Raw genomic sequence first — 288,358 nt, 5'->3', positions numbered from 1 at the left:
TGTTATTGGTCTTATTGATAAACACTACATAAAAGTCATAGATGATAGAATTTACGATTGCTTATATCAGTTTTACCGTACTATGATAATGATATTCATGAATTTAGATTTTTGTGACTGTTCATATCAGCACCAAGCCACGAGAAAATGATTGCGCAAGTTTAACGGTATATAAAGGCAACAGAGTCTAGGCTATAAATAATTTTATTTGTGCTGGGTGAAATGGTAGTTTAGGGGAAGGCCTAACATAAATAACTCTCTAGACTGTATAGAGAGATATTATGGAGATAGTTCCGAGAATATTTTAAAGGAATCGTACATATGCCAGTATTTTTTTAATATTACTCAATACTTGGCTTTCTTGTATACCAGAAGGAAGAGATGAAATCAATATCAGCAATAATACAAAGAGCCCCAGAGAAAGGAAGCGAGTGCGTCACGACATGGCCGCTTATGCGCCTCAGAATCTGGGAAACAATACGAGGAATGGAAAAAAATATAATCGTGCACATGGTAAGCAACTGCCCCGTCAACGATGGGTGCTACAGCTAGTTAAGTCGCTAAAGTTGGATTAAAATGACGCTAAAAGAAATTTTGTGAACTAGGTCTGCAGGAGGGAATATTTAAACCTGCAGGCACTGAATTAGGCGGATGAGAAAAATTGCACTGTTGACAGATGGCCGAGAGTCTCTTACCTTTGAGCACACATTGGCAATGCTGCTTGTGCAGTACTGCTTAGTTGAAGCCGGTCTGCACCAGGTCCACATATTCTTTAACCCTAGAACACTAACCCTATTTCGCCACATATTATTACTAACCCTTCGTACATTTGACTACTTCAATTTATAATTGTTATATTTTCTATGTAACAGCTTATATTTGGCAATATTTAGATTATTTAGAGTTCCTATGCCACAGTCAGTAACTGCTCGAAAAAATCAGCTACACAGAATGGCGGCAGGTACGCATTCGCGGAAGGCAATAAACTATACCTCTGCTACCTACCATCGTCAAATCTACGAAGGGTTAGTGTTCTAGGGTTAAAGTAGTTCTCTTTTCTGTACTACACAGTCCAGTACAGTATATAGTATTCAAAGTTATACTGTAAACCACAAACAAATAAAAATGTTTTAATAAGAGTGATACAGATAAATACATAATCCAAAAGTGAAAATGAAAACCTACAATCTGTTTTCCAGTCAGTGACTGGGTCAGGGATGGAATGAATGAAACTCCCATCTTGCAGCGAGGATAGGAATTGTGCCGGCTGCCGAAGCCTGTCGCAATCCTCTGGGGCAATGATTAATGACTGACAGGTGAAATGAAATGTTATTCGAGAGTGTTGCTGGAATGAAGAATGACAGGGAAAACTGGAGAACCCGGAGAAAAACATGTCCCGCCTCCGCTTTGTCCAGCACAAATCTCACATGGAGTGACCGGGATTTGAACTACGGAACCCAGCGGTGAGAGGCCGACGCTCTGCCGCCTGAGCCACTACATGTAATCCGAAAGTACGAGTACTTATCGTGTCCTGTGTCCTGCGCTGGCACACATGACCTCGGCTAGCGACAGTTTTCCAGGCATTTTCCAGGAAAACTAAAAGATCCCATGGAAACATGATTCAGATAAAAATTTAAGTTAAACGATTCTTTAAATTTTTTCCCCAAGCATTTTATTAGGTGAAGAAACAAAAACATGTCTGCTTACTGATTTTATGGATTTAAATTTACTTTTTCAGGTTTTTATTCTTAATAATATTTTTATTGATTTATGTGTAAAATAGTTAATATCAGTGAAATGTTTCATTAAACAGTTTAAACGAAGTGAATCATGTTACTGTAGGTCAAAGAAGTGCCTGTATTTATTTGGACTCTAATCTGAGCATAGCTAGAATGTAGAAAATGTACCAAGAAACAGTCTCCGATTATTTAAAAGTTAAACAATCGCTGTTCCGAAAAATTTTTGTTACCAATTTTAATGTCAGTTTTAAAGCACCATCCACAGATGTTTGTTCTACTTGCCTACAACTAACCGAGAAAATAAAGCATGAAAAAGATGAGGCAGTATTGAAGAAACTACAGACTGATTTGACGTTACACACAATGCAGGCTAAAGGATTTTTCAAGCTTCTAAAACAGGAAACCCGTGGCATGTACATCATATCATTCGACATGCAGAAGAATTTACCCATACCAAAGTTGCCTGATCAAATGACATACTATTCCCGACAGTTATACTGTTACAATTTGACTGTTGTTTCTGGACATTCTACTGGGAAATGGGTGTTAAGTAAAGAGAATGTTGCGATATACTCGTGGGCGGAGCATGAAATGAGAAAGTCATCTAATGAAGTGGCTTCCGCAGTGTTTAATGAACTACAGAGTAAACCAGATTCAGGTACTTTCAATAATGACGTATACACTGTCTGTCTTGTCACGGATGGCTGCCCGGGACAAAATAACAACACTACAATTTTGACAATGTGCCTTTCATGGTTATCCCGTACCTTGCCAAACATTCGGAAGATGGAAATTGTTTTCCCTGTCACTGGCCATTCTTACATGCCGAGCGATAGAGTTTTTGGAACAATTGAAAGAGATTTAAAGAAAGTGGAGAAAATTGTTCAACTAGAAGACTAGCATGATATTTTTAGGAAACATGGAATGGTAAAGCTCCTGAAAACCCACTGGAATAATCTTGATTGGAAAGCTGAAACTAGAACATGTGTGAAAGATCCTGGAGCACTTCACTTTAAAATTTCACAAATTAAAAGACTTGTGCTTACAAGGAAGTCAAAATTGATCACTCTTAGTGGGGAACTCAACTACAATTTTGAGATTGCGCAGTCTTTGTCAGTTACGAAAAAAGGTAAACGACGAAGGATGTAAATCCTACAGAACTAGTTCCTGGCATCAGAGTAAAGCAATTGAAGATACAAGATGTGAGAAATTTGCTTCAGAAACACTATGGAGAGGAGTGGAACAAACATGAGAAACCAAAATGGTTTCAAAAGATTATTGACGAAAAGGACACCAAGCCAGAGGTACCTGCAGAGGCTGATTGTTGTGAATGTCTCATTCAGAATACTGAGGGTGATTTTGAAGTTGTTGAACCGATTGTGTAGTTTCAAAAAACTACAAACTATCGTAGAATGTATGAAAGATCCACTTTCTTATATTTGTCTCATTAATATAATAATCACATTTTCTTCATTAAAATAGACGATTTTACATTTTTGTTGAATTTACCTGTCATAAATTTTAGCATTACTGACCATTTTACTATGTTAAATCAGTGCATTAGGCATGGAGTTCAGTTACAAAGGTGGCCAACTCCATATTTCAACAGTGATTTTATACTTAACTATGGAATATCATATGAAAATATTTATGTAAATATGATTCTGATGTTGCTGAGAATCTGCATTCAAAAAATTAACTCAGAAGGCAAGTAGGAAATGTATTAAGCAGTTTTTCGCTTCTCCTGAAAAATTTTAAGAAATGGAGGTGACCATGTTTGTAACTGGACTACTCCAATGATCAATCGTTGCAGGCAAAGGCTTACCCCAACTTATGTAGTTAGCAGGTTGCTAAGCGACACTTTCATTAATATTCTGATACATGTGATTTTCATCCTGAGTAATGTGATTGTGATAGTAATCAAACATGGCTGCATGCAGTCTGTCAAGCCGGAGAGTATACACTTCTTCTGATGATGGAAGAATACTGTTCTCTGGTAGATACTCTTTTATTATATGACCTCCCCCACCTTCTGAATATAGTCAACAGATGGCAGAAACATTCCTAATAACTTACACACTACTAAGAGAAAGCAGTCTACGTACGTACAGATGGGAAGGTATCAAGTTGACTAGCCTTCTGTATGACCATTAATAAAGCGCAGGGACAAACGCTTGAAAAAGTGGGTAGTCTACTTACCCAAACCAGTATTCAGCCAAGGCCAATTGTATGTTGCACCATCTCGGGCAAGATCGTTAGAAAATATTAAGATTCAAATATGGGCGAATAGTCGAAGCACAGAGAAGGAACTGTTAACTAAATTACGAATGAATCAGTTATTACGTACTGGTGTTAAATATTCATAAAACTGAATGACCGCGATAGGCTATCAAGACTACTTATCAGACCTATTTATAAGGAATGCTGCGCAGCAACACGGGCCCACTAGTTTGTATAAAGAGGAAAGAGCCCATCATTAGAAATAGCACTAGTGAGGAGGAAGCAGAAAAGAAGGGTGTGAGACAAGGCTCCTCCCTGTCTCCTACAATTGTCAATGCATATATTCAAGGAGCTCTTAGGTATTGTAAGGGACAGAGTGCAAGTGTATGTAAAGGGGATTGACAGGAGGGTTGACATGTTAAGGTTTGCAAATGATTTTTAAAACTCAAATTGAACAATGACTTGTTATCTCAAGGTTAACATCAGAAGACAAAAATATTTTGGTATGTTCTGCTATGTATCTAAATGCCATGATGATAAAAGCGATTACTATTATTCCTCACAGTTAAGGAACGTCAATTGGACTACTCCATCTCTCCGCAGTTTCATTTCACGACGTTATTTTGGCACATATCAATGAAAGCAACCTTTAAGATTAATCATTTTAACAGTATTAACCTATGTAACATTCTCCATAACTCTAAATTACGATAAATCGGCAATCAAAGTCAATACCTTTTCCATAAAGAAGTATGCATTTCTACCGCAAATAGATAGGCCGCCAGCGCTATGTGTCGAGCTGTGTAACTACTCCGATTACAGTGCATGGGCCCGATTGTCAAGGCCGGTAAGGAGCTAGCTAGAGCGACGCATCAAGTCGGGTGTGGGCCAATGGCATGCTGTGTTAATGGTCACGTGACAACACATCTCTCACACTTCTCAACTGGGGGAGAAGGAGGGGAGGGGCGGGCCACCTAGATGGTAACGCCCTCTCTCTGGCCAGGAGAGATGGGGGGGGGGGGGGGATTAAGAGAGTTGCATGGGAGGAAGAAGGTGGGTAAAATGGGATTGAGGAATTTGAGGTAGATATGGGAGGGAGGGCGGCATCTTTGCTAAGGTTGGTTCATTAGGGGATTTATTTATTTTGTTTATTACAGTTTATTTCATCAATTTTGTTTTTGGTGGGTCTGAAGGGTGAGCGTTTTTACATAAAGTATGCATATATTCTGGTGTAAAAAAAAAATACATAATATGATTTAATGAAGTGAGTAATACAGAATAGTTAGAAGATGATGGATGATCCCTCTGGAGAGTGAAGTGTGATTGGAGATTGCCGACGATGTGATGTGGCTTTCTTCCCTATCGAAGTGCCGTTTGTTGACTGGATGCTTCAATGTACACTGAAGGGGAAAATCAGTGGTAGAGGCGAGGGATGAGCGACAGGGTTCAGACAAGAGTTTCTAAGGGGATGAAATGGAAATGAGTGTTTGGTTTGCAGCAGCTTGTAGGTGTGTTAGAATGAGAGGACGGTGGTAGGGGTGAATATTGTATAGGGCTAGAGTGATGAATCGGATTAAATCCTCAACGGTAGGAAAAGAGAGCGGCTAGGACTGGTAGGTGAATCAACTGTGTGGAGAGGTGCAACGAGTTTGGGATTATCAGGAGGAGGGGTGGGACAAGCTTTACATCTGCGGGCGTAGGTTGGATATTCTTGTAGACAGTGCCCGCACTTTCGATTCGGAGCTCGACACTGGTTGGTGCTGTGAGAGTTGTATGTCAAACATCTTTCGCAGTGAGTAGGTTGCAGCGGGGGTGTACGGGAAGATTCAACTTTGTAATGGCGGCGGTAGATGGACAAACCCTAAGCTAGTACTCTGTCAAGATCTGCGGTGGTAGGCAGTAGAATTCGCACCACGTAATTTGGGCCTGCTGCGTTCCATATTCGGAAGACTTTACGAGCTGGGATACCTTCAGAGTGTAATTTAGTGATGACTTCCCCCTCGGTGATGGCTGGATCTATACCACGTACCACACAGCTGAAAAGGCTGTATCTAGGAGGCGGCGATGGAGTTTTGAGCACTGGTTGCGAGATAAGCTTGAATGGAGCGGCGGAACCCAGTCGGGCTGCTCCGATGGACATAGTGAGTTTTTGGGCGGCAAGGTCTCCATTCAACTAGATGACAAAACCGTTTGTGGTTGGCCGTATGTCTGCTATTTCTTCTCAGCGCATATTGAACTGAAGGAGGATGGAAAGGATGTTGCGAGGGGAGCGGAATTGCTGAGCTGGATTCTCAAGGAGATAGACATGGGTACAAGTTGGTGGGGTCTGGAGAGAGCGCGAATTGTTCAGAGGACGGCGGGCTCCTGAGACTGGAAATGATTCACTGGGAGGAGGAAGAGGTCATTCAGGTGCAGTTTCCATGCAGAGGGTTGGAGACTGATCAAGATTAACCTGATGAGTATATGTTGGACTGACCACTACGCGCCAGATTTGTTGTGCATCTTCAGGAGGGGTGGTCAGGGCGGACCGTTTATACTGAAAGCTGTTGGAGTCCCATATAGGAGAAGAAACTCATGGTAGAAATCTCAATTGGTAGTTGGGATCTGCAAAGGAGGACATAATGGCAGCATGGTAGGCTACGGTGGCGGAATCGAGAGTGGCAGACGCAACAGAAGTTGTTGATGTAGGGGTGGTGAGAGTGTCGCTGTTGGTGGTGACTGTGTAGTTATATATGACGATCCACGTAGATTAATTAGCTGCTCTTCACTATCCGATGAAGACCTCTGGTGGAAAAGGCAGAAACTTCGACAATCCTCTTGGTGAGTTGCGAGAAGATACAGTAGTACGATGCTGAACTTTTAGGATGAGTCCTGAGGTGAAACCTCACTTCAAACACCACTCAATCCACCTGTCTAGACACGTTTTCAAGCAACTATAAATCGCCGTGTTAGAGTTTGGTGTGCGGATGTCGAGGGACTTGAAGACTGATGCAGTGGTATAAACTGTCGTTAGATTCACTGCAGTCAACGAAGGATGCGTAGATACCTGTTTTCTGTTCGTGCTCATAATAAACTAACTCGTTCACTAGAATGAAGTGCTGCGAGGGCTGTTTCTATGACGACCTCATGAACTACCTTGTTCATTTGAACTAGTTCATTTTAACGACTCAAGGCTATGAACAGTATTTAACGAACTTGTTCAAGCAAATGAACTAACTGGACCCATCCCTATTTAGAAAGAATTGTTTGTTTACCACCGCCGTCTGGATCCTCTTATACTGCCTGCTCTATGCCACTAGTTTAACACAGGAAGGCGCGACTACCAATATTTCTCCAAGTCGCAGTAAGAGTGCAGCAGTAGATGTACAATCTTCACTGTCATTGTGGGTGTAGCACTGTGTTATTGGTGCATGAATGTGTGTGAAAACCTGAGTAATTTCGTAAAGTGAGTAAACGTGTCTGGTCACTTCCGTTCGTACAAGAGATAGTTTGTACAGAACTGTGAAATGTATTAATCATGTTATGCTTATAGATATTTCAAAAATGATTTTAAGGTGTAGGTAGGGCCGATGACCTTCGATGTTAGGCCCCTTAAAACAAAAGCAAGATGTAGGTACTTGTTTCTTTCCATTTGTGCAAGGTATATTTTTCGTCTTTGCCCAAAATATTCAACTGTTGTGTACCATTTTGCCAATCTCGGCAAGGTGGTTCGCAGCCAGAAGAGATACGACTCCATGAAATACCGTCTAGGAGGAAATTAATAGAAAAGCGGCTATCCGTTTTATCTAGACTAGGACCTAATAAAGGAAGTAATTGGATATCCTCAGATTACTCTCGCATCTGTGCCTTTACACCTTATTTCAGAAGCCGATGAAGCCTCCACGGTTCAGGGTGACAGCGCGCCAACCTCTCACCGCTGGGTTCCGTGATTCAAATCCCTGTCACTCTATGTGAGATTTGTGCTATACAAAACGGAGGCGGGACAGGTTTTTCTCCGGATACTCCGGTTTCCCTATCATATTTCATTCCAGCAACACTCTCGAATATCATTTTATTCCATCGGTCATTCATTAATCATTGCCCCGGAGGAGTGCGACAGGCTTCAGCAGCCGGCACAATTCCTATCCTCGCCGCTAGATAGGGGCTTCATTCATTCCATTCCTGACCCGGTCAAATGACTGGAAACAGGCTGCGGATTTTTTTTCAGAAGGTAATTAAAGCCGTGGAGGAGAGTGGATTCCTTGCAATAAGAATTGTGACGGATAACCACAAAACAAACGTCTTCATGTTTAGACATTTTGGACAACCTCAGATATCCAGACAATAATATTCCAATCAAACTAGAAACGGGAAATCAAATCCTAATTTGCGGGTACTTGCTTCGTGTTGTTGAAGAGAGGATGGAGTGTGACATTTGTGCCAGCAACATCTCACTGCCTCTTCGACACCTCTAAATGGAACTGATTATGTATCAAGGACAGTGGAGGTGTTCGATACGCAAAACCTTGTTTTGTTGCTCTGGTAAGGCACCTGCAGGAGTTCAAGCTGCTGTGCCCTATTGTCGAAGTCCTTCAAACGTACGAGCGTAATACGAGGACTTGCGACGTCAGAACATCAGTAAACTGTTAGTGATATTATCCTAACCAAGTTCGTAAGACCTCTAATTACTGATATTGCGTTGGCAAGAACACGAAAAGTACTGTACCGGTACCACTTCAAGCCTTCGTCCAGGAAAATCTTTAAATTGCGACTTCATACAGGTAAGAGGTAATATTGCCGATATTTAATATTACTGATGTAATTTACGAGCTTCAATGAACATAATGACGTACGACCATACTGCAATGTGTTATGTAGGCTGTCATTAGAATAAGTTTAAGCTCATTGGTTAGGAATATTGTGCTTGTGTGTGCGTCTATGTCCGCCATCTAGCGCAAAGAGAATATGTGGATAGAACAGAACGCCAAATAACAACACAATCAAAGCAATAGCAGCATGGGAACTATCGCTTAAAATTGATACAAGTTCGAACAAGACCAACTACAATTACAGGGAGAGATGCGTAGATCAGCAGCAGAGAACCAAGGTCTCCCCGCACTGTTGGTTAGCAGAGTAGGGGGGAGGGAGTGGGTGTCCTAGGTCTGTGCTCAGCTGCTTGACTCTGCGGGGTGGACGATGGGGCGGGCAGCTGTTGTGTCACCATGTTCAACGGCAGTTAACACTGCTATTCTTCTCCCTCAAGTGGTGTATTACATCACCTTGTGGTAGTCGAACGACTTACCTACCAGAGGGTAGGAAGTACACCTACGCTGACACACGCCTAAAGTAAGTAAACATTTTATAGGTAGGGCATTGTTCTTGGTTTTTGTTTTATTTTGTGTTGCCGTTTTGCTGTCTGGTTTTGTTTAATAGTGTTGATTATTATTTGTATCTTTATAGTGTTCTGTATTTTCCTAGTTCTGCCTTGTCTTTATTTGTTTTTTGTTTTCCTTTCCTATTTTCTCCATAAAGATTAATAGGTTGAAAAACTGTAAAATCTGGAGAAAATAAATAAATCTATCTAATAAAAAACATTTCCATGGTTAGGAAAAATGTGATCATACTAAGCGGTAATAGCGAAAATTTGTGACGTGATAAGTGAGGTATTTTTATATAGATTTAATACTATGAGAATCGGAACTTTGAATTTACGACGTGCTAAGTGGGAAAACATGTTAATGAGGAATGCACTAACGAGATTTCACTGTACTTGATGGTTATTATCCCCACTCCATTCTATGCCTTTTGTCCTCCACTACAGTAGGTAGTCTTTCCTTTTCCTCTCCAGTTAACCTCGTACAATCCCATCGTAACTATATTCTCTGTCTCCATAAAATCATTCGCCTCTCAGTGACATGAGGTTGATTATTGCCATCTTTTCTATTGCTCACTCACTTCTCATAGTTACCCCTGCATAAGAACCTTGCGTCGTTGAACAGTTATATTGGAATTACTTCTATGATCAGTTCTATCAGGCTGCATTTTCCTTTTTAGAAAATGTGACTGAAATAGGCTGCTTTCCTCAGTTTTGTGAGGATTAAGGGTTCTCGTGATTTCCCGGCTCGGTAAGGTACCTTCTTGTTGGTGATATGTCTACACATGGGATGTTGAACATTCTGCGGTACATGCTCATTTCATCGGCCTGCGGTCACTTCATAATACTCTTCCTTTAAAAGGACAGTGTATACTTAGATTATATTACTCATTTTCATTTGATGTGTAATACATTCTTTTCAGACTTTGAAAATATACATTTTGTAGTGAAATTCACTTTAGTTTTATTCTCTCATGATTATATCCTTGCTAACTTTGAATTATACTACTAATAGAGTCTTCAGTATTCATGTTAATAGTAGCAGATTTGTTCTTCGTAATCTCATGCACTCCAATTATTTTTCTTTTTTTTTTTCTTTCAGTATTGCTAAAAGTCCAATCTGATTTATTTCTGCACTTTCATCAGAAAATTACCTAACTTTTAACAGGATGGATTTTTCCCAAACAATTCACAAAATGTGGAAAAAAAAAAAAAAAAAAAAGCAAAGTCATCCGTGTTCAGGCCATGACGGCCCTTTGGAGGAGTGGAAGGTAAAGGCTTCCACTATCCGTAACCTCGGTACTTCATGGGGTAGAGTGGTTAGCTCTACGCCTGGCCGCCTTTGCCCCCAGGAATTAACCTGGTACTCATTTTTGGTGTAGGCTGAGTGAACCTCAGGGCCATGTGCACCTCCAGAAGTGGAAATCTCGTTTCTTAAATTTTACGACTTTCTTATGGGGATTCGAACCCACGTCCTTCTGGGCAAACCGAGCACGCCTTTACTGCCTCGGCCAGGCAGCCCTTCACAAAATGTGCAATATGTTGAAATTAATGTGTAATTTAATGAAAGTGTGGTTGAACCATCTTCAAGTCATTCTTGACTTGTACTTCTCCAGAGTATGGTCCGCTCCTTGGTTGAATGGTCAACGTCGAGGCCTTCGGTTCGGAGGGTCCCAGGTTCGATTTCCAGCTGGGACGAGGATTTTATTTGCTTATGGTTAGAATGAATGTTGTTCATTTTTCTATTTCTATATCCTTTGTCACTATCGGGGCCTTTATCTTCACTATCACTATTATCTACACGCGGAAGGTTGAGGGGAGGTTAGAGTTATCACTGGTCAACAAAATTCTGTTCACGGTATGTTTATAAGGATGCAGAAAAAACTACTGCCACTGTCTGAATCATAGTAAATGGGGTGTGGTATGCAATGCTTTTTCCTTTCTTTTTTTTTTTCTTTTTTTTTTTTTTTTTTTCGCGATCATATGCAAATTGTTGCTTGTTCCCAAACATTTTGTTTTCTTCTCTATCTACATAAATTGCCCTTGTAGTTCAGGCAGCAGTGTGCCAGCCTCTCACCGCACTAGCCATGCATCTTAGTAGGTGTTCTAGTTAACAACTGATGAGCCCAACACTGGGGCGAAACGCTGGCAACCAGGAATGAGTTAGCTGGAAAATTTATAATGTCCAATAACGGACCAACTATATTGGTATTACTGCCACGCATACTGAATTTGCGTAAATTGAGAGTCACTTTATACACTGACTGACAGTGACAATGCAACACCAAGGAGGAGTGGTTCGAAAGGGATGAAAGTTGGGGAAAAAACAGAGACGGCACGGATGAATAATTGATGTTTATTTCAAACCGATATGCAGGTTACACAATGCGCACGGCATCGACTCAGTAGGATGTAGGACCACCGCGAGTGGCGATGCACGCAGAAACACGTCGAGGTACAGAGTCAGAGTGCGGATGGTGTCCTGAGGGATGGTTCTCCATTCTCTGTCAACCATTTGCCACAGTTGGTCGTCCGTACGAGGCTGGGGCAGAGTTTGCAAACGGCGTCCAATGAGATCCCACACGTGTTCGATTGGTGAGAGATCCGGAGAGTACGCTGGCCACGGAAGCATCTGTACACCTCGTAGAGCCTGTTGGGAGATGCGAGCAGTGTGTGGGCGGGCATTACCCTGCTGAAACAGAGCATTGGGCAGCCCCTGAAGGTACGGGAGTGCCACCGGCCGCAGCACATGCTGCACGTAGCGGTGGGCATTTAACGTGCCTTGAATACGCACTAGAGGTGACGTGGAATCATACGCAATAGCGCCCCAAACCATGATGCCGCGTTGTCTAGCGGTAGGGCGCTCTACAGTTACTGCCGGATTTGACCTTTCTCCACGCCGACGCCACACTCGTCTGCGGTGACTATCACTGACAGAACAGAAGCGTGACTCATCGGAGAACACGACGTTCCACCATTTCTCATCCAAGTCGCTCTAGCCCGGCACCATGCCAGGCGTGCACGTCTATGCTGTGGAGTCAATGGTAGTCTTCTGAGCGGACGCCGGGAGTGCAGGCCTCCTTCAACCAATCGACGGGAAATTGTTCTGGTCGATATTGGAACAGCCAGGGTGTCTTGCACATGCTGAAGAATGGCGGTTGACATGGCGTGCGGGGCTGCCACCGCTTGGCGGCGGATGCGCCGATCCTCGCGTGCTGACGTCACTCGGGCTGCGCCTGGACCCCTCGCACGTGCCACATGTCCCTGCGCCAACCATCTTCGCCACAGGCGCTGCACCGTGGACACATCCCTATGGGTATCGGCTGCGATTTGACGAAGCGACCAACCTGCCCTTCTCAGCCCGATCACCATACCCCTCGTAAAGTCGTCTGTCTGCTGGAAATGCCTCCGTTGCCGGCGGCCTGGCATTCTTAGCTATACACGTGTCCTGTGGCACACGACAACACTTTCTACAATGACTGTCGGCTGAGAAATCACGGTACGAAGTGGGCCATTCGCCAACGCCGTGTCCCATTTATCGTTCGCTACGTGTGCAGCACAGCGGCGCATTTCACATCATGAGCATACCTCAGTGACGTCAGTCTACCCTACAATTGGCATAAAGTCCTGACCACTCCTTCTTGGTGTTGCATTTGCTCTGTCAGTCAGTGTATGTAAAATACAGTGTTAGGTTTCCATTTACTCACATATTAAGTTTAAAATAGCAGATTGTTAGTTATTTTACAAAAACATAATCATTATCATGTTTCTGAATTGCATTTTTATGCAAACTTTACATACTTAAAAATTTAACACTAAAATGCACAATAATAAACTAAGCTCAGCATAAAAGCTCTTGGCTTTTGCTTGAATAGCTCCCGAGAGAAGCATGTGTTGACGGTTGGTTGTAATGCTCAATCCAATGGCTTACAATTTTTTCCATCCTTTCCATCGCTTCCGAGTGAGAATTGATCACTTTAGTCTCACTTACATTAGTAGAATATTGAGCAGTTTTTTTAATTGAGTGCGCATTATCATGAATAGTTCTTGCAGTGGATTCACTCAGTCCCAAAGCATGCTGAATGTCAACAATTTGCTCACCTCTCTCATAGTTTTTTTGCTAGTTGCTTTACGTCGCACCGACACAGATACGTCTTACGGCGACGATGGAACAGGGAAGGGCTAGGAGTTGTAAGGAAGCGGCCGTGGCCTCAATTAAGGTACAGCACCAGCATTTGCCTGGTGTGAAAATGGGAAACCACGGAAAACCATTTTCAGGGCTGCTGACATTGGGGTTCGAACCTACTGTCTCCCGAATACTGGATACCGGCCGCACTTAAGTGACTGCAGCTGTCGAGCTCGGTCTTTCTCATAGTGATCTGAAACCTCTACAGAGTTTTCGGAACACATGTCTGTACCCGTCTTAAGATATTACAGTTTCCATGTACTGTTAACAGATGGCAGCACTAGACTTAAAACCAAAATTGCGTATTTTTAGTAGAGGAATTGCCATTTGGTTGCATCTAGCAGCAGTTATTATAACACAGCTGTAAACAGCAATGAAAACTGATATCAAAATATCACATTTTAGTTAGAAAATGACACACCTTGATGTGTAGCACACCTGAGATCATGCACAATAGTGACCTTTTATCACATATTTATTTGACAATAATGTACAATGCCAATAAGAAGGTGTAGTAACACTGACGATTCAGTTTCGAACGAGCTCTCCTTGCGTGAAGGCTATCAGTTGCGCTGTTTGATATTTTTCAAGCTTTATTTGAACAGTTTGATCTAATTTTGTTCATTTATTTTCTTGTGTTGTAATCAAACAAATTATTATAACTGAGACTTTGGTATATGTTACAGAGTATAGTTCCTTAGTTGACTTACTGTAAAATGAAACCAGTTTTAAGTTCAAACAACTAAGTAGTGATTGGTTCAGCATCTTAGACCTTAAACCACAGAGGCAGCCAAATAAAACCTATTAAAATTATATTTTGATAATCTTATAATAGTGAATATTCGTTTTTCTTGTATCATATGACAAATTATTGCATATTATCTACCTGCTGAATTTAAATCTATGTTAGTTATTCGTACATTTTTACATTTTGAGAGGGCCCGAATTTTTATTTTGGCAGGCGGACCCGTATCATATTCGTTGCGCCCCTGTTGCTACCCCTCCAAGCTCGTGGCTTTGTGCAGGTTTGTGCCATCAGACAATAATCTCGCTCAAAATTACCTACAGCATTTTCAACCACAACACTTTTGAATGATGGTGTCTCCAGGAATATAGTAACAAATCAGGAGAACTGGATAAATGCATAAAGATAATTTATTTTCATACAATTTGATTACATACAGTATTTTAAATATAAATGTGGTCAATTTATTTATTTATTTATTTATTTATTTATTTATTTATTTATTTTACATCACACCAACTCAGATGGATCTTATGACGACTTTGAGGATAGGACTAGGAAGAGGAAGGAAGCTACTGTGGCATTGAACCACAGCCCCAGCATCTGTCTGGTGTGAAAATGGGAAATCAGATCTTCAGGGCTGCCAACAATGGGGTTTGAAAACACCCTCTCCAGAATGCAATTTCGCCACTTTACGACACGAACCACACAGCCAATTTGCTCAGTCTATGAGTTAATCTCCAAGTATGTAATTACATGATAGATATGCACACTGATATCACACTTTCTGTATATAGAAACAAATTACCTTACTCAGTATCACTTTTATGAATATTATTCAATATTTTATCCAAAGTATTGTACTTAAGAAAGCTAAGTTGAAGATAAAAATTTCATTGTTCCGTATTGAAATTATTGATGTTAAAAATTAAATAACTGGAAAGGAGGTTCAACCCATTCAATACTCAAAAGAAAGAAACGCAGCAATCACATTTCTATTTAAATGGGACCGGTTTCGACCTTAGTCTAGGTCATCATCAGCCATAAAAAACATGTAAAATGTTTATGAATGTTGGAGGTCAGTTTCACACTCTGTTAGGCACAAAGACACGACTAATTGGCGTCGTATATTTTTATATACGTACTTGGCTTCCCGCAGCCGTGACAGGTTCTGGACCTTCGAAACGTTCTCCACTTTACTTTTGTGTTTGGCCGCAGCGCGTGACCTTGAGTGTGCCGCGCTGGTCACCGGGAGCTGGCGGCTTTCTACTACAGATCTGTTCGTCTGCGAATTCAAGCCTTTTTGATCTTCGCATGTTGATTGTTAGTGTTGTGACTTTGTGCAGGACAGAATGTGGTGTCGTGTCTTTGTGCCTAACAGAGTGTGAAACTGACCTCCAACATTCATAAACATTTTACATGTTTTTTATGGCTGATGATGACCTAGACTAAGGTCGAAACCGGTCCCATTTAAATAGAAATGTGATTGCTGCGTTTCTTTCTTTTGAGTATTGAATGGGTTGAACCTCCTTTCCAGTTATTTAATTTTTAAAGCTAAGTTGCACAAAAAATAAATTATAAATTAGAGTACAGATATATAAATTTGTTGACCTTCATTAGATACAAGCTATAGACTGCAAATGCATCTTACAAATCAAGTCAACTGTGGCATGTTACCTCTGAAATACAGTTTAGTTATGGTACCTGAATAATACACATTGTTCATATACTCCAAGAACCATATCAGTTTAACCTTTTCACTCCAGCATAGCAACAGCAGAATGGCTGGCCCTGCTCGCTGTATGAAACACTTCCCGCTCTCCATTTTCTCACTCTGATTTGTGTATGTCATCGTCAAATCATAAGTTATGAGTTTCATTGTGGTTTGTATTGACAACTGATCGCTATCAAAGGGTAGAGAAGGTTTCACCTATTCAGTACCATAAGCTTGTATATTGTCTTATAAAACTGGGACTAGTTTCGACCCCATATATATTGGGTCATCTTCAGCCACGCTACAATTGGAAGACATACTTAAGGAAGGAATTTGATAGATAAGTAAAAGGAAGACGACCCGTGGGAAGGCCACGAAGGAAATTGATAGATTTAGTTAAGAACGATATACTGCTGAGAGGTCATGATTGGGACAAGTTAGTGGAGGAAGAATGGTACAAGGACAGGATGAGATGGAGGAGGCTCATATACCACACCCAAGAAACTGGAGATGGTTTAGGATGATGATGACCCACACATATAACCAATAATAAATTAAACACTTTGGTACGCCACAATTTACAATCTTAATTTAAAACATTGATGAAGTTCGAACAACACATCCAAACTTGAAACTAAACGACACATCAAAACTGATGTGGTTGATGCCGAACTATGTCGTCGCTCCTACAGCAGCCAAATGTTCCTGAGTTGATCTGGGAGTTGGCATTCCTATCTGCATAGAAGAGCAACTTGATTTTTAATTTATGTTTGTTCAATGTAATATGGGTAATGACTTTATGTAGCTTGAAGGGGAAAATTGGTAATTTGAATAGGTATACCTTTTCGTCAGATGTAGTGATCTATTGTTTAATTTGGTTTGAAGTGAATGTCTGAAAAGAAAGTAATTTGAAGAAAATTATTGAGAAAAGAAGTGAAGCTAGAAAATCAAAATAAATTAATATATACAACTACATGAGACTCGCCCCTGTGTTCTTCGTAAGTTGCGTGCATCTGATACGGAACATGATCATTTTGGTGGTCCAAGTATTATGGTGTGGGGAGGCATAATGTTTCATGGGCGTACCGACCTCCAAATATTTGAACGAGGTACATTCACTGGTCAATGTTATTGTGACTGTCTACTCCTTCCCCATGTGCATCTTTTCAGAGGTGCATTCAGCTGCGATTTCATTTTTATGGACGACAATGCATGACTGCATCAAACAGCGCAGGTCGAGGAGCTCGTGGAACAAGAGGATATTTGGCGAATGGACTGGCCTGCCTGTTCTCCCAATTTAAATCCCATCGAGCACGTGTGGGACATGCTGGGCAGACATATTGCAGCATGTCCACATGCACCAATAACCATCCAGCAGTTGTCAACCGCGCTGGTGGAGGAATGGAACGCCCTACCACAAGAACTCCTTACCAATCTTGTGGACAGCATGGGAACACGTTGCAGAGCATGCATTGCTGTCTGTGGTGATCACGCACCCTTTTAAGAACCATATTCCTTCTTTTACGATGTCGAGGGGAGCATCAAGGAGTCATAGTGACTTACGTATAATTTATCGTCTGTATAAAAGTGGCATTTCTATTAGTCTCCTCGCATATTCCTTTCAGTTGCCTACTGTACCATACTGTAGCAGTTCTTTCTGTATGATTCAAGTTTCATCGAGCTATGTTACTTGGCAGTGACAAGATGAAAAAGTTACTTTCGTCCTTAAGTTTTGCACGGTAGTGGATTTGCTGTTCTGTATTCACAGTAATAGCTATAAATAACCTTGAAAAGAAATTATTCTGATTGTACCTTATTCAATACCTGTCAGATTCTTAAAATCTTATGATCGTCATCATCACCTTGATATTGCACTTTTTTTGGTGGGGGGTTATGTAGAGTATTTTGTCCTTATTATAGGACTTCTTCAGCCATAACACTTCATAAAACATATTGATACCTATTGATACAACTTTTCTTAATCGTGTATTAGTAAGTTTTATCAAGCGAAGAAGTCATATGATAAGAATGAAACATATACCCAAAAAATATGCAATTTGTAAATGTTAATAAGTTCAAGATTTTAGGAATCTGTTTGGTACTGAATAAGGAGGAAGCAGAATCATTTCCTTTCAAGGTTATTGTATGAGGTGGCTGAAGTTTAATATATAAATAAAATGTAGTCAAATATCATTGCATATATTTTAGTTATTTTCATTTATGCAAATCTTCCCAGCCTCCTTTTAGTTCCATAGCATTGGACGTTGCACTTGCAGAGTTAATTATTCCAGTCTTAGTCTCTTTCGAAATTGCAACCTACTATGAGGGTAAGCACTTCCTCAAGAGTACAGAGTTTCTCTGATGTTTTGGATACCAAAACACTTTAGAAAAATGTATAGGAGTGCAAACACACAAGCAGAGAACTGCAACTAGGCGGAAAAGTGAACTTTGTGATGAGCGTGAAGGTCACTCAAACCCTTACATCTGAATTGACTTCCCCTGACATCTGGAGACTTTACTGGTAACTACAGGCTCTCAAGATGGCTACTAAATATCACCAAGGTTGAACTTCACTGGCAGTCTACTGTATCGATGCACAGGATGCCAAGCAATGCACGATTGCTACAGCAGTTCACCAGAGTGAAAGGGTTAATGAACACCATCGTCTTAACTGAATTATTAAAGAAGCTGAGCATTACAAAAAAGACTAGGATATAGGTTCACAGATATTACATTATTACATAGTAAAAACAACTGTTATTAATAATAAAATTTTATTACCAGTAATATATGACATGTTTAGTGCATATTGTCAACTTTGAACAGTTCTTTAGCATTAAAGGTAAAGGTGAAACTTTTAATGTTAGTATCTTTAAAATGTATAAAATTGTATGTTAATTAAATATAACGTATGTTGCAAATAAGTCACAAGAATTAATCTTCCTACTAGTTTTTTCATGGACACATTTAATTTTACACCTAAACATACAAAGTGTGCATGTAATACGTATTATACAGAGTGCAGCATGCAATGTAGTTTAACACAGTGACTGCCAGAACACACAAGGAATGTTCCAGTGGCAAAATCTTTCTTTCTACTGTGTATGTATTCCAAGTGATATATTTAACATTTAAGTGAAATAAGTACTAAATAAAATAAAATTTCTAGCACTCCGAGATACCACCATGGCACCACAGAAAGGTTCACTGTATGGTTTGGGCTAGATGGCCAGAGCAGTACAATCAAGCAATACTAGAAGCTCATTGCAACCAACAGACTGTGCAGCGATTTGTTTACTAGCCCTTATCACTACAATCACAAGACACTCTTTCTACAGTAGGGTGTGTGTGTGTGTGAAATATTTCAGATATTTCTCTATGTTTTTATGCAAGTTATCAGAGAGTTTAATTATCAAAAATGAAGCCATTCTGTTTAAAAACTCTGAGGATGATTACACTAGTCCTTTAGTCTTGAGAATTCTGGTAGGTAGTGTCCATTTCAAGCTGATCTGTTAAGTTTTGAAAGACAAAAATGCTTTAAGAAACTGAATTTGAAATATATAAAAAATAAAAACTATAATTTGGAGACTAAGCATGCTGGGATTTGCTGAGAGGCCATAGCGATACACTAGGATAGTGAAGTCAAAAGCTCAGTGGTCCACCGGCCCTGCAGGATAAGTCATTTAACAACACCTGTCAGCAGTACTTCGTACCCCCACCATAGCCACACTAGAAACTCACTCAGCCAGGGTGCGAAATCGCAGGGAAGGGGTGGCGGTGAGGGTGAGGGAGGGACAGTTCCCCCCACCCCAACAGACTATTTTATCTCAAAGGTTTCACCCCACTAAAATTATCGGGGGGGGGAGTGATTCTTTCATTATAAAATAATGAGGAAAATCTAGAACACATTACTGAAATTCATGTCTTTTACTGTGCATACGTGCAACAAAAACATTAGCAATAATAGGTATATCTTTGTCCTATGAGGAACTCCTCATTACAAGATATTAGAATCATTCCGTATTGACGGTTTTCACTTTACAATGGTGAAAAATGAGAGTATCCTTCTATTCAATACATCATATATTCCGTCATTAGACGGAGCTAACATTCAGCTCCGTCTAATTACGGAATATATGATGTATTGAATAGGAGGGTACTCTCATTTTTTGCCATTGTAAAGTGAACTCCTCATGGATTTCAAAATTATTGACTGATATGATTTTTATTAAGTAATAAGTAGGCTTTCATATGGTATACCTATGATTTATAGACATATTTTGGAAGACCCTTGTAGTTATTAATCAAATTTTCATGTAGGCTTTGTCTTTTAGGCAGCTTCCAAATGTGGGAAGCAGAAATAATTGCATATCTCTCTCTCTTGCGCTCTCTCTGAGAGAAATAATATAATACTGCCAGACCTTGAGCAATAAAGCAACATGGTGACAACTCCACACCTGCAGCCAATTATTCACGTTTCACTCTGGGAAGTCAATCTGAAACCCAGGCAAAAATGTAACCTACTTTAAGCCCTTGTCACAGCTCTACGTAGCTCGAACTTACACCACTCCTGTACTTCTTGGAGAGGGCACGTTTCTGATAGGTAACCAATAGGACAATATTCACTTAGGGAGTGTACAAGTGAAATAACTTTCCAATGTATATTAATTCTTATTATAACAACAGAATTCAAACAAAAAGATTTAAAATGTACATTTACTTACTGAGGTATTATATACTCCCTCCCTGAAATAAACACTTAGTTAAGCCCTGTGATCTGTGATCTCCCCCCCCCCCCCCCCCCACAGCATTTCTTTCCGTTTTCTCACCCTGTACTCAGCAGTACAATGTACTACTCCGGCAGCCAACATGTTAATGAATAAAGTTTCCAACATGGTCAGGACAGAAGTACCACTACAAAGAAGAGGATAAGAGCTTGTATATGATAATTTTCTTTGAACATACACAATTTACATAACAAACATGCCCTATGAATCTGACAGATTATCTAGTTTATATGTGAGATATATTTAATGACATAATACAGATACACATGACATACAGGAGGAAAACAAAATAGGACATACAAAAGGCAGGTTAGTCTGAAGGAGCAATAAAAATAAAGACAAAAGTGAAAACAAAGAACAAGGACAAACTTCACATCTTCAAGTGGATGAATCTCTCCTCACAAATCCCAGTTCTTGTACATCCATCTCTTCTCAGCCCTCGACTAGCTCGTTTCTGTTTCCCAGCTTCATCAGGAGTGCGGGCATCAACACTCACTGACTGGCGATCTCAACAGATTTTCAGTCTCGATGTGGGAAGTGTAGAATAAGAAGAAAGCCGGTTAAGCACAGAGAAAGTTAAGAGACATGGCAAAGATAAGCTGGGAAGCAGAAACAAGACTGTTGCAGGCTGAGAACAGTGATTGGTGAGAAAAGAGCCAATATATTTGTAGACAGTTTGTGGAGATTATCCTTGTCCCTTTATTTTCATATTTGTCATTCTCTCCTCTTTCTGTTGCTCCCTCTTCACGGACTGACCTGCCACTGTGTTCATCCTATACTGTGTCCCTTTTCTTGTTCATCCTATCTAGATAAGACTTGATTTGACACTTGTTCATTCTTTTCTAATACGAAGGTGGATCAAATGTTAACGGGAATTTCAATATATTGCTGCTGTTAGTAAGGGCTAGGCTTTGCCAGTATGTTGGAGATGTCTGGAGAAGCGGTTTGCACACGCAAATGGCGGTGCAGAGCTGGGCTGCTTCAGCATACCATGAATGAGCAAGAGGTGCACAAGTCTGTGCACCAAACCTTCCGAAATTTTGAGACGGCTCCGCGCACAGTTTGGGGAACAAACACTTTTGCAGATTCGAGTATATAAGAGGGCTAAAAAATTTTTGGCAGGAAGAGAAGCTGTGGAAAATAAACCTCATGAAAGGAGACTGTGGACAAACATCACTGCAGACAACATTGTTGCCATTCATGAAATTATTGGTAACGATCGGCAAATAAAAATTTTGCAAACTGTTTTAACCGTAGGAGTAAATTATGGAAGGGTTAAAAACCATCATCCGAGATTAACTCCATTTCAGAACATTGTCGGGTGTTTCGTCTTCTCAACCAGGAACAAAAAAACCTTTACGCCAGGAAGTTTGTCAGAGACTGTGTCGCTATGAGGAGGAAGGAGAGGATTCCTTGCATTGTATTGTGACTTATGATGAAACTTGGGTGCTTCATTACACCCCCAAGTCCAAATAAGGAAGCATGGAGTGGCAGTGAAGAGACGAAGCAGGTCCGGTCACGGCCAAAACACTCCCGTCCACTGGAAAGGTGCTGGGACTCAACGGGAGATTTGCTGCTGGATTTTCTTCACAAACAAAGGACAATTAATGCAGCCTATTACTGTCTCCTTTTGGAGGAGGCAAAAGCTGTGTATCGCAACAAGCGATGCTGGCAACTGATCCAAAATGTCATTCTCCACGACAATGCAAGGCTGTATACTGCCGCTTTAACGTGGAAAAAATTGGAGGAAATTCAATAGACACCTCTGGAACACCCTCCGTTTAGGCCAGATTTATCACCCTGTGACTACCATTTGTTTGGAAGAACTAGGAGGACAGCGGTTTGATGATGATGAAAATGTAGAAGAGTTTGTGCGCAACTGGCTCCGCACATGTCCCTCTTCTTTTTATCAGGGTGGCATCAAAAACTTATCAATCGAATGGAGAAAATGTGTATCGAAGGCAGGACACTATGTAAAAAAGTAATATCTATATGTGGTTTTTTGGTTGATGCAATAAATTTTAAAATATAATTCCCACTTATATTTGATCTGTCATCATATTTATATACATGACATAGTATATTTTTTGTGTATAAAAATATACTAACAAGTTAAGAAAATATTAATAAAAGTCGGAGCATTTCCCATTGATGATGATAATAATAATAATAATAATAATAATAATAATAATAATTGTTTGTGTAATTTTTGAATTGTACATTATGTCAATCTGGTGGATCACCCACCATATCATCAATGGGCTATATTTAATTAAATAATACAGATAAACATTATACAAATATTACTTACAGTCTCAAAACTAGTGCATGGTAGTGCTAAGATCTACATCAACCAGACCTGAACAACTTATGTTTGGGGCTGGAGGAGAGCGAGAGAATGTTTGCTCAACATTATTGTTCATCGAAGAAAAACTGAACTTAAATTTCACCCTTTTCTGACATAGACGACCGATAATATCTGACATTTCCATTTGTAAACAGTCTACCTGATTTCAATGATACTCCTTCAGCCAACCACTTTTTATTCAACTCTGAACTTATTTCTAGTCAAATTACTACTAATTCTAATTACAGCAAGACTGGAAAATAACCTATTTTTGAGAGTTTTTAATGTACATGATAAAATTCTTTCCTTCTTATTAGTTTTATTCTTATGTACTAATGTTTTATATGTATGTCTTGTTTCTTCAAGCTGAAGAGAAAAATAAAAAATAAAAACAAAAATGTAAGTATTGGTACTGTAAATATGTCCCACAAATCTGGTGGACCACCACCAAAGAATTTGTATGTATGTCATACAGGGTGTAACATTAAGGTACAGCCAAACCTTGAGGACATTCCTCACATGTAGAAAATGTAGTGTTTTTCACTCGAAGTGGGGCCAGCCAGCTGGCACAGCACAGTGGGTAGATGGGCGAGCTGAAGGTCAGATGAGCATATGGCAACTCTCTGAGCTTTGGGCTAGGAGAGCACCCGTATGAATCACATGTGAATAACAAGCACACACAATAACGCATAATCAAAGTAACATTATTTCTCACCTTGTCACAGAAGATGTTGAAAATGTCCACCTGCATCTATCCATTTCTGGCTTCATCTGAGGAAATTTTCATTTATACGCATTAGTTCATCTACCAAGATAAACAAAATATCACAAGACAAATTGAGGCAGAGTTCATCTAGAGTGTGAAAATGGGAGTGTTGGCAGCAGTAACTGCAGACAGGCTAATAGGGCCTATTGTTTTTGAAACCATAATCACTGGGTAGGGATATAGGAATGACATTCTCATACCATGTTTTAACAATTGACAGACAATGAATGCCAATCTGGATATTTCCAGCAAGACTCGGCAACCGTGTATACGACTAACGAGTCATTAAGTTTAATTGAGGAAATTTTTGACAACAGTGTAATTTGTAAACCATTGTGGCCCACAAGGTTCCCAGATCTTATGGTTTGATATTTTCATTTATGGGGAAAATTAAAAAATAAAATTTACAAAACAAACCCTCACACTCTAGATGAACTCTAACAAAATATCACAAGAAAAATAGAGATTCTTGGTAGATGAACCGACTTGCTGGAGGCAGCAGGTAAGCCATGCAAACAAAGGAGTGGATAGGGAACAAGCGTCAGTACTTGTTCTACATCAGACATTAGAGACAAGATTCAAATAATTTTTCTCCCTTTTTAATTTATTTTCTGTATGTTTATTTATTCCTAATTCTGGCTATCATTTCCAGATTTGCTTCTTTGCCCGAGGTCCTAAGTCAACTTAAAGACATCATTTTGTGACAAGAAGATCATAACCATAATTGTTATTATATGTATTTTAATGTTATAATTATTCCTGCAACATTGTCTTTGTATGGTATACATATGTTTTGGTTATCACATTATATGTTAAATATTATTTGGCTGAAGATGGCCACCAAGTGGCTGAAACTAGTCCCAAGACTGATGTAATATTATTTACTTGATACAGTGTATTGTATTGAAATTTATACGTTATAATAAATCTAGGATTAATTGCAAAAGTAGGGCATTTTGAACATTTCACATCATATACTGGTACGTTCTGTTCCTCTGTTTTTCCCGTAATTAATGTACTATGCAGAGTTGCAAAAAATTAGTTCTAACATGGAAATAAAGAGTTTCCAAACTCACGTCCACATAACATTTCTCTGTGTGTGAGGAATGTTTCCTGTAAGTTTGGACATACCCTATTGTTATACAGTAGCGGCAGTTGGGTGGGGGGCAGTTGTCCCCACACTTTGGAGAAAACATTACATTTCTATTCCATTTTATCTGGCTGAAACTAGAAATTATATGAATTACTAAAACAAGTAATTTGTACAAACCTTGTTGCCTTATCAGCTAATTACCCACTTCATTTTCTCTAATTATTAAGAAAATTATGTACGGAAATACGTACAAGATGTTCGTCGCGGCTAACAGATTTCTATAGCGCCACAGCAAATAGTGGAGACTTTGCATGTGCTGTGAGGAAGGGTAGCAGGGGTATATATCTTTCCCCAAGGTCATGGACACTGAGATATGATGCACGCGCATTCATCAGTCGCTAAAATATTTTAAATTGTATAATTACACTGTACTACTACTTAATTGTAATGCGTGTGTAATGTTGTTTCTTTGATGAAAGTTTTATCGTAGAGTATTGAATCAAAATCTCAAAAAATTATTACCGACTTAAACTGACAGACTGTCAACCTTTATCTCTCTGTCAAAATTCGCTCAGAGGGCATAAACAAACTTACCATTTTGTAGCTTCTCTTTTGACATATTCCCCGCCGTGTGCCTGCTATATCCCAAGGTCCCAGGTACTTTTTGTTGTCTACATTATTTCCCCCCCCCCCCCCCCTTCTAATTCCCAATTGCCACTACTGTTGTTATACACTATTGTTACACCTTGTATTTTAATATATAACTGTGCACATTTGTATATTATAGATACTATTATTGTAGCAAATCCTTTCAAGACCTGTTGTGGATGTCCACGCTGATAGAGTTGTTTTCTCTGAAGAAACTTTGAGACTGTGTTGAAGAATGACAGCACACACTATTTTCTGAAACAGAATGTCATTTGGTTAAATTTGTTGAAAGAAAACTAATTAGATGGCAGCTCTTAGCCTGTGCAACACTCAACAGGCTCTGTTTACAAATCTCACTGGAGATAGAGACACAAAACGGAGATTTAGTCTAGGATAGCAAAATGTTGCAAGATTCATAAGACACTCTAGAATTTGATATGCAACTTACTGCATGTAGTGGCAGTTCTTGGACGAATAGTTTGAGTGGGCCCAAAGTAACTTGCATACTTATTTTGCACAAATTCAAAACTGGCAAAATATTCAGAATGTCAATGCATTCATGTTATTAGAATATTTAACAGAATGATTCAGATTCAGCCTCCATTGCCAGCCTCTCACCGCTGGATTCCGTCATTCGAATCCCAGCGACTCCAAGCAAGATTGATTATTTTCACCATGTTGGTCCGTATTGACTTATATTCAAATTCCTGTAAAATATTTTCACCGCCTTATCAATACTTATTGTATGATCGGATATCAATGTAAGTACTGACAAGGCGGTGAAAATATTTTACAGAAATCCAAGCAAGATTTGCGCTGGACAACGTGAAGGCAGGGCAGGCTATTCTCCTGCTACTCTGGTTTTCCCCTGCCAATTTTTCATTCCAGCAGCACACTCCATCATCATTTCATTTCATCTGTCAGTCATTAATCATTGCTCCAGGAGTGCAACAGACTTCAGCAGCCGGCAGAGTTCCTATCCTTGCCGCTAGATCAGGGCGTCATTCATTCCATTCCTCACCCGGTCAAATGACTGGAAACAGATTGTTGCCCAAATTTTAGAAAATATAACAAGTATGATTATGCTATAACATGAAGATATAATGTGATTATAAAATGCATTTATTGCTCAAGACATGCTATGAGATGAACCAAAGTCTGCATACTTTCTGGAAGACGAGCACGTCAATGAAGTCTGGTTCACATATAGCAGCAGCTTTTCTCTCACTGCTAGGTTGCCAATGCATTCTCCAGACGTAGATGTCCAACAGTTTTCATAAGTTTCATTGTTAAGAAACTTAACTATCGTGATACTCTCAGGAAGAACTAACAATTCTTAATAAATCTTTCACCTCCTTCAAACAGCTGTTCAAATTTTTGTTAATATGAACCATAACTGTGGTTAGTACCTTTTATAGAATCTTTAACAGATTTAGTTGAAATTATATTGTTATATTATCATAATTTACAGCTTTTATTCCTGGCTTCCATTGTAGTTTTTTTCCTAAAGTTAAGTTTTTTTCAACATTTGAAAATCAGGTACCCAGGCCCACTCAAACAAAAGTTGCCACTGACTGCATGTAGTATATAATAATTTTCATGCCCTCAATTCTTGCTGTATGTTCCAACAACTGGCTATAACACATACAGCACAGATAAAATCAAATTGCTGTCAAGGAGTTTTATTCAAATTACACTTCGTGACAAAACAATTGAAGCACCCAGAAGAAATGATCGGATATCAATGCAACTTTGTTCACACACACGCACGCACAAAATCGGCGGGATAAATTATTAGAGTTCACAGTGACAGGTAGAACAGTCACCAGAGTGACTTAGTGTTGCTCATGTTTAGTGCTGTTATCAGGCCTGGTAGGGTACTTAAAGCACATGATTAGTATCACATGTTGAGTGATCGCTGAAGGACACAGATGCCGCGTACTTGTCAGAGTTGTCAGCACCTGACAGAGTTTGAAAGGGCCTCATGAAGGTTTTGCATTTGAAGGGCTGGTTGAATTTGTGCAATATCTAGATTTGTGGGGCATTTGGATGTGACAGTGCCCTGATATTGGAATGCACGGAAACATAAGGCCAGGCATACTAGGCGTCAAGTTTCTGGTGACCACGTCTGACCAGCACAAGGGACGATCGCCGTATTGTGCATCAAGCACATTGTAACGCCCCCACCTTTACATCTGCACCTGCCATCTGAGAAAGAGTAATGGACTCCCTGCAAGTTCATATCATCCCGCACCAGCATCAGCTGGACTAGGGAATTACCATCCCATACGCAGGCTGTTGTTAACACCATTTGGAGTGGTGCAATGACCGGGAAGTATGGACTGCTGATAAATGGCATCGCAATGTGTTAAGTGATGAATCACGGTTCTGCACTACCCTGGATGACCATCGTCAGAGTATGGCAGCGACCTGGGGAGAGGTCCAGTTCTTCCAGTGTTTTGGAGAGGTACAGCGGTCACCGGCGTCATGTAAGACGAGTAAGACTTCAGATCACAGTTGATAGTGATTGAGAAACTGACGCACAACATTACATCACAGACATCCTGCGTCCTCATGTGTTACCTTTCGTGCAACAGTATCCAGGTGCCATCTTTCAACAGGACAATACTCTTCCAAATAAGGCACATGTCTCTATGAGCTGGGTGTGACATTGAGGTACTCCCATGGCCAGCAAGATCTCCAGATCTGTCCAATAGAAAAAATGTGGGATCAGCTTAGATGTCAACTCCATCCCAATGCCAGTATTCAGGATATCAAGGACCAGTTACAACAGTTGTGGATCAGCTTGCCTCAGGAGAGAATACAATGGCTTTATGACACCCTTCCCAATTGAATGAGTGCATGCAGTGGCGGCGCGTGGATAAAACGTCTGGGGGTTCACTGCTGTGGAAAATAAGGTGTTCAGATTATTATTGTTACTTGATGTTTACATATATGTAAAATAGTGACATTGCTTGATTAGAAACATGACTTTGCTTTGCAGAGACACGGCTACAGCTTGAAGAAGTTACCAAAACAATGAAGAATGAAAGGCAGAGGATATGAGGTGCAATTACTTTAAGCTGATCCAATTTCCCCTCATTTTGAAGACGTTGCTTACGTAGGAATAACTTCAAGAACGTGTTAGGCAGACTACTGTTATTTATTTGTTGACGTATTTTGCTGTTTACTTTTCATAAAACACGTATTACTAATGAAAAGTTTCATTTGATTACATAAACTTATGCTACTTACGCCTATTGATGCTATACAAACTGTAGTTAGCAAAATATTCTGGCTCATTGCGGTTAATTACATCAGAATGGCAAAATCGCCAAATTAAAATCCCTTCAAAACCTACCACATACGGCAGATTTTAACCGTGCGCTCTGACAATGCTTCGGCTAATTTCGGAACTGGTCGATGTAACTCGTGTCTATCGCTGGTCCAGTTGCCAGCGATTCCTGGGCTATGTTTTCCCTGCTCCTCACAGCCCCTCGCCATGCGCACCTTCCTTACGTCTCACGGCCCCGCACGTTCAGACCTGAAATTGAACCTCTTCGCTGGTTCCGGAGAGCAACCGAGTGTTGATGTCAAAAATACCGTTATGCGCGCTGATATACAGAGCAAATTTAAGGAATAGGCTCTGATAAATCATTTTACCTAGACTTATCTATTTCTAGGGGGTTCACTGAACCACTGAACATATAGAACGCGCCGCCACTGAGTGCATGTATCTAGGCCCGAGGGGGTACAAACGTCATACTGATAAGTGGGCTTGCCCTGCTAAGTTCTTCGTAAATTTTATTATTTTGTTATCGCTGAAATAACATTACATATACTCTCGACACATTTAAGTTTCATTTGTTTCCTCTCCTCCTTCTGGGTGCTTCAGTTTTTTTGCCAGGCAGTGTATTTACAACACTAAGCAACTTCTGTCACCCCGAATTGATACAACCCACAATCAGCTTCTCCCCACATTGTAAACTCCGAACAAGAAGTAGGTTGATGAGATCGTATGATTTTTGTTGCATCTCTAGAAGAGAACTCCTGCACAACAGTCATAGGTAAGGTAAAATAGCATTTCAATTGTCGGGCTAGCAAAATTGCCTTTAGTCTTACAAGAATTGAGAGTCTTCTATTTTGAGTCCTAAACTCATTTCAACCAAAGCCATTACTTATTTGCTCATAAGTTAAACTTTCTAGTCTTTGATTTTGAACAACTTATTTTTAAAATGGATAACATATGGAAGAAAGAGAGAAGAAAAAGTGTGTCTCAAGCTCCATAATGTATGGTAGTAAGTTGAATGGTGCACAGTTACCAGGACTTACCACGTGGAGGTGTCTGCCTTAAGCCCCGGGGCAGAGGTATACATCCTCTACCCCCCAGAGAATGTAAATTCCATTCTCTGGTACCAGTACTCATTTAAGGTTGAGGTAGACCTTGAGCCAGTGTCTTAAAGAACTGAACTCACAAACTTGTGAAGACAATAGCTGGAAGGAATGTACACAAATATCAACATTAATCCAACTCCATCTTTAGCTAAAGATGAAGATAATTACTGCACATTCTTCATAGCTGGTACATCCAGGCAGGATTATATTGCAAGCTGGCAAAGATGTAAGCACATGTAATAGATAAAATGACATTAGGAGCAGCAAACCACATCAGGTTCACAGTGATGTCAGCTGCAGCACCTAAGCTAAGAAATATATTAAGAGCAGAGAAGGAATATTCATTAAGACAGGTACCAACACAGCTATAAATACATTATGTGCTACAGAGGTATGAACTATAGATCCATTACATGTAGAAATGGGAAGTTAACATGGAAAAGTAAGAGGAACAAATACACCAAAACTTAAAGAACATTCATTTTATAATTTTAAAATGGGCACAAATGCACTGTGATGTGGAAAGCAACAAAGGTTGAACAAATGAACAAGCACAGGTACATACAAACCTAGAAAGGAGCACAAGTCTAATAATATAACAAATAGATACCGTACATTAGAAGCTTAAAGGAACATTACAAATAACACATACCATGAATTAAGATCTGAAAAGGACCAATATTCTAAAAAGCATGATAATAGGTATATTACAAGCTAGAATGAAACCTCAGTCCAGGAGTTAACTTGTGGCTCAGGAATCCGCAGGACTGGAGTCTAAGATCTTAATGAGAACAGTAGGTGATCGAAGCAGCTTCGCCCAAGATTGTAAGCCAACCTTCGCTAATGAAGACTGCACTCAAAGAAGACACCTAATAGCTCAAATAAATCATTCAAGGAGTTAATGTAAAAAATACATTAATCAATAAGAAATAAAGGAGTTAACATATATATGAAGAGGTGAAATTAATCTTAATTCTAGGGAACTGCACAAGAATAGGTACATTACAAGCTAGGATATTAGTCTAGAATTAACTTAAAATATACACAAAGAGCTAGGATGGATTATTACTCTTAGAGAATTAACACAAGAATGCATACATTTTGAGCTGGAAAAGTTTATGTTAAAATATACCGTACGTAATGAGCTGATATATATCATTAAATGAGGAAATTAATAGGTAGAAGAACGGATATATATTAAAGAAACCTTAGTCTAGGGAGTAAAAACATAAAATATACTGTAATTAAGAGGTGAAATGGATCATTATTCTAAGGAATTAACACAATAATAGGAACATTACAAGCCATAGTACTAGTCTGGAGAGTTAATTAAAATATACATTAAGAGCTGAACTGTAGCATTACAGGCAATTAGCACAAGAATAGGTACATTTTGAGTTGGAAGAGTTAACATAAAAGATACCATATGTAAATTGATGAAATGTATTAGTGGAAATTAATAGGAAGAAGAACAGTAATACATTAAAAGAACCATAGTCTAGGGAGCAAATATTTAATAAGCCATACATAAGGGGTGAAAATGGATCATTATTCTAGGGAACAAACAGGAACAAGAATAGATATACATTAAAGGAACCTTAGTCTAAGGTGAAAATAAAAAATAAACCATAAATAAGAGCTGAAAATGAATCATTATTCTAAAGAATTAAGAATAGGTCCATTACAAACTAGAATATTAGTCTGGAGAATAAATGTGGAATAGACATTAAGAGCTAAAATTAATCACTATTCTAAGAAATTAATAGAAAACTTAGTTGAAGGAACAAACATAATAAACCATAGATAAGAGCTGAAAAAGGATCTTTATTAGAGGAAATACATTAAAAGAACCTTAGTCTAGGGAGCAAAAGCATAATCTATTGTAAATAATAACCGACAGGGATCATTATTCTATGGAATTAACAGTAGGTACATTACAAGCTAAAATATTAGTCTAGGCAATGAACGATAACATATACTTTAAGAGCTGGAATGAATCACTATTCTAAGATAAAATAGGAAATTTAGTCTAGGGAACAAACATCATAAACCATAAATAAGAGCTGAAAAAGGATCATTATTACAGGAAATACATTGAAAGAACCATAGTATAGGGAGCAAAAGCATAATCTATTTTAAATAATAACTGAAAGGGATCATTATTCTATGGAATTAACAGTAGGTACATTACAAGCTAGAATATTAGTCTGGAGAATAAATATGGAATATACATTATGAGCTGAAATTAATCACTATTCTAAGAAATTAATAGAAAACTTAGTCGAAGGAACAAACATAATAAACCATAGATAAGAGCTGAAAAAGGATCTTTATTAGAGGAAATACATTAAAAGAACCTTAGTCTAGGGAGCAAAAGCATAATCTATTGTAAATAATAACTGAAAGGGATCATTATTCTATGGAATTAACAGTAGGTACACTACAAGCTAGAATATTAGTCTAGGCAATGAACGATAATATATACTTTAAGAGCTGGAATGAATCACTATTCTAAGATAAAATAGGAAATTTAGTCTAGGGAACAAACATAATAAACCATAAATAAGAGCTGAAAAAGGATCATTATTACAGGAAATACATTGAAAGCACCATAGTATAGGGAGCAAAAGCATAATCTATTTTAAATAATAACTGAAAGGGATCATTATTCTATGGAATTAACAGTAGGTACATTACAAGCTAGAATATTAGTCTGGAGAATTTATATGGAATATACATTAAGAGCTGAAATTAATCACTATTCTAAGAAATTAATAGAAAACTTAGTCTAAGGAACAAACATAATAAACCATAGATAAGAGCTGAAAAAGGACCTTTATTAGAGGAAATACATTAAAAGAACCTTAGTCTAGGGAGCAAAAGCATAATCTATTGTAAATAATAACTGAAAGGGATCATTATTGTATGGAATTAACAGTAGGTACATTACAAGCTAAAATATTAGTCTAGGCAATGAACGATAATATACACGTTAAGAGCTGGAATGAATCGCTATTCTAAGATAAAATAGGAAATTTAGTCTAGGGAACAAACATCATAAACCATAAATAAGAGCTGAAAAAGGATCATTATTACAGGAAATACATTGAAAGCACCATAGTATAGGGAGCAAAAGCATAATCTATTTTAAATAATAACTGAAAGGGATCATTATTCTATGGAATTAACAGTAGGTACATTACAAGCTAGAATATTAGTCTGGAGAATTTATATGGAATATACATTAAGAGCTGAAATTAATCACTATTCTAAGAAATTAATAGAAAACTTAGTCTAAGGAACAAACATAATAAACCATAGATAAGAGCTGAAAAAGGACCTTTATTAGAGGAAATACATTAAAAGAACCTTAGTCTAGGGAGCAAAAGCATAATCTATTGTAAATAATAACTGAAAGGGATCATTATTGTATGGAATTAACAGTAGGTACATTACAAGCTAAAATATTAGTCTAGGCAATGAACGATAATATACACGTTAAGAGCTGGAATGAATCGCTATTCTAAGATAAAATAGGAAATTTAGTCTAGGGAACAAACATCATAAACCATAAATAAGAGCTGAAAAAGGATCATTATTACAGGAAATACATTGAAAGAACCATAGTATAGGGAGCAAAAGCATAATCTATTTTAAATAATAACTGAAAGGGATCATTATTCTATGGAATTAACAGTAGGTACATTACAAGCTAGAATATTAGTCTGGAGAATAAATATGGAATATACATTAAGAGCTGAAATTAATCACTATTCTAAGAAATTAATAGAAAACTTAGTCGAAGGAACAAACATAATAAACCATAGATAAGAGCTGAAAAGGATCTTTATTAGAGGAAATACATTAAAAGAACCTTAGTCTAGGGAGCAAAAGCATAATCTATTGTAAATAATAACTGAAAGGGATCATTATTCTATGGAATTAACAGTAGGTACATTTCAAGCTAGAATATTAGTCTAGGCAATGAACGATAATATATACTTTAAGAGCTGGAATGAATCACTATTCTAAGATAAAATAGGAAATTTAGTCTAGGGAACAAACATAATAAACCATAAATAAGAGCTGAAAAAGGATCATTATTACAGGAAATACATTGAAAGAACCATAGTATAGGGAGCAAAAGCATAATCTATTTTAAATAATAACTGAAAGGGATCATTATTCTATGGAATTAACAGTAGGTACATTACAAGCTAGAATATTAGTCTGGAGAATAAATATGGAATATACATTAAGAGCTGAAATTAATCACTATTCTAAGAAATTAATAGAAAACTTAGTCGAAGGAACAAACATAATAAACCATAGATAAGAGCTGAAAAAGGATCTTTATTAGAGGAAATACGTTAAAAGAACCTTAGTCTAGGGAGCAAAAGCATAATCTATTGTAAATAATAACTGAAAGGGATCATTATTCTATGGAATTAACAGTAGGTACATTTCAAGCTAGAATATTAGTCTAGGCAATGAACGATAATATATACTTTAAGAGCTGGAATGAATCACTATTCTAAGATAAAATAGGAAATTTAGTCTAGGGAACAAACATAATAAACCATAAATAAGAGCTGAAAAAGGATCATTATTACAGGAAATACATTGAAAGAACCATAGTATAGGGAGCAAAAGCATAATCTATTTTAAATAATAACTGAAAGGGATCATTATTCTATGGAATTAACAGTAGGTACATTACAAGCTAGAATATTAGTCTGGAGAATAAATATGGAATATACATTAAGAGCTGAAATTAATCACTATTCTAAGAAATTAATAGAAAACTTAGTCGAAGGAACAAACATAATAAACCATAGATAAGAGCTGAAAAAGGATCTTTATTAGAGGAAATACGTTAAAAGAACCTTAGTCTAGGGAGCAAAAGCATAATTTATTGTAAATAATAACTGAAAGGGATCATTATTGTATGGAATTAACAGTAGGTACATTACAAGCTAGAATATTAGTCTAGGCAATGAACGATAATATATACTTTAAGAGCTGGAATGAATCACCATTCTAAGATAAAATAAGAAATTTAGTCTAGGGAACAAACATAATAAACCATAAATAAGAGCTGAAAAAGGATCATTATTACAGGAAATACATTGAAAGAACCATAGTATAGGGAGCAAACGCATAATCTATTTTAAATAATAACTGAAAGGGATCATTATTCTATGGAATTAACAGTAGGTACATTACAAGCTAGAATATTAGTCTGGAGAATAAATATGGAATATACATTAAGAGCTGAAATTAATCACTATTCTAAGAAATTAATAGAAAACTTAGTCTAAAGAACAAACATAATAAACCATAGATAAGAGCTGAAAAAGGATCCTTATTAGAGGAAATACATTAAAAGAACCTTAGTCTAGGGAGCAAAAGCATAATCTATTGTAAATAATAACTGAAAGGGATCATTATTCTATGGAATTAACAGTAGGTACATTACAAGCTAGAATATTAGTCTAGGCAATGAACGATAATATACACGTTAAGAGCTGGAATGAATCGCTATTCTAAGATAAAATAGGAAATTTAGTCTAGGGAACAAACATCATAAACCATAAATAAGAGCTGAAAAAGGATCATTATTACAGGAAATACATTGAAAGCACCATAGTATAGGGAGCAAAAGCATAATCTATTTTAAATAATAACTGAAAGGGATCATTATTCTATGGAATTAACAGTAGGTACATTACAAGCTAGAATATTAGTCTGGAGAATTTATATGGAATATACATTAAGAGCTGAAATTAATCACTATTCTAAGAAATTAATAGAAAACTTAGTCTAAGGAACAAACATAATAAACCATAGATAAGAGCTGAAAAAGGACCTTTATTAGAGGAAATACATTAAAAGAACCTTAGTCTAGGGAGCAAAAGCATAATCTATTGTAAATAATAACTGAAAGGGATCATTATTGTATGGAATTAACAGTAGGTACATTACATGCTAAAATATTAGTCTAGGCAATGAACGATAATATACACGTTAAGAGCTGGAATGAATCGCTATTCTAAGATAAAATAGGAAATTTAGTCTAGGGAACAAACATCATAAACCATAAATAAGAGCTGAAAAAGGATCATTATTACAGGAAATACATTGAAAGAACCATAGTATAGGGAGCAAAAGCATAATCTATTTTAAATAATAACTGAAAGGGATCATTATTCTATGGAATTAACAGTAGGTACATTACAAGCTAGAATATTAGTCTGGAGAATAAATATGGAATATACATTAAGAGCTGAAATTAATCACTATTCTAAGAAATTAATAGAAAACTTAGTCGAAGGAACAAACATAATAAACCATAGATAAGAGCTGAAAAGGATCTTTATTAGAGGAAATACATTAAAAGAACCTTAGTCTAGGGAGCAAAAGCATAATCTATTGTAAATAATAACTGAAAGGGATCATTATTCTATGGAATTAACAGTAGGTACATTTCAAGCTAGAATATTAGTCTAGGCAATGAACGATAATATATACTTTAAGAGCTGGAATGAATCACTATTCTAAGATAAAATAGGAAATTTAGTCTAGGGAACAAACATAATAAACCATAAATAAGAGCTGAAAAAGGATCATTATTACAGGAAATACATTGAAAGAACCATAGTATAGGGAGCAAAAGCATAATCTATTTTAAATAATAACTGAAAGGGATCATTATTCTATGGAATTAACAGTAGGTACATTACAAGCTAGAATATTAGTCTGGAGAATAAATATGGAATATACATTAAGAGCTGAAATTAATCACTATTCTAAGAAATTAATAGAAAACTTAGTCGAAGGAACAAACATAATAAACCATAGATAAGAGCTGAAAAAGGATCTTTATTAGAGGAAATACGTTAAAAGAACCTTAGTCTAGGGAGCAAAAGCATAATTTATTGTAAATAATAACTGAAAGGGATCATTATTGTATGGAATTAACAGTAGGTACATTACAAGCTAGAATATTAGTCTAGGCAATGAACGATAATATATACTTTAAGAGCTGGAATGAATCACCATTCTAAGATAAAATAAGAAATTTAGTCTAGGGAACAAACATAATAAACCATAAATAAGAGCTGAAAAAGGATCATTATTACAGGAAATACATTGAAAGAACCATAGTATAGGGAGCAAACGCATAATCTATTTTAAATAATAACTGAAAGGGATCATTATTCTATGGAATTAACAGTAGGTACATTACAAGCTAGAATATTAGTCTGGAGAATAAATATGGAATATACATTAAGAGCTGAAATTAATCACTATTCTAAGAAATTAATAGAAAACTTAGTCTAAAGAACAAACATAATAAACCATAGATAAGAGCTGAAAAAGGATCCTTATTAGAGGAAATACATTAAAAGAACCTTAGTCTAGGGAGCAAAAGCATAATCTATTGTAAATAATAACTGAAAGGGATCATTATTCTATGGAATTAACAGTAGGTACATTACAAGCTAGAATATTAGTCTAGGCAATGAACGATAATATACACGTTAAGAGCTGGAATGAATCGCTTTTCTAAGATAAAATAGGAAATTTAGTCTAGGGAACAAACATCATAAACCATAAATAAGAGCTGAAAAAGGATCATTATTACAGGAAATACATTGAAAGAACCATAGTAGAGGGAGCAAAAGCATAATCTACTGTAAATAATAGCTGAAAGGAATCATTATTCTAGAGAATTAACACAAGAATAGCTAGAATATTAGTCTAGAGAGTTAACTTTAAATATACATGAAAAGCTGAAATGGTATTACCGTTAATAAAGTATTATGAATCCTTATTACAGGGAAGCAACACAAGAAGAGGTACATTTTGAACTGGAAGAGTTAACATAAAATATACGATACATGAAGAGCTAAAATGTATTATTATAGGAGGAAATTAATATGTATAAGAACAATAAGGAATTTAAATGAACCTTAGTCTAGGGAGCAAAGAGAAAATAAATCACAAATAAGAGCAGAAAATGGATCATTATTAGAGGCAATACATTAAAAGACAAGGGAGCAAAAGCAGAAATCTAGTGTAAATAATAGCTGAAACAGATCATTATTCTAGGGAATTAACATAAGAATAGGTACATTATAAACTAGAATATTAGTCTAGGGAATGAACATATATACTTTAAGAACTGAAATGAATCCTTATGCTAGGAAAGTAATAGGAACCTTAGTCTAGGTAACAATCATACAAGCCATAAATAAGAACTGAAAAAGTATAGTTATTAGAGGGAATGAATAGGTACAAGAACAGTAATACATAAAAAGAACCTTAGTCTAGGAAGCAGAAACATAAAATCTACTGTGAACAATAGCTGAAAGGGATCATTACTCCATGGAATTAACATGAGAATAGGTACATTTTTAGCTCGAAGAGTTAATGTAAAATATACCACATGTAATGAGCTGAAATATATTTTTATTAGAGGAAATTAATTGTAACAAAAACATATGTACATTAAAGGAACCTTAGTCTAGGGAGCAAACAGAAAATATACCATAAATAAGAGCTGAAATGGCATTTTTCCAGGGAATTTAAGACAAGAACAAATCTTCCAGTACCTATGTAGTAAAGGAAAATTGGTCTAGGTACATTAATGCAAGACTCAGACACAATATGATATACTGGGAAGGCTGTAAAGCATTAGTATAGAGAATACTGAATAAGTTAGACAAATTGCTGGAAGAAAAAAATAGCTGGAAGTAAAAATTAGTAAAACTATATTAGGACATCTGCAAAATACAATTAAAATAGGGAAAATGACATGGCAAGGAAAACTTTAAAGATAAGGAACAGTGCATACTGGAACACCTGTAAAATATGATCATTAGGAACATAACATATCAGGTTGAACAGCACAATGCAGTGAATCCTACTAACCAGCATAACTGAAAATGAACTGTACAGACCAAGAGACATAATAGAACAGCTGAAAACAATAATATATTGGTAGATTAGATCAAATGTTCATATTGAAAAATAAAATTAATACAAGGATTATAAAATTCTGGAACTGGCAGCCACTAATAAGGTTAATCTGAAGTTTAATTATGTTCTGGAATGACTGGAAATCAAAATAAGTAGAACAATGAGGCATATACTGGATTTCCTGGAAAACAACCAGAACAGTAGATCTGCCAAGATGAGCTGGAAACAAAGCAAGTATAAAGAAGTGAGCATTAGAAAACACAAGTAAAACGAAATGAAATGGCGTATGGCTTTTAGTGCCGGGAGTGTCCGAGGACATGTTCGGCTCGCCAGATGCAGGTCTTTTGATTTGACACCTGTAGGTGACCTGCGCGTCGGGATGAGGATGAAATGATGATGAAGACGACACATACACCCAGCCCCGTGCCAGCAAAATTAACCAATTAAAGTTAAAATTCCCGACCCTGCCGGGAATCGAAACCGGGACCCCTGTGACCAAAGGCCAGCACGCTAACCATTTAGCCATGGAGCCGGACAGAAAACACAAGTAATGTAACCCACCAGAAGAACTGCAAGACAAAATCAATGCATGAAAACTTTCCAACCTGTAAAAATAACCAACAGTATACAAAATAGCCTCAGGAAATAGCTGGGGAAAAAATACAGTTAATGGTGATACATTTTCAACTAGCTGAAAAAGAAAAAAAGAAAAAAAAGGAATTAGATAAGGATTGCAACATTCTGGAATAGAAGAAATATAAAAGTATCTGCTGGAAAAGGGATAAACCAGAAGTGTTGATAGTCATGTTTAGAAATGACAAATGTTGAACACAAAAAACAAAACAAAGATTGTACCTGAAAACAAAATTGAAAAAAATTGTAATTACTGCAACAGATAAAAATGGTTTAAAATCAAATAAAACAGAAAAAATGATTAGGACATTTTTGATTATAAGATATTGTGGATAAAGCAAGGAAATAATTAACATAAATATATATTCAGAAAAATCTAAACCTAGAAATGTAAGTTTGATAATCATACAGGGAATGAGATCACAGGATATACAAGACGAAAGAGAAGCATAAATCTTATACGAAACAGTATAAATTGGCAACTGACATTAAGAATAACATTGTTACAGCTGAAAAATAAAATTAATATAAATTTCAGACAAATTAATGAAAGAAAACTGACTAATATTTCAGCTGAATATCTCAGTTTATGCAAGGAATAATGTGGTTCCAAATAACTAATCAATACAACTAAGGTAAAGATCAGAGTATCAACACAATATAGCGATAAAAGCTACATCACAACAGATGAAATATAAAATCAGAGCCAAGATTATGACATTCCGGAATACCTGAAAAGCATATTTAGTACATGGATTAAAATGTTCTGCAGCAGGATTCAAACCAAAATTATAGGATGTCTGAATGTCGAGAACCAAAATTAAAATATCAACTAATATTAACTTAGACTGAAACCATTAAAAATAACAAGCTATCCTGATACAGCTAAAGAAAATTTGTACAGGGGATATATATACTAACATTTTAAGCATTTATAATAAGAAGATTGTGTAATCATTAAAAAACACAGAACAAGGATAAAATGTACTTCACCAGAGTAAAAGCATTAAGGAAAATGTTCTGGAATAGCTGAAAAGCAGAATTACTCTACAAATTAAGACATACTATGGCACACAACATTGAAACATTAGGCTAAGTAAATAAACATTCTGGAACATCTGAAAGCAAAATAAAACAAGGATTAAGATGTGTCAAGAATAAAAAAATTCTAGAACAATTCTGAAACAGTGAGAATAAGGAAACACTGGAGCAGTTAATACAAAAATAATGAGAATATGGATATTGTGGAACATCTGTAAAGCACAGTTAATACATAGACTATTAAATATACTACACCAGACTGAGATCCATTAACAAACAAAATTTCTGTAACATCTGAAAAGCATAATTCATCCATGGATTAAGACATGTCACTCCAGATTCTGCTCACTACAGGAATATAATATTTTGAAACAGCTGAAAAATAAGACAATAAAGTCAGGAAAAAGTTTAAGGAACACAGTTTATAACAACTGCATGGATTTAAAAAAAAAAAAAAAAAAAAAAAAAATCAGGTCAACAGAAAATCTAATTTCTAAGGATATTGAAATATACAGCTAGAAGTGAAAAACATTAACATGATTTAGGGAATCAAGGTTACACAAAAATTTAAGAGAAATAAATTAACACAGGAAACTGGACATCGGAGTGCTGCTAAATAAAAGCAAGGCAGAGTGAAGATAGGTAAGTTCACCTGAAAAAAAATATTTTTTTTTTTGAAGGTTCATGTTTGTGGGTTACTGTAGTCACGTCCTAGTTCGTGAACCATGGGCAATGGCTGAGTGGCCTAGTAAGTGGTCCTGAGAATCGGGATACCAGTTGCTATGGAATGGTAGTGGGCATCTCGGATATATTGAGTCATGGCCCTCCTTGTGCTCAGACTCAGACGGCTAGGACTATACAATCCACTGGTGGTCCATAACCGGTTAGAGGAGAGATCCTCATTTGGACTATGTGCAAGTAGGGTAGCATCCTGCTTCATGAATTTACCGAGCTCAGAACATTTTAAGCAAGCCTCGGACCTATGGGAGTAACGGAGTCCCACTCCCATTTGACAGGCGAGGGACTCCTTGGAAACAACTTGGCGAATGAAATGGAATTTGATGGGGAGCTATCAATATTAATGGGGCTTATGGAAGAAAGAAAGAACTGGCTGAGTCAGCAAAGAGGATGCATTTGGATGTGCTAGGAGTAAGTGATATACAGGTAAGGGGAGATAATGAGGAAGAGAGAGGAGATTATAAAGTGTACTTGACGGGTGTTAGAAAGGGAAGGGCAGAGTCTGGGGTAGGGCTTTATATCAGGAATACCATTGCACGCAACATAGTTTCTGTTAGGCACGTAAATGAGCAAATGATGTGGGTAGATTTGTCGGTTGGAGGAATTAGGACTAGAATTGTGTCAGTGTATTCACCATGTGAGGGTGCAGATGAGGATGAAGTTGGCAAGTTTTATGAAGCATTGAGTGACATCGTGGTCAGGGTCAACAGCACGGATAGAATAGTGCTAATGGGCGATTTCAACGCGAGAGTTGGAAATAGAACTGAAGGATACAAACGGGTGATTGGTAAATGTGGGGAAGATATGGAAGCTAATGGGAATGGGAAGCGTTTGCTGGACTTCTGTGCTAGTATGGGTTTAGCTGTTACGAATACATTCTTCAAGCATAAGGCTATTCACCACTACACGTGGAAGGCTAGGGATACCAGATCCATAATAGACTATATCTTGACAGAGAAGTAGAGGTAGACCAAGACGACGATGGTTAGACTCTGTTTCTAACGATTTAAAGATAAGAGGTGAACTAAATGAGGCCACAACACTAGTTGCAAATCGAGGATTGTGGCGACGTTTAGTAAATTCACAGAGGCTTGCAGATTGAACGCTGAAAGGCATAACAGTCTATAATTATGATGTATGTATGTTTTTTTTTTTGCTATTTGCTTTACGTTGCATCGACACTGATAGGTCTTATGGCGACAATGGGATGGGAAAGGCCTAGGAATTGGAAGGAAGCGACCGTGGCCTTAATTAAGGTACAGCCCCGGCATTTGCCTGGTGTGAAAATGGGAAACCACGGAAAACCACCTTCAGGTCTGCCGACAGTGGGGCTCGAACCCACTATCTCCCGATTACTGGATCTGGCTGCACTTAAGCGACTGCAGCTATCGAGCTCGGTAAATAAAAATTAAGTCATAACTGTGTTGGAAATAAGAGTTCTAATGAAGATGAAAAGTGGCAAAGCATTAGGTATGGATGAAGTTACTACAGAGATGATAAAAGGGAGCAGGACTAGAAGGGTTACATTGAATATATAGACTATTTTGAATGATATAGAAGAAAAAAAGAAGTACCAGAAGATTGGAGGAATGGTCTGATAATCCCAGTATTCAAGATCTTCAACGATATTAGAGGTAAGACTGAGGATGCAAGTAGAAAAAGAAATGGAAGGAGAGCAATGTGGATTTAGAAAAAATGTTGATCAAATTTTGGCATTAAGGAACATGACTGAAAAGATGGCAGTTCAGCCAGGATTTGGTGATTACATTTATAGACATTGAGAAGGCAACTGGTGTGGGATGCACTGATAAAAAAGAAGGTAGGCAGTACAAAAGTACCAAGCATGTATCAAAACTGCATAAACAATGTGAAGGCTTAAGATAGGACAAACGAATGTGTTCAATGTACAAACAGGATTTTGACAAGGAAATGTTTTATCCCCTTTCTTCTTCTTCTTCTTCTTCTTCTTCTTCTTCTTCTTCTTCTTCTTCTTCTTCTTCTTCTTCTTCTTCTTCTTCACAGTCATGGATGAAACCACAAGAGTGGACAACAAGAAATGGGAAGGAAAGAGACAAAGGCTTTACTCTTTGCAGACATAGTAATAACAATAATGTTAATAATGTTATCTGTTTTACGTCCCACTAACCACTCTTTTACGGTTTTCGGAGATGCCGAGATGCCGGAATTTAGTCCCGCAGGAGTTCTTTTACGTGCCAGTAAATCTACCAACACGAGGCTGACGTATTTGAGCACCTTCAAATACCACCGCACTGAGCCAGGATCGAACCTGCCAAGTTGGGGTCAGAAGGCCAGCGCCTTAACCGTCTGAGCCACTCAGCCCGGCGACAACATAGTAATACAGGGAGAAGATGAATGGAAGTACAAGAACAAGTTACTATATAGAATCTGGAGCCAGAGGCATATGGAATGAAAAAGAGTAAGGCAGTGGTGGAGATAGAAGTAATAGAGAAGAAAATAGTGGTGGTGGTGGTGGTGGTGGTAGTGGTGATTGTTTTAAGAGGAAGTACAACCAGGTAACCATCCTCTTTAAAACACTAATCAAAGGGGAAAAATGGAAGGGATCCGATACTTCAAAAAATAAAGGCATCAGCCAAAAAGACAAGGGCCACAAAGGGCGTGAAAATGAAAGACTCCCTGGCCCTCGAATGCTCTCATAGCATTGGGGTCAAAAGAACAAGGGTTGACCAAGGGACTTCGAATAGGTTAGATGAAAGTTAGGAGACTGGCACAAGTAAGTGGAAGCAATGCCAGGACTCAGCTACGGGCCCCGTGGTCGCCAACCCACGCTCTCAAGTTAAGAGCCCCTGAGGCCCCTTTTAGTCACCTTTTATGACAGGCAGGGGATACCGTGCGTATTATTCTACTGCCCCCACCCAAGGGGGGTATAGAGAAGGAAAAGGGAATATTGAGGTAAATGGAAGTTAATCAGAAATTTTGAAAAGCTTCAAATATTTGGGGAGTATACCTCCAGAAGATGGGAAAATAAAGAAATGAGAAAAGAGAATCGAAAAAGCCAATGAGTTGTACAAATGTGTGCGAAGTATAGTGTGGAACTGGGACATCCCACAGAAATGGAAGAAAACTGTACTCCATGCATTACGTACAAATTTTGACATACGCAGCATGCACATAGACAACAACACAAAGATATAATTAAAGCAGAATCCAAGCAGCTGAGATGAAACTCCTTAGAGGAATAACTGGGAAGACATGAAGCGATAAAATCAAACATATAAATTAGAGAGAGAGAATTAGATTCCCTATACTGCAAGACAGAGAGACTAGTAAGCTGAAATGGTATGGGCACCCGATGAGAATGGAAGAAGATAGAGTTCGAGAAAGCCTTTATAGAGAGTATAATAGGAGGAAGACAATGGGGAAGGCCCATAAAGAGATGGAGGATACAGTGAAGGAGAGTATAGAGAAGAGAACTAAAGGTAGAAAAAATATTAGTGGATGGAAGGCAGTGGTGGAGAGAGAGAGAGAGAAAACTGGAGGTCCTTGATTCATAACCTGACCCAGAAGATAGGTAAAGGGAAATGATGAGGAAGACTTAGGAAGATCGGTTTTGACAGCAAAGACATGCGCATCACTGCAAATCAGTACCAGAACCATAAAGACCATCGGCATGGAAGACAGCCTGCCTGAAATAATAAAAATCCAGCAAGGAGTCTGTCAGGGTTATTAAAAAGCATGGGAGGGGAACATCTTCTCACAAGCAATTCTGGACAAAGCACTGGAGACGGCTACAACAGAAGGCATTTGCATCAACAGAGAGATCATCAACAACATTTGCTGTACAGATGATACCGTGCTGCTTGCAGACAGTATAAAAACTCTTCAAGTTTTGCTGGAGAGTCGACATTGCTTGCAACAACTAGGGGTTCAAGATGAACATGAAAAAGACAAATTTCATGATCGTGAGCAAGCGTAGGTCCATCCAGGCTGAGGAATTTGAAAATGGTTAACGGTGCAAGTACCTCGGTTGTAATCTGAATGAACAATGGGAGTTCAGCCAAGAATCAAGGCATGAATAGAGCATGCACGAAACATCTTCATTAAAATGAATTTTCTCAATCTGAATCTAGATCAGAGGCTATTGTATGGAATGATAGGGTGAACTCGAACCCAGGCTCTGTGCAAGAAGCTGGGAAGCCTTTGTAATGTGGGTCTACCAACAGATGTTGTGCAACACATGGACTGAAAGAGTAAGGAATTCTGAGGTGATGGAGGGACTAAAAGAGGCAACTGAAGTACTTCTTTCCATCAAGAAGCAAAAACTTATACTTCAGATATGTGATTCGGAATTAAAAGTACAGGATGCTACAGTTGGTGATGTACAGGAAGACCTCAGGACATCTGAGAACTGGCCGAAGAATTTCCTGGCTGAGGAACCTGAGGGACTCTGAGATAAGCAAAATGTTGCTTTTATAAATGGCAGACTCAAAGACTAGAATAGCCATGATGATCGCAAACCTGCAATAGAAGACATAGGAATAGCTCTTATCCAGATAACCAAGGCAGTAGCTGATATTTTGAGAGAACTCTAGATCTCGGCCATCTGCAAGACATGAAACAGACAAGCATACACATGGTTATTAAAAAATATTTGAATTTATAATTTATGTTTAGAAATATTTGTATTGATATTGTTTAAAGCCTCCTTCATCGACAGTTTATAGACCATGAAACATTGAATATAAAATTTAAGAAGGCATGATTAATTTATGAATCCCTATTTGAAAAGTAGTTTGATCATAACTCATAATGTTAGAGTAATGCTAGAATCTTATACCACCTGCCATATCCATCATTATTTTTACAGTAATGGAACATTGGAAGCTCACCAATACTTTCCAGAATACTTCCACCCATGGTTGCTTGGTGCTCATGAGAATAAAGGTACAAAATTTAAACCAAAGAAGAATCGAAGTCTTCCTGTAAAAGAAAACACTATTAGACACTTCAAGATAGGAGGGGTCAAAGAAAGGTTCATTGCGTTAATGTAACTGAGCAGCTACTCCAATATGGGAAGAGAAGCAGTCTGAACAGAACTCAGGACCTAACTTGACCATGAACAGATTAAATCGCTGCCCATGCACTGGAGGTCACCACAGTGCCAGCAACAACAATCAACCTTGGGCATTGAAACAATAAGTAAAACTTTATGTAAAGAAAAATAATTATAGTTGTACAGGAGGTGTGTTAAGGTACACCCTACTGTGACCAACAACACAGAGAAGGGAGTGAGGTCAGCAATATGCCAACTGTATAGTGGTGGTATGCATTTCTGCAAAGATGCAAAGAGCACTGACAACACAGGTTCTGTCACTAACGATCACGCTGCCTGTCCAAGAAGGAGAAACCAAAAGGGTTGACCAAAACTCTTCCTGCAACAGAGAACACTATTAGCTTATTGAATATCACCAAGACCAAGGAAGGTTCGCCGAGTTGAGAGTAACTGTTTAGTCACTCCAAGATGGGCAGAGAAACAGTCCGAACACAACTCTGGACCTAACTTAACGTAATGTGAGCCTGAACAGACTAAATCACCACCCATACACTGGAGATCAACACAGTGCCACCAACAACAAACCAACCAACCAACCTTAGGTCTTGAAATGAAGACCTGTGGAAAAAAAGGAATTACATTAGTACAAGAGGTGAGTTAGGGCACACCACACAATGACAAATGATATCCATTTGTTTAGGGCTGGATGGACACCAGACAGGCCTACGGAGAGCATAGGCAATGCAGCTTTGATCGCCCTAACGACCAAGCTACCCGTCCAAGAAGAAACAAAGCGGAGAGGTCGACCCCCCTCCCCCCAACAACGATGGTCGCCACCCATGCGGAGTGGACACATACGCGGAGCTATGGGTACGCGGTCTCTAAGTGTGGGTTTCTCTAGACTTACAACTATGACTCACATTCATCCAGGACTGCTACCCGCACGTCCCTCGTTGGCACAGACTAGAAACAGCATCACTGCTACTGCTACCCCTCCACCAATCAGTGATGTTGTCTTCATCTGCACTGCTGCAGGAAAACAACAGAGCACAGCACAAACCTGACAACAAGCAGGATATTTTGAAAACAGTGGTTTTTAGTTAATTGTGTGCTGTGCTTTGAAATAACACTCTGCAAATCCCACTACAAGATGCTTAACAGAGTCTGTAGGAACTGATGGTAACCACCTCCACCAGCATCTGCAAACTATGTTAAGTAGCACATGTCCTCCTGCAATATAGCTTAATATACAACAATTTCTGAAGAGAACTGTTACGATGTTAGCAGACAGTCCTTGAAGAGAACTGTTACAGCCTATCAGAATGTTCTTGAAGAGAACAATTCTGGAGGACAAGTGCTATAACATAATGTTCACTCACAGATTGAGGTCCCACGAAGCGAAGCAATGCATCTTCTCTCTTGAAGCTAGTGTAGGGCATAAATAAAGTAGTTCTTTAGACAGCCTAGCTTCGTTGGCACCGTTAGGATCCACTTGGTTGTCAGAACTACAATATTTACTGTGTGTGTGTGTGTGTGTCAGAAACACGCCAACTGTATAGTGGTGGTATGCATTTCTGCAAAGAAGCAAAGAGCACTGACAACACAGGTTCTGTCACCAACGATCACGCTGCCTGCCCAAGAAGAAAAAACCAAAAGGGTTGACCAAAACTCTTCCTGCAACAGAGAACACTATTAGCTTATTGAATATCACCAAGACCAAGGAAGGTTCGCCGAGTTGAGAGTAACTGAGTAGTCACTCCAAGATGGGCAGAGAAACAGTCTGAACACAACTCGGGACCTAACTTAACTTAATGTGAGCGTGAACAGACTAAATCACCACCCATACACTGGAGATCAACACAGTGCCACCAACAACAAACCAACCAACCTTAGGTCTTGAAATGAAGACCTGTGGAAAAAAAGGAATTACATTAGTACAAGAGGTGAGTTAGGGCACACCCCACAATGACAAATGATATCCATTTGTTTAGGGCTGGATGGACCCCAGACAGGCCTACGGAGAGCATAGGCAATGCAGCTTTGATCGCCCTAACGACCAAGCTACCCGTCCAAGAAGAAACAAAGCGGAAAGGTCGACCCCCTCCCCCCAACAACGATGGTTGCCACCCATGCGGAGTGGACACATACGCGGAGCTATGGGTACGCGGTCTCTAAGTGTGGGTTTCTCTAGACTTACAACTATGACTCACATTCATCCAGGACTGCTACCCGCACGTCCCTCGTTGGCACAGACTAGAAACAGCATCACTGCTACTGCTACCCCTCCACCAATCAGTGATGTTGTCTTCATCTGCACTGCTGCAGGAAAACAACAGAGCACAGCACAAACCTGACAACAAGCAGGATATTTTGAAAACAGTGGTTTTTAGTTAATTGTGTGCTGTGCTTTGAAATAACACTCTGCAAATCCCACTACAAGACGCTTAACAGAGTCTGTAGGAACTGATGGTAACCACCTCCACCAGGATCTACAAACTATGTTAAGTAGCACATGTCCTCCTGCAATCTAGCTTAATATACAACAATTTCTGAAGAGAACTGTTACGATGTTAGCAGACAGTCCTTGAAGAGAACTGTTATAGCCTATCAGAATGTTCTTGAAGAGAACAATTCTGGAGGACAAGTGCTATAACATAATGTTCACTCACAGATTGAGGTCCCACGAAGCGAAGCGATGCATCTTCTCTCTTGAAGCTAGTGTAGGGCATAAATAAAGTAGTTCTTTTGACAGCCTAGCTTCGTTGGCACCGTTAGGATCCACTCGGCTGTCAGAACTACAATATTTAGCATGTGTGTGTGTGTAAATGTCCTAACATTAGACCTAGCAAGAAACATTAGAGTGTGAAAGGGAAAGAGATGCAGTCTCGACGTGAGGCACCTCGACATCTCATAATACCACATTTGTAAAACCTATCACCCTTTCAAGAGGACGATGTTCTCTTGATGCGGGTATAGTTATGTAACTACTCTACAAACCTATCTATTTTCTATAAATCCTATCCTTCCTTACTATTCCTTACACAATTAAAACAGGGAACACATCTTGAAGTGGACAACTGCTAACTGTTATTAACATGAGGAAAGTGAAAGCTTGATGTGGGTTCTTCGTGTGTTCTTCAGTTACACACTAGCTGTAAAGAGAAATTCAAACATTATATAACATTGAATGATAGTACATACTAGATATGGAGGTACAGTCAATAAAAAAAGAATGCACAAGGTATTCTCTTCTCTTCACATTTAATATTTTATCAGACTTAATTGTAATTATCAAAATGTAATATACCTCACACATAGGTACAAACCCTGCATATACCTACATATATATCTGTAGTTTCACTTGTTTCTGAGAATAGTGTAGCAGCAAGTGGGGGAATTCTGCCACCAGTCAAATCTGAATAACACTACATCATGAAACGTACACATATGATTTCCAGTTGCTGACTACAGAAACACTGCAAGGTATGTCAATTTCAGTGACATGCGGTGAATACATTCGTTACCCCAGCTGCAAATTTAAAAAAAAAAAAGCAGTTGTAACCCCACCACTTGGTCTACAACTGACATCACTACTTTGTAAACTCATTCAATAACTGAGTGGAAATGTAACAATAAGACAATGAATAAGATTATTTAGGTATTAAAAAACTTATGAACGGGCGAGTTGACCATGCGGTTAGAGGCACGCAGCTGTGAGCTACCATCCGGGAGACAGTGGGTTTGAATCCCACTGTTGGCAGCCCTGAAGATGGTTTTCCATGATTTCCCATTTTCACACCAGGCAAATGCTGGAGCTGTACCTTTAATGAAGGCCACGGCTACTTCCTTCCAACTCCTAGGCCTTTCCTATCCCATTGTCACCATAAGACCTATCTGTGTCTGTGCAACGTAAAGCCACCAGCAAAAAAAGCTTATGAAATTATAACTCACTTGAATAAGGATATTTTCAACCATGCAGTCTTACACATTTCCAAATTGGTATTAACTGCTGTGTTGTCACGATCATAATTTAAGCTACGAAATTTTTAACAATGTACTTAAGAGTTTCAGTCGCACATGCTTTGGATTAGTACAGTGATGGTTTTCAAAGGAATATATTGTGACTAACTTTTTGTTTTTTAACTTCAAAAGCGCAACCTGTGTTGTATGTCCTCCATTCTCTTCGCTCAGCGCCAGCCAGCCGCACGCACGCAAGCGTGGATCATTCGAGACTCGACGCGCAGTCTTCAGTGCACGTGTATGTTACGTCGTGTGCAGTATATAAGGAGCTCCCTGTCTGTCACTCATCAGGATTCTCCCCAGTGCCCTACTCCAGAATACACTGAACGTCGAACACGGAGGCTACTCCTCTTAAAAATGTGTCTTGACCAGGTAGACGGAATTCTGGTAGTATGAGGTTTCACCTCAGGTCACTACTCCACTTTCCCGTTCCTTCATCCATGTCGAGCCCCGATGTTGTATGCCACACATCCCCAAGCTCACTCAAGCTCCGACACATACATTAGATTCTCTAATTGTGAACATGGCTTTCATTTAGTACAAGCTTATGAACTCAGACACTTCAAGTTAGAAGGAACTCTCTTAGCTAATCTATGCTAGTGCAAATGATAGTTTTCAACTATCACGAACTATATCTTTCCCAAGAATTATCCTTTCAAGATAGCAGTGAGTGTAAATACATTCAGAGTGTACATAGTGTATAGAAACAGGAACTCTCTCAAGATTAATCATCTACTTTGCTTCAAGACAATTTTTGTTTTATTCCTGTAAATACTGTAGAATTTTGTGTGAAGCAAATAAATAAGTTGTGTTCTTGTAAACCTTATCTTGTTAACAACAACCTGAACTGAACACGCAAAATTTAGCAGGTATTTTAGCGTCGCCGAAGTTTTACAGTTTCACTCGCTTACTGGGTTACAGCAATGACAAGCTAGGAAAAATATTCCTCACGACTTATACCACTGTTATACTCATGAAGAATGCTACAGAACTCGCAGGAAACTTCACCTAGAATCAAAGAGGAACCGTACAAAAATTCACAATATACCATCATTAAAGTCAAATTTGCTTGTACACAGCAACAAAAACCAACATTCTTTTTTGTTTTAAGTGGAAGTACAACTGGACAACGATCCTCTTAACATTAATCGGAGAGAAGATGGAGAGAATGAATCTATTGGCCAAAGAAAGACAAGGGCCATGAAGGGCATGAAAATGAAAAACTACCTAGGCCTATGAAACCGAATATCATCTGGGTTGAAAAGAACAAGAGTTGACCAAGTGAGGTCATAGGGATAAATGAAAATGAGGAGGTTGGCACAAGTTAGTGGAAACAATCCCAGGACTCATTTTAAAAGCCCCATGGTTGCCAACCCAGGCTCCCAAATTAAGAGCCTCTGGGGCTCCTCTTAGCCGTCTTTTACGAAAAGCAGGGGATACCGTGGCTGTTATTCTACTGCTCCCTCTCAAAGGAGGTTTAAGTTGGTAAACTGTTAACCTTTACTACTCTGTGTAAATTCGCTCAGAGAGCATCAGAAACGATTTTCTAGCTTTTTTTTTTTCAATTTTGTCTCCTACTCTTGGCTTGTTGGTGCAAACAGAACAACAAGTAGTTCTCAAGAGGCTAGGAGTAACACCAAACAATTATGCAGCAGAAAGAAAAATATACCAACAAGCCATTTTGGAACACATGAGAACATTTTAAATCCAATATCACATTAGAAAGTGTTTCATCAACAAGTTTGTTCATGAACAATATATTAATGCCAACACATTTTTATAAATGTTACTCCAGCAACGAGAACAAGTCAAATGTCCATAACATAGATAATTTTTTTTTTTGCAAGTTGCTTTACGTTGCACCGACACAGATAGGTCTTACGGCGACGATGGATAGGAAAGGGCTAGGAGTTGGAAGGAAGGGGCCGTGGCCTTAATTAAGGTACAGCCCCAGCATTTGCCTGGTGTGAAAATGGGAAACCACGGAAAACCATCTTTAGGGCTGCCGACAGTGGGATTCGAACCTACTATCTCCCGAATATTGGATACTGGCCGCAATCAAGTGACTGCAGCTATCGAGCTCGGTGCATAGATAATTATCAACGGCAGAAAATTGTCAATATAGTTGACAGTTTTAACGACAATCATACAAGTTAAGCAACATAAATCCATACAATTAGCCAGATCTCCAAAGTTTTTTTATTTTTTATTTATTTTTTATTTTTTAAACAATTTTTACCAGATGAGTTTCATCAATAAAATGTTAGACTTAGATAGATTTTATACAAAAAGTTTTAACTTAAAGACAATTTTATTGTTGTGTGACTTTTAAAATGTTATAAGATTTGTCAATTTGTCAATTAGTCAATTTGTCAATTAGTTTTTATAGTTGGCTGATGATGGTCACGAAAAAGGAGCGAAACATGTACCATATAAACATCTTAATAAATATGTAAGTGTGTACTATGTTTTTATTGTATTGAATAGGTGGTAATTAACAAAATTATAAGAATTTGTATCACGAGTAGATCTTCAATACGGACAAAGAAGATGAAATTTATAACCTGCAACATACCGCTTAGTCGAGCAGCTCTTCTTTCTCTCAATTCTTCCCAACCCAAACTTTGCAACATTTTTGTAACGCTACTCTTTTGTCGGAAATCACCCAGAACAAATCGAGCTGCTTTTCTTTGGATTTTTTTCCAGTTCTTGAATCAGGTAATCCTGGTGAGGGTCCCATACACTGGAACCATACTCTAGTTGGGGTCTTACCAGAGACTTATATGACCTCTCTTTTACATCCTTACTACAACCCCTAAACACCCTCATAACCATGTGCAGAGATCTGTACCCTTTATTTACAATCCCATTTATGTGATTGCCCCAATGAAGATCTTTCCTTATTTAACACCTAGATACTTAAAATGATTCCCAAAAGGAACTTTCACCCCCATCAACGCAGTAATTAAAACTGAGGGGACTTTTCCTATTTGTGAAACTCACAACCTGACTTTTAACCCCGTTTATCAACATACCATTGCCTGCTGTCCATCTCACAACATTTTCAAGGTCACGTTGCAGTTGCTCACAATCTTGTAACTTATTTATAACTCTATAGAGAGCTGCCTCTGTGAATCAGTGGTAGAGTGTCGGCCTCCGGATCCCAAGATAGCGGGTTCAAACCCGGCAGAGGTAGTCGGATTTTTGAAGGGCGGAAAAAAGTCCATTCGACACTCCATGTCGTACGATGTCGGCATGTAAAAGACACATTTGGTGTTTACTCGACAAAATTCATTACATCTCAGTCACAGACGCCCAAGAGAGTTTCGGTTTACTCGGTCTGCCATTTAGAGTAAAACGGAACGTCAAAATTGACGAGCAGCCAGCCAGATGGCGTCAAATCGAAATGTCTGCACACGGTAGCTGAGGCCATACGATTATTATTATTATTATTATTATTATTGTACCGGGCGGTACACCTCCACGCCGCTAATTTAAAATGTGCGCCAGTTGAAACTCCTCTGCTGGAGGAAGTCTGAACTTTATCGACGGTATTAATTTTCAAGTTTCTCAGAAGATGTCACTATTTGGAAAGTTTGGAGTTTTTGAACTGTGCCACTTTTGATGTATTTTTGTTTTACCGGTAGTAAGAAGTGTGAACTTTCTCTTCTAGAGGACACTACTGAAGAACTACAATAGTGCACCCTAGTGCAAAGAAAAAGAACTGTTCTTTTGGAGAAAATTTAATTTCAAAAGTTTGTTCTTTGTTAAATTTCCTTCTGTCATTGTTTAAGTTGGCAATATTAACCCTTTCTTTCCCCTTGTTTTAAATCCAGCCAATCCCGAATTTCTTTAATTAATTTTCCACAAATAATATGTTTCTTCTTCGTAATGTGTAGGGGTTTTCTTGGTGAACCAATAAAATGATTGTGGGCGGGTGTTTTCCTTCCTGAAACGCCTCGAACTTTCCGCGAGAGTATATAAACTGCTGATTTTAGGGTCTCTGTACCACTTCAGTACCATCTTTCAGTGTGTAAAGTACATAGCAGGGGGCGGGGAGCGCCTCTTTCTTTGGGGAGCAGTTCTACACCAAGGTAATGGCCTTTTAATATCTTCTTTTCTTGCTAGCTCAGCAGTTTAACTCTCGGGGCGGGTCCGAAGCGTTCCTACCATGTAACCTTTTCCTAAAATGTAACGTCTCTTAACTCTATTCTCTTTAAAGTCACATATTGGGATAGAGAGTGCTTAACCCTCTTGAGCTCCCACTCATATTATTTATTTTGAGGTGAACTTATTTTTCACAACCGATTCTTCCTTAATATAATGTAAATTGTTCTTTTCTGAAGTCACCTCTGTAGTATGGGATTAGCCCTTGCATTAACGGCCTAGTGCCAAGTAGGTTTTAAATAAAGTGTATTAGGAGTGCGGAGAGCTTCCTTTCAAGTTGGTATTTTAGAGGCCATATAATTAACCTTTTCTCACTTAATAGGCCTCAGTAGATTGGGTATTTTACCCCTGTGTTTATGTCCGTTGAGGACAGCTTGAAGGTGGAGTTTGGTGTGGCCTGGGAGAGGCCTAAATTTGAGAGCGGGTCGCTCTTTAGTGTAAATTGTTGTTGTTGTACGCCTCGAGGAGGCTTTACTGTGTAATTTGGAGCAAGTGCTCCGGGGCTTGATTGGGGTCTTCTGCCCCTCTGTTAAATCTTGTTTTGAGGTAAAGTTGGGCTAGTTGCCCAAGAATTGCGAGGTCGGGGCTCGAAGCCCAAATCCTGTAAATACTGTAATTGTACTTTTGTTGCCTTGCTACTCTGTACCTGCCATTCGTGTTATTCCTGAATTTTGGAAAGAAAATATAACCTTGTTAAATTTTACATTAACTTTAATTTCGTAGTTTGAGACCTATTCACACCCGCACCTTCTTTCACCTCTACCTACCACGGAAATCCACGTAACAACAATTATTATTATTATTATTATTATTATTATTATTATTATTATTATTATTATTATTATTACTCCATGGAGAATAACATCATCTGCAAAAAGCCTTACCTCCAATTCCACTCCTTTACTCATATAATTTTTATATATAAGAAAACATAAAGGTCCAATAATACTGCCTTGAGGAATTCCCCTCTTAATTATGACAGGGTCCGATAAAGCTTCACCTACTCTAATTCTCGGAGATCTATTTTCTAGAAATATAGCAACCCATTTAGTCACTCTTTTGTCTAGTCCAATTGCACTCATTTTTGCCAGTAGTCTTCCATGATCCACCCTATCAAATGCTTTAGACAGGTCAATCGCGATACAGTCCTTTTGACCTCCTGAATCCAAGATATCTGCTATATCTTGCTGGAATCCTACAAGTTGAGCTTCAGTGGAATAACCTTTCCTAAAACCAAACTGCCTTCTATCGAACCAGTTATTAATTTCACAAACATGTCTAATATAATCAGAAAGAATGCCTTCCCAAAGCTTACATACAATGCATGTCAAACTTACTGGCCTGTAATTTTCAGCTTTATGTCTATCACCCTTTCCTTTATACACAGGGGCTACAATGGCAACTCTCCATTCATCTGGTATAGCTCCTCCGACCAAACAATAATAAAATAAGTACTTCAGATATGGTACTATATCCCAACCCATTGTCTTTAGTATATCCCCAGAAATCTAATCAATTCCAGCCGCTTTTCTAGTTTTCAACTTTTGTATCTTATTGTAAATGTCATTGTTATCATATGTAAATTTTATTACTTCTTTGGCCTTAGTCTCCTCCTCTATCTCGACATTATCCTTGTAACCAACAATCTTTTCATACTGCTTACTGAATACTTCTGCCTTTTGAAGATCCTCACATACGCACTCCCCTTGTTCATTAATTATTCCTGGAATGTCCTTCTTGGAACCTGTTTCTGCCTTAAAATACCTATACATACCCTTCCATTTTTCACTAAAATTTGCACGACTGCCAATTATGCTTGCCATCATGTTATCCTTAGCTGCCTTCTTTGCTGGATTCAATTTTCTAGTAAGTTCCTTCAATTTCTCCTTACTTCCAACAGCCATTTCTAATTCTATTTCTTTCCAGTCTGCACCTCCTTCTTAGTCTCCTTATTACTCTATTATAATAAGGTGGGTCTTTACCATTCCTTACCACCCTAAAAGGTACAAACCTTTTCGCATTCCTTAACTATTTCTTTAAACTCATCCCAGAGTCTACATTTTTATTTACCGTTTTCCATCGATCATAGTTACTTTTTAGAAACTGCCTCGTGCCTGCTTTATCAGCCATATGGTACTGCCTAATAGTCCTACTTTTAAGACCTTCCTATCACATTTATTTTTAACTACCACAAAAACAGCTTCATGATCACTAATACCATCTATTACTTCAGATTCCCTATAGAGCTCATCTAGTTTTATCAGTTCCACATCCAAGATATTTTTCCCTCTGGTTGGTTCCATCACTTTCTGAGTCAGCAGTCCTTCCCATATTAACGTATTTGCCATTTGTTGGTCATGCTTTCTGTCGTTCGCATTTCCTTCCCAATTGACATCTGGCAAATTCAGATCTCCCGTTACAATCACATTTCTTTCCATGTCGTTTCCCACATAGCTGACTATCCTATCAAATAATTCCAAATCCGCGTCAGTGCTACCCTTTCCCGATCTGTACACTCCAAATATATCAAGTTGCCTATTATCTTTAGAAATGAGCCTTACACCTAGAATTTCATGTGTCTCATCTTTAACTTTTTCGTAGCTTACGAATTCTTCTTTCACCAGAATGAACACTCCCCCTCCCACCATTCCTATCCTATCTCTACGATACACACTCCAGTGCCGTGAGAAAATCTCAGCCATGATTAAACTCCTTTTACAATATCTGGTAAATATATATCTATTAAATTACTCAGTTCTATTCCTTTCTTTACAATACTTCTACAGTTCAACACTAACAATTTTATGTAATCCCTACTTGATTTCCAGTTCCCTGTTCCCTTATCACCGCTCCCTAGGCCACCCTGTTTCCCTGAATGTACCTCCCTATTACCCTTCCAAACAAATTTCCTAACTTATACGTACCACTGCGGTTTAAATGAAGGCGATCTGAGCGCAGATCCCTATCTCCTACCTACCCATTAGGATCTAGAAATTTCACTCCTAATTTCCCACATACCCACTCCATAGTCTCATTTAAATTCCCAATCACCGAGCTCGATAGCTGCAGTCGCTTAAGTGCGGCCAGTATCCAGTATTCGGGAGATAGTAGGTTCGAACCCCACTGTCGGCAGCCCTGAAAATGGTTTTCCGTGGTTTCTCATTTTCACACCAGGCAAATGCTGGGGCTGTACCTTAATTAAGGCCACGGCCGCTTCCTTCCAACTCCTAGCCCTTTCCTGTCCCATCGTCGCCGTAAGACCTATGTGTGTCGGTGCGACGTAAAACAACTACAAAAAAAAATTCCCAATCACCCTCCAGTCAGTATCCCTCCTACACAGTATTCCACTAATAACAATCTCTGCTTTCTTAAACTTCACCCGTGCTGCATTTACTAGATCCCACAGATCTCCAACTATGTTGATACTTATATCAGCTTGCCTTACGTTGTTGGTGCCAACGTGAAACACTACCACCCTCTCCTTCCCCTCCGCCCTCTCTTCTACTTTCCTCAACATCTTCCTCAACCTAATTCCTGGATAACATTCTACCCTGGTTCCCTTTCCTCCACACACTTTCCCCACGTGTCTAACGATGGAATCCCCACGACCAGAGCCTCAACTCTACCCACCTCATTTGATCCCCTCCCCTCCTGGCCAGCCCTATCTTTCCTAATAGCTGCAGAAGCTACTTCCTCCTCCCTTTTCTCCTTCCCATGACCCTGTTCCACCTGTCTTTTCCTATCCTCTACTCTACATTTCCCTTTCCTACCTTTTCCCTTCCTCCTACTTCCACACATCTCACCAACAGTTCCCTGTCCGTCATCTTCCCTCTGTTGTTCTACCTGGAGTGACTTGTACCGATTTCGGGCAGACACCTGTCCTGAATTCTGATCCTGAATAGAGCCCTTAGACTTCAATCTCCCTCCCCTTAGAACATTAGACCACCTGTCTTCTACAACTCCCCCCTTTCCTTCCCCTCCCTCTTGTACACCTACTGTAACCTGTACATTGTTTGAGGGAGTCCTATCTTCCTTCCTGTCTTCTGTGAGAATCCTAATTATCTCCCTCAAACTTTCCAACTCCTCCCTCGTACCCCTCAATGCCTCGCCACACCCACAGTAGGTATACTTGTGCTCCTTAGCCATTCTTTAAGGAAAAAAATGAAATTAAAAATAAAATAACTTATTTACAAAAAAAATAAATGAACGGAGGGATATATTGTCTGGGATAGTACTCAAAGATCACACAACAATTAGGTAATTAATCTACAACTATACTACAACACTACTCTGTTTTTAATCCTACAACCCGTAACAAGATAAAAACTGCTGTCAATTACTGAATATTGAAAGTAATACACAAAAACTACACAATTCCAAACTGCAATTAAGCCTATCCTAATTACAACAACAGAATTTTTAGTAAGAGTTTCTACGGATACCTCTACTACACCAGTACTACACAAATATTTTACAATAATAAAATAAGCACACTAAATTCTAATAGGATATTACTCGTATACTACTGTACAGTACACTACAGTAATTTTTAAACTACTTTCAGACGTATCCTAATTTCGATACCAGTACCGTATGTCACTACTAAGCAAACAGAAATGAACTTTGCAAGAACTACTGTACTCAAAGATTACCAACGAAGCTAAATGCTTAGACAAATTATTATTAGTATTACGGTCTAATAGATATACACGAAAGATAACACACGAATATAGCAGGCAAGATACGGCACTATCTAAATGTACTGTATCTATACTACAATGTATCTACACTACACTACACTGCGTTTGGTTACATTCTTAAGTATCGAAAGGATTGCCGTACACGAAGAAAAACATGAATATAACTGGCAAGATACTGTCTAATATATTATACCTTATCTTCACTACAATTCTACTGGAATGTGGTTATGTGATTATTACAGCCGGTGGATTACTATTATTTTCCCTACTCCACGGGACTGAGAATAAAAGTGTCCTTGATCACAAACTGAACATTCTAGCTTTCATAAAATGAAGCATAGCCTGATAGAGAAGGCAGGAAGAATCAACTTGAAAGTAAAAAAAAGATTAAGAACACCATACTTGGCAGATTTTATGCCTAAGACATTTCAATCTTAGTGGCTATTCCATGTTAAAATTCATATTTATCCGACACTAAAGCCGACTCATCAGTGTGTCCTTGATTAGGGAATGAGTTTGTATTTTCAATAAATTATATATCACATGCAATTTAAACTCACCTGTAAGAGAAATATACACGCTACTGTAGACTTTGTTTAAACGTGCCAAGCACAAGAAAGCACAATAGAAGGTGAGTAATGCTGTGAAATAAACGAGAACACTTGTAGGCTGAAAATTCACTTTGTGTTCCCGCCAGATGCAGTGGCAAACAGAGTTGCCAAGTCTCAACCTACGGTGCTGAAGCGTGTAAAAAAAAGTTGAGGAGCGAACAGGGGGCTTTGTAATGAATAATCTATCTCTCAAAGCCAGCGGAAATAATCAAAATAAAGCGAAATGGGTGACTTCGCTAAAAAATGTTTTGCGGCACAATTTTTGGGTACAGTGCCGTTACGCACAATAAAGGTACGGTATGACCTTTTACAGCAAAGAAATTAGTAGCTTACTACAGAAGAAAGAAACCGAGACATTCTTCGGGAACAATGTGCTACCTTAGCGACTGTTAAGGATACCGTATGAGCTTCGTGCATCAAAAAGAACGGTAGGAAATTGCGGCTAGTGTAGCTGCCAAACAGTAACTACCTATTTCAAAGAGCACTTATGTAGAACGTATCACGAGAACCTGAACAATGCGTTGAAAAGGAGTCCTACCGGTACTGGAGAAGCCGGGAGAAGCGAAAATCCTCTTCGGTAAAGGTAGCCGTTTTATTGTACTTCACGCTGTGTTAGCCGACAAAACGTTCATTCTTCAATCTCTTTTTTAAAACACCACAATAACACCTTGAAGGTTTTTGGCGACACAAGAGAGGGAAAGTGCTATGATTTAGAAGGTAGCGGCCGTGGCCCTAAAGTACCGGTACAGCCCTAGCATGTGCCAGGTGTGATAATGGGAAACCACGGAAAACCATCTTCAGGGCTATCGACAGTGGCATTCGAGCCCACCATCTCCCAAACGCAAGCTGATAGCTACGCGACCATAACGACACTGCCAAGTCACTCGGTCAAATTACATTATATTAAATTAATTTGATTTTCGCGAAAGTGCCAAAAACATACAATGATTTCTCAAGACGGCCATTTATTAATGTTGTACCGGTATATCGTTTTTGTACAGTACCGGTAGCTCACCAAACAGGAAGGTACTCTCCTGGTTATGGTGCTTCCAATGTCTCCATCGGAGAGGCTCGCTTGACCTCACTCGCTCTTTTCTTTAGACCTAAAAGTTGACTGGGGCAGTGTTCTAGTTTCCTTTTCCTTTCAACATTTTGCCAGTTTGTGTGACTGGAAGATGACTTCCAGGGGAATGATATGGAGCCCTATACTGCGAAAGAACAACGGTGCAGGCTTAATTCACTTAAAAACAACATGTCTCGTAGAACAGGATAACTTACTATAGTCTGCATCATAACCTGCAAACTCTTGTCTGTGTCTAACTACGCTATTTTAACGTAGGCTTCTGAAAGTATCCACCCGCTTCCTATTTGAACTCGTCGGCCGCTCGCACAGTGCTGCATTTGACAATCCTACACTGGAGTGAACAAAAAGATTCCTTTATTTTCAAAACCTTGTATTCTGTAGCAGACACGATAGCGTATCATCTCTTCCGTGAACGGCTGATTTACGTTCCACTTTTACGGTTTTCGGAGACGCTGCGGTGCCGGAATTTAGTCCCGCAGGAGTTCTTTTACGTGCCAGTAAATCTACCGACACGAGGCTGACGTATTTGAGCACCTTCAAATAGGTACCACAGAACTGAGCCAGGATCGAACCTGCCAAGTTGGGGTCAGAAAGCCAGCGCCTCAACCGTCTGTGCCACGCCGTACATGTTTTGTGAACCCGAATATACATGTTTACAAGTCGTAGTTTTCATACGGGACCTCTAAGCATTCTGCGCCGAATTTAGTGGGAGTAAAGTTAATGTAATAGCGGTGTAGACCGAAAAGGATGTGGGACGTAGCATAGTCTAATCTATCTACAAATTCACCGAACACACCCTACACGAGTGGATAGAAAAAACAGGGAGGTTCGGTGTGGAAAGAACAGCGTTGTTTGCAGGAAATTATCACACTATCTTTAGTACCAGTATTTTATACAAAATTAGTATCGACAGTAAATTAAATAACCCAAACCACCACAATGAACATCACCACTATTACACTGACAGCTAACATTACGGTACCTCTAGTGAATTCTACAAAGCTGTATTTTGTCTATTTTCGTCAAATTGATTTTTCATAAAATGTGAAATGTGTCCAGCGCATAAACAGATAAACAATATTGTCAAGCAGAAATGAATGATATTCTATAAATGGCGCAAATCATACCAGCTAGTTTAAAAATTGGCACACATTTAAGAACGATAAAATAACGACGGTAAATTAAAATGCCTACACACGGTAGCCAAGGCCATAAGGTTATTGTTTAATTATCTTTGATTAAAGGAGGATGTAGAAGTAACATTTTAATGTCGATTTCTTATGAAAAATTAGCGAGTGCTTAGAAGACGACAGACTACAGTTTTTAGGACTTAACCTATCACATTGCCCTACTGCTTTGCAGCAACCAGAAACGATAATCACAACGGAATGACACCAAAAACACAATGAATTATTCTAGAATACATTGCATACTAAACGAAAATAATTATCAGAAATTATCATTATGATTGCTTATGAACAAATTTGGAAGATCAATTAACTTTCATACCTAAATAGAAAGAGATATACGGAGCATTAACACACACGCTGTCCGATCCGAAGCTGAAGTACGTTTAAACTGGCGGTACAATTCAACCGACTTTATAAAACGTGAAGTGGCAGGTTTCAGAATTAGAGTTATAATATTTTCAGTAAATATTAACGAGTGGATTCTTAATACTGTGGGAGGATTTTCCCACCCCATCGATAGAAAGAATAGTTTAATTTTATAATATATTAAATTAATATAGAACCGGGGAACGGAGTTATATTTTACTGTGTTAAAAAGGATACCGTACGCCCGCCTCGGCAATCCAAGGCCGCCTGTTTTCGGCAATGCCTTATTTGGATAAATGAAGTTTCTATCAATTTAAAATTATAGTAAATTTCAAAAGGAATGTTAAAGAAAGGAGACTTCAGTTAATGATTTTAAAAAAATACACACAGGGTTTAAAGGTCGAAACACATTTCAGCACTTTCCTAATACAGTACGGTACTTGGCAGTCTCTGATATTGAAAGTCACTTCACGGAATCTGCGCCAAAAACTCATAATATATTTTTAGAAAATATTGCATTTTGAATGAAGTATAGGCTATACTGTTAATAGTCGCTTAGTAACAACGTGAATGAAGTATTTTTCATAGGCCTACCTGAAATAAGAGATATTAAAGGCCGTTGTTAACACAGATGCTTTGTCGTCGTGAACTACAGGCCTTCTGCACAGACGTTCTAACAGGGCTTAACGCCTTTCACAAATCGAAGGTGGCGGCCTCTTTACAATAAAGTTGAATTTTTAAAATTAATAATGGATGAATTCTACGAAATACGCGCATTTTACTGTACTAGAAATTTAAAAAATCAACGGTATAATTTATAATGATTTATCTTTGCTACTAAATTATTATTGCGTAGGAAGTTACAATTTACATTTGGAGGGATAATTTCCCCAGCCGTCCCCCTCTGTGGTGTAGTGGTTAGTTAGTGTGATTAGCTACCACCCCCCGGAGGTCTGGGTTCGATTCCCGGCTCTGCCACGAAATTTGAAAAAGTGGTACGAGGGCTGGAACGGGGTCCACTCAGCCTCGGGAGGTCAACTGATAGAGGTGGGTTCGATTCCCATCTCAGCCATCTTGGAAGTGGTTTTCCGTGGTTTCCCACTTCTCCTCCAGGCAAATGCCGGGATGGTACGTAACTCAAGGCCACGGCCGCTTCCTTCCCTCTTCCTTGTCTATCCCTTCTAATCTGCCCATCCCCCCGCAAGGCCCCTCTTCAGTATAGCAGGTGAGGCCACCTGGGCGAGGCACTGGTCATCCTCCCCAGTTGTATCCCCCGACACAGAGTCTGAAACTCCAGGACACTGCCCTTGAGGCGGTAGAGGTGAGATCCCTCGCTGAGTCCGAGGGAAAAACCAACCCCGGAGGATAACCAGAAGAAGAAGAAGAAGAATTTCCCCAGCCTCGCTAAATACTTAAAACTGGCAACGTCTAATTTCTGCATTTTAAAGAGGATAATTAGAAATGATATACCTACACTCAACTCTCGATTTACCGTAATCGGATCAACAGCGTTGCGGCTTAACCGCAATATCAATAACACTAAAAATGCACTCAAAATGCATGATGCTCTCACCGAAAAACTTGTTTTGGGAAACTTGAGCAGCAACATAAAGAAAAAAAAAAAAAAAAAAAAAAAGTGTTTCTCGGCACAAAAGCAGAAAGCCATGACTGATTATATTCAGAAACAGTAAAGTTAGGTAGTCTGAGTATTTTTCTTTGCCTTATTAGTTTCAACGAAGTGTGCTCTTTATTTTTCCATGTATTAATTGTGCTAAGTGCTACTTTTACTAAAACGTATTGGGTACGTTAATAAAAAATATTCAGTAGTGGGCCCTATCATTTATCATCATCTTAACTGTGCTTTCAGTATGCCTGTTCTATTTTTAACTTTTTGCGGGTTAACCGCGATTTTACTTATCCGGGAAGCCTCAACTCTACATTATCCCGGTTAATCGAGAGTTGAGTGTAGATGTGTGATTAAATATCCTAGACATTTTTCAGTAATAAATTTGAGCGCGTCCAAGATCACCTCTGAAGCTTATCAGTAGTAAAGTAGGGGAAATAAGCGCTATCCCATTAAATAAATGGGGAAGGGAAAAAAAGAAACCCTTCGAATTCATACAATTTCTTCGCTACTCAGAAAACCACAGAATCATACATGTTTTGGAGCTTAGAAGACGAGAAAGCGAGTACAGATTCGATGCTTGTTTCCCTCTTGCTAGATGCTTTACGTCGCACCGACACAGATACGTCTTATGGCGACGGTGGGACAGGAAAGGGTTAGGAAGCGGCCGTGGCCTTAATTAAGGTACAGCCCCAGCATTTGCCTGGTGTGAAAATGGGAAACCATCTTCAGGGCTGCCGACAGTGGGGTTCGAACCTACTATCTCACGAATGCTGCATACTGGCCGCACTTCAGCGACTGCAGCTATCGAGCTTGGTATGTTTCCCTCTTAGTAGCCTCTTATGACATGCAGGGGGTAAGGCTAATGCAACCTTTGACTCCACCAACAGTGGAGATAAGGAGTCCCGACAAATCGAAAGAACAATGAACGTATTCACAAAAGAGTGTTAAGACTCGTGAATAGTGAGAAAATGAAAGACATTCTAGAACTCGTAAATATAACACTGTTATGACCGAGCGAGTTGGCCGTGCGGTTAGGGGCGCGCAGGTGTGAGCTTGCATTCGGGAGTTAGTCCGTTCGGACCCCACTGTCGGCAGTCCTGAAGATGGTTTTCCGTGGTTTCCCATTGTCACGCCAGGCAAATGCTGGGACTGTACCTTAACGAAGGCTACAGCCGCTTCCTATACCATCGTCGTCATAAGACCTATCTGTGTCGGTGTGACATAAAGCAACTTAAATTATTATTATTATTATTATTATTATTATTATTATTATTATTATTATATGCGGAAAAGACCAGAAAACTGATCACGCAAAGCTCACTTAGAAGTTGTGCATTTCCTTCTTTGCCAGGCAGCCTTCAATTTTTCTCTCATCGTGGTTCTTCGTTCTTCTATCCACTTGTCTCCTGCCTTCTTCTTGTGGTTTTTCTCTGACTCTACTTCCCACTTGCGGATTTTCGTTCTGTAACAGGTTCGGTCTGCGACGTCGGCCACTTTGATTCCTGAATTTTCCAGGTCTTGGCGGATTTCCGATGTCCACCTATTTGTTTTGATGTTTTCTGTTGCCTCTAGTAAGATTCTTGTCAGTCAGACCGGGCGAGTTGGCCGTGCGGTTAGGAGCGCGCGGCTGTGAGCTTGCGCCCGGGAGATAGTGGGTTCGAATCCCACTGTCGGCAGTCCTGAAGATGGTTTTCCGTGGTTTCCCATTTTCACACCAGGAAAATGCTGGGACTGTACCTTAATCAAGGCCACAGCCGCTTCCTTCCCACTCCTAGACCTTTCCTAACCCATCGTCGCCATAAGACCTATCTGTGTCGGTGCGACGTAAAGCCACTAACAAAAAAAGAAATAAAAAATGCTTGTCAAGTCTGTTTTCTGGAACGCGTTTGATGTGTCTGTAAAATTTCAGGCATCTTTTTCTGATGTCGGTATCCTTCGTCAGTCAGTTTTGGACCGAGAATTTTTCTGATGATTATACATTCCTCTTTCAGGATGTAGCCGGCCCCGTGGTGTAGGGGTAGCGTGCCTGCCTCTTACCCGGAGGCCCCGGGTTCGATTCCCGGCCAGGTAAAAGTTCTTTGGTATCTTCTCAGTCAAACAATCAACACAGCAAATATTTTTTCCATAACCTAACGATTAACGGTTGTGCTTGATGTCCAATATTTTTCATCTAAGTTTCCTTATACAGCTGATGATGACCGCTAAGTGGTCGAAACATGTTCTGTGAGTGATAATGTTTATTTAATTTTGCTCAACGCAAAAAATAAAGTATCGATTCGGTGGTTCTTTAATTATTCTTGTTGATGGAAATTGATGACGCAAATTCCAGATAGAGTCCGGCTCTGTGGTTAGTGAGATTATAGCACCAGGCGAGTTGGCCGTGCGGTTACGGGCGGGCAGATATGAGCTTGCATCCGGGAGATGGTGTTTCGAACCCCACTGTCGGCAGCGCTGAATATGGTTTTCTGTGGTTTTCCATTTTCACACCGGGACTGCACCTTAATTAAGACCACAGCCACATCGTTCCCATTCCTAGGCCTTTCCTATCCCATCGTCGCCATAAGACCTATCTGTGTCGGCGCGACGTAAAGCCCCTAGCAAAAAAAAAAATTATTATAATTGGCTCTACGTCGCACCGACACAGATAGATCTTATGGCAACGATGGGGTAGGAAAGGCCTAGGAGTGGGAAGGAAGCAGCCGTGGCCTTAATTAAGGTACAGCCCAAACATTTGCCTGGTGTGAAAATGGGAAACCACGGAAAACCATCTTCAGGGCTGCCGACAGTGGGATTAGAACCCACTATCTCCTGGATGCAAGCTCACAGCTGCACAGCCAACTCGCCCGGTAACATCCTTTTTTCTGATGTGGCCCAGTCTAGTGAGTCCCATTTGCCAGCAAAGCATCTTCATCTCCATGACATGCAGCTGTTTCTTCACGTCTCCTTGTAACTGAGCAACACTCGGTTCCATACAGTGCCACTGGTCTAATGATGGTTCTATAGACTTTGGATTTCAGATAAATTGGCACCCTCCAATCAAAAAGGACTCCTGTGACTTGGCGCCACTTCATCCAGGCAAGTGGGAACTGTCACCATCCGATTGAGATATTTATTGAAGGACTATGATGTTTTAAAATGAAAAATTCCAGTGGTATGCAACAAAAGGTGCAAAAATATATGAGTGAAATACTTCTTCTTTCAGGCATTATATATATTTAGATTAACATAATTTTAAAAAAAGGAACTACGTGTTTGTTAAAAAAAGGTACTTGCAGAATTTAGAATGAAATGTTTGTTCCACCTGCAATGAATTCAGCAAACCTGCAATTGACAATTGACCTCTGATGTCTGATGTAGAACAAGCACTGACTTGCTGAAGGAAGCAGGCAATGTGAACAAACGTGTCTGTTGTTATAGGTTTTTCTTCAGTTACTGTTTTCCCTGTCATCTTTCATTCCGTCTATCAGTCATTAGACATTGCCCCAGAGGAGTGCAGCCAGCACAATTCCTATCCTCACTGCTAGATGGGGGCTTCATTCATTCCATTCCTGATCCGGTCAAATGACTGGAAACAGACTATGAATTTTGTTGTTGTTTCTACAAAAATTGTGGGATTCATCATTCAGAGCAATGGACAGTCATCAGATGAATTCTATTTATCCAAAAACTTGTTTATTCTTGTTCTTTTAGTACCATATCCATTCTTATTGAGGTTAAAACATAACTACTACTAATAAAAATGTTCTCATTCCTCCCTTGAAGGGGGAGGCGGGCCTCTTAGACGGTAACGCTACCTCTGAGGCCGGGAGATTTGTTACGGTGAAGGTGAGGGGGTTGGCGGCCGTAGCCTACAGTATACTAGGTACTGGCCCAGCATTCGTCTTAGTGCACGAGAATGGAAAACCACGGAAAACCATTCCATTCTCGGGACAGCCGACAGTTGGGGCCAGCCGTGAGGTCCAGCCCTATCCCCTCTCCTCAATGCAGAGGTGTAGAGCCACGGTAGAGCCATGGTCACCCATCCTCTGTTCGGTTGGCCGATCAGAGGGCAGAGCTGTGGCCACTAGTGGGCTGAGACCCACTCTGCATCCAACGACCTAACTAAAAGAATATATAATGTATTTTCCAAGTTGGAAAACTTACATCTGTCCTGACTTTAAACACCTTCCGTTTCACTCAGTGCTGAGTAATCCACCAACCATGCATCTGAAATCCAGGAAGCCTATTTGGGATGATAACGTTATTAAGCAGCCATGGCCTATCAACATCAACAAAGTCTGGAAGGAAGGATGGAGAGATTTCTCATCATCTCATCAAATCCAATTAGATGATCCTTCCCAGCATGTTCCAGGAACTGATCTACCAAGAGCTACGTGGTGCCAACTAAACCGCGTACGAACTGGCCATTGTAGATGCAAAGCAACGCTGCACAAATGGGGATGGGTAGGTTAACCTGCTTGTGACTGCAGAGCTCAAGAACAGACGATGAACCACAACTTTCGGGAGTGTCCACAACGTAGCTTCACAGGTGTTTGGGAAGAGTTCATGAAAGCATCAACTCCAGCGCTTTCATTTACTGTTAGTGTGTATTTTACAGGTATGTTTATAGTGTTATAATTTACATTGTATTTGCTGTGTGTTTGACAGTCTGAAAAGCCTTTGTTACATTTGGCTGAAGAGTCTCGATATTCATTTTTAATTCATTACGTACATATTTGTGTTAAATAATGTAGATAATTTGTCCATACGAAATATATATATATATAATGTAAAACACACTGCACATCAGTAGTACACACTAGAAAGTAACATGATGGCCGGTGCGAATGACGAGTTCCATTGTTTCTGCTTACCAGCTTCATCAGAATGTTGCTTCAGCACTCATTGAGGGGCCATCTTGATAGATGAAGTCTTGATGCAGAAAGTGTAGGATAAGAAGAAAGCTGGATAAAACAGAGAATAGGGGAGAAACACTAGATAAAGATTCGTATTCATGTACCTATTTTCCTATGGCTCGATGTGCATGTGTTTCTCCATTTGCTCGTCTGTGTTCATGGTCTTTTATCACCTGTATCATCTTTATGTTTCTTTGATTTTCCTGTTTTCATGTGGCTTTATTTGATTCCTACATTTTCAACATCAGAACTGAAAATCTATCAAGATGATGCTGGGAAACAGAAATGAAAATACAAGAACTGGGATTGATGAGGAGAGAGCCAATCTTCGTGAATATTGGCTTTGTCATTTTGTTTTGTTTTCACGTTTTGTTCTTGTCTCCTGACCTGTTGTTGTGTTCATCGTATCTCTTGATGTGACTTTCCATTACTTGAAACCTGCTGTATTCCAATCTTCAAGTGTGTATTTATGAACTTCTCTTTTCAGAGCCACTATTCCTGAGGAGAAACAGAAGGAGATCTCTGAGGTTTTTTCAGATCTTCACCAGATAGAACTTGCTAGGATGACTATGAAGAAACAGACATTAATTTGTGAAGGCAAAGGAAGTAGCTGAAGAGGTGTATTGTAGTGTGCTGTTGTGAATATTAACACATCAGCAGGAATTGTCAACAACATACTGTGTGTGTGTATGCAAGGTAGAAGGTTTCCTCTGGCAAGATTCAGATATTGGAGGAAATAAGATGCCCTGCGTCGAATGTTTTAACTGTTAGTTTATGTGGTAAGGCTTTTGTGCCATTGGAAACAGGATTTTGCATCCATCTCTTATTTTGTTCAGTGTGAAAAGAAATGAGAATTATTTATCAATTAAAAGTTTTCATTTAAAATTAGCTGAGCAGTGTTTGTTGGTTGGGTTCTTCTCCCACCTTAGTTCAAGTGAATGTTACTTCGTATTCCAGAATGTGATCTGATTTCAGCACAGACTGCGGCCCTCCCATGTGTGGATTTTTCTTAAATGCACCAGAAGATGGGTGATGATGGTGGGAATTCTTCTCACTCAGGAGTCTCGATGCGGGCAGCCGAATTCTCGAGAATCGCGTGTCTCAAGAAGTCAAAGTGAATAGTGTTGTGTTCTCTGTGAGCATTTTCGAATCACAACATATTGTAAATATTTTAATCTCAAGCTGTTTTAAAGAATCACATTTTTATTTCATCTCTTGTAACACATGCACAACATAATTTTAGTATTCCTTGTCTTCAGAGTACTATATATTGGATCACCTTTCTTAATGTCAGCATAACTGCTTATTTACAAATAGAAATGGAACAGACCAAAACCCAGTTTAAGAATTCTTCGAAAACAGACAAAATATTATTTGCAATTAAATCAAAATAGTGTGTTATTATTCCTTTGAATAATGCTTTTTTTTAAATGTAAAAAATTGTATTTATCTGCAATAGCCATTGGAGAATAGCTTCAAATAATACATTTTATAAGGAAATTGAACCAGAAATTGAACACAATTAGAAAGAAGTGCAACTCATTTTCTGGACATCTCATTAGAACACCGGAAACTAGAATTAGTAGAAAAATTATGAAATAGCAATACCAGGATTAAATGGAATCACAGAAGTTAAAGATGATATTAATGAACACTAAATGATCTCAAGAACAAAACAGACAAAATGAAGATTCTCCAAGACTCACACGTGAGACTACAAACCAAAATGAATGAAAGGGCAAAAGGTAGTGTTCTCAACTGAAGAAAGGATGACGGCATCTGAGAAGGTGAAGAAATACTGGAAGCAAAGAAAAGCTACATTTTCTTTGTATAATTGACTAGAGTGGTCTTATGTTGGTCATTAAATAAATAAATTTAACTGTAAAATTATATATACAGGATGTTTCAAAAATAGGGGGCATAATTTCAGTTATGTATTTTTTATATGTAGACAATAAAAATAGTTCATTACAACATGTGTCCAGAAATGCTTCATTTCTGAGTTATGGCCTTCACAATACTGAACTTCACCGGAACGTTTTTCTTCCGCAAGTCATAGTCATTACAGAAGATGTTCAAAATGTCCACCTCCTGCTTGAATACAGACCTCACATCGATGTCTCATTGACCTGCGAACATGATCCCCCAAACTCCAGCAGTATTGCGTATGTCCTCCCACGATGCCACAATTCGATTTTGAACGGTTTCTACATCAGGCACCGGAGATGAATACACCAATGATTTTAAATGGCCCCACAAGTAGAAACTGAGAGGGTTCATATCAGGTGAGCGTGGAGGCCAAGCAATTGGGCCACCTCTACCTATCCATCGATCAGGAAACATTCTATCCAAGTACCGGCAAGCCATACAACTGAGAGTGTCGTCATAAACATGAGGAATGGTGTTTTCCAGTAAGTTTGTGTACGCCTACACCGTAAGTCTGTTTACAAGTACATGAGATCCAACTAATTGATCACCAATGATACCCGTATATAGACAATGACACCAATGATACCGGCCCACATGTTGAGGGTGAGAGTGTGCATGCAAACTGAGGTGTAGGAGGCACAAAACAAATGGACACAATTCTTTGTATTTCAAATATTTGTAGCACTTATTAGACTGAACAATATTTCTCATAAGCAGTGGCGGCTCGTTTGGGAGGCGCTAAGGCGCGCGCCCCCCACAGAGTTCCATTAAATTAGGGAATTTTAATCTTAAATGTTAACAAGGGAAATATTTTACTATTATTATCAAGAGCGCGAGCTGTACTGTACTGCGGCCCGATGCGCTGCTGGCCCTGCGCAGGAGGGCGCTCTCTCATAGCGGACCAAATACTCCGAGTCTCGTTCGACTGGTCTTGAGGGAGCCAATCAGAGGCACAGTAGAGATGTGCTGTTCTAACGGAGATTCCGGCGCGTTTCTGCCGCGGCCTATCGTTGCAGCCAACCTACCCGAAACATTGCTGATTTTATTTCTATTTAACGTCAGTTTGTGCTATTACTCTCCTAAAACTAGGAACTATTTTACTGAGCCACTTACCTGAGTTAAATGTGCCGGTATATATTTAAAATAGTCTTGTAATTTTTAGGATTATTAACTAACGAAACGAATAACGACTGTAACTACTGTCTCCTCGCACTTGACTCATGTTGGTGATACTCACTGGAGAGCGCGATGTTTAGCTGTGTGTTGATGAATGATCTCGTGAGGTGACTGTGACGAGGTGAAATTAGGAGTAAGGTTGTGATTTATATGTAGGCGTAGTGTTATGTTTGTACTTCGTACAGTAAGATTACCGTCGAACATATTAAAGAACTAACATTTTCTTCTCTTTCTGTCGAAAAGAAAGTCGAACTGAAGGAGTGTGGTAGGCCGACACCAGACTTCTCATTGAAAAAACCGGAGACCAAGGAAAATGAAAATAGGGCTTTCCAAAGACAAATTAATTCTCCTGACGTATATAACAAGAACACGCGGATATGTGGAAGTGATATCTCAGCAACCTTTTACTGCATTCCTTGCCTGCTATTCTCCCGTTCTAGGAAAGGAGATAAATGGATCACCACAGGGGTGATATCAATAGTACCATGGACACTGAAATGCTTCGTAGTCAATGTCGTGTCTTGTTTGAGTGATCACTACAGTGAAACTATTCGTAAACATAATTCGATCGTGGACAAGAACAGGCAAATAAATAATAATAATAATAATAATAATAATACAAACAAAAGCGGACATGAAGAACGCACAAATTCAACCCGAAGACATTTTGAATCGAAATATATATATAGAAAGAAAATTGACAAGTGGAACGTTACTCCAGAGAATGAAGTACCAAAAAGAGCAGGTACCAAGTGGACGGAAGAAAGGAAGAGGATCTTTAGTCAACAGATGGAAGCATCCTGGATCCTCCACAAACGAAATCATAAATAAAGCTTCGTGTATTCCGAAAGGGACCATTCACGTATAATAATAATAATAATAATAGTAATAATTGCATATGCATTGCACCGTATAGTGTTTGAAGTGTGTATCTTGATAACATGGTTTGAAGAATTTGAGATATATTATGGAATTATGAAACTAAGGCCGCTCATAAGGAAATGCAGAAACTTTATTTGTACAGCTTTAATTTTCTCGTATTCTAAATTCTTTTTACTACGAGAACTAGGCGAGAGGGTGCTATAAAGTTCCATAGTTTAAAGTAATGGCATTCTTTTAAAAAGAAACAGATACTTAAAAATTTCTTTGGAGACAGTGTTGCCAGTAGCATGTACCATCTGCGTATATAAAATAAGAGTTTTGTGTGTACATTGGCGAGAATTGAAAAAGAATGGGATTTCTGCATCGGCCATGTCCACAGTAAGAAGGAAATGCAATTTCAATTACAGTATCTGTCATGTATGTACGTACACGCATCATGAGAAAATGCAGAAAAGAATTGAATGAAATTTGGTGTGTAAAGGTCCGGGAATAAGGTACTACAATCTAGGCTATAAATCATTTTATTCCCATAGGGTGAATTGGTAGTTTAGGGGAAGGCCTGAATTTTAATTCCCAAATGTATGTTGTTATTGGTCTTAAAAGTCATAGATAATACAATTTACGATCACTTATGTCAGTTATACCGTACTGGCTATGATAAAGATATTCATGAATTCAGATTTTTGTGACTGTTCATATCAGCACCAAGCCACAAGGACATGGTTACACAAATTTAATGGTATATAAAGTCAGGAAATAAGGCAACACAATCTAGGCTAAAAATAATTTTATTCACCCTGTGTGAAATGGTAGTTCAGGGAAAGGCCTAACATAACTAACTCTATAGACTGTATAGAGAGTTACTATGAAGATTGTTCCGAGAATATTTTAAAGGATTTGTACATCTGCCAGTATTTTTTTGAATATTACCCCAATACTCGGCCTTCTTATACTGACTTATGCAGCTGAGCCTTGTACTTTGACTAGCAGGCAAGAGAGTAGAATTCAAGCCAGTGAGGTGAAATTTCTAAGAAGTATGACAGGAAAGACAAGGATAGACAGAGTGAGAAATGAAGATGTTAGGAAGGATGTTGGGATAGCAAAGCTAAATGAGAGAGTTGAAAAGAATAAACTAAGGTGGTTTGGACATGTAAAAAGGATGGAGGAGAATAGTCCAAGACCGATGCTGGAGGCAAAGTGCGAGGGAAAAAGAGCGACATAAGAAGATGAAATTTATACGAGGACAAGATCGTGGAAGAGGAATGGTGGAAGGAAAGAGGGAGATGGAGAAGCGCCATAAATACCCTGACCCTTCAGAAGCTGGATAAGGGGAGATGATGATGATGATGATGATGATTATTATTTGGCTTTCTTTTATACCAGAAGAAAGAGATCAAATCAATATGAAACTGCAAAGGGCCACAGAGTAAGGAATTCTACTTGACAAGCCCGCTTGTGCGCCTCAGAATCTGGGAAACAATATGAGGGGTGGACAAAAATATAATCGTGCACATGGTAAGTAATTGCCCTGTCAACGATGAGTGATACAGCTAGTTAAGTCATTAAAGTTGGATTAACACATTGGAGAAACTACGGGCGCGCTATTTCATTGCTGCTGACGGAGCTCAGAGAATCTACGGACACGTTTTCACTGTAGCTAAAAAATAGTAGCTGCCGTTTCAGCGAGCTGCGACTTCACTAGGATACTGTTGAATGCTTCTATAAGCATAAAATGTACTAGTTATGAGCATAAGTTGGGAGCTCTTTTTTCAAGGCATTGAAAACACAGCCACATTCCTACATAACCTGGGGCTGCGTCAGCATTGACTCTCAGCTGTGAAATGGGCAGGAAAGTATGTACGGTACATGCGGACAGGAAGAGTGTGTGTAATTCTTGTGACTCGCTAGCAAGTCTAATTCAATACAGAATTTCGACAACGAATCCATAATGGATGTTCTCATGGAAGACACGAGTTCTGAAAATGAGGATAACAATTACACACTAAGCAAGCATGATGATTCTGGTGCTTTAGGCAAGTAAATGTAGACAATGAGCTAATTTCAAATTTTGTGAAGTGTAACGTAGTTTTATACCGCTTCTTGAAGTGGGTTCTGTAATACTTCCTAAGAATGTGGGTATTTCCTGTGTACCTGCAGCAACGGAAATTCTAAGTTCCCATGGGGGGAATTAGATATTTTTCCACCAATAGAGCATATAAAAAATCTGATCAAAAATTAGATGTATAGCTTTTCAGGTGTTTGCTCTATCAAGACGAAATGCTGGTTAATAGAGCAAACACCTGAAAAGCCATACTTCTAATTTTTGATCAGATACCTGCAGCAACTCGATGCAACCCCATCGTCAAACAACAAACAGTGGGAAAGCAAATTACTGGTTGTAAACAAGGATACCGGTGCCAGTTGACCAATAGGTTAGAAACTGTATTAGTGTGTTTCAGTAGATGTGTCCACAATATTAGACAGATTTCAAAATATTAACCAAACTGGAATCCATAGCTCCGTCAGATTTATTTTTTCGTTTGTAATACAAAGGTGGATCAAAACAACCAACAAATTGTTAGTATATCATAGCATAAGTTCAATACTTGTCTAATCATGAGATTAGTTACATGTAAAGACTAAACTGATGTCGGTAGGTAAGAAATTCAACAGAATTGAACGTCAGATTGGTGATACAAAGCTAGAACAGGTCGATAATTTCAAGTATTTAGGTTGCGTGTTCTCCCAGGATGGTAATATAGTAAGTGAGATTGAATCAAGGTGTCGTAAAGCTAATGCAGTGAGCTCGCAGTTGCAATCAACAGTATTCTGTAAGAAGGAAGTCAGCTCCCAGACGAAACTATCTTTACATCGGTCTGTTTTCAGACCAACTTTGCTTTACGGGAGCGAAAGCTGGGTGGACTCAGGATATCTTATTCATAAGTTAGAAGTAACAGACATGAAAGTAGCAAGAATGATTGCTGGTACAAACAGGTGGGAACAATGGCACGAGGGTACTCGGAATGAGGAGATAAAGGCTAATTTAGGAATGAACTCGATGGATTAAGCCGTACGCATAAACCGGCTTTGGTGGTGGGGTCATGTGAGGCGAATGGAGGAGGATAGGTTACCTAGGAGAATAATGGACTCTGCTATGGAGGGTAAGAGAAGTAGAGGTAGACCAAGACGATGATGGTTAGACTCGGTTTCTAACGATTTAAAGATAAGAGGTATTGAACTAAATGAGGCCACAACACTATTTGCAAATCAAGGATTGTGGCGACGTTTAGTAAATTCACAGAGGCTTGCAGACTGAACGCTGAAAGGCATAACAGTCTATAATGATTATGTATGTATGCACTATTATGATAAAACTCATTTTTGTATAGAAGGAAGTGTGATCTTTCTAAATATTCCAAAAGTTGTTATAATCATGGTTTAACCTAGCATTGAAAAAATTTCAAAAACCATTTAAAATCCTGTGAATTCTGGAGGGTAGCACATTCAAATATGGCCGTCTCCAATGTGTTAAAATGTCACTAAAAGAAATTTTGTGAACTAGATCTACAGGAGGGAATATTTAAACCTGCAGGCACTGGAGTACATGCAGGTGAGGGAAAGTGTGCTGTTGTCAGATATGGGAACGGCGAAGCAACAGATGGTCAAGAGTCTCTTACCTTTGAGGACATGTTGGCAATGCTGATCGTGCAGTGCTGCTCAGTTGAAGCCGGTCTGCTCCAGGTCCACATATTCTTTAAAGTAGTTCTCTTTTCTACATCACACAGCCAGAATATAATATTCTAGTATTTAAAGTTACCTACATTGTAAACCACAAACAAATAAAAATGTTTTACAGATGAATCTGTCTGTTAGGTCATCAGCCCAGAGGCTGGTTGGATCCTCAAATAGCACCACCAAAGGCTATGCAGTTATAGGAAAACTGCAAAAACCAATAGCAGAGCTCAAATGAGGCGTACTAGGCAAGATGAGGAGTGAGGTAGTTTGCCGTTGCTTTCCTCACTAGACCAGAAGGTGCTACTGCAGCACGACTGATCCTATGAGCAACACCTTTCATAACACTCGGACACTAGTTGTGCTCCAAATGTCATTACTCAGCACCACCCATACCCCAGCAGCTTCCATATTGTCACAGCCATGGATGAGACTGGGACTTCGGTGGAAACTACACTTTGCTCTGGCCTGTGCCAAGAGACAGATACAAAAATACTGCATCCATCAAGAAATGGCAACAGGTGGATGAATATATAATCCGGAAGTACTTATCGTGTCCTGTGTTGGCATGCGCGACCTGAACGACTTCAGCTAGCGACATATAGCTGCTTTCCAGCCATTTTCCAGGAAAACTAAAAGACCCATGGAAACATGATTCAAATAAAAATTTGAGTTAGGGCTATTTTCTACATTTTTTCCCAAAGGTATTTTATTAGCTGAATAAACAAAAACATGGTTGCTTACTGAAAATTTCAATACATGATTTTATGGACTTAAATGTACTTGTTCAGGTTTTTATTCTGAAGCTTGTAGTATAAGTCTCATAAGTAATTTTGCATTGAGTAACAATCTCAAAATTAATCCTCTTAAAACGCAAGCAATAATCATTGGTACTTCAAAAAACTTACACGTCTTAAAACAATACGAAATTCCTCCTGTAGCACTAAACAATACCATTATTCCATTTTGTGAAACAGTTATGAATCTTGGTGTGGCTATAAGCGAAACATTGAACTGGTCGCAACATGTGATGAAAGTGTGCCAAAAGGTATATCAAAGCCTGCATCCTCTGAAGCGGTTTAAAAATATATTTCCTCGGTCCTTGAAAATAAAGCTCATTCAATCACTCTTGTTTCCAATTCTCGAATACTGTGATACAGTTTTTATTGATATCAATAACGAGCAAAGCATGAGACTGCAACGTGCCCAAAATGCATGCATCAGGTATGCATTTGACATACAACCATACGCCCATGTATCCCCATTCTATACACAATTATCTTGGTTAAGACTGAATGACAGATGTAGACTCCACGCAACTACTTTGGTGTATCAAGTGCTTTCTGAAAACACTCCTCCTTACCTATCCACCAGATTTCGCTACCTTAGTTCCCTGTACCTGTTCAATACCCGGTCAGGCTGTACGCTAGAAATTCCTGTGCATCGAACCGCAACCTACAACAGATCTTTCACTATCACTGCCACGAGCTGGTGGAATGAACTCCCCAATGACATCAGGGAAGCTAAATCTAAGACAAAATTTAAAATCCTTTGCCAGCGTCATCTTTTTAGCACTTCCAGTCTTTCTTGAGTGTGAATGGGATGCATGAATGAGAATGAATATGGTTGTTTATTGCAATGTGTTCCTGTATATAATTTAGTTATACTTTACTCACCTTAGTTTAGTTAGTGATACTTTAGTTGCTTTAGTTATACTTTAGGTTGTAAAGATTTCATATGTTTAAATTTTATGTAAAATATACATTGTATATACATGAAGTGGTTAAGTGTAAGAAAGGGCCAGGAGCCCTAACTTCGCCACAATAAAGATGCTTTAATAATAATAATAATAATAATAATTTGTTTTGGAACATTGTACGAAGTAACATCAGGAGCTTGGGAGAGAATAAACCACCTCAAGCTCCAAAATGATGAGTATAATTTGACTTTTTTTTTTTTTTTTTTGTCAGTTGCTACATAACCTTGGCAACAGAGTAATTTCTTTGACCCGCATAATTTGGTCGCCGTAGTAGTGAACAGCTGTGGCAGAATATTCACAACATACTTGACTAAAATGAGGAGATGCTTCCTCCTGTGGCATTAGTTTCTTCTGGCAGACTGAAGTAGTAGAAGCAAAGCTAGCGCATTACAAAACATGAATGATTCTCTTGTTGACTTTCAGTCCAACTTGTGCTGTTTGGCAGAATACTTTGCAAGAGCACTATTCTTAAACAAGATCTAGATACAGTATTTTAGTGTTAATGCAGTCAACTTTACCCACCAGTGGTCGTTATATGAGCAAAATGCTCACAGTTGAAACGGTTCTTTGCAACTTATTGTATTAATGTGTTGAAATCATTTAGGAAAAGGCTAGGAAACCAACAGATAGGGAATCTGCCACCTGGGCGACTGCCCTAAATGCAGATCAGTACTGATTGATTGATTGTGTAATTAGTGCGTGACGATGACTACAAGTCGAGATTTTAGCTTGGTTTGATGAAATTCCTAGTGATCAACTCGAGGGCTAGTACAGTAACTTGGACTGTGAAAGTGAACTAATGAACAAGTGAACATAAAATGGATACTGAACAGTCCAAGAGAGAAGAACGTGCTGATGGAACTGTGGCAGGCAAACAACATATGTTGGAAGTAAATGAGAATTTCATGTTTAGTGACAATGTTTATATAGGGAAAGATAAGGTGACAAAGTGAGCCAGACACCCACTAAGAAGAAATCCACGCTCACGTACTTGTGCTGAAAATATAGCGACTCATCATCCTTGTGTAAAGGGCATTGCGAAAGACACACCGACTATTTTAGAAAGTTGGTAATTACAGTTATAACCATTTTGAGATTTATTACTATTTGTAATTTTATTTATAATTTTTAGTGTTCTTTATATTCACTGGAGATTTATTCTTACGTTTATTTAATGTGTTAACATATTTACACTTGAAATCATTTGGTATTTAATATGTAAACACGTCATATCATACCGTGAGCATTTTGCTCAACGCACGACCACTTGCGTTACTTTCATCCTAGCGACCACTGGCAGGTTAAGACTAGGTTTGTCAATCTTAAAACATCACTCATTACTTACTTTACTTATCCGGCGCTACAGTCCTTCAAGGTCCTGGGCCTTGTCGATCACTTGTCTCCTCGATGCGGCATGAATATATTTCCAAGTGAAGAGCTACTTCACAAGGTTGTGTGTTCATTATTCTCGTTGTAATTTTAACAAAATTAGTAGTCGCTATAATCTTTAATTTGTATAAAAATGAAAGAGCCCATCATTAGAAACAGCACTAGTGAGGAGAAAGCAGACGTAAAGAAAGGTGTGAAACAAGGCTGTCTCCTACAATTTTCAATGCATATATTGAAGACGCTCTAGGTGTTGTAAGGGACAGAGTGCAAGTGTGTGTAGAGGTGAACACATACTGGATGGTGGAGTATTTCTGTCTCAGTCAGTATTTTCTGTAAGTCATGTGTGATCAGCTAGTGGACTAGTGACCTTAACATGTCAATCTACACACACTTGCACTCTGTCCCTTACAACACCTAGAGCGTCTTCAATATATGCATTGAATCTTTTAAAATGTCCATTATAATTTTTTCCAAAGTCGTGTGCTGGATTCCAAGCTTCTCCAATATTTCCCACGTATGTTTTGGTACATTGCCTCTACTTCCAAATAAGAGACAAATCACGGACCAGTTTTCTGGGCGAGTGTTATGTCTCTCTCTCAGATACGAGATGCATGCTTCATAAATGCTCTTCTTTTCCTAGTCAACTTCTGAGATAAGTCTCTTTCAAATCGGATGGTTGGATCAAGAATAACGGCTGTTCAAGTCTGCTGGTGGATGGACTCCATGGAAGAGATATGGTGTACTTCTTCATAAACTCTCCGCTTCAAATCTCTCACTCTGTGATGACGGGTGTTCCTGAGCAATTCTCCTTTGCGGCAGTATCCTAACACATGACCAAGAGTTTCATTCTTGCTGCAGCCTAGATATCGACAGCGAATGGTCTCTTTTTGGAGACATCTTCAACTAAAAGCATACACAAAAAAAGACAGACAATAAAAATGTATTAAAATAATTTTAAAATCCTTAGAAACTTGTTAAACACTGATAATATGTTTGTTGTTTATGTTTCTTCTTCTTTTTCTTCTAGATGTAAAGTGTTTTTGTCCTTGCTACGTGATATACGATGGGCGTTCAATATATAATGTAACACATTTTATTTCTCTCCTAATGTTGGTTTTAAAATATTGGAATTTTGTTTGGGACATCTTTGAATATTTCTGGTTCATCTCAAAGAGTTTCATTAACTTTCGATACGTGGCAGTGTATAACTAGGCTTCAAAATGGCGTCTGTAACAGAGGTGCGAAGCAAACAGAGAGCAGTTATTGAGTTTCTTTTGGCAGAAAACTAGGGCATCACAGATGTTCATGGGCACTTGCAGAATGGCTATGGAGACCTGGCAGTGGATGAAAGCACGGCGAGTTTCAACATCATAACAAGGTCAAGCAAACCTGTCTGATCTCCCACGGCAATCCATGGAGTGGCGCCACACCAACTCTCCCACAAAGAGAAAGTTCAAAACTGTACCCTCAGCTGGTAGTCATGGCTACGGTCTTCTGGGACTCTGAAAGGGTTATTCTGTTCGATGTCCTCCCTCGTGGTGAAACGATCAACTCTGAACTGTATTGTGCTCCTCTAAGGAAATTTAAGAAACGACATCAGCGTGTTCGTAGCCACAAAAATGCATGACAACGCAAGACCTCACACAAGTCTGCGCACCTGACAGGAGCTTACAGAACTTCAGTAGACTGTATTCTTCCTCATTCACGCTACAGCCCGGATCTCGAGTCTTCCGACTTCCATCTGTTTGGCCCAATGAAGCACTCTGTGGGAAGCACTAAGTGGATGATAGGGAAGTTATCGATGCAGCACGATGTTGGCTCCAACATCGACCAGTCTAGTCGTACCATGCAGGTGAATAGGCCCTAACATTACAGTAGCATTGAAAGAAAGGAGATTAGGTTGAAAAATAGGGTACTGTAGCAAAAGGATTGGGGAAAAACATGGTGTATTTCAATTCTCAACAAAACCAACCTGCTAATGCAAGGAATTCTGATTTTAAAAATTTTACAAAACCATGACAATACACTGGACAAACAGAGGTAAGTTATATGAAATTCTGGTCAGTTTTTTGTAAAATGTATTTTATGAGAAAATCATATACAGTAATATGTATTGTACAAATGTACATTTAATCATCATAGAATGTCTTGAATTTCCATAAATCTGCCATCACTAAAGATTAATTTCTTGAAGTGCTACAATTTGCCTTCGCCCGTAACGCACATTACACTTGGATATTGTAAACTATCACCTTGTTGTTCTGGTCCTACCTTAAACAGTAATATCAAGTACAATACTCGTTCACAGTGGAGTATATCAAAATTAATAACACAATCATATAACACAAGAGAAACAAAGTAACAGACTGGTATGGACCACTCAATGTACTGTAACGAACGTTCCCATCATTGGTACTTCAAAACACACTCACAATTAACCCTCTTGCACTCAGCGCACCGATTTATTGGTGCGAGAGATTATGGTGAGAACATTCCCAGAGCCAATGTATCACCTCAGTTGTATTTAGCCATTTCAGTAAATTGTGGAGCTGTTATACGGTAACTTAAAGCATTAGTTTATGAACAGATAGGTAGGAGAAACAAGAAAAGAAACAAAAGAGGATGAACATAAAGGCAGGTCAGAATGTGAAGAGGGAGCAACAGAAAGAGGGAACAAGGACAAACATGAAAACACAAAAACAACTTATACAAGGGCTGTTTTTTTTTCAACCTCTCATGGGCTATAAAATGAAGACACATTGACATAACAGAATGATTTTATCACTAAAAGTTCCGTAGTTTCATACTTACTTTTCCATGTAATTGTCAAAACGATTTAGGTACTTGTCGCATTGTGACACCAGCTTTCTGATGCCCTTTGCAAAGAAATCTGCCGCCAGTGAGGTAATGTGTGTCTCGACATCCTCCTGAAGTTCTTCATTTGTACACCATAAATGGAGGTTTACGATCAGTGAACTTTCTACAGCAATCCCAGACATTTCAAGGTCTTCTCTGTACACAACTGTAACTCAACACTTAGGATACTGTAAAGTTCGTTCACGTTGGGTCCCAACAATGTAGATCTGACGATCACAAAACTCAATGAATGGCGTCAGCCGTAATGTTTCTCACGCGTTACCACAGTGAGGAGGAAGAGCTTTTAAAGTCTATTGTTACTGGTGACGAAACTTGGGTCATGTATGACACTGCAGAAACCAAAGAACAGTCTAAGCAGTGACTGCATCCTTCTTCTGCAAACAAGCCAATAAAGTTTAAACTGACACTGAGGAACAGGAAAACAATGGCTGTCGTATTTTCGGACCATAAAGGTGTCTTGTTGGTGGACTTCATGGAGGAGAAGGCTGTCATAGATGCGCACTACCTCACTGGCAGCAAGCAGACTTCCTTGCAGAGGGATCAGGAAGCTGGTGTCACGATACGATAAATGCCTAAATCGTTTTTCCGATTATATGGAAAAACAAGTATGAAACTATTAAACTTTTAGTGATAAAATCATTTTGTTATGTCAATGTGTCTTTAAAAAAAAATTTATAGCCCATCGGAAGATGAAAAATCCCCAGCTTTTGTATTATTCTGTTCGGATCCTTTTCTCCTCGTGTGTTGGTCCTGTGTTCCTTTTACCACCTGTAGCAATCTTTGCTCATTTTTCTTCCCTTTTCCTGTACTTATCTGGCTCTCTTCTCATCCTTCACTTCCTGCATCAAGACAAGATCTGCAAAGATGGCCGCCCTCATGATGAAGCTGGGAAGGAGAAACGAACTCGGTGGGGACTAAGAAGAGATGGATGTAGGATGCAATTTGTAGATGGCAGTGTCCACTTGAATTCCAACTTTATCTTCATATTGTGATCTTTCCTACTTTTAAGGACACCACTCAAACTTATTTGCCTACTAATGTCATTCCACGCCATCTCTCCGCTGAGAGCTCGGAATGTACCACTTATTGCATAAAACTATTTTCATGTTTTTTACCCGTATTGAACTTAATACAATTCTTACAATTCTTGTTTTCTTCCCCCACCTAATTCAGTACATAAAAATGTTTATATTGTCTCTAGGACATTTTATTACAATACAACATTAACAGGGACATGTTTCGCTCGTTATATCGAGCATCTTCAGCCTTTATGAAAAATTATCTCAAGGTTGAGTCTTTACAATGAACCTTCTTATAATTAATTTGTTTGTTAACATTGCTATACACCAATAAAATATTACCACTAGATAACACATAAATTAAAAAGAATTAACAATTAAAATATAGCTGTGATGGACTAGACACTGATCACACGATACTGATGTCCAAGTCATAGTAATGTTCTAAACAACTGTAAGATTTGGCTAAAATTTCATTAGTTCCCAGTTTTTACTAACACTATTTAGTGCTAAGTTATTTTTCTGAAATTAATGATGTTGGAGGATCAAATTTGCGATGTTTTTCTCCTTCGTTGTACTTTCATTATTAAAAGATTGAGCACTGAAGGTTCGTAGTCTGCTGGATACCTCATAGTAGTAGACCTCATCGATCCTCACATGATTTGAGTCAGCCTATTTTTACACTGATCTGTTTGTTATTGAAGCGTGGTTAAAAGGGACACCGAATAAATGATACTTAGTTGTTGGTGTATTGTTTTACTGCAACATTTGTGGATGAATGTGTCTGTAACAAAAGAACATTATGAGTGCGTTGTTTGTAGTTGTTATAAGATTTTGTGGTTGGAATATCACTTACCCCTTTAATTCATGCTTTAGTGCCTAGCTGTGCTTTTTGCAGTACTGAGACTATTTGTTATCATGTTTCTACTTTTTGTGTTATATGCATGGGGCGGGCGAGGTGATGTAGGGGAAGGAACTGTGGGCAGGGCGTTAGGCACTGGTGTAACATGTGTAGGGCGAGTAGGAGATGTAGGGGAAGGAACCGTGGGCTGGATGTTGGATGCAGACCTAGCTTGTGGAGGGGGTCTCTATGTGTTTTCAAGGTGGGAGTTGTATTTGTTAACATGTTGGAAGGTTTAAAATTGAATATGTTGAGAATTTTACTATTTTCTGATTTGAAAACTTGAAGCAATTTTGGCAATTCCTCTATTAACGGGCTTTTTATTTCGATTGCATCGTTTAGGTTTTTTTCCCTATTGAAATGCTGATCCAAATGAATATAAATGTTTTCATACTCGGTCATTAACTTGTACTATTGTATTTCATGTGATTGCCCATTGCGGAATACTCATGTTTTAATACGTAATAGTGTTCCATGTATCTTGTAATAAAGCTGCGCCAAGTTTGGCCAACATATGAGAAATTACACTGTGTGCATGTCAACCTATATATTCCAGATCCCTGATATTCATCCTTATCTAAATAAACTGTATTATGGTTGAAAAATATGTTTTTATTAGTGTTATGTGTCTTGAAGGCTACTGATAATCTCGTTTTTTCAAGGAATTTGTAATTTGGTGAATCGGAGGATTGGTGTAGGTGAAAGTTACGTATTTTGATTTTTTAGTCTTTTCTGGAGTAAGATTGGTGGAAAATTTAAATTTTACTTTGTTAATGATTCGATTCACAGTCTCTGTTTTGTAACCATTAGTCAGTGCTAGTTCTTTTATAAATCTAAGTTCTTTCTTTAAGTTAACAGGTGATAAAGGTATTTTGAAGGCTCTACAAACCAGGCTGAAAAAGAATGCCTGTTTATGGGATTTCGGATGAAAGGAATAATTTTTTATTGTAACTGTCATGTGACACGTTTGTAATAATAGACCAATGTAAAAATATTAATATAAAAATTCTAGAATTTTTAAATAGGGTAGACAGTTGTATAAAGTTCACCAAGGAGGATGAATACAAGGGTTCATTAAATTTTCTAGATGTGAGTGTAACACGTACAGATCTTGGATTTGATTTTCAGATATACAGAAAACCGACACACATTCCAGAGCAACAAGTGGCATGTCCCGAGCTGTCAGTGGAGAGATGGCGTGGAATGACATTAGCAGGTGAATAAGTTTGAGTGGTGTCTTTAAAAGTATGAAAGATCACAATATGAAGATGAAGTTGGAATTTAAGAGGACAAACTGGGGAAAATATTAATTTGTAGGAAGGGGCGTTAGGGATTGGAATAGTTTACCACGGGAGATATTCAACGAATTTCCCATTTCTTTACAATCATTTAAGAAAAAGCTAGGAAAATAACAGATAGGGAATCTATCACCTGGGTAAATGCAGATGAGTGGTGATTGATTGAACTGAAACATGTTCATTCAAAATATGCACCGGACCGAGCCAGGTTTGAACTTGCCAAGTTGGGATCAGAAGGCCAGTGCCTTAACCGTCTGAACCACTCAGCCTGGCAATGTGGAGATTGCTCTTGTGTTTTCTGTGTTTTCCTGTTTGTCGTATTTTGTGTTCCTTTTCTTGTTCCTTCTACCTATCTGTCTTGAACTGACGCTTGTTAGATCCTTTCCAATACTTAAAGCATTAGTTTGTACTTTATTCCTTGCTCCACCTGTCCTACAAACTATTTTTATATTTGACAAATTAAATCTATTGATTGTTTGTTATGACGGTTCCAAGATGGCATTACAAAGATTTTATTTTGCTTGGCTTACAAATATGTTCACTTGTTTTTGTTATGAGCAGAGGGTGAATTATTGCATATTAGGATCTTTTATTCCTCAAGAGTTTAACGTACGCAAGGAAGAAGAGAGAAATGTATTTCATGCCATGAGGAATCAATAGGAGAAGTTTTACAGTGCATATAAATGCATATTGATGATGATGATGATGCTTGTTGTTTGAAGGGGCCTAACATCTAGGTCATTGGCCTCAAATGCATATTCAAGGGGTCAGGGGCATAATTCACTAATATGTGCATTTGGATGCATATATTACACTCTTTCTCCAGTGATTATTTAAATAAAATTTTCCCCATAAATCGAGAAGAATATGCTGCTGTTTTACTGTAATTTGGTGAATGTAAGAGAGAATAATTACAAACTTAATAAATAATGAAGGAAGAAAATCATTCATTAAACAGAGTTGGGAAGTAATTGTAATGAATTCTTTGACTAATTTTTACATGCAATCGGTACTTTTTACGAAATGTAATTTTGACTCATAATTTACTTCTCAAAATAGAACTATAATAGTTACATTTTAGTAATGAATATACATTGCATGGAAGAAGAAACTGGAAAAAATTAAGTGATGATGAAGATAGTTCTACTACAGCAGAATCATTAGCTTCACCAGAGTCTCGCCTAGTGATGACAGATTCTTAATACCTCTATGCCGAAAACACATGCTCACAGAATGAAGTAATCTCTCTCTCTTTGCAAATTTTGATATCATTCCACATGAAAAGAATGTCACTGTTCTGCTTAAGACAGCCATTCAGTGAAGTAATTGTAATTTCTGATTTCTTGTTAAAAAGTAATTTGTAAGTGAGTGAAATATTTCTCAGCTAATTGTAATTCATACCCATTACTTTTTGCCTTGTACATGAGAAAATTGTGCATTTCATTATTACAGTAACATTCTTTTTCTAAACATTTCTCAATTTTCTGAGCAAATTTCCAACTTTATTACACCATAGTAGCCCCCGTGGCTCAGGCGGCAGCCTCTCACCACTGGGTTCCGTGGTTCAAATCCAAAGCGGAGGCGGGACAGGTTTTTCTTTGGGTACTCTGGTTTTCCCTGTCATATTTCAATCCAGCAACACACTCCAATATCATTTCATTTCATTTCAACTATCCTTCATTAATCACTGCCCCGGATGAGTGTGACAGGCTTCGGCAGCCGGCACAATTCCTATCCTTGCCGCTAGATGGGGGGTTCATTCATTCCATTCCTGACCTGGTCGAATGAATGGAAACAGGCTGGGGATTTTCATTACAACATAAATATATTAATGAATTTTGGTGCATATAAATCTGCCCTCTAATATTATGAGTTTAGTTTAGAGTTTATTTTGTTTCGCTGATATTTTGTGTGTCAGCCGTTTATCTTGAATATTATTGCCCCATTATTTAAGGAATACACTCCAGCTAATAAGTGGCTATCTGATCAACATGGTATTTTATGTTCACAATGACGGGAAACAATCAAGACGAAAGCCAATGCTACCCACAGTTCGCTCCTTAGTGGGCAATTTCCAGGACAACACACAATGTCGGTACTGCCACAGAGAGCACGAAACACTTATCCGTTTAGAGATGTTTTAACGAATAGTCGATACCACAGGATTCAACAAATGATGGCTGGCACCCTCAAAAATTGAGGCTATATGGTTTACGAGGAAGTACCTGAATTGGCAGCAAATGGAAGCACTAGCCTTTAAACTGGAAAGCAAGTACAGAATAATCATTGACCCACCTGTGAGATTTGAATCCCATTCTGGTCAACTGGAAAGAGTGAACTTCGAGAAGATCATCATTTATAAACCTACAGTCCTGTATTTATAAAGAAAAAGAGCAGAGAAGGAGGAGGAGAAAATGCCACCCAAATAAATCCAGTAGGCAGTGTCTCCAGGTTAGGGATGGTCTCATTGAAACCTGGCAGTTAGGTGTAAAATGACTGTGTGTGTGGCAAGCCCACCGTAATAATAACCACCTGTATCAGCACAAAGAGGAGAACTGCAGAAGTTACACACATCTCTTGTGTCTTGAGGTTGGTGCAAGAAGTTGATAAGAGGAGTGATCCACTGCCCAACCCAAGTTGCCTGGATAAAAACGACTGCAATCCTGAAAGTCATGGTGTATCTTGACAGTGAAAATGAAACAAGCAGTGAATAAATCTCATACTTCATGAGTGAAATGCAGTACACAAATCGTCATCATTTAACAGTCTCCAGTTTCCCGGGTGTGGTGCAAGAGCACTCCCCTATATGTCTTTGCAAGTACACTTCTTCTTATTATTCAACTTTACACAATTCCACTCCTCTTCCTTGCAGATCATCTTTTATACACAAATCATACTGATATCAAATTTTTGGAATTAAACTTGCTTTCTTTCACATTTAACAGTAAAGAAATCAGATACCTTTTACTAAAACAGATTTTTAAATTTTCAAAATTCCTTTCTTCAAAATTTAGCAGTAGGTATCTTTTTTCTGAAACGCTCATAGTTTTATGTATTAGCAAAGTATTTTTCATCTAAATATGTTAAATTGTTTATGTGATTATATTTTTATTTTGGTTAAAAAATCACAAAGAAATTGTTTTCAGCTTCTTTGAGCAGATCCCAGCAGACTGATTGAGTGCAAGAGGGTTAACTAATAGATGCATTCCAAGTTGACAGTACAAACCCGACTATTAAGAACATAGCATTTCAAGTATCTCAGAACCATATTGTTTTCTGATTATAGTTCAAAGAAGAAGCTTGAACTAAAGGGTGTGAATTACACAAGTGATATGACATTTACGTTGTTCCAAAATGTTACTTCTGTAACGTGTTCACAGATAATGGAAGAAAAAAAGGCTGAACACTGCTATTCAAAAACATTATAAAAAATCTCAGAAACATTCGTCAACATATTAACCAAGGCACAAAAAGACAGGGGTAACCAGCATTATTCATCTGCATTATAAAACATCTAGAAATACTGGTCAACATAACTGTGCCCAATACAGCTCAGGAGAACATTCAATGAATAGGCCTGAGTCCTCAACTTGCTTGATGCTGCTAAAGGGGACAGATGTGACATATAAGAACAGAATGTCACTTCAAACCACTGCCTCAAATCTTTTAACATAACTTATTAAATGAATGGAGACCTTTATTCTTAACTCTCACCATCTTTGCTATCACACTTGCTTGAGAACGGACTGCTTTGTGAAACTGGAATACATTCTTTTTAGGGGGAAAAGGAAATTAGCTGCTTTACAATTTTTCATCAGTGCCATGACTGACCTTCAACAGCATCAAGTTCCATAAGTTATTAAACATAAAAAAAATGGAGCTCAGAGATGAAGCTTCTATGGTCTGTTCAATTACAATAAAGTTCTTTTTGTGGGTTGCACTGCATTGCTGTTTTATACTCCTTATGCACAGGCTGCCGACTTACTTTGTTTTGCCTACATAGCAACTAATTTCAAAGAACACATTTGCCACACTAATAACTAAGACATGGAAATTTCAGCTGTAGTTTAACATTCCTCCGAAAATAACGACAAAATTTTGTTTGATAAAAGTAAGATCTTGAATAAAGAAATAATGAAAGAACACAAATTTAGATAAAAGTTAGAAAATCAGCAATTCTTGGATGCCTATTATACACAAATTACCAGTATGCAGACCAGATGAACACAAGATCCTGCATCGGGTGAGTTGAGGGTGCGCAGCTGTAAGCTTGGATCCGGGGGATAGTGGGTTTGAACCCCACTGTCGGCAGCCCTGAAGATGGTATTCCATGGTTTTCCATTTTCAAACCAGGCAAAATCTGGGGCTGTACCTTCATTAAGGCCACAGATGCTATCTTCCAACTCCCAGGCCTTTCCTATTCCATCGTCCCCATAAGACCTATCTGCGCCGGTGCGACGTAAAACAAACTGCCCAATTTACGGAACAATGACAGAAATTTCCCATCTTTTATTTTTACAATCTGCTGTATGTCGTACCGACCCAGATAGGTCTTATGGCGATGATGGGATAGGAAAAGCCTAGGAGTGGGAAGGAAGCGGCCATGGCCTTAATGAAGGTACAGCTCCAGCGTCTGGCTGGTGTGAAAATGGGAAACCACGGAAAACCATCTTCAGTGCTGCCGACAGCGAGGTTCGAACCCGCTATCTCCCGGATGCAAGCTCACAGCAGCGCACCTCTAACCGCACGTCCAACTCACCCGGTCTTGTAAGGAATAGTGCAATGTATTCGAAAAGTGAACAACCTGTACATAATGTAAATACAACAACAACTGTGTCAAACACAGAAAAGGAACGTAATGAATGCGGTGCGGGAATGTGCCAGCACAGATTTCTTTCGCCAATTACATTGTACTATGATTGGTGAAGAGCTGAAAGCGAGTGCAAGGGAAAATGCACTGGAGGCATGAAAAAAACGGAATCCTAAAGAATTAAGATTTTAAGATAACAAAGAGAAATAATGCCAGAAGCATTACAACATTAAGGACCTAACCTTGAAAACTAGCATATACATGAAGGGTTATCACAATATTATGAACTTGGATTTCCTGCTTAATCAATACTTGATTTATTTCTGTTTAAGTTTTAATACAAAACGTATTATATAAACTTACAAATTAGTAGGGCTTTTAATATTATTGTATGTTGTTTTATCAAATAAGGTTCTTCAGCAGCTAAAGATGGCCTCCAATAGAGACTGAAACCGATACTATTAAATGTATTTGTAATATAAATACATCAGAAATAAATCAAGTATTGATTACGTGAGAAATCCAAGTTCATAATTGTGATTGTTGGAACTATCAATATGGGTTAATGAAGCTAATAAAGTACGACATGAGGGGTTAGTCAAAACTTGAAGAAATTCTACAGACGGGAAATTTTTTAATACATAGACTTGAAACGAATGCAAAATGAGACAATTCAGGAGAGAGCCTTTGGGAAAATAATGCCTGGAAAGAGAATTAGACGACAACCTCAAAGGAGACTATAGCGGAAGGAGGACAGTGATCAAAGAAGAATGGCGGAAAGAGAGAATAAAGGGGAAAGCTTTGGCACATTATTCTACCCAGCGTGTATATGGAAATGGGAATGGATGAAGGAGTAGACAAAGACAAGCGTGATGATAATGAGAGAACAATTCAGCAAGGAGATATCATCTCAGTAGAGACTCGTTATATTCCCAAAACATTATTAACAAGTATACAATGTTTCTTGCACAAAATGGCAACTAAATACAAATGTTAGAATTTCACTGTTCACTTTTGTTAAACATACGAGGTCTAGTCATTTCATTCCCGGACTGCACTTAATGAGCGTGATGTCACTGTTATCCAGTATTGGGATGTAAGTAAAAGTAATTGGATATATTCTTAGACATTTTTACCAGTAATTGACTTCTTGAAATAAAATTATAATCATTACATTCTAGTAATTGATATACATCGCAGGGAAGCAGAAACTGGGAAAAAAAAAAGTATGAAGATAACCTTTTCATTTCTGTTACACCGGTTCTGGATGAGGTACTTCCTTACCTCCCCTGTATTTCCAAAGACGACATTCTTATACTAATGGTGTTCTTAAAATTAAACACCAGTATTTCTGCATGCCTTTCTAGTAAATGCAGAGATCCCCCCCCCCAAAGATGTCAAGACTAAGCTATGAGAATTTTAAGAACCAACTATTAAGTAAATGGCAAATTATTCAAGATGCTACAACTCATTAACTAAAATAAAAATGATTTGAAAAGATGATTTCAAATGTTCCAAACTATCATGTTTGGTCTCACTTAGTGACGATAGCCACTTAAAAGGGACAGGGGCGACATTATGGGGGAAAGTGACATAAAAATTGGTAGGATTTGAACTAGAATATCTTACTCCATTTTTGCAATATAACTTCAAAACTCTCAGAACAGGTAAACTTGTACTTCTTCTTAACTGTTAGCATCCTGAAAGTTTTCAATGTTACTAGAAAATAGTGTTAGTCTATATTTTTTAAATATAGTACAATTTAATTTTTAGTATGCATCCCAAATTTCAGGTACACTTTTCTAGGTAATGGCTGTACTTCAGGAAGTAAAATTTCAGAATCGTGCCTAATAGGCTTGGTGTGTGATAATAGACTTCGGGTAGAACAAAAATTATGCTTACTTTTTATTTTAAGACATTTTAAATTTCTGATCATGAAAATGAAAAAAATATGTTTTTTGAAAAAATAAGCCGTGTGGGTCACTAAGGAATAAATATCTCTCTATTTTTTTTAAAGTCTAACGTACAGATGACAGTACACATAAATAGAATGTTCAATTTCAGCTCTGTATATTTAATAGTACCTTAGTAAAGTGTACCTGAAATTAGGGATGAATGCTAAAACTTACACTGTACTATATTAAAAAAAAGGGGCCGATGACCTGCGATGTTAGGCCCCTTAAAACATCAAGCATCATATTCATCATATTTAAAAATTGCCTTTGCTGGCAAGATGTAGTGTTTACACTGCACTATGTCTTCTGGTATGGGCTAGAACAAATTTGTTACTTTCATTGACCTGTCTCAGTCTCGTCCTTGGCTTTGACAATATGAAAGTGACCGAGGTATGTGTGATGCTAATAATACCATTCCTTAAGCAACCAGTCCCTGTTATGAATGGTACGAAACATAGGGTCAGTTGGTGTGTGCATTTCAGTGGGCTTCGAAGACTGATATGTGAGCAACTTCTGGCTCGGTGAGGAAAGCAACGGGAAACTAACTCACTTCTTATTTCCCTAGTATTTCTCTTCAGTGACGCCTAGGCTGACAGCTGTTGGCGGAACTGTGGAGGATCAAACCAACTTCGGGCTGAATACCCATTAACAATACATTTAAAAAATACTCAACAACTCCATTTCCTAGTATTATTAAAAAGTTTTAGGATGCTAACAGTTAAGAAAAAGTACAAATTCACCTGTTCTAAGAGTTTTTAATTTATATTACAAAAATTGAGTAAGATATTAAAGTTCAAATCTTACCTATTTTTATGCCACTTTTCCCTATAACGTGTCCTGCCCTTAATGTCTCTATGCTAAAAAAAGCCCCACACAAAATGAATAATATCTTTCCCTTGCAAACTATGGTATTGTTACAGTCCCGTGCGGACAACAAAAGATGTCAGTGAATTCCTTACGACTACTGTTCTGTGACGAAATTGTAATTTTACTAAGTCATCATTTTCATTTCCCCTTGCCCAGCTCCTGCCTGGTTGGGATGTTGATGGCACTGTTGCCTCTCCTTCCACCACTCCTCTGTTCCACACCAGGTTCCTTACCTTCTGGTAGAATGTATTTCCCACTTGTACCCTTCTGCTGATCTCCTTTTCCAACCTTGCATCTTGCATTATTTCACTTCCCAAATATTGGAGGTTTTCAACAACCTCAAGGATTTGTCTCCTCATAGTAACGATTCCTTCTGCTTCACTTCCTCCTCTTGTCATCACTGTTTTGCTCTTCTCCACGCTGATTTTCATACCTTACTTCTCAAGACTGTCATTTAAAGCCTCTAGTTGGATTTGCACTTCTGTACTGTTGACTCTCCAGATCACTATATCACCTGCAAACAATATTTTCATACCCCCTCAATATCTTGCCTTTGTTCCCATTATAAACATAAGTGGAGACAATACACTTCCCTGTCTTAGCTCAGTTTGATTGCTAAACCAATCTGTTCTCCCCACTGGAGTCTGGACAAAACTGAAACAATTCTTATACATTGCTGAGTACAGGTAAACCCCGTTATGCGCGATTTTGGGGTTAAGTATATTGCTTTCATCTGTTAACAGTACGTAGAAGCTGTAATGCCTTAAGGCGGGTACATCCATGCCTGCCGAACCCGTACCGCATCGTACACTACGTTACTCGCCAAGGTTAAACGCGGCAAGCGTAATCTACGCGCATCTTTCGTCGTGTTTGTCGAGACATGAATCGTCAGTTCCGATCAGCAGAGTGGTGAAGTTGCACTTCACAGATTTTGTACTTAAAACGCCGGCCAAAAGGAAATGAAGTGTGCCTGTCGAAGGAAAGAAGTGTGTACCAAAGTCGTATTAGTTAGAAACAAAGTTAGAAGTTTTGGATCGCTATGAGAAAGGTGAGCGTATTGTTGACATTCAGCGAGCTTTGGGACTTGGACTCCAATGTGAGAATTATTTGTGACAATGCAGAATCAATTCGAAAAGCTGCTCAGTCTTCTGCTAACTTACATGCGACTGGAGTGACCAAAACTTGCTCGGAAACGATGGAAAGAATGGGTTGGACTGAGCATCACAACCAACAACACATGCCTCTCTCTGGAGCTACTATTCAAGTGAAAGACAAGAGTTTGTATACAGAGTTTAGTTATATTATTGTGTGTCTCAGTGTTAAACTTTTAAATGTATAAAGTTTGCATTAAAATGCGTTTCAGAAACATGATAATGGTTGTTTTCTGTAAAAGTACTAAGAATCTCAGCTATTTTAAACTTAATATGTGAGTAAACGGAAACCTAACCCTATATTTTACATATAAAATGACTCGATTTACACGAATTCGGTATGACGTAACTATCGCGTCCAACGAGGTCTACCTGTACTTGTTAAAAATGTAATTTGTACCTGAAATTGAGTAAAATATTTCTCAGGTAATTGTAATTCAGCCCAATTACTTTTTTCTTGTACTCTTCCAAAACTGCTGTTATCTGTAAAAAGCGGTACTGCCATGACCTAAGTCTGTGCTGAAAACCAGCTTGTTCCGAGTACCAAGTGATGCCACGCTTGCGTTTGTAACTACACTCAACTCTCGATTAATTGGGATAATGTAGGGCTACGGCTTCCCGGATAAGTAAAACCGCAGTTAACCCGCGAAAGGTTAAAAACAGAACAGGCGTACTGAAAGTACAGTAAAAATGATAATAAATAATACTACTGGAGTCCCTTGAGCTCGCTGCTGTGAAAACCACTCCAACATGCATTGGTCAAGGTCCTCAAACGTAGATTTCTTCATCGTTTTTTAGATTGCCATACCATAGTTTGCACTGGACAAAAGGTCACGCCACCCCTGCTACTATTACGACTTGGTAATATTATCCCGACCCTTTGTAATTCTGTAGCACTGTAACTCCTTAACACTTTTAACATTTTCAGTGTTTTTGATACCGCGGTTAAGACACAATGCGGTTGATCCAAATACAGTAAATCAAGAGTTGAGTGTATATGCTTTCTGCGGACAGTGTGTTTGCATCAACTTCTGCTTCGAGCTAGGGACAACCCCTTCAGAATGTTATAAAATACTGAAGACAAGTTTTTGGGGAGCAGGCTATAGGACATTCCCAAAGATTATGCGGGTTTTACCATTTTAGGGAGGGGGGGCAGAACATTGATTGATGATGTGTACTCCTGGTTACCCAGTGTTCGCTTCAGCACCAGAAATGATCACAAAAGTGTGTCACACTGTCCGCAGACAGTCGAGCGGTTAAGACTGCTTTCTATGTTGAAGTTCTGAAACGTCTATGGGGGGAATATGAGGAGGAAGCAACTTGATCAGTGGTGAAACAACACGTGACCCATTCACCATAAGAATGCACCTATCCTTCTCTCTCTCCTGACTCGTGCAGTTTTCAACACAAAATTCCATTGAAAAAAGGATTATTTCTATGATTCTCAAACAAGATTGTATCTTTTCTTCATTTTAATAAAATATTCTAAGCGATGGTTTTCTAAGAATAAGTGCCCAATATAGGATTTTTTTTTTTACAAAATCATTGTACTACTTTTAATGGATTTCTCGCATCAAGAAGAGATTTCTTACATACTGGTACCCATTTCTTAATTATTTTAAAACAGTTTTATTTTATCATTTGTTCTTCTCACCATTTTCTTTATTGTCTCTATGTGGCTGAACAAGGCCAAATGAAGGCCGAAACATGTACAGTTTTTTTTACAATAATCTTGAAGTGTTTTAACATAAGAATTGTACCGACTAAGGTGGACATTTTACTGTCAATATGGAACATTATGAATATGAAATACATAATCTGCACGTTTTAGCCATGAACAACATGACCCTGAGGTCACATCCTGTCTTATCTGCCTGACTTTGTACCCTGCGATTTCTTCCTACTGCCAAAACAAAAAATGCAGCTGAAGGGGCAAGAGGAAATTCAGTGAACAGTAGTCCGTTATGAACACGCTACATGAAAATGATTTCTTGGAATGCTTCTGATAGTGGCAGCGCCACTGGAATCGATGCCTAGCCTACTACTTTTAAGCTGATGGGGGACCAATAAGGTTCACGTACACAATGAACTATTAATGAGATCAGTCTGGGAATCTACTGACTTGACCTGTATGTCTTGAAAATACATTACACTAAATATAACAGCAACGAGTCTTCTTGCTATTTGAACACAATGGTTTGTGTAATTCCACCACGTACATTTTGGAGATTTTAAAAAAAAGCAGGGTCAATACTGGAGTTAAAAAAAAAAAAAAGGTATTTACAAGTTTCATTATCAATTAAATGAATCCAACATAATTAATTTTGTTAAGATGATAACTAGGAATTGTGCACAGTATTTCTTCAGGCTTGCATTAACAATAACAGTATCTGAATAGCAGTAATTTATAGTCGTTGACTAGCTGCTGAAATCATATTATAGACGTTCCAGGAAGCTCCGTTATGTACACCAGACGAGGACTTTTATTTACAACAAATTGATCCTTGTACCCACATCCAGAAAAAAAATCACTATCAATTGTCCTTAGTTCTCTGCACAAATAAAACACCCACTGATGGTGCTACTCACTTTTCTAAGCACAGATGGGAAGAGTTGACACTATTATATTTCAATAAAAATAAATGATCGCCATATTGAAGCCTCCATCGATGACCATGGAAAGGTCCTCTAATTTGTCAAGAAATGGTCGGCAGTGATGATTGAAGCTGTTTAATTCTTCACAGTTTCCTGTATTCAACCACTTTAAAACTATCAACACGTAAAAAAAAAAGAAGTGTTTGCTCGCAGATCTCCAACGGTGCACTAAACAACACGAATGTTATAAACCACAAAAAAAAAAAGAGCTTCTCATAAATTTTCAACACAATACAAATGTTACACCAAGTTCTTTCTTTTGTAAAATGCTCCATGGCATTCCACTGCTGCTGCTAAAATTATCCTACCAGTGAGTAAAGAGTCCAGCAGTGCTATAAAAAAATAGTTAACCTACCAACTAGAAAAAATATGTACAAAATGACAACAGTTTTGGGAGCCTGTCCGTAAAGTTTCTTAAAAATGTTCATTGTACACTACACTTTTTTCATATAAAACGAAGTCTTTCACTTAGCTCGCTAGAAGAGCCATGTTGATCTCCTTCACCATTTTTACTCTGTTTAGCATTTTCATGAGCGATTCACGACCTAGTGCTTGAGTGGAGTACCACACGGGGCTGTCAGGAACACAAGAACGCTCCGGCAGAAGGTAGAAAACGTCGTTCCGTGTCTTCACACTCTCTGGGCTGGAAGCAAGACAGAGAAGGAACACAATTATTTTCACTCCATAACCTTGCAACAGACAAGACTTGTTACTTTAGGTTACTGTTATAATAATTTACAGTTACTAAAATTCACTTCTTCACTGTACTCCACACTGCTTTACTTCTAAAATTGACGTTTTTGCCGATTTTGGCTCTGTCTGGTGGTTATGCACTGAAACAGACTTTCAACCAATCCCAAGCTGCCATTCATATAGACTTATAATGGCAGAGTGCGATCTCGAAAAATAGTTGCCAACTCTAATATTTACATTCACCACGTTAATCTATCTCGCTTAACGTGTATGCTATTCGGTACGGTTCACGATCTTTTGCATTTTTCTTTAGTAATTAGTATTTTTCATATTAGTGTTTATCTCTCTAGTACAGTAGAGCGCAGTTTACAGTTCAGCATAGCAGGCATAAGTTAGTACAATACAGGTTTAATAGTTCAGTGTATAAAAATGGCTGTATCGGTTAGGTACTTAGTTCATGCGTGTTCAGCATGTCTCAGTGTAGTTTGGGAAAGACGAGTGGAAAGAAAGTGACTCTGTGATTAGTGGAGTGTTCCTTAAGCCACAACCTCTTCCCTGTGCCAGCCATTAGCGGTATTATTTCCTCATTCTCTTTTATTCTGAATAATGTATTCTCCTTTTAGTGTCGGATGTTGCTAGTAAGCGCAGTTTTTGTGTATTTGTTTTCAATCCCGATTCATTAGCTCTTCCGAGTATGGTATTACATTTTATAAAGGCTGTTTACCGCGGTCATATTGCATCACCCGTTTTCGCAGTAGTAGGGCGTTGGCAACAGAACTAAGGCGTTGCCCATTTGTTTTGCGAAATGTCAATTTAGAAGTAAAGCCGTGCGGAATATAATAGATCCGATATTAACCAGATTTTTTGTGATTTTGTAAAGCATTTTTATTAAACTCTATGGCTAATTTCGACAAGGAAAATTTACATGAAGGTAGCACTTATGATTTAACAAGGAATGCATGTGTACAAAGTTTTGTGGCATTCTACTGTCTTTAACATACTCAAACTGGACATCAAATTACTGTTAAATTAAGTACAGTAGAACCTCGATAATTCAAAATCTACACAATTAGAAATAGGAAAGGATTTCCACCTATCAATACTTGTTTATTGCACTTATTATGCTACAGGACCAGTTTCAACCCTTTACATAAGGTCATCCTCAGCTGAACCATGCATACATATCTATGCGATGAAGCTATGATTAAGATAGTATTGTCAAAGGAATGCCATACGATAATAAACATTAGGTCACATCCAAATGGGGCATGTCGTAACGTGAACTGGCATATATGTCACTATGTACAACAATGCCTTGTATGTCTAAAATAGTATGTTTAAGATTTTAGAATTAGTTGATAAAACATATCTCACTTAAAACTAACACATATACATATTTACAAGATGAATACAATATATGGGAGGCACTTCATGCACATGAACGTTCGTGCCTTGCTTGTTGGCTGACTCCTGTGTTCAAGTCTTATTTACACAGTTATACACTCAGCTGCTGTTCCTGGAGTTTAAATGATATGATTTCCTTGTAAAATTGTATAAGTAAAACATTTTGTCTTCATGTATGTACATAGAGTAAAACACTTTCCAATTTTAAAAAGGTGCCAGACGTATGGTTAAAATTAGGCTAAAAAATGTTCAGCTCTGCTGTGTGTGTTGCCTTATGTTAAAATCAAATCATGTTGTCCTGTGACGCCCATAAAATTTGAGTGACATTGGGTTCAAAGTAGTGGCTCCTATCCCATTTGTAGCTGTGCAGTGATGTTATATTTATTGTTGTTGGTGTGGCTGAGATGTGTTTGATATGCGAGCTTGTTGTGTACTCGCAGTAGTAGGGCGTTGGCAACAGAACTAAGGCGATGCTCATTTGTTTTGCGAAATGTCAATTTAGAAGCAAAGCCGTGCGGAGTATAATAGATCCGATATTAACCAGATTTTTTGTGATTCAAATATCAAACACATCATTTCCAGAAACTGAAGGAGGACTCCATAAATTTGTGATAGAAAAACGTGAGTTAGGATATGGTGTTTCTAGTGAAATGTGTCGATCGAAAGCAAAAGAACTCAAAACAGAGCGTTTTACTGCAAGTCGCGGATGGATCCGAAACTCTTATCGGAGAAAGGGATTGTGCATTCGGAGACGTACATGTATTTCACGTCGTCTCCCTGGGGTGTATGAAGAAAAATTAACGGCCTTTCAGCGTCACATTATTCATTTGAGGAAGCAAAATTCTTATTTGCTGTCGCAAATTGGGAATGCTGACCAGACACCTGTCTATTTTGAAACGCCGTTGGAAAATACAGTGGATACGAAGGGTTCTAAAAGTTTAACCGTCAGAACAGGTAGTAACGAAAAGCAACGATGCACGGTAATATTGTGCGTATGAGTGGATGGAACCAAACTCCCTCCATATGTGGTTCTGAAAAGAAAAAACACTTCCGAAAGGAAACTTGCCGTCCGGTGTTATTGTTAGAACAAATGAGTCCGGCTGGATGGACAATGCGTTAGTTGAGGACTGGGTGAAGTGCATTTGGCAACGTCGCCCGGAAGCTTTGTTACAAAAAAAAAAAACATGCTTGTGTTGGACAGTTACCGAGGACATAAAATGGACGCCATAAAAGATATGATGAGGAAAGGAAAAACCAATCTTGTGATAATTCCCGGAGGACTCACTTCGATTCTACAGCCGTTGGATGTGTGCGTGAACCAGCCTTTCAAAACTGCAATGAAACAGTTGTACACCGAATGGATGTTTGATGGTGATCATTAAGCTATTCAGCGAGTTCCGTCGGCGTTTGAAGGCACAGTGCTGGACGTTGAATATGTTGCGCTGATCTTCGAGAGCTGGCAATTTACTTCAATCGAGCGACTCGTCTTCGGCTTCTGCACGATTTTGGATCTTCATATTTATTGGATTGTGTTGTGACTTCCTGATAGTATATGCAAGCTGGCTCACTTAACTGTGCCCCGCTTCTCGTAAACATTTTGAGACAGCCGAACTTTGCGTGTGCTGTGCTGCTGTTCAGAAGATTGCACCTTGCTTCTTGTAAGTGACTTACCTTCTATTTCTTCTGGATTTTACAGTGCCTATCCCCGTTGCCTTATATTGCCTCTTCAACTGTTTTTTGTGGGGGGACTCATTCTTTAATTTCTTTCTTACCTATGCATTGTTTTTGCGTTTTATATGACTGATGATGACCCAGATTGGGGTTGAAACCGGTACCGCTTATAATTAAATAGGAATGTAACACTACATTTCTTATTTATTTGTATTGAATAGGTTGAACTACGTTATTTATTATTTCAATTTAATTGTGATACAGTTCAATACGGAATATCATGAAATTTTTATCTTTAAATTAACACCAACCAGACAAGTGAAGAGGCCTGAAGCGGGACTAAAATGCAGCTGGATCAAGACCGCATGGGCGCACATTCCCAATGATCTAGTGTCAAAAGCTTTAAGAAATGTGGAATAACAAATTCAGTGGATTGTAGTGAGGACGACTATTTGTGGAAAGATACCAGCGACGAAAGTTCCTACGGTGAAACTTCAGATGACGACGATGAATTGTGAATGATCTGAGTATTGGACTGACTTTATCTACGATTTTTGTGATGATTTGATTAATTGTAAGCTGTTTGAATTTATATTTGTGGTATATTTGAAGAAAATTAAATAGGCATGTAAGTTATTTGATTTATATTTTTATCCGTATTTTGCCGTCTCAAATTTAGCGTGCGGCTCTTATTCGGTGGTGGGTGGTACTCGGGATTATACGGTAATTAAAATGTTCTTGAAATCAAATCGCACATTTTCAAAACTCTAGGTGTGGAACAACCAGTCGTACTGTCAAAATTCAGTGGATTATAGGGAAGTGTTATTAAGATGTAATGTGTTTACAAATCTTATGAAGGATGAATGAGGGGCACATCATGTAAAACCACCAGCCTGTTTCAAACTCGTACTCAGTGTGGTGCACCTTACCGTAGTGAAAGGATACCCATGAAGCTTTAAAAGGCGGGGGGGGGGGGGGGGGGGGGGAGTCTCACATATTATATGTTATTTTTTTTTTTTCCTTTCCCTTTTTAACACCTTATTCACATTGACAACTGTCTATTTTAAACCAATTGGGCCAGTTGATTAAATATTTGCTACAAATTGTCCTTAATGCTGCTTGTCACTGACCTAACATAACAGGTTTACATAAAGTGCATACTATACAAATGAATATTAAAAAGTAGGGCAAGAAATATTTTATTATCAAAGACCACACAATGGTCTATTGTCATGGATACATACATACATACATACATACATACATATCCCACGTCGTTCCATTTTACGCGATGGGTCGGCGAACAAGGCTTCTCCACCAGCTGCGGTCTCTGAACTTCTCTCCTTCTTCGATGCTTTCCAAAGTATGTCCTCGCTGTTCAATGTCAATCTTCACCATGTTGTTGTACGTGAGTCTTGGTCGCCCTATTGGTCTTTTGTCTTCAAGTTTTAGATCATACATTTGTTTCGGTAATCTCTTATCTATAATACCAATATAAATGGTCCGTTATTGGACATTATAAATTTTCCAGCTAACTCATTCCTGGTTGCCATGAGTCACATATGTCAATACCATCTCAGTCGCTACGCTGTTATTCTGTCCTGCAGTCTTACAACTTCAGCCTGCTTGCGAATTTCCTCATTACGGACTCTGTCCCTCCATGTTTTACCGATCATGCTACGGACAAATCTCATTTCTGCTGCCTGGATTCTACTACTTATTTCTCATGGTCCATGTTTCGCAACCATAGGTCAGGACTGTTACATAATAGGTTTCATATATGACTCTCTTACATTTTGTTGGTGTTTTCTTGTTCCATATTATGTCTTTAACTATTTTGTAAAAGTTGCTACCTGCCAGAATTCTGTGGGAAATTTCCTTGTCTATAGAACCAGTATCAGAGATAACACTTCTAAGATATTTGAATTGATGGTTCATCTGTAGCTGTTTCTCCTCCATTTCAATGTGTCCCATTGGTTGTCTGTATCTCTTCATGACCATAACCTCACTCTTCTCTTGGCTGAAGATGAGTCCATATTCTTTAGCAGCTTCTGTCCAGGAGATTATTTGTTCTTGAAGGTCTTCTTCAGAGTTTCCCCACAAGCATATATTGTCCGTGAACAAGATAACTCATTCTTACCTCCAATGGTTTGGTGAACTTTTCTCTGAATCTCGTCATGGATCCCTCTGTAAATGCAGTTTTTGTTAAGAGGTGCACAATTCTACAATACATTTATCTGAAGATATTTATGGGTATTGTACCATTACATTACAATCTAGGCGCCAATATGAAAGAAGGGGCAGACAAAATGGTGCGCGGCAACTTCAGGCAGTATAAATATATAAAATTGTTACCAAAACTCGGATCAATCTAAGTTTAGAAGGCGCAGAATTATAGAGGCCATGCAAAAGAACCTTAAGATGGAACAGATATTGTTTTAAAAAATAACTGAAACCTAATTCATTCTTTACTTGAAGAAAAAAAATTGCACGGAATAAGTCAATGGAGAAGAAGGAAGACGGAATCGGTCGTCGTCGTGGAACGAAATAATAATTTAAATAAGAAGATTGAAGCAAAACTGTGACATTTCTTGTTATGTCTTTTCCGTCCTTCAGTATGGTTTCGAAGGGTGGACGCTCAGCCCTATATTGGAGAAGCGGATTGAATCTTTTAAAATGTACTTATACAGAAGAATACTCCGGAATATCTTGGGTAGAAAAGAAGACGAATGAAGAAGTCCTCAGCATCTTGAACAAGAAGAAAGAGCTTCTCATAACCATCAAGGAGCGTCAGCTCAGCTACCTTGGGCACATAATGAGAGGTGAACGATATGAACTTATCCGACTGATCATTCGAGGGAAGACTGATGGGAAAAGATCTGTGGGAAGACGGAGAAATTCCTGGCGGTGGTATGGACATTACGTCGATAGAAATCTTCCGTGCTGTCGTTTTGCGTGCAATCATAATCAATTGGATCGCCAACCTTCGGAGGGAGACAGCATCATAAGAAGAAGATACAGAGACAATAAATTACATGGAAATCACTGCGACTCACGATGGTCCCCTGGACATCACAAAAGAAGGGACGTAGTTCTTAAAAGGGAGTGTGATCACCACGGACAGTGATGCATGCTCTACAATGTGTTCCCATGCTGGCCACAAGATTGGTAAGGAGTTTTTGTGGCAGGACGTTCCACTCCTCCACCAGTGCACTTGACAACTGCTGGATGGTCGTTGGTGCATATGGACATGCTGCAATATATCTGCCTAACATGTCCCACATGTGCTCGATGCGATTTGTCAGGGGAGGGAATGGGCAGGCCAGTCCATTCGCTGAATATCCTCTTGTTCCAAGAGCTCCTTCACCTGTGCTGTTTGATGTGGTCGTGCATTGTCACCCATAAAAATGAAGTCAGGGCCGAATGCACCCCTGAAAAGATGCACAGGGGGAAGGAGCCACAATAACGTTGACCGGTGAGTGCACCCCGTTCAAAGGTTTGGAGTTCGGTACGCCCATGCAACATTATGCCTCCCCACACCATAACACTTGGACCACCAAAATGGTCATGTTCAAAAATGGTCATTCGACAATGTTCTTGGGTCACTACGTGTTCCCACCTCTCGCCAGATGAGAGTACGTCTAGAATCGCTACTCAGGCAGAATCTGCTCTCATCTGAAAAGAGCACGTGACCCCACTCCTCATGGTCTAGACCTGATGCTCTTGGCACCATCACAAACGGTGCCGCCGATGTGCGGGTGTCAATGGAACACAACGTAATGGTTGTTTGGCAAACAGACCATCCCCATGCAGTCGCCGTGCCAATGTGGAGCGTGAGATTGGGTACCTTGCAGCCCTGTTAAATGTGATTGCAATTGCACCCGCTGTTTGACTTGAGTCTCTTCTTGCCTGTTGCACAATATAGCGGTCATCTGCTGCTGTAGCTGACCATGGTAGACCCCCTCCTCTTCTCTTGGCAGCAATGCCTGTGGTTCGGAATGATCTCCATGCAGGTGAAACAATGCTGTGAGCAATACCAAACTCCTGGGCTACACTCATCAAACTTTGTCCTTCTTCCAGTTTTGCGATGATTCTTCTCAGTGTCATCCAAATGTTACCTCCGGGCCATGTCGTACTGAATAACGCCACCACAGCGCACCGCAACAGCTCGCTGATTAACTCACACAGTTTTATCCTATTCCTTCAACTGCCTCGTTTTGTGGGGCCAGACCCATTTGGTGCTATATCACGCTGACCTCACGCCAGGTTTCTATGCACACGTGAGAGAGCTCTGGCAATATGTTACCGCACTTTCATTAATTTGCACCGAGTAGTTGATACGCTATCTATTTCATCCTTAAAGTGGACCCTACACGGTCAATAACACTGATCAGTAATACGGACCAATAATACGGTACACATCAGTATTGTAGAGACCTTAGATGATCACTATTACTGTCAATATTTTGGTCAGTACTTGTGCACGTATTGATCATTGTGATATTCCATCAAAATGATCGTAAAAGACGGGCATGTGTAGCTATCATATTAGCACTTTGCATGAAACGCAGTGTTAATAATGATAATAATAATAATAATCGTATGGCCTCAGCTACCGTGTGCAGACATTTCAATGTGACGCCATCTGGCTGTCTGCTCGTCAATTTCGACGTTCCGTTTTACTCTAGGCCCCCACTAGATGGCAGACCGAGTACACCGAAACTCTCTTGGGCGTCTATGGCTGAGATTTAATTAATTTTGTCGGGTAAACACCAAATGTGTCACCAGAGATCTTTTACATGCCGACATCGTACAACATGGAGTGTCGAATGGACTTTTTTTCCGCCCTTCAAAAATCCGACTAGCTCTGCCGGGTTTGAACCCGCTATCTTGGGATCCGGAGGCCGACACTCTACCGCTGATCCACAGAGGCACAGAGGCCAACGCAGTGTTAAACGTAAATGATGGGTTGAAGATAGCTTAAAAAACGAGAAGAGTATTCTCATATGAAGTTGTTGAGGTAAATGCAATATACCGGCGCAGATTATCAAAACCACCTCCGAATTATGAGGGTACTTTTGAGAAATTAACTGAAATGTTAGAGCCCTTTCTAATAAGGCAGAATACATACACGCGGACCTTTTTATCGGTGGCAAAGAGATTAGCGCTGACATTGAGTTATCTTGCAACTGGAAGAAATTTTGAAGATTTAAATTTTTCTGCTATAATGTCACCAGTTTTCATCAGTATGGTAATTGTAGACACATGTGAAGTATTGTGTTACGTTCTACAAGAGTACATAAAGTTACGACATTCTTTATAAAACTCATCACTAATAAACAAAACTTGTTTAAGAACAGAAGTTACATAACATCGGGGCTATGTTTTATTAAACAATCTAGTCCGTTTATTCCCCGGTAGGCTTAAATGAAGTGAAAAGTGTGAACACATTTCCATTTGCAAGAGTGTTGAGCACAACAGGAACTTATTATTTATTCAAGAACTGAAGTGCATAAAACAATCACGATGATGGTTTGTATGCTGTATATCATCTGCCCCAATCCCTGATGTTTTTACTAAACTATTGTTTTTAATTAATTACGGTAATTTGAAAGCAAGTTTTTCCCCCCTCGCTCCTTCACGGGTTGCATTTGCTTTCAACTTGGAGTATACAACCAACAGTTTATCGAGCGCCCTATTCCGTTTATGTTTGTTCATATATTCTGGATTGGAAGCATCCTACAATTCTGGCAGCATTTTGTACAGTTTGATAAACTGTTGAAATAACTCGCGATCACCAGACGGTTCCACAAGCACCCCTACTTTGGCCTTGACGAGCACATGTGTCGTCCGTCGCTGCTTTGTTATAATGACAGAAATAATAAGCGCACTCACACGGTCGGTATAACCTTCAGTATCCCCACTACTCTGCAGTACTGATACTCGCAATTCACGAAATCTGGCCTTCATTCCATCATTGCAGACAAACACACGATCAACATTATTGACAGTATTTGCCGGTACTGACAGTTTTACTGACCGTGTAGGGCCTGCTTAAGTTTTGCACTGCAGTGTAGTAACAATGGCAGGTTCCCTCCAGAGAGTCTCGGTAGCAGGTCTTTCGACTTGACGCGCATGGGTAACCTCTGCGCCTGTGAAATTTAATGTTGAAGATGGCACAAACACCCAATCTCCAAGCCAGACGAAATAAGCAGTGAAGGTTAAAATCCCAATCCAGCCGGGAACGAACCCGGGACTCCTTAGACCAAAGGTCAGCGTGCTAACCAGTTAGGCAGAGAACAAGATACTTTCAAGAGCAGAAACTTTTCATTGACAATGTAGCTTAACTCCCAAGTGATGAAACAAGGAAAGGAAACACACTCACCACTTAGACAAGTAAAATTCGTACAACTTTACAGGACACCTAAGTGGGTTTTCTTCATTCTCCTGCTGTTCATACACCTTCTTCTTCCTAGAATTGTTGTCTGAAACAAGAGCATATGGTTAAAGGACAAACACAGCTGTGACAGATTCCTAGATATACAGTAAATCAGTAGTAAAGGGAAAAAAAGATGTTCCTGTTCAACTATTTTCTCAAATGTGTGCAGCATTTTTAGCACAATTCTGTTGTTTGGTCTGAACAATACTGAATACTTCCTCATCTGCCTCATCACTTATGCTATTATAACTAGGGGGCAGATGTTGTTGAAATGTCATCTTTTTTTCCCCCTTTGCAATAGGACATTGCTGAGTAGTATAGAAATTCATTCTGCAAAATAACAAACATTACTAACATGTTTTTGTTTTGCATATTTTTGCAAACAACTGCTTGATTTGTGCAGAAGAAATGGATTGATAATCAAAAATACCTTCTTCCAAAAACAAGACAGCCACAAGATAACATGATAGAGCTGGGATGGGAAACATAAGTCTCTCATCGACTGTATCATCACTAACAAAGGAGGACGGAAATATGTAACTGATGTCAAAGTTATCCCCAGTGAGAGTATGGACAGCGATCATAGATTACTGATTGCAGACCCAACTCATGTGGCTAACACAACCCCGAAGGAAAGAAAAAAGAAAACGTAAAGTGAAGACTTGGAAATTAGAAGAAGCCAAGCTGAAGGAAGAATATAAAATAAGGATACAGAGACACAAAAAGGGAAAATGAATACAGTAGAAGAAGAATAGAAAATTTTTAAAGATACTTTGGTGGGTGAAGCTAAAGACCTATGAGAAGTACCAAGATCGACCATGAGAGAAAAAGAGACACCTTGGTGGAATAACAGAGTCAGATTGGCTATAAAAGAGAGAAATTGGGCAAAAAAGATGCTCGACAAAGAAAAGCAAAGAGATGCACAAGATCCAGGTGGCCAAGAAATCACTAAACTACAGGAACTCTTCAGGGCAAAAAAAAAAAAAAAAAAACTTACAGCTAAGAGGATAGTAAGAGAAGAGAAAGAGAAAAAATGGAATGAGTTTGTGGAAAAGTTGGAAGAGGACAGCAAAGGAAACAAACTTCTTTACAGATTAATTAACCCTTTGAGCGCCACGTGCTATTACGGTTTTCCTACCGCTGAGCGCCAAGGCTGGTTTCTGTTTTTTGCAAGGTTTTGTTTGATCATTCACAGCTCAGCTGTTATTGTATGTAGAAACTTGAAATTTTTGTTATTATTTTACTAATATGATTGCCTATACAAATAAAACCTTAGTCAGTTCATTTAATAATAATAATGTTATTTGTTTTACGTCCCACTAACTACTCTTTTACGGTTTTCGGAGATGCCGAGGTGCTGGAATTTTGTCCCGCAGGAGTTCCTTTACGTGCCAGTAAATCTACCGACACAAGGCTGACGTATTTGAGCACCTTCAAATACCACCGGACTGAGCCAGGATCGAACCTGCCAAGTTGGGGTCAGAAGGCCAGCGCCTCAACCGTCTGAGCCACTCAGCCCGGCAGTCAGTTCATTTATGACCATTAGTAAATATTTGGCAGCCAAAACCCACCAAAAATATTAATTAAAAATAAAACAAAACAAAAGTTTAGCAATAAAATTTAGGTAGAATAATTTTTTTTTATACATCGCGCGAACATATTTATTGAGTAGTACAACCTATTATGAAGATATATTGAAAATTTCATTCATTTTGTACCTAAAATAAATCTGTAGTAAAAATAATTAGTTTACATACCCAAATGAGCCAAAAATACAAATCTAATAACACTAGTTTGGTTTATGTCAGTACTAATGAAATACTGTATGGTACAAACTTCTTTTACATAACACTTACATAACATACTACAAATAATAATAATAATAATAATAATAATAATAATAATAATAATTTACATTTTATGGCCTTCATTTTCAGTTTCCTGTCAGCCCAGTACTTTTTCATTCTCTCTGATCTTATCCAGCTTAGTGCCATTTAGCATGATTTCTGGCTGATTGTCACCCTTCTGTACCTTCAACACCTTCTTCATCGGAAATCACCCTTCCTATTGTCTGTCTGTTAATTCTGATTTGCAGTCTGGTTTATTTGCCTGTGAGTTCCTTGATTTTGTCAGTTTTGTTTCTTAGGTCTTCCACTGTAATTTGTAGTTCATCCATATCTTCCTCGATTTCTGTAATCCACTTAATGTTGCACTTACTACTCTATAATTTTTCTATTATTCTCCTGATGATCATGTTCTCTGGTGTCCTGATTAGATGTCCAAAAAATGAAAAGTGTTTCTTCCTGATTGTGCTCATTACTGGTTCTATTTCCTTGTAGACTGTTTCATTAGAAGCTACTCTCCAGTGTCCATCTTTTTGGTATGATTTGTTGATGTACGTTCTAATGATTCTTCTCTCTATCTTGAGTATTTTGTCTATTTGTGCAGTGTTAGTTGTTTTGAAGATGGTTTCGCTTGCGTATGTTATTTCTGGTTGAGCGACTGTGTTGTAATGTTTAAATTTTGTTGCTATTGACAGACCCTTTTTGTTGTAGGTATTCTTGGTAACATATTATGCTCTGGCCAGTTTATTTATTCTGTTATGCCATGCTGGCTTTTCACTGAGGTTATATATTATGATTTCTCCCAGATATTTAAATTTATCTACAATTTTGATTTCTTGGTTTCCTATGGCAATTCTGTTCATGAATGGTGGGTCAGTAATCATGATTACTGTCTTTTCAAAAGATATTCTAAGAACAATTTTCTGTGCTATTTCCTGTAGTGATATAACTTGTTGTCTGGTTTCTTGAATATTGTTGGACAAGAGAGCAAGGTCATCGGCAAAACCTAGGCAATTTAAACTTATGTTGTCTTTGGGTCTTCCAATTCGGATGTTCTTTGGGTTACTCTTGTACCATTCCCTCATTATATATTCCAAGGCACAGTTGAACAGCAGTGGTGACAAGCAATCTCCTTGTCTTAAACCTGTTTTTATGATGAATGGCTCAGAGAATTCCACTCTGAACTTGACTTTTGATTTAGTGTTGGTTAAGGTGAGTTCAAATCAATTTGATTAATTTTGGATGGAGCCCAAAATTTCTTAAAATTTTCAACATTGAAGGTCTATGGATACAGTCGTAAGCTTTTTTAAAGTCCACGAAGGTTATTGCAAGAGGTTTGTTTTGCTTCTTGTAATATGCTATGGCTAATTTTAAAGTGATGATTTGTTCTGCACAGCTTCTCCAAGGTCTGAAGCCTCCTTTGTATTCACCTAATTCTTCCTCTAGTTGCTCTCTGGTCCTCCTGTATAGGATTCTTGAGAAAATCTTGTATGGGCAGTCTAAGAGAGAGATACCTCTGTAATTATCTGGATTGCTTTTATCTCCTTTTTTGTGGAGTGGGTGGATTATGGCTGTGGTCCAATGTTTGGGGAACTTTTCTGTTATCCAGATTTTTGTTAGGGCCATGTGTAAGGATGTTCGAACTGTATCAGTGGCATATTTCCACATTTCTGCGAAAACTTGGTCTTCTCCGCATGCCTTATAATTTTTAAACTCTTTGAGAGCTGTTTCCACCTCTTGGATTGTTGGGGGGGGTTTATGAGTTCAGGTGGGGTTTTGATGGGCATGTCTGTATTAATTGCTGAAAGTTCCCCGGGTTCTTCACAATTCAAAAGTTTAATGAATGCTTTTGCCATGATTTAGGCATTTTCCTTGTCATTATGTCATTTTTCCATCCTCACTTTTCAGCATTAATGTGAGAGGGGCAAATTTTTGTACTTGTCTTCCAAACATTTTGTAAAAGTCTCTGGAATTGGTTTTGTGGTAGCTTTCTTCTATTGAGTTGATTGGATCTTTCTGTGATTGTCTCTTGGTTTGCCTGATAATTTGTGTGAACTTTTTCCTGATATTTTTGAAGTTCCTCTTTCTTTTATTGCGTTTTGGTTTCTTTTTTAGTGGTGTGAACTTAATTTTGATTTTGACTATGTAATGATCTGAACCTATAATAATAATAATAATAATAATAATAATAATAATAATAATAATAATAATAATAATAATAATAATAATAATAATAATAATAATAATCATCATCATCATCATCATCATCATCAAATTCAGTACAAGTATATTTTCCACGACCTCCCAAACACACTTATGTTTTGTCAAGGAGAGTGGATATATAATCATTTTCACAGCAATAAATGAACAAGTAAAAGATCAAGAGCAACTAGACACGAAGCGGACGAGGTAGCTACACAGCGAGACTGCTAGTGTTGTTGCCGCGCCAAGTAAAGCGCGCCAATAAATATGCCTTCTGATTGGACTGATATACTGAAACAATGGCCTTCAAAATAAAAGAGGCTGTTTATTGCAAAAATAGTAAGTCTTTAACTATATTGGGAAATTCTGTAAGGAAATGACTTTTACTTTTAATAATAAAAAAATAAATACTGAATGTCCTTTTGAAAGGACGTTGGCAGTTTTCAGATGGAAACCAAACAGGCTTTCAAAGGACGCTGGTGCTCAGAGGGTTAAAAACAAGTGAAATAACCTAGAAGATATCAAGGTAATAGAGCAGGACAATGGATCAGTAGTACGAGAGGAAGATGGAATCAGGAGAGAATTCAAGACCTTCTTTGACAAGCTCCTGAATGGAGAGGCATCAAATGTAATTCAAAACAGAGAAGAATCTGGAAAAAATTTAGAGCCCAGCAAAAAATAAGGAGCCACCAATCACATGGCTGGAGATAGAGAAGAGCCTTAAAAGTATGAAGAAAGGGAAAGCTGAAGGAATAGATGGGTTAAGTGTTGAGAGCAGGAGGAACCCCAGAAATCCAATGGCTATATAGACTCCTAAATATAGTATGGCAGCAAAATACCATCCCAGAAGACTGGAAGAAAGGTATAATTGTACCTATATTCAAGAAAGGCAGCAGACGGAAATGCACCAACAAACATGGCATCACTCTACTCTCTCATGGACTAAAAATTCTGGAAAAGATTATAGAGGATAGATTACAAGAAATTGTAGAACCACTTTTAAATGAGGAACAATATGGCTTTAGGCCTGGAAGATCAACAGCAGACCTTATATCTACTGTTCTTTTTTTGCTAGTTGCTTTACGTCGCACCGACTCAGATAGGTCTTATGGCGACGGTGGGACAGGGAAGGGTTAGGAGTGGGAAGGAAGCGGCCGTGGCCTTAATTAAGGTACAGCCCCAGCATTTGCCTGGTGTGAAAATGGGAAACCACGGAAAACCATTTTCAGGGCTGCCGACAGTGGGGTTCGAACCCACTATCTCCCGAATACTGGATATATCTACTGTTCCTTGACATCGAAAAGGCCTATGACAGCATACCAAGGGAGCTTATTTGGGAGTGCCTGAGAAAGCTCAAAGTTCGAGACAGTCTAATTTCAAAAGTTAAGGTGCTTTACGAGAAAACCAGAAGCTGTGTACAAGTCAGTTCTGGACTGTCAGACTGGTTCGAGACAAAAAAGGGGAGTACAACAAGGTAGTGCTTTGTTGCCCCTATTATTTATCATTGTAATGGTTACCATATTAAAGGCGCTAAAAGAAAAGGGGCAACAAAACTTAAAAGGATTTGCATTTGCAGATGATGTAGTAATTTGGGGTAACTCAGAGAAAGATGTGGAAGAGAGACTGCAGGGGTGGAGTCAAAAGTTTGAGATATGGATTAAACGTCAACAAGGCTAAAACGGTGGTGTTGAAGGTACAGAAGGGTAACAATCAGCCAGAAATCATGCTAAATGGCACTAAGCTGGACAGTGTCATAGAATTTAAGTACTTGGGTAGTATAATGTCCAAGGATAACTTAAAAGTCGAATCAGCAAAGCAATACATTTTTACCTCCAAGTAAGACAGCTACTATGGGATAAACAAGTACCACTCAAAACCAAGATGACACTGTATAAATCATACTACACCCCTATCCTCACATACAGCCTGGAAACTGCTACATTAACAAGGAAGGACAACTCGAAACTCCAAGCAGCAGAAATGAAGTTCCTATGCACAATGATCCAGAAGACCAGGAAGGATAAAATCAGGAATGAAAAAGTCGGAAAAGAGGTAGGACTAGAAGACTCCTTACTCCAGAAGATCCAACAGACAAGACTTAAGTGGTTTGGTCATGTGAAAAGAATGAGTGCCAATAGGTCTGCAAGAAAGGAGTATAAAAGAGAAATAAGGGGAAAGAGACTAGCGGGCAGACCTAGAGAAAAATGGACAGACTTAGTGAAGAAGGATGTAGGAGAGAGGACAAGATTGGGAGCGGATTGTGAACGAAGAATGGTTCATGGACCGAAGAAAATGGACGGGGCTCGTATACTACAGCTGGGAAACTGGAGTTGGTCAACGATGATGATGATGATGATGATATTTTTGCAGATTTGGGATGATCAGTCATCATTTCAACTTTCAAGAAGGTTTTAGGTCAAAGTATAGAATTTGAACATACATACATTCATTATCATTATAGACTGTTATGCCTTTCAGCGTTCAGTCTGCAAGCCTCTGAGAAATTACTAAACGCGGCCACAATCCTCGATTTGCAACTAGTGTTGTGGCCTCATTTAGTTCTATACCTCTTATCTTTAAATCGTTAGAAAACAGAGTCTAACCATCGTCGTCTTCGTCTCCCTCTACTTCTCTTAGCCTCCATAACAGAGTCCATTATTCTCCTAGGTAACCTATCCTCCTCCATTCGCCTCACATGACCCCACCACCTAAGCCGGTTTATGCGTACAGCTTCATCCATCGAGTTCATTCCTTAATTAGCCTTTATCTCCTCATTCCGAGTTCCCTCCTGCCATTGTTCCCACCTGTTTGTACCAGCAATCATTCTTGCTACTTTCATGTCTGTTACTTCTAACTTATGAATAAGATATCCTGAGTCCACCCAGCTTTCGCTCCCGTAAAGCAAAGTTGGTGTGAAAACAGACCGATGTAAAGATAGTTTCGTCTGAGAGCTGACTTCCTTCTTACAGAATACTGCTGATCACAACTGCGAGCTCACTGCATTAGCTTTACTACACCTTGATTCAATCTCACTATATTACCATCCTGGGAAAACACACAACCTAAATACTTGAAATTATCGACCTGTTCTAGCTTTGTATCACCAATCTGACATTCAATTCTGTTGAATTTCTTACCTACTGACATCAATTTAGTCTTCGAGAGGCTAATTTTCATACCATACTCATTGCACTTATTTTCAAGTTCCAAGATGTTAGACTGCAGGCTTTCGGCACAGTCTGCCATTAAGACCAAGTCGTCAGCATAGGCCAAACTGCTTACTACATTTCCACCTAACTGAATCCCTCCCTGCCATTTTATACCTTTCAGCATATGATCCATGTAAATTACAAACAGCAAAGGTGAAAGATTACAGCCTTGTCTAACTCCTGTAAGTACCCTGAACCAAGAACTCATTCTACCATCAATTCTCACTGAAGCCCAATTGTCAACATAAATGCCTTTGATTGATTTTAATAATCTAATGCCTTTGATTGATTTTAATAATCTACCTTTAATTCCATAGTCCCCCAGTATAGCGAACATCTTTTCCCTCGGTACCCTGTCATATGCTTTCTCTAGATCTACGAAACATAAACACAACTTCCTATTCCTCTCAAAGCATTTTTCAATTACCTGGCGCATACTGAAAATCTGATCCTGACAGCCTCTCTGTGGTCTGAAACCACACTGGTTTTCATCCAACTTCCTCTCAACGACTGATCGCACCCTCCTTTCCAAGATGCCAGTGAATACTTTGCCTGGTATACTAATCAATGAGATACCTCGATAGTTATTGCAATCCTTCCTGTTCCCTTGCTTATAGATAGGTGCAATTACTGCTTTTGTCCAATCTGAAGGTACCTTAGAACACTCCACGCTAATTTTACTACCCTATGAAGCCATTTCATCCCTGCCTTCCCACTATACTTCACCATTTCAGGTCTAATTTCATCTATTCCTGCTGCCTTATGACAATGGAGTTTATTTACTATCCTTTCCACTTCCTCAAGCATAATTTCACCAACATCATTTTCCTCCTCCCCATGAGCTTGGCTGTTTGTAACACCACCATGATGATTTCCTTTTACATTGAGAAGATGTTTAAAATATTCCCTCCACCTCTCCAGTGATTCCCTGGGATCTATTATGAGTTCACCTGAATTACTCAAAACACTGTTCATTTCCTTTTTCCCTCCCTTCCTAAGATTCTTTATTACTGTCCAGAAAGGTTTCCCTGCTGCTTGACCTAGCCTTTCCACGTTATTACCAAAACCTTCCCATGACTTCTTTTTGGATTCAACAACTATTTGTTTCGCTCTGTTTCTTTCATCTACGTACCAATCCCTGTCTGCCTCGGCCCTTGTTTGGAGCCATTTCTGATAAGCCTTCTTTTTACGTTTACAGGCTGCTCTCACTTCATTCCACCAAGATGTTCGCCTTTTCCCATCTTTACGCACAGTTGTTCCTAGGCATTCCCTTGCTGTTTCTACTACAGCATCCCTGTATGCCACCCATTCACTTTCTATATCCTGAACCTGCTTACTGTCTACTGTTCGAAACTTCTCACTAATCATATCCATGTACTTCTGTCTAATTTCCTCGTCCTGGAGATTTTCTACCCTTATTCGTTTGCAGACAGATTTCACTTTCTCTATCCTAGGCCTAGAGATACTTAGTTCACTACAGATCAGATAGTGGTCTGTAACATCGAAAAATCCCCGAAAAACTCGTATATTTCTAAAAGATTTCCTGAATTCAAAGTCTGTTAAGATAGAGTCTATTATGGATCTGGTACCCCTAGCCTCCCATGTGTAGCGGTGAATAGCCTTATGCTTGAAGAATGTATTCGTAACAGCTAAACCCATACTAGCACAGAAGTCGAGCAAACGCTTCCCATTCCCATTAGCTTCAATATCTTCCCCACATTTACCAATCACCCTTTCGTATCCTTCAGTTCTATTCCCAACTCTCGCATTGAAATCGCCCATTAGCACTATTCTATCCTTGCTGCTCACCCTGACCACGATGTCACTCAATGCTTCATAAAACTTGTCAACTTCACCCTCATCTGCACCCTCACATGGTGAATACACAGACACAATTCTTGTCCTAATTCCTCCCACTGACAAATCTACCCACATCATTCGCTCATTTACGTGCCTAACCGAAACTATGTTGCGTGCAATGGTATTCCTGATAAAGAGCCCTACTGCAGACTCTGCCCTTCCCTTTCTAACACCCGTCAAGTACACTTTATAATCTATCTCTTCCTCCTTATCTCCCGTTCCCCGAATATCACTTATTCCTAGCACATCCAGTTGCATCCTCTTTGCTGACTCAGCCAGTTCAACCTTCTTTCTTCCATAAGCCCCATTAATATTGATAGCTCCCCATCGAATTCCATTTCGTTCGCCAAGTTGTTTCCAAGGAGTCCCTCGCCTGTCAAATGGGAGTGTGACTCCATTACTCCCATAGGTCCGAGGCTTCCTTAAAGTGTTTTCAGCTCGGTAAATTCATGAAGCAGGATGCTGCCCTACTTGCACATAGTCCAAGTGAGGATCTCTCCTCTAACGGGTTATGGACCACCGGTGAATTGTATAGTCCTAGCCGCCTGAGCACAAGGAGGGCCACGACTCAGAATATGTCCGAGATGCCCACTCCCATTCCATAGCAACTGGTATCCCGACTCTCAGGACCACTTACTAGGCCACTCAGCCGTTGCCCATGGTTCACGAACGAGGACGTGACTACAGTAACCCAAATTTTTTTTTTTTTTTTTTGTGCACATACTCTTTATTGTCAGGCTGACAAAAGTCCACAAGCGACAACATAGATTTTTTCTTACATATAGTTAAATTTGCTAAAAAAAATGTTCAAGGTCAAGCAAACTGACCAGCAGTTGTTGATGACTAACAGGGTAAGGAAAGGATACTTGTTTTCCAAGATATTTGCAGAAACACAATGCAGAACTCTGATGATTAGGAGAAAGTGCAGTAGAACCTTGATAATTCGAAATCTGTTAATTCAAAATCTCGCCTAATTTGAAGAAGCTATCATTCCCGGAAGCATCAGGTACAGTTTTGCATGTTATTTAAAACGTTTAATTCAATGAAAAATAAATTCATGAAAAAAAAAAGAAAAAAAGTATTTTACAGAGTAATTTAAAATCAAAATGTCTTCGCATAAAAAAAGAACACGTCTTCCGGAACGTGAAAGGGTAGATTTCCTCACTTTTCCTCAGTTCGGTGTGTCTACAGTGTGTTTTGTATTTGCTAAGTTCGAGTGAAATTGTAATTCTTTTGTATTCAGCATTTTAAGGGATGTCACAATATCTTGTAGCGGACCGTGTGCGGAGCTGCAGAGTCGCGAACACTGGCGATGCCGACAGCTGGCAAAAAAGCGTGGCTCATATAAGCCTAATCAATTTGTCCGCATTGAACAACATTGTCAATGCCAATGAAACTGCATTGTTTTTTAAATGCCAAACCCAAACGGACTTATGGTTTTAAAGGAGAGAAGTGCCAGCCAGGAAATCGTACAAGGATAAAGTAACTGTACTGTGTTGTAATGCAGACAGAAGCGAGAGATTTTCTCCCCTGGTCATACGAAAGTTCGATAAACCACGATAAGGGCATCGGGTACTTCCGTGTAAGTACAAGGCATCTAAAATGCATACAGTACAGTAATCTAACGAATAAAGCACTTGCACAGGGGAACCAGTATAGATTTCTCCTCGTCTTTGAATAATGTTTTTTTTCTTTTTTTAAATTTCATTGCATTAGGTTATGTTTGCCAGTGAGTTATCCAAGTGCATTATTTGAATATTTGAATAATCATTATAGGAGATCTGAATGCACAGATTGGGACAGATAGAACAGGATATGAGAAAGTAATGAGACCTCATGGATATGGTGGAAAAAATATGGAGGGTGAATATCTCCTTGACTTCTGCAGTGTTCTCCCCAGAAATTTTTGTCAGCTGGGTGGGGAATACTATGTAAAATATGAATGTTATGATAAAATTTCAACTTATTCCCCTCAGGCCATGTTAAGAGAGATAAACATTAACTGTAAAAACGAACTATTTTAGTGTTATCACGAAGAAGACATTACAGAGTATATTGAACTTCTAGCGTTCTACTGCTCGTTCATAATCACTCGGTTGCTGTGGAGTGCCAGACGGGTTCGTTACATCCCGCGGAATCGAGTACTCGCATGCGATTCGATGCAAATCCAGACACCGCTCGCGCATGACACTATGTGATAAGCTGAACATAAAACAGTTTTACAGTATTTACATTGACTCAAATATGTATTAATATTATGTAAATGGAGCGAGTTCGCCGTGCGGTTACGAGTGGGCAGCCATGAGCTTGCATTCGGGATATAGTGGGTTCCAACCCCATTGTCGAAAGCCCTGAAGATGGTTTTCATTTTTTTCCCATTTTCACACCAGGTAAATGCTTGGACTATGCCCTAATTAAAGCTACAGTCGCTTCCTTCCCACTCCTGGCCCTTTCCTATCCCATCGTCGCCATAACACCTGCGGTGCGACGTAAAGCAAATGGAAATATTATGTAACTAGCGTATATCTAGGTTATGATAGCTGGGCGGTCAGTAAAAGCAGCTGGGTGGTGCGCCCATTAGAAAGGTCCTAGGGAGAACACTGTTCTGTATCAGGAATGGGTTGGTGGTGAAAAATAGTTGGTTCAAGAAGAGACAGAGCTATAAGATAACACGATACAGTTGGGATGGACTACAAAAGACTGTAATTGATTATGTCATCTCTGATGAAGAAAGGAGCAGAATGGTAACAGATGTCAGAGTAATACCCAGCGAGAGTCTTGACAATTACCACAGTCTATTAATAGCGGACCTGAGAAACTTCTATGTGTCAAACATACACAACAGGAAAATGTCAAAAATCGAAATATGGGAACTCCAGAAAACAGATAAGAGAACTGATTATCAGAACTGGATATAAACCAAGAGATGAAAGGAAAAATGGAGAGGCAGAATGGACCAGACTAAGGGACACATTGGTTAAGGAAGCAACTGAAGTTTGTGGAACGACAAGTATGAAAACAAGGGAGAAGAAAACACCGTGGTGGAATGAAAGAGTGAGAGCAGCAATCAGGGAAAGAAATCTCTTGCGGAAAGAAAGGGATCGGGAGAAAAATAAACCGGATCTTACTAGAGACGAGGCAAAGATCAGAAACCTAAAACAATTATACCGAAACAAGAAACTGTACATTAAAAGAACAGTTACAGAACAGAAGACCAAGGCATGGAATTTATTCACTCAGAAACTGGAGGAAGACAGCAGTGGCAATAAGAAACTACTGTATAGTGTTATCAGAGGTAAAAGGAAGCCAATGAATACCATAAAGGCACTTGAAGATGAAAATGGAAATCTGGTTAGGACAGAAAGTGACATGAGGGAAGTCCTGAAGAACCATTTCGACCACCTACTGAACAGACCAGTTCAAGAATAAAATACAGACAGACAACAAAATACCTGCAGATTGGAGCACAAGTAATGCCCCTGCCTTCAACCCCGCCCCTCCAGGCCAGTCACTGACCCCCTATATACCTCAAGGCCAAGAACAGATGGAAATGAGAAGGGACTGGAAACAACATTTCTAACTTTCTGCTTCAGTACAGAATTATCTTCTCAAGTAGTTCTGTGCAAGAAAAATGCCAAAAGAGAAACCATCAGCTAGTGAATGAATTTGGAAGAAACTTGTTTACAAAAGACAGGTGTATTTTTATTTTGTGAACTGTACAGTGTTGAAGTGTGTGCAGAAAGGAAGTTTGTAGTACACCAGAACATTACATAAGAAAAACAACTGAAAGCTGTAACGAGTGCGAAGAACACGTGTTCCCAGATTCTTCGGGAGCAGAATGTTAGCACTAGGAGATAATTATTTCTGTATAAGCAAGAACTGTGCAGTGAATATAAAAGGGATATATTAATTGTAAAACCATAGTTACACAGTCACCAGAATATAGTTTGGTCAAATATTTTCATGTTAATATTTTATTGCATTTTTCCATAAATTTAAGGGCATTTGATTGATCAATTATTTTTAGATCATATCTCATCCATTACTGCCCTCCTCTGAGGGGTGATCATCAATTTGTTATGAAAATCCTTCCCGAACGAGTCAATAAAAACTACAATGCAAACATTTTACATCAACAAACTTGTTCACCCACAATGTAAGCTTTGCTAAGAGTCCAGCCTAAACTCTACTAGGAATTATTCATGAAATGATCTACACTTACCTAACGCAGACTGCGGAGGATAAAAACGTAGCAGTACATTACGCGAGCTGCCAGGTATCTTGGTGACACCAGGTTGATTGGGATTCCTCTTCCAGTGTTTCATAATGTGAGAGAAGGACAGCTGCATGTGTTCTTCAACAGTCTGTAATGTAAATAACAGTGAATTAAAAACAATCCCACAGCCAGAGTCTTGGAAAAAATTTACAACAAAACACTTGGAATATGCAGACATCAACACAACACAAATATGGGAATTCTCTCGATGGAGTTGTTAGGAAAGAACACTCAACAACATCATAACAGGCATTATCAAAGACTCGTTAAGCATTCTGCACCACCATCTTTATATTTCAGAATTGTTAATCTAGGCCACTTTGTGTGATGATTCCCCTGAGAATGTGCTGCATTCTGTAAAAGTCCAAACTGATATTTTATATTTGTGCATACGAATAGTTTATTATTTTCCAAGTTTTAACATGTCTCCCAGCGTCTTTTGTAAAATTTAGGATCCTTATGATCACACTGAGTAAGTATGATGATTTTCTTGTCAGATATAACAATAGTAGTAGTAGTAGTAGTAATAATAATAATAATAATAATAATAATAATAATAATAATAATAAATTCATAATGCTCTCCTACTTTATAACTACGAACTTAGAGAAAGACCTTACAACATACAGGAAAGATATGCACAGGTTGTTTGTGGACAAATTCCCCCAGTACTCCTTTGTCACAGAACAAAGAGTTGCAGACCAAAGACGTGCAATAGTAACCAACAACAGACTTCCTGCCACAATAATTCAAAACCTTAAGAAAGAAGCTGCTAAAATTCTAGCTACAAGGCCGAGCAGTGAACGCAACTCCATCTCAATGCCTCAGATTTGTCAGGATGATTCTGGCAGAAAAGAACCACAGGAAGATAAATCTGTGGAAATAAGAGAAACTGGTGATTTCTCAGGTGCTGATGAAGCACGTCGTGCCGAAGACATGTTTAAAGAGGCGATGGCGGAGTTCGTGGGTCTCAAAGTGAACTACAGACCAAAACTTCCCAAAATTCGAGGAACACCAATGAGCAAAAACCTTATAAGTACTGTAAATAACATCCTACAGCAGTATATAGAAGAATCCAGTAGCATAGAGGAAAAACAAACATCCTCGTTTATTGCGCAGCAGTAACTGTGGTAAGGATGAACAACCAAAATCTAATACCCATCTCCAGAAGCTCTTGTAAGAACGCAGATTCAGAATACATTCCACCATGGCAACGTCAATTACAAAGTGATATCCAAGAGCTAAGAAAAACCATTGGTCAACTTTCCGCATACCTCTGTAACAAAACGAAAACGAACAGAAACTTGAGGAATGTGTTCAGGAAAATCAACACCCACACAAATGAACCCGAGCACAGAGAAAAGGTCAAAGAATACATTGACACCCAAAAACAAAAGTTGTGTGCAAAAGCAGCAAGGCTCAGGAGGTACAAAGAGTCTCGAGCTAGGAAAATGCAAAACAACCTTTTCTCCAAGAATGAGGGCCAATTCTACAGAACGCTCAAGCAAAATCAGCAAACTAAGGCAGAAGAACCTCGAAGTATGCAGGACACGGAAGACTTTTGGAAACGTATTTGGTGTACCAACACAGTCCACAATACAAACAAAACATGGATTAAGGAAGAGAAAAACAACAATGGTTATGCAGAAATGAGTTTTGATACCATAGAAGAAAGCCATGTGAGTAATGCTGTCAGGAGAACTCAAAGTTGGAAAGCACCAGGTACAGACAAAATACAACATTTTTGGTATAAACATTTCACTTGTGTCCACAAGAAAATAGCCCAACAATTCACTTATCTCATGCATCATCCTGAAGAGTGTCCTGAATTCCTTACATCAGGAATTACATACCTCCTACCTAAGGAAGGTGGAAATGCTGAAGATCCATCAGCTTACAGACCAATAACTTGTCTACAAATGATCTACAAACTTTTTACATCCATACTCACAGAAGAAATGTATAAACATATCAGCAACCATAACATTCTGACTGAGGACCAGAAAGGATGCAAAAAGTCATCACTAGGGTGCAAGAACAGATAATCATAGACTCCGTTGTAACACAACAGGCAATACACTCACAAAGGAACCCGTACACAGCGTATATAGATTATCAGAAAGCATTTGATGCAGTTCCCCACTCATGGTTAAAAGAAGTACTTCATTTGTACAAAATCAGTCCTGCCATAATTCATTTTCTTGAAGTTACTATGAACAATTGGAAGACAATGCTCTGCACTAAGACAGAAAATAAATGTATCATGTCCGACACAATTAAAATTGAACGTGGTATATTTCAAGGAGATTCATTAAGTCCTCCGTGGTTTTGCCTTGCAATGAATCCCCTATCCAATCTTCTAAAAGCTACTGGTTTTGGATTTGATATTAAATATAACAATAGGAAACACAGAATATCTCATTTGTTTTATATGGATGATCTGAAAGTGTATGCCCACAACGAGACACAAATGAACGCCCTGCTGAATATAATAGACTCTTACTCATCTGATGTGGGAATGACGTTGGGGGTAAATAAATGCAAGCTGCTAACAATTGAACGTGGTCGGTACACAAACTCCCAACCATATGAACTCCATACCGGATCATTAATTGAGGGAATGACACAAACAGAGACATACAAGTACCTTGGATTTGCTCAGAATACAACTCTGGAACACAAGAAAATCAAACAGGAACTCGCTGATAAATATACATCGAGGTTGCATCAGATTTTGCGCAGCTACCTAAATGCCAAGAACAAAATTAAAGCAATAAACACGTACGCTATTCCAACCCTTGTTTATTCATTCGGAATTCTGAAATGGTCTGCTACAGAAATAGCATACAAAGAAAAACGAGAACTTTGCTCACCACCTATAGATTACATCATCCCACGAAAATCGGGAGGCCAAGGAGTACTGGATCTTCAAGTCATGCTCCTGAATCAGATAAAGAACCTACGGAGATACTTCCATAAAAAGCAAGAAAACAGCCTTCTCCATAAAGCTGTAGTACTTGCTGACAAGTGCACTGTTCTGTATCCATACAATGCCTCTGACCCACATACAAATCACCAAGTATCCCTGCAGAAGAAAGAAAGGACACGGCGCGAGAAGACCCTCCACGGAAAATACTACAGCAATCTAAAACAACAGAGCATAGACAAGAATGCGTCGTGTATGTGGTTACAAAGTGGGCGTTTATTTGGGGAGACAGAGGGATTTTCAGTTGCTATACAAGACCAAGTAATAGCTACAAACAATTACAAAAAGTACATCATCAAAGACACCAGCGTACTCTCCGATAAATGCAGACGATGCTCTATTCATCTCGAGACCATCGACCATATCACTGCGGGCTGCCCAATACTTGCCCCCGTAGAATACACGAGACGACACAATCATGTCTCGGGAATCATACTCCAGGCACTTGCTCAGGAAAACCAATTAATTCAGGAGCGTATCCCTTATTACAAGTACCATCCAACACCATTTCTGGAGAACGAGTCGATTAAGCTTTATTGGGACACTGCTGTAGTGACAGACAAAACAGTCAACCATAACAGGCCAGACATCATACTGGTAAACAAGAAAACTGGGATGACTTTCATTATTGACATCGCTATCCCCAATGACACCAACACTGACAGGAAGTACAGTGAAAAAATCTCCAAGAACAAAGAACTTGCAGAAGAGATAAAGAGGATCTGGAAGATGAAACTGGTATGAATAGTTCCTGTGATTCTGTCAGTCAACGGCCTCATTCCACACACACTTCACAAGAGTCTGCGAGAACTGGGTCTTCCACCGAACATCTACAAAATTATGCAACATTCTGTCCTCCTGTCAACATGCAACATTGTGCGATCGTTCCTCTCGCAAGAATGAAGATCCCGTGATCTACAGTTTTGTATATACCTGTACATCAACGTTTGTATTATAATGTGTAAATACTTTAATTATGTAAGGCACTTGGTGCATCCCGTGCCCCATTACTATCCATATTTCCTGTGGAGAAGTGTATGAATAATAATAATAATAATAATAATAATAATAATAATAGTTTGGATTTTTGGGTGCTAAAAATGTTGTTTTAGGTTCCAAAAAATAGGCTCTCAAATATGAAAAAAGAGGTTCTAAAATATATATTTTACACAGCTTCAATTTTACATATTTTAATAAGTATTTATCAATTAAAATACCATTTTTATTTGGCTAAATTAATAATAACTCGGGAAATATAAAACATACTTCACTCAGCTCTTTGCTGCGAATGTCACAGAACATCATTTCAGCATCCAATGTAAAATGGGGGCAAACTCCTGTAACCACTGTTTAAGTCGACCCGGAATCAGACACTTTCGGCGTAACAAACACACTGAAATGTTCGCACAGAATGAAATGAAGAGTTTGGTTTCCAGCAGGTCAATAGACTCTCTCCCTATCCCCATCCCCCACCATGACACACAGACTATGGGAGTGTTTACCACAGAAGGTTCCTAAGGACTACCGGAGAGCATCGTTTACACCTTCTCGCTTTTAAGATTTTGTTTGAAAAATATTTCGAAAATATACTGTTCTAGATATTAAAAATGAGTTGGCAAATGCATTAGATTCTTGGAATAAATTTTAAATGATTTACGGAATAAAAAGTGGGAATTATAGGACCACCGTTTTTAACTTTATTAATTTATGAAATGTGTTTAAGTTAGTTCTTCAGGAACAAAGTATGTTTTTGCCTAAAATCCAAAGTCTAATAATGATGCTATTGATTTTACGTCCCACTAACTACTTTTCTGAAGGTTTTAGGACATGCCAAGGTGCCGAAAGTTTGTCCCGCAGGAACAACTTCAAATACCACCAGACTGAGCCAAGTTGGTGTCAGAAGAATCAGCCTGGCTAGGAGAGAATGCTAGTAAGACCTAAATGTAGCCTGTGAGCAATACGGAATAAAATTTATTAAGAGTAAGACAAAGAGTATGGTGATAAGTGCAAGAGGGAATAAGGCAAACATCAAGATAGGTCAGGAAGACATCGAACAAGTGTCAGCTTTCAAGTATCTTGGAAGCATAAATCTTGCCTGTGGCAAGAACAGAGTTGCCAACAAAGTGGGCAGAAATATATGTACTTTGTGTATGTGTGGTATTAAATACTGTTCTAAAATAAATGAATTACAATTCTGCTTGCTTACTACACAACACGATATTATAGTTTACACTAAGATTACCAAGAACTCAGGATTCCCCAAGGTTTAGTTAAATATTTCTAGGGTTCCTCGAAATAAAAAAATTGGGAAACACTGCTCTAGAACAATATAAAATTTAACATGTTCGTGGATGCTCGGTTGTGGGTAACCATTACCAAGGTACTATAATACTTCTTTTGATTAACAGAGTTTTTTTTTTGTGTGTCCATATCCATTTTAAAAAATAATTTGAATTCCAATAATATTTCTGTGCAAGGGAGCCATGACACACACGGTGGGTCAGAGGGCACTTCCGATGAGCTTTCTGCCTGCAGTGCTATTTGACACAGAATAAGCATCATGACAGGAAATGAAGTGGAATCGGGGAAAGAATGTTTTGTACAGTCACAGACATTCAATAACTTTTCTATGACAGATAAATAAGTTTTTGAACGTTTCTGACAAAAATGCTGCGTGGTACAATCCAAGTTACTGTTGTGTGAACAATCGCTGTACAACGGACCTAGTCAATGCAGTAGCCTCTGATAGTGCACTGCAACTAACACCGGTAGATATGGCATTGTTTGGAGTTAATTACTTCTGTCTTTTGTGGAATTCCATGAAGTATTGCTCAAGACACAAACCTGACTGTCCTGGATATACTCTAGAGTAGAACATGCCGTCCTGCACTGCCATCAACACTCCTACCCCCAGTAACACTGTCTGCATGGCTTCCACAATCACGCCCATTCTCCTTAACCACCGGCAAAATGTGAAAATGTGTTCCTGTAGGAGGTGTGATAGATTTTGGGATCCTACGAGACGGTGTTTCTTCCAATGAGAAGGCTCTGCAACTATTCTCTGTTGACATCACAGAAAATTATGCTGAATTGTAATGACTACAAGGATAGTAGTTGTTTTCTGAAAATCTAATTAAGGGGAAGTGTTGAAGAGTGTAAATTTTTAAAATGAGCGTATATACAGTAGATAGCCTCCATGGCTCAGGCACTAGCCTCTCACTGCTTGGTTCCGTGGTTCAATCCCAGTCACTCCATGTGAGATTTGTGCTGGACAAAGTGGAGGAGGGACAGGTTTTTCTCCAGTTTTCCCTGTCATATTTCATTCCAGCAACTCTCTCCATTACCATTTCATTTCATCTGTCAGTCATTAATCATTTCCCTAGAGGAGTGCGACAGGCTTCGGCAGCCAGCGCAATTCCTATCCTCGCCGCTAGATGGGGGCTTCATTCACTCCATTCCTAACCCAGTCAAATGACTGGAAACAGGCTGTGGCGGGGGGGGGAGAGACACACACGCGCGCAGAGAGAGAGAGAGAGAGAGAGAGAGAGATAGTAACTGACAATCAACAGAATGCCCAGCTGGAGCATGTATGTTCAACAGCTTAACAATGCACAGATAAAAGGTCTGCTTATTTACATCGGTACTGGTGGAAATAAGAGCTTTAATATTTGGTGCGGAATGTGACGCACGTGTCGTCATCGGCACTAAGTGAAAGTGGAGTTATGACAAGTCTCTTCATCGGAGCCACAAACGTATTAATAAAAAAGGAAAACAAAAACAACCCCAATCTCAATGAACAGACAATTCAAATCACATGAATTACCTGACCATAACATACAAAACTTCCTTTGTAATGGCAATACTGATAGCGGACTCAAAATGTCAAGTGTTTCTGTCAGTTGTTGACGACTCCGGATTAGATGTACATTTTGTTTTCCCTTAACTCTTAATTAGTCGCGACGCAGAATTTTGTTCTGCATTAAATTGTGTTAATATTTCCTTTACCTTCAATCAGAATAATAGATTTATATTTTGTCTAACGGCCCTTTTTTTTTTTGTTCACTTCTGCACAACAATTCAAATTTTTATTTGTTTTCCAACCATTTGGTAGCATGGGAACTTTATTTGAAGAGTGCATTTTTGTGGAGAGGAATTATGTGTGCGACTAAATAAAGTAGCCACTTTGATTGTGTCATCTTGAGATGCATCAAGATTTTGATTTTGCCCTCTGATCATGAATCCATTTATACCACAACAATGCAAGTGGGTGCATAAGGAAACTGTTTGCATACTGCAAGATGTGCTCTAGAAGATCCAGAAGAAAAAGAAAAAGAAAGAAAGAAAGAAAGAAAGAAAGAAAGAAAGAAAGAAAGAAAGAAAGAAAGAAAATGGACACGAGGGTATTTTAGGCATGAGGTTCAAGGACTTATATTTTTATATATGCTGTTATTCTGTACTTTGCAGAATATTTTTCAGATAATCTTTGCCTAGACTTAAACCAAAGGCTCTAACTTTTACAGTATCATTAGACACCTACTATGGGATAAGAAGGTCCCACAAAGAACAAAAAAGACCCTGTACAAGTCATATTTCATTCCCATCCTTACATATTCTCTGGAAACCTGCACACTAACATCAAAGGAGTGTAGTAGGATTCAAGCCTGCGAAATGAAATTTCTTAGAACTGCCCTCCAAAAGACACGACTTGATCACGTAAAAATGATGAGATCTGATCTAACCTAGATCTAAATGAATTGATGGAGGAAAAACTTAGGTCATCTAGACTTAAATGGTTTGGACATGTTAAATGAATGAATAGCACAAGGTTACCATGAGCCTATTTGGAAAAGAGAATAACAGGTAGAGGACCAGCTGGAAGACCAAGAAGAAGATGGATGGACCAACTGAGAGAAGACGTGGATGGAAGAGGATGGAATTGGGAATCTGTCATGGACAACAAAATCTTTTTGAATAGGTAACTTTGGAAGACGCTCATTTTCAAACACCCTACCCGGCTCGCTGGAAGGGCAAACCGATGATGATGACAATGATGATTTAGTCCTACATGTTTCGATATTATTATGTGACACACTGTCCCATCAATATGACCACGAGTTCTAACATGGAAATAAAGCATTTTCGAATCCATGTCCATATATTTTCTTCTCCTACATGTGAGAAATGTGTCCTGAAAGTTTGGTCATACCTCACAACCGGTATACCTAATTTTCAAGACAGCATAGGAGCCCTTTTCTTGTAAGAAAGAAACAATGATATCTCTTTCAACCTGATGGTTACCGAAGTAGTTGTCTGGCTCTATGGCTAAATGGTTAGCGTGCTGGCCTTTGATCACCAAGGGCAACGGGTTTGATTACCGGCAGGATCAGGAATTTTAACCATCGTTGGCACGGGGACTGGGTGAATGTGTTGTCTTCATCATCATTTCATCCTTATCATGACACGCAGGTCGCCTACGGCCGTCAAATCAAAAGACCTGCACCTGACGAGCCGAACATGTCCTCGGACACTCCCGGCACTAAAAGCTATATGCCATTTCATTTCACCAAAGTTGTTTAACCCTCTCCCAGAGACTTCCATTAACTCACTGTCTGGCAAATCAAGAAACAATATACACGAGTAATCTCTGCATATTCTCTACAAAATTTTGTGACAAAAATTTTGGGTGCAGGTATTATTTACATCAAATTTTCTCACAAATATTATTAGATATCCACAGATCTCACGTAGACTAAACGAATGTCACCTCACTATCGTGTCATGTTCCTGAGTTTTACTATTTTTACTGCACGGTCCAAGCTCCAATTTCACCACAAAATGCCAGATTTGCATGGGCTCCCTACTGTACAATAGCAATCACAAGAATTCCGGGTGGAAAAGGAAACAGGTAACGTTTGGGAGAAGATTTTGGCCAACCCTGAGGATGAAAGAGACCAATTCCATTTTTTCGGGAACTGATTAAGATGTTTCTATGGTTGAACATTCTGGCTATACTAGGTTTTTCTAATCAAGGAAAACAATTAACTGTAATTTGATTGCTATCAAGTGTGCACGATGTAATCTCACCCTAATACATGGCATTTAATAATTTGATAAGCGCTGACAATAACTTCAGAGGAACGGTTTTCAAACGCCCATGCATCTCTAATAATCATAATCATTTAATGCCAGGTTATATTTACTTTAGTTTTTGAGGATACAAATTATTATATGTAGTAGTAGTAGTAGTAGTAGTAGTAGTAGTAGTAGTAGTAGTATTTAACAGGGCCTATATTGACGAAAATAAGGGTAATTCTTTCTTACAGTGGTTGAGCGCGATGCCATTTGATAATGAAGTTATAGTCGAGACTGCTAACATTTCACCCAGACCTCGCACACAAGAATTACAAAGAAACTAGAGAATTTGAGCCTCAATGAGTTGACATACATATTACGTCTGTTGTCTTGAAGGAGGCGTGCAGATCCTCCCTTCATTGTCGAGCCAGTGGGACGTGTGGCAGGCGGGGAAGCAAGTACTTTCCCCTCCGCGTGTGTTTTGTTCATACTAGACATCCTCGTACTTCCGTTTTCTCCACCTCCCCTCATTCTTCAGATGTGTGCAAGTGTTAACGCGTATGATGGATGTGACCAATGAGATAGAGTGTGTAAGGACGTACTAGGTGGTTCTGAGGGCTGTACTGATTTCTTGCCTGAAATGAATATTTCTGGCCACAAGATACTAAAGATTTCAAGTGTACCATCTGACCTTTAAAACAATTTCGATTGACTCTTTTCAAGTCGGTTATTATATTTTACCTAACTTTTATCATTTTGAAATTATTCAAGGAAGTCTGGTGTAGACTTTTTTGGGACAGACAGATTTTTAAACAGACCCATGTACTGAAACAAACAGAGACGTGTACTTGCTACCAGATGTACTTACAACTAAGTTGAAATGCTTGGTGTTGAAGAACATGAGGGTGCTCAGCAGAACATGTGGCGAGTGAGCTCCAAGCTGCTTGCACTCCCACAGATGTTCCTCTTCTACTCTGGTCACTATGTACTCTGTAAGACAAGGCGAAGAGTTAGACTCTGGACAGCTCAAGATTGTGCCATGAAGGCGACACACCGTTACAACTGGTACTCACGTGAATCATTGTAGAGCACTGCAAACCTCTTGGCTACTTCATCCAAACACTCCGTAAACTTCTCGTAGTACGAGTCAGTGAATATGTTATCTATCCTGCCATTTTCAAACAAATATTGCTGAATACCTGCAAGTAAAAGAAAACATTTATGAACTTGATTATAGAGAAAGAAAAAAAAAACAAATTTTATATCAGATATCAAAACCGCATCAGATGAACTCCATCAGTGTTCTACCTAGGACCTTTTTAAGGGGCACACTGCTCTGTAGTTTTTACAGACCACCCGGCTATCATAACCTACAGTCGATATGTTTAAGTTACATAATATTAATACATATTTGAGTCAGCGGGTGCTCCAAATGAAAATGTAAATAATGTAGAAGTGTGTATTTAAATGATAAATCTTCATTATTATCAGCATGACTGCATCAAATTAGCTCTTCTACCTGCTGGCATCATATTGCGGAGACAACATAAAATCCTTGCATATAAGGCGGATGATATTGTTCTTATTGGCCGCAATGAATTAGAAATTAGCCAGTTATTTGTGAAACTAGAGGAAATGGCAGCAAAAATTAGCTTACGGGTGAATGATGAAAAGACACATTACATTGTTGTACAGAGACCGAATCATAAGGAGGTTGACAGATTGCTTTTGAAGATTGGGAAATATTTCAAAGAGTAGAGGAGTTTAAACTGCTTGGTGTATTAACTGAAGAGCAAAACTGAAGGCAACAGGCACGCCAAGCTAGAATTAAGAATACAAATATGCCATTTTACTCTATGAGCCCTATATTAGGCTCCAAGTTTTCAACAAGGAATGCAAAAATTATAATCTACAATACAATCATTTGACCAGTACTTCTGTATGGTTCTGAGACATGGAGTATAACCAAGAAAGAGCAGCAGCAGTTGCAAGTCTTGGAGAATAAAGTTTATAGGAAAATATTTGGCCCATGGTTAAATCCCATCTCCCAAAGCTGGCAGAAAAGAACTAATTATGATATTTACACCCTCTCTCAACAACACACTATAATGGGTGTGATAGAATCCAACAGACTACGCTGGGCTGGTCATGTACTGAGGATGCAGGATAACACAGCACCAGTAGATCTGTACAAGGGATCTCTTAATGGGAAAAGACCTTCAGCAAGACCCCGAAGCACTTGGAAGAAAGAGATCAACAAGGTATGCCGGACCCTCCAAACTGGTAACTGGGAAGAACAGGCTCAAGATTGAAAAGGATGGAAGAGGATTGCGAGATCGGCACAGGAACTTCACGTCCCTCAGAAGCCTATGGAGTGAGTGAGTCAGAGTGATAATGGCATCAATTACATCAGAGTTTAAATCTTTAACTTGACCATCAAGTAGTGTTTTGCCAAGGATCATATAAGAGAGCGGTGTCTGAATTAGCGTGGAATCTCATGCGAGCATTCGATTTTGCATGACGCTACAAACCCGTATGGCTCCCCACAGCAACCGAGTGGTAAGGCCTGATGTTACATGATTATGAACGAGTTGTAGAACACTAGAAATTCAAAATACTCTGTTGTGTCTTGTTCGTGATAACACTAAAATAGTTCAATTTTCCAGTTCATGTTTGCCTGTCTGATATTATTATTAATGCCCTGAAGGGAATAAATTGAAATTTCATCATATTCATTTTTTACGTAGTATTCCCCGCCCTGCTACACATTCTTGCCACCCAGCTGATGAAAATTTCTGGAGAGAACACTGTCCATATTGGCAACAACAAGATTTTTCGGGCGAAAGAAAGAAATATTTAAGTGAACGGATTACAGCAAATTGTAACAAAAAGAAATCTAGTGAACAGAGATTTCATAAAACGGAGACCGATTTTCAGTTACCAAAATACATGTACAACAAAAATGTCTCTCCTAGAAGTGCAAAATCTGACACTATACAGCAGTAAATAAACCTGAAGCTTTCTACACATCTGAAACACCTTTCGAACAAAAGGGCAAACAGAAGTGAAGGAATGCAAGATAATGAGAAAAATCCTAGGACAAAAGACTGAGTACATTATCCAAAGCCTAATGCAGAAATATATAAAAATATTTTCGAAATCACATAACACATGCGAAGAATCCAATTCATGGAGAACATGGAAAGAATGTATTCAAACAGACTAACTCACAAAATCCACACTTTTTAAGGAACAAGGCTACCAGGCCGAACTGGTACAAATGGACAGAAAAAGATCTGAAATAACTAGGATCACCAAATCTACACAACTTAAATGAAAGATCACTCACATGCAGGGTTTCGAGGAAGACTCACCAACATACACGGTCAATGCAACGAAAACACACTCTACTTATTGCATATGAAGGAATATTGGGCTAAAAGAAAGGCTAGAAAATGTTAATTCTGCAGGGTCCATCAAACGAGAAGGAATTTGAACTTATACAGTAATCTCGCCACCAAATTGTAGCAATGATCAAGGAAATATGAACCCCTCACCACCAATGGCGCAACAGCTCCGAAGGGCCACAGCCTACCAAGCGACCGCTGCTCAGCCCAAAGTCTGCAGATTATGAGGTAAGCATGACAAATCATCCCGGCCGTTATTCTTGGCTTTCTAGACCAGGGCCGCTATCTCACCAGCAAATAGCTCCTCAACTGTAATCACGTAGACTGAGTGGACCTTGAACCAGCCCTCAGATTCAGCGAAAATCCCTCACCTGGCCGGCAATTGAACCCATAGCCACCGGATAAGAGGCCGGCACACTACCACGAGGTCAGCTCAAGGAAATACGGGGTGAATAAAAACGAGAATTCTAGCAGGCCATTACTTACAGCCTGCTGACTACAAGAATTCTCAGGGCCCGTCACCCATGTGGCACATTGCCACGGGCGCGACATCTTATATAATGACTCTTGGCATGCAAGAACACCCATCTATACGTGTACTTTTCACGGCTACAAAGTGTGTGCGAGTGGAAACATCTACGACCCCACTACTCTACAACAAGTTTGCAAGTAATTCAAAGCTTAGCAAACAGATACGAGAACAAGCTGCAAATGACGCCTATATGTAAACACTGAGATCTCTGCAAGCTGTCATCAATGTGTTAAGTTGTGTACACTCCTATGAAGAAACAACAAGTGAACTGAATGAAGGTGTACAAAGATAATGTATAGTCTGATTCAAATGGGAAGCTGTTTCCGTTGCAGTCTGTTTTATTAAGTAAAAGTGATACCTAACACTATGAAACTTACTGCAGAGTGCAACGCATTGAGGGGTGCGATAATGTGACAACATAGCAGCTGTCAGGCTAGACAATTTTGAGTAGCCTCGCACGGCTAAAACACCTCCCATTTGATACAAATTACAGTGGGACTGCTGTTGAGATCAATGGCATTTTGTAAAGAAGACAAGAGTTCTCCAACAAAACTACCCTTATGAGGGCGGATCAAACATAAACAGGATTTTATTTAAATTCATTTATTGAAAAACACAAGGCAATTACAATTTATTTTTCCACACTGTTTCCTGCTTTGGAAATGCATTTATTCCAGCGTATGGGTAGCTTTTGGATGCCCTCATCATATAAAGAACAGGGTCGTGTAACCAGCTAGTTGTGCACAAAGTCTTCCACACTCTCATCATCTTCAACTCGCTGCCCTCCTAGAGCTTCTGTAAGCTGTCCGAACAAATGGAAATCGCAGGGCGATAAGTCTGGGCTGTAAGGAGGATGATCAAATGTAGTCCAGTGCATTTCCTGTAGCTTGGAGACAGTTGGAGCTACAGTATGGGGCAGCGCATTGTCGTGGAGGAGGATGACCTGTCGAATCGGTTGGTCTCATCTTTTGAGGCGATATGCAACCTTTGCCTTATTCAACAGCGTGCAGTAGTAAGCATCATTGATTGTGCGTCGCTCATGCAAAAAATCAATCAGCAAAATGCCTCGCTGATTGAGAAAAACTGGTGCAAGAACCTTGCCAGCTCACAGTCGAGTCTTGGCTTTCACTTGTGCTGCCTCCCTTCCTCCGCCACCCCTTAATGGCTTGTTTGGATTTGGGAGAGTAGTGGTGGACCCATGTTTCATTGCAGCTGATGATCCGACTCAAAAATGCATCACTTCTTCTGCAAACATTGCTGTAAGCCTGTCAAACCTCCAAACGTCTCGGCTTCAGATTTTCGGTCAAAAGGTGAGCGACCCATCTGGAACACACTTTACGGAACTGTAGGCCATTTGTGATGATTGCTTGACAGCTCCCATAACTGATTCCAACTTGTTCTGCAATTTGTGATACTCTCGCCCGTCGATTGTCATCAATAATGTCTTTAACCAAACAAATGTTTTCGTCTGTAATGCTGGTTCAAGGACGGCGATCGTGCTGCTGATTTTCCACATGTTCTCGTCCTTCCTTGAACTTTTTATGCCAGGCAAACACATGCGTCCTTGACCATGTTTGATCACCGAACTGTGCAGTCAATCTCCGGCAAATTTCCACTGCTGTAACCCCTTCACGAGCAAGAAATTTTATAATTATGCATTGCGCAGTGGAGTGGAGCACCTGTTGCTTCGACATCGTGAGCATTACTGTCGAAACGGCGGGGAAATATCCAACAGCACACTCTCCCCACTCCTAACGGTCCCGCCTAAGCACAGCAGAAACGCGGGGACAGTCCTACCAACGGTTGATGTTCAGGAACAAAAATCCAGTTTATATTTGATCAACCTTCGTACAATGGTCAGTTTTCAGTTGATTTATCTATATAGACACAAATAGACAAAATACTCAAGATAGAGAGAAGAATCATTAGAACGTGCATCAACAAATCATATGAAAGACGGACACTGGAGAGTAGCTTCTAATGAAACAGTCTACAAGGAAATAGAACCAGTAATGAGCACAATCAGGAAGAAACGCATTTCATTTTTTGGACATCTAATCAGGACACCAGAACAGGATCATCAGGAGAATAATAGAAAAATTATTGAATAGTAAGTGCAACATTAAGTGGATTACAGAAATCAAGGAAGATATGGATGAACTACAAATTTCAGTGGAAGACCTAAGAAACAAAACCGACAAAATCAAGAAACTCGCAGACAAACAAACCAGACTGCAAATCAGAATCAACAAAGAGACAATAGGAAGGGTGATTTCCAATGAAGAAAGAGGATAAGATCAGAGAAAATGAAGAAGTACTGGGATGACAGGAAACTGAAACATTCTTTGTATAAAGCTCGCTAGAGTGGTCCAATGAAGGGCATAAAATGTAAATAATAATAATAGGAGTGAAAGCTGGATAAACATTTAAGAAAAAGTTATTAATAACATGGAGATGCACATTATAGAAAGCACAAGTGCAGATAAATCAGGGAAGGAAGAAAAGGGTCTAATATATTTGCCACTCTACTTCATCAACCTTACCTAGACAAAGATAGTAGATGGTGTCAGGAGCATATTCACTGCCGTTGGGTTTTCTCACTTCTTTGACAAACAGACACAGCGAATAGTTCAATTCGTCAGCTGTTAGCTGGAGGATCTCGGGTTTAAACAGCTTCAGCTTGCGGTTGTTAGATGCTGCCTTCTCCAACTCTGCGTTTTTAGTCATCACCCATTGCTTCCAGGCGTTCACCCCAAATGTATACTGAAAACAGAGAAGCACATTTCTTAACTATGGATAGCAATTTACAGAGAAATGTTATGAAGTTTGGTGGAACAAGATTGTTCTTGCATTCTTCTCCTTCTTCCTCCTCCTTCAAAATTAAATTCACCAGAACAATGAACCAAAAGACCAGGAAGGACAAGATTAGAAATGAAGCAAAGAGAAAGGAGACTGGCATCAAAATACCTGTCACCGAGCTTTTAGGAAGATGCAACCTACAATGGTTTGGACATGTTATGAGAATGGACAGAACGAGAACAGCAAGGAAATACTTTGACAGAGAAGTGAAAGGGAAGAGGCCAGTAGGGAGACCAAGGAATAGATGGATAGACACAGTGAAATCGGAGGTCAGCAAGAGGAATGCCAAGTGGGAGGACAGAGTAACAAACTATACTTTGCAGTGCTTCAAATCTGCTATCATCCATACAGTGTGCATGCCCTATGTGCAAGCTGCTGAACAATGATTGTGGCTTCTGTGCTTCTGAAGAGCGCTTTCTTGAGAACTGTAAGGCCGGTGACATGACCCTCCTATTTGATGTTCAAGATGGACCTAAGCTTTTGCTGGTCGAAATGTTGAAGTTCTTTGATGCTGAAGAGGTCAGAGGTGCAAGTTTCACAGCCATAAAGCAGCACTGAGATTAAAACAGCCTGCTACACCATTCTTTGGTGTGCACTGCTATGTCTCTATTTAGGAAGACTTGGTGTACTATAACAATCACTGACAGGCCATCTTTCTCCTCATCAATCCCTGTTCATTACTGACAGCAGTAGTGGACTGATCCACTACTGCCTTCAGGAGAGAGTGGACACCCCTTGAAAACTGTTACGAGTTATCCTTCAAGTTTTCATCTTAGAACAAGTCCTTTAACTCGTTATTGATCTTTAAAACAAGGTCTTCATATGTGAATGCAGCACAACAAGATTATACAAGACCTGCTTATGAACTACAATTGGAATTGTTTCGGCACGAAATAATGTTGTTCTTTTTACTCTTTTGACTGTGATCATTGTGTTATGAACATCAACTGGAATTGCTTCAACATGATATAGTGTTAATTATTCTATGTACTCTTTTTGACTCTGATCATTGTGTTATGTGTTTTTAGAACTTTATGATTTTTTTTTTGCTAGGGGCTTTACGTCGCACCGACACAGATAGGTCTTATGGCGACGATGGGGTAGGAAAGGCCTAGGATTTGGAAGGAAGCGGCCGTGGGCTTAATTAAGGTACAGCCCCAGCATTTGCCTGGTGTGAAAATGGGAAACCACGGAAAACCATTTTCAGGGCTGCCGATAGTGGGATTCGAACCTACTATCTCCCAGATGCAAGCTCACAGCCACGCGCCTCTATGCGCACGGCCAACTCGCCCGGTACTTTATGATTTAATTTTTGCTCTGCCTTGCTAAGTGGCTGATGATGACACTTCAGATGTGTTGAAACCAGTCCCAAATGAACAGGTTGTAATTTCTATTAGGTTCAACTTAATAACAGAGTATTGAAAAGGTGGATCCTTCCTTCTACTTGATATTGTATAAGGCCAGTTAAAGCGAAATTTACTTATTTTCCGATAAATGTGAAACTGCAGCGAAATTCATGGAAATTAACGAGCTTGCCATTGTACTCCAATATTTTTACCATCAGAATACATTACTTATTTATAGAGGCATGATTTTTTCCGCATTAACGTCTGAAAAGCCTTACATCTGATCTGTTTTGACATTTTTAACGATAAACGCAATGAAAAATATTTTGAAGGGATTTTGAGTATCTTAAGTTAGGCCGCACACCGGACGCGTCAACATCTGCAACGCAACATGAAAAACGACTCGCTTGTTTGTCACACTCGTGATGCAGACTTGTAGCCGCACACCGGAGAAGCATGTGTCTGCATCAATACGCTACGCATTATCAGCTGTTAACATGGCCTCCTCGAGTGAAGATGATGTTTTGCTGTACATGTGGTTGAAATTGCGTAACAAGAGGAAAAGAAAATGGATTCATGATTTTAATATGTCGTGTGCTCAACATGGTGCTTATACCTTAGCGCATGATTTACTAAAAGATCCGGTAAAATTCCAGTCATACTACCGAATGTACCCTGAAAGCTACACAGAACTTCTTCAGAAAATTTCTCCATTATTAAGAAAACAAGACACAAACTACAGGAAGGCTGTAAGTCCTGATGAAAAGCTACTTATAACACTAAGGTAAGTTCAAAGCTTAGAATAATAATTTGTTGTTAAAATAATTAAATTATTTATTAGATGATGAACACAGCTGCGAAATTGTTCATATTGACAAAGTATATAAATAATATGTGTGCAATGTTTTGGTTTTATCACTTATAACTTCATACCATACAGTGCTGTCTTTGTAACTACGTCTTATCGGTATGAGTGATCACGTTCTTCCTCGTTTTCTTCTGGTAAATTCTCTGCATACGAGAATGGTGAGATAGTATATGAGGAGCCCGTCTGACCACCGTAATGCAATACGGAAGTTGATGGATGGGAATGAGTATCACTACACTGAACATTCCTGGCTGATCCGTACAGCATGTCATTTAATTTTTGCTGCACAAACAACTTAAATGAGCTTTTAGCTGCAGGTGATAATTTAGCCACATCTGGTAGCAGGCTTTTGAAAAACAACTCATCAGGGTTATTACACTCCGCTTCAGCCGTACGCTTTGTTTTCATCTGAATATATGAAGAGAAAACTTCGTCAATATCCATTTTAATGGCGCTTCTTTTTGTATCTCTTCTACGTGTTCGAGGTAGCGGCTGCATAATTTCTTGAGCACTATTCTCCTCGTCGTTTTCTTTTGTCATGGCCACTGATGATGGTTGTTCCTCTGTAGCAGATTGCTCCTCTTCATACGGATTTTCTACGTTTCCCACTTGTCTTCTTGATTTCGTAAATGGTGTCAAAAACGCCAAGTAGTCTGCAAGATAGTAGGGCTTTTTGGTTACTGCTGCTGAACCACTGGTAGGAGCTTGCCTTAAGTATCTGGACCAACAGTTCCTACAGTTTCTCCATTTGTCTTTACAGGTGGCCACTGCAATGAGAAAATACACTTATTATTATTATTATTATTATTATTTATTTATTTTATTTCATATAAAGGATGTCCTTGAGGCCAGAGCCCTATAGTAGGACTATACATACAATAGCTATACCAATGAATGCTTATTAACACATAAAAAATAAATTCACAACAAACATTTTATAACAAAAACAGTGCAGTTCAATGATATTAAATTTATAGAATGTGTGTATATGAGTGCAATTGTCAATAGTTTAATTTGGATAAAATAATTTTTTACAAGCTTTTTAAAATTTAATTTAGCAGTAATAGTATTCATGGTCCTTTATTTCCAGGTACTTAGCTACTGGCAACAGCTTCAGATGCTTGAGCTTTCAGTTTAAAAGAGGAGAAACAACAATCGGCAAAATTGTGGATGAAGTGTGTTCGGCAGTATGGACAACACTTCAACCTGAGTTTATGCCTGCACCCTCAAAGGAGTTATGGGAGAATATTTCCGAAAGATATTTGGAACTCTGGAATATGCCTAATTGCATTGGTGCCATAGACGGGAAACACGTTCGTATCCAGTGTCCGAGAAACAGTGGCTCATCCTTCTATAACTACAAGGGCTATTTTTCTATTGTTCTATTAGCTTTGGTTGATGCAGATGGACTTTTCATTGTTATAGAAGCTGGTGACTATGGCAGAAACAGTGATGGTGGCGTGTTGCGAAACTCAGCTTTAGGAAGAAACCTTCAGCAGGGCACACTGAATATACCTGATCCCAAGAGGCTACCGAAAGATGATGATCACTGTTCACCATTTCCTTATTTTTTCGTTGGTGATGAAGCTTTCCCATTACAGAAGCATATCATGAGACCCTATCCGCGAAGAGAATTTACAAATGAAAGGCGGATTTTTAATTATAGGCTTAGCAGAGCTAGAAAGAGTGTAGAATGTGGTTTTGGAATGCTTGCTTCTAAATTTAGAGTTCTCGGTACAGCTATAGCCTGCAAACCTGATAAAATAGACAACATAATACGAGCAATTTGTGTTCTGCATAACTTCATTAGACTAAAAGACGGCGTTTTTAGTGAACCGAGTGTAACAGATAAGGATGAAAATACTGACAATACGATGCGTGTGTTGCAGAGATTGCAACCCTGCAACAGAAGAGCAACAGTTGAGGCTGTTGAATTAAGAAATCACTTGTGTTCTTACTTTATGAAACCAAACGTAGCCCTTTCTTGGCAGAATAAGTACGCTATAGAATAAATATAAATATAGCTGCACTATACATTATCAGTAATTCTGGTTGCGCAAGAAATGTTTATTCTTACATAATTAAACATGTAATTACTGTACATGGACCTAATTAATAAATATGTTACTGAATGTAAGTTACTTACCATTTAAATTTAATTCTTTGGACACTGCATGCCACGCTTTATCCACCTCGTTCTTATTCGAATGTCCTGGTAGCGAATAATCATATATTATTCGATATTTCTCCACGGATTGCACCAATTTAATGTTGATTTGTTCTTCATTCATGCTGGCACTTGTGTTCACTGGCACTGCTCAGAAAAAGCAGAAACAGAACTATACGAGAAGGTGTTTGCTTAAGACATGACGCATAGAAATGGAACATGCAGTGTCTTATCGCTCGTGTCTGCAGCAGGATGCTGATGATATCATCAAGACGCAGACCGGTGTGCGGCGATTTGTGTTTTTCCATTGCTTATCACTGTGCTCCTTTCTGATGCGTCATGTCTCTGTGTCGCTGACGTGACTTGACGCGTCCGGTGTGCGGCCTGCCTAATGAATCATATAATTCTGGTTAAAAAATTAGTGATTTCATTTTAGCGAATTACAGCCAATTAAAGCGATAAAGCCAGTTAAAGCGTTTACTTTTTTGCGATAAGAGCAAAACTTCAGCAAAATTCATGGAAAATGACAAGCTTAAAATTGTATTCAAATATTACATGTGTGAAGAGAAACAAAAGTCAGAATAAGAATTTCTGAATTCGACAGAAGTACCTGTTCCTTTCAATTTTCTAGGAAATCCCTTAATGGTATGGCGATGTAGGGTTGAAGCTGTGGTCGTGTAGGGTGAAAGGGCGATGTTTCCTAATCAAGATTACATAAGGAATAGTGAATAATTACCAATAATTTTTCTCTTTATATATCTATCTTCCACATAAATAATTCACAAATCACACAAATGAAACTTTTCATGAACTACTTAAGAAAATGATTACAGCAAAATTGAAGCGATGGGTCACGAGTTATGCAAAAAATTTCCTTTTTGCAAAATCAAACATAAAAAAAAAGAAATAGAGTCTGATAATTTTCGTTGTAACATTACCCAACTAAAGAAGCATGGATATACTGTCGTCTCTTCTTAAGGCTAAATATTTCCTTAAATACAAATCTCAAATTGAAATAAGATACTTCATATCGTTATTATTAACTTTATAGGCCACATACGACTACTTGAACCATTCCACGTTCACTTTCTCTTTGTTGTACTGTTTCATTCATTCCAATTGTAATTTCCTAACTTTGTCTGAAATAGCTATAACCCTCCTCTGTCGTCGTCATCATCATTATCATCGTCCTACTCCAGTCGCCTGGGTGTGGTTAACAAGCCTCCTCCACTCCTTCTGTCCTTCCACTTTTCCTGCTCTATTACCAATTTGATTTCTAGATTAACTTATAAGGCTGATGATGACCCCAACTCGTGTTGAAACTAGTCCCATATCTAAATACAGTGATTTAGTAAACAAATTAAGTGGATCTAACTCCCATACCATAGTTATCTATCATCAATATGGAACATGAAACTGAACTACTTTAATTCAACAAAGATGACAATTCAAGTTTATATCCAACACTAATGAACCATTTCAGAGATGGATTAGAGCAAAACCCTCTTTTTTTTTGCTTTATCAGAGAGAAGAAAGTTTCCAGACAATCCTTATTGATCTTTTTCGCATTAATATTATCATCATCCAACAATTCATTTTTCAACAACCCTAATGCATCTCGTTACTCATTCTCAACCCCTTTATGCATTTTACTCTATTTGTTATATCTATATTGTTATATATTGTAAACATCCACAAATCTCCACGATTCTATGAATTCCCTAAGATCACAAAGCACTTCAAAATGCTCGGAATGAAATGTGATGGAATATCTCAACTTAACTGGATGTTTAAGACAAAAACAATAAAAATATTAATTAGATTATTCTATTTGTGGCAAAACGTACACCAACTTACACATCCATGTAGACCAGCAGCACGCAGGCCATGTGGAGCACTGCAGCTGCATGGATGAAAAAAATTAGCCGAGCTTCGGAACTGTTTTTATTAGACTGTAGTGTAACTGTGTTCTTACCCTAAGATCTACTGTCAAGTGTGTTACCTTCAGACACATGTTAGCGTCGGGCTTCTCCTGCTCTATCCTAGCGATGTGGGCAGCTTCCGGAGGTGGCATGAGAGGCACATCTCCCGAACTGCTGTGCCTTCGACCTCGTTTACTGGGTGTGCTACCAGACATGGAGCGGGTCCGGCGAGCTGAGCGTTTCCGACGAACTGCAGTTCGACTCTCAGGAATGGCTGCCACTGGTTCAGGGTCATCTTCTGATTCTGTTGCTGAAACACATACTCATATTGCAATAGCTGCAACTTTAGGTGAGGAGAAATTCACAACCAGAGCTGGTAATGCAACACTGCCAGGAGTAGGTTTGAGTCCAAAGATAACACAAAATAATATTAAAAGCAGTTGACTTTTATAACTCAGTGACAGCTGATAGATTATAGTAACAAGTGATGACAGAAGCAAAGACAATGGAAAATGCAGACCAGGGCCTCTCAAATGGTCTTGTTTAATAGGATGAATCAAGAACCACCTTTTTTTTTTTCACCAAAGGGGGAAATACACTATTACCGCTGCTTTTTCCACTTCCATTTCGCTATTAGAAGTCGCAAGTCAAGTCGCTATACAATGAAGAGACGCGACACAGCTGGCGCTTCAAATGTCGACCCGTGTGTCCGTACCCTTAGGGTTAAAGCAACTATAAACCAACTTAATAGTAAAAAAATAAAAGTTACACTGCAAGTTTTAGGAAAGATTACAGTATAATTGTTTTTAGTTACAAACCATTTTAAAGAATGATTAATTATAAAACAAAATAATTAGGAAATTGTGCACTGAAAATTTCAGTAATGAAGACATTTTTGCTGTTTTAGCTAGGGAAATTCTGTATTTTTCCAAATCATTTTAATGCAGATGTTTTCTAATTTCTAGTGACCGTATAAATATTGCTCACTGAGCATTGATAACCAAGTAACTGAGGTCATTTGTGTATGCCAGCAAAAGATATGGTTATCATCATAAATCTCTATGTTTATTATTAACACAGTTATGAACTGTTTAGAGTTTGTGGTTAAAAAAATGGTAATATGGAAAAATGCTAATTTAACTACCAAAATAAAGATCAACCTCAAAGCAGTCCAAAGAGTTTCAACAGTTTCCTATCTAAGATATGTAACAAATAAAAAATGGGACCATGCAAAAGAAATTCAGATCTGTTTCGAGAAACTTGTTATGCAACTTACACAAAAATCTACACCTTGGAACTAGCATATTGCGATGCCGTGTGTTTTACATACTTTATTACAGAGTAAAAGCATGGACTCTCACTAAAGAGACAACCGGGCAAATAAAATACCTTCCAGTTATGAAGTTACAACCGTATGTTCTGATTATTCTGGTTACATCATGCCTCAAATAAAACTGTGCTAGGCAGATGAAAATAGGACTGGAGATTATATGCATTTTGTAGCAAATTTTGAAGGTTTCATCTGTCCTCAAATACAATTTATTGGACTCGGTAATATAGGAATAAAAATAAAGAAATCGATCACATTTTCCTTAAATTCTGTTTCTATCATAGATTGCAAGTGTTTGCCTTCTTAGTCACTGTCTTAGCTCATCTCACTGTTTGTGGATGATCACAATGATGAATGGCACCACTGAATGTACAGTCCAATAACAATATGGTTTACCGGGCGAGTTGGCCGTGCGCGTAGAGGCGCGCGGCTGTGAGCTTGCATCCGGGAGATAGTAGGTTCGAATCCCACTATCGGCAGCCCTGAAGATGGTTTTCCGTGGTTTCCCATTTTCACACCAGGCAAATGCTGGGGCTGTACCTTAATTAAGGCCACGGCCGCTTCCTTCCAAATCCTAGGCCTTTCCTATCCCATCGTCGCCATAAGACCTATCTGTGTCGGTGCGACGTAAAGCCCCTAGCAAAAAAAAAAAACAACAACCACAATATGGTTAACTCCACTGTCTGCCCGAGTAAATACTCAGGCTCCCCATCATTACTACTACACGGTGTCAGCCCGAATATGTACTCAGGCTTGTGCAGCTTTGCCTTAACTGTAGCCACAAATGAACGCAAACGCCATCAGTCGCACGGCGCTGGAATCTCTTTGCAACAGTGCTGCACTAAACATTTATCCTCCTTGCATTGCCAAGCAACGGACAAAAGAATGACGCCAGCTGCTGTTTGTTTACACTATAGCTTCCTCATCGCGTGGTGCTTCCATGTTCTTTACTAGATGACGATAGTGAAAGAGAAGTGTACGGTGATGATGATTTATTTAGTGGAAGCGAAGAGTTCAAATGAACCTAGTAACGATGAAAATATCAATCGTGATAAAGGCGGCAGCAGTATTCTGATACTGTTTTACTGGCAACATGCGGTGGTGACGGAATTTCACTCTACTGTGAATTGCCCAAATTTGCAGATTCTGTTCCTAACCCCAATAAACTACAATTTACTGGGCAAGCAGGTCTAAAAAGATATATTCCTAAAAAATTTACTCACCTGAATTTTATGGTTTTAACAAAATTAATTTTCTGCCTACGTCTGTATTTTTCTAGTTTATGTGCACGAGTTTTTAGAACACTGTGGGGACAGCAAGGTAGTCTGACAAAACAGCAAAAGAGTTAAGCAGGCCAGCTTGTGCTTTTGACTATAGGCAGCAACGTACACCTATGAGCCATTGCATTATGAACACTCAACCCGGGAACATATAGTGCACCTGGAGCAGGCAAAGTAACGTGTGATATTCTGGTAGCATATGTGTATACAACACAGACACAAAGATGCTAACGACCAGAACGTCAGCTCTGACAGTGACGACAGGACAGGTCTACAGGCTTGCTGTTAGTTGTGTCTCCGGCGTCAGAATGAGAAAAGTGGCTGATCTCCTCAGTGTTTGATGGAAGGCAAATTGTGATGGCACGGCGCCTTGGTACTAGCATCTCTGAAACAGCGCAGCTTGTGGAGCTGAGGATGCTGGCACATGGGAATCAACATCTTCATCATGCAAGGCCACAGTTCGAAAAATTGCCAACAGGCAATGACCAGGCCAATGTTTCCCACAACACTGCTGCGCACAGGGCTTCGGAGTCAACAAACTAATGGTGACTGGACTCCACCGATCAGCATGAAGTGGGCACAAAAACATAGCCATTTGACGACTAGAAAAAGGTTGCCTGGATTGATGAACACAGATTCCCAACACATCAGGCTGATGGCTGAGTGCGTGTGCGCCCATTTCCAATGAAGGTTATTTATTTATTTACTGGTGATATATGAAGCCTTCTCTTTTCAGTTTCAACTCAGTTAATTTATAACAGTTCAGTTCTTCAGTCTGGCAAAAAATAATTTTGAATAAAATTTATCCATTCTTTGAAGGCTAGAGTAGTTGTTTTCATCATTTGTCCATAGACAGGTTTGTTGCAGCTTTCCTGTGCTAACACTACGTAACTACTACATCCTACATCTACTCTGATCTGAATGTCATACTTCCGTTCTCACCTCCCTCTGCTGTCCTTACCTCCTTCAAAACAAACCGAGCGTCTCAAGAAGTGTCCAATCAATGTTTCCATCTGATCAAAATTCATCAAATTGCTATCCTCTCATAAAACTGATCTAGAATCTCTTCATTTACATTGCAACAAGAGCACGCAAAGGAAATAATAATCAGTGTACGACGGTGAGAGCATCTTGCAATACTCTTTGATGGACCTACACTCTATTAAAAACAAGAGACACTTTTCACATGGTGTGGACAGTCGTGACATGTATGTTTATTGAAAAATCATATTTGCATACTTGAAAAGTACAGGCTCTGGTGAAATTTTTGAGTCCTAGGCATGAAAACTCTTCAGAATACTGCTTTCAGTAATACAGGTTCACTGCATATAGCTTTCGTCCATAGATACTCAGTTCTTCATTGGTTGTGTGTCTATATGATACAGTCTTGTCATTTTATTTAACGTTCTTCTTCACTTTACTGAAATAGATGGTTGCAATACACATGTACACCTCATGAATTTGCAACGAACAGGTAACGGAAATAATAATTACTGCAGGCAACTCATTACTAAATCACCACCAACAAAAGATACAACCAAGCACATATGCTAGGAATTTGTCTTCAGCAAAGAGTGTTAAGCTCCTTGTTAAAGGTTGGAGATAAATCCTATCTCATAATTTTTTCAAAAACTATTTTCTAACAGTGAGTCTCCAATAGACAAAACATTTTTCATGTTCCCAGAAGAATTGAAGAATTTATCAAGAGCATCTCAACTGTGTAAAATTTGTAATAAGTACCACTTTAGTACTGCCGTGGTATGTGTATCATTCTTTGTCTTTATATGTGAGAAAGCCGTAGAAACTACAGATAATCCGTAGTAGTTGGCATCTCTGATCTATTCTTCTCATCTTCAATATTTTTCTGTAACACCAAATATTAAAGGTTTCTATTCTCTTTTCTTCCTGCACTGTCCACTCCTATGCAATGCCTAGCTCTTCACACATTTTATTAAATATCTTTCTGATAAGTATAAGGCTGCTAGGGTGTACAGTATATGGAGGAAAAAGTAAGTACCTGATGATTGGTGTAAAAGTGTAAGAATACCAGTATTTTAAGAAAAGGCAACAGGAAGGTATGTGGCAATTATCAAGGAATTACACTATTGTCACAAGTAGCCTAAATATTGGAGACAATAATAGAAAGGAGGATGAAAGGAAGGGTGAAAAGAAATTTAGACGAAGAGCAGTATGGATTTTGACAGGGCAGGTCAACAATAGACCCTCTATTTACCATGAGATTACTGATGGAAAAACAGTGGTAATATGGAAAAGATCTGGTGATGGTATTCCTTGATCAACAAAGGCATACAATAGTGTTAACAGAGAAAAGGTGTGGGAAACCCTGGAAAGAAAAGGATGTGGAAGGCAATCCAGGGAACTAGTGAAAGTAATGTATAAGAATGGTTTCAGTTGTGTCCAGACTCCAGTGGGGAGAATAGTTTAGTTTAGAAACCAAACTGGACTAAGACAGGGAATGTATTGTCTCCACTTATGTTTATAATGGTTTCGGATGAAATTCTAAAGGACACAAAGGCGTATGGGGGGGATAAGAAAATGTTGTTTGCAGATTACGTAGTAATCTGGGGAGTCAACAATACAGAAGTGTAAATCCAACTAGAGGCTTTAAATGACAATATTGAGAAATATGGTATAAAAATCAGTGTGGAGAAGAGCAAAACAGTGGTGATGACAAGAGGAGAAAGAGAAGGAAAAGCTATCGTTAGTATTAGAGGACAAATCCTTGAGGTTGTTGAATACTTCAAGTATTTCGGAAGTGAAATAATGCAAGGTTGGATAAGGAAATCAGCAGAAGGGTACAAGCGGGAAATACGTTCTACGGTATAATGTACGGAGCCTGGTGTGGACCAGAGAAGTTCCTATGAAACGTAATGTACAAGATGCACTATACCCCTCTATTAACGTATGCATCAGATACTTGGACTCTGACAGCAAGAAATGAGATTAAAATTCAGGCCAGTGAGATGAAGTTCCTGAGGAGTACAGTAGGGAAGGCAAGGAGAGACAGAGTAAGAAATGTGGAGGTGAGAAAAGAAATAGGGGTAGAAAAAATGAATGATAGGACAGAAAAGAATAAATTGAGATGGTTTGGACATGTTATGATGATGGAGGAGGGAAGAATACCAAAACAAGTGTTGGAGGCTAAGATAGAAGGAAAGAGGGCAAGAGGGAGGCCCAGAGCAAGATGGATGGACTGTCAAGAACAGTATTTAAAAAAAAGATGGGATTGGAATACAGTTACTCAAGAGGAGTGGTGGAAGGAGAGACAACGGTGGAGAAGTGCCATCAACACCCCGACCTGGCAGGAGCTGGACAAGAGGAAATGAAATTGACAATGATGATGATACAGTGCTTTTTTTCTGGAGAAAGAACTGCTGGAAGTCCGAGGATGGAAACAAGAGAAAGTGTCAGAACGTTTTAAGCAACATATGTAATTTTCATGCAGAACAACTTACAATAAATAATTAAAACAGTTTCTATACTTAAGACATATCACCATCCTCCTTGGCTAGTTTCCAGATCTTGTTTTTGGCATCTACTGCAGAATGGTGACCTGGAAGCAGCCATGTTTTAACATAGCTGGATCAAACACAGTTAGAGGATGTCCAACAATTTTTACGAACAGTGAGGTAAATTTCTTCAATGACATAGATCTTTTCGAAATCATAATGAGATTAATCTGGGAAGATTCCCTTTCAGACTCAATGGAGGAAATAGCTACTATATTCAGAGTACACTGAATCTTGCATATTTTCACAAGTATTTCTTTGAATTTCAGATGATTTCTGAAGGCTTGAATGACTTCCCTTTCAATGAGCTGAAATCTTCTTGCTAGTGTGTGCATTTCTCCATTTCTTCTTCCCACATGGTGCGGAGACTGATTTAGACGCTAGGTGGAAGAATGTTCACTTTTAAAAATCAGAATGACAAAATCAATGTGTGATATCTTGCACAAGTAAACAATTCTTACAACTTTTGCCAATTTCAAAACGGTTGCAATGGAAGATAAAACATAGGAACCTCAAACATATTTTCACTTCATTAACCCGAGGAGTATTTTTATTAAGGTATAATTTTTTTCACATATGTTTCAACAGAGAGATTACGGAACGTTGTTCCGGTGCATTCTGCCAAGCCCAGGCAGTGGTTATTTAACTATCTAACCAGTAATCTTCATCTATTTCCTTGAAGGCTTCCATTCCTAATCTGAGTCATAAAAGTTACATTTTGTTTGATATGCAAACCAAAGAAGCAAGTTTTCACAGAACATGAAGACTGGGATACACACTATTCAATTTTTCCCACGATTTTGTACATAGGCTTGAGTGGAAACATGTTGAATGATCATGTGTACATAGCTCTTTGTGTTACTTGGAGGAAAAAGGCAACACTTTCAACTTAAGGTTACTGAACAACAGTTGCTGGTCCAAATGGGGCCAAGAGGCTCCACCCTCAGGTTTATGATACTGTACTACACCACAGAGAACATAGATAGGCCCTTTCTTACCAATATATGCCATTACATAAACCTCCACCAACACTATTCTCTGATAACCAGGCTTGCAGCCCTCCCAGTCTGCTCCCGAGCAGTGACTGGTATAATTAATTAAGGGTAACCACCGGGCGAGTTGGTCGTGCGGTTTGCGGTTAGGGGCGCACAGCCGTGAGCTTGCATCAGGCTGATAGTGGGTTCGAATCCCACTGTCTGCAGCCCTGAAGATAGTTTTCCGTGGTTTCCCATTTTTACACCAAGCAAATGCTGTACCTTAATTAAGGCTATGCCACTCCTAACTGTCCTTCCTAAGCATAGCAGAAGGGCGGGGCCAGTCCTACCAACTGTTGAAGTTGAGGAACAAAAGTCCCATTTAGATCTGATCGACCTTTGTAGTTTTCACAGATAGTTACTGCGATGAAAACACTATCATTTACAATCGAAGGGCAGTAACACCTGGTTTGCTGACGGTACAAGAAAGGACTGAAGCAGCTCCAACCATCGTCAACACACTAGGGATGGACAGGTAAGCCGCTATATAAGCATACCGAGGTCGGCCGGGAAGATGTACTGTACAATAAATGCTGTATTGCACAATTAATGTCGAACAAAATTTGAGTTACAGAATACTTTCCTTTTCTAGCAAGGAAACTTTTACTTCGAGAAATTGAAAAATTTGCGTAATGGAATTTCGGGTAACTGAGAAACAAATATGGATGGAGAATAGGACAAACGGCCAGGAAATTGAAGTTGCTTCGAGATACTGAAAATTCGCGTAGTGGAGGCTCCAGATATTGAGGTTCAATTGTAACACTATCTTTTGTTTAGCCCAAAATTTAAAGAAGTATTATATCATAATTCACCATATTAATGAATAAACAAACATTATATGGTGAGTTATGATAATATACCGTATTTACGCGAATCATACCCGCACATTAAAAAAAAAATTGAAGCACGAAATTGGGATGCGGTTTTTTGCGTCAAAGTTGGCATTTCTTTTTTTTCAAAATAAGCCTACGTAAAGTTAGGGTGCGGGGATTATTCGCGTAAATACGGTAATACTTTAAAGAAAAAAAGGCTCCTAGAAGAAAACCATAATTTAATTTCATCCATTGTAAATGTTCAATTATGTACCAAGTTCTTGAAACATGTATGAATAAATAATTTTCAGTTATAAAAAGTCCAACTCATTGGCTGAAGGGTCAACGTACTGGCTTTCAGTTTAGCGGGTCCCAACCCTCCACCACAATAACACGCATTTAACTACACATGGGAGATGCCGCCCACCTTCTTCTAAGAGTCTGCCCTATAAGGGCTGCACCTGGCTAGAAATAGCCACACAAAATATTATTATAGTTATAAAAAGTGTGTTGACAAGGTAGACCAAACACATACTATTTTGAATAGTTTCTAATAGCTTTCGACAAGTCAATACAGGATCAAATACAAATATCCATTATTCATAAAACTCGCGATAAAAGTACTGTAAGTGACATTTACTGTCACATACTAAGTTGTCAAGCATAGAGTTCATATTTACTGCCGTGAGGAGTTCCATATCTATGTAAATATAGCACCCTCTTTGCTTAGGAATTTCAATGTTTACATGAGGTCAAGATGACGACTCGAGATATCAACACTGCTGGCAATACCGATCTTATTGTGGAATTAATAGATGAAGGAAGTGATTTTAGTGACGTGGAACACGATGAAATTAACAGTAATTATACAAGTACCGACAGTGATAGTGAGCCAGAGCAGACTCTGGAACACTATGATCAAGTGAATGACTCTGAGGAAGATTTATCTCTTCTATGCTGCTATTGCAGGTAGAGGAGACAACTAGAACTCTGTTATAGACCTAGAGAATAGAAGAGAAAGATACCTGCCAAGAAAGAAGAGAAGGAATAAAAAACATCTACACAGAAAGCGCAAATAACCTAACCTCCTCCATTACATGTCTGGTCATATTATTTTCTGTTGCGACCCTAGTTTTGCAAAAATTGAAACCAAACTTTTACTAATGACTGAACATATCAAGGAACAATTTGTATATATTATATTTTTCAACTTAGATAAGTATTTTTTTGGAAATTTTTCCCTATTTTGAATAGTTTTCAATTTTATTTTTCAATTATTAAAATTACTGTTAGGCCATTCCATTTCCTGAATAAAGTTATGTCCTATATACTGTACAACTAAACAACAGAATGTATTCTAAAAATTCATATAACAACATTATTTTCTGAATTCTTTTGGGAATTGTTAGCTTTTAATCCATAGGCTACAAATTGCAGGTTTTACAGTAAATGCACTACAGAATATAAAGCTGGCACTTGTAGTGTTGGCATATTACTATACTAGGCATAAGATAAAATCTGTACTTTTTTAATGTATTATATTTTGTGGGAGTCTGGTGAATATTCATTTCTATACTTGACAATGCAGATGTTATCAGGAAGCTGGATACTATATTTTACTGGGAAATGAAAAATGTCAGGGACAAGAGCAAATTTTTTATTAGAATATAATAAATTACATATTTTTTCCTGAACACTACTCACTCTGGAAATCATCAAACATTTAAAGATCCTAAACATAATGTATGGTACCTGAGTATCAAGATGGTTTATAGTACAAAAGGTAACTGAGGAAGAGTCGTCTCATTTTTATAAAAACGTAATTCCACATTTCATGGTAAACATAAGCAGTCCTCCAATTAATTCAATTACATTTGTACAAAATTTTAGTGAACATAAGAAAAAATGGGGACAGCTTGTTTTCTCACCCAAGATAAACTGACTGTAAGGAGCTATTAGAAGTATCAAATATTTTCCCCTGTGTTGGGTATTTTTAAGCTGCACCAATAATGTGAGAATTCCAATTATTAGGATCAGAAAGACAGGCTGCCATGAACGTGGATACGTTAAGTGAATTTTCCCTGCAGTCACTAAACTTAGGATATTCTTTTGATCAATACGCTTGTGACTAGATACAAATATATAGTAAAAATACTCAGTCCATGCACACTGATCAAAGAAATAAAAACATGAAAAGGAACTTCACTGAATGGAGAACAAAAAGAGTTCAACTAACCTCAAATTTAAAAAGTGTCTTATTCAACACTAAACACACAGTTCTTATCTCATTAAGTCTTCTTTTCTTATACGGCATCTCAAGATCTAAAATAAGAGTCATATTAATCTATACTGACCGATGAATTTTAATAAATTTATGCAGTTTATCCACCAGCCAATAATTTATTTTAACTTTTTGCACATATATTTCACCTTCTCAAGGGCTTCTTGATGTGGTTCTTTAGATAATTGTTATATTCAAATAATCAATTAAAAATATATACAGTGACAGTCAGAATTTTTCGGACAGAATAATTTATACATGTAATACACCTGTTATTAAAGAAAGAACAGGTAATAAATTCAAAATTACAAAACCATGAATTTAATGCACTTCGTAGGTACTGTATTTATCCAATTGCGATTTATAGACGAGTTTAAAAAATAATAATACCTTTTGCTTGTTGAGATATGAAAATTTGCGGGTCAACATTTTTCGGACAAGGGATGTTTAGCTACTCGAGGCATGCTTTGCACTTGTTACGCGCTGTGCAGGCAGGTCCCAGTCAGTGCCTTCCTCATGCACGAAGCAGACGCAACAATTCATTAGTGAAATGTGATGCAGAAGAAAGAACAGTACATTTGATCAAAGGCAATTAGTAATTTTCCATCATGAACAGGGGAAAACATGTCAACAAATCACAGATTTGCTGAACATGAAAAAAAATACTGTTAATGATATTATCTACCAATTGAAAATTGTCAGACAGGTCGCCCGAGGGTCCTTACTAGGAGAGAAGAGAGGGCGTAGTAAGAAAAGTGGAAATAAATCCACGTCTTACTATAACCACTATTGCTGCTGCAGCTGAGAGCGATTTTGAAAGAAGATCAGTGCAAGTTCAATCCGGAGGGTGTTATATAGAGGTGATTATCACGGGCAAACTGCAAGAAGGAAGCCCTGCATCAACGAAGTAAATAGGATCAAGTGACAACGATTTGCTAAGGAGCATCTTAGCAAAGACATGAACGGGCAGAAGATTTTAATTTACTGCAATGAATTGAAATTCAATGTTTTTGGCTGAGATAGGTGCATCATAGTTTGGAGACAGCCCAATAAAGAGTTTGAAGAAAGAAATATGAAGGCAATGGTAAAACATGGAGGGCAACATGTTATGGTTTGGGGCTGTATGTCAACTTAACCCTTTGCCGTTTACATTTAAAGTCGGATGCCTGGCCGTAATTACCGTGTTTTCTGATAGAGTCCTTTAAATCCTAATAGACACAGCAACATAAATACCAACCTTCAAAAGAAAATAACTAGAAGTCATACGAATAAAGATATGTGTAATTTCTTTTGAATTTCGTTCCTAAACGATTAGTGCATATAAATGTGTACTCACCCTAATTCTGAATATCCACATTTCGATTCTGATTGTATTCCATAAACCACCCCGTCCTGCACAGTGGTAGATTGCACAGCTTACATTTGACTGTTGTTTGTTTGCCTCTCCCAAAAGTTGCCCTATTTTTCATTTTAAACACAAAGCACACACTTTGGCACGACCAGATATCTTCACAAGAGAATGAAACAATTTAGGGGATGGACAGCCGATGGGTAAACTTTTCCCTCCCGTACATTAGCGAGACGTGAATTTCCCGATCAGCTGTTTCACCAATTTGCGCCGAAAGTTCAGCTGTCCGTTTCCATGAGCTGTGAGAACTGGCTCCCCTGTGGGTGGGGGCAGTAGAATAACACCCATGGTAACCCACGCCTGTTGTAAGAGGCGACTAAAAGGGGCCTCAGGGGCTCTGAACGGATTGTGGGTTGGCGACCATGGGCCCTTATCTGAGTCCTGGCATTGCTTCTACTTACTTGTGCCAGGCTCCTTACTTTCATCTATCTTATCCGACCTCCCTTGGTCAACTCCTGTTCTTTTCAGACCCAGACGGTATTATGTATGGAGGCCTAGGGAGTCTTTCATTTTCATGCCCTTCGTGGCCCTTGTCTTCCTTTGGCTGATACCTTCCTTTTTCGAAGTGTCGGACCCCTTCCATATTTTCTCTCTGATTAGTGTTAAATAGAGGATGGTTGCCTAGTTGCACTTCCTCTTAAAACAATCACCACCAATAATCACCACTGTGAGAACTGGTTGGTTACTCATTATCATACTACTACAAGTGATAAATATCATTTTTGATCCGTATTGATGATAATTATTTGAAATAATACCAATAAGTTAATTTATTAATTTATTGTTATTATTTCAAATACTTGCATCATAACTGGTCGGTTATTCGTATCATAAAGAATGAAACGGTTCATAACACACACATTCATCACAAAATGAAAAATAAACTTCCACCATTTTTTAGACGAGCGCCCAACTCCATAGTATTCTCTCTTCTGATCACTGATGTCCACGCCACCCATATGTTTTGTGTGATTTATGACAGCACGAGGAAACGCAATTTCTATGTCTTCATTGCCTTTAGCGGTTTCTCGTTTCACTGTACCATCATTCACAGAATCTGAATTTGTTGACAGCATAAGAACCTTTCAAAACGACTCCGCGATTAGACAACATACTGTGAACTTGAACAAGAATAATCTCTAACTAAAGACGATGTTTATAAAGTAGGTCTGCTTTGGAAATATACACAGGAAATACCGTCAACAAGGTCCTAACAGCTTGCTGAGTCAAGGGAATACAGTATGGTTTCACAAGACCCTTCAATATTTCTGTCAACACACGTCTAATAAACGTGAGTAGGATGAGTGCTTTGGAGCGTTTAGCATGGCTGGCGGGTGATAATATTCGAGCGCTCTGGAGCGTTAAGGACTTTTTATAGACAGTATCTTCAGATTAAAAAACATCTGAAGAAAAGTGCAGAAAATATGGGAGTTGGGGACTGTTTTAAATTTTATCAGGACAACAACCCGAAACATACGGCCTATAATGTATGGCTATGGTTGTTGTACAACTGTTCTAAAGTTGTGAATCCTTCCCCAAAGTCCTGACATTAACCCCATAAAGAATTTATGGGATATACTGGAAAATAACATATGGAAACTTTCCATAAATTCCAAAGCTGATGTGAAGAGATGACTGCAAGAGCAGGAAAAATTGTCCCATTCCACCACAAGAAACTTGTGGAGAGCAAGCCGTGGTGCCTGACGGAAGTACTTCGCAGGAAGGGAAGAATCACGAAGTATTAATATTCCTGCATGGACTCCATACTTCATATTTTTGTCATACTTTCATTTTTGTCCAAATATTTATGAACAGGCAATTTTGTATTATTGTAACATACGTTTCAAATTTTTTGTGTATTATGAAATGAACAGCATATTTATTTTTGGTATCTGCATGTGTAACCATTCTGGAGTATGAAAAATTAAACTATGTATGTTTGTTATTAATTTTTATGTTAAATATAAAGGAACTCTGCCTGTCCGAAAAATTATGACTGTCAATGCACGATTAAACCATAGCCATTACTATGATACAATCATTTCAAATTCAAATTCATGATGACCTGATGTTCCTTGACATTTAATTTAATTTGGTGTCTTATAAGAGGAAACTTCCATATTTAATGGATGTGAAGTAGTTTTAATCCTACATCTTTGATAAATCACTCGTAAATTATATTATTTTATTTACACAAAACACACAACACTTCCGACCATCACAGAAACACGCAACAGTAAACACACCCCTCCATACAGAGTTGATGTCAGGAAAGATACAGATGTAAAACGAGCTTAAACCACGTCTAGTGCTGGGCTCGAGTACACTGGAAGAAGAAGCAGCTCGTTGATGATGATGATGCTGTCATCAACCCAATAATAATAATAATAATAATAATAATAATAATAATAATAATAATAATAATAATAAAAGAATGCCTGTATGCCAGTGAATGCCTGACCATGAACTACAAGCTGGAGAAGCTAGAGGTCTTGGGAAGAAGAATCCTTAGAAAAATTATGGAAGCTGTCCAAACTGAAAGCGGATGGAAACTTCGGAGCAACAAAGAAGTTTACCAGAAGGAGGAAAGAATCTTTGAGACCATGAAGAAAAGGAGATTGGAGTTTCTCGGACCTCTGTACAGAGTGAACGCCAACAGACTAGCCAAACACATATCTGATTACTCCTAGAGAAAAATAAAAGGCCACTACAGCATGGATTAAGGAAACGAAGGAGGATATGAAAAGGTTAAACATCTTGGAGGTCCATCTGTTAGAAAGAAATACATTTAGGAACAAAACAGAAGTTGTCAAATTGAAACGCTTGCACACGGTAGCTGAGGCCATACGATTATTATTAGAAAAACACATTTATATCAGAGGTGTATTTTATAGACAAATGACATACAATAAAATGGTATTTGCAGATGAGGAATGACAGAAAAGAAACAAAACGAATGAAAGCTACTGGGCAATTCGGAAAGAAAACTTACCGAAGAAGATGACCAGACAATGATCGACTGAAGTGGTACAATGAAGCCGAAGGAGAAGAGGAAGAGGAAGAAGAAAGGTACTGGCTGGTCGACCAGCTGTTTTGAAACAAATATCAAGAAGCAGAGAGCAAAGTCGATTCATTCTGACTGGAGCAGGCAATATGAAGGATTTTAGGGTTCCGTATTGCATTATGGATTTATTTTATACCTTGGAGGATAAAAAAAAAAATTGTTGACATTGGGCAAAAGCCCAAAAGCTTATTATTACGTCTACAATTACAGGCCGTGAAAGCATCAACCTAAACAAAACTATTGATAGCAGAATAATGTAGAAGTCTTCCTCGTGAACAGTCGAGATTTTCCTCTGAAGACGCGGAGCAAAGTTCTCTGCGAAACATAAATAGTTTCACCTTGTTTTCTTGACATGGCATAAGCCCAAAAGCCCGTATCATGTCTATAAAAATATATATTTTTTCCCATAAGTTTAATACGATCACACTTTACTTCTTAAATAACCTTTCGACTGTGGCTTTGGGTTATATCTGAGCAATTTTTGAAGTTCCGCGGTTCATTACTGTACCATATTTACAGATTGAAATGAGTAAATCAACTTCTGGGGTCGTGCCGTTTCTCACACAAAGAACTACATAGTTAAAAATTCTTAGCAAGAATTTACAAATATTGTCCATCTATTCAATACAAAAATATATTTTTGTATTGTATTTGTATTAGCAAGAATTTAAAACTATATTAAGTCAACATGGAACAAAAAATGACATCACAAAGAACTACACAGAATTATCATCTATATTCCTTCACAGAATAAACTTAAAACTAGGAGTGAACCACAAATTGTTGTGCAAAGAACGGGTACAATAGCATAAGTGATGGAGAAATCATAAGATTTCAGATAAAAACTGAACAAACTTCACTGGAGTTCAGCACAATTTTCACATGCACAACCTGCTCTTTGAACCTGAGGAGCATCAATGGAGATCCATGTGTAAATGCCGACAGCCAGAGATTGGCCACTTTATCAAGCAAATAGTTATTTTCCCCAAAAATGAGTATAGTCACCTAGTAATTGGAGAAGTAGATGTTCAGAGAAAGAAATCCTCTGAAGCTTGAAAATTTCTTGATGATGATTCTCAACTTGAAATCTGCATTTCAGCATAACATTTAAGATCTGTCTGTCAGGTTACCCAGAGGTTAGTTGTATTCTCAAATAACACAACCAACGGTTATCTGGTTATAGCAAAACTGCAAAAACTATTTGCAGCGCCAAAATGAGTCGTACTAGGCAAGATGAGGAATGAAGTAGTTTGCCACTGCTTTCCTCATTGGACCAGAAAGTGCTACTACAACACAACTGACCCTAATGCCTAATTTACACGATGCCAGTTGATGAGATAATTGTTTGTGACAGTTGTCCTCTTAAGTATTGGGACAATCTCTGGCCAGTCCAGTTGAATGAGAACCCATTCAGACGAGGAAGCTATTGCCACGCCAGAAAATGATGAGAAATGGCTGAGTGTGCAGTGTCTGTAGTATCCCGTGAGAAATTAAATTTATTTTGTAATTATATGTGCCGAGAATTCATTGCAGAGTCATGCAAAGTTTTGACCTCTACCACATCGAATTCCTGAATGTTAATTTTATCAGTAATTTCAGAAATTGCCACTTGACGAGTATTTTTGTCTTTGTACAGGTCTTGGTGCTGGTCCCACAAACATCATCGTTTCCTATACAGCTCAATGAATTTTACGTTAGCATTGTCACCCTACTTTGAAGCCATAATTACGCGAACAGCTTACAAATAATTTAAAATTAAGGCATTTACATTATCAAGACCACGCAGATGGCTGCACCTCTAGGTTGACGCCACAAGCAAACTGGCATAAAATAAATATACAGCTACGGCCTGTCACGTTCATACGGCGCTAAGTGTTCCGACAATACTGAGCTCCGGGTGGTGGGTGTTGCAGCTGTGCCCAGTTGGTTCTCCTCAGTTTACTCCTGGAGACAATTAATTGCCACGGCAATTGTGAGGGCAATTGCCTAGACAACTAGACCGAAGGGTTCACGCCTAGCCAATAAATGAAAGCCAGGCAACTGTCTTCTGACAATTATCTCATCAACTGGCATTGTGTAAACTAGGCACAAGAGTAATACCTTTCATAACGATCAGACGCACTGGTTGTGCTCCGAATGCCATTACTCAGCACAACCCGTACCCCAGCAACTTCCATAGTGTCACAGCCATGGATGAGACCGAGACTTTGGTCGAAGCTACACTTTGTTCTGGCCTGTGCCGAGAGATGGATGCAGAAGTACTTTATCCATCATCAAGAAATGGCAACAGGCAGACATAAGATCTGTGTTGGTAAAACAGACTTTAGATTTATGAACAATATATCGTACTATAAAGTCAAAGTATTCTGATGCAAAGTAATAATAAAAAAGAGATGCATGTGTGTGTTGAGTATTCATCCCAAAGGCTGATTTGATCCTCAACATCTCTGCCATTAGCTGTCATAGATGGCCTAGGCATCACTTAAGAGGCATACTAGGGAGATGAGAAGCAAGGTAATTTCCCAATGTCTTCCTCACAGAGTCAGACATTGCTAATACATATCATTAATGATGATAATAATGTTATTGGTTTTATGTCCCAGTTAACTACTGTAACTGATTTTGGAGATGCCAAGGTGCCAGAATTTTGTAGTTCTTTTGCAATCAATAATTCTATGAAAAACAAAACAAAAACACACCCCTTACTAACTATTATGAAAACATGCTTTTCAACTTGGATCAGAGAAATAACCCTAACCTTAATTTGAACAAAATTTCTGAGCAGGCCAATATCTTTTTAAAAACATTAATATTCATTCCGATAAACATAGGAAAAAAGGTTAAAACTAATCAACTTATTTATAACTCTTCCAGTAAGGTTCTCCCTCGAACATGTCCCCTCTCACCCCTTCCCCCAGTTTCTTGCAGCTAACAGTTGATACTTACAGAAATTGGAGATGATGTTCCACCTAATCAACACTTCTATATACAGGTAGAAATTTTAATTTCATATTGTTAGAAAAGTTTCAGTACTCTTTGTACAATCTTCAGTAACAGATGTGAGAAATTTTAAGAGAATAAATTAGCACCAAAAGAGAAAACCTTAAAATAACCTTAATAAATAAATAAAAATTAGAAAGTCCCATGTATTCAAGAAGTGGATGAAAACTTAGTCTAAGGAAACTCAATTAAAATCAGTAGAAAAATATGGCAAACACACCCTTTCTACATTGCTACAAATCGACTTCAATGAATATATGTAGATCGACATACGAAGTATTTGCATGTTTACAAGTGGTACAAGATGTATATGTTGTGTATTGAAACCGTACAGTTCTAAGACACTTGTTCAACATAGATCAATGAATCCAATGTATGGAAGGAACCTTGTCTTGAAGTAACACTTGAAATAAATGTGTGACACATTAAAAGTACTAAAAGCTTTTGTTATAAATAAGTGACAAAGTTTGGAGTGATATTCATCAAATTGAAAAGTATTAAAAATAAGTAGCACAAGAAAAGGAGGAAACGGGTCTAACAATACGAAATAAAAATTTCTACCTCTATATAGAAGTGTTGATTATGTAGTACATCTTCCCTCTTTCAGTATTTGTCTATACCAGCAGGGAAATGAAAATCATTAATTATGCTAACAGTTGTCTCACTTAGCAGTCTGTTTAGTTCCTGTGTGTAGCGCACATTTGTTTACATCACAGTATTCAATTCATGTTCTGTCCTTTGTAATTGCCCTTTCCCCATTTCATAACTTATGTCTGTAAACAATTCTTATACCATTTTTCTCTTCATTTTTTAAATGTTAATCTGAGCAACACACAGCCAATCATGCATTCCGTGATGACATAGCATTTTAATCAAATACACAATCAAATGTGTTCTCAAGCACTTCAATACCAACGAATATTTCCCCAAATTAACATATTCTTCATAATCATCATCATTTCCCCTTGTCCAGCTCCTGCCATATTGATGGCACTTCTCCACCGTTGCCTCTCCTTCCACCACTCCTCTTCAGTAATTGTATTCCAGTCCAGTCTTCTTTTTCTTATACTGTTCTTGACAGAGTCCATCCATCTTGCTAGGGGCCTCCTTCTTGCCCTCTTTCCTTCCATCTTAGCCTCCAACACTTGTTTTGTATCCTTCCCTCCTCCACCCTCAAAACATGTCCAAACCATCTCAATTTAATCTTCATCCTGTCATTCAGTTTTCCTACTCCTTTTTCCTACCCTCTTTTCTGACTTCAACATTTCTTATTCTGTCTTTCCTTGTCTTCCCTACCATACTCCTCAGGAACTTCATCTTACTGGCCTGAATTATACTCTCATTTCTTGCTGCCATCTAAGATGTCGTCTGACCTATGATCCGGTTCAACCTTCCTGGATGCACACATTATCTTCAGCCACTGGATATGCCACATTTTCGGTACTTCAACGTGGTGCTAAAGTGGACCGAGTATCACGCCAGGGATTCAATTTCATTGCTGATGCAGGTAACACACAATAAATCCTGTTCTCCTGCCTGTGTATACTTCGTTACATATTCTTGAAATTAAGCTAGATAAGAAAACTTCACAATTAGACCAAAAAACTTTCAGACAACACCTGAGCAGATATTTGACGAAAACAAGCAGTGTGATTCAGAAGACTGCTGCACCGAGTATTCGTTAAATACACCAATTGTGATCAGAAAAACTGTATCATTTTATACATCCTGGACATGCGCATCCTCATTATATTTTACTGAAAGCCAACTGCAATTCACAGAGTGAGAATGTTCATGGTCGTAAAGCACAATATAACTTATGATGGCACATAATTGGCGCGTATCTGCAAACTCTTAGTCAATCCCATACACATAAACTGTAACTCGAGAACCTTTGCATGAAGAAGAGAATTTTTAAAGACTTGCTTTAAGAGGAGAAGTAATTTTGAAAATGATAGTTAAGTTCAAATTTTACATTGGGAATTTTGAATTATAAAACTTTTAAAGGTACGATAATACATTTCTTTTTGCAGTTTAAGAGAACATTTCAAAAACTGGTTGTCCCAAATAAATGTTTACACTATTTGAACATTTTTACATTAATAACTGAAACATAAATATGTGAAACGTTACAATTTCAAAATGTCTGTTAACAGTAGTAATTCATCATCTGCAAAATTGCCTCCACACTTTCAACCGTTTTCATTCTTTTCCTGTCATATCCTCTCTCCTTTATACCATACTCGGTTCCTTCTCTCTCAAATCTGTCACATAATCTTGTGAATGTCACACGTAACAGTGGCGCAGTGTTAAAATATGCCCACATCGGCTCTGGTCCCCAACACGTTCTAGCATTTCCAAACACTTTAAAATCTACTTAAGTTGTTCGAGGCTGCAAACCGAACTAAAAATCATACAGTGGCTCAAACACACTCAACATTGTCTTTCATTATCATCTTTAAAATTTTCAATCAATCAATCAATCAATCAATCAATCAATCAATCAATCAATCAATCAATCAATCAATCAATCAATCAATCGATCAATACTGAACTGCATTTAGGGCAGTCGCCCAGGTGGTTTCCTACAAATGGATATGTGCCCCAATTTGTCCTCTTGAATTCCAACTTTATATTCATATTGTGATCTTTCCTACTTTTAAAGACACCACTCAAATTTATTCATCTACTAATGTCATTCCACGCCATCTGTCCGCTGACAGCTCGGAACATACCACTTAGTCGAGCAGCTCGTCTTATTTCTCCCAGTTCTTCCCAGCCCAAACTTAGCAACATTTTTGTAACGCTACTCTTTTGTCGGAAATCACCCAGAACAAATCGAGCTGCTTTTCTTTGGATTTTTTCCAGTTCTTGAATCAAGTAATCCTGGTGAGGCTCCCATACACTGGAACCATACTCTAGTTGGGGTCTTACCAGACTTATATGCCCTCTCCTTTACATCCTTACAACAACCCCTAAACACCCTCATAATCATGTGCAGAGATGTGTATCCTTTATTTACAATCCCATTTATGTGATTACCCCAATGAAGATCTTTCCTTATATTTTTCCCGATATGCTTTACGCCGCACCGACACAGATAGGTCTTATGGCGATGATGGGACAGGAAAGGCCTAGGAATGGGAAGGAAGCAGCCGTGGCCTTAATTAATGTACAGCCCCCGCATTCGCCTGGTATGAAAATGGGAAACCACGGAAAAACCATCTTCAGTTCTGCTGACAGTGGGGTTTGAACCCACTATCTCCCGGATGCGAGCTCACAGCTGCGTGCCCCTAACCGCACGGCCAACTCGCCCGGTCAGGCTGCTTTTAACAGTTTCTCTATTACTACTGTTCAAAAAGAATAAACATTAATTTGGCACATCCAGTTACAAGGCACACTGAATTTCATTGTGACAGAGCTTATACGATTGGAGGAACAAAATTTATGCAACACTCTAATTTTCAACAGTGGAAGGTGTATGCCCTGCCACCCCACCACCAATCAGTGCAGATACAACTTTAAAGCATTCCCTTAAAAAAAAAAAAAAAAAACATAAAAATTAATGCATTTCAAAGATATATTTTAGGTAAATTTGTACTTATGTTATCAATGATCCAAGTTATTTTATAAGGTTATTTGATTGAAAGGCCAGTAAGTAGTTCGGGTAAAACTACAACCTCCCTTTAGAATGTACCGTAACACAAAATATGATTCCAATCCTTAGTAATACTCAAGATCTTCACATCATTCAGTGAAATATTAACAAATTATCTCCATCTTAACACAGAAGACCTCAAAATCTCCAAATATCAGCTAAAAGAGAAGCAGAAGCTTCTTTCTTACAAAATGCTGTTGAGCATGGGTATAGTCACTCAAGAAAAATAAAGAATGAGTCCATGGTATTATATGCTCCTTGCACTTAATATTCTATCAGATTTAATTTTAAAATTAATTAAGCAATGTTAATTAATAATCTATTCGTACTAACAAATATAATTCACCAAGCATGTCAATAAAAACCCAGTGGATACCCACAACAATCTAAAGGTTCAATTGTTTCAAAAATATATTCCTTTGTAAATCTGTACTTACGTTATCAATGATCGAATGATTGAAAGGCCAGTAAGTAGTTTGGGTAGTTCGGTTAAAACTAAAACTTTCCTTTAGAAAGTATCATTTTCAATTGCGGAAGGAGGCGGACAAAGGTAGGGTCTTACATGTGCCTCACCAATTATGATAAAATGTTGCAGGGATGTTCTATATTGGAAATAGACATGTGCTTTGGCGTTTTTGTACACAATCCTTAGTGTTTGAAAAATTGAGGTCAAAGTTGATGACGGAAAATTATATTTTCAATGCTGTACATCGAAAGATTGTGTAAAAACATGTTTTATTTATGTAATAGGGGGTCCAAGTTTAATAATATTAGAGTTATTAACGTTTTTGTCTTTTCATGCTATAGCAGAGCGAGATTGGCGTCGACTACCAATTGAATTATTGTTTCATTTGTCAGTACCTTCAACCTCATGAAATACAGGTATACTATACTTCTGATATACAATATCCAAGGGATATGGATTGTATAATTTCAATAAAATCATTAAGGGCTCCACAAGAGGCATATGCAAAAATATTGAACATTACATGGAGATTATTAAACAAAACTCCTGATGTTTTACTTCAGAAAAAGGCAAACAAAAACTATTTTGGTTTTTCTGATTATCAGATTCACAAAAAAAATAAATAATAAAGCCACATCCAAGAATCAAATACGGACCAGCAGTTTGGTAGTCTCACGCCGACCTCGCTCTGCTACAGCATGAAAACACAAAAATGTTAATAACACTAATATTAACTTTGACTCCATACTGTATAAAAAACATGCTTTTAGACATTCATTCGATTTATAGCATTGAAAATACGATTTTTCGTCATCAACTTTGACCTAATTTTTTTCTTCAAAAACTTGGGAGTGTCTAGCAAAATGCCGAAACATGTGTGTCTTAATTTTTATTACAGAAAATCCCTGCAAACTTTTATTAAAATCAGTGAGGCACATGTCAGACCCTCCCCTTGTGAGAGGAAGGAGAAGGTACAAGATGATAGATGGCATCAAAGGAGGAGAATCTAAAGGGGATGGCAGAACACAGGTGAGCATGGAGAGGTGCCTGTGGGTAGAGCACATGATGATGATGATGATGATGATGATGAATTGCTTCTGAGAAAAGTGTTTTAACTTTTCCAATACCATGCACTCATTCTTCTGTTTGAGCGACTGTACATCCAATGGAATTGTATTCAATCATTAGAAAAGTGACATACTGATCTCTTCAAAATATTCATCCCTGATGAGAAGCAATTTCCCTCAGGAGTTTTAAAAAGGAATCCTATTCACACTTTTCAAAATGTTACACACTATAGCGAGAAATCTGAAATAATGACCTCAAAGTACAGTAATTTAAAATATGTTTTCCTCCGTTCATTCGCTTAGTGAACACATCTGACCTCTTGGTACAAAACTCCTATCTAAAATTCTAAAATAAGGTACGCACAATACTGTTTCTTTCCTATTCAATCAACCCCTGCACCACATATATGCAGTAACAATGGAAATAATGGGAAGGAACAAACAAATGCCAAATCAAGTCAAATATACCTATAGAAAGGAACAAGTTCCCTTTAAGCGTGTCTCACCTGTGGGTGGGGGCGGTAGAATAACACCCACGGTAACCCCCGCCCGTTGTAAGAGGCGACTAAAAGGGGACTCAGGGGCTCTGAACTTCAGAGCGCGGGTTGGCGACCACAGGCCCTTATCTGAGTCCTGGCATTGCTTCCACTTACTTGTGCCAGGCTCCTCACTTTGATCTATCCTATCCGACTCTCTAGGTCAACTCGTGCTCTTTTCCGATCCCGACGGTATTACGCATGGAGGCCTAGGGAGTCTCATTTTCATGCCCTTCGTGGCCCTTGTCTTCCTTTGGCTGATACCTTCAAGTGTCGAACCCCTTCCATTTTTCTGATTAGTGTTATATAAAGGATGCTTGCCTAGCTGTATTTTCTCTTAAAACAATAATCACTACCACCACCACTTTTTGGCGTGCATTCATGTCACAGGTTTAATGGACATTGTTTGCTTTTCTCTTCTGCTATGTATGCTAACCCTACGGCAATTATTCTGGATTTTTTGATTGGCTACTTTCACCTGGGCATGACTGCTTACGTCAATGGCAACTTTCTCGCGGTTAGGTACCGATAATGTATCCTTCCCCCTCTTTTCCACTTTTTATTGGATATCTTTGGTAATTTATGCATTTATTACATTATTTATTAATTGTTATTGCTAATATTCTTTCTGGACCCACCTTTTTTTAAATTACTTTGTATTTTTATGCTAGCTTTCGATATTCTTCATAGTAATTTTTACTGTTAGAGTCTTCCAGTGCTATTTTTCATCCACTGCATCCAGCACCTTCTACCGCACTACATAACACCAGCCCATCGTTGGCTATTCGAGACTCTCCGCCAGCACTCTACAGCAGCTGCTTCGCTGCACATTCGCTGTGGCAGCTCCTTGGCTGCACGCACGCATTTAGCGGCTCCTTGGCCGCAGACTCTCTGCCAGCACTCTACAGCAGCTCCTTGGCTGGACGTTCGCTTCGGCAGCTCCTTGGCTGCACACTTGCATCGGCGGCTATTTGGGCGCATACTCTCTACCAGCACTCTACAGCAATTGCTTCGCTGTATATTCACTTCGGCAGCTCCCTGGCTGCACACTCGCATTGGCGGCTCCTTGGCCGCATGCTCTTTGTTGCACTCTGCCTGAGGTTAACCACCTTGCCGTCACTTATGGGTACACATACTGCAGTTATGAGCCTCCCCAGCATGACAGGCAGGTGACAACGTTGCTGCGATTGCGGCTGACTTGGCTGCCCTTTTCATTCTACAAGAAACAAAGATACATATCAAATGGCAGCTTGGACTCTGCTTCTTATGGTGAGGTATTCGCCGGCTACTTTAGTAAAACTTATGAATCCTTTTCGTAAGTTTTCTCCAACATAGATTACCTCTTTTCTCACTATGCCAGTTCTTCCACATCAATTTCATCTCAGTCCCTGACAATCTTGTTTCTGTTCCTGGTTTCATTCATGAGGGCAGAATTCAAAACTCATTGAGGGAACATCTCAATAGTGAAGGATAGGAAGGAAATCACACAAAAAAAAAAGAAGAGAAAAAAGTTAAAGGAGGTAACAGACTAGGAATACTGGACAAAACACAAAAAATGAAAGGTCAGTGTAGGAAGAGGAAGCAACAGAGAGAGGAGACAAGGATAAACATGTCTTCCTTTTTATGTACAGGATGACCTAAAAGTCTGTTAACATTTGATGAGGCAATACCTCAAGAAATATTGGAGGTAGAGAGGTAGTAACTAACCCACATGACTGGCATGACATAGGGTTTTAATGACACCAAAATAAAGTACGTAAAGTTTCATTAACAATGCCCTTTCTGGTAACGTCAACATGCCGCGATTGCAGACGCATCTAACTCCCTCTCTCGTGACAGCTCCTTTTATACCTCACATGGGTCTCACGCGGCATCACTGATGTGCTGCTGTCCAGCACCATCTGTTGGCCTGTTTGTGCACTCGTTGTTGGTGTCAATCAAACCCCATATCACGCCAATCATTTGTGTTAATTATTACTCTCTATCTCCAATATTCCGTGAAGTATTGCCTTGTCAAATGTTAACAGACTTGCACTTATCTATCAATATATTACTTGATCCCAACATTTGACTGGTTGTTTGTTTCTGTAACTTATATTGACAGGTTAGGTTTCTTTTCTTCTTCTGTGTCTGTCCTAAATTTCTAGCCGTTTACCACCTGCTGTATTTATCTTTTTGACTCTTCCCTTTTCCTGTCTTTTAACCCAGCTTTCAAGACTGAAGATCCGTCAAGTTGACCCCATAGAGCGTGTTGTTGCTTGCCCTTCTGATGAAGCAGGGTAGCATAAACAAGCTCATTGGGGACAGTCCGGCTCTTTGGCGAAATCACACGGCCTTCGGAGCCCCGAGTTCGATTCCTGGCTGGGTTAGGAATTTTAACCTTCATTGGTCAATTCCTCTGGATCGAGAGCTGGGTGTGTGTGTCATCTTCAGCATTAGAATTCATCATAGGTAAGGTCCTATCCTCACAGACAAGCAGGTTCCCCATGGCCGTGAACTCGGAAGACCTGCACCAGGCCTCTCTGGAGGCCATTATTATTGTTAACGGGACCAAGAACAAATGGATGCAGAAGAACTGGAATTAATTAGGACAGAGTCTATCTATTTGAACACAGCAGTGTATGAAGATGCCCTTTTGTGTTTTCACCATCACTTCTAAGACAGGATGACAACCTGAATATCTTCCTTAAATCTTCAAAAAACCTTTGTAGGGCTCCTCGAGCAAGACCGTAAACCTCAATTGGCTCCAAGTACAGCACTGTGCTTTTATTTGCAAACGAAATGGGATTCTTTCCTGAACATTCTTTTCACAGCTTTCTCTCACGGCATTGTCTTACTATTGTTTTATTACTAGGACATGTCATGGTCTAACCACATTAGTTTCTTTAACAAAGACATCTGGGAAAATAAACAAGGTTTGTCCTTGTCTCTTCTTTCTATCACTCCCTCTTCCTACACTGAGCTGACAGTCATTGTGTTTATTTCATTATGTGCTCCTATTCATGTTCCTTATATTTCTAAATAAGGCTTGATTTTTCACTTGTTTATTCCCTTCCATTACTCAATCTCAATTTTTTGTGATCTCTTAACACACATGCAAAATTCCACAAGCTGTGTACATGAAGTGATTCTTATGAAAATATTATAATAATTAACTAGGGCTAAGGTTGGAGAAAAAGTTCTCAAAAGATTTGATAAGATACGACTTCAGATTTCCCCGGGTAGGCAGGAAAGAAAAAAATTCACATTCAGGATTACATCCAATGTGACTTGCTCATAATGGAACCATTTGTACTTTAAAACTGCATGGCCGCAGCAAAAAAGAAAAAAAAAAATCATCCCTCATTTCCAACTGAATATTTAGCTTTCACAATTGCGCTGTACTTGAAAGATAAATATTCAATTCCATGGCTTACAGCAGGAGAATAGAGCAGAAGCTGTAGTTCCTGACCTGAAGCCCAGATCTCTGATAACAGAACAAGAATGATCTACACCTCCGTAGCAGCTCAACTGGGAGAGAATTGAACGTGAAATTCGAAGGTTGCAAGTTCAGCTATCACCGGTGCGTGGTTAGCCATTTTTGTTCTGTAAGCCAATTTTACATCTCTTCAGCATAAACTACAAACTTTGTCTGGAAAGCCTCGAGACTGCGACTCCTACTGTAATGAGAATTAACTCGATGTACTCTATCAGCAGGTAATACGTACTCTGTAACCTTAATTTGACCCTTGCCTGCGATTCCACCTAATTTTGCCAGGTGGCAGAACTACTGTTGACTGGGTGGCAATAAGAGTATACTATGGATGTGAAAATCCAGCAGCAGGTGAGCATAAAATTCGGTGTGAATTTAGAGAAGACAATCTAACAACCTGGAACCTTACCCAACATCCTCCCCGCCATTCAGAAATATTGTGTACCACTGAAGCAATAGTGCTTGTGATAACTGCTCACTATAAGCATGCTGCATAAGTTCCAGGTTTCTGTAGCTGTCTTTCCTGACTTCATACACAATTTTATAGTCACGTGTTACTTGATTTTTCACATCAACCCAGTTAAGAATACTACCGCAGTGCAGACATCTGTGCTACTGAGTGCTGTCCCGCCACTAGGTGGATTTATAATAATAATGTTATTGGCTTTATGTCCCACCAACTACTTTTACAGCTTTTGGACATGCCGAGGTGTCGGAATTTAGTCCCACAAGAGTTCTTTGACGTGCCAATAAATCTACCGACATAAGGCTGATGTACAAGTGCTATTTTTTTCGCGATTGGTCGCGAAATTAAAACCATAGTGAGAAGCCGATGAAGCCTTATGCAGATGTGTTGCGCAGCATCTCTAGTATGCCCGTTGACTGCGTTATGCTGCACTTATCAGTTCTGAGCACGCAGTGAGCCCGTAAACATGCCCAGAGCAATAGAGTCTCCACCTTGTGAAGTGCGTGCTGTCATTCGAGTTCTTCATGCTGAGGGATGCACTGCAATTTTCTCAAATCGCCTGATCAACTCGCTGAACAAGATCATTGGTTGAAAGTCGCATCTTTTCCTGACCGCTTGCATCATTAACGTCTGTACTTAGGCTTCAAAATTCCTGCACCATTATCGCACTTTCCTGTCACTCATGAAAGTTCTATCGTACGCATTACTCATTCGTTGATGAATTTCGGCAGCATTGCACCCCTCAGCATGAAGAAATTTAATCACAGCATGCACTTCTCACTTGGCGGGAGATGCTATTGCTCTTGGCATTTACGTGCTCACTGTACGCTCAGAGCTGACAAGTGCGATGACACACGGTCAACGGGCATACTAGAGACTCTGCACAACACATCTGCATAAGACTTAACCGGCTTAGACCGTGGTTTGAATTTTGCGACCAATCGGTGGTTGAAATAAAAATAGCCCTCGTATCTGAGCACCTTCAAATACCACAGGACTGAGCAAGGATCGAACCTGCCAAGTTGGGGTCAGAAGGCCAGTGTCTCAATTGTCTGAGCCACTCAGCCATGCATAAGGCGGATTTGCATGGAATCAGAGTCAAGGATCAGTTCAAGGCATAATCTCGCAGCAAAGTAACTGTAGTTAATTCTAATTCTCATTACAATTAGAGTCACAGCTTGAAAACTTTCCAGAAAAGAGCTGTATATGAACTTGACATGTCTAGAAGCAAAATGTCTATTTCAGATCTATCCAAGTTTCCAACAAGCTTCCAAGAACACTTTCCGAGGGCAGCACGTGAAGGGGCACGTCAACCTGCCCAATTGTTTCATTCACTGCACATTACTCGCTACACTGCGTAACAGTTCTAAAGTAACATGCCCGATTCACTTTAATTGGAAAATAAAAAAATAAATTCTCCTTGAAGAAACTCGAATTCTTCGGCACTCCTTTAAGAAATTCCCTCTCCCTTGTTTTCCTGTATAAGAAGAGGAGAATGCAGCCTTTTGTCCCTGCTGGCGGACAGCAGAAAGCTCCTGTTTTCATTCTTGAACAAGTTGCTGACGATCTGCTTGCTCCTCTTCTTACAGTTCTGTAGACAAGTAAAGTGCTTACTTACAAAGCCAATGGAACATGCACCATGATAACAGCAGAATGCTGCCAAGAAACTCACCATCATTCTGCTCCATCGATGACTGCGACTGGGCGGTGATTGTCGAGGGTGTGAGGGCGGCTTCTAGATCCACGGCAGGCTCGTCCAGTTCTGACGCCATCTTCAGTGCCATCTGCAGCATGTCTTCACCGAACGTATTACTAGTGTCCACTGCCTCCGGACTGAACCCTCCCTCAGCAGCGGAACTTGCTGTCAACACAAAAGCATTTATTTCACTAAGGTGCTAAACAGAGTATGCAATTTCTCCTTGAACATGAAGAGAGTCATTTCCAAGCAAATAAAAGTTACAGTGAAACCTCGTTAGTGCGTTCCTCATTAACACGTTTTCCCGCTTAGTACGTTGTAAACTCGAAGTCCCGATTCTCATCATATTAAATCTATGTACAAATACTTCACCTATCACGTCACAAATTTTTGTTATTACCACTTTGTACGATCACATTTTTTCTAGCCCTGAAAATTTTATTTGTCATCCCTTGTGAAAAGACCATGATTTCCAACTTGGGTGAGAAAGAGCCCTCGCTACAGTTGCATAATAACGGGAAAAGACCTTGAATTTCTGAACATCACAGCATAAGCTGCACCTTCGGGAAGCAAGCCGTTAGCTCAGGAATGTTTAGTTAGGCTTGCCGGTTAGCAACGAGATTGCTGAACAATACAATGAGCCTGTATGTGCTTGTATTTCGCATTTCATTCTGAAATTAAAAAGTGATTTTATGTTGAGTGGTATGGGGAGGGGTAGGGTATATTTGTCTCCTGACAGCATACATCTGCATTAAGAACATAATTGTCTGCAGTTGACTAGAGTGGTGTATTTATTTCCTGTGACAGTCTAGTTGTGGATTCGGAAAAAGTAATGAAATTCCTCGCTAATGAAGACAAAATTAAAATCTATCCGAAAGTGGACTAGCACCCGCAACTTTAAGCGTGAAGAGATAGCGCGAAACTTGCACCTTCAAGTTTCGACTCGATCATTCCAGTTGGTCAAATAGATGTTTCAAAATGGTGGTCAAAGTCGCACATGGTCGAGTGTAACCTCAAATTTATTGTCTAAGTGTGACCAGAAAATAATGTTTAATAACCCACCGGTTCGAAACAGAAGGCTTCTACTACCACTTGTTTAAGAAAGAGTGTGATCTGCAATAATACTTGATATTTTCATGCCTCCCCCATGCAAATGTTCACAAATTCTTGCTGTCTTATGTTTTTTACACCTTTCAGTGCACCGTTATTTTATAATCCCCAACAGAAACGGATTTTCATATTTGATCTCTCGTGTTTTTCATAACTTTTAATATTATCCTCTCATCTTTAGTTTTGACTGTGCCATGGATACACGATGTAAAATGCTGTCATGTCGGAATAAATCGTATCCAGCGTTTCAATATCTATGTTGGATAGCTTTTATTCGTGTATTCATTAGTACGTTTTCTCGCTTAACACGTTCATTTCCCTTGTCCCCTGCAGAAACGCCTTAACAAGGTTTTACTGTAATAGAGAAGCATATCCCTCCGATTTCACAAGATACTGGAATGTTGCAATTTTGCTATGATAAAGGGATTCTCTACCCCAAAAATTGCACAGTTCTATGCTATAAGTGCCACACTCATTTCCCTAAAAATGGGCATGTTCATAATTTCTTAGCTGTTAAAGTTAGTTGTTCAATTATATATTTTTTTCTTGGCAGCAGAACATCATTTTGTTCTCTCTTTTCAAATTTCAAACATGCAAGACAAAAAGTAATATTTTTCTGTACTACTTCTTCCAAAATTTATTTTTCTGTTCATTAGATCAAAAAAATGCCACTAAACGAATATTCTGAACTATTATTTTGATTTTTAAAAAATAATGGCGTGTGACCTCCAGAGAAGCCTGGTGCAAGTCTTTTGAGTCGACGCTATATAGGTGACCTGCATGTCTGTGAGGATGGGGCTCTAAGATGAAATATGATGCTGAAGACGTCACAAACACTCAGCCCCCCGAGCCACAGGAATTAACTAATGAAAGTTAAAATCCCTGACCCGACTGGGAATCGAACCCAGGATCTCTTGGACCTAAGGCCAGCATTCTAACCATTTAGCCATGGAAATGGACATATACCATACCTGCTCGCATATAACACGCACTTTTTTTTGACAAAAAATAAGTGTGGAAATTTTCAGTGCGTGATATATGTGGGGATTTGTGTACAAAAGATAGTATTGCCGAAAAGAACGTAAAATTTGCATTAGGCTACTGAAACGAAGACAACTGGCATACTTAACCTATTCATTGTCACTGCCTTCAGTCTCTGAGCTATTCTTGCGTGCATCATTCTGTATTTATTATAAGCTATAAATTTCATTTTTGTTTTATATTGAAGTGCAATTATAAGAATAAATTGACAGAGAAAGATAATGTTGTAGGAATAATTATAACATTAAAATATATATAATAACAAAAACGAACAAAGTACCGTAACAGCAATGGCTACAGTTCGGATATTTAATGTAGGCACGTTCACAGAATACCCTAATTTTATTTCATGTATGTACCGTATGTCTTTATGACGTCAGAAATTAATGCGAGTTATGGGCGGGGATTTTCCCCCTGCAATTTCAAATGTTAAAAATGGCGACTTATATGCGAGCAAATACAATACACTGCAATTGGAAAATATCCCAGAAGCAATGCTAGATTGCTGTGTTATTTTGATATCTGTAAGGATATCTGCCAGGTACTCTATTTTATGATTAAAAAAATAAAACAAAACCACCCAGCTATTATGAAACATAACTTGCTAACTACAAGTCGTGAAGGAAACAAAGCAAATACTGCATTTACGAGAATAATGCCCACACACACAAAAAAAAGTAAGAAATTGGGGTGCGGGTTTTATTTGTGTCAAGTTCGAATCTAGCAGGGAAATATAATTGCTATTAAATACGATTTTGTTTATCAATATAGTACTGACAACCCTACATATACATTAGTAAACGAGACTTTATATTTTAATGCCAATGAAAATAAAAAGTCTGCATAATGATGCATCATGGCTTTATTTATTTTGCTGAAATTAGGAAATTGGAGTCTTTCCGGTGTAATCGTCTGTTTCGCTTTTTGCGGCTCTACTTCAGATGACAGGGTGGCTGCTGCCTCAGCCAGAAGCATGCTATAAATGGTCCCCGTCTCAGTGACCTGTCAACAGGTGATGACAGCACTTTCTGTCTGGCATGCCACTAGCCGGCCTTACCCTCCCAAACGCGCGTGCCTAGAATGTCAAAGCGTCTGGAAACGGCGGAATGCACCTATCTTGCATGGGCCGTAGTGTTATTCTTCTGTGTGCGTCAGTTGAAGTGAATCACCTATTCGAGATGGCAACTAAAGGTACACGCTATACGTTTTTCGCAGCCAAAGAAAAGCTGCAGATTATAAAAGACGCAGAAGAAATAGGAAATCGTGCAGCAAGAAGAAAATACCACGTGGACGAGAGCTGTATTCGTAACTAGCGAAAAAATAAATTACGGCTTCAGCAAACTAGTAGTAATCGCTGGGCATTTCATGGACAGAAAGCAAAAAGTTTCCTGAGAATGAAGCAAGATTATGTGCGTATATTGACGAAAAGAGACAATTCGGATGTGCTGTTACAAGTGAAATGTGCCAACTCAAAACCCAATTGATTGCAAAATAACTAGAAGTTATTTTATATTCTTCCTTCAGCTTGGCTTCTTCTAATTTCCAAGTCTTCAGTTTACGTTTTCTTTTTCTTTTCTTTGGGGTTGTGTTAGCCACATGATTTAGGTCCGCAATCAATATAATCTATGATCACTGTTCATACTCTCACTGGGGATAACTTTGACATCAGTTACATATATCCCTCCTCCTTTGTTAGTGATGATGTAGTCGATGAGAGACTTATGTTTTCCATCCCAGCTGTATCTTGTTATCTTGTGGCTGTCTTGTTTTTGGAAAAAGGTATTTTTGATGATCAATCCATTTCTTCTGCACAAATATAGCAGTTCTTCGCCATCTGCATTTCTGTTCCCAAACCCATGTGGTCCAATGATTTAATCATAACCAAGTCTGTCTGTCCCAAACTTGTGTATTAAAGTCCCCAATGATGATATTTTCTTCATCTATCATTCTTATCGGATACTTCAGTAATGGCGTCCATGTTGTTTGTCATCAGGAAAGATACATCATTTCTGGCCTCTTCCTTGCGTCCACTCCATACTAATTTGTAACCAACTCTGAGAATCTTGCTACCTGCCTTTATCCATTTTGTTTCACTCATTCCCAATACGGATAGATTTTTCCTCTTCATCATATCGATAAGTTCTTCAGTGTTTCCAGTCAGGGTCAAAATATTCATAGTCCCAATTCTTACACTGCTCTTTGGACATATCTGTCTTTCATTGGAGCCATGTTGGCTGTCATACATGCCAGATCTGCTCGAAGACTTTGTCAATTTTGGTATTATTTTTGATCTCCATCCGAGGCTAGTTTGATTGTTGAAAGCAATTTGAAAACGCTACCACTGGCTTGCTAGGCCTACCATGGATCTTTGCGTCGATACTTTGTTATGCACTAAATGGTCGGTGCCTGACCCGCCAATAGTTGGAAGGCTGATTGCAGTGGTTCCCGTGCCCCCCCTCCACACACACACGAGGCTATGCCAAAAGTTTTTAGCAGAGTGTTAGAAAAAAATTTTATTTGCAAAACAACAATTACAACGTTTCAAAATACTCTCTATTAGCACATATACATTTCTCCATTCTCTGAAACCACTTAGAAAATGTTTCAGTCCAAGCTTCTTTCGGGATGTCTCTTAGTGCACTCTCGTACGCTGCAATGGCCTCTTCATCTGATGAAAACCGCTGCCCACGTATTTTTTCCTTGGTCTTAGGGAACAGAAAGAAGTCACAAGGGGCCAGGTCACATGAATAGGAGGGATGAGGTAACCCTTGCACTTTTTCCCTTTCCAAAAAGTCCATTGTTCTGGCAGCCCTGTGTGCAGATGCATTGTCGTGATACAGCAGAAGGCGCCCACTCTTGGACTTTGGGTGTTGTGACCTCCAAGTGACGGGGACTTTGGGAAGACAGTCATTCACATACCATTCAGCATTGACGGTACGACATGTGTCCAAGGTCACAGCGGTGAGATGCCCCATTTTCGTAAAAAAAAAAATAAAAATAAAAAAAAAAGTTGCCACCTTCTTCTTTCCGGAGCTAAGACTTCGAACTTTTGTGGGTGTAGGTGTCTTCAGACTGCCCTCCATTGAATTTTTCTAGCATGAAATGACACCAGTCCACTCTCTCCTCCTTTTGGCTTTCTGTCAGGGAATGGGGCACCCAAATCTCTTGGAAAGGCCTAAATAATCGTGAACGATGGTCTGCGCTACTCTTGACCCAATATTTAAGGTCCCTTCATTGTCACAAAATGTAAGCTGTGGATCTGCTTTGATCATTTCCCTCACAGCATCAATGTTTTCTTTAGTCACAGCTGTTCCTGGGCGACCGGGGAGAGGTTCATCTTCAATTGACTGCCGACCCCTTGAAAACTCGCGAAACTAATTTTCAACTGTGGCTCTAGAAGGGGCCGCTTCACCAAAAACGCGCAGCAAAGAAGAATGGCATTCTTTGGCACTTAATTTCCTTTTATAATCATAAAAAAAAGCATTGCTCGAAAATCGCGGTGCGACAGATCCATCCCGCACCGTGTCTGACTAAGCACTGCCTGTGCTTTCTTCCCTCGCTGTGGAGGAACTATCGCTACGACTGGTGGTGCGTGCATGTTCCAAGGTCGAAAAACATCGCTCTTTCAAATGAAAATAATCCCATTGTCCTCAGAATTACGGTTTATGCGTTGCTAAAAATCTTTCGGCATAACCTTCATATATATATACTGAAAAAGTCTTGTTTCTTGGTTTAGTAACTGGAGCAAATCCTACAGTCTTGTTTGCTTGCCGAGAAGTTCTATAGCAACGATGAGCTTGCATTTGTTGCATGTGAGACATTGTCGCAATTTTCATATGAAGATTACTGAACATGGAGGAACTTCAAGGGAACTGACCAGTCCTAAAACTGATTACTGATGCTAATGATGTACTGTACATCTTAAACAACTGTTTTCATCTGAAAAAAAAAAAAAAAAAAAAAAAAAAAAAAAAAAAAAAAAAAAAAAAAAAAAAAAAGAGAGAGAGAGAGAGAGAAAGAGCGCATGCTTGTTTGTTTACAAGATTTGATATTGTGATGGGACAGCCAGTTTTATGTAGAATTCAAAATGCAAGGAAGTGACTTTACATTTTAAGAATTCCACGTGCTTTGAACCATCACTGCTTTGGTGAGAAGCCAGAGAATACCTTTATAGGAACAACATAGACCTAAAAATTTTACACACTGAAAATGAAAGCAAAGATGAGGTTGCATTACTGATCAAGATCTCTCTTATAGGCAAATTATGAAAGCACTTCATCCAACATCACCTGTAGGTAAATACTCCCTTCTCATGCCATACTTCGATGGAATGTTTCGTCCAGTGAGTGGAAGGTGCAGACATACTTTGACAGACACATCCGTTTGCACGCACGGACTACCTACAGATGCACATTTATGGTTATCGAGCCAGCAACGTTTCTTCTATAAGTTTTAAAATGTAACTAACAGATGTCAGGAACAACTATGGTCATCTGATGAGAATTCAAGGTTAAACCCATGGCTGATGATGCCTGTATGTAAGGCGAAACATGTACCATTTTAATTAACATGTCAATGTAATTTAACAAAGACAAGATTTTTGTATTGATTAGGTGGACAAATTAATCAATTATTGTTATTATTTCGTCTGATGAGAAGTCGTGTGCAAGCGGAGTAAGCGGTGCGGAGGGTAAGCATGGTTCCTGCGCATGTGCCAGTCTCAAGTCTCAAGACCTGACAACGAACATTGGTTTCATCTGCAGTGATTCTTGTGAACCAAGGTGCTGCTGTGAAGCTTCAAATTGGTAATGCAATTGCGCTTTAGTTACCATTTACTGTAACTACTGCATAAGGAACAGTTTAATAATGAACACACAACTCTTTCAGAGAGCTCGCACTCTTTATCACAGCTATTGTTTGTAGGTTAAGGTGGCGTGCACCACCTTTGGGAGTAAATTACTCCGGAAGTAACGTTGGAGAGTTGAAGAACAATGTACTCTTTCAGTTACTACTATAGAAGTAGCGTTACTCGCGGAGTGTAGTTGTGTTTGCGTGTTTTCTTTAAAGAATCTAAGTAGATAAGGTTGTGTGTGATAGGAAACGGGGGAAAAACGTAAGCGAAAAAGATAAATGCATGTTAGTAGAGATAATGAAGATCTGTGAAAAGGATATAGAGTGTAGGAAACACGACATAAAGATGTTAGATAAGAAAATAAATTCATGGAAAGCTGTGACAGAAGAATTCAATGCTTCGAGTGATGGAAAACGCAGTGAAGAACAAAATTAAAATTCTAGGGAAGGACTTTAAAAAAAGAGAAAGGAAGTCATGGACAATGCAGGAAAAATTAAAACTGATGGTGGTTTCTTCATACAGATCGCCCACATCCACAGTGAAATTATTTCTCATTTTCACACCTGGCAAATGTTGAGTCTGTACCTTATTTAAGACCACGGCCGCTTCCTTCCCACTCGTAGGCCTTTCCTACCCTACCGCCGCCATAAAACCTATCTGTGTCGTTGCAACGTTAAGCAAATTGTAAAGAAATATATATACCCCGCCCAATTTCTGAAAAGTTCACCGTTGTCACCAGGAGGGCAAAAAATTGGGATTATGTGTGCAGTCAATTGCACCCACGATGTGTGGGAACCTGCCAAAGTGAAGAATTTCGTTTTATTTTCCGAACAATCATCAACATTTGCAGGCGTTAACCATGTGATGAAAGATACGGCCAGCAGTCATGCGGTAAACTTTAATTAGATCACCGGCAACTAACTGAAATGTTCTGGTATGAAACACTCGTAGCGCACACAGCAACTGTAATTTGGTAGATTTAGAAGGAAAGTAAAGGATTCCTTCCTAAAATCAAACGTTCCTTAAACTCTCTCCGTGTGCACATCATAGTATGATGATCATACGGCTCTCACTTTTCACGCACTATTACTGTACATTTCCTGTCTTTTTCTGCTTCAAGGTAATCAATAAGTAATCCATAAACACGTTTGAAATGTCTTCCTCTCAAATATGGCACAATATTATCGTTAGTCAACCAGTCTAAACCTAGCTTACTCCATGCACGATGTGAGAGTAAATTCGAACCTATATTTGTGCGTTATTTACTTCTTTAGTAATATACAACAAGATGGTGCTCTTCAACATTTTACCCTTGTAGTACTTTAGTCCAGGAGTATCTGAAAGGACTAAAATACTTAGGAAGTAATTTACTCTCGTATGGAAGTCGCCGAATGCTGACTTCAAGAGTACTTTACTACGGAAGTAGAACTTACTCTTGGTTGGTGCACGCCACACTTAGTGTAGTATCAGTTACTCGTGCTGTAGGTTCAAGCTGCTGCGACTTGTCGTGAGACGCGGATAGTACCTGAACTTAATTTTTATATCACAAACGATAACTCGCTCCTGGAATAAGAAAAATAAAATGCACCTCACCGCATGTTATTTGTAAACAAATATGGTAGTGGCCTGGAGTGGAGCGATGGTGTTATTCATAAATGGCTTGAGAATGAAAGTGTGCGAAGTGAAAATAATTCATCTTCAAATGATACTGGTGAAGATGAATCTGATTCTATTTCCAAAGAGCCAGTGCCAACGGATAATTCAAGATCTACACAAAGTGCAACATCAACAGGTAGGAACATCAGTAATGACTGGAACTGGGAACTTGAAGCTAATAAACTTACTGATGTCACATGTAAGCCAGTTTGTGAAATTCACTCCGTGGCAAAGAGAAGGTTAGAAGATAATCCAACAGAATTGTAAGTGATCAATGAATTTCTAACCCCACAGTTCTAGGATCATGTAACAAAAGAAACCAATACTTATGTCTGTAAGTACGAGGCAGGTTTTTTAAGTAAGGGCCGTTCTGTTGTCGACACTAGTGGTTCAAGCGCGCGTCGCAATGAGTGCATGCGTCGTGTGCTGGCATGCCTTGGGAACAACGGTGCTCAGTTGCAGTTCTGTTGCTAACCTGTACGGTTCCGTTCTGTGCTTGCTCAAATGTTGAAGATTATTGACTTGCCCGCCCCGTGTGAGGTTCGGTCAGTGATATGGTTTTTGTCGGCAAGGCACCTGTCTGCTGCAGGCATTCACCGACAGATTTGCGAAGTGTACAGTGCTAATGGTACGAGACTTCAAAGATGGCTGTGACAACGTCCATGATGAGGCCCACTCCGGTCGCTGATCTCTGGTCACAGACAATTTGGTCGCTTCAGTTGAAGCATGAGGACAGACGCTTCACAATAACAGCTCTCTCAATCGCCTTTCCTGATGGCCATGAACTCTTGGTTATCGAAGCAAGCGGCAAGTTTCTATGAAGAGGGTATTCAAAACTTAGTTGTAAGGTATGATAAGCATTTATTTATACTTGGCGGCTATGTTGAAAAATAAAGTATGTAGAATCTGCAAATAAATGTGGTGTTTGAAAATCGTCTTTCGTTGTGTAGTTATTTTCAAACGACCCTTACTTGAAAAATACGCCTTGTATCTTGCATATTTGCCAAATTCCCCTCGCACTGGTAATATTCCCTTGACGCCTCAGGATCGATATAATGGCTACTACCAATTAAAAATGGCTCCAACTCAGAAGGATTTAGAGCTGCCCAGGCGATGCAGTGATACAGCAGGGGGACTCTACAAGGATACCTCATTAGAGTACCTCAAATGAGAGACTGCTTTGCATATAGGCAAAGATGAGGACTTTTCCAAACCATAAATGTATGGTGGAAAAAAAAAAAGTTTATATGTGTGTAACATCTGTGTATATATGTCTGCATTTCCTTAAAATAACTGAAAAAAGTAAATAGTATGTAAGGGCACATTTTTTCCAAAAAATTGGTAGGTCAAAGGGTTAATTTATCACAAAGATGATTTAATAAATGTTGTTTTTAAGATGGAATTAAGCGTTTTAAAAATCACACGTTGCCTTCTTTTTAACTTAAATTTGGAAATTGACGGGTTAAACATTTACCCCCATTTTTCCCTGAGAGATTCAGAAGTCTGGAATCAACTGGTGCTCAGAGCCTATACTGAGAGTCAACTCAAGACCTAAGCAGTCCCTTTGATGTTAGCCAGACTTCTGGTCAACGAAGAGACTTCCACAGCAGCAAATAGTTCCTAGGTTTGCGCTTGTTTGTGCTTGTTTCTCAAGTCACGAGCTTCCCTCCCGGTGAACTAACTTGATCAATTAAAAATGTATGAGCTGTAAAAATATGGAAAACATTTCACAAATTGTATGTTATTTGGGTTTGTTACCAACTCTTATCTTTCAAACGCAGATGGCTGTGAATAGTTTTTGTTGTAGGTGGTATTTGTAGCAAAATATATAATTATTTAATATGAGCCTGATATATTGCAATGTGTGTTTACTAAACTTTGTTTGAGTTCATTCCATTGCTATTCAGTTCGCATGATTTTTATGACGTTGAAGATGCATCCAAGAAAACTGTTGGCAACACTGGCTACAATAGCATGCTCAGTATTCATAATGGCTGCCAGCTGTGAGCATCATGTGGGTAATGCTGTGACGCTTGAGTCATTAGTGAAAAAGTTCAAAGCTAACAAAAGTGGGAGGAAATTAAGTAGGAAGTCTGAACAAAATGTTCTGAATGTTTACAGTAGCCTATCCCTTTCAGAATGTGTATGCACAATTGTGCGGGTTCGTATTTTATTTATGTCTGAGCTTATTTGACGTTTTCGTGGCGCTAGACCGGACTGCCGTGTTTTTTGCACGATACGTAACATGTACTTCAGTTGTTTTTATTTAGCGCTTGACCACCAGGGGACAGGAAGAAGAGTTTAAAAATATAGTTCATCGGCAAGATGGCGGGAAGAAGTAATGCCTAAAGTAAGTATTTATTTCATTCATATTAATCTAGTGAATATCAGACTATAATCGATGAAGTGTGTAAACTGTTTAGCAAATGTAAATTGAGAACTTACAACATTATACGCAATACCATGAGGTTTTGAATATTGATGCGCACAATTGTGCGGGCTAGGTTTCCCTTTGGGCAATGCATGCAGGAGTGCTGGGTGCTGCCACTAAAAGGACTGTGAAAGCAGAACTCATACTCTACGTGAGAAATGTGATGTAAAAGATTTTAATTGTTTAAAATTGTTCCACACAGTAAAATATAACATTTGATCATGTACATTGTATATTCACATGTACCGAGTTGAATTTTTTATTTTTTGTAAATAGTGAATGAAGTCCTGACACGCACAAATTGTGTGGGTTCTGTTTTTTAGTTGCAAGTTCTCATTTTGTAAAATAAACTGTAAAAATGTGTATTTGAGGGGATTTTAGTAAGTTTTTGACGTACAAACGAAAATTCACACCTCCTGTTTTGTTTCAGGTCCGACGACAAGGTGCTGCCGCCAAAAGGGCAGTAAAAGCATAACTCGTCCTCAGTGTACAAAATGTAATATTTACTTGTGTTTGAACGATGATTTAATTGTTTTAAATTATTCCCCACTGTAAAACAGAACATTTGATCATGTATATACAGTAGAACATAGATTATACGTTCCCGGAAACTACGTTTTCCCTTATTATCAGTTCAAATTACAGGGTCCGGCGAGCATTCGAATTAAATCACGTTGTAAAAATCCTGCATTATCCGTTCCTCGAAGAAACTACTTCCCGGATCCACCGTCCAGAAATTTCAGTCCCATCAACGCTAAATCCTCGATCACACGTTTTTCATGAAACTATCTTACGAAAGGACAGCTACGGCATACTTACGGATCTTGATATTGACGTCCCGTCATTGCGGTAATTTGAGGAAGTACTGTACTGGAAAAGCGATCGGCGGTGAACTTGCATAAGGGATCATCTTAGCATCGCATTCGGGTGGTATTGTTTAGATAATCCTCGAAAATCATAAAGCAGAGAGTGTCCACAACAACTGGAAGGAGATAGAGCGCATTTCGGCAGCTCTATTTGAAGACGGGACGAGTTTCGTCAAATATTCGTACTTGAAAAATGTCTACATTATGTCCGGGGTTAGGTGTTTATTTTATTTTTTACTTTTTTCGAGTGTATCGCCGAACAGGTTTTCGGCATTTCCCTCAGGGCACTGTATAGTCACTGGGCTTTCAGTCCGGAATCGAAACTGCTCCTTCTTCAGTATGGTAACACAAATGTAGCATTTTAGTATTATCGTATACCGTACGATTATGTTATCAAGACCAGAACAGATGTTGCACCTAACATACATAAAGCCATGGGAGGTTTTGGGACTGCCTATTACTGTTTTCGTCCTAGTTTAAGACTGGGAATTTCACGTTTTAGTGTTAAAATGTTATAAAAACCGGCGCACGTTACATTTAAAAACTTTGTATCATTTTGCACTCGTACCGACTTATTACAGCGAGCGCACTATCCAGCTGAGCTCAAGGTCGCGAATAATCAAAATTTTGGAAGTGTTAATGATATTTTTTCTCTTTCCAATTTGATTGTAATTAGTGACAGGTAGAATTGAATATAATGCCCTCGCGAACTTGAGGATTGATACTTACATCCGAAACCATATTCTCGAGTTCAACATAACCTTTAAAAGTCGATGTAGGCCTAATTTACGCGGTAGGTACAAGATTTCCATAAACTGACTAGGAACAGTATACCAGTGACCAATTTACAATGGAAGATTAAAAAGAAAGGATTTTGCCATCCTGTCGGACGCTTTTGTACCTAATGTGCTTTATTAGATTAGAGAAGTAATAACTACTCATGGTCAATTGTTGTTTGGCCTGGTGTTACGGGTATTAGATTTTTAGAAGAGTTTGGCTGATCAAAGTTGCTGAACTGAAAGAAGTTTTCAAAGGAATTTGACGAAGTTTTCAGAGGAAACTGACAAAGTTTCCCAGGAAAAACTGAATGTAAAGTTTCGAGATTTTTAAGTTGCAACCGGTAATTAATGTTTGAAGCCAGCCCCGCGGTCTATCTTGCCTGCCTCTCACCCGGAGGGCCCGGGTTCGATTACCGACCAGGCCAGGCATTTTTACCTGGATATGAGGGCTGGTTCCAGGTTCACTAATTCTACGAGTACCTTTAATTGAGGAGCTATTTAATGGTAAGATGGCAACCCCGGTCTAGAGAGCCAGGAATAACGGCCGAGAGGATTCGTCACACTGACCATGCATCACCTCGTAATCTGCAGGCCTTCGGACTGAGGGCGGATCTTGGTAGGCGGAAGGCCCATTGGGGCTGTAGTCTGGTTTGTTTTAGGGGCGTTTGTAAGATTATAAGTACACATATTTCATTTTTGTAATGTTTAGCAAAATTGTTGTTTCATTCATTCCCGCATGGAACGTATTTTCCCCACGGTCCCCCCAAAAACAGAGAATCGAGGTTCCACTGTATGTATATTCACATGCATTGAGGTAATTTTTCTTTTTTGTAAGTAGTGAATTATGTCCTGACACGCACAATTGTGCGGGTGCTTTTTCTCAGATGTTAATTTTTATTTTGTTGAATAAACTAAAAATATATGTATTTAAGAGCATTTTAGTCAGTTTTTGACGTACAAACAAAAATTCACACCGCCAGTTTTCTTTCAGGTCTGAAAGGGCTATGAGATGAGAATCCGCTGTGGACTATTGAAGAAGTGGTGAAAAAAACCATGCAGCTGACCGGCGTTTCTACGCAGAGTGTTTATACGGTTCGTGCGGAATTTTTGTTTTCTTGTAGTACTATTTCGTATATGCTGTCCTATGGTTGTTTATATATATTATGAGTGTTTCTGACGACACGTCTCCCTAAAGTCACAGAAAATTTAGCTTTAAGAAAATGTCTGAATTATGGAAAAAAGGAATCAAGGCGATAAGGAAAGTGAAACAAAACGTAACTCAACTAAGCTGCATGCCAGATTTATGTGGCAGAAAACGTTTTTCGTTTGGCTATTCGTCATTAGGCCTATGTGTCAGCTCAGTTCGAACTATGCACTAGCCGTACGTAAAGCAGGAAGGGCCTTACACGGTATGGGTATAGCATCCTTAGCGTACTCGAAATAATAATAATAATAATAATAATAATAATAATAATAATAATAATAATAATAATAATAATAATAATAAATAATTTGTACTTTACTTTATATTCATACCTGTCCTCTACCTGCAGAAATGTCATGAGGGGATCACGAGTTCGTTTTTACCTTCCGATTGATGAGGCTACAATACAATATTCCTGGGAACACTGCATTTTGCAATCCCACTCACAGGTGGGTTTTCAGCTTGTTGAACTGTGAGAAACTGCCACTGACAGTCGTTGCACGGGAGCGGAATCGTATACTTATGTCGTCATACTTTTTGTTGTAAGTCCCCATGTGCCTCACACAAATTGCATTATGAAATAAAAATAAACATTGCTTCTCTTGCCTCTGTATTCATCGGCAATCTGTAGGTTTTACATGACCATTAAAGGAATAAATAGGTACTGTACGCAATCAAAGTACAACGATGTGAAAAGAAATGATTTCTTTCGATGCTATGCTATTTCAGAATGAAGTATTTGCCAGATAGATGCTCGACGTTAATAATAAGCTGGTTGTGGCAGAAAAGGAGAACCGAGACGGGAAGGGGAAACAGGGAAGGTGCTCACAGCGGAAGGATTATTTTCCTCAGCTCTTGAGTTGACTGTCAGTATAGAGAAGCACCTGGTCTTAACATTACATAACCGCTCCCTTTTTCCCATTCTCTTGTCTCGTTTATATCGCTGTCTCTCTTTTCCTTGCAACAGCATCTGCTTGTCAACGATGACCAGCACCATTCTTATTCTATCCTCCATGATGAGAAAAATTTGGACCTATGTGTTTCTTTTGTGTATTCATCTATCCAAGCATGCTTACACAGGAAGTTGGTGCCCTCCACCTGTTTCCTGTACAGTGCATGTTGCTCAACTCACCTTCAGGAACTTCACTGACATCAGCAGCATCATTTCCAGCGTCATCACTCTCGGAGTCAGATTCCTCAGCCTTCTTCTCCCCTGCCACCATCTCAGCCATCATTAGGAGCTCTGCCTCAAACGGATCAGTAGGAATCTTCTCTTGGATACGCTACAGGATAAGTAAACAAGTAGGTATAATACAGTATGTTCTAATAATCATCTTACAAGCAAAGAGAAAATGGGAACGTGTTTCAGTTTGTGGAGCTGGTTGTAGGAGAAATTTTAAGGACAAGTTTGTAAAGAATGTTAACAGAGGGTGCCTATTAGTAACCCAAGCCCTGGTTGCTTCAATGAATGTTAAATGTTAACACTGCTGTTAAGTAGATTTAACACATAATTGAACAAAATGACTGTCTCATCAAGAACTGTTAACACTAAAAAATTGTTAATACTTGTGTTAACTTAACATGACACCAGCCCTGTCTTAGATCTCTAAACAGCTGTTAGAATTTCAAAATGGCAGCATTTAGAAGTCATAAGTTTGAAGCTACACTGTTGTAATCAAGTATGTTCTCTTTCGTTTCACTACATGTAGCCTACAAATTGACAAATGTGTCAGATTTTTAACCGTGAGTCCACAAGTTTTATGAGACAGACATTTGTAAAATTATTATAAAAATCTACAAAATTGTAATGACAATTTTGTAACCTAGTAAGCTTTTATGAAACAGGATCCTGTCAATATGTAAACATGTCTGACAATTTCCTGTCACCTGTAAAATTGTTAACTTTTATGAAATAGGGCCCCACTTATATCTGGATAAAAGGGGAATGATGAATGTGGTTATGGCATTACATTCCTTTGATATGCACTGAACCACGCTAACCTGGTTCCATTTTGCATTAATTACAAAAATCTAGTAAGGCATCGTTAAGAAGCCATGAATGAGTAATATTTGCATCAGAACAAAAAATACCGTATTTACTCATGTATTAGAACTGCCCAGGCTTTTCAAGACAAAGAAAAAAAGAAAGAAGAAATCTTGCATAAAAGACGCCCAATTTAATTTGTCAGAGAAGAACAACGGTTTCGCTACAAAGGGGGTACAAGCCTTACTGCAGCTCTGATGACGTCGCACAAATAGGTGAATAGTTTCTGACCCGCGCATTGCAAGCACGCATCACTCATGCTATATGTCTGTGTTTTGTAGTTAAGAATGTCCGCCAGCATAATGGTTAGCACAATTAGCTGACCTTCTCGGGAGTCTGAGTTCGAAACCTGGTACCATACTGCCAGAGATGTACTAATGGCAGGAAGGTTGATATGCGGTAAAATTGGTACATGCAACTCCCCTCCACTGGGCTCGTGTCTAAAAAGAGTTGCACCACGTTAGTATGAGGAAATGAGTTTACTTCAGTTAAGAAATATTCATGGCTGTTGCTATTAATATAGCAGACGAGATCATTAACAAAGTGATCGTTCAATATCTCGTAACTCGGACCAATACAGGTATTTTCTTTTGGAGAGAAGTAAGTTTAAAATATAATAAAAACATTCCAATCATAAAGATTGTTTTACTTGCAAAACATAAAAAAAATAATAATGACGATTTTACATCCCTGCTTAATTTTAACGATTTTTGGAGACACCCAACAGAATATACTATGTGTTATTAAAAAAATGGAGACAATGAACGAACGAAATTAAACATTATAATTAAAAAAGGCATTACCGCCATATCTGTAGATATCCATAAATGCTGCAAACTTTCCTGTTATTTATGTTTATTCTTTTCATCATGGAACTACTGGCACTATCCGGGCACTTGATAGAAAACCTAACCTAAACAATGCGGTCTCTCTTATCTCATTTAGAGCTCTTTAGGCAAATACTGATGTGATAAATGTAGAGAACAAACATGAAATATACTTAAAAATAAGGGTCTGACTTTCAACAGCCACAGTTATCTAAAGAATGCTCTCAGTCACTATGTATTACATGCCCAAATACAACTCATAACATATGCTAGTTATCAGCTGGTGGTATGGCATGCTTTCTACAGCATGGCTTTATTCAGAAGGAGTGGCTTCTGCTACACATACACCAACTGGGAATAGCAGAAACCATCTCCAGAAACAATTTGGGAATAGATTCTCACTGTTTGGACTCTATTCTCGGGAACAAAACTATTTTTAAAAGTTTCAAAAAGACGGGGCCTCAAATGCTCTCAATTGCAGTGCATGGCTGATGAGATGGCAGTGTAAAATGACGTCATTTGGAATGACGACACACTGGTAGCAGGAACGTTGGCGGCACAAGATGATAATTCAAATGAAAACAGTGATCATGTTTACTCTGGTTTAGCATGTGGTAGGCCTATTGCCCAACTGACAAATGATGATGTTTCTTATTTAAAGGGGCCTAACAGCTAGGTCATCAGGCCCTAATGGTAAGAGGTGAATGAAACGAAAATTAAAACTTCAACATTTATCCACTGACTAGAATCTAAAATTAATGAAGAAAAAATGATAGTGAAATAAAAACAATCAGTAGATCCAATCACAAAGCCTGAATTACTGGGATGATGCATTATTATCTAAAGGGGTCCAAAATCCAGGTTGCCGGCCCCTCATAATGGTTCTAATCACTGGGAGGTAGAACCATGGTGTTCCTCCTATAGTGGTACTAATCACAGGTAAAGTAGACTCATGGTGTTTCTCTAATGGTGGTAAAGAATCACAGTAAATGTAGACCTATTGTATGTCGCACACAATGTCATCACTTACAGGTAACACAAACGCAGGGTGTTTCGCACATAAGGGTAGAACTCACAAGCAACGCAGACCCATGGTAATTCGCACAGTGGGACTAATCACGGGCGCTGGTATTCCCGTGGTGTCCCTCACTAAGTGGAACTAATCACAGGCAACGTATAGTCATGGTGTTGCTCACATAGTGCTACTTATCATAGGCAATGTAGACCCATGGTGTATGACACATTATGATAACACCCACAGGTAATACAAACCCATGGTATTTGTCACATAATGGTACTTACCACGGGTGCCAGCCAATCCCATGTTTTTTCTCACATAGGGTAGGTACTAATCACAGGCAACGTACACCCACAGTGTTTCTCGTACAGTGGTACTACTCATAGGTAGCGCAGATCCATTCTGAACCCAGGGGAACAGACACATTCCAGCACAGCATTACGGCACATGTACAGTAGTTTGTGCAGCCGAATGCCCGCTCTTCGCATCGGTGGAATACACACGATCGTAGACCCTACTAACCACAGAACCGTGGTGTTCCTCACATAAAGGCACTACTCATTGGTAACATAGATCCAGGGTGTTCCTCACAGGGTGGTACCAACTACAAGTAACGTTGACCCCATGGTGTTCCCCACGTAATGGTACTAAGCACAAGTAGTCTCATTGTTGTAACATCATCCCTTGGCCATTCCTTTTAGTAGCCTCTTACGACAGGCAGGGGATACCGAGGGTGTATTCTTCATCTGCATCCCCCATCCACAGGGGGCGACAGACAAATGACTGGCCATGAAGTTCTTTCATATCAATAATGCATAAACCGAGCTCGATAGCTGCAGTCGCTTAAGAGAGGCCAGTATCCAGTAATTGGGAGATAGTGGGTTCGAGCCCCACTGTCGGCAGCCCTGAAGATGGTTTTCTGTGGTTTCCCATTTTCACACCAGGCAAATGCCGGGGCTATACCTTAATTAAAGCCACGGCCGCTTCCTTCCCATTCCTAGGCCTTTCCTTTTCCATCGTCGCCATAAGACTTGTCTGTGTCGGTGCGACGTAAAGCAAATAAAATTTTTTGCATAATATGATACCCTTATCCCTTTTCTCTACAGGGTCAAGTATGACGTGAGACGAATCTTCGTAGCAAGTTTTTATGACCAAATGCCCTTCCTGACGTCAACCTTAACAGAGGAATTATTAAGATGAAACGAATGATGTGATATGAGTAACTAAAACTGACTATCTATACTTTACATGTAGGCCTAAAAGTCATAATGACCATTTATTATTTTTTTACATTATTTGGAAATACTGCCTTGCAACAAAAATAGCAAGTATAAATCAAACACATTCATAAGTTTGTTAAAGAATAGTGTAGAATGTTTACGCATGCAATTTATAGCTCTTTATAGCCTAGAAGTCACGTGTTCACCACACAAAATGTGAGGTTATCGCATACTGGACCTACCCCATCTGTTTTTTTTGGCTGAAAAAAAGTCTAATACGCGAGTAAATACAGTAAGTGAATTTTGATGCACCCCTGGTTTCTTCAAGATAATGGCATAATGCAAACAAAATTTAATAAAATCTCTATAAATAATTAGCTACTGAAGAAACAGTGAAAGTTCGCAAGATATTAGACACAACTGTTGTACAATATGAACTGGAGTTGCAGTCAAGTAAACCACTTTTAAACTCGTGGTAATAGTAATCTAAAATTTGAAGCTCACCTTAATTTCCTTCATGATTCCCTTGGCTGAGTTCCTCGTCGTTGGAATGAAGAGAGGGACAGGCACAGGCAGGGGAAAGGGAACCGGGACAGGAAAGGCAGTACTGTACATGTGCATGGGGGCCGGAACGAAGATAGGAACAGGAACGGGAATTAATACTGGCTTTCCTCCTAAGTTGTCATCTGAAATGAGGAGGAAAATCCTTGTCAGCTGGTCACAACATACCGATACAAACACTTCCAAGTAGTGATCACAAATCAACTAAAAATCAGAACAAGAATACACCTAGCTCGGCCATAAATACTGTTACAAACTAGCTGCCAAATTCATTTCTCTTGCGACACCATCTGGTGGCCTATAGGCTAACTTCTTTTGCAAACAATCTCTTTCCCGCGATCCTCCAGTTAATTCTGTTTAGGACTATGAGCCTCTACATAATTAAATAACATTCCAACTAATGTCAATTTATCTTCCCATCCCATTCAGTGAAAAATAGCTTATAATTTGTATGTTCGAGAGGCAGTATGATTTGCTATCTAAATATCTTCATCCGATGGATCCTGAAAATGAAATAAATTAGAAGATTCAGGGTGAAGTCCTATGTTCTCTGCATTACCAAGAAAATAAGAGCCTCATCAGGTTGAGCAATTCAAACTGACTTTGAGAACAAACAATTTAACATTAACTAGCACCATGTTGGATTTTCATACCTGCCAACTTTACATCGGTCTGTTTTCAGACCAACTTTGCTTTACGGGAGCGAAAGCTCGGTGGACTCAGGATATCTTATTCATAAGTTAGAAGTAACAGACATGAAAGTGGCGAGGATCATTGCTGGTAAAAACAGGTGGGAAAAATGACAGGAGGGTACTAGGAATGAGGAGATAAAGGTTAATTTAGGAAGGAACTCGATGGATGAAGCTGTACTCATAAACCGGCTTTGGTGGTGGGGTCATGTAAGGCGAATGGAGGAGGATAGGTTACCTAGGAGAATTATGGACTCAGTTATGGAGGGTAAAAGAAGTAGAGGGAGACCAAGATGACAATGGATAGACTCAGTTTCCAACGATTTAAAGATAAAAGGTATAGAACTAAATGAGACCATAGCACTAGTTGCAAATAGAGGATTGTGGCGGCGTTTAGTAAATTCACAGAGGCTTGCAGATTGAACGCTGAAAGGCATGTCTTTAATGATAATGTACGTATGTATATGTATTAATTTCGTTCCATTAGATTAGGTTAGATCAGTATCAGCCGAAATGGAAAAGGAAAGGTGAACAAGAGTGCCAAATTTTAGAGCGAAACTGAAATGCTCGTTGACTTAAGACAATTTATTGGCAAAACAGGATTATTTCTATGAGTAGGGAATTTACGTCGTCACCTAATAATTGTAACGAGGACGTCACAGTCTTCTCCTCCAACGAAACATGTTTCGAAGTCGAATGAAATCTGTCCCATCAAGGCGGTGCAGAGTTTGTGCTGCATATGGTTTTTTAAAGAATCGTCTTTTGAATGCCTTCAATGTAGTGTAGCCCTTCGTGTGGACGAGTGCTTCATGGTGAACCTTATCCAGACTGATTACTCACAACTCTTTACATAGGACAGATTAGGAGGAACAGGATTTTTATTAATTTATGTAACTCTCTATGTAGTTCTCTGTTCTTATGAAAATTACCTTCACATAATATTTGCGCTGTGGGTCATACACAAAACTGACGGGTGAAAGGATTACCCGCCAAAGTGATTCCGTTGCATCCAGGATCTCAATTTCATGGAATGGGGCAATTATAAAAATTATGTTGTTGTAGTAATGCTGCACAAGGTAGGAGACAGCTTTCTAACATCTTTGATATTCTTAACAGCCTCAGAATTGGCAGAATGTTCATCTACTGGGATGTTTCAGTGAGACCGAGAGTATGAGAAAACAAAGTTAATGCCAAGGGAGGCAAATAACGTGCAGGGTGCGGCAAAGTGATCTTGATCCGCAAGCTCTTCATTGCAGCACTGGGAACTTCCTAAGACCACAATTAAAGAAGAAGGACTTGGTCAAATGCAGAGTCCTACTTAAAAGGTAAGCACAAGATGGCCATCAGAAAAATTCTCTTTGTCGACGAGAAAACTTTCACAACTGAAGAGCAATTTAACCATCACAAACTGAGATGGAGTTGGAGCTCACCAGGTGGCTCTGAAATTCCGAAGAGTTCATAATTTGGCATCACCGATGGTTTGCTGGGGAGTTTCTTACGATGGTGGTTCAGGCATTCACTTTTCTGAGAACGGTGTCAAAACATCTGCTGAAGTATTTTAATAAAACTTAAGAGCTTTTCAGTCTGTTAAACATGAATATGAAGGGGTACCCAAAAATAACCGGAATAACATTGCTGTGGGCAAAGCTTCCGTAGTACGCATTTCTGCCGCTAGGCGTGTATACCGCAACTCGTTGCCAATTCAGTGCTGCTTGTGTTGTCGACCTGGCTTGTTCTGTTCATGTGTAGTGATTGTATTTTGCTAGTGCTGTTTTGTTCTTGTTTCGTTTTTGTATGATGGCAAGTTTAAGTGAACCTTTTATTTGGAAGTTTTAAGCAGATTGCGCAACAGTGTTCGCCAAAAAAGACCCGATTTGTGGCAGACAGGAGACTGGTTTTTCCACCACGACAATGCACCTGCACACACAGCCATCTCTGTCAGACAGTTTTTGGCTAAAAATGGTATGGTTCTGCTGTGCCATGCATCTTACTCGCCTGACTTGGCTCCGTGCAACTGTTTCCTATTTCCAAGCATGAAAAAAAGGTATTAAAGGACACCGATTTGACGACATTGAAGAGTATTGCAAGCTGTCCACTTCATGGCCGTATCGATGAGTATAATCAACAAATTAATTTGTTGAACATTGAAGAGGTCAAGAAGAAAACGAGGAACTGTCAGCCATTTCTAAAGATGACTACAAAAAATGTTTCGAACAGTGGAAGCACTGGTGGGACAAACGTATTAGTTGTAACGGAGAGTATTTTGAAGGAGGATAAGATTGTTTCGTAAAAAATTTGAAAATATACAGCTTTAAAAAAAATTCAGTTTTTTTGGGTACCCCCTCATATAACATTTTACAACATACATATAAAAGATAAAGACCATGTTTGAAAGACTGAAAAGCTTAAAGTTGTATTGTCTAAGTTAACAATGAAAATAAATGGCTTCATTCATAATGAAATATACCAAAATACAGCAAAATTTTCTGTTGTTAAGCCCTTAAATTAAACTCTGTCTATGGGGTCCATGGAATTGGAGTTTTCAACAGTACTCTGCTCCATCAAACCAGGCCAAAACCACTCAAGAATAGTTGCAAGCAAATGATACCACTTCATTACTGCTGCTGATTGGCCACCAAGCAGTCCAGATCTCACTCAATCCTTAGGATTACAAATTGTGCACAGTGCTCTTAGAAATGGGTCTGCAAGAAATGACATCTTGAAATTGACAGCCTGAAAAGAACCTTGAAGACAACTGTGGCTAATTTTCCCATGAACATTGTGCGTGCTGCAATCGAAGCATGGGGAAAATTAATGTCCTATTTTGAGGTGCTGTTCCTGAACACTCACCGGTCTGAGTCTCCTTGGCACAAGGGTGTGGTCTGCAGGACACTCCCTTCGTGTGAGTGTACGGTCGACAAAGAACCGACTTGTTCCTCATCACCTTCGCTGGAGGAGGTTGCACAATTAACTGTTGTTTGTACACCACCTGCGTTCCTTTAGACTGGATGTTAACATTGCTGTTGTTTGCCTGCAACATGCAGTCCAAAATTAGTATTTCAACGATAAGGGCATATTTGTCAGCCCATGTTATAATACACAACCTTAATACTGAATCTGAAAGGCAAGAGCAGTGAAAACTTACAGATCAAGATTCTTGAACTATGGAATTATAGTGATCATCTTTCAATCCCGGGAGAAAAACAGAAATATTAAGTTCACATAAAATATCTAAGTAAACACAAATATAAAGTTTCAATGACCTTAAAGCAGGACCAGAGGCAGTGCGTTCTATATGTTCGGTGGTTCAGCGAACCCTCTAGAAATAGATAAGTCTTAGTAAAATGGTTTATCAAGAGTATGTTCCTTTAATTAGCTCTGTATATTCGCTCATGTAGCAATAATTTTAACTTCAACACTCTGTGGCTCTCTGGAACCAGGGAAGGGGTTCAATTTCAGGACTGCGGAGCGGGGCGTGGGACGTAAGGAGGGTGCGCAAGGCAAAGGACTATGAGGAAAAGGGAAAACATAGCCCAGGAATAGCTCGCAATTGGACCGGTGATAGAAATGAGTTACTTCGAGCAGTCCTGAAATGAACCAAAGCATTGACTCAGAGCGAGCGGTTAAAATTTGCCGTGTGTGGTAGGTTTTGAAGGGATTTTAATTTCACGATTTTCTGCTTCTGATGAAATTAACCACAATGAACCAGAATATTTTGGTAACTACGATTTGTACAGCATCAATAGGCATACGTAGCCTAAGTTATGTGATTAATGAAACTTTTGAGAACCATAAACATGAAAAACCAAACTTTTAATAAGTAAAAAAAGTTTTATAAAAACAGCAAAATATGTCAAGACATAAATCACAGTAGTCTACCTAAGACGTTGTTGAAGCTATTATTCCTACACAAGCAATGTCTTCAACATTGGAGGAAAGTGGATCAGCTTGAAGTAACTGCATCTTACATTCTCTCTGTCATTCCTCATTGTTTTAGTAACTTCTTCGAGCTGCCTTAACAAGTAAGATCGTGTTGCTTATCAAGCAATGCCACTATTTTACATCTATATAAACATAATAATAAATTTTAACACATTTTCCATAGCAGTAAACCCCCACATGTTTTATCCAGACTCTGCCACTGAGTAGGTCACACATTTTCTTTACAAAAAATGGAAAAGAACATACAAATGTCAAATTATATTGTGTATAGAAAGAGATAGGAAGATGAAAAGGGACACAATTACAGGTCAGCATGAGAAGAAGACTCTAAAATATCACAAGAGGAGAGTAGTCACGTAAAATATGCTTCAAACACAAGAAGATTCTCACTTACCTTAAGAACTGTTGCTCTGTTGTTGGTGGTTACTGCATTGTTAGGTGGTGCTGCCTGCTGTCCTGCCAGCGACTGAACACTTGAGATTACGGGAAGATTGGAACCTTTGGACACTGCAATAAATTGAAGAAATTTATAATCAATACATACAATTGTTAAACATTCCTAGGATGTTTGATTTTGTCCACCTCCATACTCAAATATCTTGTCTCGCACAGGAATTATTGGTTATATATTATCTGGTATATGAAAACACTTTAATTATTTGTGCATAAAGGTCAAATACACTGTACAGTATATATAAAACAATATTACAAGGAATACAACAGTTTACTTTACCATCTCACCCAACTGATATTCATAAAAAGTTTGAACGTCTTGACAAACATAATCTGCAGTCGTCCATTACTGAAGCAGTGGGTACAGAATGGATGCAACACAAAGGGAAGGAAGCTCTTCAGGTTTTGACAACAAAGCAAAGAGAAAAGTCAGTGTTTGGCATCAAAAGAAAACAGGTAACCCAGTTAGCACAAATGACATTCAGCAGGAATGGGCCAACTGCAGCATGCTAACAGAATCAACTATACAAAGGAATTTAAGGGTGTATATTATTGATATCATTGTGTGATTATGCTAAACAAAAATAATGCACATTGTGTGCATTTCTTTATCATTGTTATTATATTGTTGAAATATGTTCATTGTTACAGTTTTCACTAATATGTAATACAAAAGGATTGTGTATTAAATTGTTTTACCAGGCAAGTTGGTCGTGCGGTTAGGGGCGCACGGCTGAGAGCTTGCATCCGGGAGATAGTAGGTTCGAACCCCACTGTTGGCAGCCCTGAAGATGGGTTTCCGTGGTTTCCCATTTTCACACCAGGCAAATGCTGGAGTTGTACCTTAATTAAGGCCACAGCCGCTTCCTTCCCATGCCTACCCCTTTCCTGTCCCATGGTTGCTATGTGTCGGTGCGATGTAAAGCAACTTGTAAAAAAAAAAGCTTTCATCAGTGGACAACTGTTTATGAGGCGAGTAGTGATGTCGAAATAACCTGTTAGCATGCTGCAATAGGGCATCAAACCTAGCACACAGATCATAATTTTCAGTAGGCCTACCAGGACCAGAATGTTTACTATTGTCTGTCAAGTGAAAAAATCGTAGTATCAATTGAAATCTGTTTTGTGAAAACATTTTCCCCAAACCAGGATGTAGCAAGATGATCAGTTACGGACCAATACGAAAATATGGAAGGCTTTCTGATAAACCCCATGTTAAAATTACAATCAGAAATGCTTTCTTTTCCAATACAGAAGTAGCCCACCAAACTTTAGCCCTTGACTGATTTGAAAAGGCATATGTTGACATGAATTGTTGGGTACACTTATTTGTTTCATTTGTCATCAAATTTAGCAATGAAGCAGTGAAGAAAACTGAAAATAGAGGGGCATTACATGGTGACACATGTTTAGGCTCAGCGAGTTCCATGTAAATGACGAGAGTGGTAGGCCTATTGGACTGGTTTGGAAAAATTTATTGGAAATCAACATTAGCATTCACATTGCCATCATGAATATTGTCACTATCACTCACATATTCCATAGCTCCATCATCATTACTGTTACTTTCTGAATCACTCAGAACTGGCAGTGAATTTTTAGTCAGTTTCAAAGACTGCAATTGAGTAGTAACCTGAACACCCATGTACTGGGGCCAGAATAGCACTTCCTCTTCGGTACTGGTGATAATGGTGGTGTTCCTGTATCACATCACAATCACTTTCCGATTCTATTCATTCACTAATGTATCATTTTCCTCGAAATAGGCTATTAGCTTATCGTCATCCACGCCGGCAACAAAAAACTCTCTGCCACAGCTCACCATGTTGAGAACAACTCGGAGCTTGTCAACATCACAGATCATTAACTTCCTCCATTCGTGTCAAAGATCTCCCAAGACCATAACTATTCCACCCCCGGAAAAGTTTAAAACCTCAGCTTTATAATGGAACGAAACACACGGAGACATCTGTTAGCAGAAGCCATTAAACACTAGGAAATCACCATCATGCCGATTCAGTTGGCTCTGGCACTTTTCGTGCGAGGAGCGAATGCCAATCCAATTGGTGCGTGGCATTGAAGTGGTTAAATAAGAATACTACACTGAAACCTCATTAAGACGTTTGTACAGGGGACAAGGAAAAAGAATGTGTTAAGCGAGAAAAAGTACTAATGAATATACAAATAAAAACTATCCAGGAGGGACGTGGAAATACTAGATACGATTTTCCCGACATGAGGGCGTTTTATGACGTGCATCCGCGGGTACAGTGAAAAATCTACCATTTCTAAAGACGAGAGGAAAGTATTAAAAGGTGTGAGAAACACGAGAGAACAAATATGAAAACCTTTTCTTTGGGGATTACAAAATAACAAGTACTGGTACACTGAAAAGTGTGAAAAACACCAGACAACAAATATGAAAACATGTGCACAAGGCCCAATAAAAATATCGAAGTATTATTGCAGTCACACTCTTTCTAAAACAAATACTATTACGAGCAGTGGGTTATTAAACATTTTCTGGCCACACTCTTAGATGACGAATTGGAGGTTACACTCGACAATGTGCAACTGTGAGGAATGACTTAGGCAGCCATATTAAATCGAACAAAACTTCGGCCAACTTGAGTGATCGAGTCAAAACTCGAAGGTGCAAGTTTCTACATATTCAATCTCCGCGCACTTATGCCAGTCCACTTTATGACAGATTTTAATTTTGTCTTCATTATTAAGGAATTTTACATTTTCCATACCCATAACTAGGCTATCACAAAACAAATGCGCACCACGCTAGTCAATTTCACAGGGTTATGTTCCTAATCTAGATATTAGCTACTGTATCACGCGAAAAATATTAGCTACACTTCACTGTACCACTGAAGGCCTTCTCATGTAATTACACAACTGTGGCGATGGCACTTACCCGAGTTGGAAATCAAGTTTCCTTCAGAAAGGATGACACATATAGTAACATTAGGTCTAGGAAAAATGTGATCATACTAAGCAGTAATAGTGAAAATTTTTGATGTGATAAGTGAGGTATTTTTTATATAGATTTAATACGATGAGAATCGGGACTTCAAATTTGCGACGTGCTAAGCGGGAAAACCTGTTGATGAAAAACGCACTAACGAGGTTTCACTGTATTTGTAAATATCAAATCAGTTCAAAATATGACTTGATAAATGTTTTGTCTGTTTGGATTTCCTTTCCATGAACTGTGATTCCTTTTCCAAATTTTGATCTGATTTCCTTATTGCCTGCTCTATAAAAATAACAAAGGAAGGAGAACAAACTGAATCCCTGCCTCATCCTTTCTGGAAAAATTCTTCTCATTTCTGTGCAAATCATAGAAAACCCTCTTCTTCTTTATAGAAAACCTCTGCGTACTTGGGACATTGCTTGCTGAACTGTTAAGCTTTGATCTTTGTCCAGAATTGTCACATCTCCTGGTTAACTCCTTTCTTTCCTCTGATCACGGGGATACCTTTGTTATCCAGAGATTTTTCCTTCAGGATCTGTCTCATAGCTTGTCTGTTTTATAAGTCTGTCAGCACCCGTTCTTGTAACGTCCTCATTCTCTGTCAACTTTCTCATTTATGCCAGAGGGTGAAAAGGTGGCTGGTCAGTCCCCTGGGAGAGTATCTTGCAATAAAAGCTTAGAAATCTACCGTATAATCCTGAATACCACCCACACTTTTCCCCCAAAATATTGGTTCTAAATCTTGTGTGGGTCGTATTCAAGCCATTCATTCTCGTAAATATTTGCTACGTTTACATGGAGTATTGAAATAGATTTGACGGTTACCTTACTTGATACACCACATGTAAATGGGCATTTGGGTCTTACTGTGTTTTAGTTGCGTTCTAGAAAACAATGTTGATTTTTTTCTCAATATGGTTAAAATGGCAATGCAAACGCAAAATGTAAGGTAAGGAAATATGGTAAGTCAAAGAATATGGTTAAATATGCGGTAAATATGAAAGCCGCTGCTTAATCATCGTGTTTTTCTTCCTTTCATTGCGTGAGGTTGTTTGTCATTGTTTTATACAAGAGCATTATTTGAATTATTTGAATAATGCACCTTGTTGGATACATTTTGGAAATAGTTTTTTCCATGACATTTGAGAACTTTAAATTGTGAATCAAGGTTAATTGCATGCAGTAACGGGTCTTAGAATATACTGTGACACCGCAAGGGTTGGCATTTCCGAAGTAGGTGTTGGTGGTTAATTCGAAATCATGTAATTCGAAGTCCGATTTTTGCGTCCCTTCGAAGTAAGGTTTTACTGTATAACATTTGAAGAACCATACATCATGCCATATCCCAAATTCATTGCAAATTTATTCCTGAGCCTTGTGGTGGTTATTTCTATCTGGCACACTAGCAGACTCAACAGTAACTTAGAAGACAAAATATTGTGTAGTCTACATACTTTGTTCTTGTGACAGCCTCTGCATGGGGGAAGTTGTATTAATAATAAAATAATAACGAGGAAGTCAGAAAGGAAATGGGAGCTTTTTGACGGAATAGAAATGGATAAACTTACATGGTTTAGAAATGTGAAGAGGATGGAAGAAAAAAAATGCTGAAGCGGATGATGGAAACCTACACAGGAGAAGAGCAAGAGAAAGACCCAGACTAAGGTGGTTGAAAATGATTAAGAATAAAATGACTAGAAGAAATCTGGATTGGAACATGGTTAAGGAGGAACAATGGTGGTTGGACAGAGGAAGATTGAAAGGTGCCACAAACATCCCAAACCGGCAAGAGCTGGACGAGGGAAATGGATGACGACGATGATGATGATGATGATCTTCAGCTTGGACAGAAAATAACCTGTCAATACTTTTTTTAATTATACATGCTATATCTGTTTTACGTCACACTGACATTCATTGGTTCTTATGGCGACAATGGGATAGAAAAGGGCTAGGAGTGGGAATGAAGCAGCTGTGACCTTAATTACAGTACAACTCCAGCATTTGCCTGGTGGGAAAATGCGAATCTATGGAAGATCATCTTCATGGCTGCAGACAGTGGGGTTCGAGCCCACTATTTCCTGAATGCAAGCTCAGAGTTGCACGACTCTAACCACAGGGTCCTGGCAATACTGGCATGTATCTTACACACTCTTAAATACAGAATACGTAACCTAAAGCTAGTTGCTTTCATTGTTTCTTATACCTATTCCCTCTTCAAATAAATAATGCTCAAAACTTACCAACTTGATTTTCATTTTGATTGACTTGACTGGTACGTCTGTGGTAAGTTCGTTTCGGCCCACCTGTAAAGGATGTTCACTTTGCATTTAGAATGCTCTTTCTTGAAGCCGTACTTTGACAAAACTTAAGCAGATGAGAATAATACCTGTTGGTATCGGAGCAGTCTCTGCTCCAGCCATGGTCAAGGGGGTTGTCTTACTGAACTGTGCCTGGAACTGCATAACACACTGATAGGTACAGAAGTTACGGATGGTGGCATCTGACATAGTCAAGTGGTACTGGGCCTGGTTCACGTACTGACACATGTCACACTTGATTCTAAAATGAAAGACATTTACAATACCATCAACTCACCCAACTGAGGGTAAAAGAAAGAAATAAAACTGACAAATCAGTTTGTATTTAGACAGTCAGGAATACGAACAAGAACACAATCGATAGAGGCATGCACTGGAAGAGTGAACAACAGAAAAAGGACAAGGATAAACATGGCGAAAAAAAAAAAAAAAAAAAAAAAAATATATATACAAGAACAATTTCCACATCTCCACACAGATAGGCTATGTCCTCATCAACCCCACTTATTTGCACTCATTTCTCCTTAACCCTCTATAGGGTAATTTCTGATTCCTAGCTTCATCAAGAGAATTGTGTATTCCTACCTTTCTAAATATGATTTGATGTATCATTTGTTTGTTCTTTTCCAATACAGTAGAACCTTGATGCATCACTCCCAGAACTGTTGTTTTCCCGTATTCCATCATTCAATCTATTAGGTCTCAAAAATGTTCCATAAAACCAATGTTTAAATTTTCCCACATCTATCGTTCCTCGAACTACAGTATTACCCCTCTTTTACACTTTTCAGGGGACAAAGGAATATTGGTGTAAAAGGAGGGAAAGTGTAAGTCGTGGGAAACAATTTGTACAGGTATATATAAAAATGCTCTGGGAAAGGAGGTAAATGTTACATAAATGCATATTATTAATTTATAGAGTATTACAATCTCAATCGATTTACTGTACATACCTCAAATAAATAAAGGTCTATGTAAGTTAATTACTGTACTGTATTAAGTGTTGACTACACTGCCTTTGTAATTCTGCTCATCCTTTGCCCAGGAGAAGGTTACCGGTAGGTGGTTAAAAATTTGTGTAATATATTCTTTTATTACAGTAGTTACTTTCCTAGAATAGCTATAGAATTTTGTAAGATGCAATCTTTTCTCTGAACGAAACATTTTAATTGCTACTATTGTACCTGTATTTACAACATTAACACAAATTTATTCCAGATGGAAAACTACATAATCGCTGCTTCCTACCACAATAGTCCAGAATCAATCTCTGTTTACACTTCTTATTTCTTATGACCTTTATTTGTTTTTCAAGCTCATAAAAGTTATGAAAATTATTTTCACCCCCCCACTACCGATGACAGATACCTGCATAAAACATCCACTGCTGCACTTGCATCAGAACTGGTTGCATCAGTTCACTGTCTTCCTCTGCTTCATCGCTGTCACTGGTGGGAGACTCGGCTGCTGTTTGCTCAGCAACCAACTCCTCCACACTTCTTTCCACTGCAGCGATCACAGAATCATCTACCCGAAGAAAATCTTCAGTAGTGCAGTCTAACTGCAACGTTCCCCATACATCAGGTAGCAGGTCTTCTTCTTCTTCTTCTGGCAGCAGAGATTTGGCATGATTCTTGAAAAATCCTGCTTGCAAGAAACAATTTGAGATGGTAGTCTGGATTGAAACCTGAAACGATGATGGATCCTTATGGAATAAAATTCGCTGCACCAGGCTTTTCCTATAAAGTGACTTAAAGGAGTGAATAACACGTAAGTCTATAGGTTGTAGCTTGCTTGTGCAGTTAGCAGACAGAAATTCTAATGGCACATTCCAGAAATTAACATCCACGGGATGCGCAGGACAACGGTCGATGAAAAGAAGGATCTTCCTATTTTGCACACCCATTCTTGAATCCAGAGCAAATTAACTGCTGTCGGAAAAGATCTGAGATCATCCAAGCTTTATGTTTGGCATCGTAGGCAGTTGGTAATGATCGTACATTCTTGAAGCAACGAGGCTTTTTAGATTTCCCTATCACATAGGGGTGGAGCTTCTCAGAGCCATCAGCATTGGCTCCCAACATCACTGTGAGCCTCATCTTGCTGTGTTACCCACCATGGCATTTATCTCCTTTGAACGCCAAAGTCTTGCTGGGCAACACACTGAAAAACAGTCCAGTTTCATCTAGTTTAAAAATGTTCCTGGGTTCGTAATCCTTGGTCAGCTCCTGCTATCTTCTATCGATCCATTCTTCCACAGTTTCATCACTAACTGCATTAGATTCCCCACAAATAGTTTTATATGTTAGGTTATACCCTTTCCTAAATTGGTTGATCCAGCCGTTGGAAGCGCTGAAATTTTCAATGCCAAGAATGTTTGCCACTTTAAGCGCCTTTTCCCTTAAGAGTACACCATCAATTGGAATGCCTGCGGCTGTTTAAGTTTCTAACCAACTTTTTACAATTTTTTCCATTTTCTTGTATTTGCAGTATGACGCATACCTCCTTTTCTTGGGAGTATGATCCGCATTCTGAAGCACTTGATGTAATGCTTCCTCCGTTTTTCACAATTGTATTCATCGCGGATACAGGAACCTGCAATTCGCATGCCAATGAAACACGTGTTCCGTGGTACGAATCAACCTTTTCTAATATTCGAACTTTCTCCACAGTGAAAGTTTCTCCTTCCTTCTTTTTTTCCCTTATTAGCAGGAAAACAATGGAGCGATAACAAAGAAGGATTCACAAATACACACGACGGGAAAGGAAGATCGCGGCAATTCACTCCGACCGCTCGACTCACAAAAAAAGAATAGTGTTATTATTGTAGACATGATACGGACTTTCAGGCTTATGCTGTGTCAAGAAAACAAGGTGAAACTACTTAAACGACACTTATGATTCCTCGAATCGAATTGCGTTATCTTCCTGGTAGCTTTTCCCAAGCTGTAAGAGGCTATCATGTTCATTCAATATGCGTCGCGAGTTTTGAGAACGGCTTTTTGCGATTTATATATAGCTATTTTGAAACATGGTTAGTAAGAACAGAGGTATATACGTTATTACCATACTGTAGAAATCTTCCTCGTGAACAGTCTAGATTTACCTCTGAAGATGCAGAGCGAAGTTCTCTGTGAAATGTAAAGAGTTTCACCTTGTTTTCTTGACATGGCATAAGCCTAAATCATGTCCGCAAGTACGGGCCATGAAAGCATCAATGTTACTTTTATAATTATTATACTTAAATGACGAAAAATGCCTAAATACGGTACCCACATTTCATTGTTTTGCTTTCCCCCTACTTTTTATGACACCCGCATTTATAGTTTTCTTGCATCCATAGTCAATTCCCCCCCATGAAAAACGATGCAACGAGGTTTTACTGTACTTATGCCGACTGTTAGGATACATTTAACCTGCTATATTCCTAGTCTTTTACATCTTTATTTACCTTCTTTTTCTCTCTTTCCTCTCCCTGCCTTTAACTTTCTTCTTATCCTAAACTTCCCAACGTCTAGACTGAAGTTCTGTCACGATAACCTATCGATGAGTGTTGATGCCTGCGTTCCTGATGTAGATGGGAAGCAGAAAGGAGCCTGTCAGGGGCCAAGATTAAATAGACATAGAAGAACTGGGATAGAGGAAGAGAGAGAAGCCATGTAGTTGAAGATGTGGAGATTGCCTTTGTCCTTCCATTTTTTCAAGTTTGTCCTTGTCATAGAAGATACATATTCCAAACTACATAGCAAATACATAACACAATTTTTTTTTTTTAATTTCAAAATGCTGCATATTTATAACTTTTTAGCTTCCTTGTACTCCATTTGTAATGTACGTGGCTAACTTCCTTATAGGCCCTAAAATAACACAGCTAGATGAATGAAATATTGCATTTTTTTTTTTAATCGGACTATTATTATACAATAATCCATTTAATACAGTGGAACCTCGCTTCTCCGTTTTTGGAGGGACCACGGAAATATGTATACTTATAATCTTACAAAGACCCCTAAATCAAACCAAACTACAGCCCCAATATGGCTTCTGCCTACCAAGCGACAGCCGTCGGTCCGAAGGCCTGCAGATTAAGAGGTGACACAGGGTCAGTGTGACGAATCCTCTCGACCGTTATTCCAGGGTCCCTCGACCGGGGCCACCATCTCTCCATTCAATAACTCCTCAATTAAAGGTAATTGTAGAATGAGTGAACCTGGAACCAGCCCTCATATCGAGGTAAAAATGCCTGACCTAGCCGGTAAACGAACTCGGGCCCTCCAGGTGAGAGGTAGGCAAGTTAGACCCCGGGGCCGGCTTCAAACATTAATTACCAGTAAGCGACTTAAAAATCTCGAAACTTTACATTCTGTTTTACCGGGGAAACTACGTCAGTTTTGCTCTGAAAACTTCTTTCAGTTCAGCAACTTTGATCAGCCGGTGTGATGTTCAGGTTCCACATATTTTTACCTAAACCTTCCCATCTTATTCTCTAATAAATTCTTTGCTTTAATAGGTAAGAAAGTATGAATGTTCATCCAACACACTGTATTTTGTTTTTGTTACGGGAATGGGTTTGGCACTTTTGGCACAAAACCAGGCAGTTTGTATGCATAGGTTTAACAAAAAACAATGTCAACCACTGACTGTAGGAATTTGTTTTTGTTCTTGCAAATTCAGAAAAGTCTTGATTTTCATCCCAACCACATGCAAGTTCCTTAACATAAATAAACCCTGCCACAGAACAAGCATTCGATTCTAATTTTCAAAGAGGCAAGACCTGTCGCCATATAGTTTCAACTCTGACACACTCATTCTTGACATTTAAGAAACATCACACGGTTTGAACTATGCACAGTATTTACGCGAATAATACCCGCATATTTTTTTAAAAAAAATCGAGGCAAGAAATTGGGGTGCGGGTTTTGAGTCAATGGTGGCATTTTTTTTTTTCAAAATCACCCTTCTTAAAGTTAGGGTGGTGGGGATTATTCGCGTAAATACGGTATTTCAAAATACTACTATAAATAAATAAAACTTAAGCTAGTAGAGAGCTCACCGTTTAGGAGAAACTGCACTAACGGAAACTTTATACAAGGCCAAACAGTTGAGAGAACACATCATGAAGAACTGGCCACCACTGGTAACTTGTTTGATCATGTCGAAGTTGTACTTCTTGACCTACAAAAGATAATATACAGAAATAAAATAAAAACACTGGCACAAGATCAATAACTGCTGTCAAGCATTCCTGAAGTACAGTCTAATAACATGCGTTTTATATGAAGTACGTTTAAATTTCATATCCACTAAGTACTTATGCCTAGCACTATGGAAGCAGAATTTTTCCAGGTTTGCAGTTTGTGGTCCAGTGGGGATGGATACTTGCAATGTTTGACCAAAACCAGTATCGGCAATTTCAAATGAGGTGTTTGCGATGGTGCCTGCGAATCAACTGGAAGGATAACCTGATTGATTTTAGATATCTAGAAGTTAAAGAAATGGATATTTCGAAAGCCTTTGACTCAGCCAAGTCCAAAATTATAATGGAAAGGTGGTTTAACTTGAGCTTCAATGGGACAGTATATAACTTGTTAAAGTCTTTTATGTCAAATGGGAAACGGAAAGTAACACTAGTGACAAAAAGTGGAGATAGCGCATTAAAGCACTAAAGGCCGATTGCAGAAACGGTGTTTAGACGATGTCTAGGTAAAACAATGCCGAAGTATGGCTGCCGCATTGCAGACACGTTATTTATCACTTAGACACTGTCTAAAACCTATGTTTAAACACTGCCGAGAAAACTGTTTAACCTCAGATGAGAGCAGTGAATCACAATCAGAGGTTATGAACCATTAAACATGTACTGTAAGTTGTATTATCTTGTTGAAACGATTCCGGGAAGAAAGGTTAGTCCGACGACCTCTCTGTGGGTCGTCCACTGTGAAATTGCAGCAATTCATTTGAAATGTATGGGGAGGTACAGCTTAAAATAAAATTTCGCTTTTCAGGAGACTTGTTTCTTGAGAATGACAAAGGGACAATCCAGTAACTGTGAACTGGAATTCGATTCTTGGGAACCGATGTATTTTATTGTATATGGGGTAATTTGCACAGAGAGGTCTAGATAAACACCAGTTGAACATTGTTTATGCAATGGAAGATCGTGCTCGATTTAAACGTTTAGGTAGAGACGTCTAAGGCTTAAAACTAGTGATCATTTCTGCAATAGGCCCTAACTCTTTAAGTGCTGGAATTCATTGCCCATCTCCATGCTGTTTATAAGTTTTGTAATTTTGAGAAAAAGCCATTCAGTTTCTGTACCTGAAAGCTTCACCGTAAGTTATTATTACTGCGATAAAAAAACAATAAATCGCAGGATGAAAATCATCTATTTTCCAGCCAGTGTGTCAACTTTATGCTTCCTTTTAACACCAACAGGTGAAGCAACATGAGACTGTCACTTTCACTCTGTACCTTACACTAGGTATATACTCACTGGACTTGCTATCATTGAAGAGCTCAAATGGAGTCGATAGTAGAAATAAAACTAAAAATTTTATCACGCTGTAGTTATCTGCTTTATTCTTGCAAACTCACTCTGCTTGACAAAAGTTTTTTCAGTTGGCAGGATGTGACATCTCCTGAAGTTATATTCCTTTCTTTCCCTAACCAAAAGGCTGTAGAAAAGTTCTGAGTGCTACCGCACACTCTTGAAAGATGATCCCAAGTGTAGGAACAGATGCATCTCTCATGGAAATAGTACAATAACATCATTAAGGAAGTTGTGTCCTGGTGGTTAGCACTGGTCGCTGGTAACAGTCAACGCTGCAAATGCAGCAGGTAGCAGTGAAAAGGTTAACCCCTTCCCTCACTTTTAAGGGAATCTTCCATTAGAAGTGTACAATATGTAGACTGGCAGACCTACCTTCCTTCTTTCTTGCTTTCCTACACTGGCACATTATTTCTCGCTATCTGTGGCTTTGGAGTTAGCTATAGATGTTACCAACACGCCTTATACACCCGGAAAATAATCCCTTCTATATTAATCTCTGTGGCTTGTTCTCAATGTACTACACAACCCAACGACTGATATTTTAAAATGAGACTATTAAGAAAAAAATTGATAGATTGTGGTCGATTACTTATGCATAGCGTCCTAAATCTCACTGTATAATAAATCATACGACCCAGAATCAGAATGGGAGAAATCAAAGAACTAAATGGAATGAAGTTGTACCTTACACCAGTTGCACGGAACAATCTTCCTGTTGGCCAGAATGTACACGTTCATACAGGTCTTGCAGCAGAAGCTGTGTGGGATGTCATCATAGAAAACCGTAAAATTTTCCATCTTGGATTTGTCGAAGTACTTCTTACACATGTCGCACTGATCTGCAACATGCAAGAGAGCAGCTAAAGATTATCCTGACATACGATGCCAATAATAATAATAATAATAATAATAATAATAATAATAATAATAATAATAATAATAATAATAGATATTTCTGCAGGGGAAGAGAACAGAAAAGTGTGAAATGAGAAAATGCATAAAACTACCTTAACAAGGATTCAGAAACACGTGGCATGTTGTATTTCGACATGTGTACATTTTAAGTCATGTTTGTATGGATACAATGAAAGCTGTATCTACAATTTCTGAAGATGATAGGAGACTATTAAATTGCAAAAAACATGAGACAAATATGAAAACATTTGCACTAGGGCCCATAAAAGTATCAATTTATTTTTCCAGGTTTCACTCTTTCTAAAACAAACGTGATGCTGAACTGTTAGCTTTTAGCTGAGCCTTATATTTCTGACTAATGGGTTACTACGCATTGTTTGTCCGGCCTGCAGTGTAGGGGGCAACGCGTCCACCTGTCACCCAGCGGCCCCGGGTTCGATTCCCGGTCGGGTCAGGGGTTTTTAATTGTAAATGATTAATATCCCTGGCCTGCGGACTGGGTGTTTGTGTCGTCCTTAACGTTCCTTTCCTCACATTCAACATTCTACACTTCCACCATTCCAATTACACACAGGTTCATATCATATGGTGCAAGTAGTGGCAAAAGATCTCTAGAAGCTGACGCCACAAACAAATATATATATTTTTAAAGGCTTTGTTTTCTAGTCACACTCTTTCACCAAGAATTATTCGGAGGTTACACTTGCCCAAGTGCGGAATTTAAGGCTTTTTCCCGTCATAAGACAATTTCCTGGAACTTAGCCCTGAGGTGAGGTCTCTTATCTGTGTTTGAAATCACATTCCATTCACGAGGTATGACAAAGAAGATGTTCAGTACTGAGAAAAATGTCATCATACAGATCGTAATAGCGAAAATTTGTGACGTGATAAGTGCGATATTTTTATATAAATATAACAGGGTGGAAATCAGGACTTAAAATTTACGACATGCTAAGTGAGAAAATGTATTAAAGAGGAACACACAAACAAGGTTTCACTAATAATAATAATAATAATAATAATAATAATAATAATAATAATAATAATAATAATAATAATAGTAACGGCACACTAGCAGCCAGCGTTTTGTAAAGGTGTGGCAATCAAACTGACAAGCCCACTATTACACTGGAGTAAAACACTAGTAATTTCATGATTGAAAAGGCCTGAACATTTTTAAACATCTGCAATCGAAGAAATTAAATTGGGGTTTCCTTCTGGAAAATTAATTTTTGGAATTTTTGGTTTTACACCCTTCAAACTGATTTTATGGACTTTGGAGATGACGAGGTGCCTGATCTTGTTCTACAATACTTTTTTAACATGCTGGTAAATCTACAAAACCAAGACTGACTTATATAAGCGTTGTCAAATACCACTGCACTAAACTGAGACAGAATGGAACAAATTGGGCTCAGAAAGCCACAGTTCTACCACAGACACAACTCGACTGAGCTTTTGGATTTTATTTATATAAGGCGCTACCCAAAATTTCCAAGAGTTTGATAAATTCTGCATGAACAAGAAACCGTATCAAGTTCTGACACTAGGTGTCACTTGGTGTATGTTTCAAACAAACGGCTTCCTTATGAGCACACGTGTTACCGAATTTCAGTGCTTTTCTTTATGCTACTTTTAATTTTTTAAAATGGCTGACATTAAGGAGCAAATAATTTGTATCAAATATTGCTTCAGGAGGGGAAAAAAAAAAAAACAACAACCTGTAGCGGACACAAAGCAGCCATCTTCTCAGTGGAAGTCGCCTTTCTCTCTGTGGCAAAAAAGATAATAAAATGAATGCCAAGTTAGCAGCTTCTACTTCTTCCCTAAAATAAAAATACAGTTGACAGGGCGATGTTTTCACTTTTCACTCTCCTGGAGAGATTCAAGCAGAATTGCACAAGGCGCTGCACACAATGAAGCCGGAAACCTTCCATAAGTGCTTCCAAAAACGGGAAATTGCTAGAATTGCAGCAATGAAGCCTTACTTTGAAGTGATGGTGAAAATTACGCATTAGCATAGCTGTTCATGTTTTTATGAGCAAATTCTTGGTAGCACTGTGTGGCAATAAATTACAGCTAAGAAATCTGATGCAATAATTCCAGTGTCGTAAGTCAGGCACATTCAGAAACATAATAAGACAGCGTTCAGAGATGTTCCTTATAGCTTCATTAGCCTCAAATCCACTACTCGACATAGTCAACTACAGGAGATCAGACGACACAGGCGTAATCGACCAGGGTCGATTAACGGGAGTGAAAGTGTTATTTGTGTAGATACATTAAATTTAATGCATCTAACTGAATAAATATAATGTCTGATCAGTTACCAAGAAAAAATTAGTTAATTACAGAAGAAAATGCATGGCATGAAGAAGGCATAAGGTAGGAGACACATGTTCAACCAACAGTTCAGTAACTAAAGAGCTGTTATACTCACCGGCCACTACAGCATTAACGAACTTGAAGGCAGCAAAACACGGCTCGCTACACAACTTGTTGAGCACATTGTTGTGGATAACCTCCACCTTCACCACCTTCTCATTGTTACAGACAGCACATTGGTGGACCACTGGAGGAGGAGGCTGGTTGTTGCTCATCTGGTCATACTTCTCCATGCAGGCCTGAGTACAGAAGTCCTGGGAGAGGACACAGAATTACAATATAACTACTACAGAACACCATCAATTTCATCAACATACAATTATCTAACAAAGAGTACAAAACTTACTATGGGATAAATTTGTTCTCTCCATTGAAGTACAACACCAATTAACAAACTGGAGACAGCCATATTTGAATGTGCTACCCTCCAGAAATCGCAGAATTTTGAAAGCAATGATTGTAATAACTTTTGGAATATTTAGAATGATCACACTTTTGTCCACACAAAAATGAGTCTTAATTATCATAATAGAGCAGGAATACTTAAGTATATAAATTTATGAAGACAGCAAGTTAAAAAAATAAAAAATAAATAAATAAATAAATAAATAAATAAATAAATAAATAAATAAATAAATAAATAAATAAATAAATAAATAAATAAATAAATAAATAAATAAATAAATCTGATGCAGTTATGGACGTCCGTTACTTGACACAGGCATCACATCGAGTTGCTGCAGGTTAAAGATAAAAATTTCATAATGTTCCGTATTGAAATGTATCACAATGAAATTGAAATAATAAATAATGTAGTTCAACCTATTCAATACAAATAAATATGAAATGTAGTATTACATTCCTATTTAATTAAAAGCGGAAGCGGTACCAGTTTCGACCCTAATCTGGGTCATCATCAGCTGAATAAAATGCAAAAAACAATGCATAGGTAAATAAGGAATTAAAGAGTGAGTCTTTCACAAAAACAGTTGAAGAGGCAAAATATGTTAATGAGGATTGGCACTGTGCAATTTTAAATCGTAAAATCTAGAAGAAGTAGAAAGTCAGTCACTTATAAGAATTAAGGCGCGATCTTCTGCATAGTAGCACAACACACGTAAATTTCAGCACTGTCTCATAATGTTTACAAGAAGAGGTGAAAAGTTAAATGAGCCAGCGAATGAGGTGCGCAGTCACAATATAATTAATGAACATGAAGTCCCAAAATTGTTTAGAAGTCAAAGACAAGTCGCTTGACTGAAGCGAATTGCTAGCTCCTGAAAATGTGTCTATATATATATAAATAATACAATTTAATATAGTTTAAGTACGTAAACAGGATCTTGTAGATTCTTTAGAACAGTTTATTTTCGCAACCGAAGCAATTACAGACTGGTTCATCAAGCTATTCACCGAGTTCAGTTGGCATTTGAAAGCAGTGCCAGACATTGATTGTGTTGCGCTGATCTTCAGGAGCTAGCAATTCGCTTCAATCAAGCGACTCGTCTTCGACTTCTAAACAATTTTGGGACTTCATGTTCATTAATTATATTGTAACTTCGCGCCTCATTCGCTGGCTCATTTAACTTTTCACCTCTTCTTGTAAACATTATGAGACAGTGCTGAAATTTGCGTGTGTTGTGCTACTATTCAGAAGATCGCGCCTTACTTCTTATAAGTGACTGACTTTCTACTTCTTCTAGATTTCACGATTTAAAATTGCACAGTGCCAATCCCCATTAACATATTTTGCATCTTCAACTGTTTTTGTGAAAGACTCACTCTTTAATTTCTTATTTACCTATGCATTGTTTTTTGCATTTTTTCGGCTCATGATGACCCAGATTAGGGTCGAAACCGGTACCGCTTCCGCTTTTAATTAAATAGGAATGTAATACTACATTTCATATTTATTTGTACTGAATAGGTTGAACTACCTTATTTATTATTTCAATTTCATTGCTGCAGGTTGTCATCTATACACAGGAAACAACCCAAAAATTTCAAGGACCAGTATAAAACTATATTACAAAACCCACTTCACACCTACTTGAATTTAGCTCATCATCTAAGTTTACTTGCCTGAAGTGTCAGAATCATCATGTTCACTTGGTGTGCAATTGTTATCCTCGCCCTCAATTTCAGAATCGGAGTCTTCCATTACAACATCCAGTTTGCCTTCAGAGTCTAAATTTCCTACACTTGAATTCGACATGTTAAATACTGGAATGGAATTGCTAGGCGGGCAATAATTCCATTGTGGAGATTTATCTCCCGTATACAGTTATCAGACTGTGCCTCTTATAAGGGCATCTGATAAGTTCACCTGCATACACCCCAGCGTCAGTGGGTAGGGTCTGACACATCCCATTCTGATGAGTCTAGTGTCAGACCTAAGACAAAACACTGGTTAATAGAGCAAACGCCTGAAAAGCCTTACATCTGATGTGTTTTTGACATATTAAATATTTACGAGAATGTCACAAACAGGACTGCCTCTTAAACACACTCTTTCTGTACACATGCTCATACTTTCATATTCATTTCACAACCAAGAATGAACGATGATGCAGTTTCAGGTAATATAGGACTGTCGCTGTGGTATCAATGCATTGAAAGAAACCTCTCAACCAGTACATTTTACAATCACAGAAGCACTTAACAGACGGTGAATTTTAATCCTCAAGGTTTTTTTTAGATGATTCTGTGCCAACTATTTTCAACCACAAGCCAAGACTGTGAAACTATATGTAATGTTTCTAGAATAGAACACTGACGTAACCTCTGAAATTGGCAATGTGTAATAATCAAGAATGTGAATTTTAATTTTCAAGCTTTTACTACAGAACCCATTTTTAACACTCATTATTGCGTATATTCACGCCTTTGACTAGTCAATGTTATGGTTCTCATGGCTGAAGATGACTTCAATGGAGCCCATAAAAGAACTGTCTCACAGAAATCCACTTTTTTTCAATACAGTTTGTGATTTATACATACATTATCATTATGGACTGTTAAGCCTTTCAGCGTTCAGTCTGCAAGCCTCTATGAATTTACTAAACGTCGCCACAATCCTTTATTTGCAACTAGTGCTGTGGCCTCGTTTAGTTCTATACCTCTTATCTTGAAATCGTTAGAAACAGAGTCTAACCATCATCACCTTGGTCTCCCTCTACTTCTCTTACCCTCCATAACAGAGTCCATTATTCCTATTCTTCTTTTATTTATTGAAAATCAAAATCGAAGTTACATGTTTTTAATTTTTTAATTTCTTTAATTTTGTAGAGCTACTTCTAGCCGAGTGCAGCCCTTGTAAAGAAGACCCTCCGATGAGGGTGGGCATCTGCCATGTGTACGTAACTTCATGTTATTATGGTGGAGGATAGTGTTGTGTGTGGTGTGTAAATCGTAGGGATGCTGGGAACAGCACAAACACTAGCCCCTGAGCCATTGGAATTAACCAATGAAGGTTAAAATCCCTACCCTGCTGGGAATCAAACCCGGAACCCTCTGGACCAAAGGCCAGCACGCTAACCATTTAGCAATGGAACCGGACAGTTATATGTTAAAATAACGGGACATGTTTCGCCTATAATATAATAGGCATCTTCAGCCGTATTATCCTTAACATTAAAATTAAAGTGGTAGACTAGACATAAGGCTTAAAATGATACATAAAGTGGCTTATAACATTAAAAAAACTACAGTGAAACCTCATTAGTGTGTTCCTCATTAACACTGGAGAGGGCGCGTAAAAATAATCTCGTGAGGAGGCGCACACGGTGATTTAGACCGGGCCATGAAAAAATAGCGCAAATTAAGCAAAAACTGTTCAATATTACAAAACTAGTATATAATTTTGCACAAACTTGTAAATAATGTTCGAAGGTATTTTGATAACATAAAAATCGGATGTTAAACAATTGTCGTTCATTATGCGTCATCACTAGATTCTTGATTTTCTGTACTGCACTTGAGACGATATTAAATAATGTGAGCCTCCCCCTTATAAACATTTTGAACTGGCCTGTGAGCCCTAGAATATCTGTGTCAATTCAATGCTCGACTTCCCGTTTTATGCTAATATAAGCCGCGCGGCGTTCTCCTAGCTCTGGTTGGTCGCGCATGCGCAATCCTCCTACCAGGCAAAACTGGCCTGCTCCTCGCTTGCTTGCCGATGTGAGTCGGCGTCCTGTAGCCGCCATGGATAGACGTGTATGTGAGTGTTCCGCTATGCGGCGGATGGTGGTGCTGAAACCCCCATGAAACCAACTTAAGAGGGATTATACCTTACTCTATTAGTTGCTGGCCTCCTACTGTTTCACTGTATTATGTTTTTGCTACGATAATCCCCAGGATCCTTGGTGAACAACTTTAGTTCACGGCCTCGTGGTTGCCGGTCTTCAATAACAATGGCCAAGGTTTGAACTTCTCAATTTTTCTGGACTCAAAGGTATGTAACTGTTTTGGATTAAAGTATTTCTGGGGAAGCAAGAAGATTTATGTGTTTCGGCGTACTTCAAGATAACTGTAATAATAATAATAATAATAATATTTGGATTAAGACTTCCTCTTCGAAAATTGTGCTGGATATCGTGTGCGTCTGTGAACATTAGGAAACGGTTTCGGCAATTAATCATTTTAGAATGCAGTTCGCACGGTGGAAAAGAAATTGTATGTTTATCGTAAAATTCTGTAAAAGTTTTTTTTTTGCACTTGATTGTACAATAAGGTGTGAACCAAGGCGCAGTTTCCAAGGTAGCGGGGTTAGCTTTCCTTCGGGTTCCTTGCCTTTTGGGTTTTATTTCTCCTTTTGTTCTTTTTGCATTGTTTCTGGGATCTCTGTTTTATTTTTGATTTTAAACCGTTGGTTTCTTCTCTTTTGTAGACCGTGCTTTGTTTTGTCCGTTACTATGGCAACGTGTGTTTGGGTAATTGTTGTGGGTTTGGTTTTCCGCGATTGTTGTTGGTTGATGTGTTCTTGTGGGATGAAAATATTTTGTTGCCTGGTATCGTTGGCTTTTCTTTCATATAATGTGATTTATTTCGGCCTACCTTTGTCGTTTCGTCTCGTTCTTCGGCTGGGCGAAAAGTGTAACTCCTTCCTTTAATTTCGTGTGCCCTTGGAAATTGTCCTTGGTAGAAATTGGAACGAATTGTGGTAAAGTTAAAAGGCAACCGGCCTAAAGGTCATGGGACTAGGGTTTGTTTACTAAACATGGTATTTGTTTTTTTTTCCTTAAACGCGTGATCGATCACATTTAAATCAATATTTAATTATCTTGTTTGACGGTATGGAGGTCACTGTTGTTTTTTTTTTCCCTGTTGATTTTTACGATTTAGTTCCTTTATTTGTTAAATGAAGTCTGCATTTTCTTATTTAAAGCTGCCTCATTGGGTATTTATTTATTAATCATATTAATTTCTTGCAGGTTAATCCAATTATTGTTAGTCAAGTATTTACTTTCTTTTAAACAATATGGTTCAAAGTATTTTCTGAATTAATAATGAACCTAGGTCCAGTCCTAATATTATCTTGAATTGTTACCTCTCTTTTAAATGTCTATTAAAGTTTTCTTTCATATCACTTAAATGTTGGTTTTCATTTACCACATTTGGTGCAGCGCTGCGACTATTTCTTTGTTTGGTTGTCCACGGACCTTAAGTCGCTTTTCCTCCACGTTTTGGGTAAGTGTCTCTTTTTCTTCCTTTGGGTAATTTTAGTATCATGTTGTTGGCTGGTGCCGTTTTTATCCTTGGAATTTTTTGATGTACTGTGACTTGTTGCTTCTTTTTCGCCCTTGTTTTCTCTTGTGTTCGCTTTAACTACCCTCTTGGGGCGGACACAATAGCAACCTTCACACCAGTGTGTCTCTCTCTCTCTCTCTCTCTCTCTCTCTCTCTCTCTCTCTCTCTCTCTCTCTCTCTCTCTCCTTTCCTATCTCCTTCTTTTCCCTCAACTGGTGGGGTAAGGTTATTAACCTCATCACCGCTGGGATATTTCCGGGGTCCTAGTGGGTGGTGACCGGTTAGAGTGGTAGCAGAGCGGTGGTTGTTTGTTGTTCCACTGTTGTTGCTCTGCTGCCTAATCTCTGTTGTTTCTGCCTTGTGAGCCTATTTTCCTCCCCTCCTACCCTTGCTTGGCGCAGTGCTGTAGTGAATGTTGGTGAATGGAAACCAAAGACTTAAAAAACTAAAGGTGTTATTGTCAATAACTATTGTAAAAGGGAGTGCAAGGATCTTGTGTAATTTTTTTTGATTATTTTGTTCCATGTTTGCTACCATGGCGCGTGCCGTTACGAACCCCTCCTTCCTGCGTCGTGCCGAATTGGAGTACGAGTTATCAATTCGTGGCCTTGAACCTGCCCGTACTGTCGCTGAGTGTGCTGCCTTGCTATCAGCCAACTCCCAGGTCCCCATTAATGTATTTTCTATTGACAGGAGTCGAGTGGGTGAGTACCTTAACCTGATCTGTGACAATCTTAACGAAATTAATATTATTCGCGAAGAGTTTATTGAATTGCCTCCGTCCAAAGCCCAAGTAAACCGGCTGAGGGCCAGAGCTGACCACTACTCGGGTCGAATTCAGGATTTATTATCTATTAAGCCTGATTCTGTTTTTGTGTCAGAATGTGCTAGATTGTTAACGGTGGTTTCTGGCATCACCTCTGATCTAGATTTGCTGTTGATTAACAGAGATATGGAGAATTGTTCTATTTCTACTGCACTTAACCCTTCTGTACCTACCCAGAGTGTCTCTTCCCACCAAATTGCGTCCTCGACCCATGCCCAAGGTCAGTGCTGTGTGACTGCTCCTTTACTGGAAACCTTAGTCTCTAAGCTAAATTCGGCGTCATCGCCTAACTGTTTAAAGGAAGTCTTTCGGGGAGTGAAGTCCTTTTCTGTAAATTCTATCGATGAGTGTATTCGATTCCTTCGGTTTCTGGTGGAGTTAACCGAGACTGGTAATGTGTACTCAGTTGACGATTTGGGGATTTTCCGCGCCCTCTTCCCTCATTGTGAAGGGATTCTAAAGAGAGAAATTTCTGAAGCTATCTCTAAAAATTTATCGATTAGTACCTTTCATGAACTTGTCCTTTCCAAATTTATTCCCTCTCTTGCTCTCCAAAGTCTTGTGCCCCAACACTGTTTTCGGACCCAGTTCCTGCATGAGAACTTGCTAACTTATGTGCTGGATCTGCGATTCTTTTGCAAGGTTTTTAGAATTTCTGTGCCAGAAAGTGAAATGGTCTCTAGAATTTTAAAAGGAATATCTCCTGCGTACCGCTCCTATCTTTCCTTAACCCGTTGCCCTACTACCTTTCAAGAATTGGAAGAGGCCTGTTCCTTTGCTGAAGATGTCAAACATCGGGATGCCTCCAGACCTGTGAATTTCCCTCCCCCTACTACTACCAATTGTCCTGTCCTTCCGTCAACACCTAAAGTAGGGAATGCCCGTAAATGTTACAACTGTGGGTCCCGAAGTCATCTAAGAAATTCCTGCCCTGACGTTAGACGTGGTCCAGGCGCTTGCTATTCCTGTGGCTCTAGACAGCATGTTAAAAGAAATTGCCCCTTGGTAGACAGAAATGGTACTCAATGACTAGAAAGGGAAAGGGCAAAGTCTGCCAATTCTAAGTTTGTAAACCCTGAATCTCGTAAGAAACCGGTGTGTCCCCCTAGGTGCAATAGTATTTCTGCTCATGCCCCCTCCTCTGGCACGTGCACATTTGTCGAAGTCAACAATGAACCCGTAGATGCCCTTCTTGATACTGGAAGCGCAGTATGCTTGCTGAATTATGCCTGGTATTGTCAAAAGAAATCCTCGTGTAAACTTCCGGAAATAAAACCCACTAACTTAAGATGCGTTTCGGCTAATTGTCAGTTTTTAAATATTTTGGGGACTGTGAAGGTCAAGTTAAGGATTGGGAATTTCACTTGGAAGATCAAGTGCTTGGTGACATCCAATTTATCATGTAACATTATTCTGGGTACCAATTTTCTATCTTGGGCTGGTGTCGTTTTGGATCCTCAGTGTCGAAATTTCTTTTTTAAATTTTCTCCTGACCTGAAATTTGAATTGATTAACGTTCCCTTGAAAATGCCTAAAGTTTTGTGTGTGGGTTACCCTGAGTCAGATGAGTCTAGTGACATCGATCGGCTTGACCTGAATCATTTAGGAGATGCCGAAGCACAGCAAGTTCGTGATCTTTGCAGGGAATTTCCCGATGTGTTCACTAGCAAGTTAGGCTTGACCAACGTACTCGAGTATGACATTGAGTTGTCGGACCTGCAGCCTGTTCGATCCCCTCCTTATCGCCTTTCCCCACCCCGTATGTTGGAATTAAAGAAAATCATTGAGCAAATGGAAAGAGACGGAGTGATCAGACCTTCGACTTCCCCGTATGCGTCCCCTGTGTTCTTGGTACCCAAACCTTCTGGTGGTTATCGTGCTGTGATTGACTATAGGTCTCTAAATAGTAAGATTGTACTCCAATCTATTCCCCTACCCGACCTTCATACTTGTTTTGGATGGTTCTCAGGTGCGAAATTTTTCACTGTCCTGAATTTGAACCAGGCTTATTACCAAGTGCCTTTATCGAAGAGATCTATTCCCCTCACTGCCTTCATCACCGACTGGAACTTGTATGAGTTCCTTAGACTCCCGTTCGGGCTAAGCTGTGGAGCAGCTGTGTTGTCAAGGTTGTTAAATTCCATTCTCTCTGACATTAAGTTCAGCTATGTCTTTAATTACCTGGACGATTTATTAATTTATTCAAAGACCTTCGAGGAACATATGGTGCACGTTAGGGAAGTATTGCTACGGTTAAGGAAAGCCGGCCTTACAGTGAAGTTATCAAAGGTAGCTTTCGCCAGACCCAGCATGTCTTTCTTGGGACATGTAGTTTCTTCTGAAGGCGTTTCCATAGATAATTCCAGAACTCAAGCCATTAGGGATTTTCCACCTCCCAAAGATGTCAAGGGCGTTGCTCGATTCATTGGTATGGTCAATTTCTTTAGAAAATTCATCCCTAACTTTGCTGAAGTGGCTGCCCCGTTGAACGACCTTAGGAAAAAGAATGTAAAGTTTACTTGGGGTAAAGCCCAGGAGGAAGCTTTCAATTCATTGAAGGTCGCTCTGATTAATGCACCTTTGTTAGCTATTCCTGATTTCGAGAAACGTTTCATTGTCCAAACTGATGCCTCTGGGCGTGCTATCGCTGGCGTTCTGTTACAAGAACATGAAGATGGGCGTAGGCCCGTGGCCTACGTATCCAGGGTCCTCAATGATCTGGAGTCTAAGTACTCCATTTATGAACTAGAGTGTCTAGCTGTGCTATTTGCTCTGGAGAAATTTCGATCTTTCATTGAACACGTCAACTTTGATCTGGAAACCGACAATCAGGCTCTTTCTTGGGTGTTGAACCGACCCAAAAGGACCGGTAGGATAACTAGATGGGCATTACGGATCTCATCCTTTAATTTCAATGTTCGCCACATTCGTGGGTCTGAGAACGTCATTGCCGATGGCTTGAGCAGGATGTTTGAAGGTGATCCTTGTGCGGAAGCCAACCCATGTGTCGATAAGCTTGCTATCAATACCGTTGGAGTTAGTGCCATCCTCACCGACTCCCCATTGCTGTATCAAGAAATTGGAGATCATCAAAAAACTGATCCGGATCTGAAAAGGATCATTGATACAATCAGTAGCGGGATCGAAGTGAAACCTTACTCCTTATCTAAGGGTGTTCTCTGTTGTAAGGGTCGCAAGGACCATAATTCCAAAATTGTCGTTCCTAAAGTTCTGGTACCTGTCATTTTCAAGTATTACCACTGTTCACCCCTTGGCGGTCATCTAGGAAATTTCAAAACTCGTTTGAAAATCAGGCAATTCTTTGTTTGGAAGAAAATGGATAGTGATATCAGGAACATGGTCAAATCTTGTAAATCTTGCGCCATCAGCAAACCTAATTTGAATAACCGGGTGGGATTATTGTCTTCATCACAAGCGTCGCGCCCCATGGAACGACTGTTCATAGATTTCGTAGGACCCCTCCCCCGATCTTCCTTGGGAAACACCCACATTTTTGTCTGTATAGATGCCTTCTCCCGGTTCTGTTGGATCTTTCCCACCAGGTCCACTAATTCACGTACCTCTATCTCCTGTCTAAATTCCATCTTTGCATCATTTGGCCCACCTAAGTTCTTAGTATCTGACAACGCTAGTTCTTTCACCAGTAACTCCTTCAAAAGATATCTGTTTGAGTTGGGCATTTCACATGTCACCACTATTCCATACTATCCAAATCCTTCTTATGCAGAGAGGTTGAATCGGAACTTAAAATCTGCGTTGATAGCGTATCATCATGACAACCAGTCCAAATGGGACTCCTGTCTGCATTGGTTGGCACATGCTTTCAATTCCGCTACTCATGAGTCCCATGGTAAGACGCCTATGTCTTTAATGTTTGGCTATACTCCGTACTCCCCTATGTCTAACCTGCTATGTATTGAGGATCTTCTCCCAGACCTATCTAGGCCTAATGATGTTCAAAAGATCTGGAACGAAGCAAAAAGGAATCTAGCTGTGTCATACGAAAAGGTCAAAAGGCAGTACGATAAAGGTAGGAAACCGTCAAAATTCAATGTTGGTGATCTCGTGTATGTTAAGTGCTACCCAATGAGTAAGGCCGTGAATAAGTTTTCGGCAAAACTTGCCCCTAGGTACCAAGGCCCGTGCACTGTGTTGGAGTTCTTGTCTCCCGTTTCTATTTTAGTAAGCGACCCTGTAGCAAGGCGTATTAGGCGCGTTCATGTTTCTCAAATTAAACCCGGTTAATCTGGCAAATTGTACCGCATCTTCCGCTGGATGGATGCACCTTTGGTAACTGACCTGTATTGTTAGTGAATTTAGCACACATACTGTGGGATGGCGAGCGAGTCAATCTGGTCCTTCTATGCCTCGTGTTGGTGACTCTAATTTAGTACTTCTTGTATGTTACTGTTTCTAGGTGTGGATCCTTGTAGTTAGAAATTGTCTTTCCTTTATTGTCTTGTGATGGTGGTATTAATACCTTGGAATTGATATCCTCGTTATCTAACCTTATGCTTATGTATTGCGCTAACGAAGTTCCATTGGGGAAATCTGATGACATCTAACTTAAATTGTGCTTTGTTGTCCCTCTGTTTTCTCTAGGCTTTTAGTATGTAATTTCAAAGTTTGGTTTCTTCTGTGACTCCGCATCGGATTCCTTCCGCTGAACCCTTTGATCATCTTGTGACTTAATCATTGCTGAGCTATGGTGTGCCTGAGATGGAATGTAAGGGAGTGTGTCTGGTGCCTGAGTGTTTACCATTTTGTCATCCTTTCATTGTGTGCGTGTGTCTGAAGATGTGTGGTGCTTAGTCATGATTGGGTTGCTATTTGTGCCATTTTAGCATTGTACGATTTCTGATTGTGGTGTGTTTCGATCATTTGGTGTCGGATAAGTTCCCTGTTTGCCTTCTGCATGGACTCCGTGTCTTAAAGGTGTTTCTGTTCCGGATACTGATGTTTGTATTCATTCATGATTGAGAGATCTGACTCTCCTACTTTTGGGCACTCTTCGCGGCTGTTCTAAAGGTGGTTTTCTATGCGTGAACCCTCTATATTATTTTTCCTGTAATGGATTTTTGGGCTGAATTTATCTTCCTAACCTTTTGGTTTTGGGGTTATGTAGAATATCTGTCTCCGATTTTTTCTTGTGGGCGTTCGGTTGGTGCACTCCTGCCAGCATTATGGTTGTATCTCCTGTGTTGTAACTTGGTAATGTTGTAGTGAGTTGTTAGGATCCTTTTGAAATGTGGACCGTTAGTAACGTAGTGTAATTTTCCTTATCTACCGGTTGGCGTGTGGAGTTTTCGGTGGTACTGTCGGACTTCCTTCCTGAGGATATTTCTCCTTTTGTGCTTCTGTGGGATGGACCTAGTCCTTAATCTGTACCTGGTTTGCTGTTGTAATTTCTGCTTTGTATTGTGCTGTTTTGGGTGGTCTGTGAGCACGCGTTGAGGATAGCTATCCTTTTTCTCTCTATGAATAACCCGTGCTGCTAGCTTGTCATTATTTAGGTAATCGTGTTTGGATTACGTTGTTTGGCTGTCAAGACACCTTGGTTGGGATGTGATTTGTCCTTTAATTTACCTCTGTGTCGCGGTAGATTTGGTTGTTGGTTTGGTATCCACTACTCCGAGGAAGTACACCTTCGGGGGGGCAATTCTTAGTTATCTGTTGGCTCTGGGATTTTCGACTTGTTCTTCCTCACGCAGAATTAGGTTTGTGGTTACTATTCTGTACCACGTTGCCCCGTGCATTTATTTTTGGTAGTTGTACCTTGATGTGGCTGTTATGGATGACTGACTGATCGCGATTTTTCCATCTGGTAACCTATAGGAGTCTCCTGATTGCCCATCGATGCTACTGTTGCCTGTCTTCCCTCTCTGTAACTCTAGGGTTTCTGCGTCCCTTCTCCCTGATGGTTTCCCGTTGGTCTGTTCAAAAATTAGTTTTCTCTGCTTGAGTCCTTACCTGTGTTTTGTTGGTGATCTAGGATAAGTTGCCGATCCCAGTGTGGTTTGTATTTTGCTCAACCCCTCGTTCTTGACCCTCGGACTGATTGACGAGTTCGCCACTCTGTAGTTGTGGGTGTGTCACTCCAATATCTAAAAGTGTAATTTGATAGGTCATTCATGTGCCCTCTTAGTTTAACTCCTGCTATTCTAAACCATATGTCCAAGGACGACTATTCTTTGGAGTGGTCCCGTACCCTTACTTATATATTTTTCTTGTGGATGATTTGTGCTTGAGTATTATTACTGCTTTCCCTTCCGTTATGTTCATGATTCTTCGGGATATCTGTCTTAGTCATGGTTGGTATTAGGTGTTGGATTGTACCCTATGTTTTTATGTGTTCTTGTTAATTGTTTCTCCACGTATCATGGCTAAGTGTCCTTCGTGGAAGAGTAACATGGTATATTTTATGTAGTTTCCCTTTGATTTCTTAATTGTCGTGGTATGGACCCTTCTTTTCCTTCGGTACTATATTGGACCAAGTGGAAAGCTCTGGGCTTCAGCTAGTTTGTTGGTAACTAGCCTATGTAAAGTTAATTGGCAGATCTGTGGATCCTGTAACTGAATACTCACCTACTTTAAGTTTCCTGGTTTGTTTTTTTTTCTCCCTCTTCTTGTGGTTTTGCCCCCATTCGGGTTTTCCGGTGCGTTTCATTTCCCCTGTTGTCTCCCTTTGCAACACAAGATCATGCATTTCCTTAATATCAAAGGAGGCTTGTAAAGGCATTCGTGCATTAAAAATTAATTTACCACCGTGCTTGAGAAAATAACCTGGATGCGTGGACTTATAATCATGTGGTTTGTTTAGTTTTGGTCAGTGTATCTGTGATTAGTGTGAGAGTTGCCGAACCTCAAGGTGAACTGCGTCATGTGTCATAAACTATATCATTGTCTGATGCGTTGAAGCAATGTGTATTGGGTGAAACTGAATATTTGGCGAACTCTGGTCATTGTGCACTCTATTTGATGACAAACTTTACTCTGGTGATTTTCCGAGTGCTCGGTTAACGTTTCTGGACACTGTTGTTGATCGCACCCCGCCAATTATTTCTAAAAACTATGTGATATGGAACTATGTCTTGGACTATTAACCTGGTCATGTGAACTTCTAACTGAAATTAGTTAATCTTGGTGGTCGTTTCCTGTTGGACTACTTCGCCCAAATTTAGTATATATGTGACCACCACATCATCATCGTGTTATGCATGAGATTTTGTCGTCGATTCGGGGCGGGAGGGCTGAGACGATATTAAATAATGTGAGCCTCCCCCTTATAAACATTTTGAACTGGCCTGTGAGCCCTAGAATATCTGTGTCAATTCAATGCTCGACTTCCCGTTTTATGCTAATATAAGCCGCGCGGCGTTCTCCTAGCTCTGGTTGGTCGCGCATGCGCAATCCTCCTACCAGGCAAAACTGGCCTGCTCCTCGCTTGCTTGCCGATGTGAGTCGGCGTCCTGTAGCCGCCATGGATAGACGTGTATGTGAGTGTTCCGCTATGCGGCGGATGGTGGTGCTGAAACCCCCATGAAACCAACTTAAGAGGGATTATCCCTTACTCTATTAGTTGCTGGCCTCCTACTGTTTCACTGTATTATGTTTTTGCTACGATAATCCCCAGGATCCTTGGTGAACAACTTTAGTTCACGGCCTCGTGGTTGCCGGTCTTCAATAACAATGGCCAAGGTTTGAACTTCTCAATTTTTCTGGACTCAAAGGTATGTAACTGTTTTGGATTAAAGTATTTCTGGGGAAGCAAGAAGATTTATGTGTTTCGGCGTACTTCAAGATAACTGTAATAATAATAATAATAATATTTGGATTAAGACTTCCTCTTCGAAAATTGTGCTGGATATCGTGTGCGTCTGTGAACATTAGGAAACGGTTTCGGCAATTAATCATTTTAGAATGCAGTTCGCACGGTGGAAAAGAAATTGTATGTTTATCGTAAAATTCTGTAAAAGTTTTTTTTTTGCACTTGATTGTACAATAAGGTGTGAACCAAGGCGCAGTTTCCAAGGTAGCGGGGTTAGCTTTCCTTCGGGTTCCTTGCCTTTTGGGTTTTATTTCTCCTTTTGTTCTTTTTGCATTGTTTCTGGGATCTCTGTTTTATTTTTGATTTTAAACCGTTGGTTTCTTCTCTTTTGTAGACCGTGCTTTGTTTTGTCCGTTACTATGGCAACGTGTGTTTGGGTAATTGTTGTGGGTTTGGTTTTCCGCGATTGTTGTTGGTTGATGTGTTCTTGTGGGATGAAAATATTTTTGTTGCCTGGTATCGTTGGCTTTTCTTTCATATAATGTGATTTATTTCGGCCTACCTTTGTCGTTTCGTCTCGTTCTTCGGCTGGGCGAAAAGTGTAACTCCTTCCTTTAATTTCGTGTGCCCTTGGAAATTGTCCTTGGTAGAAATTGGAACGAATTGTGGTAAAGTTAAAAGGCAACCGGCCTAAAGGTCATGGGACTAGGGTTTGTTTACTAAACATGGTATTTGTTTTTTTTTCCTTAAACGCGTGATCGATCACATTTAAATCAATATTTAATTATCTTGTTTGACGGTATGGAGGTCACTGTTGTTTTTTTTTTCCCTGTTGATTTTTACGATTTAGTTCCTTTATTTGTTAAATGAAGTCTGCATTTTCTTATTTAAAGCTGCCTCATTGGGTATTTATTTATTAATCATATTAATTTCTTGCAGGTTAATCCAATTATTGTTAGTCAAGTATTTACTTTCTTTTAAACAATATGGTTCAAAGTATTTTCTGAATTAATAATGAACCTAGGTCCAGTCCTAATATTATCTTGAATTGTTACCTCTCTTTTAAATGTCTATTAAAGTTTTCTTTCATATCACTTAAATGTTGGTTTTCATTTACCACATTTGGTGCAGCGCTGCGACTATTTCTTTGTTTGGTTGTCCACGGACCTTAAGTCGCTTTTCCTCCACGTTTTGGGTAAGTGTCTCTTTTTCTTCCTTTGGGTAATTTTAGTATCATGTTGTTGGCTGGTGCCGTTTTTATCCTTGGAATTTTTTGATGTACTGTGACTTGTTGCTTCTTTTTCGCCCTTGTTTTCTCTTGTGTTCGCTTTAACTACCCTCTTGGGGCGGACACAATAGCAACCTTCACACCAGTGTCTCTCTCTCTCTCTCTCTCTCTCTCTCTCTCTCTCTCTCCTTTCCTATCTCCTTCTTTTCCCTCAACTGGTGGGGTAAGGTTATTAACCTCATCACCGCTGGGATATTTCCGGGGTCCTAGTGGGTGGTGACCGGTTAGACACTGAACACAAGTCACTGCTGAATGTTCTTTGTAGATATGTAATTGGCATACACGGCACCTAGTCTTGGTTTTTCTGTTGGTTATTCTTTCTATTGCAGTAGGCGTATTGCAGAGAGCTGTTCTTCTTCTTCTTCAGACAATCCTAACATTTAGCTAATGTTCCTTTTTTAGCCCCGTTGGGAAAGTTTGAATGCCGTGCAAATATCTCATGCATAGCTGTTGGTTTAGTTCTTTCAAATAATTACTCCTTCGAATGTTAAAGTTACCTTTTGCATGCCTGTAAATAAAATATGAATTAATTCGAGTAATGTACAAGATAGTAGAAAACAAAGGCATTGGCCAATGGTTGCTTGTGTGTGAAGCTGAGTAACGGTCTTGATAAGTCTTTTTGATTTCTCTTTCCCCGTTTCTGTCCATGATCCATTGAACTTCACTATTTATGAAGGCACTATTTTACATGAAAATAAAACAAAACTGACACATTCTTGGTACATTAACTGAAAAAATAAAGTAAAACTTAACTCATAAACACGCATACGTCATGGAGCGCGTCAGGAGTTTTAGACCGAGTCCGTCAAGCAATGCACTTTAGCTGAAACTGAGGGGAATGAGGGGTGAATTGTTTATGCACACTGATAGTGGATGGGTCCAATGCAAAGTACTGAGGGGATGGAAGCTAGCGACCTGCTACGTTAAGAACTACAGTAAAACCTCGTTAATTCGAAGTCGTTGGGACTAAAAAATCGGACTTCGAATTACATGATTTTGAATTAACCACCAATTCGCAATTCAGAAGTACCAACCCTTGCCGCATTACAAAATATTCTATTGGCCGTTACTGCATGCAGTTAACCTTGATTCACAGTTTATACCTTTCAAATGCCATGAAAAAAGAACTATTTCCAAAATGTATCCCAGAAGGTGCATTTACAGTATTCAAGTGATGCACTCGGATATCTCACTGGCAAACATAACCTCACGCAACGAAAGAAAGAAAGAAAGAAAGAAAGAAAGAAAGAAAGAAAGAAAGAAAGAAAGCAAGAAAGAAAAAAAGCACGATTCAAAGACGAGCAGAAATCTATGCTGGCTCCCATGTGCAAGTGCTTTATTAATTGGATTACTATACTGTATGCATTTTAGATGCCTTGTATTTACAAAGGAAGTACCCGATGCCCTTAAAATCAAACTTTTCTATGACTCTATCCTTGTACGATTTCCCGCCATGGCACTTCTCTCGTACTTCAGAAATGTAAACACTTGCCACGTCACAAAGTATTCTAAGAGCCATTAATATATGCAATCACCTCGATTCACAATTTAAACCTTTCAAATGCTATGGAAAGAACTATTTCCGAAATGTATCCAACAAGGTGCATTTACAATGTTCAAATAATGCACTTGGATAAATCACTGACAAACATAACCTCACGCAATGAAAGAAAAAAAAAAAAAAAAATCACACAATTTAAAGACAAGGATAAATTATGGCGGTCCCCCTGTGCAAATGCATTATTTTTTTGGATTTCTGTACTGTTTGCATTTTTAGATGCTTTGTACAGGCATGGAAAGTGCCCGACGCCCTTAAAACATTGTGGTTTATCGAACTTTCCTATGACGAGGGGATAAAGTTTCTCGCTTCCATCCCACGTGCATTGCAACGCACTACTATGACCCATTTAAAACCATACGACCGTTTAGGCTTGCATTAAAATACAGCAATGCAGTTTCACCGGCAATGACAATACTGTTCGGTGCCTACGAATTTATTATATGAGCTACTTTTTTTGTCAACTGTCGGCATCGCCAGTGTTCGCGGATTCCGTTTTTCCGCAAACTCCCTGTTGCGTGATATTACGGCGTTCCTTTAAAGGTTGAATACAAAACAATTCCAATTTCATTCAACTTAGCAATCATGAAGCGCACTGTAGACCCACCGAAGTGAGTGTAAGTGCAGAAAGCTACCCTTCCAAGTTCCGGAATGCGCGTTCTATTATGACGCGGAGCGGATAAATTTCGAGTTGAAATTACTCTGTAAAATACTATTATTTTAAAATGTAAAGGCAGTTTCGAATTAAAATTCTGAATTTCGGTAATGGGGCCGACATTGTACTTCGAATTACGAATTAACCATATTTCGAATTAAACAATTTAAATAACGTGCAAAACTGTATCTCATGTTTCCAGGAACGAGAGCTTCTTCGAATTAGGCAGGATTTTGAATTAACCGATTTCGAATTATCGAGGTTCTACTGTAGTAACATTTATCTCTGAACCCAGTCGAAAAGACCGCGACGTGCCCTCTCCATGGTTAACAAGTTTTTTTTTTGCTATTTGCTTTACGTCGCACCAACACAGATAGGTCTTATGGTGACGATGGGATATGAAAGTCCTAGGAATTGGAAGGAAACAGCCGTGGCCTTAATTAAGGTACAGCCCCGGCATTTGCCTGGTGTGAAAATGGGAAACCACGGAAAACCATCTTCAGGGCTGCCGACAGTGTGGCTCGAACCCACTATCTCCCGATAACTGGATACTGGCTGCACTTAAGCGATTGCAGCTATGGAGCTCGGTTTAACAAGTTTTCCTGCTTAGCACGTCGAAATTCGAAGTCCTGATTCTCATCCATTAAATTTATATAAAAAATACCTCACTTATCGTGTCAAGAATTCTAGCTATTACCGCTTAGTACGATCATATTTTACCTAGACCTGAAAATGTTACTGTATTTGTCATCCCTTCTGAAAGAAACGTGATTTCCAACTTGAGTAAGAGCCATCGCCACTGTTGCACGATTACAGGAAAGGGCCTTCCTGAATGTCAAAAGATAAGTTGTACTTTCGGGGAGCTAGCCGTTAGCCTCAGGAATGTTCAGCTTTACTTGCTGGTTACCAGCGAGATTGCTGAATAGCAGAGTGAGCATGTTTGTGCTTGTATTTCGCATTCCATTCAGAAGGTACAAATGTATTTTGTGTTGAGTGGTACAGTGAAGTGTAGCTAATATTTGTCGCATGATACGGTAGCCTATAACTGGATTAGGAGCATAATCATGTGAAATTGACTAGCGTGGTGCATATATGTCTTGTGATATCCTAGTTATGGATATGGAAAATGTTTTAAAATTCCTTAATATTTAAGACGAAATTAAAATCTGTCAGAAAGTGGACTGGCATAAGCGCGCAGAGGTCATGAATGTTGAAACCCACACCTTTGATCTTCGACTTGATCACTCAAGTTGGTCGAAGTTTTGTTCAATTCAAAATGGTGGACAGTAATTCCTTGCAGTTGCACATGGTCGAGTGTAACCTCCAATTCATCGTCTAAGAGTGTGACCAGAAAATAATGTTTAACCCTCTTAGTGTCAGGGCCGGTTGCTCGCAGTATGCCAAGAGTGCCAGACAGATTTAGAGAATTTTGCAGGTTCTCACTCTCTGGACTATATAGTTCACAAATATTATAACTATGACTTGAAATTTTTATTAAATGTTAACAGGAAGACATTCTTACTGCTGAACTAAATTACAGCACTAAAATGCTCTTGGGTATTTTGAAAAAAATATTTTACAAACAATTTTAAAACACCAAAAGTTCAAAATCAAACACAAAACAGAAAAAAAAAACAAAAAACAAAAAAACAAAAAAACAAAAAAAACAAAAACAAAAAAAAAACAACAGAAAATTCAACTCAACGGTAAATATTGATGACTTCTTTGAAATGTCCTATTTTAGATGAATAAACGTGTAAAGTTTTACATTTTTATCTTCAGTGGTTTAAGAGTTATGTACAATGGTATCGTAATATACAACTGGCATGTTCAACAATGGGATCGAACCTGGCACATGGGTTGTAGTCAGGGTGACATGATGGTGATACATTATCATTGTTCGCAAGATGAAAGAATCTCAAGATCAATTGGAATCTGTTTCTTGAGAACATATTTCCAAACCACGGAATATAACGGGAGTTTTTGACCCAATAAGAAAATATGCTCGGCCTTGTAGTTATACCCATTTCTAACGAAACAGCAATGAAAGCCTTCATTTCAGTCAATGTAACCGGGCGCCACTGCTGTGCTCTGGCATATGGTGACAAGACATGATTTCTCATATCTGCTTGTCTCTGTAGTTATGAGATTCAATAATTTAGCCGTGAAAAATAAAATAAAAATACGCCATAGCTTTGTGACTGACGAAGGGGCGAGTCTCTGGACAGGAGTATCATAATAATCAGGTTAGCGTTAGTATTTTGCATCTTGACCTAATTGAATTTCAAGGAAAACAGTAAATTGTTGCTGGTGGATATTGTTACAGCCGTCATCATCATCGTACTGTCACTCAGACGGTCATTATCACTTTCAATGTTTACACTCGGACAATGAGCACGTTATCACTCCCAATAACACTTTCACTTCCCCCTTCCTCACTTGTTGGAGGAATGAATTCCTCATCATCCTCTTCTTCACTAAAATTATTAAGATATAAGGCCAGTTCTTCATCGTTAACAAAATAACTTCTCCCGCTAGTCGCCATTTTACTCACGCGGCATGGAGACCATACGTCGTAGATGAACACGGACTTTAGAAATTCAATACATGATAACTAATGAATTTACGCACTATCTAGCGGCGTAGTTAAAATCGAATGCCTATTCTCTATGGACTCGACACATAAGATGTTGCAATCTGACAGCCAAAGTTGTACTAACTCGTATAGAATTGCGCGCTATCCAAACAACGATATATCGTGGTTGGCACTTCATGCGTATATACGAAACAACGATATATCGTCGTCTGGCTCTCTACGGGTTAATAACCCACTGCTCCGAAATAAAAGGCTTCTACTAATGTTTTAGAAAGAGTGTGATCTGCAATACTTCGTTATTTTTGTTAGCCGTTGTGCACATGTTTTCATATTTGTTGTCTGGTGTTTTTCAGACCTTTCAGTGTATTTGTTATTTTATAATACCCAGCAGAAAAGTTTTTTCATATTTGTCCTTTCGTGTTTTTCACACCATTTAATACTTTTCTCTCGTCCTTAGAAATGGTAGATGGGCCTATAGTTTTCACTGTACACGCAGATACACGACATAAAATGCCCTTGTGTCGGAAAAAAATCATATCTAGTGTTTTCATAAGCCTGTTGGATAGTTTTTATTTGTATAGGGCCGATGACCTCGATGTTAGGCCCCTTTAAACAGCAAGCATCATCATCATTTATTTGTATATTCATTAGTATGTTTTCTCGCTTAACACACACCTTTTCCTTGTCCCTCGCAGACAAGTCTTAATGAGGTTTCACTGTTTTATAAGAACACACTTATTTAGATAAAATAGAGCACGCGAGTGCAACTGACCTTTGTCTCGTGTCATTAAAATATCATAATGGGTAAAATAACATTTTTGTTGGTCATGTTTGACAGTTAATATTTGCAAGCACTAAGGTACACTTGTACACGTATTACTAAAACTTGTATCTTCCTAGGATTTAAAAAAAATGCTACTGTTGATTAAGGCCATGACTGTGGTAATTTAAAATCGTGAACTTGTGTGTCATGGTAGCGGGGCTTTGCTTGTAATGCATCATGAAGACAGAGCAGCCCTATATGGCTAGAGTAGTAGAGGGAACTTTAAGAGAAAGTTCTTCCTGTGGCTGGATATGTTTTAATGCAAAAGAAAGTCCAGTTATGGTGTAAGGATAGTCTGAAACGAAAAGAAGAAAGGGAAATACCTTAGTTATAAGCTCTAGGCGAATATAACAGGGGAGGAATATGACGGAGGACTGAGAATTAGCGTTAGGCTTACCCACTTGTTGTCGTACTTCCCTTTCTTTTCACAAAAAGAGTGAAAAAAAAGGATGTCAATAATTACAGTTATCTTACTTCTGTCCATTGCTGAAAGCCCTTCAAACTAGAGTAGAGGTCCACGTGATAAACAGTAAGGGAAATACCAGGCAGGGTTCCGGAAGGGACATTCAAGTCCAGAACATATTTCCATCCTCAAATCATTGATCAAGATGGGACATTGAGGCAGAAAAATGCCTCTTATGCTGCAGACATACAAGCCCAAGAAGATCCCACAGTTTAGGAAAAGGAAAGGAAAATTCTCGCAAAAATTATAGGATCCAAGAAAGTGTCAGAGGGTTGTATATTCCATCTGGGACCCTAACTGTACGACCAACTTGCTCGGTCCAGTCACCTTACATTCGTCCAGCTCCATGGCTAAATGGTTAGCGTGCTGGCCTTTGGTCACAGGGGTTCCGGGTTCAATTCCCGGCAGGGTCGGGAATTTTAACCATCCTTGGTTAATTTTGCTGGCACGGGGTCTGGGTGTATGTGTCGTCTTCATCATCATTTCATCCTCATCACAACGCGCACGTCGCCTACGGGTGTCAAATCAAAAGACCTGCACCTGGCGAGCCGAACATGTCCTCGGACACTCCCGGCACTAAAAGCCATACACCATTTCAATTTTTACCTTCCATTCCACCATTGCTCTAAGGGTTCCTATTATTTCTATCCTGCAAGCCTGGCCAAACCAAAATCAGTCTGCCGGTACCTATTCTGTTCAGTAACTTCTCTACTCCCAACCTCTCCTGTATCTCTGTGTGGCTGACACAGGTGCACAAGGACCTTGCAGAAGTAGGCATTAAGGAGGAAGAGAGAGAGAGAGAGAGGAAAGAACATTCAGGAAAAAGGTTGAGGAAAGGAGGGATTCACCCAAAAAAAACAACTGACCAAGCTATGGAATATCTCAATGGAAGAGCGAGAAAGGAGAAGTCTAAGACTCAAGGATCATTGGTGAGAGTGAAAAGAAATTGACATTAGTCTGCTTAACAGAAGTGTATGTAGATTGTGTAAATGTGGCTCACAGACAGCTGTATCAAATGAATGAATCTTCCGGAAAGATGTAGACTACGACCTGGTGCAAAGTAGTCTAAAGAGCAAAGAACTGCATTTTTCACCAAGACGAAGGAGTACTCAAGAAAAGCAGGTGTTAACCATTGTCCTAAATGGCCACAACTATACGTTAAAAAATAATAATAATTTGCAGAAAATATATTTATAACACAAATCAAGTGCAAAACGTTTTCTATCAAACTTCCCCACTTCTCAGAGGAAGAGAGATTTGATCAGACCAGTAGTTGCTGCACCTTCAACTGATGGTGCTAAATCATGGCACTTTTGGAAAAGTCAGGAGAAATCTCATTTTTATATCCTAGGTAGCTAAGGTAATGGAAGGCATATTAGAAAGGAGGATACTGAAAAAATCAAAGAGCAGTTTGTGATCAGATGGGGAAGATCAAAGATCAAGGCCATTTTCACCAAAAGGTAGAACATGAAAAAATGATGGGAGTTTGGGAAGGACATGGTGATGATACAGAAAAGACTTTGATAGTGCTCCAGGGTGAAGGTTCAACAAAAATCGGACACAGAAAGGAACTGAGCAAGGAACAATAAGACTATGGGAATAATGAAATTACAATTGTGTGAAAACACATTGGGCAAAACAGAATGGTTTAAGACTAAATGTAGACGAGGAAGTGTTCTGCTACTCCTTCTGTTCATAACAGTAATAGATGACATGACAGCAGTATGCGGAGGAAGACAAATTAACATCACCTTATTTTCTGATGATATTGCGATATAAAGAAAATACAACAAAGAGGTACAAGAAGAGGCATATTTAGTGAGTGGAAAGGTTGAATAATGCGGGGAAGATCAGTGTGGAATAGAGCAGGACACTCATGACGACATGAGGAAAGAAAAGGCCACAATAAACTTGGAGGGAACTTGGTGGAGACTTTCAAGCACTTGTAAAGTGAAAATGTAACACGATGCTGAGATTAGCAGAAGGATTCAATCTGAAGGGTGTTTTATCACAGTATATGAAAACTTTACCTGTAATTATATGGAGCAGAAACCTAATTGATGACAAAAATTTTTTGCTACTTGCTTTACGTCGCACCGACACAGGTAGGTCTTATGGCGATGATGGGACAGGGAAGGGCTAGGAGTGGGAGGGAAGCGGCCGTGGTCTTAATTAAGGTAAAGCCCCAGCATTTGCCTGGTGTGAAAATGGGAAAACACGGAAAACCACTTTCAGGGCTGCCGACAGTGGGGCTCGAACCTACTATCTCCTGAATACTGGATACCGGACGCACTTAAGCGACTGCAGCTATCTAGCTCGGTGATGACAAAAAGAGGTGAAAGCTGAATACAGGTGGCAGAAATGAAATTCCTGAAAAACACAGTGCGGAAAACAAGAAGAGACAAAGTGAGGAATGAGGAGAAACTGAAATGGAAAAGTTAAGTGATAAAAGAGAGAGAAGCAGGCTTAATTGGTTTGGACATGTTAAAAGCATGAGTAATGAATGAACACCAAAACAAACAATAGAAAGGCAAAACAAGGAGGGATGATCAAAACAGAGACGGCTATAATTAGTCCAAAAAAAACAGCACATGACATTAGAACCTGAATCAGAACATAGTGTTAGATGGTGGGCAGTGGAATTTAAAAAAAAAAAAAGGACAGGAATCATATTTGCCCCTACCAGGTTCCAGCTAAAAAATGAGAATTGGTGATGACGATGAAGAGAAATGAACAAGAGTGAATATCAACAATTTTCAGCGATTAGAAAAAACTGGAGTGATTAGACTGAACGGAGACATTACCTTGAACTGTCCTTTGTCCCCGACCGGAGCCAAGAAGCCTTCTGTCCCACTGGAGATGTCCTTCTGACAGTAGCTGCACACTTTAAGCCCCTTCTTGAACTCTTCGAGACAGGAACTGCAGCAGAACTGCTTCACGTCATACCCAAAACGTACACAATACTTGCCAAGACTGAGCTGCTGGACAGCTCCCTTACAGTTGGCACAATGAGAACCGAGCTGGGCCTGGTACTTGCCTACAGCAAATGAATCACAAACATGTACACTTCAACTTTCTTCACAACAGTTACATTGCTATTATTAGTAAACTTGTCCAAATTAATTACAAATGAACCTCAATATCTCGAACCTCCATTACTCGAATTTCCAATACCTCAAAATAATTTCAAATTCCCTACCGTCTGTTCTATTCTCAGTTCAATACGGACAAAAATGAAATTCTTAGATTTAAATGTTCTATTCTCCACGTGTATTTATTTCTCTATTACTTGAAGCAAACGTTTCCTCATCAGATGCTGAAAATATTCTGTAAATCGAATTTTGTACAATATTAACTCTGCAATACAGCATTTGAAGTTTGAGTGTTATTGTTCTTTAACGTACTACTGTATATTTTATCTGTCCATTCCTGGTGTGTTGACCATAGGCATTTTCATCTGTATGAACCCTCTTCTGGATTGTCACTAAACCAGGCATTAAGAGCACTGACTACTTTTCAATCCTACATACTCAGTCGAATGTAAAAGAAAATGCTTTTATAACAACAACTGTTGTTGAAAATTATGTGGAAAAAAAGAAGCTTCAGAGTGAAAAACATGTTCCTCTACTGTATGTACTTCAACGAATTGCTACAATAAATGTTGTAATTAAAACGGAAAAATAATTTGAGCCTGTTTTTACAGGGTTAAATAATATGTATGGCAGTATCAACCCGTAGTTATACGTGATTTGATTACATGCCATCCCTAAAGGTGGAAATTCTCTATATTAGAAATTATAAATCTCATTGTTAGGTGCACACTGAGCAATTTTTTATATCAGATATTAGGAACAGAGGCCGAAGATGCCTACAAAATTATAATAAAATTATGTTATTTGCTTTACGTCCCACTCACTACTTTTACGGTTTTCGGAGATGCCCGAGTTGCCGGAATTTTGTCACGCAGGAGTTCTTTTACGTGCCAGTAAATCTACCGACACAAGGGTGATGTATTTGAGCACATTCAAATACCACCGGACTGAGACAGAATCGAATCTGACACTCAGCCGGCGCCTAAAAAACAGGCGAACATGACCCGCTTAAGACAAAATAATATTAACAAAAACCATACAACGTATTGAAAAGGTGGACCCTCAAGAAACATTCTCTCAGAAAGGTAAATTCTCTATATCTCAAAATTTTGATAACTTGAAATAACATTCAGCTCCTGAAGTGATTTGAGTTATCGAGGTTCGACTGTCCTATCATCCCGGGAGAATATAAATCCTAAATACTAGAAGAGGTTCCACGTGCTCCAGTTTTTAATTCCCCAATATGACATTCAATCCTCCTAGGTTTCTTCTCTACTAACATCACAAAGTCTTGGAAATATAAGTATGGGAGAGCAACAAATACGTGTCAAATCAAGAGAGAGAGTGAGAGAGGAATAAGAAAGAAGCACATAAGAGGACAAACACAATGGCAGGTCAGTGCAGGAAGAGCGAGCAACAGAAATAGGAGGCGAGAACAAATACGGAAACACAAAAGGACAAGGACAATCTCCTCATTAATACCAGTTGTTCTACATCGGAGATGCTCTCGCTGGGCATTCTGTCAGCACTATAAGCTCACAGGCAGGCAAGCAATGAGCATATGCATACCCGCCAACTTTTAGAAATAAAAATTTGGAAGATTTTGTAATTCTTGGATTTTGTCACAAATATTGCGCCATGATGTCGGTGAAAAAAAAAAAAAAAAAGAGACAAGATAAAAGGCATACATATCTACAGACACAAAATGCGAACTGGCCACTAAATTTAAAAATCTTAAACTAGGAAAACATAAAAATGGTTACATGAAAATGTACATAGTCATTCTTATTTCTGACACGTACGAATGTATATCACACCACAACACTAAACAAAATATATAATAGTTTCCTTTATTAGACTGTAAAATGAATGGAAATTCAATTTTATAGGTATCTCTGAACATTTGGAGTTAACGTTTGTTATGTTTTGTGACCATAACGTGAACAGAAAATACCAGAAACTGTCACAGACACTAATCTCTGAAATATATTAAGTCATTAAAATTATGAAGTAAGAATAAAGGCAAATGCCCTGAAACACGCGAACGACCACATACGAAACAACCAATGTCTCATACATTATTCGCTAGTTGCTTTTACGTCGCACCGACACAGATAGGTCTTATGGCGACGATGGGACAGTAAAGGCCTAGGAGTGGGAAGGAAGCGGCCGTGGCCTTAATTAAGGTACAGCCTGAGCATTTGCCTGGTGTGAAAATGGGAAACCACGGAAAACCATCTTCAGGGCTGCCGACAGTGGGATTCTCATACATTATTAACATACGACTTTGATAAGGGGGAAAACACAGAATTGCAAGAAAAAAACACATGCCTACAACTCCAACGAAAGTAAGCACAGAAACGACGTCAAGAGGGCGCGAACTACACAATAACAAACTCTTTCTTTCGTCCCGATTAACGGAGTTGCTAGCCTCCCTTGCTTGTAAGATAATTGATATAGATGTTGATTCCCATAGGGAATCTGAAAGGAATCAACATCTATATCACCTGATGGCCAAGCAGGCATCAATTTTTGGTAAGAGACAAAGTCTCATAGTGCACTGGCACTGCCGGTGGCTTCAAGTAGCCTACGCAGTGGCCTCCACGGTATGCACTAGCCATGCGTCTTGGTAGGTGTGCTAGGTACCAACTGATGAGCTCAACCTAGCACATGGGGGGCGAAACGCTGGCAACCAAGAATGAGTTAGCTGAAAAATTTTAATGTCCTATAACGGACCATTTATATTGGTATTGTACGACAATTGCCGTTCCGAATTACCAGCTGTAAAACACACAAACACGAAGGCGACAGACGATACACTCGCCAAATAACACATCAAATAAACACGCTTGCAAATGAAGTTGCGTAAATTACACAGCACACAAGAATTTATCCTACGGAAGAGTATTGACTGTACCAGAGGTTATATAAGTCAAAAATAGGAAGAAGTAAAAATAAATTGGAAAATTGGAATAAGAGTTTAAAAAATCGTAAAGTTTCCGGGTAAATCAGAAGGGTTGGCAGGGTATGCATTTGCTATTCAGCCACAGTGACATTGCATATCTGCCAACATTACAAAACCACAAATCAGCAATTTTGATATGAAAATCAGGAGATACAATTGGGCAAAACATGTCTTGCACAATACAGGAGTACTATGGTATAGATATTATAACACACAGTCTCAAAACCTGACTGTTGCTATACGAGGCTAATAATTACACATCTCTAATAAGTCTTCCCAAAATAGTATGAACTCGTGCTCCACACGTGTGAATCAGTCATGGACATTGATGCCATTACTTAGCAAATGTATAGATTAATATATTGCATCACACACCTGTGCGATTATGCAAAGTGTAATGTTATTTTTATCAAGTAATAAATTAAAATTTACCAGAATTGTCCCCAAATGGCTCCTAAAATCTCTAGAAAACCCACTGGTCCCTACCTTTGAAATTCTGCCACTATATTACTAAAAAAGATTCCAAATCTAGCGACTTGTCTCTATGAAATTCTGTCAATAAATTACTAAAAAAGGCTCCAAATCTAGCGACTTGTCTCTAGACTTGACACAACTAATGTGATACCAATATAAATGGTCCGTTATTGGACATTATAAATTTTCCAGCTAACTCATTCCTGTTTGCCAGCGTTTCGCCCCCGTGTGCTAGGCTGGGCTCATCAGTTGGTACCTAGCACACCTACCAAGACGCTGGCTAGTGCATACCGTGGAGGCCACTGCGTAGGCTACTTGAAGCCACCGGCAGTGCCAGTGCACTATGAGACTTTGTCTCTTACCAAAAATTGATGCCTGCTTGGCCATCAGGTGATATAGATGTTGATTCCTTTCAGATTCCCTATGGGAATCAACATCTATATCAATTATCTTACAAGCAAGGGAGGCTAGCAACTCCGTTAATCGGGACGAAAGAAAGAGTTTGTTATTGTGTAGTTCGCGCCCTCTTGACGTCGTTTCTGTGCTTACTTTCGTTGGAGTTGTAGGCATGTGTTTTTTTCTTGCAATTCTGTGTTTTCCCCCTTATCAAAGTCGTATGTTAATAATGTATGAGAATCCCACTGTCGGCAGCCCTGAAGATGGTTTTCCGTGGTTTCCCATTTTCACACCAGGCAAATGCTCAGGCTGTACCTTAATTAAGGCCACGGACGCTTCCTTCCCACTCCTAGGAGGAAGATCAACAAAAGGAGTGTCGCGTGATGCCAAGGGGTTGAGAGAGAGAGAGAAAATTGAATTGAATTGAATTTATTGATAATGATGATATACATGCCACTGAGGCTGAAAAGCCCCTTTATGTAGCGTCTACTTATAACACAATACAAGTTTATGAATATACTAACTACATTTTAGAATATTAAAATATCAAATTAAACATTAAACTTAAAATTAAACTTAAAATTAAAATACAGATACCAATTCCAATAAAGTTAAAACATAAATCATATAAGAAGTAGAAAAGCATATCATTCGATTTTTTAATATTTTAGGCTACAAGAATCTCAGGAATATAAAAAACAGAAACAATTTTCTTAGAAATATACATATTTCTTATTATTGGACACAAGAATACCTGATCTCAGCCCCTTGCGTACTCCTCCAGGAAGATAGATGTTAAGGACTGCTTTAGTTGGGTGCAGTTCCTGTCATTTGCGAAACGGTGAAGGTTAAAGACATTGAAGATACGGGATGCAGTGCAAACAAAAGATTTGTTAAATTTAGTGGTACGATGAAGGGGAATTTGAAGGGTAGTTTTTGTAAACCTATTATCTCTGTTATGTACTGACTCCATAGATTTAAATGCATTATATAGGTAGGGTGGGGTCTTCAGTTTGAGAATTTTGTGCGTAGCAACGGCTACTGAGATTTCCCGTCGTTCATGGAGTTTCAACCATTGCAGCTGAATGTAATAGGGTGTTATGTGTTCATCACGCCTGGCATTTGTCACGTAACGAACACATGCGTTTTGCACCCTCTGTAGTTGTATGTTCAAAGTTTCGGATAAGTCGTTGTATACGACTGGTCCATAGTCAATTATGGGGAATATAAGACTTTGAACAAGTAGTTTCCGCATAAAAGGTGGTGTACATGACACGTTACGTTTCAAAATATGCATGGATGACACAACTTTTCTGATCACATTTGACGTATGATCAGACCAGGATAGGGTTCTGTCGAAAATGAGTCCTAGATTGTTAACGGTGTCACTATAATGGATATCTGAATCTAGAATTTTTATTGGTGGGAGGGATTTGAGGTCAACAGTTTTCAGGAGTTTTGAGTAACCTATGCAAATAAGCTGGGTCTTAGCCACATTTAATTGGAGATTATGATTTGCGCTCCATTCGATCAATCGAGAGATATCATGGTTGAAATGCATTATACAAGAAGGTGCGTTAGTGGGACTGAAGTGGAAGTAAGCTTGTAAGTCATCAGCATACATATGGAAAGTACTACTTTTAAAGACTTCAGAAATGTCATTAATATAAATAGAAAAGCATAAAGGACCGAGGACTGATCCTTGTGGTACGCCACAGTTTACTGATTCCCAGATAGAGGATCGTCCGTCAACAAATGTAACTCTTTGTGATCTACTTGATAGATATGATTCAAACCAAGATAGAGCACTCTGCGAGAAACCAATTGACTTCAACTTTGCAAGAAACAACTCATGATTAACAGAGTCAAATGCCTTAGAGAAATCAAAGAGACATAAGATAGTAAGCTGTCTCTTATCGATGGCCGCGCGTATATCGTCCGTAACTCTCAGCAGAGCCGTAGTAGTACTATGGCCTTTCTTGAAGCCAGATTGGTAGGGATTTAGGATGTGATATTTAGACATATATTCACATATCTGCTCATGAACAATTCTTTCTAATGCCTTACTAAGTGCACAGAGGATATTGATAGGCCTAAAATCACTACAGACTGTTGGGATTTTCTTTTTGGGCACAGGACGTACATTGGCACGCTTCCATTCTGAGGGATACACTCCATTCTGTAGAGAAAAGTTAAATAAATGCAAAGGGGCAGGAAGAAATATGTCAATGCAATTAGAAATCATGGATATTGAGATATTATCTGGACCTTTAGCTTTAGTTCGAATTGATCTGACTGCTTTTTCTACTTGTGAAGGGTGTACGTACATGAAATAGAATTTATCTCTGTTACTTAGAGTGACAGATCTATAATGTTTGGTAGTTTCTGATACTTTCGGAGAGTTGAAGTTAGAGACTGATGCCATATAATATTCACTTAATTCGGATGGAGTAACAGGCATCTGGCTATCTTGAGAGTGACTGGCTCCAATACCAAGTGATTTTGCAGCACGCCAAGAAGCTGAGGTGCTCTTACAGTTACGGAAGATGTTGTACGTATACTTCACTTTAGTGTTTCTAATGACTTGTTTTGTCTCATTACGCAAGACCCTGAATTGCTCGTAATCATCTGGAAGTTTTGTTTTAATAAATTTCTTCCTAGCTCTGTCCCGTTTACTTATCAATTCCTTAATACGCTTATTGAACCATGGTGTTGACTGGTGTTTTACGAGAATTCTTTTTGGGGGCGCATGCTTGTCATAAAGAAAAAGTACAAAGCTGTTGAAGAGAGAGACTTTTTGATCTATGTCATTAGACTGGAAAAACACATTCCAGGGTAGTAATTCAGCGTCAGCACGAAACTTGTTTACGTCAAATTTACTGAAGTCTCGAACAAGAATTGTTTTCGGAATCTGTTTTGGCGTGGATAAATTGAATACAGCATATAGCAAATCATGACCAGAAAAACCGGCAGCTGGTTCCTGTCCGTATTCTACTACCAACTCATTGCAGTTGGATGAGATTATGTCAAGAGTGCTATCGGAAGTGGCAGTATGAAAGGTTGGATTGAATGGAAGGCAGTCGAGGTTACAAGCGTTGAGCACATCGCGTATGTTATTGCTTTCAAACGTCCCAGTGCCGAAACGAGCATTAACATCTCCCACAACGAATACATATTTATAATTCATAACATGAGAATACATATCGTTCAAGAATGTATCCATGAACCCTACTTTTGGTGGACGATATATACAAGCGAAAAGAATTTTAGTGTCTGAAAAGGCTATATCAAGGATTATGTACTCAGGTTTCTTATTGTACTCTCCAGGAGATTTGCTAAGTACACTGCATTTTATGCTGTTCTTCAAGTAAACTGCAACACCACCAGCGGCTCTGTTTATTCTGTCATTACGGAAAATATTATACCCATCGAGACAGACGGCAGAATCTGGTACTGAAGGTTTGAGAAATGTTTCACTTACTGCGATAATATCAAACGAACTCTTGCCAAAAATGTGCCGGAACTCAGATATATGGGAGGAGTCAACAAGAGACTGAGAATTGATATGAATGACCTTAAGATTTCTTGTGTTTCTCACACTAACACCGTGTAGTAAGTCAGATAAGACACACTCATTACTTGTCATGAGTACAATATAGTACAAAAGGTTAAACACAATAGATAAATAACAGATCGTTCATGAAGTATGATGTTGTTAGTAGCCTATATCAATATAAGAATAATTTAAGAATTTGGAAATTATGTGATGAAGTGAAATAAAAAAGTGTAGAAAATGTGTATAAAATCAATCGCGTTAGCAATTATTTCTAAATGTAAAAGAAATTATAACTAATATACTACACTAAATAGAATGGTTGCGAAAGAGAAACTTTTGAATTGTTAGCCTCACCAGAATTATCTTTACTTCTCGTCCAAGGTAATTCCAGTAATCAAGTGATGCACAGGAATACGAATTATCGCGCCGCATCATTTCAGTGGAGCTGGGTAGCGTTTCTTCAGTTCCTCGAGGTCCCGTTCCGTCTTCACTCGATGTTTCACATCACCAACGCGCACCATTATGACACCATCCATAGTCCACACTGAATTTAGTCCGAAATGGCTTACAGCACGTTTGAGAATGTCAGTACAGGTCTTAGTTAGGTCCTCCCGTATGGTTATACCACTATTCTTTAACAGCCTCTTTGATTTGAAGACTGCATTTCGGTAGGCGTATGAAACAAATTTCACAATGATGGGCCTGGTTTTGTTGTGACTTCTGGCACCAACTCTGTGCGAACGGTCGATCATCGCGGGATCAAGTGGAACATTGATCCGAGTGGCAATCTCCTGAATGCGCTTGTCCGTGTCTTCTCCTGAAGTTTCAGGTACTTCAAATATACGTAAACTGTTCCGACGTTGATAACTTTCCAGCTCATCTGTCCTATCGTCTAACTGCCGTTGAAGATCAGTTATTGCCTCGTCACGTTTGGTGAGTTCACATTTTAATTCTCTGATTACATCAGTATTAAAATCAATACTTTCTTTAAGTTTCTGTATGACCTTATCGGCCACTCTGTCTACAAGTTCGTCGAGGAGTGAACTGTTCTTAATGAGGTTATCCACCGTTAGTGACACCGTAGTATCTATAACCTCCCTGCTTACGCTGGTTTGCAAAGTGTCCGATCGGGTGCACTGATCATCGCAGGTCAAGATGTTGGCAGCGCTGTTCTGTGAATTTAGAGGACGGTTGATGCTCTTCACTTGTTCTCGCGTAGTTTCAGTAGTTGCCACATGAGAGCGTGGGCTGTCACTGTTTATGTCCTTGCCTTTAGAGAGTGGGGTGGCACTACTGCTCGCGGGCTGGGTGATACGGGCTTCAGCCGTCACTTGTTTACGTGAGTTACCCATTGTAATTCAAAAAACTTTTACAAATTACTTACGAATCACGATACCTTCTTCCAAGTGAAGTACTTATGCACACACACACACACACACAGAGAGAGAGAGAGAGATTTTTCTTTGAATGTATAACTATAAGAAAATAAAACTGGCTGTTTACACTAGTGGCTATAATTCTGGACACTTTTTGTTATAGGTTCGATTCAACCATATATCACAGAATAAATACTTTACTGAGAGCATATACCTTATTATCTTCAGTTGTTTATGACACCATACAACACTGTTAGTCGTTTATGACAACTTAGTAACGTGCATTGTTGGTTTTATTGCAATTTTACTCTCACTGTTATGTACCAATGTTGATGAGAAAAGAGTGGGAGCTCAGGTTTCCATCCCATTCCCATTATTGTCACATGGCAGGCCTACACTGCAGCTGACGTCATTGTCAGCAACATTCATGGATTAGTGAGTGACTGGTGTGCTTTAGCATGCTTCTTGCTGTGCTCTGAAGGAAGTCTTTCATTTGGAAATGAAATGGCGTATGACTTTTAGTAACAGGAGTGTCTGAGGACATGTTCGGCTCGCCAGGTGCAGGTCTTTTGACTTCATGCCCGTAGGCGACCTGCGTGTCATGATGAGGATGAAATTATGACCCAGACCCTGTGTCAGCGGAATTAACCAATAAGGGTTAAAATTCCCGACCCTGCTCGGAATCGAACCCGGGACCTGTGGGACCAAAGGCCAGCACGCTAACCATTTAGCCATGGAGCCGGACTTTTTCATTTTGCTTTGACTTAATGGGAGCAACTTATCATCATGCTTATGGGGTGGCAATGTAAGCTCATTGAAAATGCTCAGCTGTATTCAGTCTTGGACCACAATGTCGTACGTGAAGTGATTATCAAAGTAGCGAATTAACAATATCTGATGTGTATAAACCCCCTACCATCACCTGGCTTTCACAGGTAATACCAATTGCTCTCCATCCAGCTGTATATCCAGGTGATTTTAACGGCCGAATTCTGTGCCCCAGTATGGATCAACAATGCTCATACAAAAGGAGTCAATACTGTACAGCATTAAGGCGACACTCTGGAGATAAAAATCGATATTTTGGCGAAACTGTTTTTTATGACTGAAATTGAAACGATTGAGTTTCTTTTTTTCTTGTCATGAAGTTATTCTGCTGAATTCAAACAATTTATCACTATAATAATGCTTTGTTTGCCAACGGAAATTTTCCATTTAAATCCCATTTTCCTCCTATAATATTCTGCCAAATGTAACAAAATTTGTATGGTATATGTAACACAGCTATATTATGAAACTTGCGTATGGAATTTTTGGTCGCAGAATTTTTAAGTCCAAAATTTTAGAATGTAAAAATTACACAAACTTTAGTACGATATATCTCCTTATATAAATTATGTACAGAAAGATCGATACGTAGCGCTTTTAAAAGAAGTATTATCTACCTAATTACGAATTTACAGTAACATGTTAATTAAATTTCATGACAAAAATGGAATTAAAAATTTATTTTGGAAAAACTATTAATGTATATGAAAGAAATGTTCGTGATATCTCTACTTTTATGTAGGCGACATTCCCCACAAAGTTTCATGAAAAACCATGCATGAAGTAAAAATATATTTTTTATCTCCGGAATGTTGCCTTAAATGAAACAATGTACATCGTTAGTGGAACAATATGACCTACCCCCACTTATTGGCTGCCGTTTTGAGTCATATACCACCTCCAGAAGATAGAAAGAGCACCCTTGTTCGGGAATATCGGAAGATTGTTGACCTACACTGCCTGTTCTTACTGACATTCTGAACATCATACGAAACAGACTTAGATCCAGACACCCAGCCATTCTCACAGGAAAAGCTTTACACGATGATGGCTTCAATATAAGCCACTCATGAAAACAACAGTGGCTAGAAAGTTGACCCCACACAATGCAGGACTTTACCATGCTTGACAAGGAAACATACAGGATTCGATCAGCCACGTTCGGTTTGGTCCACTCTGAATCGCATCCGTACCAGCCATGGTAGATGTGCTGATGCTCTCTTCAAATGGGGGAAAATACAATCCCCAAGATGCGACTGTGGGGTTGAAACCCAATCTGTTCGGCACATAGTGATGGAGTGCATCAACAGAGCCTACATTGGAGACTTCTGTAACTTCCTGAACGCTACGCCAGAAGCTCTATATTACAGAAGCCACATGGACTTAATTTCGTAGTACTCAGATCTTTATTTTGTATTATGCTGTTATAATTTATATTTACTGATATGTACAGTATATGCCATAAAATAAATAAATAAATAAATAAATAAATAAATAAATAAATAAATAAATAAATAAATAAATAAATAAATAAATAAATAAATAAATTCATTTTGCTGTGTAAGTGACATTTCTTCAACTTGTTAGCTGTCCTTTCAGTGAAGAATGGCAGCTATGCCCAAGAAATGGACTGACTGGTCACCATCTAAATGCTACAGAGCTGTAACATTACGTGAGGAAGGGTATACATCTGAAGAGATTGCAGCAAGGTTGGGTGGTGGAGCTACAAGTCAGGTGTAAGGGAGGTGCGAGAATGTTATAAGATTACCCGGAGTACTAAAACTGCTCTTAGAACTGGACGAAAACTTGTGCTTTCTCCTCAAGATGAAAGAAGAATTTGCCGCCTTGCATTACAAGACTGTCGGTGTACTTCAAAACAGATTAAGGAAGTGCTGGAATAATCTGGAGTCACCATAACTGACAGAATTGTCTGAAGAAAATTGTGTGCAATGGTTTGCCAGTCAGGAGGCAAAAAAAAACTGGTCTTAATGCAAATCAAAGGGAGATATGCATAAAGTGGACTCTGGAACACAGAACATGGACTGATGTGGACTGGAGCAAGGTACTTTAAAGGGTTTTTTCTTTTTTCTATTTGCTTAACGTAGCACCAACGGACAGGACTTATGGCAAAGAAGGGACAGGAAAGGCCTAGGAATGGGAAGCAGCCGTGGCCTTAAGATACAGCCCCATCATTTGCCTGGTGTGAAAATGGGAAACCCACTATCTCCCGAATGCAAGCTCACAGCTGCACGCCCCTAACCGCATGGCCAACTCGCCCAGTGTACTTTAGAGTGATGAGACACGTTTCAATATTTGGGCGTGATGGTATTATTATTATTATTATTATTATTATTATTATTATTATCATCGTATGGCATTTACAAGCTTAATGTGTAAAAATATACAATGAACATATAAATCAAAATATAGAAGTAATTAAACTAGGATGTCCAGCTTCGACAACCAGTCCACTGCACTTGGTGTCAATTCATGCAGAGCCCGTAAACTGTCCTTAAATGCTGACAGTGGACAGCTCTCAACAACATGAAGCAATGTTTGCTCCTCAGCACCACACATACACGCAGCACTTTCACAATATCCCCACTTTTTCATCATATATCGGCACCTGCCGTGGTCTGTTCTGAAACGGTTGAGTTTTGACCACTCATGTTGAGGAAGATCGAAACCTGGCACTTTCTTCGTTGGGTCTTTAATCAGAAAGGCGTTGGTAGGTGGACATTGTTCCCATCGCTGTCTCCATTCTGCTGTTACACTGAATTTTTCACAGGAGTGTAGATTAGTACAGACAGGATTCTGGGATTTTAACCTCTCATCACAGGTGGATCTCGTAACGCATTGAACAAGAGTGAGTTCCTGTGTGCAAAGGTTTTCTTGAGCAACTGTACTTTCGCTGCTTTTCTCCTCAGATCTGGAGGAGCAATGTTTGCTAAAACGGGCAGCCACTGAGTAGGAGTGGACCTCACTGTACCAGTAACAACTCTCATATTTTCATTGAGCTGTACGTCAATCTTGCTCGAATGTACGATGTTTTCCCCCACACAGGAGCGCAGTACTCACCAGCCGAGTATACTAGAGAAAGTGAAGCAGTGCGAAGAGTGTTTGTATCTGCACCCCAGTTGCTGCCCACTAGTTTATACAGCAGATTTACTCTTGTACTCAGCTCCTTTGACAGATTCAAGCAATGCTGTTTGAACGACAAGGATCGATCCAGTGTGACACCCAGATATTGGGAGACTTCTGTTCCGTTAAAAACCACGTATAGCTTCCGGTTAGCTCCCATGTTATGTAAGTGGAATGCTGTTACTTCCGTTTTACTAGGATTTGGCTGAAGTCTCCATTTGTGAAAATAGTCACACATGGTAGCTAGATCCTCTGTAAGTACATCCTCACAGTGTGCTAAATCCGTACTCTGAGTAATTAAAGCTAGATCGTCTGCAAACTGTATCTTCTTTGAAGTTGTTCTTGGCAGGTCATGGATGTAAAGATTGAATAGAATAGGAGATAATACTGACCCTTGGGGTAAACCATTATTTAGAGATCTCCACCTGCTGTTTTCACGGCGAATCAACGGTTGGATAACATGTTGTTTAGTAAGCATGCTAGCTTCTGACAAGGGATGACTTGAACAAACTTGAGCAACAGTCCCTCTCTCCAGACCGTGTCATAGGCTGATGTAAGGTCGACAAAAGCTGCAGCAATCTTCAGTCTTTCCAGGAATCCTGCTTCAATCTGTGTTGTCAGTGTTAACACCTGATCACAACAACTACGATTCTTTCTGAAACCCCCTTGTTCAACTGGGATGACTCTATTGCTTCCTGTATACGGTTAAGTACCATTCTTTCGAGCATCTTGTAGATTACGCTAAGGAGTGAAATTGGTCGATAATGTAAAGCATCAGTTCTTTCCTTTCCTGGTTTCAAGACTGCAATTACTTTGGCTTGTTTTAACAACTTAGGTAATTTACCAGTTCATAGAATTTCACTGAAGAAGTTGACTAGCCAATGTTTTGTACCAGGGCTTATGGCCTTCAGAAACTCAGGATAAATTTCATCCAGACCAGTAGCTTTAACTTGGATAGAGCCTTGTCCAGTTCTTCAGTACTGAAGTCACAGGAATACTCCGAATGGAATGTCAACTGTGATCATCTCGTTCTTAGTTGCTTCTTAACACTCCTTGCGTGTACCTTATCCATCTTCGCTCTCGAGATTTGTGTCAGTCTGGAGGCAATGATGTTTGGGTTGATTGGCCAACTTCTGTGTTTCATGGTAGGGTCACTACCAAGTTTTCTTACGAGGTTCCAGGCTTTACGACTAGAGTGTGTGAAGTCCATCTCTGCTGTAGTTCTGTGCCACTTCTCTCTCCTAGATTTATTTAGAGCCCTTAGCTGTCGTTTTATTACGAGAGTTCTGGTATTCGGTGTAGAACTGATTACATTCTTCTGACCATCCTGGTATATACGTCTTACGATATCCCCAGGGAATGAACTTCCTAGCATTAGCTTTTATGTTGTTGACAAATCTACTGTAATTTTCTGGAACGGGTGGTATCCAATGTACAGTGTTATCAAGCCCTACTGCAAATTTATCCCACTTTGCTAGTCGAAAATTCCAACGAGGTTGTGGTACTGAAGACACTAGAGGGATCTCAGTGCCATAGTGAATAATAACTGGTCTGTGTTGACTGTGGGGAAAGGAACTGATGACCTTTCGTTGTCCCATGTGTTGATTCTGAGGAGTTGACTGTGACACTAAGCACAGGTCAGGACAATAATCTTTTTGCCATCTGCCAGAATGATTAGCTTCTGGACGAGTTGTAGGGAGTTTGCTTCAATCCAGTTATTTAGGTTGGATCCATTGTCATCTTCAAAAACTTTTAATGAACGACTGGACCAACTGACTTCTGGTGGTTTATAGACATTCACAACAGTAATGCCTGAGATTTCCACTGCCAGGACAAAGACATCTGTTGAGCTGTCTTCGTAAACAACTTTAAAATCAGTTAACTGGGATCTGATGTAAGTTGCAATCCCATAACGTTCAACATTGATTGCCCCAGTAAGATTGTAAGCACCTATTTTTCCTCTTCTGAAGAGATCTTCACTGTGACTGGTGTGTGTTTCCCGTAGTGCTATCAAATCCACGTTTTCCACCATAAGACGAGACAGATACCGACTCTTTGGTGGTGATATTGATTCGATATTTAAGTGACAAATGCAGAGATTGTTACCAAGACTGATTGGCATGTGTTCTGGCTGGTCCTGAAAAGGACTGTTAGTGGACATAGTACTTGCTATCATCTGCTTGATGCTGTGTAGCAGCGCCTTCGTGGAAGAATCAGCCGGTGTACTACCATTGCCCAGGGAACGCCTGAATGCCTTATCTAGCACTCTTCGGGGAGGCTCCTTCCGTGTTCCCCAGTGATGTTATAAATACGTGCATCGTTGACCTGGTGAAGATTTATTACCAGAATGCATAACCCCTACTATGAAACATCCAGTCAGTGTGATGGTGTGGGGATGCATGACAAGTCATGGTGTTGGTCGACTACATGCAATAAATGGTACGGTAAATGCCCAGATATCAGACTGAGACCTTGGAACAAAATCTGCTACCTTCAATCAATAATTTGTTTCCATATCAACGGAGACAGCGCTTCATTCAACAAGATGGTGCACCATGCCACACTGCAAAACTGAGCATGAAATGGTTGAAAGATCATTGCATTAATGTTTTGCCATGGTCAGGTAACACCCCTGACCTAAACCCAATCGAAAACTCGTGGGCCAGACTTGTTTCATGCCAAAATCCAAGGAATAAAATGGAACTTGTCGAAACCATCATCCAGGCTTGGTCCAAGGTCATAAGTATAGATGATCTTCAAAGGTTAGTTGGCTCCATGCCTTGCAGAATCAAAGCAGTAATAAAAAGGCAAGGGATTCCCCACAAAATACTGATTAACTGTTACGTTGCAGAACTGTTTTATACTGTGGAATTAATTAATTAATTATTGCCATTCTCACATAATGCCCGTGATGTTCTGTATTTCAAATTTGAACCTTACCAAACATCATCACATGCCACAATATTACTTATGCATTACATTAATTTGCTTATAACCCCAACACCAGCCAAGTAAATAGGATAACATAAAAATACATTGCATTGTGAAAAATGTCTAGAATCATGTCCAATAGTGTATATTGAGCGCAGTGCGCAGTATAAATCAAACTGCAACATCTTGAAAAGGTCAGTTTCTTACGATTATAGCTTGTTTTTTAATGTTCTCCGATCAACATTCATTCATTCATTCATTCATTCATTCATTCAATCAATCAATCACTACTGATCTGCATTTAGGGCAGTTGCCCAGGTGGCAGATTCCTTATCTGTTGTTTTCCTAGCCTTTTCTTGAACGACTGCAGAGAAATTGGAAATTTTTTTGAACATCTCCCTGGTAAGTTATTCCAATCCCTAACTCCCCTTCCTATAAACGAATATTTGCCCCAATCTGTCCTCTTGCATTCTAAATTTATCTTTATATTGTAATCTTCTCTACCTTTAAAGAACCACTCAAACTTATTCCTCTACAAATATAATTCCATGCCATCTCGGAACATACCACTTATGAAACAACGATTCAATACGGGCCTAAATATGAGAGTATTTACATGTAACATACAACTTAATCAAGCAGCACGTCCCCCCTTTCTCCCAAGTCTTCCCAGCCCAAACTTCGCAGCATTTTTGTAACGCTACTCTTTCGTCGGATGTCATCCCGAACAAATCGAGCTGCTTTTCTTTGAACTTTTTCCAGTTCTTGAATCAAGTAATCTTGCTGAGGGTCCCATACACTGGAACCATACTGTAGTTGGGGTCTTACCGGAGACGTATATGCCCTCTCCTTTACATCAAAGATGGTGCACCATGCCACACTGAAAAACTATTTTAACGGTTTTCGGAGATGCCGAGGTACCAGAATTTAGTAGCGCAGGAGTTTATTTATGTGCCAGTAAATCTACCAAAATGAGGCTGATGTATTTCAGCCCCTTCAAATAGCACCGGACTGAGCCAGGATCGAACCTGTCGAGCTGGAGTCAGAAGGCCAGCACCTCAACCGTCTGAGCCACTCACCCCAGCGATAATGATAATGAGGTAGGGAGAGTGTGAAACCCAGTGTCAGCACATAGCGTACTCCTGTCGAATAACACCAAGGGGTCTGCTCAAAGCTTTACGTTTCCATCCGACAGATGAATCACCATCAACAGTGTCGTATATCCTTACTCGATATGAGCACTGCAGAAAGGTTTGATGATGATGATGATAATAATAATAATAATAATATATGCTTTACGTCCCACTAACTACTGTTGCGGTTTTCGGAGATGCCGAGGTGCCAGAATTTAGTCCCGCAGGAGGTCTTTACGTGCCAGTAAATCTACCGACACGAGGCCGACGTATTTGAGCACCTTCAAATACCACCGGACTGAGCCAGGATCGAACCTGCCAACTTGGGGACAGAAGGCCAGCGCCTCATCCGTCTGAGCCACTCAGCCCGGCCAGAAAGGTTTGGAATTGGATCCTGGCTTCAGGCACGCAATATGGTGATTATAAATTGTATACCACCACCTCTCCTACCCTGCCCGCCAACATTTTGATGGTGAAATTTTTTAAGACCAACGGGACTCGAACCAGCTATACTCCGCACGGCTCTACTTCTAAATTGACGTTTTGTCAGATTTTGGCTCTGTCTGGTGGTTATGTGTTGAAGCATAGACATCCAACCAATCCCAATCTGCCATTCATATCGATTTATATTGGCAGAGCACGATCTCGAAACCCAGTTGCCAACTCTAATATTTACATTCGCCATGTGGTTAACCTATCTCGCTCAGCGTGTATGGTATTCGGTACGCTTTGCGATCTTTTGCATTTTCCTTCAGCAATTAATGTGTTTTTCATATAGCTGGAGGGTTCTAGTGACTGGGATCGGTGGAGTGTCGGTGGAGTGTTCCCTATGTAGGCCGTAACCTCCTTCCTGTTTCAGCCATTGGTGGTGAGTGATGTTTTAGTTCCTCATTCTCTTTTATTCTTAATAATATATTCTCTTATTAGTGTCAGATGATGTTAGTAAGTGTAGTTTTTGTGAATTTGTTTTCAATCCATATCCATTAGTTTTTCTGAGTAGAATATTACATTTTACAAGGGCTGTTTACCGCGCTCATATTGCATCAGCTGTTCTCGCGGGTGGAGCACGCTGGTAACAGAGGAAAGGCGATGCTCATTTGTTTTGCGAAACTTCAATTTAGAAGTAAGGCCGTGCAGACCATAACCACGGTGTCGGACCATACGGACTCGATGCCTTAACTATCATGGCCACCAGACGGGCTTCCATTGCGCTCTCTTCCCACAATAATCTATAACAGAGTTGTTTCTATTGTGTGTTCCTACTCATTTCCTATCTTCCTATATATGATTTGACTTCTCCATAAAAGTTTACTATCTGGATCACTGTTCTAAACGTAAGAAAGGTAGCAAGTATTTATCTAAAGAGTACTCACCAAGACAGCTTTCATTGCAGAAGTCCATTGTCTCCCATGACAGGTTACACTCGTCCCCTGTGACAGTTGAACGGCACTCGGCACATTTCCTCGCAAACGATCGTCCAAATTCCGTTCCATCGTTGATGGCAGTTTTCTCTGCTCTCGAACTAACATCTTTCTGGTATAAAGTGTAGCATTCTTCAGCACAGAGGTACCGGGCCTTACCACTCAAATATAACTGGAATTTGCAAGTACGAACCTGCAAGAAGAAAAATTAAACGTAAACATTACTTCAGAGGACTTGGTTATTTATGTATGAACTTATCTACAGATTTTGAATTAAAATTTAACATGAGTATTGCCAATGACACTGGTCAGTAAAATGGAGCCAAAATACATTTACCTCGCAAGGCTAATGATCAAGTTATTGGTTTTACCTCTCAATAATTACTTTTACGATTTTTGGAGATGCTAAGGTACCACAAGAACTACAGGAGTTCTTATATGTGCTGATAAATTTACAGATATGAGGTGGAGTATTTGAAAACTATTTCAAATTGGAGGGATACAGGAATGTGCATGAGAATGAAAGCACAAGGTTGGGGAACCAGTCAGTATTCATGTCTAGAGAAGCCATTCTTTATCATCAAACAACCTCCCCCTTGTTTTTCTCTCCGCCTGATAACTTAGATTTATAACCATTCAGAGAGCTACTCACCTTCTATCCTTTTATTTTTTACAATTTGCTTTACGACGCACCAACAGATAGGTCTTATAGCAAAGATGGGGTAGGCAAGGGTTAAGAATAGGAAGAAAGTGACTGTAGCCTTAATTATGATCCCAACATTTGCCTGGTGTGAAAGTGGGGAACCACGTAAAACCATCTTCAGGGCTGTCAAGGGTGGGGGGTTCAAACCCCACTATCTCCCGAATGCAAGCTGATAGCTACATGACCCAAACTGCAGCCACTTGCTACGTTCTTCTAGCTTACAGATATTAAACCAGAAACTGAAATGTTTGGATCCATCAGGTTTATTTTCTCGTGTGAAATTACAGCAATGAGATCAGAATTGGAGTTTTCACAACAGGATTTAGCCCCAGTACATAAGGCACGCGTAATACAGAAGTGGCTTACGACCAACGTCCCGGACTTCATCTCCGCCTCTGAATCAACGCTGTATAGTGGAGATATTGAGCTTCTGGAGCATTTTGGATATCTCACCCGGGACCTGCCAACTTTATGCCATGCAATAACTACAATACAATTTTTGTAATTGCCCCAATCCATAGAAAAAGCTAGTACAAACCAATTACCAAGTGTGCAGTACACTAACAATGACTCTTGTCTCACATCATGCTTCGGGAATGTGCTGTCATCTAGGAGCGAAAGTACAGTCAGTTCAAAGTTGGGACAATATTTAAGGCACGACTGGGCCGTCGGCAGCAGCCGCTACTTGTTTCCGAGAATATGTTTTTCTCCAGTAGTTCCTCTTAAAGTCTGTAGGCTCTGTAGAGATGTTGCTGTTGACTGATAAAGCCAATCTTACATGAAACATGCGGCCACGCAATTCACATCTAAAGGTGGGTGGAGGACGTGGTTGGATCTGATGTAGTTTCCGTTTTTTATGGGTTTCAATTTCTTGTCTGCGATGTGCCTGCTCAAACAGTGAGATACTTTCTACAGCAGCTTTGCGCCAAAGAACACAGTTTTGTGAAGTTATTGCCCAGGTGTTAGCATTTATGTTGGTGCTATTCATAGTCTTCTTAAGCGGGTCTTTATAACGTTTCAAAGGAGCGCCTTGAGGCCTTTTGCCATGACCAATCCCAACATAGAGAAGTTGTTTAGGCAGTCTCCTATCATTCATATGCTGGATGTGACCAACTCATCTAAGCTGATGAGTGATGATGAAGGCTTCTATGCTGTTCAAGTGCACCTTGTCAAGAACAGTTGCACTGCTTGTGTAGTCATCCCATTTGATATTCATGATGAATCTAAGTTTCTGCTGATGGAAGCGTTCCAGTTTCTTTATGTCACGACGATAAAGTGTCCAGGTTTCACATCCATAGAGTAATGTTGGTATGACTACAGCTTGGTACACCATTCGTTTGGTATACATTTTGAGATCCTTATTCAAGACAACTCGGTGGGAGATGCGGCCGTAAGCTGAATGGGCAGAGCGTATTCTATTTTCCACACCCTTTTCTGAGTTGCATTGTGTAGTTAGAATACTACCAAGGTAGGTGAATTGGTCTACTTGTTCAAAAGGTGTTCCTGCTATGGTGACATATAGTTCAGGGACAGTACCACCTGGTGCTGGCTGCGCAAGCACTTTAGTCTTATGGGTGTTGATGATCAGATCAAATCGTTGATAAGCTTCCTTAAAACAGTCGATGGATGTTTGAAGCTCCTCAGGTGTATGGGCAGGTGTTGCATTGTCATCAGCATATTGAAGCTCCATTATCCAAGTATTATGAGTCAATCTCTGAGAATGGAGCCTGGTTTGGTTGAACAGTCCGCCATCATAGCGAAACTTTATTACCACACCTACACGGTCGATAGCAGAAGTACGACTGAGTAATATGGAGTGAAAAGGACCCAAGATGACATATGGAGCAGAAACAAGGACAACACCATCCAGTGAGGAAAGCAGGACCCAGGGAGTAAAAATGTTTTTTAGAAGCATGCTCGGAAAGGTGAAAGACCATATAAGGAACACACAGATACGGGAAAGGTTGGGGATAGAGATGTTTTCTTATATAAATGATACGAGTAAAGAACTGGAATCACAGATAAGGCTATTTGTGGATGATGTTATACTGTATAGAGTAGTAAATGAGTTGCAGGATCGTGAGCAACTGCAGGGGGTCTTAAACAATGTTGTGAAATGAATAGTAGACGATGATATGAGTGGGATGAAAAATCAAGTTGTGTTTCACCAAGAGGAAACATCCCCTCAGTTTTAAATATTGTGTTGATGGGGTGATAGTACCTCACGGGGATCACTGTATGTACCGAAGTGTTAATATAAGGAATGATCTTCATTGGGGTAATCATATTAACAAGGTTGTTAAGAAAAGTTCACAGTTATGAGGGTGTTTAGGGGTTGTAGTAAGGATGTAAAGGAGAGGGCATATAAGTCTCTGGTAGAACCGCAGTTAGAGTACAGCTCCAGAGTACGGGACCCTCACCACTACTTGATACAAGAACTGGAAAAAATTCAAAGGAAAGCAGCATGATTTGTTCTGGGTGATTTCCAACAAAGGAGTAGTATTATAAAAATGTTCATAAAAGGAAAGAAAAATTCCACCTAATCAATCCTTTTATGAAGATTGGTAAATGTCAATACGGAAAATGAAATTCATAAATCAAGATTATAAAAATGTTGCATACTTAGTGCTGCGAGAAAGATGCTCGACTATGTAGTACGTTACAAGTAATATATGACATGTTTAGACCATACTGTCAACTTTGAACAATTTAAAGATAATAACATGTTCTTTAAACTATGTGGTAGAGTTGGCATTGAATTACATACGTAGACAAATAAGCTTGAGTGAAGCTTTTAAAAGTAAGAAAGATCATATGACGATAAAGTTGGAATTCAAGAGGACAAATTGGGGCAAATATTCATTTATAGGATCAGGAATAAGGGGTTGGAATAAATTATCAAGAGAAATATTTGATAAATTTCCAAGTTCTTTGAAAATGTTTAAGAAAAAGCTAGCTAAACAACTGACTGGGAATCTGCCACTGAGAGCACTAACTGCAGATCATTGATGATTGACTGATTGAAGTTACTGAACGGAATAGGTACCAGTAGAATGATGTGGTTTGCCCAGGCTGGCAGGATGGAAATATTAAGAACCCTTGGGTGACTGGAACAAGACCGAGTGGGAAACCAAGGAAGAGGTGGATAACCAAAGTAGAGACAGCAGTGGAGATTAAGTAGAGTTGTGAACTGGCCCTGTGCGTTCAGAGAAGAACGGTGAAAGAACGTGCGGGGGTGGTGGTTACTGGTCCATTAGTCCATCTGATTTATACATTTGACCGGGCGAATTGGCTGTGCGGTTAGGGGCGCGCAGCTGTGAGCTCGCATCTGGAAGATAGTGGGTTCAAACCCCACTGTCGGCAGCCCTGAAGATGGTTTTCCGTGGTTTCCCATTTTCACACCAGGAAATGCAGGGGCTGTACCTCAACCTAGGCCACGGCTGTTTCCTTCTCATTCCTAGGCCATTCCTGTCCGTCCAGCCATAAGACCTATCTGTGTCGGTGCAACGTAAAGCAAAAAAAAAATGATACATCTGCATACAGTTTATATGTAGAAGATGACCCAGTTTGCTTTCCAGTGAAACACCAAACCAACATTCATGTTTCAATTTAAATTCAACAATTGAAATAAATTACAAACAGCGTGCACCTTTGTACTGGTGACTCCCTTCACACCACCCAGAGAGTAACATTCATGCCTGCATTCGGGAGATAGCAGGTTTGAACCCTTCAGTTGGCAGCGCTAAAGATGATTTTCAGCTTCACACCAGGCAAATGCTGGGGCTGTACCTTAATTAAGGTCACGGCCGCTTCCTTCCCACTCCTAACTCTTTCTTCTCCCATCGTAGGGGATGTATCTGTGGTGGTGCAATGTGAAGCAAATGGAAGGGGGAAAAAAAAAAACAACACAAAGTCTTCCATGTCGGAGAGTATCAGACTTACAATGTCTTATCCATGTGCTCTGCAGCAGTTGAGAGTATTCTGCATGCACATAGAAGAGGAAAGGGTCGATCTATCTGAAGACAGCTGTATTTAAAGAGGTGGAGATTGCCCTTGTCCTTCCGGGTTTTCTTTCTATTTCTCCTAATGACCTGTCATTGAATTTGTCCTACTTTATGTTCCTTTATACAGGGAGTATAATTTAAGACCACAGTTTTGCTCACAGGCAACGGGAATCCCTGAGTGAGCATCATATGGCTAGCTCCCAGCTTGGTGTGATAAGTCTTGGTAGCTGACCCTGCAGTTCGCTAGTAACTACTGGAATTTTAAGGAGTATTGTGAGGTTATTATCGCGAAGATTAAGTACATGACAGTGCAGAGAATATTTCTGGTCGAGTGTTATTTGCAAAAGAAGAAGAAACTAGTTAAAAGGTGCTTTCGAATAGTCTATAGACAGTTTTCCGGTTCTACAGTAAACTCGTACACAAGCGGCGTAGAACTGGTTCTGTAACCAGTAAGAGAAAACAGCGAAGGAGAACAACTTTCACAGAGGAGAGGGTAGAAGATATACAGGCAAGACTGTAAGGCAGTCCATGTAAGTCATTTCGGAGAGTAGTTCAAGAAACTGGTATTTCACATTTGTCAGCAAGTAATGCAAAAAAATTACTAACTTTACTCTGGACTCATTCAGTGGCGAGTTCAATTTTGTAGTTTATTTGGTTTATTTATTTATTTGTCCCAAGCATGTATATAGTGGGCGGGTTCAGTTTAGTTTACTTTCTATAGGCGAAATCATGCTGCTTCTTTGAGATGATTATGTCCGCCACTGCGCTTGCTGTCACTGCTTCTCTGCACTCCTATGTCTCGGTACTCCGCTACAAAGTCTTAAATTATACTCCCTGTATGTTTCTTTTTTACAACTTGCTTTACGTCACACTAACACAGATAAGCCTTATGGTGACGATGGAATAGGAAAGGGCTAGGAGTGGGAAGGAAGCGTCTGTGGCCTTAACTAAAGTACAGCTCCAGTATTTGCCTGGTGTGAAAATGGGAAACCACAGAAACCCATCTTCAGCACTGTTGACAGTGGGTTTCGAACCCTGTATGTTTCCATCCTACATGAAAGTATATAGAAGTGATGACAATCAATATCTCCATCTGTGAAGAGAGAAATAACACAAAAATAATCTGATCTTAAATGTAAAGAAAACCTTACCCTGTAGCACTGGATACACATTTGAAGAGTTCCTTCAACTTCCACAACTTCATTAGGCTTAAGAGGAATCTCGCCACTTTCATTGGAGTTGGATTCTTCTTCAACCATTTCCTGAAACAAATGAACAAACATGGCTTTACAAGTGCACACAAAAAACACCAAGTTTGGAGGCATTCAGTACTAAATCTGGACTCATGATACAAAGAGAAACACTTCCTCTCAACACTTTTCAAAGACGTGCATTACAAACAACATTTAACAACTGGCATATTTCACTGAAATCTGAACTCGGCAACTTATGGCTGTCAGTGATGGGAAAGAGTGATGTTCTGCATTTATCACTGTTGTTGTGGGGTCAATTTATAGCGGTTCTTAGGTCTTTTCTAACTAGTTCTATTTGCTTGGTATTAGTCACTTTCCCTTTAGAGATGATGTCGAAGACTCTAAAGATGAGTTTGGCTAACCATATTCACTAGTCATTTTTCTCTCTTTCTGCTTAGACACGTGTACAATTAACTACCAGCTGCATTCTACAGAATGTAGAAAATGTCCTTATGCAGACTGACAGTATGAATCATAATCTTTCCACTGATGTACATCTAAATAGGATAAGGTGAGTATCTGTTTTGTTCTTGATGGGCTGAGCAGCTCAGACGATTAAGGCGCTGGCTTTCTGAGAAAAAATTGGCAGGTTCGATCCTGGCTCAGTCTGGTGGTATTTGAAGGTGTTCAAATATGTCAGCCCGTGGTGGTACATTTATCGGCAAGTAAACAAAATCCTGCGGAGCAAAATTCTGGTACCTTGGCATCTCTGAAAACCGTAGAAGTGGGATGAAAAGCTAATAACTTTATTACCGTTTTGTACTTTTTGTATCACACAGTCTCCGCTATCGCCGCTGGAGCATGCATTTTAGTGGACTTGTGACTTAACTATTTGAATTTCCAAATGTATAAAAGAATAATCTGCTAGCTTTCAACTGGTATATATATTGCGTCTTTATTAGTGGATTCCTATACTTCTCTCAACACCGTGAAGCGTCTTACGACTCGTAATTACTCAGCTCACTCTCAGTTTGAGATGTGAAATCAAACAGCACATTAGTACAGAAGCATGGCCTCCTTAACGTCGACTAATCATCACATTAACTTGGGATTTGCGCCAAATTAACCTCTGAACTAATGTCACCAACCTTTCTGCACTAAGTGCCAAGACAACGGTAACAACAGTTTTCACACCATCCAGAAACAAGCCGAAAACATGAAAGGTAGCTTCTCTATTAGTGTAAGCAATTAAATAATATAAAATTCCTTTAGAATTTTATCTTAAATATTTAAAGTCAATACGGAACTGGAATGAAGTTCATTACTTGTAATATAATATAAAGTATATTCATTTGAGTCTTTACTGCAAACATTTGAAAATAATCTGAGTAACACTGTAGTATTACATCTTCAAAACATGACTGCACATGGCCATGCCACGTCCGGTGCTCTGCCGATAGGTACAGTAGTAGCATCACACGGTATAAATTTCGTATTAGAAACCGAATTGTCAAAGTACCAACTTGTGAAAATTTGAATTTATAATTCCATCTTTACAATACTGTGATTGTCTTTATTAAAAAGACTACATAGATTATACTCGTGATGCATGTTTCGTCCTGTTATGGGACATCTTCAGTCACAAATACAAAACATTAAAAATAAGGCGAGGACACACTGAAATAAGTAAATAAAAAGTCTTTGGATCCTGTGACGCGGCGTGATGGCGTCTTGTAAATCTTGAATGTTAAAATGGTGTGGCATGAACATATGAAGCATGAAGTCCAGTTAAAAACAACAAATTGTCCAAATATAAAACAACATGCGTGTTTAACAACAATTAATCTGTGATTTTACGTACCGGTAAATCCACCAACACGAGGCTGACGTATTTGAGCGCCTTCAAATACCACCGGTATGAGCCAGGATTGAACCTCCCAAGATGGGGTCAGAAAGCCACTACCTCAACCGTCTGAGCCTCTCAGCTTGGGAAGTGTTTAGATATGTAATTACCTGAGGGGTGGGTGTGTTGAGCAACTCTGGGAACTCTGCAGCTACAGAACTCCAGGAAGATTAGAATGACAATAGTGTAGCTATCAGGCAGCTTAAAACTAAAACAGCCCCTTTGTTATCTCGTTTTGACATATTGTCATACAACAAGGACTGTTGTAACTATAGCAGAGACTCTCTACGCAATTAGGTCTCTGTGTGTTTCCCTGTCTTCTAAAAACTTACTATAATAAGTGTTATAATTAAAGTGATGCCGTAGAGTAAGTTTGTATATTTTTAAGTACTGTTAAAAATAATGCATTCAGTATACGCCTATAGATACATATGATTCAATTATGTGCTATACCGGTACATGCTCAAAACCGGTATTCTCTATATGTCCAAATTTCTATAACTCAAAACAAAATTTATCACCGGAGGTGATTTGAGATATCAAGGTTCCATTGTAATCTGCTGGCCATAGGTAAGGTACTGTCATTTCGTCTTTCTGTGTGCTTCTGTTGTTGTCTCCAAAGTTTTTGTCAGTTTCAGTGCTGTCCTCGATTAAAATCCCATCAAAAACTTTATTCCAACATTTTTTACAGGGTTGATTACTTTTTCTCCCCAAATTGAGCACACCAGTAAATCACACCTTTCATGTTGATGGTTTTCAAGACTTCAGGAACCCTTTTTTGATTCGTTTGCCTCTTGCAACAGATATCTTAGAAAGAACGCCCGATGGCACCTTTTGAAGGGTTCTATTACACTTTGCTCTAGGGGCTGGATCAGACTTGACATATTTAGGTAAAAACTGAGCAATAATGACACCATCATGCAGGAACTCTGGGTGTGCAGGGTTTCCATTAACAAAATTGCTTTCCTGGGATGGTTTTTAGACACTGGGGATAAATTCATCCTTATACCATTCTTCAAAAAGGCAGTGGACATCCCGGAACATTTCTTGTTTTGGTAGTGGACAGGAAGGGCATTTGCTGAAATATCTTTCAAAGCCCTGAGTTAATTTTTTAGGTTTTCCTACATACATAGACTGTAGTCAGCAAGTTCTAGTAGCGTTGCTGCAAAACAAAAGTGTCACACTTTCTTTGCTCATTTTGTGTCCAGGAGCACACTTTTCATTTCTTGAATAAAGTTATTTTTTTCGGTAACATTTTAAAATTCAAACCTGTCTCATCCGCATTGAAAATCTGATCTGTGCTGTGTCATCATCGTCATCGACCATCTCTAGTTGCTTGGGTGTGGTGTACAAGCCTCCTCTATCTTTGTCCATGAACCACTGTTTTCTCATAACCTACCCCCAATTTTGTCTTCTCTTTTTGACATCTTGCCGGCCCCGTGGTGTAGGGCCTGCCCCTTGCCCGGAGGCCCCGGGTTAGATTCCCGACCAGGTCAGGGATTTTTACCTGGTCCTGAGGGCTGGTTCGAGGTCCACTCAGCCTACATGATTAGAATGGAGGAACTATCTGACGGTGAGATAGCGGCCCCAGTCTAGAAAGCCAAGAATAGCGGCCAAGAGGATTCGTCGTGCTGACCACATGACACCTCGTAATCTGCAGGCCTTCGGGCTGAGCAGCGGTCGCTTGGTAGGCCAAGGACCTTCAAGGGCTGTAGTGCCATGGGGTTTGTTTGTTTTGTTTGTTTTTTGACATCTTTCTTTACTAGGTCGGTCCATATTTTCTGGGTCTACCCACTGGTCTTTTTCCCTTTACTTCTTTTTCACATTCCCTTCTTGTAGATGTCCTTGCATTCATACTTTGTACACGGCCAAACCACTGCAGTCTTACCTTCTGAGTCGACACTGGGAAGAATGGTTTCCTTTTTAACAAAACTGTGATCGTAAATGTGGGGAAAAGAAATATCGGCACTAACACTACTACTCCATGACATGAAGGCAAATGGTCTAGCTGACAGAGAGCATAACAAGCTGAAAACTAAGCCAGTACATAAAAACGGAGATTTTCAGGGCCGTCCACAACTGACTGCAATGTTAAAATACTTTTCTTGCTGCTTTAGAAGATGACCTGGACTTCGCTGTTTTTGATATTTCCTTCAACCAAAAAAATAAATCTGGAATGAACGTAATGAAATACCATTTTTGGTAAATATAACAGCAGATGATCTTTGGAACAGCACAAATTTTTAGAAGTTCGTGAATCATCTCTACACAGTCTGAAAAGACGTCACCCCGCAATGTGCCTTTCTCGTTTTAGCTTCCCTTCCATTTTAGCATCTAGATGTTTCAGCATGTCTAAGAAAGGATATCTGAGGCATTTAGAGTCACTTCGCCGAGGTCCCTTAATTTGGAAAGAACACTTGCATCACTATGGATACACTGAGTTTCAGAACCACATTCTAATGATTTCACACACTCATCGCATGGTACAATTTTCTTTGCTGCTCTTTGAATCAAGCATGAATAATACACTAGATTGTCTGTTCTAGTTGAACTGTTATTATTAACTGAAGGGGACTGAAGCCTGGTTCAACATCTGTTTGGGTAATAGTGTCCCTTATATGAATATTTTCCTTTACCTCTCTTCTTCTATGTCTTTCATCTCATGCCACTGATCGGCAATTTAAAATCCATAGCACTGGAAAAGTTGTTCAGAAAACATATACATATTTCAACTACTTCACTGAAGTATAAGAGCAAAATGCCTTTCAGAAGGGTCATTGTTTAATTTTACTGTTAACTCATTGGGCCCGAGCCACGGAACCGTTCCGGGCTTCGTCTCGGTGGACCAAACGCCGGACCACGGAACTGTTCCGTTGTCTCATATTACTACGTAATTCTACTTTTCCTCAAGAGATGGCAGAGTGAGTTGCATTTGTGATTTGTGTAGGGACTCTTTCTTTGCAATGTTATATGTTCTTTGGTAATATATATCGATAGTGTGCTTGGTAATGTTAGTTTGAAGTGGGCTATCTCTACCTTTGAGATTCGCTTGTAAACAAGATGGCTGCCAGTATAGAACTGATATTTACCGATATATAACCCCTTTTAGGAAGTAATGATGATTAGGAATTTCATTTTTTCAGTGAAATTAGTAGTAATATTGGTACTAGTGTGAGCAACGCTCCTGAAGAACAAATAGATGTGGAAATCAAAGAGGAAGTGCAAAGGGAAGACTGTGTTACAGCTCAGCTGGCGGACTGAGTACGGTCCCGTGATGCTAATAAAATAAAATGTTTTACTGTATTCGTTGTTCCGCAGTTTGTGGTATGAAAGCCTTTTGTTTTCATGTATATTTAAATCTTTAATGGTCTTGTAACTAAGAAATTTCTCATGATATGAAGCGACACTATATTTCCTCCAAAATAATCTCAGCACCAATGCAGTTTCAATCCGACAAATATGCAGGGCTCAATGGGTTAAAAACATACCTGTTAAGATGGTTTAATTTGAAGCCATGCACACCAATATTCTGTGAAACCTTAGGATTGATGCGCCTACCACACCCTTTTATGTATAGATTTATAACCTGCCACAAAACAGCTCAGTATGTTGATGATGACTGCATTTAATTACACTCAATTCACAAGGAACCAAAATTATACAGTCTTCTTGCCTACACAACATAGCATTCTGCTGCTACTCATTCAGACCAAATGATGTGTGCGGTGCGTGGTGTTGAAATAAGGAACAAACTTCTCCTGATAATGGAGCCTTATGGAAGTACCAACACTTGATAATCTACCTGCCCTGGTTAAATCAAACTGTAATAAAATACAATACCACTGTTTAATAAACTTCATGTTAATTAACTGAAGAAAACACTGTAAACCCACATGTGAAGAGTCTAGGGAAAGGTATATATTTGTAACAATAGCAGTCAACTTCAAGTCTTTGAAACAAAACTGGCCAACTACACATTTTCTTTCAAAGTAACTAATAATCCTTCAAATTTATAGGCAAGATTATGCTTGAATCAATGATTAAATCTGTCCCTGAATATATACTAAAACTATCACATTCTTAACTACTGACCTTAACAGGTAAATAGATTTTGCTCTCTCCCAGAAAAAAACACCCATCTGACAGAGATAACCATGTTTGTAATCAGGCCATTCAATTTCCTTAGAGTAACTGAAATAAAAACGCAACAAATGCAAAGAGCAGTGAGAAGTCGCACTCACTCGCTCACGATGGATGTTGTTTCCGAGCAAGCATCTCTTCAAAACTCGCATAGTGAAGGGGAGGGACAATGGTCAAACATTAACGGCAGAAACACACTACTGTCACATCACGTGAACTCATGCTGAGCTAAGTCAGCGTGGAAGGAAGGCTGATGATGTCACTGCATGTGACGTGAAGACAGGAAACACAGGACACTGTCCTCACACTCATGCTTCGTCTGATGGCAAGTTAGAATAGTACATCCACTTCATCGGATTCTGATGAGCTTTAAATTGCCTGTGCTGTTTCTGTTGCCATGAATACTGTCTGTCACAAAAGACAGTGGGTACATGGAACAAATTTACGGAGGGAGGAAAAGTGACAATATTACAATTTAGTAAGCTAACTGGACATCCAGAAATATTTCAAATGTACTTCAGGCTTAACAAAGAAGAATTCAATTACTTGCATAATCTCATCAAGGATGAAATTATTGAATTATTATACAATATTTCGAGAAGTTATAATAATAATAATAATAATAATAATAATAATAATAATAATAATAATCATATGGCCTCAGCTACAGTGTGCAAGCATTTTAATTTAATTCAAGGCCATCTGGCTGCTTGCTCATCAATTTTGACGTTCTGGTTTACCCTAGGCCTTCTAGATGGCAGAGTAAACTGAATCTCTCTTGGGCATCTGTGGCTGAGTTTTAATTTTGTCAAGTGAACACAAAATGTGTCACCAGAGATCTTTAATATGCTGACATCATACGACATGGAGTGTTGAATGGACTTTTTTCTGTCCTTCAAAAATCCGACTACCTCTGCCAGGTTTGAACCCAGTATCTTGAGATCCGGAGGTCAACTCACTATCACTGATCCCACAGAGAGAGCTTTCGAGAAGCTATCTACACCAAACAGAAGTTAGCTGTATGCTTAAGATAAGTGTTTTATTATCACTATTATATGTGTAGGTGATTATTTTCACTGAATGCCTATTAAAATTATTTCATTTTAGTGGTCACCAGTGAACTTTCCTATTTTGTGCCATGCCTCGTGCTGCAATTTTACTGGTTTCTATAGTTAATCGAACCTATATCACAGAGATTCACATGCATCATCACCAATTCAATTAACCCATTCAGCGCCAAACCCGTATATATACGAAAGTAATCCCAAAAATAAGGTCTCTATATTTTTTTTATAAATACATAGTCCTGTTTATTTCTACAATGGTTTACATCATTTTACAGCTTGAACATTTAGCTATTTTTCAACATTAGCACTATTTCGGTCGATGCATTTTTGTAGACGCTGTGACAGTTTTTGTATGCCGATGTCATACCAGCTTGCCGCCATGCTGTTCAGAAAGTGTGGTCTTCAGTCAGCATGTGTGGAACTCATCTTGCGCACACTTTCCGGTATTTCAATTTTTCCATTAAAATTCTGTGAGCAGTGCTTCGGGAAATCTGAGGAACCAAAGTGCAGAGATCATCCAGGGTGATCCGCCGATCTTCACCCATGATTTGTTCAACCTTCACGACAGTCTCAATGGAAATTGATGGTCTCCCGCTTCTTTGTTCGTCAACTGGTGATGAATTTCAATCGGTTCAGTATGTTTCACGTTAAAAAAACGAGTAACTGCATGCACTTCGCGGTAACATCCGACTGAAGCTCCATTCTCAACGGCTCCCAAGCTTACACTGAGTGCCTCAGTGAGCCGTGCGCATGGTTACATGCAAAGGCGGGAAACACTCTTCACAGTATTGTGACAAACAGCCACATGAACAGAGTTCTGTATTTATTTAAAAAAAATAGGATACCTTATTTTTCGGATTACCCTAGTACGTTATTGAACACTGTGCCTCGTCCGCCAAACCTGTATATATATGTTTTGGTGCCTTGTGTACTTCACTGATCTCACAAATAAACGGGATATAGTGTCTTACTTTGAAATTCCCTGGAAAAGCTAAAAGAAGATCTGTACGGTAGATATGCCACTCCATTTCGAGTGTTTTGAAAGCGATCACATGTTACTGCAGCTTCGTTGGACAGGAACATCTTTCCCGCTAACGTGTAGCCATCATGGCGTCTTGAATTATACATTCATCTCTTGTTGACGAAGAAATGGTATGTTTCCTCATAAACAGTGATTCTAGAGAGCTATATTTTGATAATGAAGATGGAAAATATATAGGGAGTGATAATGAACTACAAGAAAGTGCGAGACAAAGTAGTATTGATGAAGCTCATGCAGAATTGTCATCCCCTCGTCAAATTCTTTTTTCCCCCCATATGTTAATGATTTTGATAATACAGTCGAACCTGCCCTAACGGACACCCTTATTCAGCGGACACCTCCCTATACGGACAATTTCACTCGGAACCGATTTTATTTTACATGAGAAAAGTGTTAAATTGGCCTCATATAAGCGGACACCTCAAACTCCGGACAGCGGACATCGCCATTTGTCCCATCCACTTGACTTAAGCGGACACTTTACACGTTGCAAGACAACTTATTACGCTGGACCACATTTCGTCCTTTCTTTTAAAACCATTCTTCAAACGTAAGGAAATCCCTTTCGAATGTTTATACTATTTCGAGTGCAAGGGGAGAGAAGGTACATCGGAATGCAGTTCTACCTAGAGTTGTATGGGCCTATTCCGAGAATTCCAATTACCCAGAAATGCTGCCAGAGACTGCTGACTCACAAGTCACCTGGGGATTTTCTTCCCTTCTTGCATCATTCTATTCATAACTCGGACTGTCGATGATAAGGTCGAGCGAGCTCAGGTATTCAACTTGAGAAGGAAAGGACAGCACATGTGCTAATTAGTGAGACAGAAATACGTATCATTTCAGTTGTCTGTTAAACATGAGTAACAATGGATTACTTCACGAAGCTGATATGTTTGTTAATGATGTAAAATCACTTATAATAACTCTCTATGAAATACTAACACAGAAATGACTTAGAATAATAAAAATAAAGATATGTATGCTTATATTTCAGGTTCGATTATTTTTACAAACTTGTTTTAGCGGACACCTCTCGTAATGGACAATTTTCCTCCGAACCGACGGTGTCCGCAGAAAGGAGGTTCGCCCGTACCAGTTCTTGGATCAAGAATTTTTTATTATATTTCAGTAATAGTATCAATGAGCGGATTGGCCTTGTGTTTTAACATGCTACGGCTCTGGAACCAAGCTCTGCATTCGGCAGGTGAGTGGGTTCAAACCCCACCATCAGCTGTCCTGAGAATTTTTTTTATTTCCCTTTTGCACTCCCAAGCAAATAGGGGGGCAGTTCCTATTCATAAGCCACATCTGATTCCTTCCATTTCCCTACCCAGTTTCATTCACCATCAATCATTTCACATTCATTATCTTCTCAAGTGAGGTTTGCATCAGGGAGGGCATCCGGCCATAAAAATATGCTGTAATCCCTGTATTGGGCTGTGAGGCTACGGGGACGATGTGCATTACATTAACAGTATCAGTAAAAATTTATCTGTAAAAGTGCTTCTTCCTTCAAAAAATATATATATATATAAAAATTTAAAAACCAGCCCAGAGAGTCGGTTTGCCTGGTCACCAAAACTCGGCAGTGAAAAGGTTAATATTTCTTCCATATCGCTGAAAGAAACTGGTTCTATTCACACCTTACATCACCAGATGTGTGCTAGAGCAGAAAATTGTGCACCGCGTGAGGAGCATTGTCACCAGATTCTACATCACAATGTCAGCCACAATAACAGCCGTGACATGACTGCACTGTGATCACTCCACATTTCGTACAGTGTGGAAAAGGTACAGCACATCTTTCTGGATAGGTTCGATTGCATCACGATATGTGTGAACTCACGTGAGGTGATAGTAGTGCGTTTCCACCTTAACTTCAGTGTAATGTGCTGTCACTCAGCCCTCAGAAATCAATAAGCAGCAGTCTTGTACACATCACAAGACCTAGTTGCCCTACAAAAATCTTAACACATTCCACATTGAGGAACACAAAACAGTAAATTTCCATAGTCACACCTACCTTTATCTGCGTCTCTGCTTTCTTAGCTGCCTGTCTCTGCGGCCTAGGTGGAGCCTTCTTGATGCCATCCTTGAGGGCCTCAGCAGCAACCGTCTTCTCCCATATCTGTTCTGAAATATCTTCGATTGATTTACTTTTCCGACGGCCAAACACTTCAGTTTTGCCTCGCCAATCCTTGTTTATATTATGAATCGCTTTTGAACCCCTCATAGAACCATCCATTATGCCATCCATTCTGACAGTACCATCTTGGTTGCATAATACCCTAGGTACAGTGTCGGGTATGATACAGATTTCTTCATCTGGCTCAGTTCTTATAATGTTAACGGATGTTTCTGTGATTAATGGGGGAACTACATTATCACCACCATTCTTGGTCTCGTCACTCTTCTCTTCAGCATCAGGAGTCGTAGCTTCGGTGACAGGTTCTTTATTAGTTTCAGCATCGGCCACAGTGGAAGAATTCATTTCTGGAGCTTCTGGTTCGGTCATTTCTACATCAACAGAATCATTTCTCTTTTCAACAGAATCCTTCTCCTCAGGAGAAGCAGTTCCAGAATCCTTCTCCTTCTCAGGAGAAGCAGTGGCAGAATCCTTCTCCTCAGGAGAAGCAGTGGCAGAATCCTTCTCCTTTTCAGGAGAAGCAGTGGTAGAATCCTTCTCCTTTTCAGGAGAAGCAGTGGCAGAATCCTTCTCCTTTTCAGGAGAAACAGTGGCAGAATCCTTCTTCTCAGGAGAAGCAGTGGCAGAATCCTCCTCCTTTTCACCAGAATCTTTCTCCTTTACAGTAGAATAGTCTTCCTTCTCAGCAGAAGCAGCCATCTCTTTATCAACAGAATTTTCATCCACAGCAGCGATGGTGTCTTCTGTTTCTTTAGCATCTGTTGAAGGAGGAAGCTCTGTTGTAGATGCAGCCTCATCAGCTAACGCACGAGACTCTTCGGCAGGGGCAGGAGTGACTTCTGTAGAAATAACAGACTCTTCCGTTGGAGTAACAGTATCTTCTGCAGAAGCACGAGCCTTTTCAGCTGGTGCAAAGGTCTCCTCAACTGTATTGGAAGCTTCTTTCTCATCAGACCTTTCCTCCTCCCCTTCTTCTTCTTTCCTCTGTTCAGCTTTCTCTGGGCTGGCTCCCTTCTCCCTTTCTTCGACAATAGTGGGAGACATGTTTTCAACATCAATATTTTCCTCTACATCCATTGCTTCTTCACCATTAGGTTGTTTTTCACGACGTTCATTTTCATTTGTCCCACTGAATGGATCTTCATCTTGGATGACAGACACCTCCATGGACTCGTCCCCGTTCTGAGAAACATTCTCGAGGGACATTGTGTCACACCTGTCTTTATCCTTGCTGGAGTTCACGTGAACAAACTGCATGTCTTGATCCATCACATTGTCATCATCGCCACCATCACTCTGGAAGTTCATCCTCGTTTCCTCTTCTGTTGCGTTCACCACTCTATCTCGTGATTGTTCATCTAAGTTCATAGAGGTCGACCCGTCCTGGCTGATATCTTCCTCCATGGCTTTAGTCTCCTCCTTGTCCATGTTCACATCAGTCTCCTCCAGATTCACATCCATCTCGTTCTCTTTCTGAACGTGTTCTAGAGGTCCCTGACTGTCTTCTACGTCCATTGAGCCCTGGTCGCCGCCTGGCGACAAGTGCATAGGCTCTTCAAGATTGCTGTTGCCTTCAGACTCCACCACTTTATTTTCTGTAAGGTCGCTACTTTGTACATTTCCGATACTTGATCTACTGTCTTCAGAAATATTATCCTGACGATTCCTATCCTCTACATTTGTACTGCTCTCATCAACATCTCCATCCCCAGATTCTGGGACTACAGGGGAAGATTCAGATTCCCTATAATCAGTCTCTGGGGGTGCTGGATCTTCACTGGGAGATTCACAAGGTTGGTCGCTTGTTCTCTCTTCTGATTCCCCTTGCTCGGAGGGGATGGTTGGTTCGTCGGTGTCACCTTCGTTGTCGTCCTCATCGGCGGGAGTAATAACACCGTCCGTTCTTTCATGATACTCGTCCTCTGTCCTTCCGTGATTCTCATCTTCTGCTCTCTCCTGGTATTCAGTCGAGTCTTTACTCACTTCACTCGAGAGGTTATTGGGTTCCTCTGCCCTGTCCCTACTCTCGTCATCGACACAGTTTGATTCGTACTTGTCTGTACAAGACACACCAAATGATTCACTAGGTTCACTAGGTTCACTATGAACAGGAGGAATAACAGCGGCTTGTCCCGGGCTTTCGACGCTATCCTCCATGATTAACGTTTATGCACAGCACATCGTGGAATGAATTCTGAAACAGAAGCATGAACTTTAGAACTCTTGATTAACAAAACAAATCAAAACAAAAAATGCTCGGGTTAGAAAGTGATTGGAAACAGATGGAGAGCATTAATTTATTACGTGAACAGAGTACAAATAAAAGAAGAACATGGGTCCAAAACTGTATCAACAGTGAAGAATGGTGGTTATCACCGTCGCCAAGTAAGACGTTACTGTGAGGTAAAAGGAGGGAGAGTTGGATGAGACAAGAGAATGGGAAAAGAGGAGTGCCCTTATATCTAATATTAAGGCTGCGTGATTCCAAAGACCTCAACATATGTTAGTGCAAGAGGGTGGGAAGACTGAGATAAATGTTTTTGCAGACTAACTGTGAAAAAAATCAATTGTAGTTTGATGAAACTAGGTGGACTCTACCCAAATGAATATGCAGCTAACACACAATACCTGCAAAATCTGTAATATAGACTTTTCTACCCCTATTCACATACAGATCAATCAAACCCACTTCAATGAGTGTTTAATAGTTAAAGTCTTTAAACATTTACATTCATCTAGTCTCACCTATAACTCCTCCCTCCACCTCGTAACAGCATCTATTGGTCTTATTATATTCACCACTGACAAAGACTGCAACCAAAAATGTTGGAGCAACGTGCTTCAATTATGTGTTTTCTTTCTACATGTGTTTATTCTGTAATGACAATCTCACTACACTGAAAAAACCGGAGATAATATGATCTGCCTTGCCAATACTAATTTGACAAACTTGACCATTATCGGCCCTTAATTGGTCCGTATTGACCGTATGAAATGAGTTAAGGCTCCCGAAACATGTACATATAAAACAACGTAAAAATCAAATACTGTAATATATGTACATTATTGCCAATACTATACAAAAAGCTGTTTAATACACATTAATTGTACGTTTCAAGAAAACATAATTCTCTTCTTCACACAAAAAAATATTTACCAAAATCCAATTACTTGACTCGAATGACAAATTAATTAGATGTTCAACTATTACTTGAAACTAACGATTGAAAGACAGCTTTTACATCTTCAAAGATCTTAGGCCAAGAAAAAAGCTAGACTCACGTAACACTACACAAGAACATATTGTTCTTCAACATGTTGTTGTTGCTAATTAAAATAATGCTTGCTGTTGACCGAATGTTCTTCTAGGACTATGAATGCAGATCAACTGTGGCTAGAAATTGCAGAGAATGGGAAAGTAGTAGAGTTGTGAAAGTGTTTGAAAACTTGACAGGGAGAAAGGTTGTAGATTCATTATTATTTCATTTTCTTTTTTTAACATATGAGTTTGCCAATTTATACAATGAGCCGTAAAAAGGTAATAGTGACTAAGTTTGAATGAAATTTCTGCAGAAGAAAACTCACCATACAAGGAAGTGTAGCTTTGATTATAGCATTGTTACAGTGAGTGTAATCTAAATAGCATCAGCGAAGGGAAGATTAAACTACAATACCGTGTAACGGGCCATATAGATTTAGCTTGCATTCTGGAGATCGTAAGTTCAAAATGCACCACCGGCAGCTCCGAAGACTGTTTCCTGCAGTTACTCCATTTTTAAACCACGCAAATACTGGGGATGATATTATGGTCACGGCTCTTCCATCTCAATGCTTACCTTTTCCATCTCATAGTTGCCGAAAACTTATCTGAAATAGCGCTATGATTATCCACAAAGAAAAGCAGAAAAGAAAACCACACACAACCCACTTTGTACTGTCAATATTATGTGTGATTACTTGGCAGTAAATATTATTGAATCCCTGCAGGTTCATGTATGCGACAGCCCTCTGACGATCGGGACAAGTTATTTTGTTATGGATGTAGTCAATGTGACTTAGACTGTAATTCCAGGAAAATTATCCCAAAATATAATATAATGAAGTTTCTACAAACTGAAGATGATGATGCTTGTTGTTTAAAGGGGCCTAACAGCTAAACCTATCTACAAACTACCATCCAAAAAACACGCAAGGACCAAGTAAGGAACGATGACATCAGAATGGAACTAGAAGAGGACTCTATAAAAGAGAAGCTAAGGACTTCGAGACTAACATCTGTATGGGCATGTAGAACTAATGCCTGCCACAAGAACACCACATGCATGCCTAGAAAGAACGGCTGAAGGAAGAGGACCAGCGTTAAGACCAAGGAAGAGATGGCTACACAGCTGAGAGAGTATGTGGAGAGAAAGGGAGGGAACTGGGAGTCAGTAATGAGAGAGAAGGCATTTCTGGACAGACAACGATGATGAAGACTAGTTCAACACTAACCTACACAGCACGCTGAAGGGGTTCTATGAAAATAAAATATATTGGTTGGTAAAAACTGTAGTTAAGCTGAAAGTTGACTGTCCATTGTGTCAGGCTCAAGAAAGAAGTCCCTTATATTATTTCTTGAAAAGCAAAATTGTATTTCAAACTGTGCTTCCCCATACATTTCTAATTACTGCAATTTTGCAGCGGATGACCCACAGGAGGCTGCCGGACTAACCTTTCTTCCCGGAATCGTCTCAACATACCACAAATAATATTATGTTTCATGGTACATAACCTCTGATACTGATTCACTTCCAAAAATTGAGGTTAAACAGTGTTCTCGGCAGTGTCTAAACATGGCCCGTTGAACATCGGCTTCAGTTTGTTTAAGTGATAAATATCTCTGCAATGAGGCAGCCATATTTAAACACTTTAATGTTGCCTAAATACTGTTTCTGCAACCAGTTCTAACTTCCTTTAACTTATCCCAGTTATTTATGGGGCCACTGGAGCTCATTTTGTTTTTTGCCAGGGATTTAAGACTGGATGCCCTTCCCGACGCCACATAATTCTCGAAATGAAAATCTTGACCCAGGATCGACTGGGATTCGAACCTTGGCCATTTGGGTAGGAAGCCAGCAGCTAAGCCACTGAGCTAATCACACCCCTTACTGAATACAGAGAAGAGAAGGGTAAATTCCAGGAAATATGGGAGAGGGAAATAAATGTAGAAATGACTGTCATGGGAGACTTCAATAGATGTGGTGGGATGTGACAGAAAAGGAATGGAAGAAGAAATTGGTACTTTCTGGATATGGAAAGAGGAATGAAGAGGGAGAGAAGTTGGATTTTTGTGCAAGAGATGGGTTAAGCAGGGCTGGACAAGTCAGAAACAGTTCTACAGGCCAGAACATTTCTTAGGCGCCAGACATAAAAAATGAAAATCATTTGCTTACCTCTATAACATTAACCAGTTTGATCTCCCACTTTATCTTAACTCTTAAATCATATTCTCTACACTAGGCACTTCATTTAATGGGCACAAACGTACTAAACCCCGAGCAGTGCTTATTACACAGTAGTGCAGTACATGAAGAACATAACGTAGAAAATCTGGCACTAAGACTGGCAAAGAGCAAAGGCTTAACTTGTTGATGTAATGGTCGTGAGCAGCCACGAGATACATCGAAAGCTCATATTGATTCAAATCAACGTTCAGGTGTAACCGATGCTTATAACCGCTTCTAAACCTTTTCTCCATATATAGATAAGCTAGAGACACGAGAGCAACAACAACAACAACAACAAACACCTTAGGAACGAATTTTATTGTCCAGATTTTTAAAATGCCATTGAATTGATTTTTTAATACTTGGACTATTTTCAGAATGGAAATGAATTCTGTAAATATTGTTTTTCCTCGAACTGGAATTTAGCAGTTACAATTTGAAAATGTTAGGCCTCTACACATTTCTTTTCATCGCCATGGTAACTGTGCGTTTGGGTTTTGTCCAGCCCTGGGTCAAGGGGGTAATATGTGGTTCACAAAGAAGAAAAATATTACAAGATATGGATGGGGAAACAGGAAGAGAGTAATTGATTACTTCTTGGTGGAAAGAGCACATTTTAGACAATTGTTAGATGTACGAAACTTGCCACAAGAAACCTTTTTAAGGAAAACTAGTAGTGGTAGTACAATGGAAAGTAGGAAAAATAGTGAAAATGAAAGAATTAAGAGAGAAGAAACTATAAGTGTGGAAATTAAAAGATATGGAAATAAAGGATAAATTCCAATATAAATTGTTGTTGTTGATGATGTTGTTGTTGTTTGAAGGGGTCTAACATCGAGGTCATCGGCCCCTAATGGTACGAAATCCTCCAGTGACCAGAATTCAAAACGTGAGAACGAAGAATGAATGGATATGAATTTAAAACAATCAGTGGATCCAACCCGCAATGTCTCGCATTCAGAGAAAGTAACGTGAAACAATAATATTACTGACTAAGGGACTGCATCTATAGCATAATACTGAATAGATGATTCTTTTAGTCTAAAGTGGTCCAAAATCCAAGTCATCGGCTCCTCATAATGATACGTATCGCTAGGAAAGTATTTATCATGTTGCGGTACTAATCAAAGGTAGCATAGACTCACGGCATTCCACACAGTATGGTACTACTCAGAGGTAATTGAATTCGCACATGGAATACAGACCTATGGTGTTTCGCACATTGCGGCACCATTTACAGGCAACGCAAACCTATGCTATTCATCACATACGTGTACTAACTACAGGGACCTGCACTATCCCGTGGTGTTCCTCATATACTGGGTACTAATCACAGGTACTGTAGAAGCCTACAATGCACTCTGTTGCTACTAATCACAAACCTATTTGGTACCTAACATAGTGACACTATTCAAGGATTTGAACTTCATTAATGTTTCCATATTGAACTGAGATCAACGATAAGATATCTATTAGGTCCAACCTTTTCAATACTAATTACGTGTTGATGTTACAAATACCTTTTATTCAACTTGATGACTGGTTTCGACATATATAATCATCAGCTATAAAATGAATCACAGATATATAAGCAAAGTCATAATAATCAAAACTATGTTCATTAAAAATCTATAACTATCCATTCACACCATGTGTTAAGATAAATCGCCAATAACGTTGCTCTTCTGTTATGGCGATTTATCTTAACACATGGTGTGAATGGATAGTTATAGATTTTTAATGAACATAGTTTTGATTATTATGTCCTTGCTTATACATTTGTGATTCATTTTATGGCTGATGATGACATTATGTATGTTGAAACCGGTCCCCAACATCAACCCTTAATTAGTATAGAAAATGTTGAACCTAATAGATATCTTATCGTTTATAGTGGTACTACGCGCAAGTAAAGGCGACCCATGGTATTCCCCGCGTGGTGGTACTAATCACAAGTAGTTTCATGGTTCTGATACAATCATCCCATGGTCGCCCCTTATGACAGGCAGGGAATACCGTGGGTGTATTCTTCGCCTGCGTCCGCCACCCACAGTGGGTTGTGTGTTTGGTCTGCAAGAGGTATTTTATTTCGCTCAAGTCCGCCGGCGAGCCGGTTAGGACCCCCTATCCGCCACCTGGCACGCACCACGTGGGAGTATCACCTCTCCCCCTGCTACACCAGCGTAGTAGGTTCGTGGCCAACATAAATTGGCACAACACTTTGGAAGTGGAATGCAACATGTTTGTAATCTGAACAGCGAGTGCTTGTGGCAGAATAGCTGAAAGAATGAATTACAAAATGTTGCAAGCCTGATCTGGTCCAGAAGCAAAGCACAACATTTCCAAAATTTCAGTACATTAATTTAGCAAGTGTCACATTAATCTTGCTTAGCAAGCATACAACTGTGAAATTCATTACAATGAAACAACGTGAAAAGTTGAAAGAGAAGAATAATTTTTAGAAATAAAATGTTTTTCTGTCTTCTGAAGCAGAAATATTAAAGTTTGAATTGGAATGCTGCAAGTGTGAATTTCTCACAACACTGCATAAGCTTCTGATCTGGAGTTAAAGCTATGTCATCTGCATACTGAAGCCAGTTTGCCAAAGCAGATCGAATGATTTACGCTAAAAGAGTTGTAAACAGCCCACCTGTTCATCGATCACACCAGGGCTTATATTATCTATAATCTGGTGATAAATAACAATGACAGCCCAGACCATATATAGAAACGTTTCTAAAGTTACTGCACTGAGAAAGCAAGGCAGCATCTGGGGTCTCAAAAGGGAGACTGAAGATCACTAAAGAGATGTGGAAGTGGAAAGAAAGTCCAAGAGGCACTCAGAGAAAAGACAAGAAGTGGAGTCTAGGAACAGAGGAAATGAGCCACACCTGAGGATGAGGTACAAGGTCAAAGGGAGAAGCAGTATAAGGCTTATACAAAGACCTGAAGATGCAAGCATGACAAGCACACTAGGGACACGGTCACCACCCAATATTTCCATGACAATAACTAAAAGCTGCTCACACAGGACAGCGATATTGTCAATCGCTGGAGGGAGTACTTCAAAGACTTGCTCAATGAGGAATTACCATAGAGCACAGCAACTCCAAAGCTTCCTGTTCAAGGATTTGTACCTGACATGGCAAACTAGAGAGGTCTGATGACATCCTAGCTGAGGTATGGAAGATGCTGGGTGCAGAAGGAAATGTCTGGCTGACTAAGATTTGCACTCATGCCAGAACAGTTTCATTGAAGCTACCGCGTGCCCATCTTCAAGGAGAACGGAGATGTCAGACAATGTGGGAAATACAGAGATATCAATCTCTATTTCGCACACCTTCAAAATCTAGGAGCGCCATTGTAAACAGCATCAGGTAATTTTCACCCTTTGGGTATACAGCAGGATATTTATTATCCAGAGTGCGTATGAAAGATCTAGTTAATTACAGTTGTAGAATCTGTCTTGAGTACAGGTACGTGGGCCTCTTTACAACTAGCATTGAAATGATGAACGACTGTCTGGGTTTCTTCTTAAAATGGACACATGTGTAACATGGTTTCACTGATTTTGTGAAGGAATTTCCCAGGGTTGGACAAGAATTATGTTAGGATAAATGAGAGAATATGTTGGTGTGCTGTCAAAATTAGTGGTAGGGAGGGTTAACTTAGTGTTAGTGACAAAATTACTGATAGTGATGGGTTAGCTTCTACCTCTTTTCCACTGTATCCATCCACCTCTTTTCAAGCCTTCTAAGAGACCATCACATCTAACTGTAAGATTAATTACACCAACAGGCCAAGTAAGTTTGCGGGAAAATGTAGAGAGGTCTGGGCCAAAGGATGGAAAAATCAACAACACAGGATTCTTTCTATAAGCTTCTCCACGTAAATCGTTTTAAAACAGTTGTCTGGAAGTTTACATTTCTAGAACAATCAAGGCATCAATGACATCACGCCATCTTCCCTCACACTCTCTCATCACTCAACTGTCCCCTCCCTGGCACACTGAAGGTTTTACATGGCTGCCAATTAAATAAACGCATACAATAGTGCACTAACTGCAATGTGGACAAACATTGCTGTGAACATCAATGCCACAAGGGGGGCCACGGGCTCTCCTGATAACCCATGATGGTTACTATCAGCGACTGGTCAAATTTGGGTTTGCCACAAAACACTGTTAGTAACGGCATAAATACTTATTACTGTCAGTGTCAAAATTAGAGGTACGGCTCACCGGAAAGCACTGTTAGTGGCAGGGTTAGGTTGCATAGTGACCTTACCATCAGTGTCAAATTGATAAGACGCTAGTTAGGTCATGTTCACTTGAAAGCACTATGTGTGGAGAAAACCATGAAATATACCAATCAGGTCCACCGTCAGAGTATCGCTCTCTCTTCTCATCTCCAGATTGGCATGATTTTACGATGCTGACGGTTTACTTTGAAGACTGATTTTTCCAACTGTCATTATGTTACGAGCTTCTGTGGTGGAGTGTTATAATTTTATAATCTATTAGCTTCATTATCCATATTGGTGATTCTAATAATCACAAATATAAAGATAGGACATCACATCATTGTAATTTAGCATTAGTCATTCAAATTAGGTAATATTTTAGTATTGTATGATATTATTAAGACGATAGGTTCTTCAGCAGCTGAAGATGATCCACAAATAGGGTCGAAACCAGTACTGTTACATTAGAATGTTTTGAGTACCTTATAAGAAATAAATGTACTGATTAGGTGGAAAGTTCCTATCTTTATATTTGCAATGTGGTGGAGTGTTTCGGTGCAAGTTTTGCTCTCCCTCTCTCTCTTTTTTTTTTTTTTGGTAGAAGTTTCCAGCGTTGCAATGCCTCTACTTCATGAACAAAAACTAACTTGTTGCTGCAACTAATTTTTAAATTTGACTTCAATTTGCTTTACGTCGCTCCACACATAGGTTGTATGGCGCTGATGGGATGGGAACGGGCTAGGAGTGAGAAGGGAGTGACCACGGTCTTAATTAAGGTGTACCTCTCTGCAGTTCACTGTAACAAGTTATCCCTGTAATCTTTCTTGGTCTTCCTCTTCCTTTGTTTCCCAAGATACTTCGTTCAATTATCTCTTCCAAAAAACTGGCTATACCTTAATATGTAGCCTACAAACTTAACTTTCCTCTTTCCTATTTCTTTCAGGAGTTCTCTTTTTGTCCGCTTCCATTTTTTTTGTTAGTGATTTAATGTCGCACTAACACACTGAAGGTTTTAGGCAACGCAAAGATGGGAAAAGGGTAGGCTTGGGACGGTCTTAACGAAGTTACAGTCTCAGAATTTGCCTGGTGTGAAAATGGGAAACCACGAAAAATCACCTTTGCTCTACTGACAGTGGGATTCAAATGCACCACCTCCTGAATACAAGCTCACAGCTACGTGACCCTAATCGTACGGCTAACTTGTTAGGTTTTTCCTGCTTCCTTTAAATTTATTAAGTCCTTTTTTACTTCCTGGTTCAACAGTATCTACCGATGGGTGAAGCCATTTTACCGAATAGAGCAGAGGTTTGGTTACTGAACATGAATAAATGGATGTAATATATGTTATTTAAAAGTTTCCTGTGATGTCAGAAGGGCATATCTGGGATGACTTGAGGATATGATCTGAGCACCATCGATGAGGCGTGGTTTTTCGGGGCTCGTGAGGGAGCAGGTAAGAGCAGACAGCAAGCAGCGAGCAGTCCACACTCCTCCTCTTGAGCAACCTATGGCTCACTCAGGGAGTAAAAATGAAATGGCATATGGATTTTAGTGCCGGGAGTGTCCGAGGACATGTTTGGCTCACCAGGTGCAGGTATTTCGATTTGACGCCCGTAGGTGACCTGTGAGTCGTGATGAGGATGAAATGATGATGAAAGCAACACATACACCAAGCCCCTGAGCTGGTGAAATTAACCAAGGATGGTTAAATTTCCTGGCCCTGCCGGGAATCAAACCTGGAACCCCTGGGATCAAAGGCCAGCACGCTAACCATTTAGCCATGGAGCTGGACACTCACGGATTACTGCCATGGCTCTCCATGTCATAGGATGTCTGGATAGAGGAACAGGGCAACATGTGACTTCAATGCCATTACTGCGCCAATTAGGTGAACTACTTGGCAAAGTTGTTTTTATTAATTATATATTTCCTTTTCACAGAAAACTCTTCAGTATTAGTGTAAAACTTCTAAATTCAACAGCCTTATATGAATGGGAGTGAAGTACTATGCTGAATCTATCTAAAAATAAGTTGAAGTCATTGCTGCAAACACTGCAATCACCCAATGATGGTCAATATGGATGGCCCAAGCCTAGAAGATTTTGAATTGACAAAATCAGCAGAACACTGGTAGTTTCAAACAAAGATATATAGGCATATTACAAGCAAACAGGAAGGAAGATATGGTGATGGCTGAAGGTGGTGGTGATTAATGTTTTAAGAAGTACAACTGGCAACCATCATCTATTAACACTACACAGAAGCAAAAAGGAAGAGGTCTGACAAATCAAAGAATGAAGGTATGGACAAGGAAAAAGGAAGGGACAACGGTGGATGTGGAAACGCAAAACTCTCTAGGTCAGAAGAAAACAAGCTGACCAGGGAAGGTTGAGAGCAAAGGTGAGGAAGCAATACCAGATCCAGTTAGGGGAACCATGGTCGTTAACCCACACTTGTAAGTTGACAGCCACTGATCCTCCCCACTCCCACTCTTACAGCAGGCAAGAGATACCATTGATGTGTTCTGTGCTACCGACCCAGCGCGACGGCTGAAGGTGATGTGATCCATCTGGTTAACACTATGGAGGTAAGCAAATGAACTTTATTTTTTTTATGCCTGGCTCATAAGAAATTTTGTGTGATCCCAGTAAATGATTCAATATGAGTACTATCAACCCGTATCCCGACTGCAACTAAACTCACCCTACCTTGTGTTTAATCTAATCTCCGTTGAATATAGTCTTGCACTGCCAGTCTATTTTTCAGTTTTCAGGCATTTCACTTCCCCCCCCCTGTGGCAAGTGAAATTTTTGAATACTGATCCTAGACTTTTCTGCTCTGTCCAGCTCTGTTATTAGTGATTGGTAATAACAAGTGTCAGTGTCAGGATGACGTAAAATTCACTTTAGTTTAATAATAATTTTTTTTTTTTTAATTCCCAGAAGGGAACCATAACTTAATGTCAGAGAATGCAAATATCGTACAAGTATTCAAGGTCTTTAGGCCTTTTCAGTAGTGAAATTATAAGCATTTCGTCCCAGCGTGGCATTCACCTGGTTAGACGGATAGCTATACCTACAGTATGTACAACTCTTAGTGATACCTGGGCTCCCTAGTGCTCAACTGGTAGACCTCTGTTATCTTTGAGATTCGTATTAGAAACTTTTTTTTTGTTTGCTATTTGCTTTACGTCGCACTGACACAGATAGGCCTTATGGTGATGATGGGACAGGAGAGACCTAGGAATGGGAAGGAAGTGACCTGGCCTTAATTAAGGTACAGCCGTACCATTTGCCTGGTGTAAAAATGGGAGACCACGGAAAACCATCTTCAGGGCTGCCGACAGTGGGATTCGAACCCACTATCTCCCGGATGCGAGCTCACAGCTGCGTGCTCCTAACCGCACAGCCAACTCACCTGGTTTGGCAACCTCTGCAACACAAACTATGAATCGATTATGCATCACCGTAAAACTTCTAAATTCAACAGCCTTATATGAATGGGAGTGAAGTACTATGCTGAATCTATCTAAAAATTAGTTGAAGTCATTGCTGCAAACACTGCAATCACCCAATGATGGTCAATATGGATGGCCCAAGCCTAGACGATTTTGAATTGACAAAATCAGCAGAGCACTGGTACACTTTACGTACTAGTATTGTTGTTGATTACACAGCAAAGCCAAAATATAGATTACGATTGAACATGAGTGAGGGAAACAGGTCACCTAATAAAATTTATAACCGCGTGAATTGGCTATCATCTTAAAAAATAAAGATCTGGCCGTAGCCTACCAAGCGACCGCTGCTCAGCCCGAAGGCCTGCAGATCACGAGGTGTCGTGGTCAGCACAACGGATCCTCTCAGCCATTATTCTTGGCTTTCTAGACCGGGGCTGCTATCTCACCATCAGATAGCTCCTCAATTCTAATCACGTAGGCTCAGTGGACCTCGAACCATGCCTCAAATCCAGTTAAAAATCCCTGACCTGGCCGGGAATCGAACCCAGGGCCTCTAGGTAAGAGGCAGGCATGCTAACCCTCCACCACAGGGCCAGTCATCAATTTGCAAAGCAAACATTAACTAACTTTTTTTTAAAGAAAAGAAAATAGTTTAATTTAAGAATATCCTCTGGATTATAGGTATGTACAGGTAGTAAAAGATAAAAGTAATGATCGTTTTCCTATTCAATAAAATAAATAAATAAATAAATAAAATGCTCTAACTTATGCCCTATAAATATGGAATAAATAAATAAATAATTAATATCAACAGCACAATAGTCACCAGCATCCTGGAGGTGTGACATTCCATCTAGCACGATGCCACACTGGGGTGAAATACTGGTCATTTCATGAATAAAAAAGCCTACTTACATTATGTGAAGCAATACCTGACGGTGCAGTGATAAGAAATCCCTCCTTTTTGCTTGCTTGCTTGCCGCTAAAGTGCATCTCTACTTTAAAAGAGAGTATAGAGTTTGATACATTATTTGCCTCTCACTTGCACTCACATAACCTGCAATTCGTTTCGTCCTTTTCTAACCCCTTGCGATGTTGCCCATTTCTTGATAATGTAAAGTGATAAATCTAATAAAATTATTGCGTGGCCTTATAAAGAATGTCAAATATATAGTCTTAATTAATACAAGGCCTATTTTTCACAGTTACTTTATTATGGCACAGATCTTTATTTTTGCAGATGAATACTTATCACATGATATTTAAAAAACCACTGATGAAATCAGCTTAAGAATTTGTTTTGGTTTGCATGATGTTGATAGAAAATACTCTCTCCCTGGACAATAAATTCTGCATAAAAAGAAAGCTATAACTTTTATTAAATAAAACTTGAAAAATTTTGGATGGGAATACTGGAAAGTAAGGCAGCATGTAACCTATTTCATGATTGACTGCAAACTGGTGAAGAAATGTTTATAAATGTCTTGAAATATTTTTTAAAACAAAGCACAGCTTGGTATCGGATAGCATTATAAGTTATCGCACTTCCACCTAGTGCAGCAGGTTGATGCATTGCCGACAGGGTCCAATAAGATAGAGTTTGAGGGATGTTCCACCATTCAACACATTGTAAAATATATTAAATTATAAGAAGGCCGGTTTTGACTCCCTTGGAGTCATCATCAGTTCTTGTTGAAAATCAAATCAAAGGGAATCTGATAAAAAATCATCTTAATAAAAAATTATATACCTAAAGGCAATTGCCTGGAAACACATCAATGGGTTGCAAGGCATTACCTTGAAATGGAGCGTACACATGGCAAGCAGCACTTGGAACTTAAAAAGTTCTTAGTTCTGGCTTAAACTGTCTTGTGTTCATGGAACACGGAACACTGGAACACATGCACTGGTTGAAAATATATACAAACACGCCAAGAACACTTATAATGATATGAAACCATGGCTCTTTATGAGTGTTCTTGGACTTGATAGTCTTGTTTCTGAGAAACCATATCACTATGAGAGTTTATGTTTGTATGTATTTTCAACCAGTGCATGTGTTTCCAGTGTTCCGTGTTCCATGAACACAAGAGAGTTTAAGCCAGAACTAAGAACTTTTTAAGTTCCAAGTGCTGCTTGCCATGTGTACGCTACATTTCAAGGTAATGTCTTGCAACCCATTGATGTGTTTCCAGGCAATCGCCTTTAGGTACATAATTTTTTATTATGATGATTGTTATCAGATTCCACTTGATTTGATTTTCAACAAGAACTGAACGAAACTGGTCTTCTTATAATTTAATATATTATACAATGTGTTGAATGGTGGAACATCCCTCAAACTCTATCTTATTAGTTAAACGTCAACATGGAAATGAAGATCATAACCTATGACAGGGTCCAATTCGGTTGAACCTAGACCATCCAGGGTCAAGTAGAAATTTATGAAGAGAGAATAGTCGGGAGGCCTAAACGTATATAATGTATTTTAACTATTACTTTTCTAATTATATTAGTGAATTTTTTTTTTTTTCTAATTTCTTTACATCGCACCGACACAGATAGGTCTTATGGCGACGATGGGATAGGGAAGGCCTAGGAGTTGGAAGGAAGCGGCCGTGGCCCCAGCATTTGCCTGGTGTGAAAATGGCAAACCATGGATAACCATATTCAGGACACTGACAGTGGGATCGAACCCGCTATCTCCCAGATGCAGGCTCATAGCCGTGTGCCCTTGACCGCACGACCAACTCGCCCGGTGGTAATATTATTATTATTGTTATTATTATTATTACTACATATCATTAAATACCGGTATTTATTTCTTCTTTCTTAGCGTCTGCTGTATTGCTATATCTTCTCCATTTCACTTGATCCTGTACGTCTTCTGGGCTGAGGTCTGCAATCTCCAGGTCTTCTGTGGTGGATTATTATTATTATTAAATATTAAAATTATAATTTTTATAATGTCCTCTGAACTTTGCTGAATTATACGTAAATAATTGTACTGTCGTTCAATCCATAGGGCATGAGGTGTAATTAAATGCAACAAATATTGGAAATTTGAAGGTTTGTCACTAAAAACACACGTTTTGTCACGTCATGTGCTCGGCCTTGCTCAATTTTGTATGTGCAGTAGATCTGACATCGGTGTGCTCCATTTAATGCCTTTTACGGTAGAGACGCACCATAGAAGGATTCTTCCTTATACAGAAGGATTAAAATCTGCGAATAAGACTATTGAAATTTGTCACGGCATGTGCTGATCAATGGTCTTGCCATTCGTCAGATCTAACTAAACCAGACCAATGGTCTTTGTCACTCACTGGATCTAACAAACCAGACCAATGGCCTTGTCACTCAATGGGCCTAACCAAACCAGACCAAGGGTCTTGTTCAGTGAACAATACAGAGGCCTGTACACCACTTTGCAGCAACTAATCTGGTAATAAAGATGTTGATTCCCATAGGAAACCTGAAATATTTGTTCTAAATGAGTAAATTTATAATACCAATATAATTGGTCCGTTATTGGACACCATAAATTTTCCAGCTTCCTGGTTGCCAGCGTTTTGCCCCATTGTGTTAAGTTGAGCTCATCAGTTGGTAAATAGCACACCTACCAAGACTCATGGCTAGTGCATACTCTGGAGGCCACTGTGCAGGCTACTTGGAGCCACCGGCAGTGTCAATGCACTATGAGAGACTGTCTCATTTT

The 288,358-nt window shown here is 39.2% G+C and overlaps 2 protein-coding genes across 2 annotated transcripts; one reads left to right on the top strand and one right to left on the bottom strand.

The window, feature by feature from the left end:
• Window positions 1-96,352: 96,352 nt before the first annotated feature.
• woc (without children) lies at window positions 96,353-273,000 on the bottom strand. The gene is made up of 21 exons (XM_067157257.2): window positions 271,330-273,000; window positions 261,110-261,220; window positions 255,204-255,444; window positions 236,743-236,975; window positions 212,245-212,443; window positions 209,574-209,728; window positions 207,393-207,514; window positions 202,408-202,580; window positions 202,262-202,324; window positions 196,974-197,086; window positions 195,488-195,668; window positions 191,892-192,073; window positions 187,411-187,561; window positions 172,316-172,504; window positions 143,320-143,549; window positions 136,621-136,840; window positions 131,212-131,337; window positions 131,007-131,128; window positions 121,027-121,168; window positions 107,636-107,735; window positions 96,353-98,125 (listed from the first exon to the last, which is right to left on the bottom strand). Exons 1-21 carry the CDS (start codon window positions 272,998-273,000, stop codon window positions 97,951-97,953), a joined length of 4,899 nt encoding a protein of 1,632 aa, XP_067013358.2. The 3' UTR covers window positions 96,353-97,950.
• LOC137502935 (putative nuclease HARBI1) lies at window positions 137,300-141,282 on the top strand. The gene is made up of 3 exons (XM_068230147.1): window positions 137,300-137,455; window positions 138,714-139,066; window positions 140,241-141,282. The coding sequence occupies exons 1-3, from the start codon at window positions 137,300-137,302 to the stop codon at window positions 141,160-141,162; spliced, it is 1,431 nt and encodes a 476-aa protein (XP_068086248.1). The 3' UTR covers window positions 141,163-141,282.
• Window positions 273,001-288,358: the final 15,358 nt, after the last annotated feature.

The sequence above is a fragment of the Anabrus simplex genome, chromosome 13 (genome assembly GCF_040414725.1).
Source record: "Anabrus simplex isolate iqAnaSimp1 chromosome 13, ASM4041472v1, whole genome shotgun sequence".
Taxonomy (NCBI): Eukaryota; Metazoa; Arthropoda; class Insecta; order Orthoptera; family Tettigoniidae; genus Anabrus; species Anabrus simplex.
Note: the sequence above shows the minus strand (reverse complement) of the source record. Positions and strands in the feature narration are given on the sequence as shown.

Coding starts and splice junctions, on each gene's coding strand:
- woc (XM_067157257.2), bottom strand. CDS start 273,000: ATGCACTTGTCGCCAGGCGGCGACCAGGGCTCAATGGACGTAGAAGAC. Junction 255,445..261,109: donor TGTGTATCCAGTGCTACAGG/GTAAGGTTTTCT, acceptor TTCTTCTTGCAG/GTTCGTACTTGCAAATTCCA. Junction 207,515..209,573: donor TTCCGTGCAACTGGTGTAAG/GTACAACTTCAT, acceptor TATCTTTTGTAG/GTCAAGAAGTACAACTTCGA.
- LOC137502935 (XM_068230147.1), top strand. CDS start 137,300: ATGTGCAAGCTGCTGAACAATGATTGTGGCTTCTGTGCTTCTGAAGAG. Junction 137,456..138,713: donor AGTTCTTTGATGCTGAAGAG/GTCAGAGGTGCA, acceptor CTCGTGATGCAG/ACTTGTAGCCGCACACCGGA. Junction 139,067..140,240: donor AAGCTACTTATAACACTAAG/GTAAGTTCAAAG, acceptor CTTTATTTCCAG/GTACTTAGCTACTGGCAACA.